The 281518-nt window shown below is 54.0% G+C and overlaps 1 protein-coding gene across 2 annotated transcripts; it reads right to left on the bottom strand.

Annotated features, from left to right (window-relative positions):
* Window positions 1–72717: 72717 nt before the first annotated feature.
* GRIK3 (glutamate ionotropic receptor kainate type subunit 3) lies at window positions 72718–188959 on the bottom strand. 2 transcript variants are annotated; one of them, XM_075437972.1, is made up of 16 exons: window positions 188834–188959; window positions 124976–125152; window positions 123421–123678; window positions 121878–122059; window positions 117997–118050; window positions 113583–113756; window positions 110918–111061; window positions 107657–107764; window positions 103786–103899; window positions 99274–99477; window positions 90359–90582; window positions 84601–84719; window positions 81684–81901; window positions 74455–74677; window positions 73968–74218; window positions 72718–72914 (listed from the first exon to the last, which is right to left on the bottom strand). In XM_075437972.1, exons 1-16 carry the CDS (start codon window positions 188946–188948, stop codon window positions 72720–72722), a joined length of 2760 nt encoding a protein of 919 aa, XP_075294087.1. In that variant the 5' UTR covers window positions 188949–188959; the 3' UTR covers window positions 72718–72719. The 2 variants fall into 2 exon arrangements, with proteins under 2 accessions (XP_075294087.1, XP_075294088.1); XM_075437973.1 differs by lacking the exons at window positions 72718–72914; window positions 73968–74218; window positions 74455–74677; window positions 81684–81901; window positions 84601–84719 and adding an exon at window positions 85774–85837.
* Window positions 188960–281518: the final 92559 nt, after the last annotated feature.

The raw sequence follows: 281518 nt of genomic DNA, 5'->3' as shown, positions 1-281518 counted from the left end.
TGTGTTACCCGACCCTCTGACAGCTTCAGGTTGAAGCAATTGGTATGCCTTTAACTTGAAAATAATTACAATTAGTATCCTAAGTTGTGTCTGGTCAGGGACATGTTTATACATCATCAATATCAAAACACAAACACAGAAATATTTACACCGAGGCCAGGCATGTGCTTACTGCCTCGGGTCGGATGCTCTCCAGCATCACGGGGCTTACAGTGCTCCCGGCTGAGCTGCGTGGCAGGGAGATTGGGTGGCCTGGGAGATGGCCAGGAGTGCGAGCGTGAGGCATGGGCAGGCAAAGAATGCCTCGCCATGTCTTGTAGCCAGGGACCTCAGGGCGGCAGGGCTGCCTTGCAGGGGGGAGCTTGGCAGCGTGCGGCGAGGAAGGGGGTAGGGAGCTGCTGACAGCGCAGTGATCCGCGAAGCAGAAGCTGCAGAGGCTGTCGGCCTCTCCTGGGGCCTCAAGCACGGGTTTCTGTAACCGGCTGCGCAGTGATGAGCTATCGAAGTGCGGGCGCCCAGCCCGGAGTACATCCGAGGGATGAGTGGTGTCCCTTCCCTCCCAGCGCTCAGTCATGACTCTGTCACTCGTGCAGCTTTTTGGGCCTCCCCAAGAGGTGGTCGAGGGCCCCTTGCTCAGGCAGGATAACTAGAAGGACAGACGGACGGTGCCTGGTGGCACGCAGGGTGTTGGACCGGATGGGCTGCTCTGCTGAGTTAGTATCGCAAAGCCTGCAAGCCTCTGACAACAAGTTAGCCTTATGCCCCAGGTTTTCTGAGCGTGGCAGATGTCCAGAGTTATTTGCGGCTTGAGGGGGCTGCCTCTGTGCAACTTGTTGTACATGTTTTTGTGTTGGGATATAAAAAATTGGGAATTTTATGATGTGTTCTTGGCCTGTTGCATGGCAGTGTTAACTTTTGGAGTGCTTGTGGAGGGTGAGGCAGTCTTCGTTCCAGACCTGTCATGTCCAAGACACGCTTGCGTATGTGTAGACGTGCATGTGTACACACAGAGTTCGTTAGAAATGGAAAACTGGTTTTTGCACATTGGAGAGAAACAACTCTGTAAAGTCTGGCATCCCGATCCAGTGTCAGAACTACAATAGACAGTGGTGTGATTAATATATATCTCTCCCAGAATCATTAAAAGAGTGTCATTCACAAGGTGGGCATGGCAAAGCTGGGCTTCATAATGTGTCATTAGAAGCCTTTTGACCTGGTGCTTTACAGGATATTGTTACTGGTCAGTATGATACAACAGATGCTATTTTACTGAAAAAGCAAAACTGCATTAAATTGACAGCACTTTAATTTTTCTTGATGTTACCAAGAATTCTTGCTTCCTATTTTATTAGCATTTTTATTACTGAGAAGCATGGTGACTGAGTTACCTGGTGCTTTTATGTCACTGCTGCTCATCTATTCAGACTATGATGATCCAAATAGCACCTGGACTATGAATATGTATCACGTTGTTCATATGACAAACTTTTGGCATAGGATGCTAAATAAATGGAGGCTTCCTGCAGTTAGTGACCTGGATAGTAGCTTGTGAAATGAAGTGTCTTGAAGTGGAACGCTCCATCAACACATGCACATTATCACCTAGAAGTGATTCTTCTATTGTCCAAATTCTTGCCTGGACCACAGTGTTTTCTGATTCAGAGCATACATATTAGGCTAGGTTAGAGCTACAGACTTGTTGTGATGTGGGTTGTGCAAATCAAAGATGCTTTATCTTTGAGGAACAGCAAGATATGGCATTCCTCAGCTAAGTGGTCCTGGTGGGCTTCAGAAAACTCATGGATTTTATTTTTGCTTTTTAGAGTTAGCTTACACTAAAAAAAGTTACTGAGCTGTCTGATGCCTTCTGACCTAATTCCTGACTAGGGACATAATGCTGATCCATATGAAAAGGCTGAGGAAATTGGAATTGCTCAGTCTAGAAAAGACTGAGCAGAATGTTTTTCTTCAAATCTGTAAAAAACCCCCAAACAATCCCAAAACCAAATCAGCAAAAAAATCCCCAACAAAAACTCACAAACTGCAGAGGAAGAAATTCTCTTGTCCATTCTGGGCAGGTCTAAAGAAATGGAGTTAAACAGCAAAAAAGGAGGAGGTTTAATTAAATATTACAAAAAACTTTCCACTGATGAAGCTAGTGAACCATAGGATTATCGTGCCTGGGAGGTACTGGATGTCTGCTGCTGGAAGCTTTTTAGGAAGTTTGGACGGGGATCTGGTTGAGTAAGATGGCCTGATCCAGCCTTGGGTGACATTGCTTGCTCCTGGGCGTCCCCCCGGCTCGGGCCATGGGTCTCTGCTCTGTTTGGCAAGGCTGTTTCAGTAAATGCCGTTCCTGGCTGGGGGGCAATGCCATCAGGTGCCCCACACTGCAGTGTTTTAAGTGTGCAATGACTGCTCAGACCCGCTGTGCTGTCTGGACACCTTCTAAAGGTGTCTTCTCATTTATCTTGAATGCTTTCCTACATGAATATGTATAGCTGTGTAGTTATTCATAGTCATAATGTCTGTCCTACTGTGAAATTCTGACAGTAGTCAGTAAAAATAGAAATACTTGTGATGCTTCAGGGCTATGTCAAGAAAAAAAATCTGAAAAGCAGCGAGGGTGATCCCTCGCTTGGATGAGCACCTTCTGGAAGGGGTGAATTCCACTTCTCCCAATAGTGTTTGAATCCAGATGGGATGCTCTTCGGGAAGATCCACTTCAGCTACACGCAAGCTATGTTGTAGTCAAATGCACTAGCTGTTGGTTTCAGTAAAGGGGCAAGTGGGTGAAATGCAGCAGCCCATGGTGCACAGGGGTTTAGACTACGCGATTGTACCATGTCCTATGGCCTTAAACTCTGTGAACCTGTGAATGATTCAATTTACTGCTGATGGGAACAATAGTCTTCTGAAGATGATGTTCATCCTCATGCCTGGAGGATGCCTAGACAGTTCCAACCCCTTGGTCTCTTTGCTGCAATTATTTATACTTATAAAAAAAAGTGAAGTGCCTGCAGCATTTTGCCTAAAATGGTAATAACCCTCCTCAACAATGCAAAATACGTTCTTTTGATAAGATCATTTTAAAAGGTAACTGCTTATGATAATACAATTTATTCTTTATGGCTTGGGGGCAAGCTAAGATCTAAATGAAGCATGTCTTCCATTAGAACCCTACAGAAACAAACTAATAGGCTGCAAAGAGAACCATTTGTAATGTTACTATAATTCACATGATTCATTAAACAGAAATGGAAAATGATAGCATTTCCCCCTGAAAAAAAATCCTTATGGAATTACATGCTGAGATCACTTAGTTGAACTATTTTATTGACTAAGCATCTTGTTGTGCTGATGTGTAGATTATATAGGCCTGCAGCCATTTATTTTTTGTTTTCTAAAATTAGAACTTCTTTTTATTATGGGAATTCTGTCATGTATTTTCCGCTCCGGCGGCAGCTGCTAGCCATGGCAGGGGCTCTTAGGGCATTTTCAAGCAGTGGGCATGGCTGGAGCACTTGGAAATGTGTTGCTAGTGTTCACTCTCCCAGGTCATTGAGGGGGAAGAGTGGAGAAGGATTGAAGGGCTGTGAGTCAGTAAAAGGCACAGAAGTGACAGTATTTAGCAGCTAAAAATAAATGCATACATTGTTTTGTGGTTAAGGAGGAAAAACAAAACCGATGTATTTTGTCCCTCTAGGGGCCAGAACTGAAAAAATTGCTGTAGGGGTAGAGACTGTCTGGTCTAAACAAGTCAAGGCGCCTTTCAGCAACACAAGGGTTAGAGGAGAGAAGGCAAATAAGAACAGGAGCAAGCACTGCTGTTTTCTGTTGCAAGCTTGTAGGTTCCTGCTTTGTGTTTGGACCTCACTGTGTGGTTAATGAGTTCTGGGTCAAATGTGCGAAGGGTTGATGAGTGACAGTGAATGGAGGCCAGTGGAGCTTCACTGACTTTGAACTCAGTAACTTCATTTGTGTCCCGTTTCTTGTCATCAAAACCACAATTAGGTTTAAAAACGAGCCTGAAGCAGTTGGCAGTCATTGTGGTCCAAAAAGATGCTGATGCGATATTGACTTTTTTATGCACAGATTAATGGCAAAAAGTAGCATGTGAGTAAATGCAACGTGTCACGAGGCAAGCAGTACCTGAACATAAATCACCTCTTTGCGGAAGTCAGAGCTTCAGGCTTTGGATCGTTGCTCTACCCACCAGCTTTAGAGATTAATTACAGGGGAGAACCCAGCGCCAGTGTGGTGACTGCCGTGGGAGGACAGGAGTGCACGTGCAGCATTCTTAGCGACCAGTGCTTAATCTGGAGAGGGGGAATTCTTTCTCTCAAGCAGCTGAAGTGCCAGCAGGATCAGAGTCCCATATGCTAGAGGTTGCTTGAAACCCCAGGGAGGGATGGCTGCTTGCAGAAGAGTGGCTGTCCCTGCTGCGCAGGAGGCACTGTGCGAACAGGGGGTCAGGAGGGGGGGCCTGGCCAGCCCCCGAGCCGGAGGGCAGCCAGGCTGTCCCCGTGCCCCGGGCTGACCGGCACTGTCAGCCGTGCTGCGCCCCGGCTAGGTGCCACGCAGGACGGAAAAGAACCTGACCCGTCAGAGCAATGTGCCGCTGTTGCTTTCCAGGTGATTCACGTCTTCGGGAGCTGGAGAAGTTTCTTCTGACGTGCACGCTCAGCTCTCCAAAGAATGTCACCCCTGATTAATGTCAGAAAGCAGAGTGTGCCATTTAAAGGATTTCAGAAAAATGGCACATGAAGCAGGTTTTAATGCTGATTTTTTGACAGCCCTCATGTTTGGCCCTGACATGTTGAAGGGTAGTCTCTGCCTTCCACTGGCCATTTATCAGGGGTATCACAGGACAGAAGACGACATTAAAAGCTATTTTAAATGAGTCGAGGATGACCTCAGACTGGATTAATGTATTTGGGAGGATTGACCAATCTGACAATCTCACATTCATCAGTGTGAAATCAATCTGAAAGGTACAGTGGGTTGCATCTACTTTGATGTTGATGGAGGATGCCAGAATTGACAAAATAACCTGACACTTGCTATTTATTGCGTAGGGAAACAGAGTACTTGTTTGTATATATAAACGTCTCTTCCCTCTTTTGCAACTTGTATGGCAAGAAAAAATAATGGCAGACTAGGATAACTGGGTGTTTTTTGACAGTCTCATACATCTCTTCAGTCATTGGGTAATTCCAATGAAGTGCATATTTCCATGCCATGCAGCAGAGGAAAGTCAAAGCTACAGTAATGGAATGTAACTCTCTTCCCAGTGTCATTTACATTTTGCTTTATTAGACAAAAGTCAAGTAATTAATCAGTTGATTGCTTAATTCAAATTCAGTCAGTTGCAATTTAGGCTTCATCACTATGCTTTCCACATGATAGAATCTGTTTGATAAATTTGATTCCTCTTTGGTTGCCTGGCTATGAATAAATAAAGCAAGTTTTGGGTAAAGACAAGCCAGAGGCTCCAGTTTTTTGCATGTGAGTAGGAATGGAACCACTGGGCTGTGAGCAGAATTCCACAGGGAGATTTTTACTTCAGCTGAGTTTGGGTGCATTTAACTTTGGAAAGTCAGATCCTGTGTTTCCAAATAGTGAAGCTGCCCTGCTCTAGGTGACCTGCACAAACTATAAAAGACATCAGAAGCCGACGTCAGCCCTGCGGTGGAGAGGCGGCGCGCTGGCCCGGCGCTGTGGAGAGCTGGGCGCAGAGCACTGTCCCACTGCTGTGCCAGCGCCCGGAGCCGCGGGACTTCACGTCGTGTCCAGCACGGAGAACGCTCCGCACAGGCCACGTGCGGTGGAGGGGAAGACTGAGAGCCAGCGGGCTGCGGGGCAGCAGCGGTGCGCGAGAGGGGCTGCGGGGTCGGTTGGTGGGCTTGTGGGGGCCCTCGCCCCGGGAGGGGTCTGCCGGCCGTGCCCAGCAGGCACCTCGGGGTGCGAGTGTGCCTCTGAGCAGCCTGGAGCGGGAGCTGTGCGGGAGAGAGTTAAACTCCGGCTGTTAAGTGACTTGAAGTACGAGTACAAAGAAAGAATAACCAAATATATGGTTTTAGAGATGCTTGCTTCCCCATGAAGAATATTCATTCAGTGGTCTCCTTACCTACAAAATAATAAATCTGTTCTCCATCCTGGATTTTCTGCTGTAAGCTATAAAAGATGCTGTCACTTCCTATTGTCTAAGCAATTTACAGCTGCCTTAGAGGGTGTCTCTCAGCAATCTTGACATCTCGATCATAAATTCGCAGCTATTGTTGAAGGAAATGCTTTTCCCTTTAGATAAGCACGCAAATGAAGAGCTCCCCCCGTTAGAGAGCCCTGGGAAGGTGGCTGTCTCCTGCGCCTGAATAGCAGGGCCCTGCAGTGCCGGTGAGGCGGGGTCGTGGTCCTCGTCACCTGACGTCGCCTGCTGCCGGCGGCAATTAGAAGAATGCTGCTTTTACCTGCGAGTGTTTTGTTATTAGCTTGTATTACTTTAAGAAGCTCTCTGCAGTGGAATTGTAATCTGGTAAACCTGGAGCCCATGAAATGAGATTTTCAGTTCTGTGAGTTAGCAATAGGTATGATACATTAAAGCAGATTTACTCCCCACATGAGGGAGATTTTGATGAGAAATCTGATAAATTAACCACAAAGATTTCTGGTACAGAGCACAGCTTGCCTGCTGACCCACTATCCTCATTTCACTTTTTCATCTGCTTGCTGTGTTTGAATGAGTGCTCCCCAAATAAAATTATCCACGACATTATGCATACTTTTCTACAGTAGAAAGGCCAGGGAATTACTTCTTGCAGAAGACATGGGAGGTTGTAAGAAGGTGAAACTGCAAGGATTTGTTCACAGCATTCATTCCAGCGATAGAAAATGGGTCTGGAGCATCTCGCTGTGACACCAGGAACATCTGCTGAGGCTGGGCTTCTTGGCGCTGGTTGTGCAATTCATTCTGGGTCCTCAGCGGCTCTGCCAACCCGCGCCTGCCTTCCCGGGAGCCCGGCCTGCGCAGCGGGGCGGCCAGGTGTGCCAGCTGTGCTGCAGAACCGCGGCCGTGCGGAGCAAGGCGCAGGTGTGACCCTCCTCTGGAGCTGCCGTGGGTGCAGCGGCGCAGTGCTGGCGGGCGTGCTGCCAGGCGTGGAGATGTGCCCCCCGCTCCGTGCTGCTCGGTGCCACGGCAGCGTGGCGGAGAGCCCCTTCCCAGGGCGCGCTGGGCTGCGGGGCTGACGCATGGCAGGGCGGGCACTAACTCGGAGGAGATGAGCGTGTACGCCTTGGGACAGTATAAAGGGCTACAAACGACATCAGTGAATTTCTGCTCTTTCTAAAAATCATTGTGCTGTTTGGATTCCACCACTTTGGTTTTCCTCCTTCCCTTGCGCTTACTAGAAATTTTCTTCTTTGTAACAGAAGCCTTTAGTTGTTTCCCGGGGCTCTCGTCCTCTTCCCCAGGCTGGCATCCCCGGCGCCTGGCAGCCCAGCTCCCCAGCAGCGCTGCTGCAGAGCTGGCCTCGGCGCTGGGGACAGAGGGCTGGTGGCTGGCAGCCCCGTGGCAGGGCCAGTCCGTTACTGCTGTACCTGCTGCCCGCACAGCACGCCCCGCATCCCTGGTGCGATGTTATCGAGGCAGCGCCGGTGTTTACCGGTCAGACTGCTCGTCCCTGCAATCACCCTAAATAATAGGACGGGAAGAAAGCAGCGGCTGTGTTCTGTTATCTGTGCTGACACACACGCCCGCGGGAAGGCCGCCATCCCCGCTGCGCTGGCCCCAGCGACGGCAGGGCGCACCTTTGTTGTGGAAGTGCTTGGCCGGCTCTCTGGGGCCATGCAGCTTGTACGGAGGGAACCCGTGGCGTATGTCTAGCTGTGCTGCAGCCCCGCGCAGCTCGAAGCCATGTTTCTTACACAAAAAACTATACTTAGAAATTTTATTTTTACAAGAAGTTCTCAGTCTTGTGGGTGTGATTCACAGGTCGCGTAACAGCAAACGCAGAAGGAAAGAAGATGGGGTAGTATCAGCCCCAGTGCCAAATGTCACTGGCGATAGCTGGCCGAGGTGGTAATTGAGGAGTTGTGGAGGCGGCCGGGCAGCGGGTCAGGGAGACTCCTTGCAAGCGCTTCTGTGTGAGACCGGAGGGGAGGAACGAGCTGCCTTGTGTGTGTGAGCTGGGTACTGCCGAGCGTGCAGTCAGTACATGTAATTACTCCATGCAGTTAGGGGTGTGTGTGGCACCGACACCAACAGCTAACTGGTGTGAGTCTTTGTATTTATATTCATTGGACGTAGCTGACTCCAGGTACATTTACTTATTCAGAGTTTTTAGTGAGATATAGTCAGAAAGGACTTATACAAAATCTGCATGTTGATTTGACATTTAAGTATATGATTAAGTAAAAGCTGCTGAGGTCATCACTTGACTAAATTGGCTTAATGAATGTTGATTGCACTGTACATGTTAATTTAGTGAGATCTTTATCTTCTGAATTGGTTATCACCTTCTGTTCAAGTATCGATTAGGATATGGGAGGATGCCAGATCTAGTTTGGTTCCTGAGTTGATAGGTCAGTGCATCCTGCACGCTGCGTCACCGGCTGAGCAGCATGCCTGGCAGCATCTGGCACGTGCCGTTTCCTGTGGCTCTTCCAGGACAGAGTCCTTTCCTCTCCACGGATGGCGAAAATCGTTCTGGGACAAGGAAGGGCTAGTGTGATGTTCAGATCCTCAGGTTCTCATAGGAACTGCCCACGTGTATGTTGTTATACTGTGCTAAATGAGTGTATTATTGATGTACGTTGATGTACAGTTACGCATTTGTACAGTTGTGAGAACAGCATATAAGGAGATGCCTCTCCATATTTTTCTGGCTTGTGGACTGGAAATCTGCCTGTAGAAGTGGGTGAAGAGAATAAAGGTGCCTCCACTAAAAGGCCGTGGAAAACTTAAGTCATGAAGAGAATGTCTGGTCTGAGTGTGTCTTCTGCTAGGCTTTATGTGCTGCTCTGTTCAGGTTTTGGGATGATAAGGCCAGAGCTTTGCTGCTGCTACAGGTTGACACGTGGTTCTCTGGTGTTCTGGGCGGGGGGTTAGGAGAGCTCTGTATCCCTCCATCCCTCTCCATTCCGGTGTTTGCTGCCCTGTCACTCCACCCTGGGATGGCCAAGGGGCCTGGCAAGCCCACAGCTTCATGGTTGCCACACTGCAGAGAAGCTGCTGCTGGCAGCACTCGCGTAGTGCATGGGGAGATGTGCTGTTGCCTTTGGAGAGAGCTGCTCCTGAGGGAGCCAGGTTCCATATGGAACGTGTTTCAGTGGCATATGCCATTAATCCTGCACGCTGAATTATTCAGCAGTTCAGAATAATGAATCATTGAACAAAGCCTGGCATTACGCAGCTCCGTAGTCCTCAGCTGCCTGGTGCAGCAAACCCAGCCAGTGTTCCCTGGGTGGGAGCACTGCAGCTTACTGTGTGACTTTGCCAGAGCCGTGATCCTGGGGAACTGTCTTTCAGGCTGTTTCTTGTGGTTGCATGAGCAGCACCTTCCACCTTGCTGCACGTAAAACTCGGGGCTCAGCCAGCTGAGTAGCTCAGTCTGCTCTTCTCTACAAAACACAGAGCTGCAGCATCTCCCAGGGGAGCAGCATAAGGGATCACCCCCCTGAAAAAGCCCTTTCTCTACTGCTGGACTTGTAGCGGTGAGAAATACAAGCTGTTTTGTTAACTGGTTTAAATCACTTTCAATAGAGAAGTGCTGATTTCCGTCTGTCATGGATCTGGTCCTTTATCTCCATTGCTGTTCTGCAAAGTGAAAACAGTTGTGCCCATCTTCAAAAGCCTAAGAGGGATTTTTACGGAAGAAAAGGTGGTTTATGATGCTAGGTTTTAAGAATGCATGACTTTATGCTAGCAGGATCATATCTTAATTACTATGATCATTTAAAATTTCTGTAGCTGTAGGGCTTGTGAGCTCGGTTTAGAATTGGCTCTGAAACCCAAGCTCTGGCATGACAGGCATGGCCCTGTACGCAATATTGCCAGCAGTCTTTCTTGGGGGCTTAGAGGTGTAATGACTGGGTGGACAGGGAGGGAAGCCCGCGCCGCAGGGTCCCCTGCTGTGCCTCCGGGAGTCACGCTGCTTCCCCAGGCTCCTTTTCCGACTGTAAAACACAAGTGCCCTCCTGGGAGGCAGGCAGGAGGGATGCCTGAGGAGCAGTCATCTGACAAATAAAAGCAGACCTGAACAGTGTGCTGGGCTTTGCATGCCACAGCAGTAGTTCAGTGCAAAAACCCAGATATATTAACATGCAAATAGAGGGTTTCTCTGGCAGCCCACTGACCAGACTGTGTGCAGCTGGGTAATATTATCCTAGATGTGTAAATACTATAATCTGGATGCCTTGGAGGAAAATTACCACCCACTTGTCCTCAAATCACAGCCTCAGTGGGTCTGCGACAGCCGTACCTTAGTAAGTTAAACCGTGACCTGACCCCGTGTTTGTCTGTCCCTCTTTCTTTCTCAATTCTGCTTCCATCACTCTTAGAAGTGATTAATATTCATGTTAAGAACTCCTTTTCTCGCTTCCAGCTGAGGTCCGACCTGTGGCTCCGGGTGAGGCCGATGCTCTGGCACCGAGGGGAGTGGAGCCTGGAGCTCTGCGTGCTGGGTGGCTGCGCAGGGTGGCTGCGCAGGGTGGCAGGCGGCTGGGTGGGCGAGCGAGCGGGGAGCCCCGGGGTGCCGGCCCTGCACGCACGCGGGGCTCGCACGGGAGCCTGCACGCAGGAGCTGTGCACGCGGGCACGGTTCTTGCTGGTTTTGCTTCATACATACATGGCCAAATGAGTTACAGTAGTCAGGGGCATGGATTAAATTTAGATTTTTATCCAAGTGAAAGCTTTAAGTCATCTCAGCAGAACATTGCTCAGCTCTATTTAGAGTTCAGGATGTTCGTTTTCATCTACTTTCCTATGAACAAGCAGAGATGTTTACTGCTCTTGATCATACAATGTGTTTGGTTTTCAATTAATATTAGATGGGCTAACTTTCCAGGAAAAAACAAAACAAAGTTGGACTTGGCTAAAAGTTGACCTCAAATGTATGGAATTTCTTAAAGGTCAACCTATTTTGCTTTGCTTGCAAAATTAATTTTTAACCAGTAATTTGATTTTGACATTTTTAATACAAGATTCTCCATTTCTGAAAATGGATGTATTTTAATATTTCTGTATTTTTCCTTTTAATTTCAGTGGCATTTAAAGATTAATGTTTAAAAAGTAAAATTCTGCTTAATGTCAGTCCAGTTGATTTACAGATTCTTTAGTTCAACTCTGCAAAGCATCCATTGTTACCTAAGCGTTACCAATTTCTGACCATCAAATTTGGTCCCCATTAGAAACGTTGGAGCTCTCTGGGGTGCTTGAATCAAAACATGAATAATGCTTGAAATATTTAAAGACCAACCCTCCTTAACGTTCCTGGGGTGAATGCTTTGACAAAATGTTAACCAGTAGGTCTCATCAGCCACCAGAATCCATGACCTGGAGTCAAGGAGCGTGTATGAAATTGGGAGGAAAAAATCCAGAGAATGTAGGGCTGCAATTCATAATAAATAACAAAATAAGTTTAGGTCCCAGTGCAACCCATTTAATGAGCAAGTGAGCTAAAATACTTTGCAGCTGAACTGCTGACTTTGTCTGATGCTGTTCCCACAGAGCTCATTAAACCTTTTTATGTAACGTTGCTGCAGCCACACTTTCCAAAAGCTTTCCTCGTTGTGCATTTCAGTTGATGTTTTCGTGTATTTTAATAATTCTTCTTTTGTCCTTTCAATTTAAAAAAGAAAAATCATGGTTCAACAACCAAAATAGCTTAATAAGGAGCGAGTGAAATATCTCGTTTCTTTTGAAGTCTAGCTCTGGTGTTTCATGTTTTAGCAGCACGAATACATCCTGGAAAGAAAAAATGCTGTGTGTTCCCAGCTTTGAGAACCTGAGCGATAAGGAGCACTGTCAAGCCAAAAACATTCAGCACAAAACCCTCCAGCAAGTCAATAAAAACAGCCACAGCCCGCTTGTTGAAAACGAACGGGTTTGGCTTTGGGCTGTTGCATGGGGAACCTCCGGCCGTAGCTCTTTCAGAAGGCTCTGCAAAGCAGCAGCTGCACCAGCTTGGTACTGGTGCGTGATGCCTGGGAAGGCTGAAGGCAGAGCGGTGCGACGGCGGGTGCTGGGTTGCTCTGCTCTGCTGCCGGGACCCCAGCACGGGCAGCTCTGCTGCCTTCCCGCGCCTCTGACAGCGCTTCCGTGCTGCTGACCGAGCTTGGGACTGTACACAGGTTCTTAATCACTTGCTGGCAAACACTGTTAAGCCTCATTAATGCAAATTAACAGATGATCTATTTTTCCAGAGTCTCAGTCTCATCACATGAACTTACGTTATACAGCAACTTCAGAAAAATCAATTTTTAGTCCTTACTGCAAATTGATTTATGGCTTTTTCTGCTGGGGGAGCTGATGGGACCGCTCAGCCCTGACCAGCCGGGTTGCTCACTCCTCCTCGCTGCCTTGTCCACTGCTGGGGCAGAAGGTGGAACTCTGACGTCAGGAACATGTCTCGAACAAAAGAAATCAGTCTTGAGATTTCTTTCTCAGAAGGTGCGTAAAGTCGTATGTACGGAAAGAAGTTAAGTATGTGTAGTGACCATTTTTGGTTGCTTTGCATTCCCTTCTCTGACGCGTTACAGTAAAGCGTGCGCGTTACAGTGAGACCCTCGGCTACGCCCAGCGTCGCCTGTCGGCCGCTGTCGAGGGGCTGCCCCGGCCGGTGCGACGGGGCTGGGGCTCGGTTTTGCACCCGTGGTGAGTGCTGGAGCTGAAGGTGATCCCAGGGCAGGGACGCAGATCTGGCAGTCGGACACGGAGCGTACTTGCCTCCGTGTCTGAGGTAGGTGAGGAGAGGGGTCATGGGCGTGTAAGAGACTGAATCTGCCCTGCTTCCCCTTGCTGGGGCCGACGCTGAGACACCCCGGAGCACTCGGCATCTGCTGGGTTCAGCCAACCTGCTGCTGGCAACGGGCAGATCTCAGCAGCTCCGCAGGGGTACGTGAGGGCAGATCGCAGCGCACTGGGAAAGCCGGAGTGGGCTCTGGTTGGGCTCTAGCTTAGGTTGAGCTGGGTGTTTGCAAGGGCTTCTGCTCTTAAAATCTAAAGGTTATTGAATATCATGGTAAGATTTTGCTCGATTTGCCTCCCTTGGGAGGGGTAGCAGCAGAAGAGTGCTGAAGCTGGTGATGATGCGAGGGCGGAGGCGATGAGCTCCCACACCTGGAAAGCCTCAGCAGTGAGGGCCTCTCACTTCCCTGGTCTCTGCTGCCTCGTGGTTATCTCGAGGACAAGAACGCTAAAGAGGGGGCTGGAAATCGTAATCACTTTACTTTAAAATGGCATGGTCTCCAGGGCTCTGACCAAGTAATTATATTTCAAACTTGAAATGAAATGTCTTGAAATGAGAATTTAAATGAATTAGCTGCATCTATCACTAGGCGCTGAAGGGGCTATTTTAATTTGAAAGCTAGGTATATTCCTGGCTTGGCACATACAGCTTAGTTACAGTCAGTTTTAACAATAAACAAAAACACAAGGGGAGAGCAGAGCCTGGCCTGGGCAGCTCTGGGATTTAAATTTTTTTTACAGGTATTGAAATTGCTTTCTAATTAATTTACTCTGACCTAATGGTATGCCTGTTGAAGGAAGTCGGTTAGCTCGATCGCTTAGCTGAGTCGTGTCATTTAACACTTAAATTTGAGGCCTGCACTGAGAGTTCAGCCCAAGCGGATGCTCCGGAGGAGGCTGTTCCTGGGCTGTGCGGCTTGGCTTTCCCCGTGTCGCGAGGCGGCCGGCCGTGCCCTGGGAGCCGGGCGCTGGGCAGAGTGGCTGGGGGGGTCTGGCCCGGGGAGTGCCCGGAGCGACTGGCAACGGCTGCTGTCGGGCTGGGTGGAGTGGCTGGCATTGCCTGAAAATAAGCCTACTGGAATATTGTAAATGCTTTTAAATGTGCTGGATTCCTAAACGAAAGGGATGAAGATTATACCTCTAGTGAAAAAGTTGTTCTTACAACTTCATGTTTCTACAACTAATATGAAATTGTTGGAGAAATACAACGGAACTTCCTGAAGAGGAGAAGAATTTTTTTAGCTGATCATGAAGCTGTGTTGATAAGCGTGCTAATTTTGCATCGAATATTTATTTAGCAGCCAAAAATGTTTTTGTCGTATTTTGAAAACCACATCATTACCTCTGTTATTTGTCCCGCTTAGAGCATGGACTGTCATGTGAAGACAGATGTGTATCTCAGGCCTGATTATAAGCTATAGCTGGCAAAACGGGGAGTGATTTAATGAAGTTTTGATACAGCTCATCAGATACTGAAATGGGAAGATGCAATATTAATTTAGAAACGCGTTATCATTTCAATTGTAGTCATTCTGAAGAGTATTAATAACAGGGGAGCTTGTGGCAGTTTGGAGAGATGATGTATTATTCTAAAGGCAAAAATATTCTTCAGAATTATGTTTCATTTGACACCTAAACATCTAGCATATTCCTATTACCACTGTGTAATCAATTTTTTGCTGTGTCTTCCATGCTTACAAAACATAATCGCTTTAGGCATTTCATGCGCTGTACTGGAGGCTTCTGAAGTGGGTAGGCAGGACAAGCTCAAAACACTAGGTTGACAACTTTTATCTTTTAATCCTCAATTCTTCTGTGGATTTAAATGTCTTGAAATTCCATTTGACAGCAGGACCTCCTTTTGCTGTGGCAAGCAAAAGAAAGATGCAAATGTCATCTAAAACTTGCTCCACCTGTGTCAGACTGTGACTTTTAATACGGATGACACTGACCACTGTTACTCTGAAAGCTGTAATCCTTTTTACACTACAGTTAGTGCCCCTGGGGAAAAAGGAGCGGCATGCTGTTCCGCATCAACAGCAGTGTAATTCTCAGCTAATATTAGAGTGGCATCTCTGCTGATGGTGGAAGATGCAGAAAGCATATATGCTGATTTTTATGACCCAGGTACAATTTAATAGAAAATTTGGCATTGGGCTTGTGCATTGATACTTGGTGATCGTGGGAAGCCACAGCCCTTGTTCCCATGACACGTGCTCAGGCTGTAGCTGCCCTGTAAGTGTGCAGCCTGAATTCCTCGTGTTGTGCAGGCGCCGAGTTTGGCCTCTGAAGAGCGGTCGGTAGGAGCTGGCAGGAAGGCAGGTGCTTGCTCTCAAAGTGTATTTGGGGCTGTCCCTGCAGCTCTGCTGCTCGAGGATTCCCCTGCTCCTCAGCCTTCTGAAATGAGACAAAAATGAATGTTCTGGAAAACAGGCTGACATGCCCTGAACTGTGCGTTGTATGGCTGAAGCATGAAAACAAATGTTTAAATGGATTCCTGGCCTAGCACGAGCAGAAGTCCTGTAATCCTGCATTTGAATTTTCAAATCCTCCCATGCTGTTGGTATGTGACCAGGTCCATTGGTGTCATCTGCTCCTTCTGCCTCTCCTGCCCACCCCAGAGGAGCAGCTGTGAAGGACCTGGGGGGTTCAGTGCCTGCCTTGGGGCTGTATGCGAGGCGGGTTTGCATCCTGTTAGTGCTTTGCTAAAACAGGCAGGCTCCCTCCGAAACCGCTGCTCAAACTTGAGCAAGCTCCAGCCTGAATAACCACTTAATTACCATAGTCTCCCGGCAGTGGTGTGCAAGCAAATTTCCCATCTAAAAGCGGAATCAAGGCAATAGTTTGTGTCTGTTCTTAGTCACATCCATTTAATCTGTAGATACTTGAAATCCTCAAACGGGCTGACTGCAGGGTAGCTCCTTCCTCATGTTTTGCAGTGGATTCCAGCCTGCTGCATTGCATGGCAATTCCGTGCCATGTGGTCAAGATGCAGAGCCGGGTCCTGGACCGTTGCTGAGCTGGTGCGGGGGTCAGGGCAGGGCTGCCGGGGCCTGCCGCAGCTCTGCCACGGGAGGAGCCGCATTGCTGGGCAAGCGGGGGCTCTCAAATGGCCACAGCAGGTAGCAAAACCAGATGTTTTCTTCTGTTTCCAGCCCAGTCTGGAAGATAGCTGTCTGGCAGCATCCCGGAAAGTTTTTGTAGGCCTTTACTCAGTCTCTGGACTTCAGCTATCCTGCATGACTTTCAACAAACCCGTTATGTTACCTAGTTGGGTTCTTGGCAGATCTGCTGGGCTCCAGCTGTTCAGATTGCCAGGCTTTCCATAATTTCCTGACACAGGCAGCAAAACAACCTTGGCTGGTTTCTCCCAGCCTGCGGGACCTGTCATTCCCCCAAGAAGGCTTACGGAGCCTGCTGGATTTTTTAGCAGAACACAGAGCTGGTGAGGACAGGTGATCGATGAGTAGTGTTTCTTCACGTGTACAGGTAGAAGTGAATCATCTCAGCTGTATCTGGTGCAGATCCCTCTTCATTTAGCAGGTTACTCAGTTTTAGAAACTGTGTTTTCTGGACTCTGTCTGCCCAGGGAATGTGCTGGAATAGATTTGAGCTTTTCTTAGGGAAGTGTGGGACTGCTCTTTCAAGCAGGATTAGTCCTTACTGACACTGGGGCTTTTGGTGTCCCTGTGGGAATACCACCTAGTGATTGGTACTTCTGAGACAGTCACTGTTGTGGCTCGGCTTCACTCCTTTCCCAATGAGCAGCGTAGTGGGCATGGGTGATGAGAGGCTTTTCGGCTCCATCAGAATAAGGGTGTTTAAAGTATCTGTCAGTCTGTCCTCAGTTCTAAGAGACTGTGAAGGACAAAGTCGCCTCTGGTGTCTGGGATGCTTTGGATTTGAGGTAAGAAGCAAGTCAAGATGCAGGCGTGGCTGAGAGAGCTCACCCTGCCTGTCCTAGGTGTAAATAAGAAAATTATTTTGTTGATTTGATGCAAATGTTCACAGAGGAAACAGTTAAGAGACATATGTCCTTGCCTCTGCCATCTTGGTGAACGAGAAATACCAGCCAGTTAAAAACGGCCAGATGCTCTGACAGCTGCCAGCAGACACCTCCTCCTTCCCTTTATGGTGTATTTTCATCATGAACAAGAATTTCACCCTTTGTGTGTATATATGTAAAAAATAACCAAGGACAAGCGAAGACAAATCTGCCATTAAAAATAAAATAAAATTCTAATTTGAGGAAATACTTCTGTAAAGTAGATATTTGGAAAAATCCTTTCCTCAAGAATTCCTTTGCTTAGTCCCAAACTGGGGCACAAAAGCGTGCTCAAACCTCAGCTTTTTCAGTGGTTTTCCCTTCTGGGGAATGTGTGCAGCTGTCCACTGAGTTATGCTTTGGCCCTAATTTGTATTTCAAATCTTTTGTATATTTGGCTGCCCCGAGTGGAAATACCGGAGCCTGCCTGTGCTGTAATGGCCAATTATGCAGTGCTGTGCCCTGGGAGGCACTGTGGGACGCGATGGCCTCGGGGACAGGCTGCATCAGCTTGTGGCATGTTCTCATGGAATAAAATCTGTAAAAAAAAAAAAAAAAATCCTTGTGCCAGACTGCTAGTTTCACCATCATTTAAATCAACAAAAGCCTTAGCTACCTCTCCAGTGCTCACTGCTCTTGCCATGTGATGGGGAAAGATAAATAATGAGGCAATATTTTACTCTTCAGGCTCTGCCACTGGCAAATGCTGCTAAATGTGTTCTGTGAATTTATGATGCTGGTGGCAGACTTCCATGGCAATCCTTGTAATTAATCACTCGGTTTAACACTGAGGAACATTTCATTGGTCTGATTAGCACCAGGTGAAGTGATTAGCACAATTAATCAGGTGCAGGGAAGGACTGGGGCTGAATTCAGACAGAAGAAACTTTTTGTTTGAAAACCGACTGGTCCCTGTTCCTAGGTGTGAGAACAGCCCGGCGTGCCACGACAGCGCTGCTTGGTGGAGCTGCAGTGCGCTGGCCTCCAGGCCAGCCATCTCGGGAGGGGGGTCCCAGGGCAGGGGACAAGGTTTGAGTAAAGTGGATCTGTGAAAAAGATCTCAAGTGTTAAAACAGGTCCGTCAGCACTGGGATCTGGGCTGGCCAAGTGACTCACGTGAGCTACTCACAAGTGTCTGTGCTTGCGAGTACCCAGAGCAAGACCACAGAAAGTTCCACAAGTCCGAAAATACTTCCTATAATGTATTCTTTAAAGATACTGTTCCTATTTTGCGCTTTATTGGCTTTTAACTGCCTGCTGTTTGACTAGGAAGGCTGTACCACCGCTAGTGAATACTTTGTGTGGCTCAATTCCCTGTAGAAGTTCTGAAGAACCCTCCAGCAGCTGGTCGTACCACTGGCTGCAGTGCCAGGCTCATGTGACGGTCCCTCTCGCGTAGCTCTGCAGTCAGTACTGGAGCTTTCTGTTCTGTCCTCACCCTCAGAATTCATCCTGTAGCTACGCATTGCATGCGTCCTTTTTAAATTGCAGCTTAAGGCCCATTTCTGTATCACGCATACACTCATGCTTAGGATTTTAGTAGTTCTAGTTCATTGTATTATAATTGGATAGCCTTGGGGAAATCACTGTCAGAACTGATAGGCTCCTAGCAATTTTTTGTATCTATTGGTGAATTACCATGTACATTTTTTCAGATGTTCATGTATTTATACATTCCCATGGCGCTGCATTTCCTTTAGAGAAATGTACTGATGAATTAGCATTGCAAGCAATGGAAAGGGACAGATTTCCTTTAAAGAAGGCGATGTGTGCAGCCTTCAGAACTGCTGAGAAGAACCGTAGAACAACTTGATAACAGTGAGAAATACCTTGAACTGTACCTCCTCTCTTACCCTGTGCTATTGCGGAGACTTGCTGCACGTTCCCAACCCGGGGTGGTCGCAGGGGTGCCTGTCGGTGGCCGTCCGGCCCTGCCTGCGGCCCGGGCTCCGCTGAAGCATTGCTGGCCTGGGGGTCACTTCGCAAGGGGATTTTCCTCGCTGGGTGATCAAGGTGGGAGGAAGTTTTTCCTGGTTATGCTCTGCTATGTGTGAGTTACACTCCCGTCTGTCACCTCTTCCCATCTCGTGTGTTCAGCGTTTCCCAACGGCAGTGGGCGAGCACGTAGCCACGCGAAGCGCGGTAGCGCAAGCATTAGTTTCTCAGGCTGGAGTTTCATTGTTACTGCTTTCACTTTGTACTAGCAGCTACTGGTTGTTACTGGTCCCCTTCGTGGTAAGAGGGAGGCTCTCCCAGGAGCAAGCAGGCAGCAGCTGCAGAGCTGTGGTGTCTTTGTCACCACATTAGAGATCTCGGCCGTGGATGGGGAGATTCATCCAGATTAAGGCAGGAAACATGTTTTCCTGGTGCATCAGATCTATCTTACGAATCCCAAGGCAGCCGGCTCTCTCCAGCAGAGTTCAGCAAATCCTTTGCTTAAATTAAACAGTCCGGTGACAGAAGGGGTGTAGGAAATGGCTCTTGCTCCCTTTAAGTTGACTGCTCAGGTTCCTTGTTTACTCAGTGTATTTGCCTTTTCCAAGGGTAAGGCCAACCGTTAATTTGGTAATTTGTGGGCCCAGCAGACTCAGAAGCTTTCAAAGGTTATTGCTCACACAGCCTTGTCTCCCAGCCCTCTGGGACACACGATGTGAGATGTGGAAATGGTGCATGATGAGGGAATGCCCTTTGGAAAAGGTCAAGCCTGCTGCCAGTTTATCACGCAGCCCTGCGAGCCGGGAAGGGGGCCGGTGGGAAATCAGAGGGAGGCAGGCGTGCTGCGCTGATGAGCGTGAGCTCGCTGGCCTGCGCTCACCGGTGACGCGGGGAGATGCTCGTGTGGGATCGGGGGAGCCCTGCCCGCACAGGCAGGCTGCCCGCGGCCCGCGCCCCGGCTGCAGCTGGTTTGGTTTAGCTCCGTGTTGGTCTCTTGGCGTGACGATGCAAAATCCCTGCCTACAGTGTTGTGGTGGCAGAAACTCCTCCAGCCCTCCTAACACAAAGCGGTTTTGTACTTATTTTAGTTCTGGCCTGTCACAGAATCACAGAATGGTCGGGGCTGGAAGGGACCTCTGTGGGTCATCTAGTCCAACCCTCCTGCCGAAGCAGGGTCACCTACAGCAGGCAAAATTAGGAAACAACAAGCTAAATGCTTTTTACATTGCCAGTGGCTATGCTCAGTTTCACGTTTCTTTTCCTGCGATACGCATAATTCTTCATTTGGAAGGGAAAATGGGACACACAAGTAGTCTGGACAACAGTAAGGAACGAGCACAGAAGCTGATTTTTAACTGTTAATAGTTTTTACCGTACCATGGTAAACACAAGCTCCTGTGTGTCTGCGCTGCCTTGCTGGGAGGTGCCGGTGGGTGCTGACTGGGGTTTGTTCGCCCTTTTGTTTGTGCAGGCTCCTTCAGATGGGGAGCGGGAAGCGCCTTGTGGGACTGCTTGGTTCTTTGATTCCATCTGCAGGTCTGCAAGGTGTTGCAGACAGCTCCACACGTGTTCTGTCTCATTCTTCGTTACAGCACAGAAATTGGTGGAACCTTCTTTGCGGCTATCAGCCGTGGTGCAGCGGAAGCCGCTGGGCAGTGGCAGTGCCCTGGGGAGAGTCAGCCCTGCGAGAGGGCCGCGTGAAGCCCCTGCGCTCTGCGTCCCGCCTTCCCCCGGCTGGGCTGCTCGGCGAGGACTGTCGCTTCACCCGGCAGAAGTCGCAGCCTGCTGCGTTAAGGCAGGCAAAGGTTTCCTTTGATCACGTTTATCACGTTTGACCTTTTTAACGTTTTCATTATTGCTATCCCCAAGTGCCTCAGTTTTGCCAGAATTGTGAAACTGTTTTAGTAAGTATTTTTGGATTACTTCTATTTGTTCCTGTTTCTGTGCAGTGAAGTTGGGCTTGGTCTTCTTTCTAACAGAGAGAACCGAGACTCTCTCACTCTCAGCTGACACGAAGAGGAGGGGAAACCTAAACAGGGAAGCTGAGAATTTGCAGCCTCATAAACAGAAGATGAGCTGAGCTCTGTCACTTGGTGCCCCTGGGTGAGCTGCTTCTGCAATAGGAAATCCTGCAGGTTCCTTCGCTCCAGCTTGCATTGGAAGGGAGCATTCGTGCAGTTTTTTCAGCTCCATTAAATAGCACAGCTGCCCAAGCAGCTAAATGGATGAGGCTAATGAACATGTGCGCGAGCTTGATGGTTCAGGAGCTAAATTGCCTGGGAGCAAGCAAAACAGAATTAGGCAAGTAAAGAACCTGATTGTTTTTCAAGTGATAAAAGATTGGCATGAATTACAGGAGGCATTAGAAATTTGGAAGATATGTAGATTTAAATGGATACATTTGTTTCAATTAAATAGAGGAGGGAATAAAATGTCTGTTCAAAAGCATCGTAGACTGAGGTTTCCATCTGATTTACTCTGATTCTTGGGCTGAGAATTAATGTCTCTGCATTTGGGGATTTTCCTTTTTGTGGTGGGGAGCCCACCCAAAACAGAGCGAGGACAGAAGAGCTCATCAGGAGCCAGCAGAACAGCTCTGACCGGTCTCTGCTCTGTAGATGTGGGCTTGAGGGTGCCGGCAGTGGGGCCAGCTCTCTTGGTGGTGGTGCGTTTTGAGGCACGCTGATGTGGGTCTCGCAAGAGCTGCCTTTTCCAGATGGGCCGATGTCAGCTGTCCAGCTTTGAAGAGGCCTTTGGTTCAGCTCAGGTACAGAGTTTGGGGGACCGGAGTACCCAGCACCTGTGTGTGAGGCGAATCCAGATGTTTCGGGGAATGGTGCTGTGCCTGCAAACCCAGCGTGCTGGTCACAGCCACCCTCGCCTCTCCTCAGGGCGTCCAGAAGGGAAGGGATGCCAAACCCAGGCGACATAGAAATCCTCACCCTTCCAATACAGTTCTCTTTCAGTGAACCTAAATCTCCCTGTTTCCTCTTTTTGAAGTTTTGTCTGTTTTTTAAACCACAATTTTAATTGGAAGTTTTATCAACTTAGTTTCCAAAGCTGGTATTGCTTTTTGTTGATTACAAGTGTTCTTCCTGCAGCCTTTGGAAAACGCAATATTTCTGTGAAGGCTTTGGAAAGTAACTCAAAGCAAATTTTGATTAAAGCTCCAAGAACAGAAACATGTGAAAAGTGTGCTGTTACAGGCAGTCTCCCCAAAGTAATCTATTTTATGAAAAACGCCAATGTGTTCATTTACACCCATTGCCCTCTGGGGCACAGACCTCTCCTGGGGGGAAGGACATTGCCACTGGTTTTGACAGACAGACAACAGACTCTAACCCCAAATTTCCCTTCCTTATGTCCCGTCCTAAAGCTCCTGACGTTCCCTGCCCGCCCCAATCCCGTGACGATTGCCTTGCAGAATGTAAATCCAGCGCTTTCGCAGCCCCAGAGCCCTTTAGAAAAATCTACTGTCAGGTTCATACAACTGCTGCCTGGTAGCTTCCTTCCCCTTCAGGTCTCAAGATTACTGTGGCATTGATTGAACAGGAGATTCACGGAGGGAAATTAAGCCTCCAGAAGATACAATAATTTAAATAATTGGCAATTTTTTTTGTGTATGTGAGAACATGAGAAATACAGAGTGTTCATTCACCGTAAATTCCTCCAGGACTGCGTTACAGAAGCAGATGAATTCTTATGAAACAAAGATTCTATTTTCATGCAAATATCCTTCAGTAATAAAATACCCAGGGAATAAAAATGACAGGAAAATGTATGATGTACAAGCAGAATTGTTTCCAAAGCAGTGTATTTTCCACGAGGCCTCAATAGCTCTCTATACTGCAGGCCATGTTAGCAGCAACGCGCAGCGCAAGATCAGGCTGTGCACGAGCAGCGCAGTGGAGAAAGCGACCGATTCTGCGGCTCACGCTGCTTTTTAACTGCAGTTTCTGTGCAGAAAGGGCCTGCTCCCATCACGTCCTGAGACAAGGAGAAGGTGGGAGGAGGGAATGGCTCTCGGGGAGCACCTGGAAGGAGGCCAAAGGCCCCAGTCCAGTTTTGAGCGTTGCCCGAATCCAGAGTGTTTCAGGTTCACTTATGGTTGCCCTTCGGGGCGGCGGTGTGAGCGCAGGCGTGGGCTCTACTTCAGGCAGCTCTGCCTTGTTGCTTAGAACCACGAAGAGGAAGGTAGCTCCTGCGTGTCAGACGTATTTAGCACTGACTTGGACTGTCCTTTTTCAGCAGAAATCGTCAGAACTACAACTCTGTCGCACCTTCGCAGCCTCGGATATGTCCCAGCATGATTTCAAGGCCAGCACATTACCCCCCTCCCTTATTTTTTCCATTTTATACATATTAATGAATATACACAGCTGTAAGTGACGGGAATGCACTCCATGCTCAGCAATCTTTCTTGACTCTTTGTACTGGGGGGAAAACACCCTCGGTGTTTCCAGATGAGCAGTTGAAGGCCGTTCACTTCTCCCTAGGCAGCTGACAAATGGCTGGAGCGTGAAGCATTCCCTGCTGCCTGAGCTAATGATTGCTTTCCAAATGGCATATGTACCGGGGGGCCGCGGGAGAAGGGGAATAATCGCAGTAAACTCCGTCTCACCAAGTGCTGTGGGTATTCATCATTTTTATTGTAGGGAAGATGAATAGATTCTGTGGTGGGTTTTGTTTCGGTGGAAGAAGTGTTTAGGAAGCTGGTGTAGTTCAAACTGGGTAATCTGGGGCTAATAAACCTTGCTGGAGCTGAAGAAGGCTTCAAAGGCCACTGCCCTGGCGAGCTGGTGAGGAGGGGTTTCTGGAGCCCGAAGCAGGGCTGCATCACCTGGGATGGGAGCGGAACAAGGATTGCTGCTGCTTGTTTTTTTCCTTTGTTCATAGCTGCGCAGTGAAGCCCTTTGATTAAAGTTCCTGTGGCACTGCTGCGGCAGACGTGCGATAATTGTGCCCTCCTCTTTACCTTCCTTGTCAGGACTGAGCTTACCTGAAACTGGGCCAGTTCACAGTCATCTCCAGCCTCTATGCTTTATGTTTTTGCTGCTGTCTCGTGCTCAGAGTTAAACTTTCAGTTGAACAGAGTTTAAATCCTTTTCTAATAGGATGCACCCCAAATGAGTAGTTATTTTCCACACAGTTTTATTTCTTGGGGGAAAAAAAAGTAGTTATTTTTTTTGTGTTGATTTTCATGCTTTGCTTGCTTGAGTAAGTAAGTAGAACCACTTCACATGGGGATACCCAGTGCTGGAACAGGACATGGGAAACTTCAGCCAGACAGGAAAATTCCTCAGAAAGCTGCGGGCATCCGAGAAGGGAATTTACAGGGGTATCTGTATGAAACTCCTGATTCAAGCTTGGGCTGTCACGAAGCTGTGTGTGTGCAGGTACCTACATAGGTACGGTTTGAGGCTTGTGGTGAGGGGAAAAACAATAAATCCCATGGAATGACCTCTTTTGAAATTGCTAAGTCATTCTGTTCCCCTGAGATGTATTTGAGTCTGAATGTTGCTTAAAGAGTACGCTATCTCAGAGAGAAACAACCCGTTAACGTGTTCTGACCACCGTGCAGTCTCATTCACTGGGCAAATGCAAAGCCTTGGAGATGCAAAAAAAATAAAAACCAACAACAACAACAAAAAAAACCAAACCCCAAACAGTTAGGCATATTTAGCACTGAGTTTGAAAAACAGCGAAGGGGGATGGATAAACTGTCCATGAGCTTTTAAACCTCGTCCTAGCTAATGTTAGTTAATTCTTTTATTTGTCAGCTGCTTGTGATCAGATCACTCTTTTCAAACTGAGTCTGTATCTCTCTTCCGAGCTGGATGTTGATCAGCCAGGGTGCTCAACGCTCTTCACCCCTTGCCAAAAGCCCTGTCGGGCCGTTAGCCGGAGCGGGTCCCGGTGGGGGCAGGCCCGCTGGGTAGTCGGAAGTGTGGAAGCGTGGGGTGGGAGTTTTCTGTACTGTTTGGATCACAAGAATCCTGTGGGTGACTGCTGGGGCTCGGGACACCGGGCCAGCCGACAGCCGCTGAGCCCTGGGGACATCGCTTGCCTTGGGTAATCGCCACGGATTCGCGTTTGGGGGGCTTCACCCGCCCCTGCAGGGCCCGAGTCCGAGCCCAGCGGCTCTCGGCTCCCCGTGCCGCTGTGCGTCGCGTCTCTGTCCGTTCCCTTCGGTCGTTACAGGTCTGTTGCTCGGGCTGCTGGCTGTAAGCCAGGCTGTTGCACCGTTAATCAGGGTTTTCTCTGCTGTGTCTTGGGCCTTACGAGCATGGTTTTAAACATTAGATGAAATGAAATTAATCAATGTATAAATTAATTACCGAAAATTATTTAGCCTCAGAGGCTGAAGCAGGGATGTGTGAGAAAGAAACCTAAATGTCAAAATTAAAATCTCAATTAAATTTTACAAATAATGGATAATTACAGGGCTTTTTTCTTTTTTATGTTCATATTAAATTGTAAGGAATTATTAGATATTTAACTGACATTTATCCAGATAGCCCACAGCAAGTTAGGTAGCAGTTACATGCTGCAATAAATGTCAGCATTTAAAAATTAATTGCTGTGCTATCTAACTTGCTGTGGGCTGCCTCGTTAAATATTAATGGGATGTCTAAAAATATGTTATGAGCTGAAAGGATTATTTGGGTATGGGATGGCAGCGTTACAAGGCCTGGAGGGGAAGCTGTGTTTGAGCATCACCAGTTCCTAGGGATCTCTTCCTGGCGAGGCAGCGGCCGGAGGGAGCCGGCTCCGGCAGGAACGGGGTCCTCGGAGAGACCCAGCGTGTGCGGAGCGCGGAGCCTTGCTGCTCGGGGAGCGGGGCCTGGCAGCGTCTGCTCGGCGTGCGAGGGATCCTTCGGCTCCTGTGAGAATGCGTTACAGGAAACCAGTCCTTGCAGAGAGAGGTCACCTTTTCAGCAAGGAAGCAGTTTTTTTTTTTTTTTCCCCCCACCTGGAGAAGAAGCAGGAGCTGTGGGGTCCCTCGAGACCCTGCTGCTGGATGGGGAGCAGAGCAGTTCCCACCCGACTGCAGCCCTGGCCCAGATTCTGCAGCTACTGTGGCTTCCGTGAATGCTGGCAATGAGATGCTGAGGAAGGAAATACCAGAAAATTAGAAGCTGAGACCTAGTTCTGCCTGTTGTACCCTCACTGAGGACTTGGGAAGAAAACTAAACGTCGCATGGCTCCCCGAACAGTGCTTCACACCTCTCGTGCACCCCGAGCCCGCCCCTGTGCTCTGGCTGGGGAGCAGGCGGGTGGGAGGGTGGTGGGGGCACGGCCCCCGCTGTTCCCTTCCATGCGGAGATCATACACGGTGGGGACGGGTAAAGCTGAGCTTGGGAGGAGGGAGGTCCTGTCCACCACGAGTATTTGTATTTATTATTTATTTTGAGCAAAATGTGCTAAGTGCTTTGCAGATGATACATGTCGAAGCATCCTCGGTGTTTAAAAAGCAGTGCAAGCACTGGGAGGGAAAAGCCTTTTGCAGCTCAGTGATACCAACCGAAGGGGTGTTTTTGTTCTAACTCAGTCTGCCCTTATGAATAATGCATGCTGGTCTCCCAGAAACACAGGGTAATCAAGAATATACTGTGTCCGTGACAAACACAGTGCACATTACTGTAATAGAGCTTAGAGATCGTTCCCATTGACTCTTACTATTTAAAGCTGAGGAATGTGCGTTGTGTTTTCCCAGTCAGTCACCACTTTAATGCTTCGCTATTCCCCATACACTAATAAAGTGTTTAGAGTGAGCGAGAGCTTCTGCACGTAGAGGAAAGGACGCCCAGTCTGACTGCGGATGGGTTGTTCCCGTGGTCAGAACGTTCGGAGCGAGTCTGGGTGCCTTGCGGGGTTTTCCTGGTGAGCCCCTGTGCAGCAGGGCCGCTCACAGAGCTCGGGAAGGCTGCAGCCAGGGGCATCCCCGTCCCCGAGCCCCCTCAGCCGGGCAGCCGGCCGGAGGAGCTCTCCCCAGAAGAGCACCCACGCGTGTGCCACGCGTTGGTGGCTGCAGGGTGGATGCCACAACCCAAACAAGGAGAGCTGATGGGCGGCATCAGGCTTCTCCACCTTCATTTTGCATCTCTTGTTTTTGTAGCCGCTGAGGCAAAATACACCATGGTGTGGATTTTCAGTAAGCTGAAGCGTGTGGATCAGGTCTGCATGGATTTTGGAGAGGTGCCATCTCTGAACTAGAAATGGTGGGATTGCTGCGGAAGTGCTTCCATGAAACCTCTGCCTGCCTTGTGCAGGAGAAGACAGTGCGTTTCCCTCTGCACTATTTCTGCCCTTTTCAGCATTGACCTGTTCCCACTATGCTCCGTAATACCCATGTGAAGCAGAATATCCTCTGTAAACACTGAGCCTGGTGTGCCGCTTGTCCAGAACAACAGATCCAACAGAAAATGACAGAGAATTGAATTTAAGATGCTTTGGAGGAATTCCCCCTTCCTTTCCCTCAAGCAGGCCAAGGAATGCGATTTCATTCATCATCTACTCAGTTCAAAGCACCATTTACTGCTGAAGGATTGAGCAAATATAATTTAAGGTTCCACTGTGCATGTGACAGATTTAATTAGTGTACATGGGAGCTCAAAGTTGTTCAGAAAGTATTTGCATAAAAATAGGCTGTGTCTGCAATTTAAACTGGAATAAAGTACGGGAGTTATGAAGAATTTAATGAGTTGTTGCGTAATGTTCTTCATAAACACCATCCTAGATGGGAAATTGTATTAGGAAATAAAAACTTGGTTAGTAAATGCAACCAAATCCAGCCTTCCATATCCTCTTTGCTTACCGTGGCTGTAATTAGTTGTTAATGCCATTCAGTTAATCTGAATGGGAATTGCGTGTCTGCAGTGGTTGTCAGAAGAGCTGGAGTGAAAATCCCTCGTGCTTATTATCTCTTCTCTGCGGTAGCTGGAGCTTCGCTCCCGTAGCCGGCTGGGACGGCGGCCGAGGCGCCAGCTCACATCCCTGCGGCGGGGTCACGGCTGGCTCCTTCGGCTCTGCCTTCACGCAGCTTTCCGGGAGAAACCTCGCAGATAACCTGTTCTCTTAGGGTGTCTGGAGAGTTTGTCCTAAAACACTGTGACTTTTTGTGCAGAAATGTCGGAAAATGATTCGTCTGTCAGCTGAGAGGCTGGTGCAAAGATAGGAGCTCTGTTTTAGCTGTTGTCTTGTAGAAGTCCGTTTACCACAATCAAGCGTTGTGTGTTGATTGTAAAACTGCTGGCAGCCTGCTTATTGCGTGACGGTGAAGCTGGTGAGCATTCAGGTTGGAGTGGAATGTGATGACACAGCAGAGACTCCTCTGAGGAGAAGAGAAAATGGCTTATGAGGCAGTGATCCAGCTGCCGACTACGTGGGGAGATCGGAGGATTCGCAAGCAAATCGCAGTACAGCTCTGCGTATGAAAGAACGAGCAATACTTGGTATCTCCTCAAGTACAGTAGCATCAGGTGTTGGTTAAAGCCAATCCGATTCGGCAGGCGGATGATTCTCCGTCTCTCGGGGTGTCTGCTCCCTGGTGTAGCAGCCTGGCAGCTCGGCCCCGGGGCACCGGCACTTGGCAGCGAGCGTTTCCAAGCGGCACCCGGCTCCGCGTGAGGCTTAGGAACATCCCTGCCTGTGGCAGGTCACTTTGCGTTCAGAGGGTGCCTAGGCCACCCAGTGCTGAGCATCCGCACTCGGAGAAAGTCTTCTACGGTCTAAAGCAGAAAAAGAAATGTGAGAGAAAGGAAGGATTCTTTTCCTTTCCTATTTAGTGCTGCACAGAGAGCACCCAGCCCGGCTCCCCTGATGGGTGCTGCATGCTGGGCTGCAAACCCCTCCGCAGGGAACACCGAGCTCCCTGAGGAGGGGCTGCCTGGAGTCACTACGAGTTTGTTCCTGGTGCAACTGAAATCCGAAGAACTGTGTTCCTTATTCTGTTCTCTCAGGAAACACGCCCGTGGTTTGTGAAGAGGAGACTGGGGCACGGTGTATTGCTTTGCCTCTTTCACCTCTGCCCAGCAGGCTGAGATCGTGCGGCCATCGCGTTTCGGAGCCGTTAGAGCTGGTGGCAGGCACGGGAGGAAGCACCGTTCAAACAAACAGCATATTTAATTAGCTTGCTTTTTTGTAGGCAGGCTTCACAGGTGGGGTGTGGGTTCTATTCCAATAAACTTGTTTCAGTGGAATTTCCGTCTCACCCATCTCATATAAAACCCAGTATCTTACACGTCACTGAGCTGCAGTTACAAGCTTGTGGGAGTGAACGCTGTCATTTCCTGCTTGGGAACTTCAGTTGGTACCTAGTACCTCTGGAGGTCACTGTAACAAAGACAAAAATACAGATACTGGAAATTGTTTTAAGGTTTTTATTTGGCTGTTTGCTCTCTAAGTTCTTTTCTGTGTTACAGTACATGCATGAGCGAAATCTGGTCAGTTCATGCAGAAGCTTTAATTGATTTCTGCATGAAAGGGTATTGATCCTGCAGGATCTTGATCCTTCAGTGCATCCATCTCATTAACTACAGCAATCATCACCTACTGTGCCTGCCCCGTTTGAAGATTTTCCCACTGGTCAGAAACGGAAGATCTAACGTGGCACTTCAGATCCTGCCCTTGATGGTTTAATACATGCTAATCCGCATGAAACCCCTAACAGCTCTGATCTTTCCCTGGAGAGTGAGGAGGGTATGATAAAATTATATTTAGTGCTCTTTACACTGATGCCAGAACTGCCACACTGGTTTCTTAAGAGACATAGTTCTAAATGGGAAAGGTCTTAAGGCAAATGAACTCAAGAAAGCACCTAGGTGCACCTGCAATATGTAGTGTTGGCCTCTGAAGTAGCAGCTGCTCCTGCTTAATACAGTGAAGAGGTGCTGACAAATTACAGTGTTATTTAACAGCTGCTAATTGTCTTTTTTGTCGTATGCAGTAAACCAAGAGGGGGCCCAATTCTGTTGGGATTTAGTCTCTCTTTAATGCTGCTTTACACTCTGGAGTGGTCTAAAAAATCTTTAATGAACAATGAGCAGGAGCCATCCAGCGCTCGCTGGCCAGATGCCAACACTGTTTTTCAAAACAGACTTAAACCTTCATTTTATTGACAATGTTCCTTGAGCCTTGACTTCGACTTTGGCATAGTTGTATTTTGAAAGCTCCCCTTTTATCCTCGGTGTGTTGCTGTGTAACAGGAGAAAATACTAATTCAGGACTGTAATGAAAACCTGTTCCGTGAGCAGCTGAATTAACAAGGCCTGTGTATTGATCCTTGTTTATAGATGTACATCTTGTATTTGGATTCTCTGCTGTCTAATGAGGTGTGAGCTCCGACCTGCAGCGTTCAAAGCATGCTCCTTACTCTGTCCTTTGCCCCTACAAGTTCTCTGGTGTTTGAGAAAAGCCTGACACACAAGCTAACAGCTGCCTTAACGTAGTGCCGCGATTATCTCTCTCCTCTACACAAACACCTCTTCTCATGAAATCAGTTGCAACAGAAGTTTGGTATCTGTCTCCGTGCCAGATGTGGCTGAAACAGGCTGGTGAATTCAAGGCTTGCCGAGGGGGGGATGACAACAGACTCCCATAAAGCAGAGCTGCATCACCCTATTGCCCTAGCAGAACTAAAATAGCCCAGAAGACCGGAGTGAACCCTGGGTCACAGGTGGGCAGCGGGGCCGTCCCGCAGGTCCCTGCCGACACTGCGGATGCGCGAGGCTGGGACGTGAGGGTGCTTGGTTTCCTGGGTGTGCGCTGATCTCTGCGGCGTCGTTTGGAGAAGATGGGACGGACAGGAGCTATGCACTGCCACACTGCCTGGGGTGCAAATGCGAAGGATGGATCTAGTCTCATAATTAAAAGCATAAAAAGCGTAACATGAATAATGATGTGTGGCTGCTGTGGCACCTGAACTTGTGCGTGGGTGTACGTCACCCCTGCGGCACAGGAGACCCTGGGTGAAAGGAACATCTGTGCAGGTGTCTTGGACCCATCTCCCTCCTCTCTCCTTTCCGTGGCATCTCTCCTCGCTGCTGGCTGGAGTTCAGGTGAGTCCAGGAGGTGCTCTCAGAGCAGCAGAATGCTGCCACCCGCTTTGCCTAATGAGACAGAGGAGGACAGTGACAAGACCAAGGATGTGACGGGGAGATTCTGGGAAAACCTGGAGTGCTGAACTTGGAAGAAAAGTGGAAATAGCCCTACAGATAGAATTTCTGCTAATCTTACTAGTGAAAGTGTCTTTTGTTCGAAAGAAGAATGGAGCGTTTTCCACTGGTCCTTAGGCCTTGCCAGCAGAGGTGGATGCTCAAGAGATCTCTGCAGCCATTTCGCACCATATGCTCTGTCTTTCTAATCCAGTGTAGACAATTGCAGCATCAGTCAGAAGGTATTATTCTAGGACTTTCCACGAGAAATAGGAATTTCTCATTCTGGTGATGTGCAGCATGACCTTCAACTCTTAACACCCTGAAATAAAGTTTGCCTGAACTTTCCAATTGATGTAACCAGACTGCAGTATAAAGCACGAGGGTTTCTCATGATCTGAAGCTTGTGCTCTCCGGTTGTTTATCACCTGAAAAGTACAGTGTCTCTTCCCTGATATGTCAGGGTATAGACACTATTTTTTTGTTTGATGGCTCAGCTTGACTTTTCAATGACTAAAATTTACATCATGGGTTTTCAATCATAGAAGTTAGTTCTTAGCCAAACTTCAGACGCCTTTGATCTCTGCCCATGGGTTAACTGCTTTGAGGAGGCTCAAAATTGTTGGTATTGTTAACAGCAACATATTTTTCTTTTGATTAGACATCGAGGCTAGCACAACTGTCTGCCTTTCAGAGTTATCTGAGCAGCTTTCTCAAGTGCTGGAAGTTTACCCTTGAATATGACAGGTATAAAACTTGTTTTCTGTGTCTGTGTATCTTTCAGCCGAGTGATTGATCTGCTGCATTAGTGCAAGCTTCAGCTTTGTCACCCTGGCACTTGCAGGCTGAGCTATATGCTCTGCAAGGGGAAATGACCGAGTGTGCGGTTACCAAGGACGCTCCTAGGATGGAGTAATCACCAATAGAAACCTTCGCATCATTTGCAAATATGTGAATTTGCTTTGTATGCTAATAAGCACAAAATGTCCATAACAGAAATTGATTTCAAGGACAACCACGGAGGAAATACTCCTGCAGCTTGCAACCTGAGTCGTGTCACTCAGCATCTTCTCTTCGGAGTGTGTTAACTTTTCAGAGGTGTTATCAATCAGCTGGTTAAAAACCTCTGCTAGTGTTATTTCAACAGATCTGTAACGACGTACAGCAAGTACATGACGGATGTGGTATGAGCTGTATTTTGTAATTTTTCCTTAAATTAATTTTTGAACATGATTGCAAAAATGATGAAGATACATTGCAGAAGTAGGACAGAGCATGGCATATTAATTCATTTTATTCAGGATAGTGATAATTCCTAATGAAAGCAGGCAGGAGAGCAAGGCCCCAGCAGTTAGTCCCGAGAAGGCGCTAAGGAGAGCTGCTCCGGGGCGGGAGGTGGGCAGGAGGCAGTGCTGGGAGATGCCCTGGCGCTGCTGCTGCCTCGGGCGTGTGCTGGCAGCGCTGCTGCAGCGGCCGCGTGTTCTCGGGGCGCGGGGAGGTGCTGCGTTCTGTGCAGGGGTGCAGCAGGGCTGACCCCGTCGCGCTCCCCTCCGGGCAGCGGAGCGGCGAGGGGCTGAGCGCCAGGGCCCTGGCGCTGCCTGGGGGTGTTCTGGCTCCCCGAGCTGGGAGCGCTGAGCCCACAGCTGCGTGAGGTGGCAGTTTGGCCTAAAGAGGGAATTAGCAAAATACCACTCTGCTTTGCAGATCCGGGGGTTGACGTGGCCGGCTGTGCCGCGTGGCACGTTCGGGGCTGCGTGCGTGGTGCTGTGCGCCGTGCTGCATGCCACCCAGAGCAAACTCATCTGCGGCTTTTTCTGCAAAGAATCCGTTCTGTGTCTCTCAAGCTTTATGCTACTGCTCATTCCCCCAATGCAGAAAGCAACTGCTGCTAGCTCCAGTATCTGGTTGGTAATCTAATCTGCTGCATTTCAAGGCTTTAGTCAGCCCTAAGTGTAGAGTAACCTCCTCCAGTAAGAATAGTCACAGTACAGAGTAAACAGCATACATTCAGCGTGAGGAGATGATCTCCCTTGTTTTGCCTTGTAGTCATTACGTGCAAAAAAGAAGGGAAAAAACCTCAATAAGAGTTAAACAATAGTCTTAACACCTGCAAAGTTAAGAAATGGTAAATAGCAATTATAACTTAAAAAGGCGGTTTTTTACTGTGGCATTTGAAAATGACTTATTTGGAAACGAACATTTAAAGAGAAAGAAAACTTACTGTGTGGTAATAGAAGCAGGATTTTATACAAAAGACCGCGCTGCAGTGCCGGTGACCTGGATGAGCTAGGCAGAAGCAGACGCAGCGCGTCCGGCCCTCACCGTCTTGCTAATGCGGTGCCTGGTCTGGGTGTGACTGCAGCATTAATTCGGGGTTTGGGACCTCTTTTCTCTAGGTGTGCTGGTGTCACGGCGGCGGATGAGTTGCCAGACGAAGGTGGGGAAAAAAGGTATCTTGGAAGTTTGAGTGGCAGCTGTCAAATGTGCAGCTGAGGCAGATCTCTGTTTAATTTGCCTCAAGAGGTGAGAAATTCCTTGGTGACATTTAGTTATGTCTCCGAAGGCGGTAGAGGTTAGGTTTTTTGGAGACCACTTCTCTGAAGTGCCACAGAATAAGTCTTCAATTCTCTTTTCTCCCAAGAGACTCTGGCCATGTTGTTGAAATACCAAGGAGAGAAAAGTAGAAAGACATAAAAAGGTCATTAGAAAAATTTAAGAAAGTGGCATTTAGCAGGTGTAACGGACGGGAGTCAGATGAAATGCTGACCTGTGCACTAATTGTTGCGCGTAAAGATCACCAGGAATGTTTTTTAGAGGACATCTCAGTGAAGTGTTGTAATTCTCATCTGTCAACAGACTTTACTAAGGGGCTATTCATTGAGTAAAACACGGGATGCAATGCGGCCCTCTTACATTGCAAGATCGCTAGAGTAAGTGAATTCTTTGAAATTATAATAGGAGTTGCAAACACTAGTAGGTATCTCCCAACTTGCTGATTGTCAGAAGTGCCCACAGGGAGAAACCTCTGGAGAAAGAAGAATTTTCTTTGTTATTGACTGTGTGTGGCATTTCTAGAAACCCAGAAGCGGAGGGGTTTCCCTGACAAACCTCTGCCACGCCGTGCTGTTACCAGGTGCCTGCTCGCAGAACCGGTGGAATTTGCTGACTTGCAGATGCGTGCGTGAGGAAGGGACATCTGACCGAGCAGCTCCCCGGGGCCAGCGGCCCCAGCCGATGGCAGGCCCGGGCTCCAGCTCCCCGAGGGGACCCGGGTCCTCCTGTTCTGCTCCTGACCTGCTGCAACAGCGGAGAGCTGGAGGCTGCCGGTAGCAGAGGTTTGGATGTTCCCCGGTTTTGTTTGTTTGCTTCCAGAATAACCTTGCTGTTGAGCTTTGGGGATGAGTGGCTGTTTAGAAAGAAAACAATTAGGTATTAAAGGAAATTAGGTTTTTTTTAAAATTGGTATTTAGTGTAAACATCCCTCCCCGCCTCCCCCCCCAGAGTCAAGGCTCGCTATCAAGGGTGAAATACTGCTGTAGGGGATTATTCCCTGGTGCTAACGTGCTGACTGGCTGAGAGGAAAGCTTGGGAAGAGGATTTTTCCCGAGTTCCTCCAACTCTCCTCATTACCCCTGTTTGATGCAGGCAGATCTGGTATGAAGACAGATGCACCTTCAGTGCCTAGGAAGTGCCAGTATCTACTGGAAGAACGAATTCAATTACTGCCGTGAAGCTTGTTTCCCCTTGTAATGTGCATCCTTAATTATTTGACAGGTTTTGATAGAAAATACAACATTTAAGTGTCTGTATAGTCATAGCATATGGTTCAATGAACTGATCTTTGTGTATTCATGCCTTATAAATGGCTTTGAATGCACATCTGACAAGGGACTGTATTAGGCATAATAGGACAGGTACAGCAAAAAGGAGAACGTTTCAATTGGCATCTAAAAGGCATCAGTTTCTGTATAGGATGACAGTGTGAAAGTGCCTCTTAGAATAACCCACGGAAAATGCAAGAGATGAGTTAAATGTGAACCCAGGAGGAAGGTCTTGAAGATTGTGCTTGCAGCAAAAATTTGATCAATTGAGAACAGAAAGCGAAACAATGGTAAAGCTACCAGCTAAGTAGGTCACCAGTTAACAAGAGTGACTCATGCAGAGAGGGAGAATTTAATTTTTAAACACCAGATCCTGAGTTTGCTCAAAAAATAAGTATACACAAATTCAGTAGCTGGTCAAATAAGATAAAAATATTTTATTTTTATTAGTTTGCTCTGCTGTTTGCAATTTTTATAATATTTACTTATGCAATGCTTTAATAACTTTTAACATTTAAGTCTTGATTATGTATGAATTCCTTATGTTGCTGCAGTTCCTACGCGCCCGGCGCAGGGCTCACGTGAACCGGTAGCTGCTCCAACAATGGCGGTTGTTCCAGGCGGCGCAGCGATACGCCATCTTCCAACTGAAATCGCTTGGCAGGCGAGCGAATGTTGGGCCCTGAGCAGAGATGCGTTGTTTCTCTGCTGGTGTGGGTCTGTATTGTTCTTTGGACGCTGGACTAAAATTTCTAGGGGAGCGGGCCGGTCCGTGCTGCGGCAGCCGCTGCCCTTCGCGGTGCCGCAGGAGCGTGAGGCAGCAGGTCCAGCTGGCCCTGCCGTAGGGCTTGGCCTTGTCCCACCGGCACGGCGAACGCCACCGCGCTCCCTTCTCCGCTGCGTATGGCTGCGTGAAGTTGGTACGTTCGAGTTCTTTGTGTCCTGTCTATTCATAGATGTATTCTAAAAATACGTGTGTGTGTGTGAAAAGCATGCTATATAAAACCGTGATGTGTTGCCAGAAGAAGTGGCTGCCCTACCAATGTAATTGGTATATCCTTTATGTGGCTTAAAGGAGGTGCAAAGTATATCTAAGGTGACATAATTCAGATCAATGTTTGCCCAACATTTGTTATATATGAACAGTCAATATTTTAACAGATGGCTTTTTCTCCAAGAACTGCTCTGTGTTCACTCGAACCCAAGTTAAATTCTTTCTGTGCTTATAATTAGTATTTTATCTTATTGATTAATGGAGAAAGATCTATAAGGCATATCTTAAAATCATTTAGCAAGAAAAAGCTGTGTAATAATTGTGTCTTTGCAATATTTTTAATAGTGACACAAAGAAGTTATTTTTCTTTCTCAGATGTCAACCCTGGATTTATGTTAATGGGAGGGAAGTCGCTGCAGACCTGTCTGGCCACACAGGCTGCGCGTCCCGTGCTCCCGCACCTGAGCAGCTGAGGGTTCCGTCACGGAAGGAAGCGCTTAAGGATGATAAACCACTAATATGTGATCCCCTGATATATGATCCCTAGCCCCACTGTTTCCCTTCATCTGCTACACAGTTTTGTATTAGTGGAAACACATCATCCAATTTTCATGCCTATAACCAGTTTTCACAGAGCAAATTTTTTATATAGTATGATTTTTAATTGTTATGACTGCTAGTGGGCAGAGGGTCCAAAACAGCCCCTCAGTCTGAAGACAGGGGCAACAAATGGGCTAGAAACAAACAGGCGGGGAAGGGAAGCTGCCGTGCACGCAAGCCCGGAGGAGAGCACCCCGGTGCCCCCTTGTCAGGGTGCACTGTTCTAAAACTGAGCGTGCTAAATGCAGGGTGCTGCTCTTTTGGTCTGCAGAATGAGGTGTTGTCTTGTTTTTTGGTCCCAGGCTGAGCTGAGTGAAGCCTACATCATCCCCTCTTAAACGGAATATAACACGTCCACGCGGAGCTGTGCACCGATGTAATCGCCATAGCTCTTCTGAGCTGTTGAATCCTGAATTGCAGCCAGTGACTAAGGGTGAAATTCTTGCTATGGTACTTAGTCTGCTGCATTAGCCAGACCAACTCATTTTCATGAGGTTTTTAAAAGCACCTGGAGAGATAAGCACAAATTCTAGACAGCGAAAGGAATTCAACTATCAGTAAAATGTTTGAAAAGGGAGATTTGAACCCTTACCAAGCTTTGTTAGTTGTTGGCGAAAGAGAGGTATCTGAAGAAACCCTTCAGCAGGGAAGGAATGGAACAGGAGTTGGAGAATATTTTAAACAAAAGCAGTGTAATCTTTGTGAAAAATTTCAAACGATTTTGCATGCAAGCAGCTTCTCGTTTGCACCTTTCCAATAAAAACCATCTGTCTTGTACTAGCCGGTCCATGGGCAGATGCTCCGTTTGTCTTTCTAGCACATAGCAATGCCAGACTTTTGCAAATCACAGGTTTCTTTTAGTAGTGATCGCTTCATTGCTTTTTCTCTGCCGCACCTACGCTACCCGACAGCGGCTGGTGCCTGATCCCAGCACGGCTCGTGTTCCGCTCCGTCTGTCGGTTCTGCGGGGAGAGCGGGGCACGGTCTGCCCTGGGCGCCCGGCCACGGCTGGGCAGCGCCCGGCTGCAGTCGGGGAACCCCCTGCCAGGGTCTGCGCTGGGGCAGATGCCGCTCCTCTGGACCGTTGCGAGGGATAAGACGGGGGCTGTGAAGAAGGTGAGGGGCGGCTGTGTTTGCATTCCCTTCTGGTAGATGTTTTCGCAACTTTATGCTCTAGGCATTGGTGTGAAATAATGAAATGCATATGTATTTTTAGAGATGATGTGGATTTTGGAGTAATTAAGAACATAAGTTCCCGGCTCCTTCTTTAGATGGGAGCTCTTATTAATATTTATAAAAAAACTATTACATATTAATACATTCATAATACATAAGACATGTGGCACTATCAGTTTTAATAGATTATTTTAGAACATCATTGTAACTCCGAGGATGTTCTCCTCTGTCCTTCTTAAGAGTTGAAAGAGTAATCATATAGATTTATTCTCCCAATGTTTATACAAGATTCTTTTTAAAAGCCTCCTTTTTAATTACCTTGCCAGTCTATCAATAAAAGGCTGTAGGCAATGTAATTTCAGCTGCAAGTAGTAGAAACTGCTGTCAGAACGCTCAAGGAGCAAAATGGCCGTAGGAGTGAAGCTGATTGAATCCAATATGCAGCGCTGGTGCTGAAGAATGTGGATGGTCGTGGGGCTTGGGCTGCTCTGGAGATGGGTGGTGAAGGTTTGGAAGCCTCTGCAGAAGCACGGCACCGTTCCGAGAACACCGCGTGTGCCTGTCCCGCACCGTGCCGGGAGGGCTCGGCCATGGCCTCGCCGCCTCCGTGCCCTCGCCCCTTGGCCGAGCCGCTGAGGGGCTGCTGGGGCTCAGCTGTGCAGCGGGCAGGGGCTCTGGCAGGCTGGGGGCTGTCTGGCACCCTTGGCACCTCTCGGCACTGGTTTGTAGCTGTCAGTTGTAACTGGAGGGGGGGAAGGGACAAGGACTGCTCCCTGGGCAGAGCTACCTGCCGTGGGGTGCCCTGCTCGCTCTCCAGCCAGCGCGGCCCCCCGGCCCGTCAGCAGCTGCCTGGGGTTCGTGGGCAGAGCAGAGGCCGTGGTACGGAGGGGTGTCCAGCCTGTGACTGTCCTGCACACCAGAAATGACTTCAGACTTCCGAGCTGGAAGAGCGCTGCTTTTTCATGGAGGAAAGAGAAGCTGCTATAGTCCTTCAGAAAGTGCCTGTTTTAAAAAGCAAAGCCGCTAAGGCCTGGGCCTCTCGTGTCACGGCTTCCATGCGCGTTTGTACCCGTCTTTGGCTAAACTTTGCCAGGCTCCCTCCTCTGCAGTAATTAGGATTCCATATTTTTTTGAAATCTTTTTAGCATTCCTCATTTCAAAGTTAATTTGCTTTCAGAACAACCCAATTAGAGGTGAATCACTCTATATATGTGCAATTCTGCGCTAATTGCTTTATTTGATCATTTGATATTTATAAGGTATATGCCTTATTTTCTTTTGAAGGGAGCTATCATTGCCTCCCACCTATTGCATTTCAAGGTCTTTTCCATTTTGTAGCTGGCTATTAGCAATAAGGAATAATGTTATTACATGGTTGTTCAGAGAATTATGTAATTTGCAAAAGAATCGCAGCAAGAAGCCATCACGTGCTGTTTGAAGGGCTTGAAGACCAGTGCAGGGAAGCCACGCTCGTCCTGCTCCACCTCCCGGGCATGGGAGCTCAGGTCGTGCTGTGGTACCTGCTGGGTCAAAGCCCTGGTCCAGGAGATAAGAAAAATACTTCAGTAATTTGAGGTTGGTTGTCTGTGGTGCTGAGGAGAGATCTGATACCTCTTCGTGGCCCCAGCTGATCATGATTAACTGCACACACGATCCCGTGCCCTGGACTGAATTATTTTTCTGGATTAAAATATGTATCTCCTAATTTTGCAGTAAAGATACATAAATAATTAAGGGCAAACCCATTTTTTTCCTGTGTTTTGTTACATGAATTTAGGATTAATTCTGAATTGGTTCATAGTGGTCGTAAAATAAAAATAACTTTAAAATATTTTGCTATTAGCATCTGTTGGCAAGAATAAGCATGAAACCAGGCCTGGTTTTCAGTCAGCCTCACAGTGGGAGGTCTCCAGCGCTAAACGTTCACAGCATGTTCTTTAGGCTGCGTTAACATACATCAATTCTCACAGCCATTAACATCGAGCATTTGCAGTCGGAATGTTTATTAGCTGGGTCAGCTGCACCAATCTTATTGTAAGTGGGATTTTGCGCAGACGTTTCCTCTGACTCCTGGTTTTCTCTTTGGAGCGGGACGCTGACCATGTCCCCAGACCTTTCCTCCAAATCTACCAAATCAGAAAGAGCGACGATACTTTAATTCTAGACCTAGGAAGAGAGGAAAATCTAAATCTAAAATTTGGAGCAGTGGGGGTAAAATGAAGCAGAGAGCGGGTGAAATCTCAGACGGAGTAGTGGAAGCAGCTGATGAACCAGTCCTGACAAGAGTCAGATGAGTACGTCAAGCTGCGTCGTGTGGCATTAAAAATACATATTTCCTTAAACACCACCATAAAAGATGGTACCATGCTTTGAAATCTGCAGGGAATTTTCATGGGAGAGAAAGTGAGTTGTATTGTTTAGAATTAAATTAGTAAATCGGTGTTAGGTAAGTTTCCTGGTGGTATTTACAACGTTGACACTTGAACTTTTGGTGTATTTATAATTTCAAGGGTACTGTAGCCAAATTAGTAATACAGTGATTGTCATCTTGTAACATTTCAAAGTTGCAGGCAGCAGTATCCATCTCTACCAGAATTGCATCTAACAAAAGCCAGCAGCAAGAAGAGAAATTGGCACAAATTCAATTCATTCAGGCTGGAAATAAGACTGAGAAATACCATCACCTTAATTCATTATTATTTTCGGTATGTGAATTGTAATCTTGTCGTTATCCTTTGTGCCATCCTGAAGATAACTCGGTTCGCTGGGGAGTTTCAAATATTTCTTGCCAGGTAGCAATGCTAGAAATGTACGTTATGTATCAGCACGCCGGGCGCTGTACGATAATTACAGGGGACGCACAATCTCATTTAACATCCCGGGGAGCAGCTGTATAACCAGGGAAGGTGCTGTGCTCGTCATGCCACATGGCAGCTACTAATGGTGGTGCTGTACAGGTGTGTATGAGATTAAACAGTTTGCTCGTTCCGTTGTGCCTCTCCCTGGTAGTCGTAACTGCGGGCGCAGAAAGCTCCTGGGATACTAGCAGGCCATAAGACAGTACTGAAACGCACTGCCTTACCACCAGCTGTGTCTGAAATGAGAAACGTTTGTGCGTAATTTCCAAACCCACTGGACCAAACAGCCGAGCGGTGAGACCCCTGAGCCTGCAGAACCGGGAAAGCTCCAGAAATGTGTTGGAAACGTTTGTTCTGTTGGCCTTGATCCAGCACAGCAGCGCGCTGGGCTGGAGGGGCTGGTTCGGAGTCGCTGCGGCAGGGGCGAGGGCCAGGCCCCTTCCCCTCTGCCCTCGGCGGCTGCAGGCGGCGGGCCCTGTAAGGACCGGCTGCTGTTAAGCAGAGCAGGTGGTTGTGTTAGAGATGGCTGAAAAAGGACGTGCTTTGTAAAACAACCTGCTCGGCACCGAAAACCCCTCGCAGAGAGGAGCGCGGGTGCGGGGACTGAGGTGCGGGCAAGGGAGACAGGCCTGGAGGAGCCGACGAACCCCAGTCCAAGGGCCCAGCCTGCAGGTACAAATAAAACCTTCCTTTTTTGGGGCCAAAGCTATGTCAAAGGCCGAGTGCTTCTGGCAGCCAGGGGCAGAGGTTTCGGCAGTGGGATGGGAGGGCAGCTGCTGCCCGATGCGGGCCCTGTGCTCAGCTCTGCTGGGCCGTTGTCCCAGCCTGGTCCCCCTCCTGCCCTCCCTCGTGGCCACCGAGAAGCAGGGTCGGGGGAGCAGGAGCGTGGTGGCAGAGCCATCTGCTCCGCCGGCATGGCGTGGGAGCAGGTGTCTGTCCGTCCGCCCCCGCCGTCATCCTGCCCGGCTGCTTCGTCCCAGCGTGGTGATGGGAGGCACTGGGCGGGGGCAAGGCTTGGCAGTGTGATGAAGAACACGTGCTGACGCGTCGGACAAACTGCTGTGGCAAAGCTGTGGTAACAGCCTGGACTGCAGAGGGAAAAGAAACCAACCAGCACCTGGAAGGTGCAGGCAAGGCCGGTGCCCTGCAGCCCTGGGCTGAGACCCTGCGGGTGCTGCTCCCGTGGCTGCCCCGAGTCCCCACCAACTGCCTGACCCCCGGCACACCAGCAGCTCCTGCATCCAGATGGCTGTAAAAAGAGATGAGGGGGAAGATCTGTAAGAGCATCGATCTTCATGAGTGAGGAGAGGAGGGAGTACGGGAGTCACAAGTGAGTTATCCTGTCACTCCTGAGAAGTGAAGATAAATTGTGCGACACTGGCTATTTATTTATACGCTTTGCTGGGTATGCATATGGGTGTGAGCAGGAGGAACAGCATCGTGTCACATATGTAACTGTGTGCTGCAAAGGGCTCTTGTAAGCATGCTTTTTGGGTGGTTATTACTGCAGATGGTCAAAACAGTCCATGACTTGCTGCCACAGAAATCTTCAGATGGCAGATTTCGCATTAGTGGGTGAGGGGGGGCAGTGGCTGGGAACGAGCCCGTAGCTGCAGTGATGGTTTTGGAGCCCGGTGCTGGTCAGCGTGGCAGCATGGCAGCTCCGTGCCCACCTGCACAGCTGTTAGGGGAAGTTACAAACTTATTTTCTGCAAGGTAACCTAAAAACAGGGGATGGACGAATCCTCCTGCCTTTGAAAAACAAGCAGTGGGTGGAAAAGGGGGTAGCATATTCTAGTAATACAGGTAGCATATTCTAGAAATGCTGCTTTTTCTTTGTTAACCAGCTTGCGTGCGCATTGCTTTCTCTTGGTTTGCAGCGAACTGGCCCCAGGCAGGGGAAGGGTAAAGTTTGTAAACACTGCGCTGACATACGGAGTTTTGACACCTTTGGCTCGCAGAACCTCGGCCTGGTGGCCTAACAGTGCTTGTGTGTGGAAAGGAGTGGGTGGGAGAAGCTCTTTTTGAACAGATACTGGACTTGCCTGTGTCAGGAGGGGATTTCTGAACGCAGAAGCAGCAGGGGTTTCAGCTGGGGACGGGCTCGGGAGGAGCAGTCGGGCTCTGTCAGAGGCGCTGAGCATCCCCAGCAGCGAGGTGGAGGGCTGACGGCCGAGCTCTTCGAGCGCTGCCTGGGGTTACGGCTTCAGTCTCGTGCTGCGCTGCGGCTCTCTGCCGAGACTGGCTGGGGTGCTTTATAAAAATATATGCTTAGAAAGCATTGGGAGTTGATTAGGGAAAAAATCCGCATAGTCGTGCTGGAGCTGTGCTCTTGTCAGAAATAAATTGATGGAGTTAAACTCCCGTTGTCTCACATCTGAGCAAAAAGAAGCTCCTTTTCTGCAGATTGCTATCTCAGAGAGAGTTGTAGATGCAAATAACAACACTTGTCTCATGTCCTGATTGTTTCAGCAGCTGACTAGCTGGAGTGTAAGCACCCATTAAAAATGAATGTCTGCATTAGCTGGTGACAAGTTTTGAAAACCGGGCCCATAGCATTATGAAATGTTTTATCTGCTGCAATGGTTGTGTTAGAGCTTTGTCAGTCCTGTGGCAGCGTCAGGAGAATGGATGAACCTGCTGTGCTAGCATCAGCTCTGCTAGGCTGGGCCTAGCTGTGCTCCTCGGCTGCGGGTGTCCCTGCAGCCCGCGAGCACAGCCCAACTCTGGGCGCTTCCCCTGCTGGAACGGTGCAGCCGGCTTCGGGGAGCAGCACCCACAGCGAACACGCTGCGGCCGGGTTATGTCAGCGGGGACGTGCCCCGCAGAGCTGGTGCTCGCGGGACGGGTTCCTTGCCTTGGCTGGAGCATCTGGCACTTCAGCTGCGTCCTCCCCTGATCAGCAATTTCCAGGCCAACCAGCCCCGTGCACGCTGCCCTGTCTGCTGTGCCCAGGTCTCGGTCTCTGTCGGAATGGGGACTCCTGGAGCTGCCCGGTGGGTGTCACGATGGGCTCCTGTCCTTCCGGACGGATGGAGCCGTCAGTTGGTCTGGGGCGCATGACCCTTCAGGGCTTGGGTCCGAGTCCTGCGGTCACGTCTCCCCTATGAGCAGCGAGGTGCTCCACGGCTTGGCTGCTGCCATGAAGCGCCTGAGGCATCGTACCTGTTGGCAGCACCCTGTTTCCCCTCGGAAGCCCCTGCTCCTTCACTGGCAGTTGCCGTGGATAAGCTGCGTCCCCGGGGGCCATGCACCGCGCGTGGCCCGCTCAGCAGGGTCTGAGCAGGGTCTGAGCAGCGGTACCGTGGCACCGCGGCTCCGGTGTTACCGCCAGCGTGTCCGGAGGGAAGCGGTGCTGCTGGCTGAGCTCCCCTCAGCAAGCGCTGGTGTGGGGCTGGGTTTTTGCTCCTCTTTGGTGAGGGAGTCCCGGACAAGCCCCCCCAGGCCGAGACCGGGTCTGTGCAGGGCGTTTCGGGACGGGCAGCCTGAACGTGTTGGCACGGACCGTGAGCAGGAGAGCTGAGGCTCTGCAGAGAAACTCAGAAAGTGGCGTAAAATGCCAGTGCTGCCACAGCCTGCCTGTGGGATGTTAGGTCGGTCTTTAGTCCGACAAAAAATATCACCCAGCTGTCAAACAAAATGAGACCAAACAATAATAATCCTTTTTTTGCTGAATTTTCTATTTGAAATAGTGTTTTTTTTAAGTCACATTTGTTTGGATGACAAACATAATGTAAGAGATGGTTTCCCATGAAAATTTGTATCTTCTCTAAAATGTAAGGAAAATATTTTTCCCCCACTCTTCTCAGTTAGGTGTGCACATATGTGCCATGTGGTGCTTGAAAGTTCTCAGCTTCCTTGGTCAAGGAAAATACAAAATTTAAAGCCAATATCATCAATGTCAATGAAGAAATTGAAATAAAACGGAAATAAAGCTATTCAAACTCCTAGATAATATTAACACAGAACAAACAGATATAAACAGGCTAAGGGACAAAGAAAAATCAGCCCGTCAGAGGAGACAGAACCTGAAGCAGCCTTCCCAAAGAAATACAGGGGAATTAAAAAAAAGCATCAGCAATTATCAAGTGTGCCTTCACTTTGTACATCACATGTCAGGATTATATGGCAGGTCTGAATGAGATCATAGGAGACTTTTTCTAGCTGATGCCTTCTGGGGTGGATCCCTTTGTTTTCCTGAAGCCCACGGGGCTGTGAAGATTGAAATCTGTAGTTCTGAGAAATCTGTGGTGTTGGAACAAAGCACCGATGTTTTGCGGTGTTTGCAGCACTTCTGATCAAGGGAGTGGTGACGATGCAGGATGCGTGGGCCTGGGCGAGCATCGTGCACTTTGCATGATTATTTGTTTTCAAATTAACCCTCAGCTCCGTGGAGTCCTGCTAATCCTTTTCCAGAGGTGTGAACTGCTAATCAGAGCCCTGCACTGGGCTTGCTGCTGTTTGAGCGGCTACCTAGATTAGTTTGCATGTTTAAAATGAAATTTGTATTGTTTGCATCAAGAGCGCTGTTGAAATTGGGGGTGGCTTTCTGCTACTTGGGACAGGCTTCCTAGGAGAGAGCCGGTATGGAATTTTACTTCCCAGTCGCTTCTTGGAGTAGGAAGCTGTGGCAGATGAGGTAACGCGTCCTTCCATCTCCTGCGGTCACAGACGGCTGCTGCTGAGTACGGTGTCCTGGCTCCTGCTGTGGCGGGCGGTGCAGATGGGGAGAGGCTGGCGTGGTGTGGGCCTGGAGCAGCGGACGAGTGACGCCGCGGAGGAGGCCGGCAGGCAGGGTGCTCTGATGGGCACCCGTTATCTTCCACCAATATGCTGATAAGCTGTTATCACTGAATTATCCTCAGTCTGGTACGAGCTTCACCTCAGTCGGGTATGAAATCCATTAGTCTGTCACGCTGCTTGGCTGATGGAAGGAAACTCTGTTTTCTCTGTTAGATTTTGGTTGGATCCCTTTATCTGTCCATTACTTCTCCCGTAACTCCTTCTAATGGATTCAGACTAATACAAAGTGACAAAGAATCAGACAAAATGGCACTGAAATTGGGGGAACTGTGAAAGCCTGTATTGCCCGTAGTTAGCCTTGCTGAGGACTGTGAAGTCTGAATTAGTGTAAAGATTTGAGCTGATTTCTTTTGCTTAAGAAAAATAAGAAGTAATTTTTTTTTTGCAAAAAATTCAGTATCCAAATGTCGTGACACGGAGAAATATTTACTGTGATCAGTGCAGTAACTTCCCTGAGCCCTTTGTCTTTATAAAAAGCACACAGCACGGCTGCCTTATAATTTACTATTGCTTTATTAATTTAATCTCACTGTTGTTTCAGCAATCATTCTTATCAAAAAAAGGGATTTGTGATCCAAACCAGCCAGCCAAAATCCAAAACCATTTTGCAAACAACCTAACAGCAACATCAATAAGCGAGAACGCAGTGCACGTACGCAGCGCGTCCGTGTGTCTGCTCTCTGACCCGCGGTGTGGGGCGAGGTACCCACGCGTGCGGGTCGGGGTCTGGCTGTGCCCCCCGCATGCCCACTCGGCCCACGGCACGTGGCACTGCGACAGCCGGAGCCGAGAGCCGTGCGGGCCGCGGGGCGAGCCGGACCTTGGGGTCGCTTTGGCAGCGGGACGGTTGCACTGCGCCTCGGCCTGCCGCAGCCCCGCTGCCGGCTGCGAGCAGAGGTCTGCAGTCCTGGCTTGCGGCAGGGGTTTCCTGCGGGCTGCCACGCCGGGCAGCGCTGACTGCAGCAGGCACTTGGCAGTAGCTGCAGGAGCTGGGGCACGGCTCTCTGAGCGGAGGGAGGGAGGCTCATCTTGGAGGGCTTGCTGCGTGGCCCAGCCGTTCCTGCCTGCCAGCTAATCGCGCGGAGGAAGAAATGCACTGCAGGCAGTAAACCCCTGTCAGCTTATATCTCAGCGGCGGCAGAGCCTTTGATTTACTGTGAGTAATACATAAAGGGCCTCATAAGAAATGGTTAGGGAATACTGCCTTCGGGGAAGGAGCCCTGCCGTCTGGTTAACAACAGTACTGCCTTTCCTGGCAATCCTTGCCTCTCCGAGCTGAGTATTTCCCTAACCTTTCTTGCTGGGGATTTTAAAGATTTAGCACGTTTTTTTTTAAAATATTCTATGGACACACGAGATGAGACCAGGCTGTATAATTTTCTTCCCACTCCCTGTGTGCAGTCACTGAATTTCACCTTAATTTCCTGCACCAGTGCCCATGGTCTGGGAGCTGGTTTCTGCCACCCATGGAGTCAATGGCGCTGTTCACAAGCTCGGGTGATTAAAATGGTCAGGCTCCAGCTAGGCACAGGAAAGGGCGTTTTCTCGTGTATATTCTTAGTATAATGCAGTGAAAAGATGTGGGATGGTGGATAGATGCAGAGGGCTGGAGAATGCCTGCAGATGCCATCGCCACTTTGGGTCTGCGGCCACGTGAAGCCATGGCAAAGCAGAGCCCCGAGCGCAGGCACCACAGCGGCCAGTTACTGCCTGTCCGCGCTGAGCTGGCCCCAGCGTGCTCCTGCACCCAAACCACCTTGGGGGCTGCTCTGCTCGGCGGGGTCAATGAAGCCTTTGGGTCCCAGTTTTTGGCTGTATTCATCATTTTGTTGCAGCAGATGAAAGCTCTGAAGCCTAAGGGTACTTGAATCCTGGCAAAGCCCAGGCCATGAGCCGAGGCTTCCGTGCCCCCGTCCCCCCCTGCTCCAGCGCTGCTTGCTCTGCTCCAGGTGCCCGACTGCTGTCCTTGGGTGCTGTTTGTCCTCCAGCAGTTCCTGCAGACTGCAGGTTTCTTGAAGACGGTCGTTCTGTTCTGCCTCCAGGTTTCACTGCCAGTCTGTGTCGCGTTTGCGGAGAAGACAGACAAAAGGACTTGGCCCAATCCCAGCCAAAATTGGATGGGAGCAGAGCGCTTCGTTTCCAAGCTGCAGTGCTGACCCTAGGAGTTCTGCTTGTGCTCTCACGGATACACACTTCTGATTTTAATCTCTAAAGTTTGTCAGCATGCTGGCTCTGAACTGATTGCTTTTTCTCTTGTGAATCTCTAATAAGCTCTTGCTTCCTTAGCAAAAACGTAGTCCTGATCAAAGTTCCTTTCTTACTTGATTAGAGGGGAAAAAAAGCCCACCCTGACAAATCGCAGAGGCCCCCCCTTCCTCCCTTTGTGCGTACCCGTGTTCTTTGTTTTGCAAACCCTCTTCTTGTGCTCCGGTTGCGTATTTGTGGGGACCTCCAGGGAGCTTTGCGTAGGAAGACAAAACAAGGCTCATACGACGTTTGCATGCGATTGAAATAGGTGTTGGCATATTGCGGCTAACGGCAGCGATCGCAGGCGAGGGCTGGAGGGAGGGGGAACCTTTCCCCTCCCCACTGAAGGAGATCTCTGCTTCCCGCTTCCTCCTCGGGCTGCTCCTGCGCTGAGCCGCGTCCCGTGGTGTGCCTGGGCCCCTGGGGACGGCCGCTGTCTCCTGAAGAGGGTTACAGTTTAATAGGAATAAATAAGGTAAATGAAGAGAGTTTCACGGGCAATTGAAAGGTTAGCATGGATCACGCCGTGTCACTTGCTGTTCTGCAAACGTCCTTTTCTGGGATCTTGTCAATCCCCAGACAGACAAGCCACAAGTGCACCTCCAGCCAGCACCCGCGAGGCCCAGGATTGTCACTGCTGTAGCCGCTTGTACCCTCTCGCCGGCTGCAGATATTAATTTTTTGTTTATAGAAAAATCCATAAGGTTTGAGTTATCAAAAGCTGTGTGCACTAGTGGGAAAGACACAAAATCAATGCTGAAATATTGCCTTATTTAATGGCTGCTGTAAATAGCTCTGTTATGATTCTTTAGTAGAGGTAAATTATGAAAGCACGCGACAGGTCGGTTGAACGTACTTGTTTGCAGCCTCCACCCCAGCCAGCCCACCTCGCCCTGCTAGGTGTCAGCGGGCAGGAGGCTGGGGTGTCGCAGTTCATGGGTCTGCCATCACTGACCTGAGAAGGCGGAGAAGAGTAGGGGCTGGTTCTGGTGGGCGCTCTCAGTGCGCTGGGTGTGCTGGTGCTCCCGTGCCGCCGGAGGAGCTCAGCCGGGCTCGCTCCTGCCGGGATGCCTGGGTGCCAGCCGCGTCTCGTCGCGGTGCTCTTCCCTCCGGGCCCTGCGGAGCAGAGGGCACTGCCGGCACAGCCCGCTCCCAGCAGCCGCTTTCCGGGGTTTTCGCCTCCCTGGGGGACAGCACAGCCCTGCGAAGGAATTGGGTCTCACATTTCTTCTCACTTTCTCCTTCTTCTAGGCATGTTTTCAGAAACATCATTGAGGCTTATAAATGAGGCTTTTAAAAGGTTTTACATACCTGACATTTTTAATGGTTTATTTCTGTGTCATTGAATGTAATTATCTCCAGTAGAAGTTCTTTCCAGAATATATTTAGGTACCTTGGAAAACACTGGCATTTCCCCCACGTTCCTGGAAAGCCAAGTCCTGGGCTGGGGTTACTGTGGTAACCCAGCTGTGTTTCCACCAGCAACAATAATCACTACGACGAGGAAAAACAAACAGCATTCTAGGATGCCTTCCTTGAAAGTCCCAAGGCTTTAGGAAACCCTGCTTTGCGTAGCTCCTCGAAGGTCAGCCGGGCTCGCCCTGCGAGCGCGTCAGTCAGTCCAGCCACGGTGCGACCTTCGGCGTCTGTAGGGCTGGCGGAACCTGGGAGAGTTTTCCCTGAAGTCCTGGCTAGCGCCTGCCTTGCCGCCCTCAGTATTGAACTCTGGGTCAGTACAGCTTGATGTTTGGCTTATGCCTAAGGTCAGAAAAGTTCTAGCGACTGTACGGGCGCACGGCCCGATTTCTGTGGGGAGGGGGCTTCTCGTCTGCGGAGCCGCAGAGCGGTGGGGCCTCCCTGCTTCGCGGGCGGTGGGAAGGAGCCACAGCGCTCGCTGCTCGCAGGCGAGGGCTGTGCCAGCGGCTCCGTCTCTGATTCACCCCAGCTGGCTGGGATGCACACCCGCATGGGTTTGCTGGGGCTGTGCTGGTCAGAGCGAGCTGAATATCCGGGGACGTGCCGGTCGCTGGCACAGGGGACGGGTGCGCTGAGCAGGGCTGCCCCGTGCGTTAGCAGCAGCTTCTCGAGTCAGCCCCATCCGCCGCCTGGCTGGGCGAGCCGCCGGGACTCAGCGGCTCTAACGGGCACGGAAGCACGGAGCGGAGGTCCTCTGCAGAGGGGTGGGCCTGCTGTCTGCGGGCTCGGTTCTGTTCTGCTCTGATGAGGATTCCTCGTACCTGCGACCTGCAGGGATGCACCGAGGCTGGTGCACGCTGCTGGCAGCTCCGTCCTCCCCTCGAGCTCGACGCCTTTCCTTCTTCCCTGCAGACTGTTCCTTTGGGCAACAGTTAGCCAGTGAAAGTGTTTTCTTTTTATTATGGTTTTAGTATTCATGACACATGCAAATTAGAAAAAAGGTAATTGTCCCAATTAACACTAAATAGGTTTTTCTCACACGTCTTGAGTAATTTGCTGCTTCTGCTTATCTCATAAAAAGTTTCCTAGTGGAACTGCCTCAGACTCAGTGTTCATACAGGGCCCTGCTGAGCTTCTGTAATTAAGCTGTGATTAGCCAGCTATAAATACATGGTTTTGAATACAACATTGCACTCTGAGGGCAACTGGAGATAATAAAGTGATCAGCTCAGTGAACACCTGAGGTACCTCAGCCGTGGTGGGATAAAGCTTTCGCCGTTAATGGCAGGGCAGTTGCAGCGGGTCTGTTCTGAGCCGTGGGCCGAAGCCATCGCTGCCGGGAGCGGTTGGCACGCCTGCGGTCCTGGTGCCCATGGCTCTCCAGGGAGCCCGCCTGCATGGTGCTGTCTGGAATCGCCTCTCTGCTCAGCGCTTCTGACGGGGCGGTTAACTCGACCTAGAAATGGCTTTCCATTGGGATGACTGGTTCCTTATCCACTGGGCATCCCCGGCTGTGAGCTGCGGGCTGGCCGGGGCAGCAGGGCTGGGATGGGCAGCGGCAGGCAGTGCGGAAACTCCCCATCCCTGGGAGCTCTGCGGGTCTGTACCTGTGCTGGGAGCACAGGGGCTTGGTCTGGATGCCTGCAACTGGTTTCCATCACCAGATGTCTGGGAAGATCACTTCCACCAAGCGCTTGGCACCCTGTCCCACCAGCATCCCTTTGTATTTGAGTGGTGGTAAATTTGAGTTGGGGGGCGGGGGTGGCTCAGTGGGCCCCTCTGCTCCCCCTGCCCCCCGTGATCGGGGCTGCGGAGGTGTGTGATGGGGGGTCCAACAAGCCAGATCCTCCTTTCCACCCAGAACAGGGCACGTCTCCTGGGCTTGAAACCAAGGGCCACAAAGCTGTGTACATGCTGCCAGAGACATGATGTATCTTGTGGCCTCTGGGCCCAGCTGCGGCTGTTTGCAGTGTCAGGGAACTGCTCTCGGATGAATTACAGCTGATATTTCATCACACACATTATTCGGCTAAAGAATAAACTGGAGGAAGCCAGGACAATTCAGTGAAGAAAGCAAGCTGACAGTTCTTGAATAGATGATTTGTTATTCACTCTGCTCTGGCTGCTCAGTGCGCTTGCCCCGACTCCTGAACAAAAGTTAGCTCGTTCCAAACCCTGCTGCGTTTCCATTGCGCTGCTGTGACCCGACGTGACAGACGAGATGTTCATGGGCACGCTGATCTTTCAGATTAGAAGTTCTGTCAAATCTGATTCTAGCAGCCTCTTCCCTCCCTATCGCAGCCCCTACCGGGGTTGTTACTGACTTGGCCCCTCTGGGCCAGGCGCTGGGGGAACAACGTGCACAAAATCCTGGTGTCCCTGGGCTCAGCCTTTGGGTGACTCTGCTCAGGCCAGCTGGGAGCAGGTGCCGGCTCAGTGTGTCTGAGGTTGAAATCCGTGGATGGAGGTAAGGACCGAATCCCTGGGTGTGGGCCCTGCAGGGGAGCAGCAGCTCAGACTTCAGCTGCCGCGCTGGGAAATGTTTACTTCGTACTGGGAGGAATGTCTGCCTGCCTTGCTGTGACACACGAGTGCCAAGCCACGTCCCTGCTGTTGAGCTGAAGGCAGTTTTTAACGGGTTGCGAAGTGTCATGGATTTTGCAGAGTTTGACATAATGCTATGGAAATATTCCAGCGGATGCGAAAGAGGAAGCAAACGGGGAAAACTGGAACTTTGGAAGGTTGTGCAAGAGCAAGGAGTTGCATGAAAAGAGGTGCGGCACCAGAGAGGGAATGGCAGAGCCCATGCCTAGGTGGAGGGGGAGAAATCGAGAGATGGAAAACAATGGAAAGACTTATGCGAGATCAGAACCGAACAAAATATCCAAGCAAAGAAGATGATCCCAAGGAAAATTCAGAGAAAGGAAAAGAAAGATTCAGAAGGGGGTCTGGACTCTGTGACGTGCAGACAAATGTGGCGCGTTCCACACCAGCCCCTAAAAATTAGTGGAAATACCTGTGAGCAATGAGATCCAAGCTGCCAGGAGGAAGGCTCACCCGGAGGGTTGTGGATGCCTCCCACGTCATTGCAACCACGCTCGCTTGCTGTTCTAGCCTCGGGCATCGTTACAGCAACCACAGAGAGCACTGGCAAGCCTTCGATTCAGTGTGAGTTGTTTCACACAAAGAACTCCATCCATGTACATGCTTATTCAGGCTGGGAGGAAACATACAGCGTGGATAGAAAACCTTCCTTTCATTGCTGATTTCTCCATCTGTTTTCTGTCTTTGCTTTGTTCGCTAGCAGTGCTGCGTGGGTGCTTGTCGGAAGAAGGGCGTTCCAGCGCCGTTGCACAGCTTTCCTTGGTGAACAGGATTTGATAGTCACTTCAAGTGGGGCTTTTGCAGTAGTTCTCCATTTCATTCCTTTATGCTCTGCCAATCCAGCTGAGTCCTGCTGCTCCTCTTTGTCCCTCGGCTATTCTAGTCCAACCCTGCCCCCCCGCATGAACACACAGAGAAGTATTTTTTCCAATTTAAAGCTGAGCAATTTTTATTTGTAGCTGTAAGTGGGTCCATTAGTGCTGGTCAGAGGAAAGCTGAAGAACATTTGGCAGATAATTGGGCCTGGGTCCATCAGAAGGTCTTGATGCGAAGCTTGCTGCACTATGTGCTGGTAAAACATCTGTGTAAATAGCTCTGCAGCTGAGGTTTCATTAGAGCTGCCCATCACGACAGTCCTCTTAAAGCTCTAAATACGCCAGGGACTCCGGTGTGTCTACCCAAAATAGCAAGCTCTCCACTTAGCAAGTCCTGTACTGAAACTGGGGTCATCTCATTGAAACGTTCCCGGCTGTAGGCATGACCCGAGATGCTTTGTTGTAATGTGCTGAGCTGTCAAAGCCTCACTGATAGCGTCTCATTAGTCTTGGGAGAGGCGAGGCTGGGGGTGGCATCCAGCTGTGTCCCTGAGCTGAGTGTGTAATTTTCCAGCCACATCTGGAAAGGGGGAGATGTGTAATTGGATGCAAATGGTCATCTGTCACAGTGAAAAATGTCCTTTCCAGTAGGATTTTCTTGGGAAAAAAGAGTATACCTTTGGATGAGAGGAGATAATTCTAGTGCTTGTGGAAGTGAGTGGCAAAGTCAGGTATTATCTCAGACTCTTTCCCCAGCTCTGTTCAAATTCTGCTCATGTTTAGCCTAGCATGCCCGTACGGTTTTTCTGGGGCACCGCGTTACTGTCTCATGCCCGATGCTGCTTTCCCCACGCGTTTGCCCCTTGTGCCTGTGCCCAGCTCCGCTGCTCACCCTGCTGCTCTGAGCTCGGACCTGCTGCTGGCTTGGGATGCTTCTGCATCTTGACACTTGTTCGTGGCCTACTGCTCACTTCAGCTTCTAGAAACCCATGTAGTCTCTTAAAAATGTTTGACACTGAGAGGAGATGCAAAGCAGAATGCAGCTGATTGAAACCCTTCTGCCTGATGCTACTTGCGTCTCCTGCGTAGGGCAGAGCAGGCTCCTCCCGGGTCCCCATCACCAGTCTGTCACAGCCTGGGCACACCAGACTGTCCTGTGATCTTTCAAAGGCATTGGCTCGTTGACAGTTGCCCATGGGGCTGGGCTGTTCTGCTCTGGTTATTGGCCGTACTCCTGCCCTCTCCGTGAAGCACAGCGGTGCGCCGTGCAGGCAGGATCCCGCTCCGTGGTCCATCGCCAGATTCTGCGCTTGACCACAGTGTAAGCCTGGGCTGTGGGGAAGAGGTGCAGGGTTTGATCCCTGCTGGTTAATCAGTAGGGGACGTTATTGAAGATGGTTGTTGTATCGCTAAGATCGAGTCAGAGGACTTGCTGTTTGCTGCTGAGATGTGGCTTGGTGCTGTACAGGATGAATGCCAACCGAGTACTGAGTTTTCAGACATGCAGATTTATTTTTTGGATCATCATCTGTTCCTTCTGTGTCCCACTTAAACTGCCTGTTGTTATGCAAATCCATAATGTATTTATGAGTGCTCTCCAGGGATTTCAAATGGCATCTAATCTGGTTAGTCGCTCCATTCCACAAGAGACCTGTGTAACGTGGTCACCTACAGACGAGATACTGGTATTTTGTGCATTTGACTAGAGACAGAAGCTGTTTGATCCCATTCACCAAGCATTACCACGCTCTTACTGACCTGAAACCTGTGTAACTGCCAGGAAGCAGAATAAACACACAAATTAACGTGAACAAGCGTGTACAACATACTTACAGCTCCTGACAGCGTCCGCATCACAGTCGCTGCAAACTGTGAACTCGCCTGTTCTCGTGAATTAAGCAAGGCTGGGCTGAGTCTGTACCTGGATGGGGAACTCCCGGAGCAACCACTGGTGACTCTGTAGACGGCAGCGCGCGTCCCTTCTGAGCAAATCCATCCTGATGGCTGGAAACCTCTGGAGCCCAGCTGCCAGCACAACCCGCTCACTTCTGACCCTGATCCTAGTTCCCAAACTGGAGACTGGAGTCTCTCACCTGGGGATCACATCCAGGCTGTGCTGAAGCACCGCACGCTTCCGCGCAGCGTCTTTAAGCTATCTCTCTCCATCTGCATAGCTGAATTTGTTCAGGTTTTCATTGCCGGGTGCCCGGATCGCTGAACCTGCTTACCCGCAGTTGCTGGTCGAGGTGGTCTAGCCGTGCTATAGCCGTTATTCGTGGCGCGTTGCATCTTTCCTCTGCTGCCCCGTTTCCCCTTGCACGGAGTTCAGTGGCTTGGCCTCAGGTGCCTGCGCTTGTCCCCGCTGCACCCGCAGCTCGGCGCTCAGGCTGAGGTCAGCCCCAGCTCCCGTTTGGCTCGAGACACCGGAGGGAGGTGGTGACTGGTCTGGGCCGCGAACACTTTTTCCCGGTACCGTGCCTTGCAGTTGGCGAGAGCTCTGTGCAGCTGCTGCGAAGCCACTCCACCGTTTGCCCGCGTCCTGGGCTTGGAGCTCCCGGCCGGGACGGTGCCCGTGACGCCCGCGGGAGCACTGGGGCTGCCGGTGCCGTCCAGCGAGCCCGCGCACCGCGACGGTTCCTTGCTGGCGTCCTCCTGGCCGTCTGCTGCCTTCTCCTTAGGGTGCGCGACGTCCAGTGGGAAACCCGTGCGGTTTTATGCTGTGTTTGGCTAATAGAATCATTTTCTTGCAAATCAGTGTTTCTGCTTTACTGGCTGAGCTTAAAAACTACACATATCCCCTTGGAATGTTCCACTGCAAAAGCTGCTTTCTAGCCAAAATGAAAAACGACAACATAGACTTTTTGATCAAATGGCGCATTTAGTTTGTGTTAGTTGATACAAATATTTCTGGTTTGGTTTTGGCTTTTTTTTTAGTGCTGCATTAGAATTAGATTGAGGGAAATGAACTCAAAACAATCTTATTGAAATAAAAAATGTTAATTTAAAAAGTCTCTATGTTTTGACTCTAGAAATAAATTTAAAAGCAAGTGTCTTCAACAAAGCAGCACAAGTGTTTGAATAATTTTGAGACATGAAACACTTTATTAAATTAATCTTTCATTTGAAGTCTATAAATACCGTAGAATTCGTAAGCCTGATTTCCCCCCATCATCGTGTGTGCTGGAAAGGCAGAGCTGAGCAGGGCTCCTGCCCCTGGTTCGTGGGGCCGCGGGCCGGGTCCCCGCTCTGCCGGGTGCCTTGGGGGGAGCGCGCAAGGGGCAGAAGGGCCCCCCGCTTCCCCGCAGCCTCTGCGTTCTGTCCGTGGCCTCGGCTCCGAGTCCCTCCTCGCCCCGAACCGGCTCACACGCCGCTGTAATGTTCCTTGTCAGATGACAGATTTCAGGGGAGCATTAGTAATTAGGAACTCCACTCTCATCAAGGAAAATAATTAGTGAGAATGCATGCAGTTTACAAAAGCAGTTCAATTAAAAAGAATAACAAGCTTTTTACAGCAACAAAGGAAGGACTAAGTAGACCTCAGTGAGTAAATAAAGCTGTAATCAGTGTGATTGATTTAAAATCTCAGGAAGGCATTGAATGGGATTGATATTCCAAGAGCCTAATGTGTCTCATGGGATCGCAAAAGAAATCGTTCCATGTTTTAGGGAGAATATGAAGCCTCATTAATTGTGAACAACAAGAAGTAGTACAAAACTGACAAATGTTATTTTGCTATAAATTTCTTTAGAAATGCAGATTTTGACTAGTGTTTTCTTCTCGAGGCTTATACAAAAATCTGTCTGTGTTGCTTGGCTAAAAGGAAGTTAAAGAAGGGTTTAGAAATGGATTGGCTGGTGGGAAGCGACTTTGATGGGGAGGGATTTTTGTCCCAGGTGAGGCTGCGCCATGGTATTCTAAGTCAGAATAGGGGCTAGATGGGATGGTCAGGCGTTAGCCGGGGCTGCCCAGCTGCGTGTGTCCTGGAGCAGGGGCTGCGGCCCCGCTTCGCCTCCAGCCCGTAGGCAGGGCAGGGGACGGGGGGACGCCCCGCCGTGACAGCAGTTGGGTCACCTGCCCATCCTCTGCCCAGCTCAGACTGAGACAGAAATGGTATTGCTGCCACCGGTATCGCTTCTCCTAGATCTGAAATCTGGCTTTCCTCCGTAGTTCATTCAGGGATGCATCGAACCCTAAGCAGCTGGACAAGGACGTGGACTGTAAATTGTCACCAGCTTTAATTTAGTTCATTTCCCACAAGTGACTGATGGCTTTATGGCGCTTTACTACACTTCATAATAATTTAAAGCAGATATTTAGTACATCTATAAAAATCTCTTTCACAGCGTACTGGGGAATGAAAGCAGTGTAAATATTCTCCTGGCTTTTGGTTGAGTTGCAAAACGTTGACAGGTCAATCCACAAACTGCGTGGCTCCTGGGGGCAGAGGACAGGGCGGTGGGTTGCTGCAGGCACGGTCGAGTGAAGGTGCTGCTTCGGGGCCGGGGCTGCAGCCCTGCGTGCACCCAGGGCTGGAGTGCATTGTCCCTAGTCCCGAGTGACGTCTGTGCAGGGGATGTCCTGGGCTGTGTCCCGCAGAGACGGGTTTTGATTTCTCTGTGGGCTGTGTATTAAAATGGCACCCTGAGATGCACCTCGCCGGTGTTTGCTGTGGGGTTTCGCTTTTGTGTTAAAATTGCCAAGCGTGCGTTCGGTGCTGACGAGCACAGGGCATCGCAGGGCAGGACGCGGCTGTTACACCGCGGTCCCTCCGGCCCGTTCCTGCTGCCAGGCAGGTGCAGTCCTCCTCTCACACGCCGTCTGCAGAACTGGGCGTTTCTGTAACCGTGGCTTTACAGGACAGCGGCCCAACTGCCTGTAAAGATAAGGCAGAAGAAATCACTGTGCTGGAAACAGCTGTTCTGTTGATGGGATGCTGTTCTTTCTCAGTTAATCCCAACCCCACCTCAGTCTTTATCACTTCATCCTTAAATTCTCTGCCTATTCCCCTCCCTCTGTTTCTTGCCAGAAAAATGCCCCATTTCCTTCTAAACCCAGGTGTATTTGCTGCTTTGGGATCATAAGAGGGGCCTTGCCCTGCAGATTTGCCTTGTTCTAGTGAAAAGAAAAAGAATGACCAAACCCGGAATGGCATCGGTACAGGAGCGTTTCCAGGTCTCCACCTTCGGAGGGGCTTCACCGTGCTCCTCAGAACTGAGCCCTGTGCTTCCAGGGAGCCTTTGCTGATGGGGATTTCTGAATTTTCTGTGATTGGATCCAGACAGGCTTAATGCTGAAATCTGTCTTTGAAGCTAGGAAACATCGTGATGATGTTTCAGTCTAGAGGTGTCATTAGCTGTCCTAAGACAATTCCTGGGTCTGATTTTGCTACAGAACACAAGGATTTAGTAATTTACTTTGATTAGTATTTTTCATTCTTTCCCTTTTTTCTAGCTTTTCCAGTATTGCTCAACTTTTTTACTCAGTATTTTTCAGTGGAAAAAAAAAAATCATTGGAGTGTCTCAAAATTGATGACTTACATGACAATTATCACTGAATAATCACCTGTGATTACTGGGTCTTTCACTTTAGGCAAGGCAACGCGTGGCAGAGAGGTTCTGAGCAGTGAAGTGTGCAAATACAACGGCCCACTCCGTTCCCTTCATCTCGCAGAGCAGCAAAACCTTGGTGTGCATCCAGCGAGTTAGCTGGGTGGAACCTCCTTCTTGGAAATACAAGTCGGTTTCTTCTAATTCAGTGAAGTTTCTCAGTCTCCTCTTGCTAAATGTGGTGAAATTGTGTCTCTGCTGAAGAAAGCAGAGATGTTTAGAGCAGACATCTGAACAGGTAGAAGCAAAACACACCCTAATTAGAAATACAGCTGGCTAAAGAGAGCTCTGATGCGGTCCCGACAGCCGCCGGAGACACCTCGAACGGAGGGCTGGTGGGTAGGGGGTTGCGTGAGCAGAGTGCAGACAGACACAGGACTGACGGTACGTGGCAGGGCTTGTGGCAGTGCTGCTGGGGGGGCTCCGGTCCTCCGCGCTCGGACGGAGGCCCCTCTCCATTTGGGAAACCCAATAAACATGTGCAGGAGAAACGTCATTCCAAAACTTGCTAGTGTTGCCTGGTCAGGACATGGCTCTTGAACAGCCCGTCCATGCAATCCCAGATCATCCTCCCTCGGACACGAGTCCGTGGTATCTACCAAAAATACGTGTTAGGCTTCACAGACATCCAGCAAGACTTGTTCTGAGGCCAGCTGCGCCGGCCCCGGGCCCTGCTGCGGGCAGCGTCTCCCAGCCGGGCTCCTCGGGTGCCGGTGCCAGGGCGAGCTCACCCACGCCGCGGTGCCCGCACTCATCCCGTGCTCCAGACACGCAGCAAACCCTCGCACCTCGCCACGGCTCGCAGAGAGCTGCTGCTGCTCTTCCACGCGTGGGGCGGCCAGGGGTGAGACAGGCTGGAACCAACTCCTGCCACATACTGAAGCAGCTGAGAGGGAATTTCAGTTTGTACTGCTTCAGGTTTCGGATTATTTTCCTCCCAAGCCCCCGCAGTATTATGAATGATTTTTCGAATTTAAGCTTGCTGTTTAGGTGAACCTTGTCTGTGAACTCTGCAGCAGCTTGTATCATAATGTGAAGGGTAGCATGAAAATAACCTTTCCATAAATAAATGCTGCGCGCCGGGGAGCACCTGCAGCAGTAATGAAAAATCAGAGGCGATAGGGCTATTTCAGGGAGCCCAAATTCCAGCCAACCTCTCTGCCGCAGAGGAAGACGCTGCATCAATACCTCCCATACTGTTCAGTTGCACTGGAGAAGGACCAGCGTTTGCATTAAGTTCTCCAAAGTTTTGATGACCTTATTTGCCCCGAGGGAGTTGTCAGGCAGGATAATGTATAGCCCGTTGTTGTATGTTCTGCATTCCATTTGCAGAGAGCAGTATTTTATTGCCAGACCAGCATTTAAAAATTGCTCTCTATTTTCTTAGCTTTGTGGGAATTTACGGCCCCCAGAGTGGGAAGAAAAGGGTTTTTTGATAAGATGTAGGCTTGATTTTTATTTATTAGTTTTGATGTTAATCTTTACACCACAGATTAATCTCGCTGGTTGCAAGAAGTAGCTACTGAGAGTGCCCGGCTTTGTGCTGCCGAGGTGACGCAGCTGAAGCTCGCGGCGTGTGGGCTGGTTCCCCAGGCACAGGAAGGCTTTTCTCGAGGTGCAGGCACACGTCTTCAGAAACGCCCGGTGATTTGAGTGCCCAGCCACCGGCGTCGCGAGGCAGGCGGTTCCAAAGGCGAGTGCTCAGCTTCTCCTAAAAATAGGACCTCTTTGAGGCGTTTCAAGTTTCTTCCTTTATTCCTCTCTTTATGCCATCCTTTAGCAGTCGCTGGGGCCAGCCGTGTGCTGTGCTCTGATACCTCCCTACAGGCTGCCTTTTGATTGAGGATACAGTGCCTTCAGATCCCCGCTGCACCTTTTTGCTCGTTCATGCCATCCAGTCCGTCCCTGCAGAGCTGTCTGATGGTGGAGGAGCAGCTGGATGATGTGCCCCAGAAGCTGGAATCTCCTCCTGCTCCTGTCCCTGCCCACCACCCGTGCACTGGCCATGCTTCTTGCCCCGACGTGCTCTGGCGATGAACCGCAAGGTGCCTCCTCTCACGCGCGATTTCGTGGGGCCAGCAGTCTCTGGGAGTTCGCATCCGTGCCTCGGCGAGGTCGGGGAGCCCGAATGTGCGAGCGGACGCGGTCCTGCCGGGCTGGTCCCGCACGCGCGGGGTGCCCGGGGCCTGCTCCGGGCCAGGGCTGTGGCTGTGAGCGCCCTGCTGGGCTCTGCCTGCGCCTCGAGCAGGTGCATCAGCGTCCCCACGGAGTTTTCCACTTGTTCTGTGTTGACCGAAGTATCCATCCAAATGCCGCCTGTTGGCCGATCTCCTGCAGGACTGAGGCTTTGAGGCAGATCCCAGGAGTCGTGCTGGGGGTGGCGGTTTGGGCTGTGTGCCACCCCAGCACAGCTGCAGTCGGAGATCCTCTGAATGCATGGCTTCCTTTCCTGAAGCATTGACAGAGAAACTCGCTAATTGCTGCTAATTAATCCTGTGTATGGTTTATCATGTTTATGAGCAGATGAAGTATAACTTTCTTCCTCTCCTCGACAACTTGAGAACATTTAAGCCTTTTGTGTGGCTTGTTATATTGTCACATTTCAAACCCCATGGTTACTGAAGTACTTGGTAATTAGCTTATATCCCTGTGGTGCTTGGTAACTTGTCCTGGTTTTGGCTGGGATAGAGTTAATTTTCTTCCCAGTAGCTGCTGTTTTGGATTTAGTAGAAGAACATTGATAACCCTGATGTTTTTAGTTGTTGCTAAGAAATCGAGGACTTTTTCCACTCCCCCGTGCTCAGCTGGAGAGCGGGTGTGCAGGGACTGGAGGGGCCACGGCCAGGCTGGTCGCCCAGCGGGCCACGGGGATACCCCATGCCACGGACTGCAGGCGCAGTTCATGAACGGGGACAGGAATCCTCTTTTCCATGAGTATGAATCCTCTTGCTTATCTGTGAGTCTGGCAAATTACATGAAATTCATTAATTTGGTGAAATCCGTGAAATCCATGAGCTCCAGGAAACTGGAGTTTTGTGCCTGCTTGTGCCCGTCTGTGCTGTGGCTGGGAAGGGGCTGCTGCTGCCGCTGGAAGGCTGGCGAGGAAAAGCCCCTTCTGAGTCCAGATACCAGCGTTGCTGGTACAGATAGATCTTTGGAGCTCCTGAAACAAAGCTGAGTTCCAAGGTTTTCTTGTTGTTAGTAAATAGAGGATACATACATTATTTTCTTGAGCATTTTATGATGTTAGCTTGCTGTCTGCTTGCAAGGAGAAAAACCTTCAAAGAGGTGTTTTAGGTCCAGCCCTTCTCCCCCGAAAGCTCTGTTCTTTTAAACCAGCCATGGAATGGCAGCACTGGCTCTGCAAATGTCATCATACTTGTTGCTCCTTGATAGCAACGCTAGACAAATGGATCTTCCCTTCCCTCCGGGGGTAATGACAGTTTAAAAATGCCCTGTCCTGCCTCCGCTTCCTTCATTTGGCAGATTTTTGGTAGTTTATATAATTTGGCAGTGATCTTCTGTCTAAACCATGTCCAACATTTCATGCAATAAATTTAATGGACTTTTCCATCTTTGAGCAGCTGAATTCTTTCTGAGCAGCTGCTCTGGGTTATTGATGGCCTAATTAGAGTGCTGCCTTAGGCTGCCACCAGCCTAGGAAAGACTTTTACATATTCCAGTGTGAAACACAGAAACAAAGCGTTTCCAAACGAGCTTGCTTAAAGGAAGGGAGCGCCTACGGTTTGGGTTGCAACAGGCCAGCCGCAGCGTCGGGGCAGCACGAAGCGGCCAGTGCCGGGAGGGCCCTGGCGCCCGCCGCCGGGCGAGGTCGTACGCTTCAAATACGGAGCGGCTGCAGCGGCTTCATGCCAAATTTTGGCCTTTTCTGGGGCTGGGTCTGCCCTGCGTGCCCCCCCAGCCCGGGGGCTGTGTGGAGAGGCCGAGCTGTCGGTCCGTGGGTCCCTGCAGCCCTGGCAGGGAAAGTGGCATTGCTTTCACTTTAGATTTGAGAAAATCTAAACAGTTTTAGATTGGTTTTAGATTTCATTGGAGGCTTTGTAATGAATTCCCCTGATCCCCCTCAAAAAAAAAAAAAAAAAAAGGAATAACATTGCCCTTTCCACCCAGCTTTGTTGCTTACTTCATCAATCATCCTTGCTTGGTAGCTCATTTCGAAGGAGCGTCATGACACCTTTCTTGGGTATGAAAGTTGAAATTTCAGTTCTTGTGCTTGCATACAGAAGTCACCTGGCATGCGTCCATCGGTGAGTTAGTCCAGCCTGTCTCGTCAGACCTCCATTCCGAGGGGAATAAAAATTCCAACTTTACTTTCAGGGACCCTTCTGCAGCATCCACTTCAATTGCGCTGTACTAGAACACGTTCAGGACTGTAAATCTGTAAATTTCTAGCTGTCGACATCCACTGGGAAAAAGCCTAAAGGGAGTAAGAATAAATTCAGAAGGTTTCCAAAGCTTGTATTTAACATTCATGGTCATGTAAATGGTTCTTCAGGTCCAAGTTGGAGCGGTCAGCCCTCACGGCACGGGCCTGCCTTTTGCAGACGGGGCTGGAGGAGATGAGAGGGAGAGGAGTCCCGCGCCATCAGCCTGGAGGGGCCGGCGTGGGGAGTGTGGTCTCTAAGGTAATCACGGGTTTGTGTTTGCTGGAGCAGGTGCTGGAGGGCTGCTCTTTCCAAACTGCTTTTAAACCCAATGTGCCCATGGTCTGCACTCTAAATCCTGTTAGAAATAAATAAATAAAACCACTAACGAGCGATTCAGCCCTCAGAATCTCAGACGGTTTTGTTTGTGTTATTTTCATTTGCCTGGGTAATCGAATTTGCTGGAATTAGGGGTTTCTCTGGATAATAACATTTTCTAACCCTCTGGAGCAGAGGAGGGCTGTGGTGAATACCGATGTGCCGAGCGCTGCATTGATTGGAATAAACTGGCCCGAGATAGCATCAATTACCCACTTCTGCTGGCTGCTTGCTTGCCGGCTGCCAGGCCTGGGCTGCACAGCGTCAGCCGCCGCTGCTGCCGGCTGGGGATGCCCGCAGGAGCTCGCCCGGCCGCCCGTGCCGGGCCGCTGGCAGGCAGAGCAGCCCCACGGCGGGGACAGGGACGGGCGCCCGGCGTCCCGGCTGGAGGGCACGGTGACCCTCGCCGTGGCAGGCTCTCGGACCGCGCGTCGGCTGTGGCCACGCTGCCCAGCTAGTTGCCTGTTCTCTAAGGATCTGTGGTCGTGACTAGTCCGACGCTGCCGGCTGCTCGGTGGCAGAAACAGGGGCACCTGGTTTTGTGGCTTGCAAAGCGCCTTAAAGGCTGTTCCCCCACCGGGTCCTTCGGGTGAGGCTGGGGAGAGAGGTGACGAGCCGTGGCCGTAGTTTGTAGGCAGGAGCGTAGATGATAGCTCAGCCGTGCCGTGTCTGAGCCACATCCTGCCGTTGGTGGCTAAGGGTCTGTAACAACGCAGATCACGTGTGTTCTGGTGTAGCTCTATGCGGAGGATAAAATGCAGCAGCTACATTTAATTTTTCCGGTTTCTGTAGGGTTGTTCAGCCCAGAAGCAATCTGGGTGATGGTCCGTCATGGTTGGGTGTCTGATGGGGCCCGCTGGAGCCGCCCAGCCCCGCCAGCTCCACACACACAGGGGCCCTGGCTCGCGGTCACGCCGAATGCCCAGCCAGGAGGGAGCAGGGCCTCTGCGGTGGCCGTGGCCCCGCGCCCCGGCGCTCCGGCCACGGGCCTCCCCGCAGGCTTGCTCTGCGTGCTCCTGGAGCAGGCAATGACAGCTGATCCTGTAGGCTCAGAGCTCCAAGGAGGGTCGGGGTTAGGGGCGAAGCGTGCCTTGTGCCGTGGCAATGCCAGGGCAGCAAGGCAGCACAGCGAGTTAGACTCGTGTGTGCGTGAACAAGCTGTAAAGCTTGAAACGCAAGCAGGGCCTTGGGGCGTGATTATGTTGCAGTGCATCAAGAGGACCAGAATTCTTCCTAAAAGACACGCTGTCCCAATTGTATTACCTATTGTAGCTGCATAATCATCTGCAGGATAGATTGGGATTAGCATTTAGTAACAACCTGCTGCTTAACACCCCGCTACTCGAGCCTCTCTAATGCTTCTGTGAACTGAAGGAGCCCTCCTGCACCCTGCTCTGCCCCTGTCTGAGGAGACAAGAGTGGCAAAGCCATTAGCTCGGAGCATGTTCGTTAATGTGGCATAAGCAGCTAAAGAAGATGTATTTATGCTCCTTCATTTGCAATTGATAATCCCGAGAGTGAGAGGCTGGTAATAAATTTTCTCACTGGGGCTTCCATCCCTCTGCAGCCCACGCTGCGGAGGGGAATAGACAGCTCATTTACATAAGATAATGAAACTGCAGCGAAATAGTAAAATTGCAAAGCAACTTTGTTTTAATAATGACAGATGCTTCTTAAACACTTTAATTTTGTCTCTCAGAGCAGTTTTAGCTAGGCTACAAAAGGGAGAGCAATATTGCTGAAATACTTGGAATAAACCCCATGCCCTTTGCGCAGCTTGGAAGTCCCCTCCAGACCCACCCTTGTCTCCCGTGCTGGGCTGCGTTGCTGGCTGCGGGAGCCCTGTGGTGGGCTCTGAGCGGGGCTGGCGGGGCGGCGGGGGCTGCGGCAGCGGGACCCTGGCCGCTGCCCCGGCCACCGCAGCCGGGGGACGGCGGTTCCCAGGCTGGGCACAGGAGGGACAGCTGCCCGGGCCGGCTGGGTGCTGCCCACCCAGAGCGCTGCGGGGCTGCCGCTGCTTGTGCTTCCCCAGGGGAGGGTTCGGAGGCCGCTGGCAGCAGCGGGGCTCTCCCCGGGGTTTGCTTCTGGCTGTGGTCCCGGGGGGGGAGTGCCCTGCTCCTGCTCCGCAGCTCGCTGTGGGGAGCGAACCGTGGGGGTACCCCCGTGGGCTGGTTCCCCTCGCACCCACAGCCCCCCGCTCCCTGGCACGGAGGAGCGCAGGGGCTGCCTCCGACTCTGGAAAAGGGGTGCAGAGCCCTGTGGTTCATGACACCCGCAGCAACAACAGCGTACGCAGCGCTCTGAACTTCCTGAGCAAAATTCACTGTCAAAGTGCAGCAGAGACTTCGCTATAAAGAAGCAGGGAATGGTGCGTCCAGCAAAGCCTAGGGAGAAAGATAGACACGTTAATGGAAAAAAAGCCATAATGTGAGTAAACAGCATGCATGTAGGAAATGGAAAGAAATTCTGCGCAGCAGGGGAGAGTGAAAATAAGCTAACCAGTGCTCAAGGGTAAAACGCTCTTAAGGGGTGGGATGGTCTGCGCCTGCAATCTTTCTGCAGCACACTTTGGTCTTTTCTGCGGTGATTCATCTAACCCTGTACTCCACCGTGTGCCCCCTTGCTGCCTGTAACAGCCCCCCTTTCCCTTCTGCTGGGGACCAGCTGGGTGCCGCCTGCTTCCCCGCAGTGCCCGCAGCAAGGCGCTCCCGCCTGGCCCTCCGTGCAGCCGACGCAGGGTGTCTCTGGGGCGCGAAGGACTGCCCGTGTCACTGTCACCTTGCTGATCTACAGCCACCGTTTCAAGGCGCGGTGTCTACAGAGCCCGTACGCTACCGCAGAGCTGCCAAGAGAGCGCTTGTTTACGAGGATCACGCTTCCAGTCGCTGCTCAGAGCGCGCTGAATGGCACCATGGATGCTACCTAAAATAAAAGGTGTCGGCACCCAGTCTGCCCCAGCAAATTGCTCAGCGCTTTCGGCTCTGGCGATGTCCCTGTGCACCAACGCCTCCAGCTGCTCCTGCTCGCTCGGCCTGGCAGCGGGCCTGATCCTGCTCCAGCCCTGACCCGTCCTCGGTGCTCCCTTGCCTTGCAGGGGCCGTCCTCGTGCGCTCCCATCCCGCTGTGAGCCACGGCGGTGCGCCAGGCCAGAGCGGTGCTAGGAAAGTGGTCCTTATGTTGGGGCAGGGGCTGCTTTTTTATTTTATTTATTTTTTTTAGTAATCCCAGTTTTTTCTAGTTAAAAGCAGAACATTAATGTATGGCCCTGTGGCCCCATGCCTGGCTTGATATTTCGGTTTCTGGCTGAAAATATCAGGTGCAGAATTTTCACAGAAATTCTGGAAGGAAAACATCACCAAATTCTTCCAAATGTCACAAGTGAGTTTGGCTCCCGGCTGGGTGTCAGCAGGGGCACGGGGTAGGCTTCGTGTTGTGCCGGCTGCTTTGCGCTGAGCTGGCGAGCTCCTTTCCTGCTGGGTTTCCCCTGCTGTTGGCATTGCCCTCTGGCTCTGCAGGGCACAGCCAGCCCCCTGCCCACCTTGTGTCTCCTGGAGAGGAGCGGGACGGTGCGGGGGGCAGCTCTGTGCCTCCCTGCTGCCCGCCCCGTGGGTGCCGGTCCCTTCGGTTTCTCCTCTGTGGAGTGAGATGGAGGTGGCACGAGCTGTGCTCACCCCTGGCACGCTCAGCAAGCTCGCTCAGGGTGACGATAACACCACTTCTGGAAGTCCCATCAGGATCCTGAGAGGCTCTCGATGCCTGAAGGGCAACGGCGTTTTCAAGTGGAAGGTTGCTTGATGAGGTGCAGTTACAGCTCCCAGTTCCGTGGCTGTTGTGGGCCGGTACGGTAGCGGTGCGTACCCAGTGCTGCTGACGTGTGGTGGCCGTCTCTTGCCCCGTTAAACCCACCACGAAGAGCGTTAGAGGAGAAGCTGGATTTCCGGCTGCCCTCATGCTCTGTGTGCTCCACCCCCAAATTTTCATTAAGGAAATCAGGTGTATTTTGCTTATGAAAGCATTTAGGTCCTAGCTTGCCTGAGTCCTTCCTGACGAGGTTTGGTTTGGTTTGAGGGAGGAGGAGAGAGCTGGTGTTCGTAGCTGCCGGGCAGAGCGCAGGAGGGCAGGGGAGGCGTCGCGGTGGCTCATGGCGGCTGTCCTTCCCTGCGAGCAGGCGCAGGGGTGCTCGGAGCGCTGCCATCCCGGGTCAGGAAAACACCTGCTTGCAGATGTACAGTTACTGCTTTAAAATTGGATTTTGTTGAAAGAAATACAGGGTAAAAATTGTTCAGTCTGCTGAGCTGAAAATCTAAAATGTCTAAAGGGGCCTGGACGGCGCGGGAGGCAGGAGGCTGGGCAGAGACGCCTCGCTCACCGGTTCCCCAGGTTCTCCCTCTTTTGCCCAGAGGGACTAACTGGTGCTCAAAGGGAACCGCTCTCCTGTGTCAGGAGTGAAATCTGTGGTCTGATTAATTACTCATTTGTGGCGGGATTGGCAGCTTTGAGGTGGGGTTTCACAGTCCGTGAAGGGTGATCTGCTGACTGACAAGGTTAATTGCCGCCGCGCGTTATTGGTGATAACGATTTATGTTGACAATTGCTGGTCTTCTCGCGCAGGTGGCGGCTTGTGGCGCGGGGTCAGCCAGCGCTGCCCGGTCCTGCCCCGCGCGCTCCTCGGCAGCCGGGAGCAGCCGTCCGGTGCTGCAGCCCTTGGCACCTGGCAGGGATTGCGTTCCCAGACGCAGGTCCCACGTGCTAAGCGATGTAGAAGAAGCTTTGCAAAGGCATCAGTTGCTTTTACCTATTTTTCCCCTGCTTCTTTTTGACATGTTCTCTGCATATTGATTGGGGTTCAGAACATAAAAGTGAGACTCGGATCTGCTCTGGAAGTCCCGCCTCGGCTGGAGCATCAAAGCTGCGCTTTTCCAGGGGGCTCGAGTGAACGGAGATGAGAGACATTTGTGAGGGTGACCCTTGGAAATAGTTGAAATGGGAAGGAGTTGTTGTTTAAATCTCAGCGTACAGGAAATGGCAGCTTCTGGGAATTATTTAATAAATGCACAAGCACGATGCCTAAAATGCTGCCCTTCCACCCCAAACCCGTTGCCGGGGCAGTGTCCCTCCGCAGCGAGGGAGAGGAGGGCTGCGGCGAGCGGGGCTTGCTGCGCGGCAGGAGCCCAGCGCTGGGCTGGCTGTGCCCGGGTCTGTGTTAGCGTCGCCTGGAATGGCTCAGCTCCGATCGCTCTCATCCTTCCCATCCTGGAGACTGCAGATGTTTTCTCCCTGCCTCAATATAATAAAGCAGAGTCATAAAGATTTCAGACTAATAAACACTGGCCTTTAGGGTGCTTTCAGCTTTTATCAAGCTAATAAGTTTTTTGACTTGCATCGAAGAGGAAAGCAGGTAAACAGCGGTTTTATGAGCCTGGAAGCCCGCTGGGGACCGGCGGCCGTGTCGGCGGGGCTGGGGCTCAGGCACCTTCCCGCAGTGGAAAGCAGACGCAGCCTCCGGGCGAGCCGCGTCGGGAGAGCGCTGCTGCAGCTGGCTCTCGAGGAGTGCCGGCACTGAATTGTTTGCCTGGTACCGGACTGTCCGCAGGTGTGCGAGGACAGGGAGGGTTTCGCCGTCTGCGCCGCGTCGTCTGGCTCGCCTCCCTCTGCCCGAAGGGGAAGCAGCCGGGGATGTTCCCTTGCAGCCCCTGGGCTGTGGTCAGAGCCATCCTCGGCACCCCGGGCGCGCACAGACCCCTCTGGCCGCAGCACGAGCAGCCCTTCGCCTGCCGCGTTTGGCTTCCGTTGTGAGCTGGGTTTGTGTCGCTGGCTGTCCGTGGGTGGTTGTCAGGAGAGGTGGGCGATGCCATTGAGCAGCTCGGGTTTGGTTGTACAATTTCAGCTCAGAGGAAGGGAGCTGTTGAGTATAAACAGGCATAAGCTTCATTATTTTCTAGAAATGATTTTTTATTTAAAATTTAAAACCATATTACTTCATACAGCAAACTGTGCACTTTGATATATCACAGTGTCTTAAAAAGGAAAATAATCAGAATTTTTTTTTTTTGGAAATTTTATTTACATCAGCCTAGAATGATCAGCAAGTAACACAGTTACTATGAAACCAAAATTGTTACAAAATGTTTACAAAAAACTATATTCATAGAAATTCTGCATGTCCACAAAGGAAAATCCCCTGAATGACACGGAGACCATTTTTTTCCTTTTTTTCACTCTTTTCTGTTTTTTTTTCTTTTTCTTTTTTTTTGTCTTTTTTTGAGAAACAGGTCAACGTAAGGTACAGACAGCAGAGGGCTTGCGATGCCGATGCCCAGGAGCATCCTGCCCGGGCGGCCCCAGGGACGCCGGCGCTGGGTGTTGGGGCTCGGGGTCTCTGTGTGGCTTGGCCGCGTGTGGCTCCGGTGGGTGAGCGCTGGGTGCCGGGATCTGCGGGGCCCCTTCGCAGCGCGCGTGCCGGCCGCCGGCCGAACCCTGCTCCGCACAAGCACCGGCCTGGGGGAGCGGTGGCTGCCCGGGGCTGGCGCGGGTTCCCCTTTGCGTGTTCCGTCTCTCTGTGGATCTGTCGTCTCGCCATCGCACCCAGCGCGCGCGGTCGGTTGGCTCCAAACAGAGCGACCCACTGTGCCCCTGCCCTGTCTGACGGGAGGGCTGGAAGGAAGAAGCAAGTGGTAAAGGGACAGCGACTGACGTGACAACAGTTTCCATCCAGTTGAACAGCCCAAAAACTCTTTTTTCTTAATTTCCTCTTCACTTTTTCAGTCCCTCTGCCCACCAAGCACAGAAAGGAACGGGTTTAAACAAAGTTGGGAGTCAGATGATTTCTGAGACGTGGGTCGCCGACAGTCACAAACAGGTCACAAAACAGCTCGCAGAAGGCTTTGAGGCTTGGTCATCAGGTCTGCCCCTTCTGCAGCCTCCCAGCACATGGCTGCTGCTCCTCTGCGACGCGACACCGCGCGCTGCGCGGGACGGGGCCGAGGGGCGCTCGGGGAGCGTGGGGTGGCCGGAGGGACGCGGCGCTCTGCCGAGCAGCGTGGCAGCAGGCTGAGGAGACGCTCGCTCACGGTGCGGCTGCGCCTGCTCCGCAGCGGGAGGGCTGGGGTCTGGAACTGGCTCCGCTCGCCTCCGTCCGCAGCGCGCGGGAGCTGGCGGGGAAGGGGCAAGCAGCAGCCCCCGCCGGCTGGGGCCCGGCAGCTCCCCAGCTCCTGCGTTGCTCTGGGCACTGCAGCACGTTTCCTGGTTGTTGTTAAAGGTCCGGTGTTCCAATGATCAAGACTTAGACATAAAACCATAATGTAGATGCGTGAAGTTGGCCGCTGTTCCGTGGCCGATGTACGGGCGGCGTAGAGGGGGCAGGGGGAAGGTGGGTCTGCAGGGTTTGGTCTGGCTGGCAGATAGCACCAGTAATTCCACGTTCTCGCCTGTCACTCTGGGACGTTTGTGAGTAAAATCAAATCAAACTGGTGTCAAAGATGAATAAATGGGGTTTGTGGTATTAGTAATATTTATTTATTTTAAAAAAATCTGCCAAGAAGCAAAATGAATCCTATTTTCTGCTGTATTTTACTCTCTGGACACTGAAAGCCACTTTCAGGCATTGCTTTTCTCTCTACCTTAATTGTAAAGATCTCTTTCTAAGAGCTTAGAAATCTGGAAAAAAACATAAAATCTACTGCTCTGACAAGCGTAAGGGTTTGCAAAGAAATACAGAAAGAACGTCAATACTTTTGGGAAGCCGGCCCTTACTTCCAGTCTGTCCGCTGCGGTAGGCATTTGGTCAGCAAACTATGAAGAATATGATGCCCACGGAGTCGGCAGCTTTCACCCCTGATTTTTCGTGGTTGCTATGGAAAGGTGAAAGTTAATGTAAATTCTTTGCATATTTCTACTTGAGTCAAAATATGACAAGTTACCTTTTTTTGTTTCTGGTCACTATGTTGGTTCTTTACATCACGGAAAAAAACAAAAGAGGGACAAATTGTGTTCTGGGATGGGGGGGAACAGTTACCTCCCCTTGAGCTAATTTGCTAATTCTGACCAGCTCCAGAGAGAACCTTCCCAGCTGAGCCTCGGAAAGAGACAGGTGGGAAACAAAATCTGAAATAGCTCCAGCCAGGTTTGTTCCCTTGGGGGAGGATGAGCTCTGCAGAAAGGCCTCGCAGCTCGGGGAGGGCAGACGGGGCCGTGCAGCTGCTGGTTGCTGCGGTGGCCGTGGCACCGCGCCGCGCTCCCGACACCGCGGGCGAGGTTTCGGGATGCAGAGCTCGGCACCGTGGGGCTGCTCCATCGCCAGGCTGCCCTGCCTGCCCCCCAGCCCGGGATTTCGGTGGTGGGTACAGGAGGGGCTTCCGGCCGCGGCGCGGTCTGCGCCAGGGCACTGCCACCCTTGCGTGTGCGAGGTTGCGCTTTTCTTCAACACCCGTGTTTAATGGGAGCTTTTAAGCCCCTTCGCGGTAATCTCCACGTGGTGTTCTGGGTTACAAGGGGCAGAGCCGTCTCTGTTTGGTTTGCACGTTAATCCGCAGAGCGTCCCGCTGGCCCCCCGCGCGGTCCCCATGGAGGGATGGAGCTGAGTGATGTTACTCGAGCGTTACTTTAGGTCAGCAGAGGGGTCTTTGGTAATTCCGACTAAATTCAGCTGCAGGACCAGCCTTCCGGGTTAAGCAACCTGAAAATAAGAACGCAGTGCATGGAAGATTTCTTAAAAACATTTGTGTGTTTGCTCAGACCCCGTGGAGATGCAGCCCGAGGGGCTGCGGTTCCCCGGGCAGAGCAAGAGGGGTGCCCGGCGCGGCTCACACAGTGCTGCTGGTCCCGGGCCAGCCCTGGCCCCGCGGGCTCAGACTTCGTCTTTCGGGTCTCTGGTGCCGTGGGGAGCGTTAGTCCTGACCCAGACACGCAGTCCCTCCTGGTCCGGGTGCGAGCGCAGCAGGGCTGCAGTTCAGCGCTGCTGAATTTCGTGGAAATTGATACTGCTCGGCTCTTGGAAACGGCTCTGCTCCTGCCGCTGCTGAAGCCTGCGGGCTCGGCCGCTCTCCGCGCTCCTTTGCAGGAGAGACCGAGCTTTGCAGAGGGAGTGCGGGAGATGAGGGCCGGGGCACCACGGTGTCACCCCGGCACAGCTGGAGCCTGACCCGGCGTGTGTGTGGTGTCACTCGGCGATGGCAGTAGGTCCCACGCACACTGTGCTGGCCCGTCCCTGGCCGGGAACCTGGCTCCGTTCGGGCTTACTCGCCGCTCGGTAGCCAGCCGTCGGATCTGCCGAGGAGCGTGCCTGTTGCCTTCCCCACCACAGCCCCACGCGCGCGGCCGGCTGCGAGGCCACGGCCAGCCTGGCCGCGAGCTGCAGCGTCGAGAGCCGTCGTGGTGCTCCACAGGTGCCTCTCCCGGGCAGCGTGTCCTGAGTGTGCGGTCTGTGTCGGCGTGGCGCGGGCGCTCGCACAGACGGCTGCTCGCGCTGCACCCGACAGAGAGTTTCTTTTTATTGCCATGCTAAGGAAGCCTTCCTCGGGGGCTCCTCCTCACCCGCCGAGGGCCAGTTTGGCTCAATTCTGTTTCGCCTCCGTGTATTTTCAGTATGTAAACATCAGACTCCTGGACGGTGGTGTGTCTGGACTCCATGAGGCCTGTAGGATCTAAGCGTTAAAAAAAAAAGGAATGAAAAATAACAAAAACAAAACAGAAAAGCCCTAAGACCCATGTTGCAGGCCGTGCTTTGAAGTTCTTGTTTCTGTGCCGGTGATCGATGCAGCTGTATTGTAAAGGCCTTGTTCTTGAAATGAACCAAACCAGGCTTTTTTTTTTTTTTTTCCATTTTTTTGTTGTTTTTTAATCCTTTCTTCCCTAGTTAAGAGTGCATCCAGCCTTGTCTGCTGCAATTCCTTCCCTCCCGCCCCCCCATTCCCGTTCCCTAGGGAAACACGGGTGTCAATCCAGTGTTGCAGGTCATGTTGTCCTTCCCTGGCAGCCGTCGGTCGTTGAACGTGTGCATGTTGATCACGGCGTCCGTCTTCACCATGACGGGCGGCTGGGGCTTGTGTTTGACCCGTCGCTGGCAGGTGAGCGACAGCCGGATCTCGTCGGCCATGGCGCTGCAGAAGGAGCGCTGGGGAGAGCAGGGACAAAAAGCACCGTTACTCCTGGCAAAGTGTCCTGCTCACCTCCCCGCCAGCCGGAGGAGGCTCAGACTGGGCTCTGCAGGGGCAGGCTCGAGGTTTAGGCTGCATTTAAGGCATCAGCTGTGCTTAGTGGGACTTCAGTGATGCACGGGCATCTGGTTGACCCCTCTTTCCTTTGGCAAGAATTGTATCTTTGAGACACTAAATTCTGCAAAAAGGCAGAGCTGCGGGCTCTGTTGGAGTGCCGGTGCTTTGTGTGATCCCTGCTGGGGGTCTGGTAGATTTGCGTGCTGGGAATCAGAGGGCTATTGAATCCTGCTGGGCTTGCTAGTGGGCAGCTTTCCTTCATCTAGCTAGTCCATCACTTGGGCAGCTCGCTTTGATTTCTGGTCATGCACGCAAATGCGCTTTCCACTCACTGTACTGTGACACGCAAGGAAGAGGGAAAAACATAAAAGGAGTCCTCTTGCTTCATGAGCACTAATCAGCCGCTGCGGGTGGGACGGGCTGTTTGTGTAAGTGCTGTGGAAAGTTGATAAAATAGTGTGAGGCTTCGTGGTGGACCCTGACCAGTTCCTTGAGGCTCTTTGAACAGGAGTGGGGAGAAGAGATGGAGACTTTGTGCGTGTGTGCATTACACCTGGAATATGCGACACGATCGCACGTGACAGTGGTGAGTGGAATTAACAGCTCAGAAAGTTCCCTCCCGGGGACCTCTGTCCGTATTTTCATGACTTATGTGTCGGCTTCCTCAAAATTACCCTACAAATGTTTACTAGTCTGGGTGCTGCCGCAGCAGCAGACCCTGATCAGAGCAGACATGATTTGCCCCCTGCCCTGAGGCTGCCAGAGCGGGACAGAAGCAATGAGCCTTAGGGAACGGCGTTTCAGGGGTGCTGCGCTGCGGGTGCTTGGACCTCCAGGCAGCAGGGCCAGGGCTGAGTCCCTCTGCCCATCTCCCTGCCTGTCCCTGGGGCCAGCGTGCCAAATCCTTAGTGGCCGGGCTAGTGGTGGTGCAGGGAGACTGAGGAGACCAGTACCTGCTCACGCTCCGCCGTTTTGCGCAGCTTGTAGATGAACTCCACCATGGCCACAAAGACGGACAGCACCAAGCCTGCTGCCAGAACGATGAAAATCCCCCCGATGTTCTGGATGCCCAGAGCGCTGGCCTCCTTGTTCTCATCCTCAGGGCAGCCATTCCCTCGCCACCACTTCTCCTTCATTACGTGGAGCTTGTCCTCCTCCTGGAGCTGGAGGATGGCGATGGTGATCTTGTCCCTGTACGGTGACCCTGCGGAGGGGAACACCGTTACACACAGAGGGAAGGTAGCGCAGAAATCAGACGAAGTAGGGAGCGTGTCTGCGCTAAGCAGGGCTGTTCAGACCGCTCTTCAACAGGCAGACAGCGTAAGCGTTGGCATTTGGAAATTCGCTGTTGGGAGCAGACTGTTTTAATCCTATCTGTTGTATTCACGGTAACCAGCCCCCTCCAGGGCTGCCTACAGAAACCCCAGCCCTGGCACTTACCCATGGGAGTCCCAATCCCGTAGCCTTTGGAGTCGATGAGCCCCCCGATCTGCGTCAGGTTGCAGTTCCGCTGGGTGATGTATTCGATGGTGGTTGACTCCATCAGCAGGGCGTAATCGGCGGTGAGCGTTCGCTGGATTCCTTCCTCGTTGTTTTTGACAAGTGCTGTGGGTTTGCTGCTCATGAAAGCCCACATTTTTTCAAACGTGGAAATTTTAGATTTCTGGAAAAATGATACCCCCCACCCGCAAAATAATGATTAGTCTTCTAGTTGCTGAAACCTCTTGTTTTACAGTAAATGCTAATACCAGTTTGAGAACAGATCACATAATGGAACTATTACCAGTTTGACTTTGTCTTAAATATCTCTGCTCTCACTGCCCAACTTTATTTGGCTTTGCGTAGCCATAAGAGACAAAGATTCCAGCTCGCTGCACGTTGTGCAGGACCTCAGCAGGAAGAGTCGCTGCTCCAGAGACCTCATCCCACCAGCGGCCCCGAACTGTTCGCTCGCTTCGGTGAGGTGCAGCGAGACCCTGCCTTGGTGCCCTGCAGCCCCTGCTCGCGTGTCAGGCCATCAGTATGTCTGTTTAAACATATTAGTTTCCTAACCAGAATTTTGTTTATCCTGTAGTGTTTCTGCACAAGGAGAGAAGACAGAGAACACTTCAGAGGGCAGGTTTTTTTCTTTTGCACACACTCTATTATACTTCTGTCTTTCCTCAAGCGTCACAAGGAAACGTGTCTCCTCTGAGATTTGTGCAACTGCCAAACAAATTTAACGTATCCACATAAACAGAGGCACAGAAATATTCAAGAAGATTGTCTTACGGCTAAAAATAAACATGGATATTCTTTTGCTATCAGCAGGCATTGTGTTAAAAAAGGAAGAACATGTTCTCTAGCTTGCTTTTCATGTGAATGTGTTTTTCGTCTCGAAAATGTGTTGGTTGAGAAGAAATACGGTTACTTTACGTCTTTCCATGGTGTTTGAAATATACCAGTTATCTGCGACCGCCTTCTGAGTTGTCTCTCTGTGGGTGGACACAGAAGATATAGCTGGCTTTAGTCTAGAAAGACTCCCCAGGAGAGGCTCATCAGCTTGCTCTGGGAGTGCCCCCTTCGCTGGGCGCTGTGTTCCCTGGGGGAGCGTAGCTCTCATCCGACCAGCTCTGTGCATCCAGTTAAGCTCTGGAAAAGCGCTTGGATATTGAGGCTTGTGTTCACGCTGCTGCTTGCTTCTTTATGTGCCTTTCTTCTTTTCTGCCTAATTTCTTGTTTTTCCTGGGCCTCTTGTTTTATAAGAGGCAGCTTAGTCAGCCAAAACCTCCTCCTCCGCAGCGCTGCTTAGCAAGAGCCTGAAGCTGGCTGATAAGTTGGAGGGGCTGAGGAGTCTTTGTGCTTTGCCTTGAGTAAGGGTAGCTGCGCGCCCGCAGCTGCACGAGGAGTTGCTGCGGCAGAAGCTGCACTTTCTGGTTTAGCTGTCGTTTGTCTCCGTTTCAGGTCTCTGTCTTTCCGTAAGAAAGCAGGAGATGGAGCCCCAGCCCATCCCAACTGCTGCTGTCACATCTCCCCCTCTTTTTCCAGTATCACCCAAAACATGCCAGCACAGGCTCGTCTCATAAAAACGCTATAAAGGAGGACAAATTAGCTAAGAAAAAGACGCCCTCATAATACTTTGTATTTCAAATGCTTTGCCTGTCCACATCCTTTTTTTCAGCATATTTAACGCAAGTTGGCTTGTGGCTGAAGGCCCCAAAGTTGGTGAGTAGAGCACAGCGACAAAGGGCGTTCCTCCTCTGTCTTCAGCCCTGTGGGCTCATTCTCCTGACTGAAGTACCCGCGGACTCGTTTCTTCTCCGTTAAAGCTCGTGCTTGTTATGATCCACTTGCTGAGCGTGCAGTGGTGGATGTGCCAGAGCAAACTTCATTCAAGAGGCAGGATAATCTCCCTCACTTGAAAATCTGGGCCAGTGCCTGTAAGGTAGATTTGTGGCATCTATCAAACCTCAAAGAGCAGCAAGAAATGTAGCCTCCAAAAGGATTATTAAATATCTATGCATTACAATGGGTAATTGAAATGAATAGCATACTCGGCTCGCTGATAACGACTTGTTTAACATTTATATAGTTCACATCAGAGGCCTCTGGGTTCACTGGCTCTCCCGTTCTCTCCTCTTCCTGCATTTAATACTCCTTGGGTGTTGACACAGAGCTCTTAAACAGCATCAGTGTTCTCCCAGTTTAAAGCATAGAGAAAAATAAACTGGCAAAAAATCAATAGGCTGCATTTAGTGAAGCTAATAGGACTTGCATGAGGCATTGTAGCTGTTCAGGCAACTTAAATTACATGAGACAGGGCTCCCTGGAAGCGAAAAAACACTTTTCTCTCCTCCTCTTAAATCACCGCTTCTGACCAGCTGAAAGGACTTGATTGTGCTTTGAAATGCCAGGAGGAGCCCAGCGTTCCCCGCCCCGCTGGGCTGCTTCGAGCCCCTCGGGGTGCCCGGGGCAGGGGTACCCATGGCGGGTGAGCCCCCTCCGGATGGGCACCCCTCGCGCAGGGCTGAGCCCCTCGGCAGAGGCGGCCGCTGGCTGCAGTGGCCTCGTCCTCCCCGAAGCCAAGGCTCCGTCGGGGAGGGCCGGTCAAGCCTCGGCGCAGGCGGGACAGCTCGACACACGTCTCTGGTCAAGGCAATCTCAGGCTCTCCCCGTAGCCTAAAACCTGCCACCTCCTCGCTGGGAATTTATTTCCTGTTAGTCTCTTTAACTTAGCTAACACGAGATAAGAACGCTCCTTTTACAAGGGAAAATTCACCAGCTGTAATTCTCAGCACAGCACTCGCAGTTTGATAGACCAGGCTATTTGTTAAAAGTCCAATTTAGAAGCAATTGTCAGTCATTGTGAGAGCAGTCATCAATCAAAAATTGCAGGAGCAACCACGGTGAGGAGCGTAGAGTGCTCCAGCTCACACCCAATTCCGGAGAGCTTCGCCCACGAGGCGTTTTTTCCTACTAGGGGAAAAGTTGTTCCTTCCTTCCTTTCCTCCTCTCAGAATGCTTCAGCCATACTGCAAAGGTGGTCGCTTATTTATGGGAGTTTGGGGGACATCACCTGAGAACATACCATTGAAATAAGCAAAAATACCTTAGTAGTAATTTAATAGTCAGTAAAGAATGCACATAAACTGTGTATATTTTGCTGGACCTTTTTTTGTGTATGTATATTTTCTTTTGCTGGACTTCTGCTTTTACAGCTCAAGTAATTTACCTTAAAACGCCCTTACTGGGGTTAGTTGGTGGTTTGAATTGGTATTTGCTGTGTTGTGGCTGGGTGGCATCACCATTTACTTTTATGGGCTGCATGAAAAAAACCCGCGTTGGTGTGAGGCAGAGAGACCCTGCCGTGCCGGCGCATCCTCTGCGGGGTCCCGGCCCCCAGCGACGGCTGTGCTTGCTGCCGGAGGCGGGTGCAGAGGAGCTGCGTGGTTGCTCTGAAGCGTTGAGGTAAATGGCCTGACACGGACTTCTTCCTGGCAGAGGAATTCCAGAGTGGGGCACTTCGGAATGTTGGGAATGATGGAGATGATTGCTGATAAACGAAGGCAGTCGTTTGACGCTGCTGATCAGTGCAGCCATGGCTCACACCGGGGGGATCGTGTCCCTCCTGCGTGCACCTCTCCCGCCGGCTCATGTGAGTGGAGCTTCCCCTCGCTTCGGTCGGGTCAGTGACCTCAGGGTCTGGGGGGTGTCCTCTGCGTCTGGACAGAACCCCGCGTTAGAGCTGAAGGAGATGCGTGTCTGAAGAGCTGCGTGGCAGCCCCTCTGAATGCAGCAATTGCAGCGACACTGAGAACGCCTCTAGATTCGTTCTTTCGAGTCACAGCTCAGAAGCTACCTTTAATAACCAATGCTTCAAGACCAGTCACCCAAATAAATTAATGGAATAGTTTAGAGGAGCCACCACAAGGCATCCTGCCAAGACATATATGCTTTTTATCAGCAAAATTGGCAGAAAAGTAACGTTCGGGCTTAGGATTTTCAATTCCAGCCTGTATGAAAAAATAAATTGATTTTTGCCAACTGAAGATCCTTACTCTTGAGGATTTAACATTTCTGTACAAGTAAATATATGTATGTACACACATACACACACTTTCACACTCGTACTCCAAACTGCACGTTAAACCCAGCATTTGTTCAGCGAGGGACAGCATCCTTTGCAAGATGTGAAGGATTTCTGGTGTGATTTATAATGAACGCTAGATGCTGTTCCTGAATTAATTGATCTGTGTTTATTCCTGTAACTCAAGCTGCTTTGCCAGGGAATAAATAGCTTCTCAAAAGTTCTTTTCATTAAGTTGAAATCTGCCGGTGTGGTTGGTAGAACTCCCTCTCCTGCTGCCTGGTTGCCGTAGCCGGTCCGCTGAGCTGCCCAGGGAGCAGCACCGCTCGCTCTGGGTCTGCCCCGGAGATGTGTTTTGGCGTGGTTCAACGGGGGACTCCTCCAGCGGCTTCGGCGAGCTCAGCGTGAACCCTCGGGCGGAAAAGCAGTCAGCGCGTTGGGATCCGTCTCAGGCAACTTGTGTGCAAGGCGTTTGCCTTCCTCTTCTTCCCGTTTCCCGTCACGCCCTGAGCTCAGCGCCGGGATCGTGCTCTCCTCTGGCAGCCCTCCGTCCCGCTTTGTCAGACCTCCGAGGTGCCGGGAGGGCTGCAGGCCCCGACGAGGCTCGGTGAAGGACAGCGATGGCCACGGCCGCCGGTCACAGGCGAAGGGGGCCGCAGGGCCGGCCGCGGCGTGGGGGGTCCCTGAGTGCGGTTTGCAGCTCCTGCACCAGGGAGGGCGGAGGGGTGAGCTCCCGGCGTGCGGGGAGCGACTCCGGGGAGCCGTCCCACGAGGAGCAAGGAAGCGGGCTGGGCTGAGCCCTGGTGGGTAACCCGCAAGCGAGGTCCAAGGGCAGATCCCGGCAGGACGCTGCCGCAGCCTTTTGTCCCAGCAGCGTGGGGCTGTCGGCGAGCTGCCGGGGCGCCTGGCCACCGGATCCCCGGGAGCCTCTCGGGGAGCTGCCGCATGGCAGCTCCCTCGCTCCCGGTAGCCCCCGGTTCCAGCAGAGCAGGGCAAGGTGATGTGAAGCCTCGTGCCCGTCACCGTCCCTTCGACGCCCGCCGTGCGGGGTGGAGCGGCTCCTCGGCAGGCGCCGGCGGGGCCCCGCGCTCTGCCCCCCGGCGCGGCGTGCGGCCTGGCAGACGGCCCCTGCAGAGGAGCCGTGCTGAAACCCCGCGGGACTTGCCCAGTCGTTTGGCAAAGACCTCGCTGCGGGGTGGGAGAAGTTCTGGCTCTCCCATATTTCTCTGCACACGAAGGACAAGGGAACATGGCATCCCACACGAGCACTCCCCCTGCTCCAGTAATGGAAATGCTTGTCGGAAGGGACATCCCTGAAAATTCATCTCCAAACAACAATAAAAAAGAAAAAGGAAAACGCACTGCGTCAATGGACCCTGCCAAAAGCCTGTTAGAAGCCTGAGGAATGGTTCTGATGGATAATGATATGAAACAATAAATATACTGTGTCCTTGACGGTGTTTTAAAAAAGACAGTTTCCTTTTATTCCCATATAAAACTCTTATGGGAAAGAGTGGTTAAAACACCGCAGTAAAAGTCTGTCTTTTCCTGATAGCTGTGCTAGGTTTATGTTGCTTTTGGAAGGTAGCGCCATGCATCCGACCACGCCAGAGACAGAACTGCCTGCCCCAGCTCCACCGCGGAAGGCAACCCAGCCAGCAGCTACCTGTGCAGCACTGTGCTTTCCCGGAATGGGTCAGAGATCAAACCACGCCAGATCCTCCATGTTTCCTTCCCAACCTGGTTCGCTGCCTGTCACAGTAAGCATGGAGACCGGGGAAGTACAGTGGCTCCGTAACCGAGTCCTAGCCAAGAAAAGCTGCAGAAGAATGCTGCTGTTGCTTGTTATTAAAATTCAGCACATAAGCTTCCTTTAATGAATCTTGGCAATTAAACTGCTGACGGCCTAGTCTAGCTGCCTTTACACTGTGCCTGCTCAAATTAGTGCAGTATTCCAGGCACGGCCTGTGTTTGTCGCGCCTCAGACCACCGATTTCCTTCTGGACTGGGGTGACCGGAGGGGGAAGGAGCGTTTCCCAGAGGCAGCCCCGCTCCTGCAGCCGGAGGCTCCGGCCTGCGGTGCCCCTGTGGTCTGGCCGGCCCCGGGCATTGGCGTGGGCCGCGTGCCGCGGCGCTGGGCCCTGCACCCCCTCCACAGACAGCGCCCAGCCTTTCCCTGAAAGACGCCTGTTCGAATTCCTTGTTGAATATGAATTCTTCTCCGAGGCAGGGGGATCATTGCTTAGATTAATCACCCCTCGTTTCTATTCCTTTCTTCTCTTTTTGGTTTAAAAAGTATGGTTTTACACACCAGCCGTGGGTTTAAAGGTCATTTTAAGTCTCTCAGTTTCTTTCCATTTTTGAGGCAATAGTGAAATACGAGTGTTCTTAGCACCCTCCTCTGCAGCGTTGGCTACCTTCTGAAATTAAGTATGCGTTAAAGAGAAGACATTAATGCAATTTGATTCTGATGCCTTGATGGTGTTACCTTGCACTGGATTTCAGAGGTTAGTAAAACTTGACTACATTAATGTGAATACCTGAAGGAAAAGAAAGATATTTCAGCTGTAAAAACACTGGTCAGGGAGGGCACTTTGCAACGTCTGTCCAGCGTTAGGTTTCCTTCGCTCTCTTCTCGGTCCTGGGGGCTGGCCGGGTCAGCCTGAGGGCTCTGCGCAGCTTCCTCGCAGAGGCGGGGAAGGAGCTACCGCGCCTGAGACGTGGAAGTGGGGAAGATACTGCAGGGAACACATTTTTCTGTAGGGCTTTAATATAATGTACACCTGTCTTGTGCCTAATGGGTGCTTCACGTGAGGGTGTCTGAGCCAATGCTGAGTACAGTCTCCGAAGCTGTAAAATGAATATAATTTTGTAATTGTGACTTCAGTTAGCAACGGGGAGAGGGGGATTTAGCCGTGGTGTGAATCTGGGTAAGCTAAACTGTGGAAGTCTCGACAAGGATGCGAGACTGGAACAACCTGCTTGTAAGCAGAAGCGGTGGTGGCTGAGGAGGCTTTTTGGCTTTGGTTCTGTGCTCTCACTGCTGTTGGCCAGCGAGCATGCGTCTCTGCCTGGATGGTAGGAGGCCTTTGCCTGGTCTCACCTTGAAGAAGGTCATAGTAGCTCCATCCTTCACTGCCCCATACTCTATTTTTGTCTGCTTTGCCAAGTCATCTGCCGAGTCGATGGGGGATTCCATCCTCTCCACCGTCAGGAAGGCGGCGAGGTTGGCCGTGTAGGACGAGATGATGATTAGGGTGAAGAACCACCATATGCCACCAATGATCCGTGTAGACAGCGCTTTGGGCATCAGCTCAGAGCCTGGCGTGGGAGAGAGGAAGGGGAAGGAGGGGAGAGGAAGCAAAGAGAGAAAGGACCCCTGTTATACACACATACGTACGTTAGATACAGACAGACAGACACACGTATGGTTAGGTTTCACCGTCAAAACTATAAGAACTATGCAATTAAAGCCAACTGTTTTTGAGGCAAATTATCCAGACATCTTGTGTGCAAGGAGATCAGTGGGCTTTTTGTAGCATTTGCAGAAAAACCCTCTCCCTTTATTGCTGACCTTGGGTACAGTGCATGATTTGCAGGAAATATTCAAACTGAAGTAATTAACTAGGCTGCTTTTATGAGATTTAAATAGCAAGCCATTTATGAACTTTTATGAGTGTTTTGTTCTGCCATTTAAAGAGTGCTTTGCTTTTATACGGATTACTTTTCAAAGGACTCACTCTAGGGAGTGTGTTCAAATACACAAGGTTTAAAAAAAAAAAATCAAACAGTGAGAGAAAGGAACTATCGGGGTCCAGTACTTTGAATACTGGTTGGAAGTAGGGAAGCAGGCGATATTACAGCATAGAAGTTGTAACAGGTCTGGAACGACTTTTGTTGAGCAGACATGAAGGACTAAATGGGTTGTGCTATTTTTGTAATCGCCCAAGAACCTTTTAAAGCCAGGAAAGAGCTTTGGGTTTGAAACAACTGCATTCAGAGGATATATCCAACGTGGAATCTGCAACAAAATTGGGCTTTGCAAAGCAATTTTAAGCAGTGTGGCATCAAAGCGTAGCATGGAGCGTAGCCGCTCTCCTGTCTGAGTGCAGCAAGGAGGCACCAGGAGGTGCCTTGGATATCGAGGGCCGCTGCCGTTCTTCCCAAGATCCTGCTTCCTTCCCATTCCACCTTTGATGCGTCGGTTGCTGTGACATCAGTCTAGCTTTGAAATATCTTGCTTCTTAGATGCAGAATAGAGTTAATACAGCTCTTTTATCAGCATCTGATAAGAGGATGATTCATCCTGCTAAACTGGAACTGGCAGTGTCCACCAGGGCAGCTGAGACCTGGGAGATGGCTCTTACCCCCTGCCGCCGCGGCAGCAGGAGCAGCACGGAGCAGGAGCACTGTGCAGGCCACCGAGCCGATGCTGCGGTTCTTTTGCTCTCTGGGTGTAACTACTGATGCACGGTAAATTAAAGTGTGACAAATGTTTGACATTTTCCGCTTATTTCTATTCCTGGATTTTCTGCAATTAGATCACAGCTGAATTTTGTTCCATATTCAGAGCTGCTGACAAGCTCCCCCTCTGCTGTCTTCCTAACAGCTTTACTCTATTCATTCCATCTATATACATTCCATTTGCTCTATTCCGTGCACATATATGAATATAATCCCATCCGTGTCCCATTTCTAAGGTCCCTGTCATTGTGGTCTCTTACTCCAGTAACACTGAAAACATCCAGCCTCGCACGCAGTGACTGCCTGGAGGAGCTCCTCGCCATCCTCTCTGCCACAGCAGCCTTTGCCCTGTGCTGGCGGGAGTTTCAGGCCGTTTCACACCGTGCAGAGTGACCAGATGAGGATGCAAACGGAGACAGACCAGAGGGCAAACGCCCCATCTTCTGTAAAAGTTGATTTAACACAGAGTGAGCCAGGACAGAGGTCCTGAAATGAAACAAATTGCTTGAATTAACAGAAATAGGAATTTACAGAATCTGTGAGATGCCGCTGACTTTGGTGAATTAAACAGCGGAGGGAACGGAGGTCGTGTTCCTCCTCGGGGCATGGGGGTGGGCGCACACAGCAGCAGCACCCATGGGACCACGGCACCGCTCCATCATCTGGCTGGGTGCTTCCAGATGGCTGGTGCTGGAGCTGCGCCTTCTGACACCTGCCAGAGCAGGCATGCTTCATTAACAGTAATTATTGTGATCGAGTGGCACATGTGTGCCGGCAGCCAGCTGCAGCTTGCGGGCAAGCAGCGGGTCTGGCCCTGGAGCTGCAGGGCAAGCTGTTGGGACGGGGGCTCTGACCCACAGAAGGTGAAAAGTACAAATAGAGGCAGGTGCCAACAGGAAAAAAAAAAAAGGAAAAAAAGAGGTTGAAAAGCTCTGACCTGCTGTGACAGAAGAAATCAAATTGCTTTCTTGGCATGAAAACCCTGGACCTTTTCCGGGGGTGCCCCAGACAGGGCTTGCCCTGGCCCATGTCCCCCTGCGTTTCCCCGTCCCGGCCGTGCAGGTGAACTGGCACGGCGCGGCGGGTGCCGGTGTGGAGCTGGAGCTCCCAGCGAGCGACAGCGACAAGCGCCGTCGCCCAGGGCTCCCGAACTGCGGCTCACAGCCCGTTCTCCCTGATGAGGTGGTTGTCTCCTAAGCCCTTTGCTGGCCTTGGCCGCAGCTGGCGGCTGCCTGCCGTGCCGGCAGCTCCCCGGGGAGCGGGTCCCTTTGGCTCCCTTCGGCGCCGTGTGCCCGTCTCCCTCGGGAAGCGCTTGCCAGCACCGGCTCCCAGCTCCTCGCTGAAAGGCGGTGGGGTGGGCGAGAGGGGACGCAGCTCTCCTCCGGCTCCTCCTGGGACCCGCTGTGCCGGGAGCTGGTGCTGACGAGCGCTTCTCTGCCTCTGCAGATGATTTATCTTGTTCCTGTCGCAAACAAAATGGATTTAAAATTTAAAAAGCCGTGACCGCAGGCCTGTGCTGGAGACCCGGGTGTGTGGGCAGGGAGGCATGGCCGTACCTTGCTGCATCAGTGCTCCCATCCCAAACCAGAAGCTGTTCAACAGGGTGAAGTTGTTCTCCACGATGTCTGATCCTGGGTTGCAGGGGTGGGCATCGTACCACTCGTATGGGCTGAACCTGCGGCAGCACATGGAAAGCGAGAGTGTGTTAGTTGGGGTGTGGCATGACAAGACCCTAAAGGAACAGGAAAAAAAGAGCCTTAATACATCTCGTGATGCTGTGCAGGGCCTGCTGACCCCTTTGGTTGTGTGGCTTATGAAAGAAAAAGGCAAATTCAGCCAAGATTTTCAGAAGTGACCAGCATGGCTGTAAGCGCCGTGTCCTGCATTGCAGACAGTAAGGAAACCTGGGAAGCCAGCTCCTTCTGAGGTATCCCGGGTTGCTTCCCCAAAGCCTTCGTCATCTCTGCAACGCTAGGTCACGTGACAGCGGCTGGAGCACACGGCTGTGGGATGGGATGCGGTGCAGACATGCTGCCTCTAGCCTGAGTTTGCAACAGGTCCAGAGCACGGGGAGAAATGGCATTTCTAGATCGACTGAGGAGAGATGCTCCGTGGTTCTGCAGCGGTAGCTGGGACAGACGGCAGCATTTCAGGGCCCTCTCCTGCACTAGCTCGTAGGAGTCAAGATGGGGTTCAGCAAAGTGAGAAGCAGAACTTCCCGTCCTGACGAGCACGAGTCCTGCGCGGTCAGGGCACCAGCACAGCAGTGGAAATGGCTGTGGGTTCGCCATGGACTGCCGCGACGCTCGGCCCTGTTGCCCATAGTGGGAGAACATTTATTCCCTGTGGGGACATATTTCCACGGACAGCCCTGTAGTTCTGGGGCAAAACCAAGGGAATTTTCTGTGATCATCTCTGTGCTAATCCTGCCTGGGATTGGTAGGCGAGCACTGCCGTGAACGTAGCTCTTTTAGCCAGGATCTGGGGAGGATGCTCAACAGGAGATGTGCTAATATTTTTAGAGCTGTTTATTTACATTTTCTAAGAGTCCCAGATTTTGCAGAGATTAAATTAAAAACATAATTGGTATAATTGCTTTTGAACCAGGCATTAATTATCATCTCCGCTTCCTTCTGAAATCCCTGTAGCTTCACAACAGCGCTTTCTCCAAGCCCAGCCCACAGTTTGCATCAGGAGATGTTTCCCGCTGTAATGCTCTGCCAGAGGTGCTGCTGCGCGGGAGATGTCCTGGTGCTTCGTTTGATGGGTGCCCTCAGTCAGACAGGCGGGCGTCTGTGGAGAGAAGAGCCACAGCTCTCTCCCGGGTGCCCCTCGGCACAAAACCCTCCCCCTCAGGCAAACACCTACCCCAGCCCGGGCTCTGCACCCCCTCGGAGCCCCATGGACAGGGACGTTCTGCGAACGTGGAGCTGTGGTCCCTGGGCACGAGACCGAGCTGGGCAGAGCAGTGGAGGGCGTTCGTGGGGCAGACGGACTGGGTGCAACACGCAGGACTTGGAGTTTTAGACAAGTTCATCCTGGCTAGCTCCGTCCTGCTTTTTGCCTCTGTTTTCCACATGCAAGATACGGTTGAACGGCCTCTCCTTTCCCCCACTCTTATCTGGCCGTTCTGCGGCAGGGCCCGTTGCCCGCCCGGGGTTTGCAGGCCCGGAGGCCTCGCTCAGGCCGCACCCCGACAATCCTGCTCCTTCGCCCACGTAGCGGCTGGGCCGTTCTCACTGCCCACCTCCGTGCGCTGCTTTAAGCAAGAGAAAATCAGAAAGGAAAGCAAGAATCGGGCTGAATTCAGACCTGGCTTTGTATGCTGCCTGTTCCTTTAAACTTGCTGTAAATTTATGCCAGAGGTGTATAAAGAATGGCGCCTAGGCCCTTTCTGTCGAATAAAGCCGGAGTTCAAGAATTAGATGAAAACTTTCTTGGGCTGCCAATGAAAGAATGTGAAACAGAAAGGGAATTGGTAAGATCAAATGAGCCCGACAAGATGACACGCTGAAGGACTTCAAGGTCTCTGAGTGAAAACCTACTGGTGCTGCTCACATTACAGAGAAATATTCAGAAAACTGCAAAGCAGCGGCAGAGTCGTCAGTGCTTGAAGAGCAAGTGGGACCATTAGCGGAAATGGAGCGGTAATGAAGGAAGGAGCCAGCGGAGCTCGTTGACCCCATGCAGCTGGGCTGCAGTAAATGGGGCTGCTCAGGATTGCCCGTGGGCTGGCTTCCCTGTTCCTCAGGCGCAGAATGGGGTCTGAGAAATATTTCATCAAAAACTATGATTATTTTCTTGTCTTTTCATGGCCATTTTGGCAGGGAAACAGGGGAGCGTTTCAAAGAAGGTTTAAAGATCTAACACAAAATACTTCTGAGTCTAAATTGCATCTCCAAAGACATTTCTGATGGATGACCCAGTCCTTATTGCAATTAAGATGAATATTAAACCCACCTGCCCTGTTGTGCACCCAAAGGTGATTAGCTGTAATTTGAAAGCCTTGTGAGTCGGAGGAGGGCTGGCAATTCAAAGCAGCCAGCTGCAACCTCGCACCAGAGTCACCAGACAAATCACCCCCCCAAGCCTGAAATTGCTGGTGTTTATGGCTGTTTGGGGGCCGGGGTGGTTGGGAGCAGAGCCGCCATCAGTAACTAAGGAGGACTGATTAAAAGGGGAGATGGATCAAATACATCCTTTGCTGGCCTCTAAATAGTCCCTAAGTCGGTTTTAAGTGGCATTGACCTATGATCATAGCGTCAGCAGAGGACTCTGGTGCCTAGTTCTGGAGACTCATGTCTCTGAATTAAGGCTTTGCGATTTTGACTGTGGTTTTCTCCTGAGAACTGAATTTCAGAGGCCTTGCTGGGGTCAAAAGCAGATATTGCTTCCATTACTTCTGAAAGCAGTAAATATTTTCCCCATGAAATCTCTTGCTCTTCATTTCTGTGTGTTAAAAGATCATTCCTGCAGAGATCTAATTACACTGAATACTTGGTGTTCTTTGAAAGACTAGGAAGACAGAAGAAATGTCAGGAGCAAAACAGGTGGAAAAGAAACTGTCATTGCAGTATTTTAGAGGTTCAATTTCAGCCAAAAAATAGCCTGATAGGGAAAACCCATTGGATTACATCAGAACTGCTGTGATGTAGAGAGATTATGAGGCTCATCTGAGAACAAAACCAGAGACTGAAGCACAGTTCTTCAGGTTTTTGGTCCCCAGCACAGCCGGTGGCTCCGGCCCTCGACGTCCGTCATGCTGGGGCCGGTGCCAGTGGGGTGTCACGACAGAGCGGTTCCCGGCTGCCGCTGCCCTGTGCTTGGGCACGGGGGGCTGGGTTGGCCCAGGGCCCCTCCCTGGGCAGCGCGGGCCCTCCGGCGTGGGGCTGGGTGGGGGTCTCGGGCCCGTACCCCGCTTGGGGTGCAGGAGGGGTGCCCGGGGTGGCCCCGTGGCGCTCCGAGCAGAGCATCCAGATTTTCCTGCCTGCAGAAAGCGGTGCCTGGGGTGTTCTCACATCGGGGCCTGTCCCAGCGTTTCCTGCACCCTTTCCTCAGTATTTACGGTAATGAATTTCGTGTGCAGATACAATTTGCACACTTAACATGCTTTGAAAGTGTGATCTGGACAATTTGGGCTGGATTTGGCCATTGTATGAGTTGGGAAAAATAAATTCATAAGTGTAAAATGGTATTTGAATTGTCATTCCAGGCTGCACAAGCAGTCCGATACTCCATGGCGTCAGAGCAAGGACCTTACGGCAGCAGAGCCCCTCTAGCGATGTTCTGCACGGCTAACAGAGCCGTGAGGTGAAGGAGTTCTGCCGACCATCGCAAGATTTTCCTTTTCGTCATTGCCTCGGGCTCATTTTCCCAGAGGAGTATGGTTCCCTGCGGGGAGCGTCTGGTTCCGCCCCGAGCCGCAGCCGAGGGCCTGCTCCTGCCCCGCTCCGGGCGGCTTCCCGGGGGCCCGTGCAGTAACAAGCGCTGCCATTCTGCGCGTCACGTTCCTCCTCCTTGCTGCGAGGAACGGCTCGGGGGTTTCTGTGGGGTGCTGCGCACCGGGGAGCCCAGGCCCCTGCTCCCAGCGGGCGCTGTGCAAACGGCCTGCAGAGCCGCCCGGGCTCGCTCGGCTTCTGTGGGACCCCGGGGAGGGACGGGAGCCTGGCGCAGCCCCGTCTGGTAGAGGTGCGTCGCGAAGGCCGGGCAGGAGAGCGACTGCAGTTAAAACGTTAAAATCTTGAGCACGGAAGGCCTTCTGCGTCCTCAAAGAGTGACGTGCAACCTCTGCGGCTCTGCACCTCTGCAGAGGAGGGATCGGGCGATGCGGCTGCTGCACCATCCCAGATGGTCTGGAGCACTAATGCTGTCTGCTAAGCCGAGTTTACTCCGACAACTGCTGTTATGTGTAATTAGGGTATTACACAGTAAACTCAGGAAATCATCTCTAAATGCCTCCGTGGACCTGAGGGATGCTGAAAATTGCAGATTTGTTGTAACATGAGGGTTAATGGATTCTGGTTGCTGCAGTTTCCCATTTAATCTTTACGTTGACTATCTGACGGATGTCACTGGATTAGGTAGAAGCTGGTTCCCGAAGGATGCTCAGAGGAAAATGCGGCACGGCAGCCCTTGGAGGGAGAGGGTCTGCACAGAGCCCCGGTCCCAGGCGTGGGGTCAGCAGGGAGGTTTCGGAAGGCACCACTGCATAACCTGAACCAGAAGCAATGCGGAAGGAGTGCCGAACCGCAGAGTGGGCTTAGGAAACCTCCCCGGGCATGGTGTTCCCACAGTTCAGGCACCCAGCCAGGGCTGCGCGTGGCCGGGGAGGGCGGCTGCCGGCAGGAGGGAGGCAATGCTTTGGTTTGTTTGAAAAGGTGGAATCACGTATGGAGAGCAGCCCTGGACTATGCGTCTCATCAAAGACTCTGTGAAATTAATAACATGCAAATATATGCAAATTCTGCTGCTTTTAAATATAGATGTTTTAAACATGCTAATTAGATGCATATTAATTTTGTAAACAGACACATTGTCTGATCTGTAGCAGTGGCTTCTCCATTCTTTGATACAGGGAAGGGTTTGCAGGAGCTTTGCTGGTGGGGAGTTCCGAGCCAGGAGCTGAAAATGGTGCGGGACACGGGAGCTTTGGGTCCAGGACACGGCGGGGAGGCGGAGCCGGAGGGTGAGGAGTGACCGAACGGGAGCGCGAATGGTGAGGAACAGAGCAGGAAAACTGCCCTTCATTGTACCAGGGAGGTGCTACTGAAACGGCAAGGGAAGAATTTCTAAAATCATAAAAGAGAGCACATTTTAAAAGTCTTTTGTACCAGAAGTCATCTAAATCTGTGGAACTGCCTGCCCTGATACGGCAAAGAGGCTTCCAGGTTTACGTTCACAATGCAAAGCAACACAAGCACATTTAGCATGGTAAAGCAGTACAAGGGTGTAACGCGGGCTGGAGCTAGCGAAGAAGGAAGCAAATTTCCCCTGCGGATAGCGCATCTTTAATTCTCACCGCGGGGTTTGGGTCACCCCTGCAACCACTCAGAGATGCAGGTCCAGGAGGGAGCAGGGCACGGGAGTCTGGCGGTCGTGAGCGACCCCACGCCGAGAGGCCAGCCTGCCTCTGGGTAACGGACTAGAACTGATTTCATTACTGGCACGGGTTGAATGCTGCGGCTCCCGCTGGGTGGTTGGGTCCCTGCCACACCGGGCAGCAAAACGGATCGGGGCACGGGGAGGGCGTCGTGTGGTGTGGCAGCAGACGCGGCGTGAGGGCAGTCGGGCGCGGTGGCACCGGTGTCCCCTTACCTGGCTATGACAAACAGCACGCAGCTGACCCCCAGGTAGGCGAGGAGGATGTACATCCAGATGTCAGGAGACAGGGGGTTGAGGAAGGAGAAGACGCTGGGGTTGGTCCCGTTGGGCTTCCGGTACAAGATGCTGACCCCCAGGGTCATAAAGGGCTTGGAGAAGTCTATCGCTTTCTCCCGAACGTGAGTGATGGTGAGAGGAGCAACGGCCAGGTCTGCTTTCTGCGCGACACGGAGGGAGAGAGGAAGAAGGTGTTAGAAACTGAGGCGTTGCCATCCCCTTAGAAACACCCACAGCGGTCACACCGCAGTATTGGGCCAAAAAAACCCCAAAGCACAGCCCTGGGGTTCCCCTCTCCCTGAGCACGTGGGGTTCATCAGCCCTGAGCCTCTGCCCGCGCCGGGCTGGACCCGCTGCCCTCCTTCCCGGTGCCGGCAGGGCCCGCTGCGCCTGGGGTAGCTGCTGCCCTTCAGACCTGCAGCCTTGCTGTACGGGCAAGCACAAAGCTGTCGTCGGAGCAGCACCGCGCCGCACACGAAGGGCGTTCGGGCAGCTGCCTGTGAGCTCCGCTCCAGAGCCCTCCAGGTAGGGGACCAGGGACGCGTCTGTGTGCGTTAGGCACCCGAGACAGGACAGGCGGAACCTGGAGCTGATAGAATATGGTCCAGCTATTCCGAATACTTCTCGTCACCTGAACAACACCCGAACATAGATGCAGGGTCTCCAAAACACGCTGGGTGAGATTCTGGAGGTGGTGGTGGGGATGTGTTCACCATCCTTAAGGGATTGTTCCTGGTGTAAATCAGTGGGCTGGAGAGCAAAACACGGTCTGGAGTTTGCTAATTGTACTCTGTGACTCCCAGTGTGCAGATTTTTGGCTGGTGGTAGCTGGGCTGCAGCACAGACAGCAGGGAGATGTTACAGTCCCCGCGCAGCGAGCTCCGTTTGGTAGGCTCTGCTGAGGTGGTCAGAACAATTAGATCCTGAAAGTGGTGTAAGGCATCTGCGATCCTCGCTGTGCTTGCTTCTTGCCGCAAAACCCTTTACAGCAGAGAGTTTGCTGTGTGCAGATCCCACCGTCTGCAGCGATGGTTTGTTTTTGTTGGCTTTCCTTTCGATGCTGCTGCGGGAGCAGAAAGTCGCAGAGGGTGGCTGCTCCGGGATGAAGCTGCGGGAAGTAATCTGGTAGCAGCATGAGGTACAAGGTTCCATTTCTTTCCCGTCAGTGGACTTTGTGATACAACTTGAAAGGTGCATTCTGCGGAAGCGGTGGCATGGGGTAGGAGTAGGAGCTCTTCGGGAATGCTCGCAGGCGTGTCTGGGCGGCGGGAGCGAGCAAAGCCATGGCCCGGGTCCCGCTGGGTCCTTCTGCCGTGCGCAGGGCTGCAAGCCCCACCGAGGAGATGCTGCTGCTGATTCATGGTGGACCTCGCAGCTCGTGCTGCTGGAGCTGCCTGAGCTGCGCAGGGAGTCTCAGCTGAGCATAGTCTTCGTCCTGGCTTCTTGTATGAATTGTGTTTCTTTCTATTATTCAAAAATTTCTGTGCTAGATTCAATGAGCGACCACGTACAACCTCCTTCTGTTGGTGAAGAGCTGCGTTCGCTCCTCTCACTGAACATTCGTTTGAGTTCTTAAGAAACCCATCCGTGAATACGTCCAAGGCTACTCAATGTCAGCTGCCTTGCTGGGGGTTTGCAAATCCCTCGTTGGGCTCAGTGACTGCAGAGGAGGTGCAGGCACATGAATTACGTTTCTGAAGTTGAGCAGTACCTGCCCCCGTGCCAGGTGCCCAGCATACCCAGGCAAGATTTAGCTAACATCTGGTTCTGAAAATTAAAATTCTAAATTAACCATGAGTGATAATTACCTAGAGATATAGTGGATTTGTCATTACTTGCAAACTTCAAATCAATATTAGCTGTCTTGCTAGAACGTGCCTTATTCCAACAGAAACTGTGGGTTCGCTGTAGAAATTGGTGAAGGTCTTTGGCCTGTGTTGTACAGGAGGGTTGGGCTAACGATCTCGTTTGACCTTGCAAATCTGTGCTGAAAGTCAGTGGAATATTTTTAAATACAGAAATCTGGGCCGCCTTCTGTAAGATGAGTTTGTACAGAAGCTTTTTTCTGTTACATGCGTATATGTGTGTGTGTGAAAGGGCCTCCTCGCCACAGAGACGTAGCTTCGGAGGCCCTGAACAGAAGAGTTTCAGGAATTCTCTAACAAGGGTAGAAATAAGTACTTTTTTCTAACCTGGTTCTTTAGCTGAGCCCTGGTTGGTTCCCTTCCCTTGTCACCTGCCAAATGGAAATATATTTTTAAGTCAGCTCGGTACAGCAAGTGTCTGTTTCAGTCACTGGCATTTGCTGAAACTTGGAGCAAATGGGAACAGTGTGTTCCCAGGGAGCCTTTTGTGCCAGCTGTGGCCGTGGGGACATCGGTGACCACGGCAGGACAGCGGGTTTGGCAGCGGACAGGCAGCGGGGGCCGCATCCTGGGCAGGGCTGGAGCTCAGCTGCTCTCCCCGCGTTACAGCACGCCTCAGGATTTTGGCTCCTCAGTCTCCAAAGTCACAGGGCAGAAATGGCAAAAGGAATGCAGCGTCTCAGCTCCTCCATCACTGCTGCGTGGGGGTCCTGCCTCAACGGGGAAAGCCGAAGGAGATAGTGAAGGATTTGGCTACGGGTTTTTCTGAAGGAGGAAACGAGTGAGCAGTTCTGTGGTCAGCAACTGCCTGTCCAAAAGATCCAAAGCCAAATTTGTCAAAATGAAAGAGCAAGCTAAATAACAGCAAGGAGTTTATGCTTTGCCTCTGAAAATGGAGAGAAATCTGCGTGGACACTCAGGGATCAAAATGCTTTTAGTGCAGAAATAAAATTTGACTGTGCCATTTCAGCAGCTCGTGGGGTTTGATCAGTGCCCCGCGTCCTTGGCAGAGAACGTCGCACCCGGGCGGGCTGGAGCACGTGTGAGGGAGCCCCGTCTGGCGCGGGGTCCTGAGCTATTGAAGGCAGTGCGGGCTGCACTTCGATAGCCTTTTTAGCAGTGCAGATTCTTCTGAAGGTGGCCTCTAATTAAGGGTTTGCTGACTGAGAGGATCTAAATCAAAACCCACCAAGGGTGAAGCTTTCATTTGTCGTGCTCTGACATTACAAACCGCGAAGTCAATTATCAGGCCCTGACTGCTTCCTTCCCTCAGCCCCGACTTTTATGCTGCTGCACAGTAAGATGGGTTTTATTAAAAATGAGGAATTATAGCAAGTGTCAGTGGCTTAAAGGCCCTTATCCAGCAAAACCACTTAAGCACACGCTTCTGTTTTACTGGAGCTTGCACGCCTTCCAAGTCTTATGTATGTTCTTAAGTGTTCTGCTGAATTGAGGCCAGAAAGATGAATTTTGCCCAGGCAGCCACACACCAGTGCAGACGCTTCTCTGAGACACCTTGAAGGGTTTGAGTCTCCTTATTCACCCAGAGCATTTTCACTTGGGTGGAACTGATGCGGGTTCACGGGCCGTTCAGTGGATGGAGGATTGTATTCTCCGCAGAGATATTTGGCTTTTATCAGAAAATGCCAAGTCTTATCTTCAGGTTCTCAGTTATCGCGGGAGCGTGGCCTGCAGGTCGGAGCAGCTCTGGCACAGCCGCGGTCGCCGTGGAAGTCCCGCAGCACCCGACCGCCGCCGGAGGAGAGCTCGGTGTGACGGCCCGTCACAGCGGAGCCCACAAACAGCATAAGCACCAAGGTAAATATTTGTTCAAGAAAATAAGCTGCCTCTGTGCTTATTTTGCCAATCTGAGTTAGGTATTTACATAAACTAATTATGTGTGTGTTGCCTGAGAGACAGGTAAATAGTGCATATTTTACTTCTTTAATTGTTATTCAGGTGTCTGTCTGGCAGCGTCGACACTTTCATCCCTCGGGCTCTTCCGTCACCGCCGCTGCCCGTGCTGGGCTGCCGCGCTTTCCTGCTCCCACCGCCCTGCTCCCGGTCCCACCGCTGACCCCGCGCTGCTGGCTCGGCCGCTGTGCCGGGCTCCAGCACCCCGTCCCGCCGGGGGCCTGCTGCCCGCGGGCCTCCCTCCGCACCCGTCTGCCTCTCCCCGCGGCGCAGCCAGCCCTGGGCCCCGACATCCCGGAGCAGCAGGGACGGCGAGGCCAGGCCCAGCCGCGGCAGCCGCTCGGCCTGGCAGCCCGGGCGTGGGGCTGGAGACGCGGGGCTGTGGGTTTGGCAGGCCCGGTGCCCGCAGCCCTGCCCTCCTGCTGGCCGGGGTAGGAGGGATGCTCCGGGAGAGCGAGGTCGTGCCCGGCAGCATCCCAGGCTCAGCTTGGCTTGCCACCGCCTGCGCCGGGCGCGGGGGTCAGCGTTAATTGCCTGACTCCAGCTCTTAATGGCCGCTCTTACAATTTCAGTCCTAATTTAGACATAATTTTTGTCAGTGAATTTATTTAATATCAGCGGTGAATTAAGAACAGGTGTTGGCAAGGAAAACCTTGCTGTAAACTGAAGGGAAGAGGTGAGGGCCATGAAGTCCTGCTGGGCCTCTTGTAACCTTTTCTTTGGGGAAGTTCCAGGGCGTGACCACTGACTGTACCCAGGGACGCCAGCGGCTGTAGGATCCGGGGAGAACGGCCGTGCTTTCAGAGACGAGCCCTGTCCGAGGGATTGCCGGCGGCTGAGCGAGCGGGGAGGGAAGGGCAGGTCCAGAGAGACCTGCAGAGGCGAGGGGAGAGCTCGGGGCTCCCAGCGCACGCTTCAGGGGGCTTCCGTCGCCGGGATCCCCGAACACGGCAGACACGAATCCGCCCAGTTAGCTGTGCTGAGGGCACAGCGCGCTGTGCTGGCCCGGTGCCATCTCCCCCAGCGCCGGGTTCTGTGGTGTGTAAGCCAGAGGTGGAGGACGCTTCATCCAGCGAAACTGGTTTTATCCTGCTCCTGGCCCAGTGGCTTCCAAATGAATCCCCAGCTCACGGCGCTGGAAATAAACATCCACCAGCGCAGGAGCATTAATGGGAGTGTGGCAATGTGGTGCAATATGTATTTCTGCCAGAATTTACTGTCAATAAATGCCTATTTATTGTGAGAGTGTTAAATCAACTGTCGTAAATCGTCCCTAAGGACAGATATTACATCTTCTCTATAGTTACCATTGGCAGGGATTTCCATTAGAAACCCTATTATTTTTCATACCTTTTTTATTCGCACATGAAGTTTCAGATTGAATGGAAATTTCATATGCACTGTCTCAGCGGAAGACAAGTTTTATTGGTGAACAAGTTTGTGTGAAATGTCCAGAACAACTCATTCTGCTGGTTTTATGTGGCTCTGCCCACAAACAGTAGGGAAGATTTGCAGGCATTCTTTTGCCAGACGGCTAGAATTTATAAATCAGAGTGGATGGGCCTCAATTCACAGTGTAGTTTTGCTTTTATCAATAACAGTTTCTATGAATAAACATCAATAACAGTTCGCTACTGACGAAGGGCGGAGATCTGGCAGTTGCCAGGTTCCCCGTTTGTTAGGGGTGGAGGGCAGAGGAGCTCCTCCGCGTCACCTGGGTGCCCCAGACGTCCCCACGTGCCCGTGCTGGGAGGGAGTTCAGCTTCCATTGCCCCTCTGATGGAGGCTCCTCGGCGGGAGCAGCCTGGAAGAGTGACAACAAGCGACCTGCTGCCATGAGGAAACAGTCTAGTTCTCCAGGGAGTGGACTGAACTCCCTCGAAACAGGGATTTTTTTGTGATGAAGGACGAGCAGCAGATGAAAGGCAGCGGGGCAGGGCTTTTTGCGTCTAACCGCACGAGGCTGGCGGCTCCAGATCTGCTGCTGGGGACCTGGAAGACAGGGTCATGCTGTGAGCTGCGCTGACTGCTGTTGCTTTTCCTGTTTATGCTTAAGGCCAGACTGGAAACAAAGCCATTTTACAAAGGATCGTAGCCTAAGGCGTTACTGCCTATGGCCAGACACGTCCGGATCAGAGAGGACAGGGGAAGGAGGATGATGCGTGACTCCAAAACAAGCCGTGGGAGTTCGCTGTGTAAACAGCCGTCCCCCGCCAGGCGTGCTGCGGTGGACGCTTTGCGTGGTAGGCACCGTCACCCCTCGCGCGCTGGGGCTGCGTACGTGCCCGGGCTGCCTGCCTGCCCCCTCGCCCCGCTCAGCGACGGGCTGCCCCTGCTCTGCCCAGCTCCTCTCCCCTGTTCCTGGCGCACAGCCCCTGCCGCTCCCCTGGCTCTCAGACCTTCGAGGGATGGCCGTCAGCAGTCTGGCCTCTGATCCCTCCCCAGGAGCACCCTCTCCGATGGCCGGGACGTCAGCCGAGCCCGCAGCGGAGCGGTGCCTCGCAGCAGTGCGGGGGCTCGGTCGCAGGCGCCGGGGTCGGCACGGACCTGCTGCCTGGCGTGCGTCCGGGCCCGGGCGTTTGGACCGCGCTAACCCCGGCCTGCTTTGTGCTGCCACCGCAACAAGCCCAGTTCTTTTATGAGAAGAAGACAGTGAATGGGGAGGAAAGCCCGCCCAGATCTCAGACTCACAGTGTGGGCAGCCCTGTTTTCAGCACCGCAGCTTTGTTTGAGTGCTGCCTCCAACACTTTTCCTGCTAGGTGTGAAATAAGTTTGAACTTTGCCATTGCAAAGCACCAATCCGTTGTTCCTTTGCCCACACGATTTGAAGGCGCTTTGCTGCTGAGGAAGGGCCCCATCTGGTTGCAGTTTCACTTTTTAACGCTTTACATAAACACTGCTATAAAAAGCAATGACATGCAGATAAAGAAAATAATGGCTTCGTATGGGTTTGGGCAGTGGTTGTAAATCACTCCGAGGCGTGCACCCAGCCACACGCGGCAGACAGCAGCGTTCAGACTTGACGCTGCGGTAAAACTTGCGAGAAGAGGGGATTTGGCCCTTTGCTGTTGCTGTATGTTAATTTGCTTTTTAAATAGTTAGCCAAGAAATACTTCAGTGCAGGTTGACCATGAATTTCGTGTTGCTTCGTGAGGTTGTTCCACACACCTCCTTCTCGGTCTGGCTCTTTGAGCTGACCACAGCTTTGGGAATGGCCAAAAGCCTCCCGAGAGCCCTGTGGCATCTTGCAGGACATCGGAGGTGACGTGGTTCGGACTAAACGAGGGTCTGGCCTCTATTCCCTGTATTTCTGTTCCCTTCTTTCCTGCTTTTGAGCAACGTACTCCCTCAGAGCCCTGCACTACCGGCACCCTGCGGTGAGAGCCCCAGGCTGTGCTCCCGGCAGCGGGTCCGCGGGAGGCCGTGTCCCGGAGCGCGCTGCCGAGCGTCGCAGCCTGTGCTCTGCGTCTGTCCGTATCTGTCACGCGCGCCACTCGGAGCGGCAGAGCACCTCTCTCTTCCGCTGGGACGCTGTCGCCTGTCTGACTTAGCAAGGCTGTTGTGTAACAGACTATAAAATCTGCATTTTGAGCTGCATGGAGTTTTCTGGAAGCGAAAATGCAAAGGCAGGTTTGCACGGCCTGTGGCATGTTCCCCCATGAGACGCAGCGTCCTGCTCCCCCGGGGCTGTCCTCGCCTGCCCTGCCCGCGCTGCCTGCTGCTCCGGGGCGAGCCGTCGAAGGACGGCAGCGCTCCTCGCAAGCTGATTAAGCATCACTTTGTCCCCATAAGGGTCACAAGCATTATCATCTGCATTTTACAGATGGAGGAAGCGCTGCACAGAAGCAACTTGTCCAATGTCATTTAGGGCAGACAAGCCAAATCCGGAAGCGCAGCCCAGACCCCCGAGCCCCAGCGCCGCAGTCCCGCGCCAGACAACGCGCTCTTATCTGTGCACAGCGAAGCTCATTTACTGAAGTGACTCACCCAGCAAACGCATTCTTCTCCCATGAACTGTAAGAGCATCACAGCTGCTGCGTACGTGGGGTTATTTTTGTCTCTTTTCTGCTTTGGCAATGTTTTCAGAATGTAGCCAGGAGCTTGAGAGGTGGTCCAAGGGCTGCGCCACTTGAGCGGGATATTCAGGAGAAGAGAGCTGTGCTGCAGCTCCCGCACTGCTCACACTGCTGCCTGTGCTGCGCAGATCAGAGATTAATTTTATCCTGATCTTTGCTTCCAGAGACCTTTTCTGGAAATCAGAGATTCATAAAAACACCAGCTTTTGTCACCTCCCTAACTGGGCTTCTGGGATCAGAGGATGTGCTGGAGGCAAAGTGTCTAATCAGGCGACTGAGCAACCTCTGGCCGCGAGTCGAGGTTTCCGAGTAGGTGACTTTCTGGCGGCTGCCAGCGTGAAGCTGCCCCAGCGGTTTCACTGGTGCTTAATGGGCTTTCAGAAGCGGCCGCGGAACGAAGAGCACAGCTGCTCTGGTGTTGCAGGGGGAGCTCCGTGTCTCAGGAGGTTTTAGAAAATAAGCTGAGTTTATAAAAAAAGATATATATATTAAACTGTCCCCTGCACACCTGCTCTTGCGGTCTGGATACATCACCTGGATTCAGCTGAGCGGTGCCTGGGACACGTCTGGGCTCCCCGAGCCGCCGCGGTGCTGTGCCCTGTCCCACGCTTGTCCGGGGCAGAGCGGCAGCGTCCCCGGGGAGGAGAGCAGGCAGCTCCGAGGAGCCCCCTCCCTCCTCTCCGCGTGCCCGGCCGGCGTCCCACGCGGGGCACAGGGAGGGAGGGTCTGCGGCTGAGGCCGCCGACCCCGTTTCTGTACTTGGCGTCGGTTCTCAGAAACGCCAAGTGAGCATTCAGAGGAGTCAGACAAAGAGCTGCTCTTCTGACAAATGGCGCAGCCCGGAGCCCGGGCAGCGTTAGGAGCTGGCTGCGGGTGTCGTGAGCGCGCGAGGAGCCGGCACCCGTCCCACCCCAGGCAGCCGGCTCGGGGACAGCCCGGGCACGGCCGCCCCTCGGCAGCCGCCGGCTGCCCGCGCCGTGGCTGCGCCTCACTCACGTGGTCGATGAGCTCCTTGATCATGCCGTTCCACTGCCCCTTCTCGTCCTGCGCCCCGTACTTCCCGTCCTCCACCAGCCGGATCTCGTAGGTGAAGCCCAGGATGATGGCCAGCTCCTTCAGGAGGTCGATGCAGTAGCCCTCAAAGCGGTCGTTCCCGAAGAGGGCCGTGTCGGACTTTCGGAACATGACAAAGGGCTCTTCCTGCACACGGGAAGGCAAAAAGTCCCCGGTAAGGGTCAGCTGCGGTCCCAGACCCTGCGGGTCAACCTGAGCCGCGAGGCGCCGGCTCTCCAGGCAGCGCTGGCACCGTGACATGTTGGGAATAAATTAACTTTGCACAGCACATCAGCTAATTAGCAACCTTATTTACCCCACAAAATTTAATTTTGTCTCTTCTGAGCAGCCAACTGTTTTCCATTTGGTAGGATTGCAGGGAGAAAAATAACCATTTCATGCTCTGAAAATGGAGAGTGTTGAGAAGCGATGGAGGGGGGCAGGGCAGATTCAACCCCAGCTCCTGCACAGCAGAAGCGCAGCCGACCCGCACCGCAGTGCCCGTCGTTCGCTGCGGCCGCGGCGAGGAAGGGGCTGGTGGGTTCAGTCCGGGGCGAGGGGCCGCGCGTGGCTGGTGGCCAGCCCCGAGGTTCCCCAGTGCAGCTCGCCCTGCTCTTGGCCGGCGCTGGCTGAGGGGATGCCCAGGGAGTTTGTGCCGCCGGCTCTGCTGTGGCTGCCGTGGGAAGGCTGGCGGGCGTCTTTGGTTGCCGCGGTGCCAAGCACCGGCACAACTGAATGTAACTGGCAAAGGGCTCCGCAGCAGGCTTTGCCCCGTGGACCCCTGCCTCTGGAGGGGGGCTGGCGGGTGAGGCTGGCAAACACACGGCAAACTGCACGGCCCCGTGGTGAATTCCAGGCTTGGGCAGTCACCGAGCACGGGGACACGGGGGAGCCCGAGGCAGAAAACGTGTGGAGGACAGCTGGCAATGGCAGAAGATGGTAGGCGGCAGGCCGAGGCTCGAGGGCGAGGGGAGGATGGGATGGCAGCAGCAGCTAACCCGCGGCGTGAGCTGCCGGGATCTGCGAGGCTGCCGTCCTTGCCCATGCGAGAGGAGCGCTCGTGTTTTGCTCCGGCGAGCAAGCCGCGCGGTTGGGGTCCCCACAGTATTGCACGGGGACGGGGGGGCTCGAGGTCGCGGGGGGCAGGTCTGGTGTCCCAGTTTGAGGACCACGAGATGCCTGGTTTGGCGGGGTGCAGGCGCCCGGCCGCGGGGGGGCTGGAGACCCTGAGCTGGGCTGTGCCAGACTGGGCGGTGGTGGCTGCTGTCTCCCACCACGATGTGACAGCCCCCCCTTGGCTGGGGGCCCCGCATCCCCCCCCAGGGTGCCTGCCCGGCCTGAGAGCGGGGCAGGGAGGGGATGGGAGCACCTGGAGCCCCATTTGGAGAATTAGAAAGCACAACTGGTGCCATCACGCCTATAGAGTTTAGCTTGGCACGTGCAGCTCGGTTAAATCCTGCTCTCCCTGGCCTCGTCCTCAGCTTTCTGCTCTGGAATTAGTGCTTTGTTTGTGAATCAGCTGTATCCATGGATCTCGGTATAAATACACCGGCTCCAGAGCAGCCATAAAGCACTATTAATTTTGGGAAGCGCTGTAGGGATTACATACATATTTAACAGCCGAAGCACTGAACATTAGGACGCCACTCGCTTCAGTAATGTATCTCCAGGTCTCAAACATTTCCTAGGGGGTAATTCTGAACTCTGTGAACCACTTATTCACGGACTATTTCACAATTTATTACTGAAAATGGCCAGACATCCAATTCACAAGCTCTCTCGGTTTGCTAATCGATTTCTCAGTGAAGGTGCCCTCAATTTCATAACTTCACAGTTCCCGTATTGCTTGGGGAGAGTGGCGCTGGCTGCTGGGGTAATATTTCTCTTCCAACAAGTCACTGCAATATGAGCAAAAGGGGAAAAAATAACCTTTCATGCTTTTCCTTTGAAAGGCTCCTCCTAAGGCTTTTCTACAATCATTTACACCAGTGCAAAAGTACAGAGGGGTGTTACAAATGCAAATAAAATTTAGGGTTGTATTTTATTTTTTAAAACCCAGTATATGAAAATGCAATTATTGCAGAACTCGGGTCTAAGCACACTTCCCCCTCCTGCAGGCCCGCGAATCGCAGGGCAGCGGTGGCTTCGAGGTAGACACCCTGCGGCACGTGCGCAGGCCCAAGGAACGGGCAGTCAGTAGGAGCTGAGATCACCCTTGTACGTTGTGTGATTTGTACGTGCTCGCGGAGTATGAGATGAAAATGCTGCCCAAAAAAAGCATGTCGAAGGCGGATGGCTGACAGGTCTCCTCCTGGCTCGCTCATTTTGCCTTATGCTATGGCCTTTGAGGTACGCTGATTGTCGCAGCCTAGACCCAGCTGTCTGCACAGTTCTGGCCGTGCATCTCACCCTGACGAGATGCATCTGGTCTGGTTTCCCTCTGACCTGTCCACCTGCTTTCACCGGTCCTCCAGTGCTGGACGTGCCTGCTGTCCCCCGGCTTCCCCCCGCGGTCGGGTGCTCCTCCAGCTCTCAGCACGGGCAGCTCTGCTGCCGTCCCTCCAGCCTGCTCCCCAGGGCCGCCAGCCGCCCCCCCCCGGGAGCGCTCCCCAGCGTGCTGCGCGCCGTTCTGATTAGTTCTAATTAAAGAGGGTGGGCGGGAAGAGGAGTCATGATGGAAGTGCTGGTGGGTTTTCTCCAGCCGCGGTACAGGCTGAGCAGTTCCTTTCGAGCTGGTCCTGAGCATCCACCCGGGAGTGGCTTCACGCGATGGGTTATTCCTGTTGCCCTCCCATGCGCAGGTGCCAGCAGCACTTCAGGTCACCTTGCGAAAGGGAGCTAAACCGGCACGGCCGGTGTCTCCGTTTGGCCTGGTGGAAAAGCACTACCTGAATTTCTGCTCAGCAGCAGCAGCCCCACGCTCGGATGCGCGCTGGGTTGTGGAAGCGCCTTTGCGCTGTCGCTGCCCCGCTCTGCTGCAGAACCGCCCGATGTGACGATGGGTTGCAGTAACCGTCGCCGGTGGGCACCACTGCTGCCGCCGGGTCTGCGATGCGCGCGGCACGGGAGCACCACCCCGTGCAGGCCCCTCCGCCTGCTCGGCCCGTCGCTGTCTCGAGGGACCGGCACGGTAGAGGACTTTTGGACTGGGAAGGGAAGGAACTGCTCCAGTCTCTCCTGCGCGTTGAGGAGTGCGAGCGGTGCGCTACCGAGTGTTTCACTGGAACGAGCACTGTGTGAGGAATGGGAAGTTCGTTGGGAGGGTGGCGGATTTGCACGAGAGCTGCAGCAGCGTCTGCATTTGGCTCATCGCGTTCTGCCTGCTCCCGTTCTGCGAACCTCTTGCTGAGTGATGCCAGGCCTTTGGTGCCAGCCCTGCTGCCCTGGCCCGAGTGTTTCCTTGCTCTGTTCTTCTCTGGGCACTTTCTTGGTCCCATTGCTTTCATAACACAAAACCCCTCTATCGGGTCGTGCCGTTTTGCGAAGGCAAGGACCTCATGACTGATCACACTGCTCCGGGCTGGGGAATGCATCCCCAGCCAGCTCTGTGCCTCTCTACCTTTGTGCTCCCTGCAAATATGGAACACAAAAGGGCCTGAAAATTTCCACAGGCAAAACCGTAATTCAGGCCCAGCTGTGGGCAGGCTGTCCAAGGGCTGATGTTTTTTGTTGCTTCTTGGTGACACGCCACGAGCCTGCGCCGTGTAATACAGCCGTATAGAAACCAATGACACTAGTCATAATTCATTAGATAGTAAATAAAAATTCATTCTGATCTGATGCCTGCCGTCAAATCCAATAGCGAATGTGAGAACAAAATGCATTGCGGCAGTTGGAAGCGGAGGAGACCTGCTAAGGGGCCGTGGTTTGCTGGGTAACAGCATTACTCTGAGCTAGTTTATCAAACACGCGCTGAAGAGGGGAGGAGAAACACGATTGTCACAGCTCAGCCAGGCCTCTGGTTGTTCGTGGTGCTTCCCGCTGCAACACGGCCACTCCGCTCTGAGGCCGGCAGCGCTGGCGTCCGGCAGTGCCTGCGCTGCCTGCCCCGGCGCGGGCGGTGGTGAACGGGCGGCTCGGCGCTGGGCTGGAGCTCGGCACGCACGAGCCTCCCGCGCCCTCGGCGTGCAGAGAGACGGCACACGGGACAGGGGACCAGGCAGCGGGAGCCAGGAGCTCGGCCGGGGCGAGCAGCAGCCTCCCGGGCACGGGGAGCAGCGTGGGTCCGGCTGTGCCGTGCCAGCCCCACCGCCTACTCGGGAGCGCGGGCATCGGGCATGCCACCGGTCACCGCGGTGCCGGCGCGTGGGCATCGCCGTGCCCTGCCGAGCCCAGCCCTCTGTGCCCTCGCTCGGCTGTCTGGAGGGACTAGCCCAGCGCTACTGGGAGGCTGTGGAGTGTCGGATACCCCGGAGGGTTGGGGGAGAGGGAAAAGACAGGCTTGCAATCTCCTACCAGGACAGTGGTGACGATTAGAGATCTGTTGCTCAGCGAGTCTGTGACGTTGGGCCCTCGTCCTTTGGAAATTTCTGTGATGTTCAAACCCTCAGAAGGGCTCCACGCTCCAACCTGAAACGAAGCAAGCAAACGGACGCGTGAACACCCAGCTGACGTTCCTCACTTGCTCTCAGCATCCTGCTGGCCTGGAAAGGGGAGCTTCCTTTTTTCAGCTACAATAAACAAAGCAAAGATGAAATTACCACCTTGTGTCACCTAAACAGAAGATTTACACCAACCCTTCAGCTGCAGGTCACTCCAGCTGCACGTGTGTAATAAGCAGCCCCTGCGCTGCCCTCTGATGCAGGTGCAGGAACGAAGACCACGATGACCAGAATTTAGGGGCTGAATGAACAACTTTAAAGGTCCTGCGTAGAGCAAACAGTCAAACTGCACTGAAGAGTCACCTCTAAGCAAGGATGAAGCAGGACAAAAGGAAAAGCCACAAATACGAGTCCAGTTTCTTTCTTTTTGATTTCCCCACGAGTTTGCTTTGGTGGGGAGAATTGAAAATGACTCCACCAGCTCTGGCACTGCCTGTTAGGGCCCGTTCCTGTCCTCTGCGCTGTGGCAGGCGAGACGGACGCGTCTGACGCGTCCCCTGAATGCCCTGGTCACACCTTCCGCCCTCCACGCAGCGGGAGCTCTGGGTCCTGGCGGCAGACCTGGAGGAGGGAAGGCCCGCGGCCTTGCTGGGGCACGGGCACAGGCACCTGCAGCTGCATTGCTCATCAGTTTGAGGGGCTCTGTTTTTCTCAAGCTGTCAATTTTAATAAATTACTGGACTTTGAAGAAGTCTGTTGACCCAGAAATAGCAAAACATGTCTCTATGTAAGAGAGGTCTTCTGGGCAACTCTAAGCCTGTTAACCTGATCTCCGCGGTGCGGGGGAGGCTTCATGGGAACCTTTGAAGGCAGGACTGGCTGAAGGACTGCGACGGTGAGATAAAATGTCAGGAAAGCTGGGGGAACGTGGGATTGCTGCCAACAGACGGAGCAGGGTGGCCACACGGCCAGCCTGACAGCGAGAAAAAACAAAGCCCCGCATGGAAATGGGAACAGAACGATCCATCTGTAGGGTCAAGCTGTGAGGTGGGGCTCAGGCAGAAACCAAAGGCAGACAGCTCAAACCCACTGGGGAGCCAGGAACTTCCAATATTTTATTTATTGCTATTTTTAAGATTCTTCAACCTCTTCAGCAGTCCAAGGAGAGAACTTGGTTTTACTGCATCCCCAAAAAGAGACTTTGTAATGAGCAATGCTGCCTGGCAAAAAAAGTCATAAATTCTAGAAGAGTTTCCATGAACTTTGTGAAAGGCTCTAAATATTTCAGGTAAAACCTAAGCAATCCCCATATCTCCCTTCGATCACACACCGGCTGCAATGTCAAAAGATTACTGCTGTGCATTGGGAAAGAGAGGCAAGTCTAAGAGGCCCCTGCTAGCAGCACTGCAGACTCGGTTAACTATGCCTGGCTAAGTTTTCTTTAAAAAAATTAAATATGTGGCACTTAAGACCGAATTAATCAGTTTAAAATATTAAAAAAAGGAAAGAAAAAGAAAGAAGTGCATTAAGAGCACTGTGCAAGTCAGATAGTCAAACTACATGTAATTAGGTTTAGTTAATACTCCTGTAATCCCTGGAACATCCAGGAGGTATAAGGATCAGGAGTTCAATCCGAAAGCTCAACAAACATAAGCTATTATCCATAACGCACAATCCGTGCGGGATTTGTTTGTAGTTTGGCGTTTTGTTATTTCAGATTAACTATTGACAGAACCCTAGCTTCAACAGAGATTTGACATCGATACTTTAAAACCCCTCTAGAGCTGACAAGAAGCTTTCAAAAAAAAGAATAGTGGGAACTGTGAAATCTCTGGATTGTTGGAGACCGAAGCTGGGAGGCCGCACGGAGGTGCGTCCCGGTTTGGCGGCTGCCTCCGGGCTGGATGGGGCACAGAGGAGCAGAAAACGCAGCCGGAGCCGGCTGTGCTCCGCTGCACCTGAGGAGCGGTGGTTTGGCAGACAGGTCTTGTGGTTGCACTTCAACATTTAGATTCACACGGCACCCAGCCACTCGCACGTTTTTCTGGTGTTCTGCCCACACAGCTCCCCGTCACTCCGTCGGTGCCACTCTACGCCAGGAAGACGTGTTGGCTTTTTTGGTTTAGTCTCCATAAACAAAATGCTTTGTAAAAAGAGAAGTCAAGCCACAAAGATCATCCCCTGCTCAGCTCTTGCGAGGAGGTGGCGTCTCTGTGCCTCCCTCCTGCACCAGCTCGGCTGATGGCAGCGGAGACTGAAGGTCGCTGGGCGGATTTTAAACGCATTCTTTATTCTGTCTTTGGCACCAAAAAGTACCCGCTAGGAGAGAGCTGTGGTGACCTTGAGGTTTTTACATGAAGCAAAGAACTCCTGCTGTGGTGTGAAAGTGTGGCAACAACTTATTTCAAAGTGGAGGAGAAACAAGCTGTAGAAAGGGGGGTGGGCAAGGCACAGGCTGTTTGGTCCCCGGGAGCTGCACCCGCAGGGTCCGTCCCCTGCGCGCGGGGTTGATCAGGCTGCTGCCTCCGGGGCTGCCCGCCTGCACGGTTCCATTAATTCCCCGGAAAAGTCATCTGCGCGCGCCGGGCCGCTCGCTGCATGGCTAATTGAAATCTCCCTCGCTCTGCTCCGGGCTGGCGTTTCCCGCGGTAGCAGAACCTGTCTCCGTGCCCAGAGGCTGCGGGCTCAGCGCTCGTCGCTGCCTGCCCGTGGGCACCGGTCGGAGAGCGGGCTCGTGCCTGCGACGGCGTTTGCCGCCCCATCGCCAGCCCGCTGCCGCAGCTCTGCCGCGCTGCCGTGGCAGAGTGGGACCCACCAAAGGGGTCGGGCTCCGGCAGCGTGCCGGGAACTGGAGCCTGGCTCGAGCACGGCCCTGGGCATCGCTCGCTGCTGGTGGCCGCTCTCCGCTGCGCGGTGCGTTCTGCACTTCAGGCCACTCGCTGCTCTCTTTTGTCTTAAATGAACTGATCTCACCTTGAAACCCACGTTCTACAAGCTTTAATGCTTTCCATATTGCCTTTCTGGGGTTTTTTTTTTTGGAAAAGTAATTGGAGAAAAGGAAATGCAATCCCCATGAACACCTGGGGATCAGATTTGCACATCAGCGTTGTGCTCCTGTGCCCAGAGGTTTGCGCTAAGGAGGAAGGTCGGAGGCTGCTGCCGTTGTGCCGTGTTGGCTCTGCGTGGCCGGGCAGACGCGGCCCCGACCGAGACCCCACCAGGCAGCCAGGCAAAACCGCACTTCGCTTTTGTCCTTATTGTCCCTTAGGTGACACAGAAGAAACAAACAAAGCCAGACACTGCATCCTCCTCCCAGATCTGGGCTGCAGTAAGCTGGTGCCACTTCCAAGCCAGAGGCGGTTTTCCCTGGGGGAAGTCGCACGGAGAGGAAGCTTGCGAGGGCTGTTGCCTCCTCAGGGAAAAACGAACACTTTGTCAGCAAGCCCAGCAAGGTGGGGGGGTGGGCCAGGCTTTATTCCTTCCCACTTTGGCCTGGGCAAGGAGAGGTTAATGGCTGCTCAGAAAGTTTCTTCTGCTTCCACTATCCCGGGAAAGTGCCACAAGCATTTCTGCAGCTAGCAACTGTAATCCCACCCACGCACCTCGCCTGGGGGCTAGTGAGTCACGGGTGAGGCATGGAAAAGGATCTGAGAGATCCCACAAAGTAAATATCCTTTCACAGAAAAAACAAAACATGGAAACAATACAACCAGCAACCATTTTCTCTGTTGCCTGAGTATCAGAGTTAGACTAAGCCATGTGCAGATAAGACAAACCCTGCCTACCTTTTCGAGGCCGTCTTCTTTGAGGCTGATGATATCCAAATCAAAATCTGTCCGTAAGCCACTAGTTTTGTTAAAGACAATTCGTCCCGTTAATCCTTCCCATTGGGCCTGTGGGAGGGAGGAAAAGTAGCAGGGCTGTTACTTGGTTTTGTAGGTAATCTTTTGCCCTCCGCTGTATGTTCTTTTAATTAGTCCTTATACTCGTTCTTTCTCCCCAAAGAGTGTGATTAATTAATAATCGCCTCCGTCACTGTTCAGACTACAGACAGAGCTGTAGATTTGCTGAACTCTCTTGCAGTCCTTGCTACAATTTTTGTTCGCACCTTGTGCGTTCCCCAGCTGTTGCGGGACATGATGACTCAGCAGAAAACTGCGTGCATTCATCATGGCGTCCTTGTGGGCTGCTTTACCCTTGTGGTGCTGATAAATGCCGGGCTGCAGGGAGCCGGGGTGTGGGGCAGCTCCAGTCAAGCTCATGAATAATCCTGTTTTGCACGAACCTGCTGCTGCTTCCAAGGTGTGCGGAAGCTGAAGTGTCCTGAACGCTTCCCTCCTTCCTTTCAGGTGGGAAGTGGAGCGGAGAGGAGAAGGGCTCGCCCGTGCTAGCGGGCTCTGTCACTTTGAAACGGGCACGGGAAGCTGGTGGGCGCGTGCTGCGTCGGTACCCCCGCTCCGGCTCTGGCAGCGTGAGCACGGGGCAGTGCCCGTTGGGGCCGGGGAAAGCCCCGTTCCTGGAGGTTTGCAGTGCTTGGCTGGATGAGGCCCTGCACAGCCTGGTCTGACTTGAGAGCTAATCCTGCTCTGAGAGGAGCTTGGGCTAAAGTTCTCCAGATTCCCGTCAACCAAAACTGTGCTAGGACTCTGTTTCTGTTCCAGTGTGCACTGTGCAGCGCCAGCAGAACTGCTCCCTCGGATGTGGGAGGTGGGAGAGCCCCAGCCACCAGCCGCTCGCTGTGTCAGCAGCGCAGGTGCTGCGGGACAGGCGGGGGGGTGAAGCCTGCCCTGCCCGGGGACAGCGCGAGGAGCTGCTGGCGGCGTGTGTCCCGGGAGGGTCCCGTCAGACCGCCGGGCTGCGGACATGCTGTACTGCTCCTCACTGGTGGATGTTGTTCCTTTAGGGGCGGGGGAGCTTGAAATATCCCAGCGCCATGAAGGTGGCATAATGTGCCCTCAGGGGGGAAGCGACTGGCGTGTTTCCCAGTAAGCTCCTCTGGCTCTTCCGCGTTAATTCCTGAGCAGTAACGACAGCCTCCTCCCGGCCTCGCCACCCAGGAGTTCGGGGAAGGCTGTGCCCGGTGCGCTCGTTTTGGCGTGCAGGTGGTTTGCCAGTGGGATGTGCAGCCTGCGGCCCCCCGGGAGCCAGGGAAAACACGGCGTGTTTAACGTACCCAGCTGGGCAAGCAGCCAGAGCTCGGGCAGCAGCACGGCTCCCGGGGCTGGGCACCCAGCATCGCCGCAGCCCCCGCCGGGCTCTGATCCCAGGCAAACCCCGAGCTGTGCCGGCCTCTGGGCAGGCGGGGGCTGCGGGGGAGCGTGTCCCCTCGCCTCCTGCCCCCACGCTTGGCCCTTGTTCCCCCCCCCCTTCCTGCAGGGCCCCGATGGCACACGGGGTGAGGGTGGCATCATCCCTGGTGCTGGCAGGGCCATGGTCCCAGCCCCTTTGCCCCTCGCAAGCGGGAACAAGCAGAGCTTCACCCCAGGTGCGACAGCTTTGCGGCGAGTGGCCCTGCGCAGCGGGTGCCACGGCCTGGGCACGCGCAGAGAGCCAGCGGTGCTGGGTCTGCGGGGAGCGGGTGCTGCGGCCAGGCGTCCCTCCGCGCCCTGCTTTGTCTGTGCGGGGTTAGGGGGAGCAATTACCGGGTGTTCTGACTGCAACAGGGAGAAGGCTGATCCCTGCAGCGAGCTGACGCCGTGCCAGAAGGGAAACAACAGGCAGGCGCTGGAGCGTGAGGCTCCCGGTAATTTGCCAAAGGAGCCAACCAAACAAATTATTTACACTCTCCTTTGGCAGCCAGCTGGAGCAGCTTTCTGCGAAGGGAACAAAACACGAAAAGGGGAGAGGGAGGAAGAGAGAGGAGAAGGCCGCCTTCAGTGCCTATTAAGAAAAAAGTTCTTTCTCTCTCTGCAATGGGAATCGTTCCTCCTCCCTCGCCGCCGCGTCTGCGCGCTGGGCAGCCCGGGGTGGGCACGCTCTGACAGCACTGCGTGCCAGGGTCTGCTGGTGATACTGTAGCACGAACCATGGTAACAATCAGCAATGCGCTTCTACTCTTTTCTGCTTAAAAACTTCAGGGGATTTTGTACCCAGCCTTTTAAATGTGGCCCAGTTGCGTGTCTCACACTGCAGCCGGTTTCATAGCTTCCCGTCACAGGCACAGAAGTTTGAAAAGGCCTCAGGGTAAAGGAGGGCTTTTTATCACAAAGACATATCTGGTAGGGTTTGCAGCACCTCCCTGCAGCTCTGCCTTCATTTTTTTCTTATGTGAGGGCTCCTTTCTGCAGTCAGAGCAAAGAGCGGGGTGTGAGTGCCGGGGGCGTGCGCGGGGGCTCTGGGGGGGGCTGGCCACCTCTGGCTGCAGCCCCCCTGTGCCATGCTCCCGTGGGGAGCTCACTGCTCGTAACCCCCCTGCTTTGAGCCTGCTTGCGTGCTGAAGCCAGGTGCAAACAAACAATTATGTGGGCTGAGCAGAGAAATCATCATGACGGAAAACAGAGAGGGAACGAAGCTGCCTCCTCGCTCGCCTGGCTCCCTCCTTGCTGCAGCCCCGGCTCTGCCAAAGCCGTTTGTCAGCGCACGGGCAGAGACGCCCAGCGCTGCCAGCTTTGCCGCTGGGATTTAGCAGCACTGAATGCCCTTTGTGGGCCCCGAGCAAATGTTCCTGTGAAAGGCAAGTGGCTATTGCTCTGCTAAGAGACGGCCGCAGAGAGCGCGGCCCAGCTGCTCGTGACGCACGAAGAGGCCAGGGCAAGTCTCGGTGACAGCAGGGCAGATGTCAGCTGGCTTTGGGTGTTTCGGCCTGGCTGCACGGATGTTATTCTGAAGGCAAAGACAGAATTTTTCCTTTCTGGGTGCACTCAGCAGCCTGGTGTGTATCTGTGCTTCCATCCAGTCGGATCTGCCCGGTGGGGGGGTTTTACAGCCCTGTACCTGCCAAGCCTCTGCCTCCTGCCTCCATACCTGCGTGCTGAGCAGCTGCGCTGCTCCCGCTGGGGAAGCTGGTGTTAGTGGGAAGGGATTATGGTTGCAAATCATGCTTTTACCTCTTTTATGAAGTTCATGAAGCGGCCCCCGAACCTCCAGGCTTTGTGCCGGTGGCACTGCAGGGAGTTGACGGTCATCTGAGGGGCGCGCTGGTAGCAGACGGAGACCACGTGCACCGCGTCGTACAAGAGGGCAGCGTCTGTCTGGAGGGAAGGGCGACAGCATTGGCGTTGGGAGCGGCCCCAGAGCAAGGGAGCGTTGGGCAGCGAAGCAGCGAGGGATCCGTAACGCGGCGAGGACACGCTGCAAGAGCCCTCCCTGAGTTACCCCCTGCCCAGCACCCGGCGGACCCGGGGGTCTCGCTGTCCCGGTCCACTGCCGACCATCCGGCTCGTGGGTGCCCAGCCCTGCAGACAGCACCCGAGGGCAGGGCTGGGCGCCCAGGAGACGCCCCGGGATCTCGAGAGATGCCGTAACCGCGTGCGCTTCAGCACCAGGCTGTGAACACCTCTCGGCTGGCCGCTCACGCAGAGCGCGTCCCCCAGACACGTAGCTCTGCCCATCACACAGCCTCACGAGCGTGTTTTTCCGGAAGATCACAGTTCTGTCTTAAAATCAGGGACTGTGAAAATGTCGTTTGTCTGTGTGCATCTATTCTGGTTATTTCTAGCACATTTACTACCGTATTGTCAAACAAGGAAGCTAGCTCTTTTTAAATGTAGAAGAGTGACAGAATTTTCTCATTTAGTCTGTTTTGTCTGAGTGTGAAAAAAAACCTGTATGAGAACATGTTATCCACACTATTTTACACATGGGGAAATAAGAAACAGAGGTGTTAAATGGCTTGTCTGCGGGCACGGAATTTTCTAAAATGACCCAAACTGCCGCTGAAATCAAGCCCTCACAGATTTGTAACATCCCCCTGCGTTTCAGTGATTTGAACTAGGGAGAACTGGTTTTTGTCTTCCATATAATATGATGGTTTTAGATTCAATTTGAGATGCCCCATCTTGTCTCCAAACACTGACCAAGAGAATTGGGTTTATTTTTCACTCCGATATGGTAAGACCTCCTAGTGAAAATAGATTACTTGCTGGCTTCACAAAACTACAAAGCAGATGTGAGCGTAGCAGCAGCATAATAAAATGCAAGAAAACAAAATAATACAGCAAACAACTGGCCAAATGTCTAAGAGATGTGGCTGTGGAGGAAACTCTCCAGCGTTGGCAGCCACCCCCGTGACCGTCCCGTCCCCTGCACCCGAGCATGGAGAGCGGGCACCCGCCCTGCATCGCGGCGCTTGTGTTCCCAGCAGCAGGGACAGGTCTGGTGAGGTTGGGGCTGGCGGAGAGGGGGTGCAAGAATGCGTCCAAGCGATTTCGTGGTGAGGTACATACTGCAGTGCCCAGCTGAGCGCAGGGCCCCGCTGGGGCAGCCGCCAGCAGACAGAGGGGAGGCAGGATCCCCTCTGAAGACGCCGAGGACGGGAGGGGAGCCCAGCAGTGCTGCAGGCAACGCGATGCTGCCGCTGTGGGCAGCGCGGCAGGAACGTGGGAGGCTGAAGGAGAATGGTGGGGCTCTCCTCTGGGAAAATAAAACAAGCAGAAGGGATGCAAGGAGCCGTTTCAAGGTGAAAGTCTGGGAGGCTTTGCCACTTGTGTGTCTGTGGTTTCTGGCAAATCTAAAGGGAGAGGGAAGGAGGGAGCCAGTCAGCAATTACGGGGGTCGGAGACAGCCTCGCAGGGAAGACAGATGGGCGAGCAGGTGCTGTACCTTCCGAGCAGTAACTCAGCAGAGCAGAGCTGCCATCAGACCCTAAAAGGAGTCATCAAAGCTGCAGCAAAGCCCATCTCTGGGCACAGCTTTGGCTCTTTCTCCCTGCATCAATCTCAGCGAGTTGCTGGCGCAGTCCAGCCCTGTGCAGTGCCCCAGCCCCTGGGAGCTGGTGTCCGGCTGCGATGGGCTCTGCGTGGGGAGCTGACAGCAGCCGGAGCGTTGGGGCCAGGCCCTGGCTACCTGCCTGGTCCGGCTGGACGGGAGCATTTCTGCTCTCAGCGCGGCTCCCAGGGCTGGGCAGAGGGACCTGCACGGCAACCGTCCTGCCCTGAGCTGCAGCTGGGCTTGTGGAGGGTGATGGAAGGGAGGGGATGCCCTTTGCTGGGTGCTGGGGGCTGCGGGGCGCACACAGCCCGTCCCCTTCCAGGTCTGCGAGCGCTCGCTGCAGCTGCGCGTCAGGGGAGCGGGCAGAAGTGCTGCTGCGCCCGCCGAGGGGTGCCGTGCCCGCGGGTGGCAGCTCCCTCGCCTCGTCTTCCCAGCACGAAATAGCCAGGGCGCTTCGCCACCGCGCTCGGCGCTCTGGGGAACTGAAAGCTTTGAGTTCTGTCAGTGCTGGGGGCAGCTTTTCGGTGGCAAGAAGGGAGGGGAGGGAAGGAGCACAGTCTCTTAAAATTGGGAAATCTGTGGGCAGCTGGGCCTGCAGAAGGGGAGCGTTAACACGGCAGCGGGCTGCAGCCGATTCCTGCCAGACTGGCTGCGTTTGAGGGACGGTTATTACAGAATGCAAGCAGCTACCTTGGGAAAGGCGCCTGGGGTGATACCCAGTACTCGTTACTAGCACAAGAAGTAAGAACTAAAACGCTTAGCCCTTAGTGACTGTTCCTGCCTTCCCTGCCGCTCTGGTCTGCTTCCCAGCCTTCACCCGTGCGTAGCTGAAACTTCTCATACCATCATCACGCCGTCGAGCAGTCCCAGCTCTGCCTTGGGCGCTGACTGCAGCCGCTCCATGGACCACTTCTCGATGATGGAGGACACGTGCGGGTTCTCCACGTTGAGGATCCGGAAGCCGGTCAGGTTCACTCCAGAGTAGCGGTATGGTTCTAGGTCTAATGCATAAAGATCCTTAAAAGAGAGAAACCAGTTTAAACATTTTGTTTAGCTTTGTTTTGTTTGTCTTTTCTGCGCGGGTTCCTGTCTGTGCTGGAGGTGAGAAGGCGGGAGGTGAGCCGATGCCCTGGTGAGTCTGGGGGACTGTACTGTCTGTTGCCATCAGTCACCACCCGCAGAGACTCGTCGGTGCGGGTGGAGCGCGGGGGCACAGGCGCAGCTTCACCCACACGCAGCAGAGGGAAGCTCCTGCCAAGGAACTCGCTCGCTGCATAGAGGAGGCAAGTGAATTGGGGGGAGAAAACCAGAAGCGCTGTCTGTAACCATGAAAAAAAGAGGCTTGCGGCCAAGGGGGAGGGGACGAGGCAGAGCCCCTGTATCCGAAGCTCCCCAGGGCCTTTCCGTGGAGGATTTGCTGCGAGTGCTGAAGCCCACGGGGTGCTGCAGATGACAGAGTAACTCTGCATGTAGAATGCCAGTTTGCAGACGGCTATCAAAGAGGAACTAAGACGCATTTCTTGACATTCCAACCAGCCTACACAGTCTGCAAATGAATGAGAGTGCCCTTTATATGATTTAAAAAAGCCGCAGCCAGGCAGTCCTCTGCTCTGCTGGCAGCCAGCCCACGAGCATCCCTTGGCAGGCAGCGAGAGGGGCGTTGGGAGGCCTCTGCGACTGCACTTCTTTAATGCATCTCTTGGCTCCGCCGCACGTCTAAATACTAACTCCAGGGATTACCTTCAGTGCTCAGTAGCTAGTTTGAGTAGCTTGGGGTGAGACAGCACAGCAAGAGCGTCCCGCAGCTGATCTGCTCAGCACACACCCAGCGCCGCTGACCCCAGGGCAGTGAGGGCTGCCTGGGCGATGGCACCGAGCGAGGGAGATCGGCAGTGAACGTGGTGGAGAATGGCAGTCTGGAGGGGGCTTCGTTAGTGGGAAGCATTTGTTGGATGGGGCATATTTTATCAGAGTTTGTCCTGAACAAGTTCTGCAAGTGTTCAATGGTGGTAAAAACGTGGGGAGGCAACACCACTGTCTGCTGTGATAGAGTGGGGCAGAAATACAGGAATGATGTTCATTGCTCTCACAAGGGGCTATAAAAAAGGGTTACAGTACAGCAGGGGCTGACGTGGTGTTGCTGTTCTGCGCACTGTGGCTGTACTGGCAGGACACAGCCACGCTGTGGGTTCACCCAGACGTGGCACCCGTCAGCAGCGAGCTCCGTTCTGCCCACGGGGAAGCTGGAGAAGTGCCGGGCCTAAAACGCACGGCCCTAAGCAAAGCGTAACAAAACCAGCACCTGCCAGCAACCGAGACTTCGTTCTCAGTGGGAGAGCAAGGAATTCTTACAGCTGTTTTCCTTTCGTAAGCTTTGGGGGTTTGATCTTTTCTTTAAGCGCTGGCCTCTGGCGTTGCACCCCCAAGGCTCACTGCTGATGGGTGCCGTGTTTGAATCTGCAGGCGCAGCCGGGGACGTTGATCACACCCACAGCAGAGTTCAGGGTCTTTCTTGTTCGGTGGGTTTTCCTGGAAAACTGCAAGTACAGACCTCGACGTTTTGTTAAAGGGCATTGTGAAAACCAGGCCGTAGCGCTGACTTTTAAATGATTTAGGGTAACTCAGGGCAAATACAGTTGTTCAGCCTCAGCCAGACGCCTGTAGCACCTGGGTGTGAGGGTGTGCGGTGGCCTTGTGCCTGACCCACTGGAATAGAGTTATTTTTTTTGGATTCATAACTTTTTGTCAGACACGTCAGTTTGTATTCTGGGAATTGCTGTGGGGAAATAATTTTTGGTTGCAAAAGCAGAGGATTTACCCCTCAGAATGTGACTGCATGTGACAAATCTGATCCCCCACGCTCCAGACCTCATGGTCTCCATCGCACTGCTGTCAGACCGCCGGCCCTGGCCACCTTTCAGGTCCTGCTGGTATTTTGGGTGCCCTCCCCGTCCTGCTGCTCTCCACGGACCCTGATTTCTCCAAGTTCCTACAGAAGCCAACCTCCCATCAGGTCCCTTCTTGGTTCCAGTTTAAGTCTCAACTCCAACCTAATTTATCATTTCCTGGAATTAGAGGATAATTAACAAAACAAGCCAAGTGTCAGAAGGTGGAGAGGTGTGAGGGGGAATTGCCGTATCAGTTTCTTCTGGATTTTCTGCTCCTGCGCAGCCACAAATTGAAACATCTGGTTCTGTTTTCCACCTCATCTACACTCCCTTTCACTCATTATTCTCTGTACTGCAGATTAATTCTCCCCTCCATCCTACTACCTTTAAGAAAGTTTTACTCTCGGTGTTTCTGTGCGGCTCTTCCCCTTTCTTACGCTCCCCTGTTAAAACGCCCAGCTCTGGTTCATCAGCGGTGGGCGGCGGCGCTGAGGTCTGCTCCTCACCAGATCTGGCATCCGCAGTGGGAAGCTGCGAGAGCCGGTGTCCAGGAAGGGATCCTCCGTCTGCTGCTGTGCAGAACAGCTCGTGGATAGCGCGCCTGGCCCGGGCTGCCGAGGATCCCTGCTCCGGGCACGGGTCTGCTCCGCGGCTGTTGCTGGGGCGAGCGGCCGTGGCCGCAACGGGAGGCAGGCGCGTCCAGCGCCGCTGCAGCCGCGAGCTGCGATGCGCAGTCAGGAGTGCGCTGGCGTGCCCGGAGCCTCAGGTACGCCGTGTTGAACAGGAGTACCTGGCTGTCAGCACAGTGGGAAGCTGGGCTGGGCTGGTTCCGCGCCTGACTGGGAGAAGTCAGGCTGGGTGTGTAATTTTTGCTTACGCTGACTCAGAGCCGGGGAAGAGATTCCTGTTTCTGCCTGTCTGTAACCTGCAGCAGCAGTGACAGCAGGCGGTGGGAAACCTCTCTGTGTGCAAGGACTCGTTTTCACAGGCTGCTGAGAAATTCCTAGAGGTGTTGAGTTTTGGGGGGTTGTCACTGCCGGGGCTTTTGCAAGGTGTTGACGCTGTGCGGGCATTAGGCACAGGCAGGAGAGCAGAGAGGCTGATGGGGCTCTTCGTGCTGAAGTCTGTGAACTGTAGTCTTGCTGCCTAGCAAAATGCTGAAGCATTTCATGCCAAGTGTTGATACACTGCGCTCAGTATTGACTGGGGACCTTTTAGAAACATTCAGTATAACATAATAGACTAATTCATTAGCACCCCATGGGTCTAGTACTGTAGAAGCTGAAGCACATGCATTGCAAGCTAGGAAAACACTGCCTTAAGGAATGACAGATTAAAATATCTTTCCCATGATATAACTGTTATTTCAGGAAAGTGGCATTAATTGTGATTGCTTATCTATTAATTTATTATAATTCTTCTTTTCCCACCTCCAGGCTGTACCTACACATGAAATGTACTCTAGGCTCAGCTGGGGCTGATTAATAGGAGGTTATCTGGGAAATGCTTAAAGCTGCCTGGAATAGATAATGGCAGCAGGGGTAATTAAAATGTCTTTTGCATTTGAAAAATAAATTTTGCAGTTTTTAAGGGTTAGTTTAGTCTGATTCTTTCCTAAAGGCAAAAAGATAAATTGGATTTTCAAAATCACACAAAATTCAACAGTATACTAGACAATAGCATCCTAAATAGAAACAAAAGTGGCATGCCAAAAAACCCAGACCAAAATGCCTCCTGGAGTCAGAGAAGAACTGGCCCGTGCTTAATGAGTGGAGTTAATTTCAAGCTGAGTTCTTCTCATGCAAAATAAACCTGCAGTACTGAACTATTGACCACAGCAGGGCGGCTCCTGGCTTTTAAGGGAGACCTAGATGAGCACTCAGAAACCCGTACCCAGTTCTGACTGAAACTCGGTGCCATCAGATCCTGTCTGTGGGACTACAACCTCGCAAATCCACACACATGCTCATCTTTCAGTCTGTGGGTAGCTGCACTGAAACCAAAATCACTGGGAGGGGTAATAAAATCAGAACTTGCATCTGTGCAAAGCCGGCGCGAGCCAGTCCAACGCAGCCAAAGAAAAGGCTGACGTCTCTCCGAATGAGCCCGCGGGCAGTGCTGCGCTTGCAGAGATGCTACAGCCAAATCATTGTGCTCTGATTCTAACCTGAGGCTCAGCCTTGCCCTGCTCTCACCTCCTGTTAGGGCACCAGGCCTCCCTTTCCCTGCTTCTCCCCCCCCAGGGCAGCTCTGCGGTGCGGGCCGGGACAGGACAGCCGGCCGGCTCTGCTGCGCCTGGACGCCTGCTCGCTTCCCGTGCCGGCTCAGCAGTGAGGGTAGAAGGTGTCTGCACGGACTGGATACTTTACCAGAGTGGTGAAGATGAAGTGGTAGTATTCTGTCATCATTCCCATTGCCATGGCCTTGAGGAGAGTAGGGAGAGGAGGTTAGTAAGAGTGGGTACAGTAATATAACAACAGTCATGCAACATAAACCTCTGAAGAGCTGATCTGGCAAGCGCGGCCGGAGGCAGACCTGGAAGCGCAGAGGCTGGGCTCTGGATCGGTCCTGTGCCGCAGTTAAGCACATGCTTAGCCAGCAAGGGCCACGTGCTTCGGCGCTGAGCTGAAATGTGGTCCTCGAACCTTTCTGAAACGGCAGCCAAGCCTCAGTGCCCAGCTCCCGCGCAGGCCGTGGCATTTCTGGGCGTTGCTGTGCCGCAGAAAGCCGGGACGCCGGCTACGGCACACCGCCATGCTCACACGCGGTGCAAAATCTGCCAGGGATGCAGGCTTGCTGCTGTCGGCACCGCTGGGAGGAAGGGGGTTGCCTTTCCTTCTCAGATACCAAACAGCTGGCAGCCTTACATGAGCCCGTGCCGCATGACCATAAAGCAGCCTGTTCTGGTGGCTGCGAGTCCAGGTGCTGGCTAAGAAGCCAAGCAAAAGGCTTTTTGTTTCTGACACGTGTGTTTCTGGTGGTCTGCATCCCCTCCCCGTCGGTGCTGGTTCGTATAACGGGTACCTGTAGCTCTTATCTGAGTCCCCCCGTCCTGCCTGCGACAGCCACACCTAACGGCGGTGACTGGTTTAGAAATGGGTCAGCAGAGGGGTGGGGAGCGGGGATGTCGCCCAGCCCTCAGCCCTTGGAGGTCGGGGTCCGGGCCTGCGGGCTCTTGGCCAGCCCAAGCTCTAGGTGTGCCAGCGCCGACACGAAGGGGGGCTCCTGCCGATTGCCGTGCTCTTCCGTGAGGTTTGTCGGAGCGTGGCTGTGGGCTGGAGGGACCTCGGCCGGACGGCCGTGCCCAGGCCTACACAACACGAGGCGAACGCCTTCCTGTCTCTGAGAATGGTCGCCTGGAAGTCGGTGGGTGGCTAAAGGAAAGAGGTACCCGTGGTTGTGACTGTGATGCTGACTCTGTGAGCATGTTTTCTGGAGAAAACACATGCAAGAGCACTTTAAAATCTCCTCCGATGGGAAAGCGACTTCAAGACCCCCAGGAAATGTTTGCTTCCCTTGTTTTTTGCTAAAATTACTAGGGCAGAATTTAGCTCCGAGGAAGGAAGTGACAGTTGAAGAAGTGAGATGTCAAAAAAACAAGGGACAAGGAAAGGATCTAGACAAGCCCAGATACGGTAACTCTAGGGCATGGCTTTACCCCCCGTTTCCTGGCCTGGAAGTAGCTGTTGGGAAGCCTGGCAGGTGCCTCTGTGCGGCAGCGTGCCGTGCCGTGCTGTGCCGTGCCGTGCCGTGCCGTGCCGTGCCGTGCTGCTCTCCCGGCCGGCTGCGGGGCTGCCTCGCAGCCCTCTCCTGACCCCCACGCCCGGCTGCGAAGAGCTGGAGCAGGGAGCGATGCCTCAGTGCGCGAAGCATCGGTGAGATGATGTGAAACCAGCCGAGAGCAAATCGTGAGCTTCCAGTTGCGGTTCCACAGCTGGATCAGCAGCAGATGGAGAGCTCAGAGCTGCGGCAGGAAGCAAGCCCCGGCGTCTGGTGCTGGCAGCCTGTGTGCAGGGTACATCTGGGGTTGGGGGGAGATGAATAAACGATAGACCTGGTGGATAAGGGACAGGCATTGCCAGGGTGAGAGGGGGAGCTCCGTCAGAGTTCAGACAGGCACATCTGTGTGCTGCAGAGCGCAGCAGCTGTTCGGAGGCAGCGGGCAAGGAGAGCGGCGGAGCTGGGGAGCCGGAGAGCAGATGCGAAGCGTTAACAAGTGGCCAAAAATGAGCGAAGCTGGAGAAGCTGGGGCAGGATGGGGAGGCCTCACCAGCAGGCCTAGCGCTGTGGTAGGTTTCTGCAATGATTTGTTTGTCCAAGAAGGCAAAATAATGAATGGTTTGATGTCTCGGTCGCTCCAAGGAACCCAGGCTGCAGCAGCACGTGGCAGTGTCATCCATCTGCACGTCTTCGTGCCAGCTCTTGGGCTGTTATTCATCGATTACTAATCCATGGGGTTTTTTACTACTCCAGTTTAAAAATGCCGCCCAGATTATCAGCGAAGCGCCTGCTACTCGGGTGCTGTGGGAGCACGTTACCTTGAATAACTTGGGAGCAAGATCTGGCTAGGCTTGATGCTGCCTGCTTACTCAGAGCTACCTTGTGAACATAGCCTGTAGTTGCTCAAACTGTGTTGTCACCTAAAGACGCGCAGTTAAAATTGGTACCAAGTGGTGGAAATGTTAGCACAGCCATGCGAGAGGCCGTTGGCTGTCCGTTGTCGGCTGTCTGTCGGGCTGCGCTGGGGCGGGCAGCGCAGCCGAGCGGCTCCCGGGACCTCGTGCACCTTGTGCACCTTCCCAAACTCTGAAAATATTTACTAGTTTTTTCCTGAGTAAAAATACATTCTGTAATACTGCTAAGCTGAAATCCATGGCTTTGGGTCCTGAAAAAACGAACGTGCACACAGAACCAGGCAGGAGGCCTCAGAAAGACTGCTTTCCCCCTAGTCCTGCCTCTCCTCCATCTTCCTCGCTCTGCGCTCACAGGGATGAGCAGAGCAGATGGCACAATAAACTATAATAAACTGCATAATAAGTGAGCAGCACCAAACACAGCCAGCATGTTAAAATAATAGGCAGGAGACAGTGAGCCCCTGACATTGCTTCTTTAATAATCCCTCCCAGGCTCTCTGGTTTCTCTGAGCACTTTCCTTCATTTTGTGTCATGCAGGCTGCAGGAGAAGGCTCTTTCCACGTGCTTGCTTTCTCAGCCCTTCAGGGGATTTATTTAATCTGTGTGGCAGTGTCTTGCTGGGCTGATAGGAGCCACGCTCGCGCCGGCTGGCGTTTAGCAGCCCGTGCGAGAGCTTTCCCTCTGCCTCCCGGTGACCCGGCAGCCCAGCGGCCCTTGGGCTGCGGAGGAGCTGGGGAGAGCCGCAGAGCGGCTGCCCTGCGAGGAGTGCCAGTGGCGGGGCGCGGGGAGAAGGGAGAGAGACCGAATGAAGGGAAAATCACTGACGTCTGGCTTGGAGTCCCAGAACTGCAGACGGGGCTCGTGAAGGGACGGAGGGTGCCGTCCCCCGCGGCGGACCCCGTCCTGGCTGCCTGCAGCGAGACGCAGGAGAGCAGCCGAGCGGGGCGAAGCGCTTCGCACCCGGCCCCTCTGCCTGGGCGCGTGTTCACAGCCCGGGGGAAAGAGGACACTGAAAACTGGCAAGCATGGAGAGCTCACACAGGGATAAACGAAGAGGGCCAGAAGGGGCCCAGAGCACAGCGCGACCCGACGCCCTGGCTGCAAGGGGGAAGGGGACGAACGGGAGGAGGAAGGGGACGAAGGAAGGGGATGAAGGGGAGAAGGAAGGGGACGAAGGGGAGAAGGAAGGGGACGAAGGAAGGGGACGAAGGGGAGAAGGAAGGGGACGAAGGAAGGGGATGAAGGGGAGAAGGAAGGGGACACTGCTCGGGGGGTGGGCTGGAGGGCCGGGGCTGTGTGGCCATGGAGGAGAGCAGGACGACAGCCTGGCCCCAGCGCTGCATTCGACGCGGCCGCCTGGCACGTTCTCCTCCCGTAACGTGTGTGCGTTCTTACCGACAGTCGCTCTTTGATACTTCCACTTTTTCAGTGGAAACTACATTTTCTGTAGAATTCCAGTAATACCCTTGAAAAGTGTAGTTTTTAGGGCCACTAAAGTGGCTTGTGGAGGGCGGGAAGGCCGCAGAGGTGCCCCCGTCGGGGTCTCTCCCTGTGGGATGGCCCCCCTCCCCCCGGGTCCCTCGGGCCGTCCGCCTCGCCCCGCCGCCCCGCTCACCTGCTTGAGGATCTGAGCCGCCATCACGTGGCTGCAGTCGAAGATGATGCGGAATTCCCGGCCCCGCTTCATCTCCTTCAGCAGCGGGCGGGCGTCGTCGGTGTCCAGCGGGAGCTGGCGGATTTTCAGGCGGATGTTGTACCTTGATGGGGCCATGATGAGCTCTTGCAGCCGTATGAGGCCTTCAGGCATCGCAGAAAGACAAACCCACAGCGTTACGGGAAGGTCTGCCCCTGCCCTGCAGGCTGGCTACCACAGCAAGTTATTTCTTTCTGTATTATTTTCTGGAATGGAATCAAGAGTTTCCTCCCCCCCTCAGATGGCCATTGTAAAGGCGTGCCAAGGCCACAGGGTCGTGTGTCAATCGTTAAACCCCCAGATATTTCCCGAGCAGTTGTTCTAAGGCAGAATGGCTTTTCCTGGGGTTTCCCTGCTGCCGCTGCATCCAGCTGCGGTAGAGCTGGGCTCCCTGCACTGGGCAGGAAGGGAGGAACAGCCCATTGGTCCTAACCTTGGACACCTCTGGGATCACGGCGTATTTTCTTAGCCTCATATGCCCTTGAGAAAGGACAGAATGTGATAATCAGCTCTACAACAATTAAAATCTTCAGTATTTGTCATGCACAATGGCAAAAGAAAAAAATGAATATGTGCTTAGATTTATGAATAGCGTAGTTCCTAACGGTCACCTAATCACCACTTGTACCTTTCTTACTACCCTTAGAATTAACTTCTTTTTTATGCAAAAGGTACAAAACCATGCTGGATGCAGCTGAGCAGGAATTATTGGTATCTAATGTTGCAAGAAGAAATTCAGCAGATGCCTACTGCAAGGAGGAAAAGAGAAGCACGTCCCTCTGCATAGGGGAAGAAATACTTTAGAATACGCCACGAAGGGAACATACTGTGACCCACATTTGCAAACCAGGAATGTCAAACTGTGTTCTCATCAGCCCTCCCCTAAAGAAACCATTTGGTTTAGTGGAATTAGGTTGGACAGGCTATCTAATGTGTCTTTTGTTTGGGGGTTTTTTTAATCTATAGTGCTGTGCAGTGCTTTGCTTTGTTTCACCGTCAACAGCTTGCTCTATGTGAAGAACTTTGTCAGCTATGTTTCATAGAATTAGCCAGAAAACAAAAAACTTTCCAGAACTGCTTTTGCTTTTAGCTGGGAAACTGGAACCTCAGTGGCAGCCACAGACCGAGGTCTTTGCTGGTGTAAATGGGCACCGTGGTGCCAAATGCAGCCGAGCTGAGCCAGATCACGCCGGCGGACAATGAGTCCTCCCCTTGAGCCCTGGGCAGCTGGGAGGTGCTGAGGGTCACCCGCTTCCCAAGCGCTTTGTGAAGGAGAGGCTGCCGGAAGGATCCCGGGGCCTTCCACAGCGCCCGCCTGGTGCTTGGGAACCGGCGTGTCCCCGGGCACCGATCGCTGCGTGGGCTCCCCTTTTGCTCCTAAAAGGGTTCATTACAAAAGTTCCTGAATGGGACCCACAACAAAAGATCTCCTGATTTCCTCCTTTAAAGCACGTCCTTCACCTACCTGTACTGTCATCGTAAACCACAGTGGCTGACCTCCACTTCAAATACTGCACGAGGTCCAGAATGGCATGGCTAAGGGAAGCGTAGTCGGGGTACAGGTTGACATAGAAAGTGTCCTTGTTATCCAAAGGGTGATGCTTCCACCGAAGCTGGATGTGGGGGACTTCCAGGGCATTGCAAATGGACTGGACAGCGTTGGTACAGGAGCCTTGGGAAGGTCCAAATATTGCTACGACCCCCAGAGCGAGCTGGTCACAGGCTGGAAAAGGAAGGGAGGGAGGGAGGGAGGGAGGGAGAGATGCTGTCAGCGCGTACGGGGCACCAGCGGCTTCTTCCTGACCTGCACTGTGAGCGGTGGAGGGACGGACAAGCTTCTGGGCACTAACAGCAGCATGGGTACTAGGTAATTACAGCAGAGAGGAGAGACAGAGAGAGGGGAGGAATTACGGCAGGCGGGGTCTGGGCCAGTGGTTAGAGGCACAGGACTCTTTCAGAGCAGGGAGAGGGCTACGGTGTGTTGGAAATGGCGGAGCCTCCAGAGCTGTGCAAGAAATACCCAGAGACGGTCAGGACCACCCTGAAAAATGCGTTTTTCTATCAATTTGAGTAGAAATTTTTTTCAGCAAAATAACGCTTTTGATAGCTTTGTTCAAGCTTTCATAGAGAAATTAAAACAGAACAACTACATTTGGGGCTGCGTTTTCAGAGGTGAAATACAGCAGAAGTTTTTCCGAGGAACAGATGATTTCTCAGCTGGCTCTGCGGGCCCCTCCAAACTGAGCTCCAACGCTTCGCGCTGGCAGCAGGAGCGTTGTGTCGGCTGCGTTTCCTTAGGAAGGCCACTGCTCGCAGCCCGAGGGGCACGACCGCCGGCCGCCACGGAGGCCGGGACTCATGTCCTGGTGCGGGCCCTGCGGTTCTGCTCCCATCCCGACGCTCGGTGCCGCCATCCTGGGTGCTCCCAGCAGCCCAGCCCAGAGCAGAGCTTGGGGGGACCTCCAGAACAAAACAACCCTACAAGGGACCGCCGGGTCGGTGGACTCGCCAGCCAGCAGCCACCCCACCACCGGCACTGCCCCTGGTATCGCTGCGAGCTCAGGCTGCAGGGTTCGCTTCTCCCCAAGCAGAAGCAAACTCCATCAGCCCTCAGGCCGTCAGCCCCGCAGCTTGGCTGTGTCCCTCCGCGGCGGTCATTCCAGTGGGCCGCTGTTACCCGATAATAAAAACTGACGGTCTGTTAGGAGGAGAACAGAATTGCTGCACTAGGGATGTTAACGCTGCCAGGGATACAGGAAAATAAACAAAGGCATGGCCTGCAGACCTTTCCTCAGGATTAGAAGCAAACACTGAAAGGAGTTTTGTGAGGTTTGCAGAGGAAAAAAAGAATAGTTGTTCCCCTTGTATTAAAATGCCTCCAGAAGGTCAGCTCCTGGAGGACTTCTAATCTCAGTCACTGACTAAAGCAGGACCAAGAGAGCTGCTGGGTGTCAAGCCAGACCATGCCTTTTTGTAACGAATAAATGGCCACAGCACTGCGAAGTGTGCTGTGCTCTTACCTTTCTTAGTTGCTTCAAAGCTGTCGTGGAAGTGTATCCTCTGAATGTCGTAGGTTAGTGTTGTGTTAGGCAACAAAGTTCTGTTTCTGTTAATAATATTGGCAGAAAATCTGAAGGCTTGCTCCTCAGCACTCATAACCTGGGTGTTGGGACCGTCTGCGTACTCAAAGATTCCTCCTGCAAGAGAAGACAAAACCAGCATGAAGCCACACAAAGCTGGATTCATAACCTTAGGTAGCAAGGACGAGAAGCCTCCTGGGCAGGGCTGTGGCATTCGCAGACTGAACACGGCTTGTCCAGGACGTCTCCTGGACTGAAATAAAGACGTGGAAACATCTGGGGTTTTGTTATGTGCTGGTCCATGGAAGTGTGCAGAATGCCAGCTTTGCTGGGCAATAGGGGACAAATTTAGAGTCTTGGAACATTTTTTGAGACAGCTGAGTGTCTGCCCGTAAAACTTTAGGAGCAGAGCTCGGGACGTGCGATCAGGCTTATTGCTCAGCTGCAGAGATGCTCCAGGTTTGTGCTCTGAGAGGTTCTGCGGCACGAAGCTGGCACTGCCCTTCCCTCCGCGCCACGCTGGAGCCCTCCCCACCTTGTCCACCCGTCTCCAAGTCCTCACGCAGCAGGCAGGCAGTGCAGCACTGCTGCTTGCTATTTTTAGTGCCATTTTTAATGCCCTTCTCATCTTTTATTGTTTCTTATGTTTAGTTATCCAAGTTCTTAATTCAGACCAGCGGAGACTTCTGAATTTGCCTACCCTGCAGCTTATCTGCTCAGTAATGCACATCTCGCATGCACGCTTTCCCGTGTTCTGAAGTTGTTAATGCCATCACACCTCCCCAAGGGCAGCAAGCTCCTGTCACAGGATCGCTGGGTTTCTTGGCTCTGGGTCTGTGAGCCTTGTCCTCGGTTCCCCACTGACAGCCACTCTAATTGAAGTGACTTAGTGCAGGCGTAAATTATGTAATTGCATGTCCTTGTCTCTGCGACGTCGGCACCGTCCTGTGCCCCTCACAGAGCCACGGAAAGACACATGAACCTTGCGCTATCTTATTAAAAAGTAAACCAAAATAATTAATGGATGAGCGAGATAAGCAAGTGCAATTGGTAACAGATGGTCTCGGAGTTCATTAGCAGAAGGAAAATCTTCCTCTTCAATTTAAGGTAGTCCTAAAACGTTTTGTTGTAGACAACAGATGTCTGCTCAGCCCTCCTAGTTCGCAAGCAACTGCACGAACGCTCCTCCAGGAGCCAGAACACACTGTCTATCGTTTTTGTGGCAATTTGGTGTAAGCCAAGAGTGCCACTTTGCCGAGAGCCAAGGTGACGTTGCTGTTGACAGCCATGCTCTGTGCGTCCCCCCACGAACCCGACCACAGCCATGGGCTGAGCGAGCCAAGCAGCAGCGCTTGGAGATTTTCACGGCAGGGGTGCAAGGGAGGTTGCAGAAGGGCTCTGACTTCTGCTCCCCATGGTCACGGCAAGTTGCTTCCCTCCTCTCCCCCTCCAGATTTGGTGCATCTGTGTCCCCAGCCGAGGTGGGCACGGTCACTAATTTGCATTCAGAACATCCAAAAGCATTTGTGCTGTTCACTGCGTGTGTCTGGTAGCAAAAATATTACTGATCTCAGTACTAACCTAGGTAACGAGGGGAAGAATAAGGGAACAGAGGCTGCATGCTCATTCTGGAGACCCGTTTCAGTCCCGTGTCATCTCCAGCAAGTCACTCATGGCCAGGTTTTCAATCTAGAATGCCTAGCAGCATAGGCAGGAGCCTAGCAAAAATTGTCCAAGTGCCGCATCTCACTGGATCACGCCAAAACATTTGGTTGTTGACTGGTACAAGCAGAATTATTGATCCAGCACGTGCTGGTAGCTCGGTCTGAGTTTCTTAAGGCGGAGGAAGTTCGTACGCAATATTACAGCAGAAACATTAAACAAAACTAAAGTGAGTGTGAGATTCGTCCCTGTCTTTCTGTTCAAAGCTTTACTGGCCAGAACATTTTAGCAAAGGCTTTTTTGTTTCCTGGCATCATCCTAAAGTGATAACTGGGCTCATGTTACATTGATTATCAACTAGCCGACATTAGGCTTTCTCCTAGCCCAGAGCTTTCAGGGTTGCTTTGGAGCATGTCTTATTATGACAGAATATAGAAGGACTGGGTATGTGGATTACTGGTGTTTGATCCCGAATAAATTCACGTTGCAGACATCCAGCTGGATGTAGCAGGCTTTTTGACAGAAAAGAATTTCCTGTGCAGCCACCCAGTACCTTGAATTTAGTGCCGGGCAATGGGAAAGCAGACAGGCAGAGGTGATGTGTTTCTGCTTATACTGCTGGGTGCTGAATGCATGGGGACGGTGTGAAATCCGCGGCAGTTGCTGAGGTGTTGCAGAGCCGCCCCGCGTGCAGCAGCCGACCCTGTGCTCGGGCGCGGGGCGCGTGCCCGGCCGCAGAGCTGTGCCGCGGTCGGCGTGCCGAGCACGGCCCGGGCCCAGGGCTGGCGCTGCCGGCCCTCCTGGCCTGGACGCCTCTCCTTCAGAGACGTTCCTGCCGATCATTATTTAAAGAGCCTAATAACCGCCTTGAAACAGCTGATTAATGCATAATCTTCATCGTGATTACATAGCATAAGTGGCATTAATTTGAAAAGCCAGCTAATTATGAAAATAATTGTTGCAGCTTTTTCATTTGAGCAAAATGGAGAATATCAGCTTGTGCTGTGGAGAGAAGGAGGGATGGGACGTCAGCTGGCTGGTCACCCGGCTGGGGGGACCCCATGCGTCCCCGCAACCCTCAACGGGAACGGTGAAGCGACACAAGCTGGGCAGTCTGCTGCACAGTGTTCAGACAAACAAGCTTGGTCAGCCCTGAGAGCGACTGCGCCCAGGCCCTGCCACAGCGACCTCGCTGTGACTCATGGCAGTGCAGAAAGTCAATGGGCTGTAAAAAGCCAACAACAAAACAGTTTCCACTTTTATATACCACCTATAAACAAGTTTCATCTGAGATAGTAAAGCTAAAGGCCCTTTAGTGTTGCTGTCTGTCTCTAAGCCATTTCTGCTTTCGCTCTGGTTTTGAAGTTGTTTCAGATGTCTTGGAGATTAATGGATGCTGCTCACTTGACCTGGTGCTAACGACCCTTTCCCAGTATTGCCTCTGTCTCTTCAGGTCCCAGCTTCCCCCTTCCTTCTTTCTTTCCCTCCTGTAGCTTTGCAGACAGATGAAAGATGGCCGTGCTGAGGTCTGTCACGCTTTGTAACATCCTCCTGATGTTCATGGGGGTATTCACTGCCTCATTTATCCGGGAAGGGGCCGTGCCGTTTCCTTGACCAGTCAATACAGCCCACAGACTCCCCACTGCAACGCCTTGTGCTGTTCAACACACACTGCGGTTTAACAGCTTCTGGTTGAGTTTGTCTGCATAAATGTTTTACCCTGAAAACCTTTTTATGCCACGTTTGTATGGCCTTTAGTGCCACGGGATCCGGGTTGGGGAGTCAGCCTTGTAGGAGATGCCTTGGCACGAGCTGTCGACACCTTCTCAGGCAGGACACTATCAACTGATATCACTTTTACATATTTTTTGATGGAGTCACCCATTATTACATCCAATTTCTTGGATTTTAAATATCAATCACCAGGCAGATTAAATAATTATTCAGTTATCTTTTACCTCTAAAGCAGGCTAATTGCTCTCCAGAGAATGTCAATCAGCGTATGGGAAAACATGCTAGTTAGAATCACCGTCACCTCTTACTATTTTATGTTATTTTGATGACCACTGATGTTGTTGCAGAGACGGGGAGTTTTAAAAATTCAAAATAAGAATTGAAAGCAAACGCCTGAAACTCTCCTTTAGATCTAGACCACAAGGGCAACGATAGGGCCGGGCCGCGGAAGGAGGCTGGCGCGGGCGTGTGGAGGGAGCTTTGGGTGCAAAACACAGAGGATCTCACTCTTAACTGCGAGGCAGAAAATGCGTCTCTCTGCTCAGGGTAAAATCTGGATGCCATGAAACACCCCAGATCCCATGGACGCCAGTCAGAACAGGCCCGGGTGTGTCTGCGTCAAGCACAGACGCGCCGCACTCCTCCCGTGCCCAGGTGATGACGCTGGCAGACCTTCGGAGCGGCCCCGGGGAGCCTGGTCGGTGGGATGGGAATCCTTCCCCAGAGCTGTAGCGTATCCTGAGCTGTGGCTGCGCAGGCTGAGTGCAATCCCAGTTATTTTTAGCTCTGTTGAAAGCTAAGTCAAGAAAGTCAAAGTATTTTAGGTTTTCACTTTCTCCCCTCTTCCCCTTTTTAACAAAACAAACAGCGTCATTCTCGGAAGGAAGAACCCAACAGCCCGCAGCGTGTGGTGTGATCTCTTATCTTTTACTCCTTATAAAATCACCGAGTTGCTTAGCTCTGAAGAACAACTATTTCTGATAACACTTTCCTCTCCCCCGCTGACAGTGTTGTTAACACATGGAGACAGCTTTCTGACAGTCTCTTTCCATGCGACATCCTGGAAGAAATACTTGTTCTGAAGTAGCTCTTGCTGCGGATGGAGCCAGCCTGAGCTCCTCCGGAGAGGCGAGAGCTGCTGCCGCCGTCTCACAGACCTCTTGTGCCCCAGGGTTTGTATTTTATCTATTTTTTCTTTGAGGTCACGAAACGTCAACAAGAAGTTGAAGAGCAGGGCTGGCTGCGGCCTGGCAACGTGTCCTCGTCTGACGGGCTCTGTTCCGGGGACAGCCGTAGCGAGCGGCCGATCGGGGCCGGCCCACGTCACCGGGTGCCTGTTCCTCCAGGACGCTGCTCGGCGGGTCCCCGGGGCGGGGGGACGGGAGAGCCCTTCCTCACACGACGTGCCTCCCCGGGAAGGCCTGGGGAACCCACGCTGCTGCGCGTCTGACCTGTCCGCTGCAGAGGACTTCACTGCCACGGGCCAGGGCCCTCCAGGGCCGGCGTCTATACCGGTAAAGAGACATGAGACAGCGCTGGTGGGAAGTAAAAGAAAGTCCTCAGGAGCATGAGGTTGTGCTCTGGCAGTGGAGCTAAAACTCGCAGAGGCTGCCTGGCAGCGTGGGACTCTTGCAGCCCCAGATGCAATAATAATGAGTGCAGTGGAAGCAGCAAAATTCAGAAGGCGACAAATATCACCAAAAAAAAAAAAAATAAAAAGGAAGAGCAGTGACAGATTCGTTCACAAGAAATCTCTCTTTGCACTTTGCACCAAGGAGCTGCTACTATGAAATGCTCCAGAGCTCAAACGGAGCTGAGGCTGGGGCTGGTCCCTGCTGGCCAGGCGCTGAGCGAGCCCCGGCCCTGACGGCGATGCCGGCTGGGGCGAACCAAGCGCCCCAAATCCTCCTGCAAGCGGACGGGTGCGGGAGGCAGCGCCGAGCAATGCTGGGGGCTCCCGCCGTCAGCGCCCCGTCCCCTCGGGTCCCTTCTTGCCGCCTGGGAAGGCCTCACCCGCGGAGACGGGCTGCGGAGCCCTGCCCGCACCTCCACGGGCGCCCGTCGCGCTGGGCTGTCCCTGTACGCCCTGCCGCCGGCCCGGCACGGGCTCGGGGCAGGAAGCAGAACTTGCAAACTGGCTGAAACAAACCTTCTGGGAAGGAGCTGAAGGTAATTTCCCAGGTCTGTCAGTGGGTTTCTGCTTTTGACAGAACAACGGAGCGGCAGGATCTGAGTCCCTGTCCCTTACACTGCTGCTGATCGTGCATCAGCCCTGTCGCGTCAGTGTGGCACGGCTTAATGTGATGCAGCACAGCCACATATCCAAAGCAATTTCAGGCTTCATAACCATGCATCACGCAAGAGAGACGCTGTGCAGGAACGGGCTGCGGCTGCTGCTCACGGGCCCAAGCTGTCCCCAGCCCACGGAGGCCGCTCGCTCTCCGGATGCTGATTGCTGAGCACCCAGGAGGAGGATCTGACTCCGAACACGGGAAGAGGATTAACCTCAGAGCTGGTGTGTCTGTGCTGCTTACGCTCACACGCTGCCTGTGTTTGTTATGCATCTCTTTTCTAAGAATTAAAAGGGCACCAGGGCTGTCCCCGAGCAAATGTTACTCCGCTGGCAGCTTCCCTGGCTCTCAGCTCCGGGGCGTTTCCAGCTGCAGGGCCACGGGGTTTGCTTTGCCTCCGGAGCCTGACGAAGCCCGTGAGGGTCCTGCCCAGCCGGAGGCTTCCCCCCGCTCCCTGGTACCCTGCAGCGAGAGGGAGCCGAGCGGGGCTCAGCGCAGCCCCTCGGCAGTGGCTCTGCCCGCTCCCGCAGCCTGCCTGGGCACGGTGCTGGGCGCCCGGCTGACCCTGCCGGGTTTGCTCCCTCCCGCAGCGCCCGGCGGGACGAGCTGGCAAACCCACGGGACGAGCTGGCAGACCCACGGGACGAGCTGGCAGACCCACGGGACGAGCTGGCAAACCCACGGGACGAGCTGGCAGACCCACGGGACGAGCTGGCAGACCCACGGGATGAGCTGGCGAACCCATGGGAAGAGCTGGCAGACCCACGGGACGAGCTGGCAGACCCACGGGAAGAGCTGGCGAACCCACGGGACGAGCTGGCAGACCCACGGGAAGAGCTGGCAGACCCACGGGACGAGCTGGCAGACCCACGGGAAGAGCTGGCGAACCCACGGGAAGAGCTGGCAGACCCACGGGGCGAGCTGGCAGACCCACGGGAAGAGCTGGCAAACCCAGGAGTGCTGCCAGCTCCTCGGTTCCACCGCGCGCTGCGGCACAGCGAAAGGCCAGGTCCTCGCTGCGTAATGCCAAGGAGATGAATTCAAGCGGAAAATCAGATATGCAAAACCTGTGTGTCCCCGAAGGAGGGATTTTCCCGCCTGCCAGGACAGAAAGCCTGTCACAGCAGGCTGATCCATTCCCAAGAGACGGCATCTCCCTCTTTTCTCGTTTTGATATTGAATATGCAAAATCCTATTTCATTTGCACTGTATTAGGTACTTCATGTCACAGGGGGTGACATTCTCCTCCTGTGTATAAGCTGTTTAGCAGATGAGCAGTCAAGTGGCAAAGAAATACATTATTAATGCTCTGGTTAAATTAACTGATTAAAAACACTGTAGCTAAAATGTATGTATCAGCACTTTACTCACAGTGAATGAGAAATTAATGGCATACGGCAGCTTGTTTTTGTAACGAAAAGTAGCTTGGGAGGGTCTGGAAGGGCTGCCACCTCCAGCGGGAGGGAGATGCGGCTGTTCAGCGCCTGCGTCGCATCCTCGCCCGCGTGTCCGGGCGCGGGCACAGCGCATCCCCGCGGGGCTGCGGCACGGCTGGGCACGCGTTGCGGCTTCGAGAAACAAACTTCTCGTTTGCAACTCCTACTCGCTTGGCCTAATTGGCAATGTTTCCTCTGCCGTTTCTTTGAACAAGCTGTTCTGGTGCTGCGCGTTCGACACCTGCGAAGGAGCGTTCACCGCAGCAGCAGTGCGTGACCCCAACCGAGGGAGCGGATCAAAGCGCTAATCGGAGATCAAGGGCCTTCAGCAGTGCGACAGCAGAAATAAATTAAGTTAGCAGCAGATTTCTTAGTGATATTTACATTTTTAATTTGCATAATACGTGATTAAAATGAAATGGGCATTTTTAGTTTTTAAGCAGGCTCAATTAATTAGAAAAAAAAAGCGCAGCATCATAATCTCCTAGGAATAGATTCCCACCAAGATACGGGCAGTGAGAGTGCCAGGAAACTTTTCATTTAGCGAGCATGGAGCTCACAGCAGAGCACGGATCTCCTCAAGAGACCTGTGAGGTGCAGCCCGCGAAGGCCCGAGGGGCAGAGCTGCCAGAAGCAACCCAGGGACCCTGCCCCAGGCCCAGGGACCCCGCCCCAGGCCCAGGGACCCCGTCCCAGCGGTGGCTGGGCAAGGCTCCGTCGCTCTGCGGCTGTCCTTCAGGCGCGCTCACTGCTCTGGACGAGGTGGATCTCCCAAGCTCGGGCACTCCCATTCCAGTCGCTCTCACTCTCGGATACCTCGCCAGATACTTGGGCTCACTTTGATTAATTAGCAGTTCAGAGTTTTTGTGGGTGGATTGCCACAAGTATGGAGTCAACGCGCGGTATTTCGTCGTGCCCCGCGTCCTGACCCGCTGCGGACAGGGAGGAGCAGCGGGGCTGGTCCGTGCCCCGGCACGGGTCGGGTCCGGTGCCCGGAGCTGCCCCACGGAGCAGGGCGCTGGAGGAGGCTGCCACCGGCTCCGAGGCACGAGCCGCTCCCTGCCCAGAGCCTCGCCCAGGCTGGGTCCTGGAAATCACCAATGACCAAATGAATCAGGCGTGCTCAGGTGTCATTTTTATGGTCGTGCTTTGGCACGTTTTAAATGGGAGAAAAAAATGTTTAAAAGCTTAAAATTATTAAGGATCTATAATATAGGGTTTAGGCAACCCAGCTGTAAGTATATTTTTCTATTGTGTTTTACTGGCCTGTGGTGTAACCTGGTGTTAGATGTGACGTCCACCCGGCACGCAGCTCAGGCCACAGCTGCAATAAATCCAGGCTCATGCCTGTGACGGGCTGGGCTTGTAACAAAACCCGCAGGGTGAGGAAATTCTTCAGATTTGTCTTTATCGTGCGCCGCGGAGCAGCTCGGCGCTGGCACCGCGTCTCCCTGCACACGCTCCCCGTCACCGCGCCCTCGCAGCGCTTCATTGCGGGTGCAGGGCAGAGCCCGTGCCCCGCAGCGAACGCTCTGCTCGCTCACCCCGTGCGGGCCCGGCCGATGGATTTGTGGAAAGTCGCTGTACGCTGAATACGGGGTGTTGAAAATGGAAACCGCTTTCTTGGGAATCAGAATTGCCTTCCCGGGTCAACTGGGATTAGCGAACGTCGGGGCGCTGCGCCAAGGGAGCCCGGCACCAGGCTCCGCGGACGCGCGCGGGACCAGGGCACCGAGGGGAGGGCTTGGCCGCCTCCGGCGCCGGGGCTGGTGGCCGGGCAGCCGGCCGTGCCCAGCCGGAGACGCCGCAGCTGAGACTCAATGTACGGATCCGTTCCGAAGAGTGGGAATGGCAGGCGGGAAGGGGGCTGGCGGAGGAGGAGCTGTACCACCGCCTGGCCTTACGCTCCCCCCGGCAGCGGCTCAGCCTCCAGCCCACCCGGCTTGGCTCGCCGTGGGTTTTTAAGTTCTCTGTCTGTTTTCCGTCCCTACCAGTTATTAGCTCCCATTTTACCTGGAAATAGAAATATACCTGGTATAAATATGAAATAGAAGATGTCCTGCAGTGAAATGAAGTCTCACATAGAAATTCAACCCAATTAAAATTACAATTATTGCATGTTAATTAAATTCTTCTTAAATATTCATTGCTAAGCGGCAGCTAATAAATGTTAATACCCACCTGGCATGTAGCATATAATATTAGACTTAAGGAATCTAAATTAAATCCTACACTTCATTTACAATGTCACCAAATACCGGCAGTCAACTGATTGTTTCTCATTCTTGTGTTGATGCTTCCAAAAATCAGGCTTGAAGTAAGATGATGCACTGAATAACAAATGCAATTCTGCAAATATTATGACATATTGTTTGTCATCTGCCCTAAATATTTAACAGTTCAGTTTTACAAGATTTTTATGCCACATGCTGAGAATTTGCTCCCGGTCGATGCTGAATTTGATTGACAAAATGGATTCCATTCAGGAGCTGACAATCCCAAACCCTCGTCAGGGTCTTTGCTGTTAGCATCTTGTGCTTCTTCCCCTCTTTTTGAAAGAAAGCAGAGAGGGGAAAAAAAGAAAGCAGAGAGGGAAATTCTTTCTGCTTAATCCCATCTGCTCTCTACAGAAGAGCCTTTATGTAGGGGAAGATCCAAGGTCTGTGACAGATTTCAGCAGGTCCCCAGAGGTGCGTGGTGCCGACGGGCGCGCGAGGCGCGGAGGGATTGAACAGCCCCGCGCTGCCGGTGCTCAGCGGCAGCCAAAACGTAATCGGGAGGTCTAGACACCCATTTTAGCCTTTTTATCTTCCCGTTTTAATGTCGTTCAGCAGAGAGAACTGGGCTTGGCCAGGATGCGGTGGTCGTGCGTGCTGGGGCAGGAGGTGGTGGGGAGAGGGGGGCTGCTCCCGGCCGGGGCGCGGGGACCCGCGCTCCCTCGCAGCTCCGGGCCCTGCTCCCCGGAGTGACGGCAGAGCCGCGCTGGCGAGATGGGCTTCTCCTCTCCATTGCCACCCGGCTGCTCCGTCCTGGCCGAGCGTGTCTGGCGGCGTGGGGCAGCCGGGGAGAGGGCGGCCGCTGCGGCTGCACGACCCGGTACGTCGTGAGGAAGAAAGCTCAGGAATTTTTAGAAATTCCTTCACAATCTGCCTTGAGGAACATCTTTCATGGGGGGAGAGATCTGCCTAGGGTAGGCATTTTGTCAGCGTGGGATGTTCAGAATTTTTTATGAATGGTTTTTATTCCATCCTTTTTTTTTCTTCGCCATTTCATAATTGTCAATTCTGAATGTCCAGGGTAATTACAGCTGAAGGATTGCTGACTTAAAAGCAGCACTTTATTTCAGGGAGTGAAAGCAAAAGAGGGAATGACAGAAAGGTCCGCTCTGATGCATGCTTTCATTATTTTCCTGTCATCTGTACTCTCAGTTTACAAACAGCTACACGCAGAGCAGGGCGTGCGGAGGGATGCGCTGGAACCACCCGGCAGCACGACTGCAAAGGGATTTTAAATTCCTCCAAATGATCAAAATCAGCTATTAAAAATCTTTTCCACCTCATGAAAGCAAACGGTGCACATGCAAAGGCAGCTTGTGCGGAGCAGCGATCGGCTGCTCCGGGGCTGGGGCGCTGGGTCCCCGTCACGGCGATGGGCACGCTGGGCACGCTGCCCGCGCTGCCCGGCTGCCCGGGGGCTGCCGCTGGCCCCTCCACGCGAGGCCAGGGCCGTGGTGCGAGCGGGGCTGGGGGCTGGCGGCAGAGCAGGGCCCCGATCCCGTCCCCGCTGTGCCCCGAGCGGGGCCCAGACCCACCGGGGCGGGCGGGCGCCATGCGGGATGGGCAGCACCCGCCGCAGGGCACCCTGCCAGCCCGCTCGGGTCCCCCCTGCCCGGCGCGGTGCCACGCAGCGAGCGGTGGGTGCAGCCCGTCCCGGCGCAGGGCTGGGAGCCGCTGCTCCGCCGAGCGACCCAGCTGCCGCGCTGGCAGGGCTGAGCGCCTTGCAGTGGGAGCCGAACCAAGTCTGTGCTAATGAAGCTGAATATTCATTATTATGACTAAACAAACTGAGTCACAAACTAAAGTGGGTAAATTATTGGTTTGGTAGCTCAGAAAAGGGGAAATTTGAAGACCATTCCAATCATAGAGGAGGTGGAATAGGAAAACTTTATTAATAGATTCAAATCCAATTAAAATGCAGGTTAGTCACTGTGTAGCGCTTCACGCCGGTGTCGTCAGTGACAGGGGGTGTAGCCGCACCCCCTCTCTGCTCAGCAGTGACCTGACCGCTTAATTCTTCACACCAAACCCCAAAGCTTTGATGCTTTGTGATAATTCCAAGATTTATCATCGTGATCACTGTTTATTTAATGGTAAGGACACTGTTTCCTCGACTACAGCATTATGAATTACCAAGGATTATGTGTTCAGTGCTCCTATTGATTCATGCAGAGCTAATTAATGAGATCCATCACCCAATCATAAACATGAGCAATAACACATGCCTCGTTAGCACAAACGAGCAAACTGCTACAGGGAGCGTGGAGGGTGGGGGCAGGTCTCTGGAAGGGTTAATGGGATAATATCTACTGATCCAAGTAAAATTTGTTTTATAAACTCCTAAGCAGGCAGTGAGGAGCAGCACCTGGCTGGGGGCTGCAGCTGGGTTACTGCTTCCCTTGGTGGCCCTGCCCTTGGGGTGGGTATTTCTGCTTCCCTGGGGCAGTGGGGCTGCTTTCAGAGCTGAGGAGCTGGAGGAGCAATCAGAGCATAAAGCAGACCTGTAGATCTAAGGTAGGTTTGTTACACTTTCTTTAGATAAACATTTTTGTTATCTGGAGCTTCTCCTGTAGGTGATGCAGGAATTGGTCTCTTCTTCCAGCTCCGGAGCATGGCATAGCTAATGAGGTTGTTGGAGGAGTCAGGTTTTGGCCAGGCACAGGGAAAGGCTGGGGAGGTAGCTCGGGGCTGGGAGCTCCCTTCGCTGGTGGGAGCAGAGCTGTGCTGTGGTCAGAGCGCAGCGGGGGCTGCTTGGACCCCGTACCCCTGGGTCCCCATCTACTCTGGGTCTGCTGGGACAGTGCCCAGGGGGAGAGCTTGCAGAGGAGACTGGCAGGTGAACTGGCTGGCTTCCCACGGGATGTGAAACAAGCCCTTACTTTCTTGCTTTCTTCTGGAATTGTTTTTTCCTGCTATTTTGTTCATTTGAGATGAATTGGTATCTCCTGTGCAATGATTGTGTGGTGTAAGTGACCTGGGAGCTATAAGCTGAGAGTAGCATGAATTCAATGGAGGAAACTATTTGATGTAAGTTAAGCAAACTTGGGAGGAAAGGACACTTATGAGTGGGAGATGCAAAAGGAGCTTAAAATGCAGCTGAGCTGAATTTGACTTGAATTAAAAAAACATTCAAGGAAGAGATTTCTGACAGGAAAGCTGAGGAGTGAAGGTTTCCTATTCCCCACCCTATTTATAAACCAGTGAACATGAGCTGGCGTTCCCGCTCTCCACAGCGAGTCTACAGTCAGCAGATTGTCGGTGGGGAAGCCACGGGCAGTGGGGCAAAACAATCCCCCCTCTCCCTCCTGCGCATGGGGCGAGCAGCCATGGAGCAGCCCCACAGCGGCTGCTACTGCCGTGCCTGGGCCAGAGACCTGGATCGGGGACGGTGCCCCTGACTGACCCTCTGATTTACAGGTGACTGGCGCAGAACTCAGTAATATCTTCAGTTCTAAAGAGCTGAGCAAGTCAGAGCAGCAAGCAGAACAGTCTGTGGGGAAGCAGCTCTGGAGTGGGTGCTGCAGACACACACCCTGCTGTCGTGCCCAGCACCTGGTCTATGCGTTGCTTTCTTCTTGATGTACGCAATATATTTAAAGGCTGCTTGGAAAAGATGTTTCTAGTATCTTCTGGCCCAGCAGTGAGTGGGACTGCTGGGTAGCAGCGTGTGAATCTGCTGAAGTGCCGCGTCACTGCTGCACGCCCCGTGCCAAAGCCTGAATTAAGCTCCTGCAAATGTGTCGGTCCCAAAAGTGTCCCAAGGGGGTGGGGGGACGTGCAGGGCGCCAATCCAGCTCTGAGTCCCGCACTGCTCGCCGACGTGCCCTGTGCCGCGTGGTGGACTGCACCTCGGCTGCTCTGCCAGGGTGAGCGCGCACAGTCCATGTGCTTCATGGGATTCCCTTAATTAAAATCAACTGGTAACATCTTGGGGCTATGATAATCAAAATACACGAGTTGGCATTGGAAATCAATAGCATTATTTCTGGTCATGCTGTGGACCTTGCTGCTGAAATGTAGAAACAATGCAGAAAAGATCTGAAATGAAAATGTGAAGTGAGATACGAGGCTCCTTCATCGCGTTCTTTCCCCTGTTCCTGTGCAAGTGAAGGGGTGGGTGCCGCCCCTGCCCCCTCCCTGGTGCCCCAGCAGAGCCGTCGTCTTTGGAGCGGGAGAGGGGCAGCTACCGGGATGCTCCCGGCCGTGGAGGTGACCTTGCCCTCTCTGGAGCAGGCAGTGCAGATCTCCAGGCTTTGCTCAGGTCTCTCTTGGGTAACTACTTGCAAGAAATGCAGCGTGAATTATTTTACTACTTAAATACTCTTTATGGAAATACTTGGAAGGCCTGACCTCAGTCACATCTCACCAGACAATGAGCTGGAATAACCCGACTGCTTAGCGTTTCACTCGACTTTGTAGTATAAAGAGAATCCTAGAGCTTTATAGTGCAAAGAGGAAAACCAGACACCAGCTAGAAGGCAAGGGGGAAAAGAAGACGTGATTTTTGAAACTTGCAGATGGTAGGATTAAGGCCTACAAGGACGATTCTTTGCTCAAGATGAGCAGCGAGTTGGGCACTGAGCCCTGCTGCGGGTCTGGGTACCCTGCCTGCGGTGGGAACGCTGTCCCTCCCGCCTTGCCGGCAGGCGGTGGGGCCACGCAGTGCCCGTCGGTCCCCTCCTGTGGGACCAGAGCCGTTTCAGTGCCCACGACGTGGTGCGAGGCGCGTGCTCGAATTGCAGGCAGCAAGCCAGCTCCATCCTACCCCCTGTGGCTGCCACTTTGCGCTTTAACCCCAGGCCCCCCAGCTCCCCGAGGAGGACAGGACCGAGCTCAGCTAGATGAGGACCACGGCGAGATGTGACAACTGTCTATAAGTGTTCAGAAGGCGTCAGCTCTTATTTGCACAGGTCCCGGGAGGGTGAGCAGAGATAGTGAAGATCAGATGGAAATTTTAGGCTGGACTTCAGCAAGAGCTTCCCTGCTGCAAGGCAGCAGACGGAACACGCAGCCCCGTAGGACGGGAATCTGCCTGCTGCTGCAGATAAACTCCCGCTGCTCTCCCCCCACTTCTGCTTTCCCCTGGCCTGTATCCCCAGGAATGCTCTGCCAGAGACCTTGCAGGAGAAATCAGGCTACTGGGAACTGCGACAGCCAGGAAAAACTGTTTGCAGTTGACAGACAACCCCAAACAGCAGTGGGTGTGCTGCGATGCTGGTGACACGCTCGGGAGCAGGGCTTTAATGCAGAGCTGCACAGGGTGGGCGACGGAACGAGAAACCCGCAGGGCAGCAGAGTCCTGCGTCTTCCCTGGAGCCCAGGCAGTGCCCTGGGCTTCTGGAGAAATCATCTGAAAGGAGCACCAGGTGCTTCCCAACTGTGCAATATCCCAGCTTTCCCAGTTGCCTCTGAGCTCACTGCGGGAGAGGATTAACCTGGGAGCTAGGCTGGCCACGCTGGCTTCGGCACCGGGCGGCCGGCTGCCTCCCAGTCCTGGCCTGCAGCTTCTCAGCCCCGGGACGGGGACCAGGAGGGCTGCTTGGGGAGGGTACCTATTTTAAAAAATAATCTGTCACTTCACAGTGAAAGAAACCTCACTTTTACCTTTTAAAGGAGAGGAAACTCTGCTGTTAAATGCTCTCCTGGCACGTCATAGTGCAAATGGAAGAAAGCGTCTGGAAGCTGTGCTGTAATGACTTGTGATGCTTTGCCACCCAAGAAAGCACTTGGGAAATCACTGGGAGGAAAAAATCTTCGTTTACTCTGCAGGAACCCTGGGTTTTATGCTGCTTTTGAGTTAGCGTGAGGAGCTTTAGGACACTGAAAGCTCCACTCAGCTGAAGGAAGGACAAACATACCCGGGGTGGAGACTCGTTCCAGTTATCCATGTCAGTAAGTTTATAGCTCCCTTCCCTGCGTTCCCGGTGCCCTGCCAGCAGTCACTAAAAACTGAAGGTAGCGTCCATGTCCCCGTCAGCCGGGTAGAGCCCTGCCTGCCGGAGGTGAGCTCTGGAGAGGGCTCAGCTCCGGGCTGGCTGGAGGCGAAGGGCCCGCGCTGGCGAGGGAGGTGGTGGGAGCGTTCCCCAGGACGACAGGCACGGCGCAGCCGCGTGCAGCTTTTCTGAGCTATAATTGCTTTTCTCAGATGAAATGGCAATGGCGCCGGGGAATAAAATCGGTGCCGTGTTAGCACATTGGCAGCTGGGGGCATCCCTTTGCGCTCACGCAGTGCGGCAGAGCAGGCTGCGAGGGGCTTCCCGGGCGGTGCGGGAGCCGCTTCCGGAGGGGAGGTGTCCCCGGGAGAGCCCTCGCCGAGGGACACTGCCTGGCCTCCCGCTCGCTCACAAACACTTTTGTTTTCAGATGAGAGCTTTTGCCAGTGGCCTGGCGATCCACGGGTGTTTCTGACCCTTGAGTAGGGGCGAATGTGGAAGGAGAAGCTGTGCTTGATGCCGAGTGCCCCCACCTCAGGGTGTTTCCTGAGAAAAATGACGGAAGGCACTGAGCACGTGCTACAGGGGGAAGCTGTCAACCAGACTGGCCAGAGAGTGCCCTGGCTCAGTGCTGCACGGCTCTGATCCGGAGCTGGTTTGTGGGTTTTCCCGTTCAAACGCTGCGTTCAGAGGTGTGCGCTTTCTGACCGGGTCCGGTGGTGGCAGAGGCTTTGTGCGCATGGACGGGTAACGGGACGGCAGCTGGACGAGCTGGAAGGGGACTGGGTTTGTAACTGAAAGTGTTAGGAAATGCTTCAGGACTTCTGGAACGTAAGCCAAACTGTAGTGCTGAAATCTGGGGAAAATGCACAGAGTGGCAGAAATCGGATTTTCCTGTCCCATCTCGTCCGCTTCTTCGCAGGAGTGAGCTGTCTGCTGAGGACACGGGGACGCGGAGCGAGGGCTGGCGCTTTGGTGCTGTGTCTGTCCCCTCGGGCCAGCCTTGCCCGGTCGGGGCGAGCAGGCTGCGGGCGCTGCTCCTCGCCCAGCCTGCAGCACAAAGCCACCTGCAGATCCTCCTCGGCGAAACCTGGGCCGTGTCCCTGATGGTCCCCTACCACGCTCACTTCAGAGATTTTAATTGCCGTAATCCTTTTCCATGTTGGAGTAATGAAGTGCTTGCTTCCCCAGTAAGCAGGAGTTAATTTGGGTGCATTCAAGCTCTGTGTTCATTTTTTTTTTTTTTTTTAGATTTGGGAGGCTCTTCTGAAGCATTCATGTTGAACTAACAAATTTTCATTAATGCTTTTAAATGGAGATGAAAATGATGTGTTATCTCAGAGATGTCAGGCTTGATGAAACCACAAATCCCACTGGTTCAACCTCTGCTCCTCCCGCTTTGTGTAGCTGAGCCGTAATGCAGTAATGATCTTGCAGAACCCCTGACTGGATTAGCATGCCGAACTGCCGCTGCCAGCTGGACTCTCTTAGCTCACAAGAGCTGCTCTGAACTTCATTCATTAACGTGCTGCTAAAACAAGTGAATGGGTCTGAAGTGTAAGTTTCGTCTTTGTTTTCCCTCACCTAAGCAAGCATACAACTATTTATTTCCTCCTGTAGAGTAATCCAAACACAAATCCTAGGAGCAGCCAGGTTAATCTCTTTGGCAATTGAAGCTGGTCAATAGAATTCAAAGGAAGGGTGAACATATTGGATTGGGCAGCAGAGAAAACCCAGTCCTTCTTTTCTTTATCCCTTCATGAAAGGACGGCTCACCCGCATGCTCCCTGTGAGGATCGCCTGGCTAGCGCAGTCGGCACCGTGGGGTGGGAGCTGCCAGGGCAGCCAGCTCTGGCTCCCGCTGCGCTGCTGGGGACGGCGCGTCCCGTCAGCTCTGCTGCGTGGGGTGGTCACGGCAATGGGGTGGGAGCCCAGGACGGCTGCCGTCGGCTGGTGGCCCTGCTCTGCGGCATGGGGTGGTTACAGTGATGGGGTGGGAGCCCAGGACAGCTCCTGTCAGCTGGTGGCCCTGCTCTGCGGCATGGGGTGCTTACGGTGATGGGGTGGGAGCCCAGGACGGCTCCCGTCGGCTGGTGGCCCTGCTCTGCTGTGTGGGATGGTTACAGGGATGGGGTGGGAGCCCAGGACAGCTCCTGTTGGCTGGTGGCCCCGCTCTGCGGCGTGGGATGGTTATGGCGATGGGGTGGGAGCCAAGGAAGTGCTATGGGGATGTGTGCAGCCATGTGCGTGCTTAGGTGTTGCTTTTTCCTTTTATACAGATTTTACTGTTAATAATGCTGGTTTTAGCTTCCCCTCCCAGAACACATACAAGCAGGTATTTCTGATCTGTCTCAAATATATCTTGTTAGCAAATGTGAATATACAGAGTATATTGTGTGGATACAAGAAACTTATTTTTTCTTTAAGAGTTCTTCAAATAATTCTTGCTTGTTAAGTGCCAAAACAAAGATACATAAAGGTCTACTTCTGCAGGAGGAACATAAGGTAAAGGTCACAGGGAGAACATATGAGGGTTGTCTGTGGAGCTAAAGGGATAAACACAAATGCCTTTCCTAGCTTCTCTCACTCTCCTGATGCTCACCCACCACCAGTGGAAATAACGCAGTCTTTTCTGCAGGAGAGGAGGGGGGGAAAGAGGCATCTCAGCTGTGCTGAAGAGCTGCATGTGCTGAATCTCTTTCTGCAAAATTTCAGATACTAATAAGTAAGCCTTTTCCTGGTTTAATAACAAGGAATCTTCCCAATGTCAAAGGCAGTATTAGAAACGATGGGGCTAATTAACTCCCGAGTTTTCCTGTGACCTTTGAAGTCTGCACTGAGACACACTTTGTATAAATAGACTGAAATAATATTGAAGGGTGATGGTTGTTTCTTCAGTTTAGTAGCAAAAAAGGTTTTCCTTAAACAAATATGGCAAGCGTGCAGAAAGGTCAGCAAACTGCGTCCCGTATTCGCTGCAGAGAAGCTGGTATTTAAAACCCACCTTGTTTCGAAGCCGAAGCCGGCTGCGGTGGGTGTAATCCCTTTGGCAATGCCCCTGCCTGCACCCATGTGGAGTTTGCCCACGTTTCTGTGTCTGCAAAGCACCCGCCTGTCGCTCGGGCGTCGGGTGTGGGGAAGGAGCACGGTGGCTGCGGGCTTCGCAGCTCCTGGCGGGACGAGCGCTGTGCTCCGGTGGGATGGGGCTGCCCCAGCCAGGAGACCCCTCCACCACGGCACCGCCTTGTCCTGCTTGTGTCCCCGCTGCCCGCGCCGATTGGTGAGGAGGCGTTTTGGGGCAGAGCACTAGGGGTTGGTTTAATTACCAGGTTCCAAGGTCTTTGTGCTTAAATGAACTTTGGTTCCGTTCTCCTCCCGTTACACAAGCTTAGTTGAACCCCACGTAATAGTGCAGACTTCTGGCAGGTTCTCTAGTAAGTGGCTGTGGCTTTATCTGCGGATTAACAACCACAAGCTGGATGAAGGTCGTGGTGGTATAAACACGTACGATGTCATGGTGTTTCTGTGCAGGGGGGCCAGAGCATAAACGTGGCCGTAAAATCATCGTAACATCACACAGCTCAATGACAATATATTGTCTAATTATGGAAGGCTCAAAGACATCCTCAAGAAGATATAAAGTGGAAATGTAGGTCTGTGGATGAATCCCGAGGAGACTGGGTAAAAGAAGCGGGTAGTAATGAGTAGTGCAGAAAGAAGGACTTGAGGAAATCCAACTATAAAAAGATGGGGAAAAGGGGTTGTCTGTATAGCTAGGAAACAGCTAAAACAACAGTCCAAAAGGGAAGCATAAAGATGGAAATTGGGTAATAAATCTCTGCCCCCATCAAAGAAGAGACAGTTCTATTGGAAAATAAAAATAACATTCCAGAACACAACAGAGTGGAATTTATAGTCCAATTAAAAATGCATGACTAAAATAAGAAAACCACAAATACTTTTCTCCCTCCTTTAGGTAGAATAGAGTGGGGGGGGGGGAGAGAAGGCTGTTAGAAACTGCAGGAAAATAATAGCTGGTGCGTACGATTGATTAAAGACTTCTCTCTGCCTCCGAGTCGGTCGGCAAAGTCCCAAGCTGCTGCTTCCCCTGGACTTCGCTTCCTTTGCTCTGCGCCGGCTGAGTGCCTGGCTCTGGCGCTCCGACCTGAGGCTGAGAGCACGAGAAGGAGCCCAGGGAAGGGACGGTCTCGCCTGGACCGTGCCTGTGCCTGGCCGTGACAGGGGCTGGCTGTGCGGGGTGTGACCGGACTAGGCGGGGATCCTGTAGACGTGATTTCAACCTGACAGTTCCAAACTCTTGGGGGATGCAGCTGGGGATGGGCTGGAGGACCTGTAGTGGTGTCAGCCGAGAAGCCGCAGCGGGAGTCGGGAGCAGCCCTACGGCTCCCAGCGCCCGGGGAAGCGCTGTGCGATTGCATTAACGTGGCTACAAACCCAACGAGACAGCCCGCAGCTCAGTGACAGCAGGTTGTGGAAGTACAGAGGCACAAGGACACCTGTCAGCATCCCATGAAACAGGAGGGCAGATCTGAGGATGATCTCTAACTCCCGAAGAACGTGGAGCAGGGGGACAAACGCCGACGTGCTGCGCGGGGAGGGCACGTCCCTCGCGGCTGACGCTGGTGTCGGCCCCGCGGTGGGGGTTGCCCCTGGTCCCGCTTCCACGGGCAGAGGGAACATCCACGCGTCCGGGGAGGGAGGGAGAGAGGAAAGCAAACGCCGTTCCTATCACAAAAGCTCCTGAAAACTCAGGGCAGCTTTTGCATGAGCAAGAAAAGCCGCGCTAGCCGCACAAACCATCTGGAGCTCCCTGTGGGGATTCAGTAAACTTCCTCAAATTGCTTTAGACGTTCTCACTCATTTTATGTGCAGAGTTCAGCGAGACACTGTTTCCTATTCGAGCGCCACTTGTCACTTATATTTGGGTCATTTTTCTTCTCTCTGCCAATACTCTGTTCTCTGGCTCCTGAGTCTCCCACGTCCTTCCCAGTACCGGCGCAGAGGGGCCGTGCACCTCGGCACAGGTCCCGCAGCCGGCCCCGTCGCGCTGTGGGGGTACCCCGGCACCCCGGCAGTGTCACAGCGATGGGGCGACCGCGGGTGCGTCCCGGTGCCAGGGCCGTGGCTCAGCTGCCTGCCCCATCCCTTCCTCTCTGCCACAACTGCCGTCTCCTTTCTCCATGCCCGTCCCCAGCTCCAGCCCCGCGGCAGCGCAGGCGGCGGTGCCAGCAGCACCAGCTGGCGACCACGTTTCTGTCTGCTGCTGCTTATCAGGAGTCAAGCCACAGACACTCACACTCCAGCAGTGAATTATGATATAAAAATAAGCATGGGCCTGATTATTGGCTTTGTCTGCTTTTTGCAGACAGATGCTCCATTGTTTGTTGAGCCTGTTCTCTAAATCCACGGACATGTACGTGGTGGTTTAGCTTTGCGGGCACTCTTGTATTTTAATTTTTAAAGTGCACCCTTTAAGATGCCCAACAGATGCATTTTGCGTGTTGTCTGGTAGCGTGACCTTCTCCCACAGCACAGTCTATTTAGCCGTGACCCAAGGCCAGAAGAGATTTGTTGCCCAGCCCTATCAGAGCAGTAGGTCCCCCCACAACCTTGGGCTAAAGAAAGCATGTGCGTGTGTCGCGCAGCTTTCCCTCGCTGCTGCTCAGTCAGTCAGCTCAAGGAAGGAGAAGCTTTGCTGGGCTGGAGCGGACCCTGGCTCAGAGTCTGATAGCTCTCTTCTAGAAAGAATATGCAAATATGCTGAAGTAACAGTCATTAATTGCTGATCATTCTGTCTCGCAAGGTATAGGTATGGAAAGCTGGACTCCTAGGAAGGTGCCCAGTGCGTGTTCTCTGTTGGATGACCATATAGGTACCTCTAGTGCCTATAGGGACTTAATTTGCTCAAATATCAGTCATCTCTGAATATACGAGCTCTCATGATGATAAAATTAGCTTGTGTCAAACATTCTGACCTGTAAAATGCTGTCCTTTGTCTGTTTGCAGACACAGTGCATACATGGCAAGCAGATTCATTAAAAAAATGATTTTACATAGGGAATATTTTGAAACATTATGCCTACCAGAGTTGTTGTGCGCATGTTGGATAGGAAAGAGCCCCTGCTGGTTCATCGCGCTGTTTGTGACGTTTTCCAGCCTCAGCCCTGTCCCATCTACCACTACTGCAAGAGTGTGTCCTGGATAAGGGGATTTGGGGAAGCTCTGCAGTGCTCAGCAATCTCAGCTCCCAGGGATACACAGGAACAATTTTCCTCACACTCCTCGTCATTTCAGGTTTCATTTCTGAAGAAACTTAAAGGAAGACTCAGCCCAAATTACTCTGTATTTGCCTCCCATCAGAGCAAAATTATAGGACAGCTTTTACTTGATTTCTGCCTGAAACCCCATTTCGTAGTCAAGTACTTTTTGTATGGATCCCGCTAAATAAGAGGGAAATGCAGGTGCTTAAAAGGGTGCAAGCCAGCCTGGAATCCCTGACTCTCGGCAAGCTTGGCTTGCTTCAGCCCTGCAGCCAGAGGAGATGCGGGAGGACGTCTCCTTTCGGAAGTCCTTCTGCTCTGGCCACAGCTTATCCCGAAGGGAGGTGGCTGCGCGGTGCCGCTCCCGAGCACCGGAGCCTCCGGGCAGCGGCCGTGCCGCCCGCGCTGGCTCTTCCTCGGCAGCGGCACGTAGCCGAGACCCTTCTGAGCACCCGCGTGTCCAGTGGGCTTTGATGGAAAGACACTGATAATTGCTGCCTGGAAATCTCGACGCTGTGCAGCACCAAGAAATGTTTTTGCTGTGGTGCACGGTGCCAGGAGACGCATGTGCAGAAGAGCCTGCCTGAATGGAAAATTCCTACGGAAGAAATACTGACCTGGGCCAGACGCTCTCTGCTGCTGATGCCAAAACTAGATTTGTTATGCTTCTAAAATAATAATAGAGCAAAATTTCTCAGCATCTTGGTGACAGACATTTCTTCCCTAAGTTCTTCAAAGGAGAAAGCTCCTTTTTTCAGACCTCACTGAGGTCACTTAGGCTACGGCACAACAACGCTCCATGGCTTTCAACAGCTTTTTCAATTAACACCAAAATCTAATGAGAGTACGTAATCACAGGTATTCAACTGCCACGGGACTGATGGGAGACGCAGACTTCAAATGTGGTGCCTTCAGAAACTCAGCTAAAAAAAGCTTTTTTTATGCATATTAGTCTGATCTGTGCTTTTTCCCGTGTGCGTTTCACCAAGAGGACGATATTTAGTTAATTCTGACGGAAGGAGAAACCTCTTTGCCCCACATGGACTGAGAGTGGTCCCAGCAGCGAACATCGAGCGGGAAGGGTTGTGAGCAGCCGCAGGCGCTGCTCAGCACTGCCCGGCCGGCAGCGTAACGCACACCCGAACAAAGACCCGGCGCAGGAGCCCTTCTGCCACCGGGAACCCGACGAGCAGACAGCAGAAGGGGATCGTGCCCCCGGGAGCTGAGACTTTGCTGTTATTATGAATTTTTAATGTTGTGCTTTGCTCATGCATCACACACGCGCAGCCTGAAGCCAGCCTTCAGTCAATAACCTGTTAATCTCCCTCCCGTGTTTCATCCTGCCGAGCTCCGGGGTGTTACCGGCCGGCTGCGTTGGTGCTGAGCAGGGGAGCAGATCCCTCGCGCCCGGGGTCAGCCGGGCCCTCGCCGCTCGGCTGCGTTGGGTGTACTCGCTGTTCTTTCTTTCTGTATGATTGCCTCTGTATTCATGGCTTTAAAGTGCGCTTGGGACGCTCAGCAGGGCGCCTGGGAGACAGGGCCGTGCCCGAGATGCGTGCGTCCGTTCTGCCGCCGGGATGCGGTGCGGAGGGCGCGGGAGGGGCGACCAAAGGCTGGCACGGAGGGAACTCGGAGGTGCTCCGGAGACCCGGCCCGTGTCTCACCGTGTTCCAGGTGTTCCGCGACCTGTGCGTGGGATCGGCTCTCCTGGCTTCGTCAGTCGCGGGCAGAGTGCCCGTGCTGGCCGTGGCCGTGGCCTCGCCCGCGCAGGAGTGCGGTCGGGTGCGGTGCTGCTGGCTGAGCATCCTGCATCCCAGCCGCGACCTCACCCCTCCCTCGGGAAGTCTCGTGGCAATCGTCCCCTCCTTTCTTGCCCTTGGTCTGAAAGAGCTTGACTTCTATAAATCAAGTGAAGATTGAAGTACTGTAAAAGACGTGCAGATCTGCAGTTGTCTCTGAGCACAGCCGGTGGTTTCTTGGTGTCCGGCAACAACGGGCTGAGAGGGGGAAATTTTTGGCTCCTCCAAGTAGCCACAGATCACTTGAGTCTGGGCCACTTTTTTGCTTTGGGTAGCCAGGAAAAAATTGAGTGCAAATTCAGAAGGGACTGGAGTGTGGAAGTCGTGTGTTAGATGTGTGCCCAGGTAAAGAGGAGGAACCTTTATTAAGTGTCCCTGCAGCACAGGCTACCCGAGAGTGGGTTCGCGTGGCTGATTCAACTGGAAATAATGTTTTCAAAAACAAGATGCATCTGTTCTCTCCTCCCCTAATGAAGTTATTTAGCACCCTACTATTATACTGTTTCAGAATAAATAGGATTCACTGGCTGATAAAAATGACACAAAAAATGGATCCAGACAGAGGCCGTATGTGTGGAGCGACGGCAGCGCCTGAGCAGCCGTGCCACGCTAGCACGCTTCCCGTCAGCTCCTCTTTGTAGCAGAAGCAGTACCTGCTTTAAAAACGTGCTGGCTGCTGTTTTATTCACAGTTGGCTAAAGACGGCCGTTGTTTAGAGTTCTTGGTTCAGGAAGGTGTGGGACGTGCTGCTTCCCAGTGATGGGAAGGGTTGGGCTGGGGGTGAAGAATGATTAAACCAAATAAACTGAAGAAGAAATGGCCCCTGACTCCCTCTTCTTCCAGAATCAAATTTCTGATTCTCGTGTCCAGAAGCATGGTGGTGTTGACATTTTCAGATATCCACTGTAAAAAATAGCGACCTTTATAGCTTGCTCTTAGAATTGTGTGAACTCTGCTTGTGTAACATGTAACCCTCCAAGGTGCTGTCTTCTCTAGGAAAGCTTCAGGCTTATAATGAACTTTTTTCCCCTAAAATTTGAAAAATTTGAAAAGCAAGAAATGCCAGACTCCACCTTAATACCCATGATGGGGCCATGCAGGCCCCTCCAGATGCACCTTGCCAGCTTCTGTGCCTTTTCACCATCGTCACACATGGCTTCTCACGTTAATTTATGCCGGTCGTCTTCTCTGGGGTCCACGCAGCCCTGTTCACGCTAACGCTAACATCCAACACTGAGGAGGAGAGACGGCTCCATCACCCGAATCCCAAACCTCATCAAAGAATGGAGTCAGATTTATTTGACAGCTGTTTTCCATGAAAATGTGTTGAGAGGCATTACATTAGTACTGCTGCTAAATGCTTCATTAATTGACGTTCCTGTCAGCTCTGCCAAGCGCCCATTAACGCGCTCGTCCCGCCCTCCTCTCCGTAGCACTGCTGTCTCCCCGCTGCTGGAGCTCCCCAGCGCTCACAGGGTTTGTTCCCGTCAGCCTGGGGTTGCCCAGCGCTGCTCTCGGCCAGCACCGGGAGCCTCGGGGAGGCTCGTCGGGGCTTGGAGTCCCTCCTTACCACCGCAGGCTGGGCTCCCCTCCCGTCCCGATGGGAAGAAATACCCTTCAGCATCCCTCAGGGTACTGGATATCACTTTTCTTTCCACGTAAAGATCAGAAATTATGTATGAATCCTTTCTGTGTATTACTTTTGCGCTGTTGGGAATAATTACACCATATTCATCTAATAATGTCCTATCGACTTATTAGCATTTTATAGGATTTCACCCGTTCTCCTCTGCCTTGCTAACAGTGGATATTTTACCAGGATGTCTTTAGATTTCCTTCTAAATTTTCTACTTTGCATAACTTTTAATTTATCTTTATTGTTACCAATTTAATATTTTTCCTTTGTGCTTTTTGTGTTTAGTTTCTGGCTTTTAATTTTATCGCTGGCTTCAGTTCAGCAGTAAACTGGGATGGGCTCCTCGCCAAAGCTATCTTCGTCTCGGATTTGCCAGAGAAAATGTATCCCTGTATTCTGGTAAATCCTCTGGAGCTGCCCGGTCGCCGTGCTCTCCTCCCGCCGGCGCGAGGGCCGGTGAGGGCTTCCCGGGAGCTGCCGGCCGCTGGTGCCAGCGCTGCGTACGCAGGTGCCCAGAACCGCCGGGTGACTCAGGTTACGGACGCGGTGTGTGGCGTGGCAGACGCCTCGGAGCATCGCTGCGACGCAGCTGGATTTCATATGGACGGGATCCCGCGTGCCGAACTGCGGCGCAGGGGGTTTTCACCTGCTTTCAGGCAAGGTCTTTCCGCAGTGTGCTTGTCCTTCATTCCAGAGCTGAGACACAGCTCAGAGGAGTGGAAAGATGCTCCCTGGCTGGCACAGAGGAGTGGGTCCCAGGTCCCCTCCAGACCCAGTCCTGGGTTAGTGGAGAGCTGCGAAGCACCTCTGAGATCCTGCAAAAGCATCTGTTGGGGTCCAATTTCCCCTCTTCCAAACCTCCTCCTGGCTGCCTACAGCATTTCCTGCTGTTTGGTAGGAGCTGCAGAAAGCTTTTCAACAGCCAGGGTAAATTCAAAGTATTGGGATTTAAAACCAGGGGTCATGGGGGTCCTCATGTTCCTGGCTGAGAGAAGGCTCCATTTTCTTTGCTCTCTGCAAGCCCGCTCCAGCAGTGCTGTTCTGAATAACGCACCGGTTCCTAGAATCTCAGGCACAGGCTGAGATTGCAGTATTTTTGAGATGTAATGAAAAAGGTAATTTTCCCAGCCTCCCTGCAATCTTCATCATTGGGGAGGTATTTTGTGCAATTTTCGGTACTGGCTGTAATCATGCTTCCAGAGATGATAGCGTGCGGCCGTATTGCCAGGGGCTCTGTGAACCCTGCGATGCTCTGGCCCCCAAGGAAAGGGAAGCAGCGAGTACAGCCGTATGGGTGCCATCTCTGCGGGAGCTGCTCACGTACAAAGCCCCGGCGCTGAAAGCACAACGTGTCTTCTAGGCAAGGGCCTGACACCCAGATTTGAATCTGCTCGTGAGATGAGAAGCTTAAAAAAACAGAGGTCAAAGGTGAATGAATCCCTCGAATGTGTTAGCACACAGAGCATATGTCCTGGGAAAGGGGCACCGACATGTCCCTGGCGGCATACTGCTGTCTGTCACTCCCCTGCCATGCTGTCTCTCCAGGGGAGAAACCCACAGCACTGAAATGATGATGATGATGATGACCGTCATCATAATTTTGGCAGGATTAGTTGCTACTCAGTGGAAGGGACACGAGGTTCGTATGATGTCCGGCGCATTAGCCTTTGAAAACCTGATGGGACTTGAAAGAGCCTCTAGAGATTGCCGGGGACTTTGTAGCCCTCGCTTCGTCTGCGATCGTTTGTTGAAGCCAAGGGCGGAGGGGAGGCGGAACAGGCTTTACGGAGGACATAAGGGCTGGAGGAAGAGGTGCAGCTCTAAGGCAGCAGAGCTACGTGGCTGCTGTTCTTCCCCCTGCTCCTGGGAGTCCCTGTGGCGGTGGGTGTTGAGCCTGGCCCGGTGCGGGTGGGCAGGCACGGGGCAGCGCTGCAGCGTGGATCTCCAGCTGCGTCACCAGCAGCCGCGCTCTCGCCGCGCTGCCGTCCCTGGCCCCGCAGAGAGGGTCTGTTACATCAGAGACCCGGGCTCCTGGAAGATGATGTTTCAGAGTTGTGAGACAAGAACTGAGAAGAGTTGTGAGGAGCGTGTTGCCAGTGTCTGAATATGTAGCTATATGGGGTATTAATAACAGGACAGTGCTCCCGACAACGGCTCTGAGGCCAGAGAGCTCCCAGCAGCGAGCTGGTTGGAATGAGCTCCAGCTACTGACACAGCAGCACTGTCACACCGCCCAGGGCAGCGCGGGCTTGAAGCAGGCTGCGTTTCGCTCCCCAGCTGACTGTACCAGAGGAGTGGGATGCTGAGGGGTAACGCTAAATAGCACAGAGCCTGTAACGCACTTGCAGCAGCAGCTGATGGAAGGAAAGTGCAAAGCTGTGTTCCTGGCCAAATGCAGCACGGGAGTCTGGGCCGCAGCCTCCGCGGCGCTCATGAAATAAAAACATGAGCACACGCCAGAAGCCATTATCCAGAAAGCAAATCATCTGCAGAAAGGACCATGAGGACAGCGCAGCTCAAAGATGGGGGGGTCTGCAGCAGCTTATCTGCAGTCACTCACTGCACCGGGACACCTCTGTCACAGCCTCACCGCCTTGTGTTTCTGCTGTTAGGGCTTGTGATACACATTCACAGGCAACAGGACGCAAGCACGCTGTAATGCTCAATCAGATGATGTTAGGGATTTCAAGAAAAACAGAAACGGAAATGTCAAACCTGTTAAGCTTTGGAGTGCTCTCACCAGAGTGTGGGCAGGAGGGGCTCCAGGAGGTTGTTTAAAAATAGGAGCCAGAGGGAAATTGCTCTCACAATGGTGACATTCTGGTGTTGATGCTCTGCTGGAGCACTGTTCACTCTGCTTTTTATAGATCACAAAAGAAAAAAAAAAGAACCATGTGATGCTTAATTTATGAATCCACTCAAAAAGCGGGGACTCACAACTCTGCTCAGTCATCTCAAGTTCACCCTTGACAGTGTCTGTGTCATAGCTCTGAGTGCCTGAACAAAGAGGCAGGAGAGCGTAGGAGAAACGCAGTCAGTTGTCCAAGGTTTGGGGCCTCTTATCGTCTATTTACCTGTGCAAGGGCAGCACAGGACACTTAAACCTCAGAAAGGCGGTACCTGACACCTCTGTAGCGTTGTTCGAGTACAGCTCTCTGCTTCGGCACGGAGCCGAACAGCAGGGCGGCTGCCTGCGCTGCCTCGCGCGCTGCCCGCTGCGCTGGGGCTGCTCTGCTGGAGCACGGCACGAGCTGGAAGGCTGCTGAAAGCTGAAGGGCCTGAAAGCATGGGAGGAGTAATGAATACTAGGAGGAGTCTCAGGAGCCTTACGTAGTAAGGTAACATAGTTGTTTCTCCTCTGTGAGGGCACTGTGCGCTGAAGAGATGAGGAGAGGGTTACTGATGGGATGTTAGCCTGCTTGCTGCCGTTAAAGGCCGTTTCACGCTGCGTGTAACTCAGGCTTTTGCTCCACTGAAAAAGGCATCTGTGACAGTGAAAGTCTTTTCTTGTGTTTCTTTACGTGTAAGCCTTTGGTTTATACTATGCTGACTAGGACACAGCATTACTAGAAAGCTGTCTGTTAGATCGAAGGCAGTGCCCTGGGAAGGGAAGCGTGTAATGCACAGAGATTGATGTTCCTCCCTCTGTGGTCCCTCCCGCAGCCCCCGGCCCTGCGCGGCTTCGCACCGGGGCAGGGAGCAAAGGATCAGGCCCAAGGCATCAGCTGCAGGAGTCCCGTCCCTCCTCCCTCCCTCCCCTTCCCCGCACAGGGACGTCGGCGCTTGCCACCACAAAGCGATTACTCCCGTGTGCCAGGGAGGGGTTTGGCAGGGCTGCGTCTGCCGGCTCTGCCAAGAGCTGCTGGCAAACACGGCACTGATAGACTGGGAGAGCAGGTACCGGAGCCGCAGTATGGCCCGGCTCAGACGGTGAGCAAACAAACGCTTGCGCCGACCCGCTTCTTGCTCAGCTTGTTGACTCTCCCTGCGTCTCCTGTCCCAGAAGTGCTGGTGCCTGGCGGTCGTTCGGCGGTGCGGGCACCCATGGCTGCGCCGGACGGCCGCGGGGTCTGCAGCTCCCGGCCAGCATCCCCGCGCCGGACAGCCCGCGGCCAAACCCAGCATCTCCACTGAGGTTTCACAGGAGCTCAGGGCAAGGTTTCTTTCTGCAGCCCTTTAAGGCTGCCAGGATTGCCTGACGGTTACAGCTGCTCTGTTAACGGAGGAGTGATTTGTTCTAAGCCTACAACTACAGAAACATTTTGCCTACCCCATTTTTCTTCTTGTCTGAGAGGAGGCCAGGCTAATACATCACGGGCTCTGCAAAGCAACGTCACTACCATCAGCCGATGTATGAAAATGCTGTGAATCCTTCTGTCCGTGTCTCCTACCCCAGGCTGGGGGCCTGTCACCGCCGCGCTGCCTGTCTCAGTAACCCACCGCCATGCAGGACGGAGCAGAGGGCTGACACCTTCTCGGGCCCTGGGTTGGTCAGGAGGGGGTCTGCCCCGTTCGCCCTGCGCTGAACTGACGGCTGAAATACTGCATTTCGGGAAGCGTTCATGAACTTCGTCATGTGCCATACTGTGCTGTCCCTCTGTGACCACGCTCCAGCCGCTCTGCTCCATCTGCATCGCGCGGCTCCCACCCTCCCTTTCCTTCCCCTTGCTTTCTCAGCTATCACCACATCAGAAGCCCTCCACAGCCACGCCTGCCTCTCGCCTCGTGTTTGTGCAGCCCCTTTTGCCATAGGGCCCTTCTGATGCCACAGCCTGCTCAGGTCCCTGTCCCCGCGCTGGCAGGGGCACTGCGCCGGGAGCCTCTCTGCTGTGGCGACGCGCCGAGCGCGGCTCTGCCACCGGTGGTCTCCGCTCCTTCATCGCGGCTGCTCTGGCAGCCATCCCTCCCTCTGCTCCGTGGAGCCGCACGCGTGGTGCAATCAAAGCAGCAGCCAGACAGGGAGACCGCGGATACACCGAGCAGTGCAAAGGGCACGACGGAAATAAAGAGTCTGATCCAGACATTCAGGTGTAAGGTGACAAAAACATAAACAGCACGCTAGTGCCTGTAAATGAATTGCAGTTCAGCAGCCAGGCGAGCAGAGCTGGCAGGGAATGACAGCTCCTCTCATCATCTTTTCAATTACGGGCTGAACTCTGGACCTCACAGGCGGCCGCCAAGTCACCAGCCCCTTGCGGAGAGCGGCTGAAGGACCAGCGGCTCTCCCTTCCCTCTGGAGAGCTGAGGGGTGAAGACCAGCTTAGATGGTTTCTGCGCCCTCGTTCAGTCCCCCCAGCAGTATCGATTGCTCTCCCGTTGCGTGAGGGCGGGAGGGAGATGGCTCCCGTGCCCCCGGCCCCGTCGGGTGCTCCCCGGGGTTGCGTGCAGAACCCCTCGGCCCCGCTCGCCAGTCCCGGGGCAGCAGAACCCCTCAGCCCCAGAGGGGAAGACGGAGGCACTTGCAGAGCTGCAGCGGCTGCAAAGCCCCAGGGACGGGGCAGCGAGCCGGTGGACTCCGTGGGCTGGAAAAAGCGGAGTAGGGAGACAAAGACCTCGGTCACATAAAAAGTCGTAACGTTCACCTTATAAAACCCACAAACTCAGTGATTTAAAGGGGGGAAAACTACTATTTGTTTCCAAATTTACAGGCAATAATACTTGATTTAGATCCCTGTCTGCCTCCTGTATAGACTGCAGCATAATTTAAAGGACAATAAAATCTGGGACCATAATACCATCACCACAATAAATCAGGCTAGCTACCACTACTCAGAACAGAAATTATTAATCTGTGTTCCAAATGATATGCCTGCATATTGCTTATTTTAGCTGTTTATGCAGCAAGCTGAGATAGCACTTTCCCCCGTTATTATTTTTTACTTTTGCTATGAAATACTGTCTGCTCCTACCAACGGGGCGTTTATTACCCTGTGTATATGGGGGCAGCCCAGTGTGTTGTGCACACAGAGCATCTAACACCAGGACGCAGCTTTACAGCGTTACCACCGCGCTGTTCGCTTCTAGGAGGTTCTCGATGCTGAGGGCACTAACTCAGCGGCAGCGGCAGCGGCCGGAGCGCGGCGGCGGGGAGCGTGGGCTCGCCGGCGTTGCTGCGCTGCGGGGCACGGGACGGGGCCGTCCGCAGGGGCTGGCTGCAGCTGGGGCCGGGACACGGGCCGGGGCCGCTCCCCGCGCCCGCCGCTGCCCGCGGGAATGCTCCGGACCCGTTCTCCTCCCCGAAACGCGGCACCGCGGGGAGGGCTCGGGGCGCCCGGGGAGCGCCCGTGCCCTCGGCAGTCACAGACCATGGCGCGTTTTGGCAAAGTACCTTTACAACACTAGGATAGAATTTAACCTGTAAGCATTCAAATTTGGGGAGATTTTTAATAGTACAGAGGAGCGAAGTCTGTTAAATTTGGAGGGACAGAAGCCCACGTTTTGATGAAAAAGTACACCAAAGAACGGATCAAACGGATTTTTCGGTGGGTGTTGCAGGCCCCGGGTCGGCGTGCCGGTGCGCTGCCGGGGTGGGAGAGCCGCCAGCAGGTTTCCAGCCCGGTCCGGCCGTGGTGGCCGCTGCACTCGGCGGTGACACAGGGCACCCGTGTCCCAACCGGAGCGCGGCACCGGCAGCATCTGTCCCCCGCACCGCTCTGCAGAGCTGCTGCCAGGCAGGCGCGTTATCATTTTCTGATTGCGATCTGACAGTTGACAATTTGAGCAAGAGAGTGATTCACCCAAAGCAACAAAAGCAAGAATGAGACTTTTCAATTGCCTTCCCTTGGGATGGAAACTAATTAAGGGCAGTAATCTGCGGTGCTGTCTGAAGGCAGGCACGGCTGGCGTGCCCCGCTGGCCAGCATCCACAGACCTCTCCCTTTCTTTTTTGTAAAATCGGAGTTGTCACCAGGAATTTCCCGGTGGCTGCAGACGCAGTTAAACAGAAAAAGCCATCCCGGGGAGCGCGCGGGAAGCAGGCGCCTCTTCGTGCCCCTCTCCCAGTAGCTCTGAAGCGATGGGCTGAAAATGAGGTTTTCAGCGACAAGGGTGGGGAACGCTCTCGCATCTTTACCCAGATGTGACCACGCGAGGTCTACCGTCCTCTAATAAAAATGACCAGAATTGTATTTTCTGTTAAGGAACTGTAAGATTGGCCCTTGAGCAGAGAACACCCCAACCTGGGGCCTTAATCTGAATGCGAAATATTACGAGCATCGTGTTTAAAATGAGCAGAGTTGCCAACTCTTCTGAAATCCCTGGGATTTCATGTGAGGAGAGAGTACGGCTGTCATGGGCAAACCCACTCGCAGCTGTACGCGGGATTCTGTCTGCATTGTCAGGGGATTAGCGTCATTTTCATTTGCAGAAGTGATCTGTTTTCATCTGGAGTAAACCATTAAGATGTTAACATGAATTTTAACATACTCCTCAGGACTACTTAAAAATTTGTGTTTTTAATGAAGTATAATTTATTTGTTAAACAAATAGCATATTTAAAAAAAAAGATCTGCAGCCTCCCACATTGTCTGCAAACCACATTCTGTCTGAAGCAGAGGGCTGCGAGTTACATTTGTACATAATGAAATATTCAGCACTGAAATTTTCCCCAGGAATGCTCCCATCTGCTGCTAGATTTCTCTTTCATGCTAATTATTAAATATATCTGAACAGAAATAAATAATAGATTGCCTTTAAAGAAGCAGAAGTAAAATTTAATGAGTGTTTGGTGTTGGGGTGTGTGGAAGCCGTAGTAGCCCTAACGCATCTCCTCCCCCGCCAGCACCGCAGCGAACGTCCGACGGGAGCAGGGCCGCTGGCCCCGGCCGGCTCCTCGCAGCTCCTGCTGCTCTGCCTCCGCTTCGGCACCCACTGGCTTTTGTCCCCTCGCGCTAGCAGGCACGCTCTTCTCCAGACCCAGTCCTCAGCTAAAATACAATTTTTTATAGCTATTCTCAAGCAAACTGCGGGAGCTAGAACAGCGCTGAGACAGCCCCGGTCCCCCCAGAGCCTCATCAAACCCAAAGTGGAAGAGCTCCGGTTACCATGAGCATTTCGCCTCCTCCTGAGCTCATTCCATGCCTTCACTGGAAGGGCATTCAGGAATAAAGGCAGCGCAGAGCTCCCAGAATGTCCCGCAAGAAGATGCCCTTTCCTGGTGGGGACTAGGCTCTCGGGATTCCACGGGGAGCACCAGGTATCCCTGTTCACGCTGGGCAGCCTGCTGCGCCAGCGTGGGGGGGCACCAGCAGTGCCGCAGAACGCGCTGCCGAGGTCGTGGCCGTTCCCGCTGCTGTCGTCCGGACAGCTCGGAGCTCCTCGGAGCTCTGCCGTGAGCACCAGGAGCCTGAGGCTTCGCTGGGCTGCTTTGGGAGAGCACGGTGGAGTCGGGTCGTGGGAGCCGCGGGGCGAGCGACGGGACACGGGGCAGTGCTCCTCTGGGGGCGTTTTGGGGAGCGTGTTCTCTCTTATCATAGAATCAGTAAGGGGAAAGACCTCTCTTCTTCCCTCACGTCAAAAAATGTAGTGAAATTATTAAGAAATATGAAGGAATGGCAGTGTTATACTACGGGTACAGAAAATGGTTTGTGGAAGAAAGAACGAGAAAAGTTGTATTTCCTCTCCAGTGTAATTATTGATGCACTTCTAAAAACGTTGCCCGTGTTCAAAAATAAACCTGCGCCGAGACGCTTGCCTGCAGGACCCGCCATCCCGTCTGCTGTCACAGAGCCACTCGGGTGCATCCCGCCCGCTCCCGGTCCCAGAGACCGCCGTCCCTCGAGCCAAGAGCCCCAGGAAGGGCTCGGCTGGCCAGAGGCCTGGCGTCACGCCCGCTCGTCCCGGGCGCAGAGCTGCGCCGGGGCGGGGACCCCAGTGCTGTGCTCCGCGCTGTTCTGTTGTGCCTCTCGTTACTGGAAGCAAGCGTGTCCCTAGTAGTGCAAACTGCTGCGGAGTGTCAATGAAACGCGTTGCAGCTGCAGAGTAGGAAGAGATCTGCTGCTATAAATTGCATTTCGATTTCCTTATTACCAATTAGACGAAGAGAGTCAAACAGGTCGTATTTGTGTACAGCTCATCCGGAAGGCGCTTTCATGGCTAAAATAACAGGAGCAGGAGCTGTTTAATTGTTTACTCTGCCTTTCTCGAGGGAAGGGCTCGGGGCTCAGACCCGGCGAGTGGGAAAGGTCTGGCTGGGGATGGCGATGCTGAAGGGCGTCTGTCTGTCTGTCCGCGGCTGCCTCATCAGCCGATTTCCTCTCCCACAGTCCTAAATATCCCTGTTCTTAAATAGGGAACCTCTTCCAGCAATTAAACATTCTTCCCTCTAAGATTATTTTCTTAATCCATAATTTATTTCCCACGTGTTTCATGTTATAGGTGGTTTTACAAATCTACAGAAAGGCGTCTTGGTGATGACAAATTGTGAAGTTAAGTACAAATCCTGTTTGCACCTACCCTCTTGATGCAATAGGAACTTTCTGAGAAGGGAAAGTGAGAGCCACAAATGTCGGGAAGATGAAAAGAGCTCTGTAAATGAGGCTCGATTCATCCTTCCGTCATTCCTGGAAGAAATGCATTGAACTATACTCCAGAGTTTGCTGTTCGCGAGGCCTTCAGATGAAATCTTGAAACACTTAAAATCTGTACGTTTGGTAGAAACCGCAGGTCACATGGTTGTGCTGAAAAAGAGTATTTCTAGTTTGTCAGCTGGGCAAAAAGCTGCTTTGATTTTTTTTATAAAAGCATATTCCTGATGTGGAGATGAATGGCAGCTGTGTGGTAAAACAATGCGGGATCCTTGAGCAGGCAGAGTCTGCGTGCGTCCGCTCCTTCCGTCTGGTGACAGCGGAGGGGGAAGCTTTGTCTTCTCATAGGCTGGAATATCTCATTCCTCCTCACATCTGTTTTCCCCAGTTTATTTCAAATTACAATGGAATTAACATATATAATAGCAAGCAAAAATCTGAGTTAAAATGCTTTCCAAAAACTCTCTGTCCAAAAGATGCAGCTCTGTCCCTTTCAATTAGCGTTTCGGTTTTCTCCAAGTTAATTGCAAAGTTGTCATTCTGACAGTCTGCTGTAAAACAAGGGAAAGAAAAGACTGAGGCAGAAGCCAAAGGGTGTAAATTATTCAGAGATGTCATGCATTTCTTGAGGGGACCCAGGTGACATCTCTTAATGCCCAAGAACTCAGAAGACCCAGAGAAAACTTTGGAGTAAATTCAAGCCTTGGCAAGACATCCCGATCCGAGATGACATGTTGTCCATTAGCAGGTCTTTGCGCCTGTGCCCCAGCAGAAGCGGCACAGACACGCGTGACAGCTCATGTATATTTAAAAGCTGCTTCTTGGCATCGCTCATCTTCCCCCTGAGCCCAAACCCTCCTGGGTGCCGTCCACCTTCCCCCTCTCTGCCCAGGCCTGCACCTTCCCCGGCTGCAGGGCTCTACAGCTCGCCGTCGGAGAGCCCAGTGTTGGTGGCTCTGGGGACACGAGCCGGGGAAAGCCACCGCCGGCGGGGAGCTGCCGGACGGGAGGAAGGGGACCTGGCTCACCGCGGTGACGTCCACCCGAGCCACCACGGCTCAGGGCCCTCCCTGCATTACAGGAGGGGCTGGAGCTCCCCGTGGGGTCACTCGTGATGCAAACAGAATCACAGAATAGTAGGGGTTGGAAGGGACCACTGTGGGTCACCCAGCCCAACCCCGTGCCCAAGCAGGGTCACCCAGAGCAGGATGCACAGGACCTTGTCCAGGTGGGGCTGGAATATCTCCAGAGAAGGAGACTCCACAGCCCCTCTGGGCAGCCTGGGCCAGGGCTCCGTCACCCTCAGAGGGAAGAAGTTCTTCCTCATGTTCAGACAGAACTTCCTGTGCCTCAGTTTGTGCCCGTTGCCCCTTGTCCTGTCGCTGGGCACCACTGAAAAGAGCTTGGCCCCATAAACGCGTGGTAGAAAGCCATGTCTGGGCCGTGGAGGGTTGAAGCTGGGCATCACTAGGGAAGAGAGGGACAGGAGGAGAGTGGCAGCCACTTGCCCTGGGAGAGGGGCCCGGCAGGGACGGGGGCTGGCAGCGGCACCGCGGGCTCCTGGCTGGGCACCGCGCCCTGCCCAGCCCGGTGCCACGCAGCGCTGCGGGCCGGAAGGGTGCGAGCGCGGTGAGGCCGGGCAGGCGAGAGGCGAGCGGGGACGCAGGGAGCCGGGCGGCAGCTCCAGACGAGTCTCGGCACGTTTCGGTAGCCAGGTATGGGCAGTCTCCGAACCCCATCTTCCGCGGGTCACCTGCTGAAGCCCCCGCAGGGCAGTGTTCCCTATTACCGCACAAACCAATGCATTATGGCTTTGTTATGCTAATGTCCCAGCACTGCACAATTTAAATAGCACTTCCAGAAAAATTAAGTATGTTCATTGACACAGTGAAATGTTTTCACCCTCCGTGTAACCTTCACAGTTTCTGTACAAAATCTATCAGTCAGTAAACTATTCATCTGCGAATGCTTACCAATTATTATGCTAATGTATTACAATACATTACAGTGAATTCTTTTTAAATGCCAGGAAATGCAGCTGTCTGGCAACCCACCTTGCCTGTATTACGGAGCTATCAATAAAAAGCACAGCATTTGCAACTGGATTTTGTCTGCTTTGTCAGAACTATGCAAAAATTGTCTTATCATTCAGTATTATGAAGAAATTCAGGAATTAAAGTGTAATGTATTCTCCATGCAGGGGACTCGGCAATGGAACCTAATCGCAAAGCAGGCAGCTGTTGCGTGTTTGCACTGAGCCAGCCTGCGCGTGAGCACCACGGCACGCAACGCAGGACGCAGCACACGCGTGCGCGTGCTGTGCTGTGTGACTGCTCCGTGAGCCGCAGCTCTGGGCTGGAGCTGAGTGATGCTAAAGCTCCGACTAGCACATGTAGACTGCAAATGGAGGTACCAGGTTATGTATGGAGTATGGCACATTAGTAGTTCATACTGAGATGATTCCTTCCACAGATCACAGCAGCTGCTTCCAGGTACCAAAAGGAACTCTCTCTTTTGTTGCCTGATAGAGGAGATATTCACTATTAATGCAAATTTGGCAGTACTCTAAATCACTGAGGAATGATATGATAAAAATCCTAATTTATTATCTGGAATTAATATCTCATGTTGAAAAGATGAAATGGCTTAGTCTGTGTATTTTAAATTTCACTGCATTTTCAAGGCACTGCCTGTGCCGAGCGGCGTGTGCAGAACAGCGACGGGCGCCGCGTCTGCCTGCCCAGCGGTGCTTTGCGTCCCTTTGCCTGAGAACATGCACGGATCCACGCGCCGGCGACTCGCGGTACTGTGGTGTACGCTGTTATGTAGGCTTACATAAACGTACATGCTTGGTATTTTTAAACATTTGCAATTGCATAATACTTTAATGAATTCACTTCTTCCTCTGTAGCACGACACAGAATGTTGGAGAGAGGCTGTGCATACATTAGCGGTGCAGAAGCCTCGGCGGCTCCAAGGCAGCCCTGACAGTCAGGCTGAGGAGCCCCTTGCTGCCCGTCCCTGGGGGCTCTGCCTGGGCTGCAGGACCGGGCTCGCTCCGATCAGATGATCGCACCTCGGGGCGGTGGAAATCTCCATTTAGCGCCCGGGGCCACGAGTTGCTGCCAGGGCCTGGTGTCCCGTGGAGCTGGGCTTGGACCTGCCTTGAGCAGGACCTGCCAGGCGTTCCACAGCTGGAGGGAGGTGGTGTACGGGGCAGCAGCGCAGGAGCACGGTGGCTGCCACGCAGGCAAACCCTCTCCCTGCGTCCCAGCTCCACCATTACAGCCAACCCTGGCTCCCCATTCCGAGGCGCCCAGCCCTGGGGCTGTCAGAGCATCTCCTCCTCCTCCTCGTCCTCCTTCTTCTCCTCCTTCTCCTCCTGCTCCCTGTACCAGCAGAGCAGTGAGCGCGGCTTTTTGGTCCAGGGGCCATCTTGGTGGAGCGTGGTCTCCAGCGCTGGCCAGTTCCCAGACGCACGGCTTACCGCAGCGGCGAGCAGCAGCGGGGTGTTTCTGCAGCAGCCCGTTGCTCTGGCAGCCCCGTGGCTCGTTAGCTACCCAGCCTTTTTAAATTAAGGTGAGTTGTCTCAGTGTGGCAGATGTTTGGCAATTTTTAATCGAAAATGCAAAGAAGAATACATGCAGCTAGAGGCATCCATCAAAACTTCTCTGGTTCCCATATTTGTCTTTTCTCAGAAGCTAATATCCATGAATTTGGTTATTAGAGTCATAATGTTATAATTATTTCATTTAATACTCTAATTATCCCTTGTGATTAATCCTGACCATAACAGAAATGTCTGTGAGTCTGGGAGGCATGTTCCAATAGATTTTGCATTATGAATGTTAATTTGAGTTAACAAGTGTGATAGCTAGAGGAAAAGAAACCAAAGAGCATGAGGAGTTTCAGCTTCCGAGCAAGCAGAGGGTCTTTTCCTGCCTGTTTTTGCTTGTAACTGGGCCAGCGAGCCCGTGGATTCTGTGACTTCGCCGTCGCGTTGGGAAATCTGGGTCCATGTGCGGGGGCTGCGCAGGAGGCTCGGTGGTGACGGGGGGGAGCTGGCACGGGCTCCGGGCAGACCCGTGTCCGAGCGTCGTGTCAGCAAGCACAGCAGTGCTGGTCAGGCGCGGTCGCGTTGTAACGTCCGGGAGCGCGCCGGAGCCCGCGGCCGGCACAGATGTTCCCTGCGTTTGCCCAGGTCAGAGGGGTGTAGCGGAGGGCTGCGCTTCGGCCAGGCAGTGCTCTGACGCGTGCTTGCAAGACGTCTCATCCCACCGTACTACCCCATTTCCAGTTGCTTTCAGCCACAAAGTCACACCCAAAGAAGGCAAAAGTATCTTAAATTCCTAAGTATCTTCAGTGTCTTTGTCAGCAGACCCAGTGCAGCCATGGTGCACCGCGGCGAATGAAGAGCAAAAGCTTCTTCATAATCCCTGGTCTTCAGGTCCAGGGCGTTTGGTGAACGAGCGTTGCAGCTGTCGGATATGTGTTGGCTGTTGTATGCACAAATATCTGTGTACACACCTTTACGCTGCAGCTGTACCGAGCTGAAAAAGTGCTGTCTGGGTCAACACGGAAACCAGCGCTAAGTCTGGTGTTTTGTTACTTCTTGCAAGTGCCGCGCTGGGAGCCGTGCGCACGCTCGCGCTCCTTCTCAAACAAGTGTGCGTTCACGCGCACGCCCAGACACGCACGCGCCCTCCCCGGCCTCCCATGCCGGCCTCCAGCGACTGCCCGGCTGCGCCTCTGGGTACGGAGGAAGGAGACGTATGGACAGAGGGAGCCTGTGCTGCGGGCAGAGGCCTGGGGGGCCCGGCTGCCGCACCTGCACAGACGGGCTTCGCTGTGGGACAGAGCTTTAAACAGCGTCGTGCCAAAAAGAGCCAATGGGATCTTCACCGGCGGAGACGCAAAAACGAGGGAGTAGAGAGATTTCTGACCGCGTCGTCTGCACGGACGAATCGGGCAGAGGCGGCTTGGCCCGTTTCGCCAGGCTCTGTACCCAATGCCTGCAGCGATCACCGGGCCCTCTTGCCCCACCTCCACTTGGCCAAAGCAAACACTGCACAGATTTTTTCGTTATATACACAGACTGAGAGGCTGCAGAAAATGGGCTTTCCAACTGAGGAGTTATTGCTGGCTCCTGGCTTCTGTGTCCATCTATCAAAATAACTGCTGACAAAGGGCGAAGTCTTTGGCCTTGCACGCACTGGAAGATGCCAAGCAAGAGAAATACATATGTGATGAGTACATTTCCCTGCGCAGAGATATTTCTGTGCCCCTTACGTTCCCATCACTAAAACAGGCAGGTTTTGAGAAACCAGGAGTCCTAAAGCTGATGCTCCTGCTGTGGTGGTCTGAGCTGGCTGGGAGCCCAGCGGTTTGCCGTCCCCAGGGGTGTTCTTCTGCTCCGCCCCAGTCTGCGGGTAGGCTGCCCAGGCTGGAGCGCACAGGATGGGTTCCTTCTCCGTCTGGACCTGAGCTGTACGTGGGATTCTCGCTCTCTTACATGGTCCTGCTCAGAAACCAGCACTGCTCGGAGGAGAAAAAATCAGAGTTGCTGGTGCTGGCAGCGTTTTGTCCGCAAATACTGCCCTTATTTTATCAGCTGCACACAGTTCTCTTGAATCCATTTCCTTCAGTTGCTGCCAAAAAGAGCCAAGAAGCTGGGTGCCTCCCCCGTCCCTGGGTGCCGTCGGGACCACCCGAGCTGCGGGGTCTCCGGCCGGGAAAGCCCCCGGCCCGGCTGCGGGGAGACCCCCGATCCCGCCTGGGCACAGGCAAGGCGGGCGCCCTCCTCCCGCCCCGCGCGGGCGGGGAAGAAGTGAAGTGCTGGGACGCCAGCGGCTCCCCGGCCTGCGCCGGGAGAGCTCTCGGGCTCGAGGCCACGCGTGGTGCCCGCTGCCGCGCAGGGGGAGCGGCTGGCCCAGATCTGCTGTGGTTTGTGACGCAAGTTACCAGTGGCAGACAAATTGCCCAAAGTTACTAAATCGTGTAAAACACCTGCGTACACAGACTCGCTTTGCTCTCAAACAAAGCAGCACCTGGCAGGGTCTAACTTCCAGGCGTTTGCAAATGTTGTTCCTTAAATGTTTCTTCAGGTGCTCTCGGCCGTTTGCAGGCTGGCCTCTCCGAAGCTGCGCACTCAGATCACACAGGGACGGAGCTAGCTGTCTAATTTTAGGTCCTGAAATGTGGAAGATTGAGCCAAATGTGGGAAAGCCTCCTTAGCAGCCTGGAGTGGAAGGCGAGACTGCGGCAGAATCTCCTGAGGGTTTCTTGTGTCACCAGGATGGCTGAGGGCAAACAGGGAACCGCCCCAGGCTGTATTATAGATAGGAGAACTGACGTTACCTGGGTTCTTCCCCGCTAGTCTGTAGCCCACACATTTGTTCCCAATTTAGTTCACCTTGTAGTAAGTCCACAGCTCCTGGATTTGCCACCTCTGCCCCTTGAGCTGCACTCGGCCGAGCTGCTGGCAGCCCTGCTGCAATGCGTCTGAGCACCGCGTGCTCCCGACCTTCCCTGCCCACCTCCAGCAGCATTTCAGCTCTCCCGGGGGGTCCAGAGCCGCCCACCTCTCATCTCTGGGAGCAAATGTTTCTCTGCAGGGCAGCGCCGGGAGCTGGCGCGGCCGTGCCCCCTCCCCGGCACGCTGCCGAGGCCGGCGGTCGATGGAGGAGGTGGTGCCTTGCTGGGCGGCCGGGCTGCGGTGCCGTCTCCTCGTTAGCAGGGACGGAGCCCGATGGGGAGCCAGAAGGAGATCCAGATGCTGAGCAGCTGCAGAGGGCACGCGGGGCCGCAGGGTAGGAGGGCAGGCTGGGTGGGGAGGGGGCTCTTCCGCAAGAGCCAGCGGGCAGTTCCGCTTCCCTCCCGACGTCCGTTGGGCGCACGCCGAAGGTGGCTGCCAAGGGCTGCAGCCACGCGACGGAGCTGCGGCCTTCGGCCGTCAGAAAGATGATCTCCGTTCCTCTGAGCTCCTCACGCCCGCGCAGATGCTGCCGCGGGGCTGTCTGGGGTATCCCCGGCTGGAGGACAGGCCGCGGGCGCGGGGGACGCGTGGGGGCCCTGCCGCGCTGCACGGCGAGGGCAGGGACGCGCTGCGCGGCACCACCGAGGCACGGGCGGGCAGACGCTTCGCAGATGGAGCTGCGACGAGTTTCCCGCGAGGAGCAAACCTCGTCCTCCAGACTGCCCGTTCAGAGCCGCTGCGGTGTTTCGTAGTGAGGAGCTGCAGCGAGGGACGGCGGCAGCGAGCTGCAGGGACACACGCGCCGTTCCCGGGGTCACCCTCACCCCCGTCTCCATCCCTCCTGGAGACAAGCTCCGGAGAGAAGGGTGCTGGCACCTCCTTCGGAGCTGAGCACAGGAACTGTGGCCTGGAGCTGGCAGGAGGGCACCGCTTGCACGGCGCCTGCTGCCCCGTCCCGGCACCCCGGCAGGACGCGGAGGAGCCCCGGGAGCACGGCAGAGCCCAGCACCCCGTGCAGGAGCCGGCCCCACGGGCTGCTCGTGCCCTAATTTGATTAATAAGCGCAGTCGACTTGGCTCCAGCGTCAGCCCCGTTTACAGAGCAGCAAATAGCAGTGAAGCCAAGTCCCCTTTTTCTGTGTCTCTGGCAGCCAATTACTCATTTCCAGTGCGACAGTCTGTTCTTAATTTGGCAGTTAGGGGGTTGTTGAAGGAAATAATGCAGCAATGTCCTCTTAGTGGGAGTCTCAGAAACAATATTCTAAGAGACAGGAGAAAATTAATGCGAAAATGTGGTGTTTACAAGCCCCTGTCGCTGCCCATGCTTGAAGGACTGACTATTAACACCTGGTCAATAACAGGATCTTTCTCTAAAGATTTTTTTTAAAGGCATCAAGGATGATATTGAAGAGCATGAAAATAATCTGATTAATATGATGTCTCCTTGGAACATTCCTGAAACGTGTGAAGTATTACTTTTACCGCAGTGTACTTTTCCGTCACAAAGTGAAAACCGAAGCGCAGAACAACACAAAATGGAGAGATCCTTACTACATGGAATAATGAGGCCATAAAACCAAACAATAAAGTTAAATAATTTACCATAAATATCTAAAGCTCTGAAATTATTCTCTGCATTAACTGCCTATGTTTAAAATGATCTTTGCATTCACCATGTCACAGATGGCAACATCAGACAAGAGAGTCCTTGACAAAATCCCGCTGTAATTATTCTTTCCACAGCTGCAGTTATTTTAATGCCTTTTCAGTTAAGCTGAAAGAGACGCACACATTTTATAAATAAGGGCTTTTAACCAGTTTGACAATGAAGCATTTGAAACGTACAGTGCAAAAAAAACCAACCCAAAAACTTTCACTGAATCTTGAAACCTGGCAGAGCAACTGTGCAGACTCGGAGCACGAGGGCAACTCTTCTTTCTCCAGCAATATTTAGCAATTAAAGCTAAAATTACGTTGATTGTCATGGCCCGGGATAGCTGTCACCAGCACCTTTCGGAGTTGCTCAGACACAGCGTGACAATGGGTTTATTTGGGCCGCAGCTCATAGCGTCCTGTCTCCGTCGCGAAGCGGCCCCTCGGGGACGGGCGGCGAGCGCGGACTCCGGGAGAAGAACGCGGCTCGCATGCGGTCAGGGCTCCCCGCTGCTCCAGAGCGAAGCCTTCAGCTGCAGCCCAGGTTCAGTTGGCTTCTCCTGTTTATTTCGGGTTTTTCCAAAGTGCTTTAAATCACTGCGGCAAGCCCTTCTCCCGGGGGAACACTGTGAAACGTTGGCCTCTCCCGCCCCGAGAAAAACTGGCAGACGAGCTGACCGGCCGTAGCTTGGCTGCGTGTGCGAAGCCCGCGGGCTGCACGCACCGCCCCGCTGAAGCTGCCCGAGAAACAAGGGTGCATGGTCTTGACAGAGGCTCTGTCCCTGGGCGCACAGCCCGGCCCTGCTCACACCCGGCGTCTCAGCCCAGCGACGGGAGCATCCCCGGGCACGGGGTTACGGACCCGGTGTCTCAGCCCAGCGATGGGAGCATCCCCCAGCCGTGGGGTTACGGACCCGGCGTCTCAGCCCAGCGACGGGAGCATCCCCGGGCGCGGGGTTACGGACCCGGCGTCTCAGCCCAGCGACGGGAGCATCCCCCGGCCGTGGGGCTGCGGTCCCTCGGCGGCCGCTCCCCGGCACTGGGCTGGTACCCGTGCTGGCTGCCGCGCTCCTGGCCACGGGGCCCAGCCCGCTCGGGAAGCGGCTCAGCCCCGACGTGTTTAGGCGCCTAAATAAAAGCAGGCTCGTTTTGGAGTGATCCCGCGTCCTGTAATTGTCATCTGCTCAGAGGAGTCGGGGAGTTCGGGATGTATCTAAGAACACAGCCAGGGACTCCAGCCAGCTACGAAAACTTGCGCTGAAGCACCAAGACGGCAGTTCCTGCAGGAGTCTGCGAAGGCGCAGCAAGCGTGCCACCTCGCAGAGCTCTCCGTGACCTTCGCTGGTGCTTCGAAAGCTCTTGAAAGCCCTCAGAACACCTCTGCCCTAAATCTATGTTTCAGGACTCTGAAGAAGTGGCGGTATTTTTTAAAGCTTCCAAAACTCAGCGGCTCTTGTGAAAAACAAAAGCAGCCGAATCCTCTCTAAGGTTCGCCCCGCTCCCAGCACGTCGCAGCTGCTTTTCCCTGCCCCCCTTGAAGCCGTCTGCTGGTTTAAAAGAAATGCGTGGAGACGCAGCTAAAATGATGGTAGCTGCACTGGGAGGATGTTTTCTCGTTTCAACCAAATAAGGAAAAACGAAAGCGCGGCAGATCGGTGGGAGGTTTCCCGAAGTGTGGTCCTTGCAAGCTTTGACGTACAAAGAAGACACCGTGGTCTCCGGTGCTTGCAGACTGGGGAAGCCTGATTAATGAAGGTTATTGTCGGGGAGGCCTGGCTTTTATGCTCAACACTGAAAGGCACCAACCCTTAAAGTATTCAGCATTATACAATAACAGATCGTGTGCAGTTAGCCTTAGAAAACAAATGTGCTCTCTCTTACATAAGATTATAGAGCATCCATCACTGGCTGGCATGAAGTACCACACAATGGCAGCATACGTAATTAGCAATACATGGAATCTAAACATTGTTTTAAAGGAGCTGGAACAACAACAAAAAAACCGGAGTGGCTGTTCATATTTCCCCTTCGCGCTGAAGCGTCCGTTCTCTCCCAGGCGAGGTCCCCGCGGAAGAGCCCCCGGCCCCGCGGAGCCGTGCCGCCCCGGCAGCGAGGCGCACGCTGCGCTGCATTTCCCTCCTGCCGGCGCCCAGCCTCCGTCACCGCTCCCAGGACGGGGACGGTTCCCTGCCAAAGCCTCCGCTCATCCTCTTAGCAGATTTAGACTGCAAATGAAATACAACTGTAGAGCTGAAAGGGGGAAAATGGGATTTTTTATGAGACACAGTGTGCACTGTGTTAATGGGCTGCTCATAAACCATGGCTGGCCGCAAAATCCTCTGCAAAATCCAAAGAGCTGCCACATCACAGATCTCTCTGTACTTATTTTATCTGCCCACAAAAGGAAACACGGGCATCAATTCTCCAGGAGAAACGACACCGCAGCTGTAAATCCGTTTGGTTGCTCTGTGGTTCGCTGGCCCTGAGCTGCTGCAGCCAGGTGACGCCGTGGGGACCTGGGCAGCGACGCGGAGAGCAGAGGTGTCTCGGGGCTGCCGGCGGAGCTGCTTCGGGAACCCCGTTGTCCCACCCCTCCTCTCTTCCTCCAGCGCAGCGTCACCGCGGCGGCGCGGGACGCGGCGAGGAGCCCCCGATGCAGCACCCGTGCAGTGTAAACCTGCCAGCCCCCAGTCTCTGGAAGCCGTTGGGTTCGGGGGAGACGCAGAGGGGAGTTCCACACCGAGGGGCCACTCTTCACACAGAAACGCAGGTGGAAGTGTCTTCTTTCCCCGTGTCATCGGCTGCTGTCGCAGAGCTGCCCTCACCTCCGGGCGCGGCCAGGGACGGGCGTCAGAGCGAGCAGGGGCCACATCGGCGGGCGACCCAGAGCCCGCTGAAGTCCTTCCGTGCTTGCCATGGAATTCAGCAGCGTTCACTCTCGCATCCCGCCTACCATATGCGGAACGGGAGCCGTGCTTCCCTTCAGGGTGTTGCCTACGGCTGCGCAGGGTCTCTCAGAGCTGGGACCTGACCTGAGGCTCCTGCATGCCAGTCTCTTACCCTGCCTCTTGCGCTGTGCTGTAGTATCAGCCAGACAATTAAGAGCTGTGTTTAAGCACTTGAATAACAAACAAACTCCATCCTTGAAACAGTCAAGCACGCCTCGTGGGGTCTGCATATTCCTCAGTTTTGAATCTCAGGTTGATAATGAAAAAACATAAAAATCGGTTATACAAATTAACATCGCGTCATGCTGCGGAGCTAGCGCAAAGCCAGTGTCACTGCCGATTCCAAACACGCTTGAATTAAAGGGGGCTTGGATGACTTTTTTTGTTTGAAGAGAGGCAGAGAGAAGTCACTTGGCTGGACGGGAAGCAGCCGTCAGATGGACGTCCCGAGGGCTCCTTCCCTGCAGCCCGCCCGGGACAGCCTGGCGCAGGCAGGGCAGCGACGCAGCGTCTCGCGGTTTTAGGACTCCCCGCTGCAGAGGAGACCAGGGCAGAGCCGTGCCCACAGCCGGCAGGGAGGAGCAGTGCGGCGTTCCCGAGGTTCCCGCCAGCATCACACGTCACCTTGGCCTTGGGTGCACCTCCCGCGATGGCTCCTTCGCAGCAGGACTTCGGGCCAAAAGGGGCCACGAAGCTGCCGGGGTCTCCGCAGGGAAGGGCCCGTCGCCGTGTCCCGCGGCAGCGGGGAAGCCAGGCTGCTGTTCCGGGCTGCTGCCTCTGCAGAGCACCCTCCGGAGCCCCGCAAGCACCCCGGGCCCTGGAGAGCCCCGGCAGCCCGGGCCCGACCCCCCTCCCGCAGCACCGTGGCTCAGCTGCGCCCACGATGGCGGCCGTCCCGTCGGGGGGAGGCACCCCCAAGGCCACCGCCGTGCCACGCAGCAGCACCCCACGGCTGCCTGCTCCAGCCCCACGGAGAGCCCGGCGCCCGCCCAGCCCTGCGCGACGGGGACGCGCTTGGCACCGACGAACGCGCAGAATCCTTGATCGTACGGATCTGGCTGGGGAGCCAAATGATCGGGAGCTTATTATAGCCTCCTTTTTAATTAAGTGTCTCAAATAGGGAGTTAATTGGGATGTAATAGCACACACTATTGTACATTAGTTAAATACCAAGGGATTATTAAGAGTATGTTTTTAAGGCTTTACAGTCCCGTATTGAGTAAACAGTTGTTAAATTTCAATAAATAACTTTTTTAATCTACATTAAATAAGCAGTTAGGCATATTTAGGATACTCTTTTTTTTGAGAATGACTCCAGTCAGAGTCCCGGGTTGTAATCTCAGTATTTCACTGGTTTAATAGGGTTGTTCCTGCTCTTCTCTATTTGCTCTGCCTCAAGGACCCTGCCTGGGTGCGGCAGTCTCAGCTATTTACAGCCGCTCGTCGCAGTCTTTAAAACCCTCCCCATTACAACAGCCCAGAGAAGCAGCGAGTGCGCTTAGCCCGATTTTACAAGTACAGAATTAAGGCACAGAAGAGGAAAGTCGTTTGTTCAAAGCCACGCAGGGAGTCTGTACCAGAGCAGAACAGGAGCTAACGAAAGATCAAAAAATACTTTTCTAAAAATAAGGCTTTGAAAATCTGTAAAGGAAATGCGGCTCTAACAAATTGCTCTGTTACGATCAAAAATGCAATTAGTCGTATGCTGGTTTTGTCACTGACATTGGTAATGACTGTGCAAATGTCCCACGATCCCCAAAACCTAACCAGCGTTTCCACCCATTCGCTGCTCGGGTCCGGGGACCGCCAGCTCGGGGTCGCGGGCTCCAGGGGGACAGCAGTCGGTGGCCGGCCACCCAGCCTTCAGCCCTGGCTCTCGCCGGTGTTGCACACAAGACCACCGTGGTCTTTCCAAGGTGACCCGTCAGAAACAACGGGTGCAGTCACCCCCGTAGCCATGGCGCTGGATGGTGTAGGGCTCACGCCGGCTTCGTACGACGGCTGATCTTGAGCTCCCTGCCGCTCTCTGCAGCCGCGCTGTTCTGACAGCGAACGAGCAGCGTATCCCGAGCCCAGCGACAGGACAAGGGGCAACGGGCACAAACTGGAGCAGAGGAAGCTCCAGCTGAACCCGAGGAAGAACTTCTTCCCTCTGAGGGTGACGGAGCCCTGGCCCAGGCTGCCCAGAGGGGCTGGGGAGTCTCCTTCTCTGGAGATATTCCAGACCCACCTGGACGCGGTGCTGTTGCCCCCTGCTCTGGGTGACCCTGCTTGGGCAGGGGGCTGGGCTGGGGGACCCACAGAGGGCCCTGCCAACCCCCACCATTCTGTGATTCTGTGACCACCACTGGTCTGTACACCGGCACCCGCGGCACAGGGCAAGCGTCCGGCCCTTGGAGGAGAGGGTGTCCAAGGGGAGAGGGGAGGCAGCGCCCAGCACACGGCGGCGGGGAGCAGGAGCAGCCGCGGCTGCAGCAGAGGCTCTGAGCACGGAGACCCTTCGCTGCGGGGGGCTGGGAGAGGCACTGCGCACCATGGGCAGGCGAGCAGCCACACTGACAGGGTCGCATCCAGGACGCTTGAGCACCAGCAGCCGGCCCTGAGCGGCAGGAGCAGGCGGTGCGGGTGGGACGCGCGGAGCCGACCCCCGAGGCCCCGCAGCCCTGCGCCTGCTGGCCCCGGTGCGGAGACGGCAAAGCCTCAGAGCTCACGCCCGTGCACCCGCGAGTGGGAAGCCCAGAGCTTCACACGGCTCCTCCTGCGAAGGGATCCAAATTCGAATGCTCCCTTCTGAACTAAGGCACTTCCATCACTCTGCGCTGTTGAACAGGTAACACTAATGAGCAAGCCAAGGAACCAGGAATCTTCAACCAACCGCACTGCAAAATTAATGAGAAGCTACTGAGGAACATCAATAATCCGTGCTCCCCATTAGAGGTAGTTAGCACCATTAAAGCAATCCAGAGAAAAACCTGCCCAGGCACCAGCAGCCATTCTCCCTTTGAAATCCATCACTGTCAGGTAGTTTTATCCGCTGAACTCAAAGGACGGTTAACCCTTTAACACCCAGGCTATTTAGAAATAATTAGTGTTATTATAAATCAAAAGTGATGGCTTAAACGGTCGCAAAAATGTATGTATAAAAATACCAAAATGAAGTAGCATGGCCGCAAAGGAAAAATCATTAGCTCCCTCGTGGGTTTACAAGTAATTTGCTAGCAATAAAAATGCAAAAACACATTTTGGTGTGTAATGATCATAAATAATCCTTCGACAAGAATTCTTTCCAGGACTTACAAGTCCACTCCCTTAATGGCAAGTTTTATTACCCTGGTTTCTCTGTGTTTTCTTTCAAAATGCTGCTGTCATAACAATTTACGAATTACAGTCCTGTTGGCATAAACTTCATCATTCATATGGAAATAGGTTTCCCCACAGCCCCTCACAAGGCACAGAGTCACGAAACCGCACAGAATGACCTTAATAACGCAGTCAGGAAACGCAGCTCAGGCTGCTGGGCCAGCACTGGGTATTGCTGGTGGCCAGGCGGGGGGAGCAGCTCCCGGGGTGCCCGTCGGCGTGGGGTCGGGGTGCTGCTGGGCGGTCAGCGCGGCGTGCCTGGGCGAGCAGGGCTGTCCCCCGGCTGGTGGCACCTGGCCGGGTCTTTGGGAAGCAAGGAACACGCTGAGCCGTTTGTACCGCTTGTTCAAGATTTAAGCTGTGTGCGTTTCCCTCCCCTCGTGAGGCCAGAGGGCGAGGAGGGGGGCTCAGCACCCAGAGCGAAGGTCGCGGGGGGGGAGCGGCAGCGCAAGGGACCGAGGCTGCGACTGAGGCAGGACCAGGCGGGAGGTGGCATCGCCAAGGTTCACCTGAACCAGGACCGCGGGGTTTGCCTGGGTCGTGGCTTCAGTCAAAGTGTGCGGGGGGGATCCTTGGGGTAAGAGAGAGAGGAGGAAAGAGTGAAAGTTAATGAGGTGAGAATCGCCTCCAAAAAGTACTCAACCTAAATGCGAATCCCTAAGGTAGAGATAAGGAGATGCAGATCAGGCTGGGTTTCAGATTTTAGTATGCCATTGCTGTCCCCTAATTGGAGGAAATGGATCCAGCAACTGAAATTGCCACACTTCACGTATGCAGTTACACTGCAGACAAGCAAATACTTCATGCTTTTCCTCAAATCACCACCACCACATTAATGTATAAGAAAATGAAGTAAATATGGATACAGCTATCTTTTTACGGATCAGTTTGTAAATGATGGGCACAGGTACAAAGTCAGGCTTGTCTACTGAAACACACCGCTGGGAGGGAAGGTGGCTGCTGGAAGAACAGAGGATTGTTTATATTCAGCACTTTTATTTATAACTTTAATCTTCAGTGAAGTTGATAATCTGTGCAAAGACAAGCTCTACATTTTAAAAAATGTTATCAGCTCATCTAAGTTCATGCATCACACTTTGTGGATAACCCTTTCCCCATGATGTACATGAACAGGAAAAGAAACTAAAGATCCTATTTCCATTCCAATATTACGAGCCAAGCCTGGATATCACCCTGAAGCTAAACAACCAAGGACTCATTCTGAATTTCTTCTAAGTAAAGATGACAAAAACTGATCTTGCAGAAATAAAAATTCGTAAGAAGAAAAGTGCATAAAATGAGGAAGAAAATGGTTTTCTTTCCCTATAAAGGAAGCACAGATCTTTAAGATTTTATAGACCAGAAATTTAAGCCAAGAATCTCCTTTTTAGAGGTCCCTGTTTCAGCTTAAAATGGTAATAGCATTGCTGCAAAAAACCCCGCATGGCGATGGCACCCCGAGCTGCAGCGGGCGCAGGTCTCTGCAGCGCGCTCCGGCGGGGCTGCAGGCTCCGCAGAGCTGGGGGCCGGAGGAGAGGGACCAGGGTTTGGGGGGGGTCTCCCCACGGCTCCTCGTCTCCCCCAGGCGCACGCCGGCCCCGGGGGCTGCAGACTGGGCTTCGCGCTGCGGCGTGCGGGCTCTAAAAGCGCCGTGCGGGAAGGTGCCGTGGTGGGACACGGGCAGGCAGCCATCAGCCTGCTCCGCTGGCGTCCCGGGGGACTCGCGGGGCTCTGCCGCATCTCCCGATTTCCAGTCTCCAGGGAAGTTTTCAACTTCTGATGAGATGGTTCAAATCGGGAAAATCCTGTGTCTGTGCCAGACAGTTAAAATTGAAAATAATTAAGGCAAAAATCTTTTCCTGCAACAGAAAGTACTGGACATGTGGAGATAGCGTAATAATCAGTGCTTCTGCCATCGACAGCCCACAAAACAAATTGGATTTTGAATGAAGCACATGGAACGGTGACCTATGTATAAAACTTATCTTGACCTCACAAAGTAATGACGTTTTGTCTCCAATTCTACTGCTAATTACAAATGCTGAATTCTGAATATTTACATTTGAGAAGGATTCACTGCTTGATTGTTTAAGAAATCTAACAGCAGCAAGATGCCGTGGAGTTTCTCTCTTCGTCTGGACCCTCACTTTGCTGAAATTCCCAGGCCTCTTCTCAGAGGCGGTTTTCTGCCCAGCCCAGGGTGAGCAGACTCCGGCAGCAAACACCCAGACCGGGGGAAGGCTGGATCCAGGCTCTTCTTCCTCACCTAAGCTACCTGTAAGCTTCAGGCTTGGTAATTTGATGCCTCTTGCTTCCTCCCGTGGTTAATTCTCTTGATCAACCCTCTCCTATCGGACAGAGGACAGCCAAACGATCTGCCATTTACTCAAGTCCTTGAACTGGACAAGACCAACATGCCACATAGGTGATGGGGAACGACATCGTCCTTCCCCGGGGTGAGCCCCCCTCCGCTGGGCACGGGACAGCAGGGCCCGGGCAGCGTGCCACGGTGAAGATCCCCAGTCAGGGGAAGAACGATTTAAGCAGCCTGTAACGCAGAGCAGAGCTGGAGACCAGGGCAAAAGTGACCTGGAGCATGATTTGCAGTGAATGTCTTTTTCTCTCATAAATAGGAGAGACACTGTGGGATGATTATCCACCCAGATTTATCTCTGCAGCTCTGTGTGTATCCTTCTGTGCTTAAAAATGTCTCGCTGCCCTTTGCATTATTGCATTGCCCTTTACATTCATACCGCATAAACCTCTCAAGTACTGTAAAACTTACAAGGTGTAATATAACGTCGTGATTTCCTTTTACACACCATAAACAAAAGTCACTGAAAAAGGAGCACAGAAAGGGAGACGTTATTTCGCCTGACAACGATACAGGATGAAAATATATATACAAATGCACATACATACACTCTTACACACTTAAAATCCCAAGCTGGATTGATTATCTGGCATTGATGGATCACTTTAATGTATTACATAGATAAGAAAATTGATTATTCAGTAAATCACCGTCTGCACTAAGAATCCAGTGTTAAAAAGGAAAGAGAAAATATTATACATCTGTCTTGGACGCGCAAGGAAAAAGCTTACACTGTTAAGGCGAAGCATTCTGTACCCTGTGCTGCACGTCCAGTGAAGGATCAGCATCCGGCCGTGCCACCTGGCCAGGTTCCCTTCCCCGAGCCCTCTGGGCCGGCAGCCTTCGTGGCGGCCGCGGGCTGGCAGGCCGTCCCTGCAGGCGCCGCGTGCTCCGGCGGGCAGCGGCCATGGCGCCCGCGCCCCGAGCTGCCGCGCTGCCCCGCGCGCCGGCCGGGCTGGCCGAGCCGCACCGGCTCACCGGACAGGGGCTGAGCTGGGCTCGGGGACGGAGCAGCCGCGGTGCCGGCGTGCCGAGCGGGGAACCTGCCCCGGCACCCGCGGGCACCCCAGCTGCGGGGAGTGGGGCCAGAGCAGAGCAGCGGGAGCAGGAGCGTCACAGGGCAGAACAAAGGAAAACCAAAATGAAAATAGAGCATCTGGGACGCAGAGCAACCGTCCACCTCTGTGTCCCTCTGGAGATCTGGCCAGCAGGCTTCCTGGGCCTGGTTTCGGCAGGTTTGTCTCGTGTTTCTTCCTCGGTAGCAAGCTTACTCTGCTTCCAGAGGAAAGGAGCGGGAACTAGGGGAAGTGAGAGGCTTTTAAAAAGCTCAGGCAAAGCATGTCATTGAGCTGCCTTGTAGCAGCACCAATAAATACCAGCAGAAGCTAAGCTAACAGACGTGCTCTAGAAAGGAAACACCTGATGGCTGGGTGCTGTCTGTGGGGAGACGCGTTTGCAGTGGTCTGTGATAAACTTCCTGTAGCTGGAACCTGGGGGAAAGAACACCAATATTCCTGAAGTTATGGCTGAGATACTACCGAGCTGAGTTATTTCTAAAAGTCTCCAGGTCACATCACGGAGCCGTAATGCTCCTGGGACTCTCCGCGCAGAAAACAGCCGCTGCCCCGAGTGCGGTGCTGGCGGTGGCTGAGCCTGCTGCGAGGCGACGCTGCCCCGGAGGGCGAACACGGGAATTCTCTGGAAACCACCTCCGTGCCCAAGAAACCCTGCTGCCAGCACTGAAAAGTAGGAGGCAGAGAGGGCAATGAGAGTGTAGCTGATGCTGTGCTCTTCAAGGACAGTTTGTCTTTCCTTCTCCCACGCGGAGGACCCAGCCCCTGTCGCTGCCCGTGCTGCGGCCGCTGTCACCCAAACACAGCGGTCCCGTTGCACTGTTGGAACTCTCGGTGCATGTAGAAAGAAGCAAATGGTTATAGCAACCGTTAGGAAATGGTCTTGATCTGCTCTGGTTTTTACTAGCAAATCTATACCAGCCACCCTTGTGCAGAGTATGAGAGATTAATGATTCCCCGCAGAGAGGCACGAATCAGAGCGACTCAGACCGCCGTCACAAGAACGCGCGCTCGTTCCTGGTGTGCGGTGCCCAGTCGCACGCGGCCAGACTGGATATCGATTTATGACAGAGCTGCGCAAGTTTGGATGCTAGGTAAAACTAGCATACCTGACTGACAAGTCTTCATGCAGTTTCTCCTCAGCAGGTTTCAGCCCGTGGGGCAGTCCCGTGCCGCCGATCGGTCACCCCATTTACAGAATACTGAGTCAGCATTTAATACTGCGCATATTCAGTAAGGAAGGACCCTTGAGTGGGCCGGGTCTCTCTTCTAGGGGGTGTGATTTTTAGTATCAGAATGTATTATAACGAAGGCGGGTTACTCTTAGACATCGTCTCTTTGCCACAAACTAAGCATTAGTCGGCCTGTTCCTCAGGATGTCCAAGGACAGTTCCCTGATTTAGAGGATCCTTTTGTTAATCATTTTGACTGCTTAGAAATACAGAGTTTCAAAGCACATTACTAACTAACAAGATCCATATGTTCTGATTGCACAAAGCTCCTCATGACAACAGCGCCTGTTCGGTTAGAGAAAACCTTTATTTATACGGCAACGAAAACAGCCATCTTTTTTTTCAAACTCCCAGCCACCACAGCGATAACAGACACACACGTTATTCTTCGCTGACGACGTAAAGGCCAACTTTTCAGCAGAGCAGCTCCCTTTGGGCAGCCCCGGGAGCAAGGCTGGAGGTGCAGCTGCATGCGTGCAGCTCCCAAAGCAAAGCCTGGGTCTGTCCGTCACGCGAAAACCCGCTCTCAGCTCCTCTGCTGAGCACGGCCCGCAGCCGTTTCCTTCACTCGTGCCAGCATCCACCCTGTTTCTAGCACACTGCTTCTGCGCCAGCCAGGGAAAGGTTCCCCCACCCGTGTACCCAGGCAGGCGCGGTGTCTCGCAGGGGTGGAATTTAAAATCACTGCTGTGACTTGCTTCCAAGTGCTTTCAATTCACAGCAAAACTACCCAGCAAGTCTAACACTTCAGTCCCAGTAGACAGCCGTAACTCAGCTAAATTTGTAGGTTATACCAGCTTTTATTTACTGTTCCATCCTGGGAGATAAGCAAGAGATGACAGCCATCTATTCATTACCCTGGGGGAGAGCCGCCCACAGCTAATGCTGGTTCTCTCACCACACACTTCCACATCCTTAATCGCATTTGGATGTTGCAGTACCGGCTCTGTTGTTTTAAGAGCGGCTTATGTTCCTATTCACCTGGGTACTGGCGAGTTCAAAGAGCCACTCTGTTCACCTCTAAGTCCCCACTTTGAACAAAGGACATGCTGTAGCAATCAAATGTCATTACCAGCTAATGAGTATCCAGTGGCCAATGTAAGAGCAGTCAATGGCCTCTTCCCAGTCCTTATTGGACATGCGAACCGCCGTTACAGCCCGAACTGCTGCAGTGGCACTAATGAATGCCCCTGAAGCTCCCGTCTGCAGACGTCGAGGATGGAAGGCTAATTTAAATCAATCAGTCTCCAAAGCCTGTGTAATGCACTTAGTGCCCTGGTACCTGGGACTCTGGATGCCCCTTAGTGGGGATCCCCGGGCGCCCTGTTTCCAGAGTGGTGAGCAAAGCGCCAGTCCCAAATTCAAGAATCCATCTGAACATTTACGTAATTTTAAGTTGTTGTTTTATTCCCTTGATATTAGCTGGTTTCTAGGTCTGCCTAAAAACTCCCCTGAACAGGGATGTTTTTCTGACTCAGTAACCACACAGACTTAACTCCCAATCCGAGGTGCAAATACTCCTTATTGTGGTGTTAGCCTTAGCGTCACTTGAGCCAGAAGGTCAGGCTGTACTTCAAAGAAAAAAATGCAAACGGGGGGCTTTTTCTCCAGGTGGGTGAAGCCATCCGGCTTCCCGGGATCCCTCTGCCTCCTCCTTTCCTGCATCCCCAGCAGACGGGGTCCGTGGCAGTGGAGTATTTCCCAGCAGTGCATAGTGATGGAAAACAGCCTCATAAAGTGAAATAGCTGGTGGGTCTTCTACATCAGGCGTGGTGGAGCAGAACTGTCCTAGGTGCGTTAGCACAGCCCAGCTTGCTATTTAGGAAATGAAAGTATCGAGGTGTTTGCTGTGCCCCAACGGTGTGCAGCCGCTAACCTGTACTGCGACAGCCGGAGAAGGGTGACCTGCGGCAACGCTGCACCCCGCAGCACTGCTCTCAGGCCTGGTGGGCTGTGGCAGGACCACCGGCTGCGGTCTGCAGCCCGCGCCCTTGGGTGATGGATTGGTCTGTGCCCAGCCAAGATCACGCTGGGGCCATGCCCACCCAGTCCAGGTCTTCTGCAGCCCAGTCCTTCCGGCTCTTTCCTAGGCCACGATGCTTTCCTGAAAGTCCCAAGCCCGAGGAGGCAATACTGAATGTCCTGGCTGCTCCCTTACTGCTTCGCAATTCTGACTTTTGTTCTAGGCGTTTGAGCCCGCACTGAGGGGTGCTGGTTGTTGGCTGGGGCGCAGCAACAAACCCCATCTGACCAGCTCTCTGGGCTACGATACTGCACAGTGCAGACGCAGCAAGGTGGCCTTCTGCTGCCGATGGCCAGCGTTTGCTTTCCTGTGCTGCCTTACACTGCTGCAGAGGCCGAGCGGTTCGGGGTGCGCAGGGGCACGCGCAGAGCGGCGCTGGGGATTGCCTCGGACGCACCGTACCCGCGGCTCTTCTGCGCGGCGGTTTCCTGGTTATCCTCCCTCCCAGAAATAACGGAGCAGTCGCACCCTTATTTGTGTATTTCCGCACCAGGTCTTGCTGCAGGTTTAACGCACAAGGACTGCCGCTGCGGAGCGCGCAGGGAACGCTCGGCATGGCGAGCGTCTCGCGGTGCAGACCTGAGAAATGAAGCTGTAATGTCGGACGGAGCCAGGCTCCCCGCGGGGCGGCACAGCGAGGGCGGGCGGCAGGAGCGAGAGCAAAAGGGGGTTCCCAGAGGCAGCCACCAAGCAAAGGCGGTGCTGCAGCGAGGACAAAGCAGTGAACTGAGCCTTCCACCTGCTCTCAGGGCTCTCGCTTGTGGTAAGGACCTGCTTCTATTTTGGGCTTTATAGTGGTAAATACCAGCACGTTATCCCTGGTTTTACTGTTAGTGAACAACAGTAGCAATGCACAAAGACCCGTCACGTCCGAATCCTCTCTGCGTCAGCCCAAACCGAGACAATCCCTGCCTGAAAGAACGAGCTGGACTCTCGGAGGGGCACAGAAGCCCCCGGCTCTCGCTGGTGCAGCATCAGGGCCCCCCATGCAGCCACCGCACACAGCAGCAGCTGCAGGCGCAGCAGCTTCGACTCGCGTGGCTTCCAGACAACCAGCGCTCCTCATTTCACATTTTTCCCTTTGCCGACATCGCCATAGCGGAGTTTTTATCGTCGCGTTCAGCTCCTCTCCAGCGTTTGCCTCTCTCCCCCCTCGCCCTTGGAGTTCTGGTGCTTTCAACTCGTTATCTGCCTTACCCAGAGACTTCCACCAGCCTGTCTTCTAAGTGTGCAAAGGAAGAAAAAAGTCTAGACGGCAGCACATTAAACCTCCAGCCAAAATCAGGGGAAGGAGACCGCACGGCATAACCGGTGGAGGAACGCAGTACATTGGATTACGAGGCTTAATGCCTGCTACAAACAGACTGCGCAGTGCCGGGTTTTATTTGGTATTGCGTCTCCATGAGAGACCCCGGCATCGTAGCTCTTCTGGCAGAGCTGCTCCACGCGAACGCCTGGAAATCCGTGATGATAGCTGCTAGAAGCCAGCCGCGACGCGGGGCGGGGAGGAACGCGCCGGCGAGGCGCAGTGCCCTCTGCTGAGCTGCCAGCCCCGCGCTGGCGCCGGCCGCCATGCCGGCGCGGGGGAAAGCTGGGCTTCGTCTAGGACGGCTAATTTAGTGAAGCTGCTGATCTGCACCGAAGGAGCACTTCATTTACCAGGACAAGAGGGACCCAGCTTCGCTGGAGACTGGATTACTTTCGGTGGTGTTCTGTGCACGACTGCATCGTGAAGGCTTTCCAGAAAGCTTTCATAATACCGACCTCCGGATAGTTTCACCAATAAAAGCGCCCAGAGACAGAGAAATTAAGTGGGAAGCGGCGGCAGCGGGTTTGCACCTGCCGGTGATAAAGCCACGAGCGGCGAGGCAGCACGAGCAGGCAGCTTTCACGTGTCCCCGCGCAGAGGCAGCTGCCCGGCGCAGGGCAGAGCCGCCGCCTCCAGCCCTGCACGCCAAGGCCACGCCGGCTGCTCCACCACGCCGGCTCCGCGTCCCCCCGCAGCCCCCGCCGAGGCCAACGTGCTGCGGCGGGCGGCCGGCGGAGCGTGCCCGCTCTGAGGAGGCAGCCCGGCACCAAGTAGGTCTGTTGATCTTGGCGGTACTCCTGCCCTGTGATGAATGAGGGTCTATTTTATTGTGGTTTGATCTTAATTTCCTGTATGAAGTTCTCATGAGGATGCCAAGATCAAATAATTAGACTATTCTGCGATTAAGAGGTAACATTGTTATTCAAATGTATTCAGAATTAATTTACCACCAAACAGTTTACACTGCCACCCTTATATCCTACTGAAATTACCAGAATACGTTATCTGACACACAGAGCATCTCATGACCTGAAATAACTTTATCAGCCGATAAATGCTTGAGCAGTGGGTGCGTGGCCACAGAAATACACATGGAAATGCAGGAGAAGGCACAAAGGCAACGGAGTGATTTAAAAACAGGAGAAATAACCCAAATCAAAAAATAGCGCTTTACTTGCACCAGTGAAAACGCAGCAAGCAGACTCCTGAAGCAGCCCACCAGCGTGCCGGGTCGGGGGCCGGATTCCCGTCTCACACCCCCTGCGTGAGCGTCACCGGGGCCCTGCAGACTCCCACCCGCGCGCCCGGCTCCGTCCGAGCCCGCTCCCGCGCCCACGCAGCTCCCCTTGGCTGGGAGCTCGGCTCTCGGGAGCACGCGGCAGGGGGGTGGGCAGCGGGAGGATCCCCCCCGTCGACGTCTCCGGCACCTGTGGGCTGGTCTGGGGTGCCTCGAGCTGCGGCTCTGGAGCTGTGTGCTTCGGGGAGGGGAGCCGTGTGGAACCCAGCCCAATGTCTGCCTGCTCCTACCCCGCCGCCTTCCATCGCCTCGCCGGCCGCCGAGAGATCGCTGGTGGCTGGCACTGGGCGGTCGGCCGGCCCGCGGAGCCTCGGGCGGTGGGCGAGCACGCGCGGCGATCGCAGAGCAGAAGGGTCACCGGCGAGTTTCGGCCAGCGCGCGCCCGCTGCCTGGGTGAGGGACCCCCACCCACGGGTCAGCGCATGCGGCGGGGCTGCGGTCCCGCTCGCGCCCCGGTGCTGGCCCCCTCCCGCGGGGCACGGCTCGAGCGGGACAGCAGGACGCTGGACCCGCCGTCCTGGGGTGACGTCTCCGGCTCCACACAGCCCGCAGCCGCGCCGCTCCCAGCCCTGCCGGCACTGCCTTTGTCAGCCCGGAAAAAAAGCCTGCTTTCGCCTTTGTTTTTAAAAATGAAATTTCATTTGCAGCGTGTGGGAAGGTGATTTCAAAATAAAATTCCAGGCAGGCATAATAAGCCTCAGAAAAGCCAGTCACAAGAGAAGGGTGATTATCCACAGAATTTGTTTTCTATGTATTTATATAAAATAATCAATGATTTTTTTTTTCCACACAGACTCCAATCCAGCTTGATTGTCTTTTCTGTGTTACTTGCGAATCATACAAGCAATCGGTGCCCTGACCCCTTCTCTGCGCAGGCACAGCTCAGAAGGAGCCTACAAGAAATCAAACCCGATGAATTGCTCCGTGCAGGACGGCTGGTTTAAAGCTGAGCTGGAGCCCGATCCTGTTCACAGGCTTCAGTGACACAAGAGTGGCACTCCCAGCCACACCTGAGGTGTAATTATCGCCACAAATATCAGCAGACCGTAACCTTAGTAAAACAAAAAAAACCCCAGAACAAAAGCAAGAACCCAGAGGTGAAGGTGATTTCTTCTCAAACGTAGAAAACAAAATGCGATCCCTCGCAGGCACGGCGCGCTTCTGCTGCAGAGGAGGGGCGAGGCGAGCGGGCGGCCGGGGTGGGGGGACCCGCGCGCAGGGTAGGCTGGGGACCCTGCCTGTCACCGCCCGCCCGCCCACAGAGAGGAGGCAGGGGGTGGCAGGGGGGTGGCAGGGGGGTGGCAGGGGGTGGCAGGGGGTGGCAGGGCGCTGGCAGGGGGGTGGCAGGGCTCTTGCTGCTCTCCTCGCCGGAGCAGGGGTGGCCAAGGGAAAGGAGGGCAGTGGGGCGGCGCAGTTTTGGTGTCACCCCCCAGCAGCACTGGAATACAAACCAACCCCACTAATCAACAAATGCAAGCGCTAAAATGGGACTGACGGCTCCTGAGGTCTGTTTTTTACAATTATTAATCTCAAACCGTTGGCATCCATCTGATCTGCACGTATATCTTGCTAACACATCATCCATCAAAATAATCACTCTGAGTAATTTCTGATGATGCTCCAGCAAAGCACGGCCACTGAAACCAGTCTGCTGTGACGCGCCAGTCCTTCAGGCTCCACGTGTGACACCGCTCCCAGTCATCCCGCGCCGCTTTGTTAGGGCCGGTGCCGTCAGGCTCTACAAAATGACATCAAGCTCTCATCTGTCACTTTGAAGGGGTGCTACTACTGCTTTTTAATCTAAGAGAAAGGTTAGATAAATAGGCTATCTACGGTAGCTTAATCATCTTGCACTCACTGCTTTTACTATATGAGGGGCATGATATTGCAAATACTCGGCTGCTCGGTGCAGCACTTAATAACAGGTGTAATCTCCCTGATCTCATCCGCAGTCAGGGCTGGCAGCCGCACAGACTGCTCTCAGTCACAGCGGTGTAAACACGGAGTAACTCCGCTCACACCGTTACAGCTATCTGTCTTTGTACCGGAGTAACTCGGAGCACAGTCGAGCACCTTGAGCCTGCAGCAGATCTGGGGGGTGTTTTCTGATAGAGCGTTCTCAGATATTTAACACATTGCGTAATAATTGAAGAGCGGTTGAATAAGCTTCAGATACAAACTCCTACTTAGTAAAAAAAAATCCAGCAATGAGGCACAGATTTTCTTTCTACGCGTATATGTATAGATTACGTTTAGATACGTAGATTAAATATTTATATTTTACTCGTGAGAGAAAGAGCGCTTTTGGCTTTTCCTTCCCTTTCTTAGATATCTCTCCTTGTATTTATTTTAGTAGTCAGCTTCATAGGAAAACAAGAGAGCTTTGAGAAGTTACCTGTTTTCTCTCTGGTTTGATTTTCAGTTCTAAAACAATACTTATTTAAGTGTTCTCCACTTCTTGGCATAACCTAGTAATTATAAGAATTACTTGAAAGCCAGGGCAGCTTTGCACAAATTAATGCAGGGGGAAATAGCTGCAATTTTCCAGTGGGCTGAAAAAGAGGTCAGAATTATGCCAGTTTTAGCTGAGAGCAAAGGTAAACAGAGCTCTCCCTGCAGCCCCGTTTAAAGCCGCCTTCTGATCTGTAAGCTTCCTATTTTACTGATGAAGAGAAAGGCGAAAGGAGGTGCTGAATCTCGGGGTGTTCCTCCGCAGTTACAGCCAAGCCGTTCTGCGGAAGGCATGGCGGCAGAGGCAGAGGCGATGCACAGCAACGCTCCTGCAGCAGGCAGCCCTGCCTGCCCTGCCTGCGCTGTCCTGCCTGTCCTGCCTGTCCCTGCCTGCCCTGCCTGTCCTGCCTGCGCTGTCCTGCCTGCCCTGCCTGTTCCTGCCTGCCATGCCTGTTCCTGCCCTGCCCTGCCTGTCCCTGCCTGTCCTGCCTGTTCCTGCCCTGTTCCTGCCTGCCCTGCCTGTCCTTGCCTGTCCCTGCCTGTTTCTGCCCTGCCTTGTCCCTGCCTGTCCTGCCTGGCCCTGCCCTGCCTTGTCCCTGCCTGCCCATCCACCCCGCCACGCCTGCACCAGCCCAGCGCGGGTGCCCCCCCTCGCCCCACTCCTGGGGCAGCCTCCGAGCTGGGCCGGGGGGCTGCAGGGGAAGGGGCGCAGAGCTGCCGCAAGCCGAAGGGATTTCAGCGCAGGGCTGGCAGCGGTCTCCGCGTCGAAAGCTGCTCTGTCCTTTTGTGCGATCGCTTTGGTCCCTGCCTAGAAAATCCGTCGTCAGGAGAGCTGAGGCGCCCGGGCTCCAGGCTGAACATCCCCGCAGGGACACCCCGGGGGCTGAGCGGCTCCCACAAGCCGTGCCAATATTCCCAGGGGTCCCGGCACCCCCCAGCCCCAGGGGCTTCAGCCCTGTCCCCTGCCAGCGTCTGCTTGCGCAGCAGCAGCCCCTCGCATGCTGCCGGGAGCCTTGGCCGGGCAGCACCCTGGCTCTGCCCGCCGGGACCCAGCCGAGAGCAGGACGAGCCCCGAGCCGGCACCCCCAGCTGCCCCGGCACCCCCCGGCACCCCCAGCTGCCCCGGCACCCCCCGGCCCACGGCCCGACCACGATCCGTGCCCTGTGACCCCTTGGGAAGAGAACTGCCATGGCGGCACTGCGGTGTGCTGGGGGGGACTGGTGACAGATGGGGGGACTGGTGACAGACGGGGGGCTCTGCCACCGCACAGCCGGACGCCTCCTCCCTGCTCACGCCTGGGACTGGCGGAGCCCGGCGTGCCCGGCAGCAGCAGCCGGAGCTTTGCTGGCAGCGGGTTTCTGCCGCACCAAGCGTGTCCAGCTGCTCCGGGCCGTGGCTGAGCACGCCACGCAGCGCGGCGCTGGGGGACGGTCAGCAGCGGCCGGAGCCCAGGCCCCGGGGCAGGTCCCTTTCACCTTTCCACCGACACCGCGGGTCGCAGGACCACGGCTGCCGCGGCGCCTTGCTCAGAGGAGCGCAGGGGAGAGCAGATGTTCGCCCCGCCGGAACCAAGCCCCGGGCCGCGAGACGCCCTGGGCCGGGCAGCCGCTGGCAGCCGCTCTGGGGGTGACGCGGGGTCCCTTCGGAGCGCGCTGGTCCCTCAGGACCAGCCTTTTTCTCTCATTGGCTTTCATGCTGCTGCTGTGCAGTTGCGCTGGGATAAATAAGACGCATTTTTTCCACTTTAATATATTCACAACTCTGTTCAGTTTTCACTAGTTTCTCTGGGGTGGAATTTGGTCCCTGAAAAGGCAGGTGAACCTGTCCTGATGCTTACCGGGCAGCCAGCGAGTCCCCGGGACTGCGTGCCGAAGGACGTGGCAGGCGCAGGAAATCAGCGCCGTTCTGTACATGACACGCTTAAAACAAGTATCTCATTTAATTAGAAAAAGAAAGATCGCAGACTCTTTCCCAAGCTGTTATCTGTGCAATTACTTTATGTAACATTATTAAAAATTAATTTTCCCCAGAACCTCAGCAGTTCAATGAAACACGCCCAGCCCTCGGCAGCGGCGTAGCCTCCCCACCGGCATCCTCTGGGCTGCGGGGCTGGGTGCCGCGGGCCCCCCCGGGCTGCCTGTCCCTTGCGCTGGGCACTGCTCGCCCGGGGTCAGAGCACCCCTGCACAGCACCCCGACTGCAGCGGGCACAGCACCCCTCCTCACACCGGGCACCACAGCCCCCCTCTCCAGGGCTCAGCACCCCCCCTCTCCGGGGGCAGAGCATCCCCTTCTCCAGGGGCACGGCATCGCTCCTCGCAGCAGGCTCAGCACCCCTCCTCTCTGGGGGCTCAGCATCCCCCTGCTCCGGGCTCTCAGCACCGCGTCTCCGAGGCTCAGCACCCCCCTCTCTGGGGCTCAGCACCTCCTCTCCGGGGTCTCAGCATCCTCTTGTCTGGGGGCACGGACACCCCTCCTCACACCAGGCACCACAGCCCCCCTCGTAGCAGGCTCAGCACCCCTCCTGTCCAGGGCTCAGCAACCCTCTCTCCGGGTCTCAGCATCTCCCCACTCCGGAACTCAGCACCCCCTCTCCGGGGTCTCAGCAACCCCCGCTCCGGGGCTCAGCACCCCCTCTCCGGGTCTCAGCACCCCTTCTCTCCAGGGTCTCAGCAGCCCCCGCTCCGGGGCTCAGCACCCCCTCTCCGGGTCTCAGCACCCCCTCTCCGGAGTCTCAGCACCCCCTCTCCGGGGTCTCAGCACCCCTCTGCTCCAGGGTCTCAGCAACACCCGCTCCGGGGCTCAGCACCCCCTCTCCGAGGTCTCAGCACCCTCTCTCCGGGTCTCAGCACCCCCCTCTCGGGGTCTCGCCACCCTCCCGTCCTCTCCCCGACCCTCCGTGCCGAGCGCGGCCGCCCGCACCGCGCGCGCTCCCCCCGTGCCGGGACACGGCCCCCCCCGCACCGCCCCGCGCCCGTCGCGGCTCCGGGCAGCGCAGCCCCGTCCGCGCCCGCGGGGAGCGGCGGCCTTACCGATGCGGATGACGTGCGGCATCCCGTGCGAGCCCGGGCCCCAGAACCCGCCGACCAGCAGCGCTGCCCAGCACTCCCAGAGCACGCCGCGCAGGGCCGCCCCGCGCGGGGGCATGGTGCGGGCGCGGGCCCTACGGCCCCGGCTGCTGCCCGCGCCTCGGGCGGAGCGGCCGCTCGGCGCCGGGGCCCGGCCGCTCCTGGCACATCTTAGTGCGGCCGCGCCGGCCCGCCCGTCCCGGCTCCGCTCCGGGCTGAGCCGCTCCGTGCGGTGCCGGTGCGGTGCCGGTGCCGGTGGCGGTGGCGGTGCCGGTCGGGCGGCACCTGCGGATCGGGGGCTGCCGGTGCGCCCGGGGAGCGGCTCTGTCCCCTCCTACCACTGATGCGCGCGGCTCGCGCCAAGCCCCGGAGTGGAGCGTGCACGCACTGCCCCCCCTCCCCTCCCCCCAGCCCCCACCCCCTCCCGCACCCGCACCGGCACCGGCACCACCGCGCTGGCACCCGCCCGCTCCCCCGGGGTCCCGCCGCCCCCGACGGCCGCTGGCCCCGGGGCGCCCGCTGCCCCCCGAGACCCCGCCGCCCCCCGCGCACCCCCGGCGGCCCTGGGTCCCGCGTCCCCCCCGCGTCCCCCCCGGCGGCCCTGGGTCCCGCGTCCCCCCCGGCGGCCCTGGGTCCCGCCGCCCCCCGCCCCCCCCGGCGGGTCCGGCCGTTCCCGGGGCGGGGGTCGGGGCGGGGGTCGCGAGTCCCCACCCGTGTCCCCACCGGGGGTGCAGCGGCCGCGGTGACAGCAGCGACGGGGCCGCACCGTGAGCCGGGTGCTGTGCCGACCGCTGCGTGCGGCTGGGGCCAACTTATTTTTTCTCATTTCAATAATTTGATCTGTTCCATCATTTCCAGCCGCTCCCATTTGCCAGCTGCCTGCTAACCGCCGCGCCTGGAGCGGCCGAGGGGCGAAGCTGTCATTTTCTCCCAGAGATACTATTGCTCCGGATCTGTTCGTCCTTTTAATTTTCCCCGTCCCCGCGTTCCCCGGCAGCGAGCGCGGTGAGGAACGCCGATGGCCGCCCCGCGCCCAGGCCCCCATCCCGCAGCAGCCCCGCGAGCTGAGCGGACGCGCCAGAGGAGGGGACACGCCACCGCGTCGCTCCGAAACGCAAAGACGGGCTCGCGGCGTTGCGTCCGACGGCAGGCAGACCGGGGGTCCCAGCGCTGCGCCACGTCGTGACTAAAAAGAGTAATTTTGAAACTACTCTGAGATGTTGCACCCGTTTGCCTTAGATTTTTTCCCCCCCAAAGACGCTTTGTCTCCCTGCAGCGCCTGTGCCCATCGCAGTGGTGTCTGGGCTCTGGCTGCCTCTGTACGGCGGGGCGGGGGGCACTGCGGGGGCATCCGATAGCTGCGAGCGTCACGGCATCGCAGGGGACGCTGGAGGAGTCTCTGGGGGATCTGCACCCCCGTGGCAGGACCAGCCCCCCCGGAGATGCCAGCCATCCCCCCCCCGAGCCTCCCCGGGCGCCCGGTGCCGTGGCAGAGCTCGTGCGGCAGCTGGGGCGATGGGGAGGTGCCCCCGCGCGCGACCTGGGCCCCAGGCGCTCTGTCTCCTCCTGACTCCAACCCGAGAGCCCGGCCCGAGGGGCCAAGGCTCTGCTGGGCGTCCCCAGCGCTCGGCGCAGCGCGGTCACAGGGGTCTGTGGTCATCAGCGCTGGCGTGCGCAGGCGGGGGCCCCGGCGCCCGAGCTCACTGCTCTCAAAGGCGCTGACGGAAAAGGGCCTCTCGTGTTAAGGATATTTTTATCCCTCATGACACCAAAAAGCACAAGATTTAGCAAAAGGGCATGGAAGAAGTTTTCTTTACTTATTGCTTAGAGGAAGGACAGCTGTTTCTGTGAACTTGTTATAAAATTAAATGTCACAACCCGGTGAGTCTCTGCACCTGGAGATAAAACAGCCCCAGGAGCTACTGGGAGGGAGGGAGCGGGCAAGGCTGCTTCTGTGGCTGTTCCTTACTCTCTGCAGCCTCCAGCGTGTAGAGCAGAGGGTTTGATTTTCAGTAGCTTGGGATGAGGTTCAGATTTTGTGGACTATTTAAATTAAAATGCAGATGTGTTCCGTTAGTTCGTTAGTGTCCAGGTGCTGCTTCTCGCCTCTTCGCTGGCACACGCGCTAATAAGCTCTGACCTTTGCTTCGGCCTCTGGATCCCACCGCAGCCCCAGCACAGATAGTTTATTTCTTGTTATCTTACGTGATTGGTGTCCGAGGGGCGGATGGAGGTCACGCGCAGCCCTCGAGGTGTCTGCGGGCCGGGGAGGGCAGGGCAGCGGCGGGGTGGCAAACCAAAGGGCGCGTGCCTGGGCGCCTGGCAGAGCTGCGCTCCGTAGCTGCGGGTCTCCTTCCTCGGGGCTTGCGTGGCCTTTCCCTCCCGAAGCAACGTGAGCGACGCGCGGCAGATCCCGGCGGTGCTTCCCGTCCTCCGTGTTCCCCAGTTCCCACGCTGTCCCCCAGCCCCGTCCCTCGCCTGGGGCTCGGCAGCGCTCGCTCTCCTGGAGCCCTGCTGCCCTCCAAGGGGGTCCCGGGGCTGCTCCACGTCCCGAGTAGAAGGAGGCATGAGTTTGAAACTACCCTTAGATGTTGCACCAAAGTTGCCTTAGATGTTTTTCCCCCCACAAAGACGATTTGACTCCCTGCAGCACCTGTGGCTGCACAGCACCGGGCCCACACCTGCGAGCAATGACCTCCATCGGTTGGGCCGAGCGCTCGTCAGCTGTGGCACAGCTAGCTCGTTAGCATGCAATTAGAGCAAGGACAAAATGGCTGGAAATAAAAGACCGTGTCTGCAGAACTAGCAGAGCACCTCGTGGGATGGGAGCTCTGTCTTGGTGCTGCTCTGCTCCATGGGTAAGTGTTGCCCAGCCCCGTGCCGGGCGGGATGCTGGGCTGTGCTGGGTGGGGGGTGGGCAGCCTTCCCTTGGGGGGCTTGGGAACCTCTGGGTCATGGTGGGGTAGGTTGGGACCTGACCCAGGCGGTGGTGGCTGTTGTCTTGCTGAAGGACGATGAAAGGGAGCAGAAGGGCTCTATGACTTGTTATGGTGGTGATAAAAATACAAGATATTTGCCTGGTTCACAACTGCTGTGGAAATAGCTTTAATGTAGTAATTCATCATTTTGTGGTGTATCAGTTAGTGCAAGTTCTCTGCTGTATTTATAACTTATGAACGCAGTGTGCTGTTCAGAAGTCATTTGGTTATTCCTAGATTGTGGATGTGTTGGGTTTTCGTGCTGCCTTTCCCCAGTGAGCACAGGTGGTGTTCAGAGCTCCACTTATTGCACAGGTAGGACTCTGATAATTGTCTACATTTTATGGTTTTTTCATATACATAAAATCTTCGTTCTCTCACTGTATATTTACGGATGTTCTGAAGATCGTGAATGTAACTCTCATTTTCAAGTATGGAAAGGAACGGCTTGCGGAAGTGGAGAAAGTGTTGAACTTATTAATATCTAGTGAAAAATGCAGATTGACAAAGAACCTTTTCAAATAAGATTCACGCTTCAGAGCGGTGGTGGGAGTGTGGACCCTGCAGAAAGAGCCGGGAGCGTTTCTTCAGCTGTGGCGTTTGTCCGTGCTAAGGAAGAGAAAGAGGCTTCTCTGTGCTTTTTTTAACGGTGTCTAAACTGGTTCACTTGAACTGGCCGCATCCGCATGCGTTTCGTTTAGATTTGTACGCGTCAGGTGTAACGTAACTCCAACGAGTGCGAGTGACGGGGCCCGGTGCTCCCGTTACCGGGGTCCCCGGGCCGAGCCCCCCGAGCCCGGGGAGCGGCGGGGCCGGCGGAGGCGGTTGCTGGGGCTGCAGCGCCCTCTGCCGGGCGGGCCCGCGGCCTCGGCCTGCGCCGCCGCCTCGGCGAGCGGGCCTGGCGCCTGCGGGCTCCCGCGGCGAGGAATCCGTCCCTGCCTCCCTCTCCGGGCGCCTTGTGCGCTCCTCTCTCTCCTGGCGCACTGGGTTTCCTTCGGGCTCCTCCCGCAGCTCCGCGCGTGCCACGGGAGAGTTTCTTTTTTTTAACGGCGAGTTTGGATCTGGCGAGGAGTCCTGCAGCAGCCGACCGGGCCTTGCGTCCGGCTGTGCCCAGCGCTTCGCGGCGTCGGCTGTGCAGCGGGGCCGAGGGCACGGTGCTGCCCACAAAAGCAAAGGGCCAGGAACCACGTTTGCCCCCACAAACTTACTGTAATTTTGTGTTCGATTTTGTTTGCTGGGGAGGGAAGAGGAAAAATTTCCTCTTCCTACTCGGCATTTCATGAGAAACGGGAGAAGTTTTGTGTTTCCCCATCCTTCACCCGCAGCCCGAGCCGGGGTTTCTTTTGCTCGAGGTGCGATGGAGGCCCCGGGCGGCTCCACCATCCTGGCGAGGGGCTGCGGGCGATGCCAGCAGCCGCCCGCATGTGGCACAGCGCGTTGCTGGGCAGAGGATTCAAACGTCTGGAGTTTTCCCACTTCTTAAGTTTTTATCGGGCTTATTCCCTCTAATTTCGTGCCAGGTTGCCGGGGAAGCGTGTTCTGCAGCGCGGTTTGCTCTGCAGGTCCTCGCGCGGCGAGGCGGGGGGGCAGCCGTCGGAGCCCAGAGGGAAATGCGCTTTTTCCGCAATCTGTGTTGCAGAGTAACGCTGCGAGAAGAATTGTTGCTGCACTACACTGCATATATTTGTGTTGGAACGTACTGTGGTGTAATAGCTGGTTTGAAATGTATCCAGTTCTGCTGAATATATTATGGTGGAAGTCAGGCAAACGCACTGGGAGAATGCGAGCTCCTGTCAAACCAGAGCGCAGGAGCTGTGAAAATGAGGAGGGAGTTGGTACCAACTGCCGCGCTCCTCCTCTTGCACAGGGATGTTTGCAGGGGCCGGTGCTGCCGGGAAAACCGACCGGAGCCATGTGTGGGGCCCGCGTGTCTGAACGGATCACACGGCTGCTTGGTTCCCATCTGTGAAGCAGTTGGCATCGCCCGCCTGCGTGCAAATCCCTCCTCGCAGCGAGCGCCCGGGCTGGGACCCGCCAGGAGTGGGTGGGGGGGGTTTGTCCCCAGTGTCCCCTGGCTGGCAGGGGACCCGAACTGGCTCTTCGTTCCCCCGGTGGTATTTGCATCGGCCATTCCTTCACCAGCCCCCTTCCAGCTGGGCCCTCAGCACCCCGGGGGGTGGGACAGGGGCCGCGCCGGTGCTGGGAGCGCCAGCCCGCAGTGAAACGATGTCGACTGGAGGAGTTTGCCAGACCTTCCTGCCTGGAGCTGGTTTAGCCAAGGGTCACGGGGACTCTGAGGAAATAACCCGGGGAGGAATCTGGGTTTGATTTTTATCAGTTATGCCACAGTTTGCCCCATCTGAGGGTCCCCTCGTTGCTCGCAGCGGTGTCACGCACCTGGCTGGAGCCCGGCTGGGTCTTTGCACCAGCAGCAGCACCGGCCGCTGTTGTATGGGGATGCCTGCGCCGGGGGGTGACCGCAGAAACACGGGACCCTCGGCTGGTGTTGTGTGGTGGGAGGCCACGGGAGGTGGTTTAGCTGCCTCGGCTCTGGTGCCAATGGTTGGGCGGCTCTCGCCTCGAGCCCTGCGCATCGGGACCCTCGCCGGGTGCCTCCCCAGCAGGGACTCCTTTGATCAGCTGCTCCTTTTGAAGCGGTCGTGGGTTTGAGCTGGGAGATGGGCCGGTTCTGCTCCGAGAGACCGGGCGTCTGCACCGGCAGAGTCACCCGAGGCAGCGGAAACCTGGCAGAACACGAAGAGCTGCCCGGCCTTTTCGGATGAGCTGCGGCGTCGGCGAGCGGGGACCGAGCGTCCCAGCGCTGGAGGGTGAGGGCATCGCTGGGCGCGCGGAGTGGGGCCGCGCGTGCCCCCGGCTGCTCGTCAGCCTCGCACAGCAGCGGGCGGGTTTGTACAATTGTAGTGTGTCTTAGAGAATGAAAAGGGCAACGGGGAACAAATGAATAAGTAAGACCAGTTTAGATTATTATCTTTATCACACTGCACGGTCATCCCCCGACAGGAGAAGCTGTTGTGGCCAGTCAGCTCCGTCAAGCACTCCCTTTCCTCTGCTGCAATATAGTCTTTTGAACTGGGCTGAGTGGAAATACATATTTGTGTCAGACAGCCTTTGCATGTATTTTTCATCCTTTCTGCAGAGGTAGGAAATAATTTTTTTTCCCTCTTTGAGGGAAAAAAAAGCCCTCTATCTTTAGGATTGGTGGGAGAAGCCATTTGCAACTGATGGGTGTAAATTATGCCTGCTTAGTCAGACAAGAAAATTAGAGACTGCAGAATTAGACTCTGCTTGCAATTATCTTTACATGGAACCAGTTTACAGAAAAATGTGGTATGCTCCTTGGCTTTCTGACAAATCCTCACGTGATTTATTTTTGACCTGTCAGCTGCAGAGTGTGGCCCATTGTGTGAAACCCAGGAAGGGTATCTCCTATTTTCTGCTGTACCAGGGTAGCAACTGGCTGAGCAGAAGGTTGGTCACCTGCCAGCCCGTGCACGCACAGGGCACTTTACTGCCCACATGTCTAATTACCCATGCAAAGATTTGGAATGAGTTGTTAACACTGGGTTTTTTCCCCCTACACATGCAAAGGGCAAGAAAAGAGCATGTTATTTCGAATGCCTGTTAAAATTGGACTTCAGTGGAATTATGCTGGGAATTAATTTGGCCAGCTGCAGCCAGCCTTTTCCCCGGTCCCCTTGCAAACTCCGGCCCGTTTCCAATTCACAGCAAATTTCTGGGCTGTTCCAGCACATTCAAAGAAAGTTTAAATGTTGGGTGGAGAAGCTGTGACTGGATCTGTCTGTGCCTGTTTCGAACAAACGAAGGCAGGGTTAGGCACCGCTCGTCAGCGGCAGACCTGATGCGCTGGGATGAGGAGGGTCCAGGCAGGGGATGTCCAGGAGAAAACTGCTTTCCCGTGGCAGTGGGCATCGGCCATGGGTGAGATGCTGTGGAAGACTGAGGTGTGCCCAATGTGGAGGCAAAAAGTGGGGGGGGGGGGAGGGGGAGGAGGGAAGATGTCCTGGCCCTGAGGTGCAGCGTGATCCCACCTTGGGGAAGGGGTGTGCGAGAGCGGAGAGCAGGGGTGGGAGATAGAGGAGGGGCCACGTCTTGCTCAGAGGAGCCTTCTGGGGCTGGGCTCATCCTTGTGTTTATCTGGCATTTGTGTGTCTGAACTCTGCGTCGTTGCTTCCCCCCCTTCCATACAATTTCACCTTAAAAACCCAGGCTTCGTAAAATTTGTAAAACGCGCTTTTCCCACTGTCCTGCCTGGATCGTGCATTAGTAATTCACGGGCCCGTGAGGGGTCCTGGCCGTGCCCTGCCTCTCGCTGTGGCAAGCCCAGCGCCCGCAGGGCACTGGGGCTGGGGGGCTTGGCAGAGGCTGGGGCGGGCAGCGGCCGAGAAACCGCCCCGAAATCTTGCTCCCCGGTTTGTCGAAGCTCCTGTGTGTGAGCAGGCTGCGTTCCGGTGAGCACCGCGCTGCCTGTGTCCAAACGTGGCTGCACGGACGCAGGCGGTCGGGGAGGGAGCAGCTCTCCATCGGCTTCTGCCCCCTCGCTGGGAGCCCGAGGAGCGAGGAGACGCTGCCTGCCCGTGCCTCTGCGCCGGCTTCCGGAGCTGTGAGCTGCTGTGAGGCTCCTGTTGAACCCGGCGCTAAACCAGACCACTGTGCTGGTTAAATACTTGTTATTTGTGGCTGTCAGTGCCTGGGCACGAGGTCAATTTTGGTGCTTTTCAGCTTAGCGAGCAATGAGCAGCTTCGTGTTTTATCCTGTCGGAGGGGGTTGTGCGGCACGTAGTGTTTATGGATTGAAAGGGGAGCGTGGGAGGCTTCCCACGTATGTCACGGTCTCTTCACGGGAAGAGAGAAATGCTGCTTTTTATTATCTTTTTTAAATCTGATGTTTATTTGGTATTTTAAAGGTGTTAAGAAAACAGTGAAAATGAATTTTAAAAGATATAAACCAAATTGGTTTTTGAAACATAATTTGAGATGCTCTGTTTTTTCCCAGTTCCTCCAAGTTGTCCCAGTGACCGTGGTGGTAGATGCTGCCAGGGATGGTGGGGCTGGTGTCTGGCTGCCGGGATATCAGCTCCCATTTGGCGGTGGCTGGTGCTGCTGAGCACCGTCAGCAGCGACCGACCTCGCCGTAGCGGAGCTGAGAGCTGAGGTGCCTCAGGCCAGGATGAGTTTGCCTTTTTTTGTAAACAGTTTTCAGAGACCCCCCTTGGCCGTGCAGCAGATGCAGGGCTCAAACTTGACCCAGGGTTTCCAGATAACTTGGTGTGGTTGTGCTGGAGGGACAAGAAGGATGCGGCTGGGAACAAGAGCAGTGAGGGACCCGAGCCCGGGAGGGCTGCGCTTCCCCTAGTCCCTCAGCTCCAACCGAACGCGAGACGCCCGACTCTGAATTCAGTCAGGATTTGTTTCCAAGCCTTTCTTGCACCTGGAAAGAATAAAACCCCTCATCTCCTTTGCTTGACTGTAACTCTGGGAGGCATCCTGCTCGGCGCAGCAGAGGGACCTGCCTGTGGGCACCCGCTTGCTGGCTGGGTGCTCACCCCCTGTTCAGGGCTCCCAGCTGCGGTGGGGGAGGATGTTCCCAACCCACCTGTGAATTTTTAGTTGGTTCCCTCTGGGGACACCTGGTCCCTTGCCTGTACACCCCGCAGCAGCTGAGGAGCTGCCTCACACGGGTTTTATTATTGTCGTCTTGTGGCTCTAAATTTGAATCTGAAACACCTTGTTTAAATTTCATCACTGCTATTGCTACGTATCGTTTCTCTTTGAGACAGAAGAATAATGTTTTTAAGCAGGTCTTAGTACAAGTAAAACAGAGCTGATGGGGCTTTATTTTAGACAGTGTATGCAGAATCTTCACTGGATTGTATCTGTGCTCTGTGTGGCCTTCCACTTTGCGGTGGGAATGTGACTTGCATATTGAAACCTGATGTGAAAAAACCCTAGGAAAAATACTGAGCCTCTCTTTATAGTTTATTGCCATAATTTTCTATGGGAGGCTTTTGCTTTTTTAAATGTAAAGGGAAAAAAAAAACCCAGAACTGTGTCTAATAAACATTAGACATCTGAAGTGTTTGTATACAGAGAAGTATGTTGTGTTGGCTTTCTTAAAATCTAAAAGCAAAAAAAAGCAAATAATTTTGCATAACTTTTTTTATAAGCATTTATGGAGGGAAGGGAGAGCAAGGTATTGCCAAAATGCTGTGTTCTGTACAATTTTTGTTTGGCCAAAATGCCACTTTTCTTTCATCCCTGAGGCACTTCCCCTGCGGCTGCGGTGACGCCTGCCCTGTCCCCGGCCGCGGGGGGCTGGCTGCCTGCTGGCCTGGGCCACCGCCCGTGACAAATGGAGGCCAAAATCGCCCAGAATTGATGGGCTGGCGCTTGTCTGCACCTCGTACCGAAGGCAGCAGGGCAGTTGGGTGCCGTTACGTTCCGATGGAAGCAATGTATGCCTTTCCCGGAAAGCAATCGCAGTTCTCGCTGACGCGTTCGCGTGTTTCGGTAAGACACGGCCTGAAAGCGGGCGAGAGCGAAGCGTCCTGGCTCTGCCCTCCCTGCGCCCGCTGCGGGAGCCTGCGGCCCCGGAGAGATGCGATTAGATACCCTCCTGTTAGCAGTTTAAAGGTCAAGTAAGGAGTAGTTTGACTAGAGATTAAATGTAAAGATACCCATTTATGAATTATGAAAAAAGAAGAAAGAAAACCCTCCAAGTAGATTAAAGTCTTGCAGAACTGACTAATAAATCAGCCACTGGTGCAGCGTGGCAGCCTTGTCTGCTGCTCTGAAGTGGCTAAGGACAAGTTTAATAACGCTTTACAATTCGGAGGCTAAATGAAGAGCAAGCAGAGAGCAGCACACCCACTAACTCCATAAAGGCGGTGAAAAGGGGCTTGGGAAGGAGCGTGAGCCTTGGCCGCAGCGAGAGCTGGTGGTGGGAGAGGTGACCCCTGGGATGCCCCCTGGCCCTGCCAGCTGGAGGGAGCGTGGCCAGGGGAGCGCCCCAGAAAATGGGTCCAGAGTTTGGGCTGAGACCTGCTGGGTGAAGGAGAGAAATGCTGTCGGCATCCAGGATTACAGGGATGAGCTTGGAGCTTTGCTTGTGCCTGGCTGCTCGTTATTTGTATTGCGGTAATGAGCAGCAGTGCCATGGCACTGTCGCAGACTGGTGCTCAAGCAGCCTGCGCGCGGCCGGAGGAGCTTGTAGTCATGTGCGAGGGAAGAAGGCAATGGATACGTATTTTTCCTTCATAATTTTAGTTTGTTAGCCTAGGCTGAGGACTTTTGAGGCATGCACTGTGTTTTAGTGCTGGGCTTTCAAAGCAGGGATGAAGGCATGTTTCTCTAGGCAAAATCAGAGTGCGGTGACCGGTCAGCTGTGGTCTGCAGTGGGAACAAGCTTGGGAAGCAAAGGCTCCCGGAGTTTCCTGGGCAAGGCTCATTCTTTACTGCTACCAGTAAAGTACGTATTTTGGGAATTGTGCTCTTCTTGAAAAAGCCAAAATGCACTTCATCCCATTCACTGTGGTTTACTAGACAGCCAAAGGTAACTGGTAAGCCATCAAAGCCTTCGGGCAGGGTTCCTTGGAGAAGAAGCCTCTGCGATGCTGTGACAGAAGGCTCTCGTCTGTGTTTAGCGAGGTGTCCGTAGGTGCTGCCTGCTTGCTCCTCAACTCGCGTCAAGGTGTAACACCCTGCTTGTATCGCTTTCCTAGCAAACCAGAAATACCACAGTGTGATCCTAGCAGAGGCTTCTGATCTGTCTGTCGGGCACAGGGTAGCAGCGAGAGCATCTTCACCGTTCTGAAAGAAAAGGTTTTGGCGGCCTTGGCCGTGTGTTCCCATGCTGTGGCAGCGCGGCCAGGAGGTGCTTGGTAGGACAGGCTGCAGCTTGGATCTGCCCTTCCTGGGCAAGGGACTCTGTGTGTGTCAGGGAGTCCTTGCAAATGCACAGCAGAAGTGGCTTCTGTGATCACCAGAACATCAGATCCCTGGGATTTTTACTGACTCGCTGCATTGCTCTGCGTTACACCAGTGGGAAAGTGGATCTTGGAGAACCAGGTCCAGCTACCACTAGGTAAGAGATACCATTCGCTTCAGCAGCAACCTATTGCTGTTATTGGGTGTATGCTTTTAACAACCGAGTCTTAGGGGTGAGCAGACAGTGGGATTAATTGCTGGCTCAGGGAGTAAACAGCTCTAGGTGAAGTCAAGGGTGATCAACCTCAGCTAGACAGTCATCTCCCAGGAGATGCTGTATGCCAAGAGTACCTCTTGCTATAAATTGCTTTGGATGTTTGAATATAGACCTCTTATAAACTCAAACACTGCACAGGACACTTGTGTCCTCGCACTGCCATCATGCCCTCAATCACTGTGAATTGTTCAAGGTCACAAGGAAGAGCCTGGAGTCATCCAGAATTAAATCTAGTTTGCTTGACTACCATAATTTTGTTTTGTCTCTGCTACCAGTTTTCAGGATGCTTTTTGTGCCCTGTCCTGTGGGGTGCTCCCAGGTCTGACACGGTACCGATGCACCAGAGGCATCTTGAGCAATACGCAGAGGCAGATCGGTCATTTCTGCAGTGTGCTGAAAGGCAAAGAGCGCGGTGCTGAGAGCCCGCTGGCAAGCAATGCACTCGGGCCCCTATTAAAAGCAGCAGAACAAGTTTAATCTCTGGATGGCGGGGAAGTTTGCATTGTCAGCATTGTTTGATCCAAGTTTTAAAGGCAGAATTGAAATCGTTCTTCACCAGGCTCAACACATTGATCTCTAGAAGAGAGCACTTGTAAATAACCTCCTGGAGAACACGTCACCCTCTTTCTCCTCCGAGCCATACTCCTCCGTGAGAAGGGCAATCCCCAAGGATGCTCCAAAGGCAAGAAGGAGAACAAGCAGAAATGGCTTCAGGGAGTTTCTCTCTTGTTCCTCCTTCTCCAGTCCACCATCGAATGCACACACCACGTGCTCCGGATCACAAGCTATTAGTAAGGAAAAATACTGGCGCTTCCACTTTCCCAAAAAGGGTTGACTTGCTTTCCTGAGCCGTTCCTCTGCCCTGGTGTCCAAGAAGGTGCCGGGCAGGGCGGGCTGCGGACCCATGGAGCGTGGGCAGGGTGACCTGCAGACCCTGGAGCATGGGCAGGGTGGGCTGCGGACCTGTGGAGCGTGGGCAGGCAGGTTGTTGGGTGCGTGCCGAGGCTGGCTCGTGACCGCAGAGCAGAGGGCTGGGTGGGTTCAGGTGCAGGGTTCGTCCCCAGACCGCTGGCAGGATGCCTCATCCCACAGCATCCCTGCTCTCCCTCTTTGTCGTCGTGATATTCCCTGTCCCACTTCAGTGAGGGATCTTTCATGCTTCCTGTAACTTGGAGTAATCTCCTCCCCGTTTATGCTGTGTTTCATTGATTTTCTTTCTAGCAATGCATGGCGTGCCTGCAGACAGCCGTGAGGGCCGGGTTCGTCCTCTCTTGTTCAGATCAAGGATTGTTCTTTTTTTCCAAAGCCAGAAGGACAAGGCACAGCCTCTGCTCTCTTTGTCCCTTAGTTGAAGTTCCAAAGCCCTCCAGCAGTGTAAGCAGTGTTTCTAGTGCTGTCCAAACTACCACCACCGCCTGCTTGCCGTGTTGGGTGTCAGCAGAAGGGAACCATCACCCGGCTTTGGGCACGGTGCCGCGGGGACAGACGCGGTGCTGGGGCATCGAGAAGTGGTGCGGTTTTACCTTCCCCTCGGTGCTGGTCAAACGCTGTACGCTCTCTGCTTACACCAGCAAGGTCGCTTCAGTGCAGCCTTTGGGAAGAAGAAATTATCCTCTCTGGATCGATAGGACGTTTTTAGGAATATCTGGCACTGAAAGGAGAAGCAGCTCTGAGCATAAGGTTTCCCTGGCAGCATTAGGGCATCTATTTATATGCCCATATTTAGGGCATCTAACTGCCAGAGAGCTAGGAAGTGATTTTTTTTTTTTTCCTTCACCAAATGAGACATAATGATTGCTCTGTGTTTGTAAGTTACACTGAAAATGGCAAATTTTTTAATTTGGAGATTTAAAAAAATGTTTTTTATGAGTTAGCCCATGGTAAGCTTAGAGACAATTTGCTGAAATGGCCTGGGGGGTGCGTCCTGTCTGCGCGGCGCGCCTGTGTCGTTTCCATTGACGTCTGCAGGAGCTGCTGCGACCGACGTGACCTCGTGTGGGACTTGGTCTCGCAAGATGCTGAGCGCTTTGGGTTTGATCTTCAAGCATCTTTTGACTTCAATAAGTTGATTCATTAGCTTCAAGTTGAGAACACGTTTAAATGATTTGCAGAATTGAACCCAGCCAATGTGATATTCGGATTAGATATATTTCCGTGAGGTGGCTTTTTCCTTACGTTTGTTGGATTTTTCAACAGGTTTGGAGGGATATTGTGGCAGTTGCTACGACCTGCTTCAGAGCAGAGACCGGGCGAGTCTATGCAGTGGCTCTGTGCTGATTAACAGCGTCTTTCTAAATACATACACTTCCATGTGAAGGTAATTTTCCTGTAAGGAAAAAAAAAAAAATCAGTGTTGTATAACTGGGACAACATCCCAGGAGAAGCATCTTCAGCAGTGACAGGCGTCTGATTCATGCTCTGCTCTGAATGAGGAGGAGGAGGCTGCTTCTCTCACCCTCCTCCTCTGATGCAGACAAATCTGGCTGACCGGGGCAGAACCAGGACTTTGCTCACTGAGGATTTTCCGTGGTGGCACATAGTGTTTGATTAAGTGTTCTTCCAAAAAGGGTATATTCTAGCTTTCGTGTTGATCTGGAAGGATTGTCCGAGATGGATTGGGGATGGAGGATGTTGGCATTGGGGAAAACAAATCTAATTTGCGATATAATAATTCACAGTTTTTACAAAGCTGTGTCTGTATTTGAGAGTGAAAATGACCACGATGCAGTCCGTGACAAAATCTCACTACGGAACACGGAGCCACTGGTGTGGGGTGAGCGTGGAGCTGCCTGCGAGGCGAGGGAACGGGCTTGCTCTGAGCGTCATGTCCCGGGGCTGCTGCCTTGAGGCGCAGGGAGCCCCGAATTTGCAGTGTGGAGGGCAGTTTGGGTGCACAGCCTGGGGGCTGCCGGGACCTGGCCCGAAGCGGGGTCTGGCAAAGCCCAGCTTGCTCGTCCAGCGCCGGGAGCCCTTGATGTCTCTGCTGGGACCCGCTGGCCTCCTGGAGCCACGCGCGGAGCAGCCCAGAGGTGCCCTGCGTCCCCGTGACTCGGGATCCCAGCAGCGAACGAGTGGAGCGGGTAGATCTAGGAAAACGCAAGCAGGGGGTGAAGGAGGAGAATGCATGATTTGGAAATAAAATGAAGTCATCTTTAATGAAGCACTTCAAAAATAGCTTTGTCACTTTTACTCACAAAGGAAGTTATTGTGGTGAAATTACATGATCATCTCGTGCTGGTTTTAAACACCACGCTGTGCCTCCTGGGGAAAAGTGACTGTAAAAAGCTCTTTGTTTTTTCCAGGAAAAAACAGTGCTGTGAGGATGTGTGTTTTCAGTCAATGGGGGCTCACAACTAATGGGTCAGAAAAGTTTAGGAGCCAGCAACAAACTGAAGGCATTAATAACTGTTGCTTTGAAGTCGATGGAATTGATCAGCAAATTCAGTTTATTTCTGAATGATCATTATAGAAAAGTGGAAAGCAAACCAATATTTAAAGATGTACCTGCAAGCAATAACACATGATTGCAGGCTGGGCAGCGGAAAAAGGGCTGGATGACATAACAGATCATTCATAATTGTCAACCAAATTGCATAGCTGGTATTGAGTGTTAAAAAATGAACCATAAGAAGCATTTCTTATTGATTTTTGTTGCGTTAGAAACAATATAGGGCTGCCTTAAAGAACTGTGAACAGGCTGCAATTGATTCTCTTTCCTTTTGAGCAAATTCCAGTAGAATTTGAGATTTGATTTTAATTTAGGATTTATTAATGCTGCTTCTTTCTCTTCTACTTCTCTGTTATTATATAAGAGGTTGGGAGGCATGGGAGCTGAACTCAAACTTGGGGAAAGCTTATGCCAAGGGGCACAAGCTCCACTGAAACTGGGTATGTCACAAAATCTCGGGGGGGGGAATAAAATAAATCCAATTTGATATGAATTGTACAGGCCACAGACTACTGACATTTGGCAGGTGTGCGGGGTGTGCTACCACCAGCTTCCCAGTTCCTTGCTGCTCCTCTGCCACGTATTCAGGTCATAGCCCGGTCCTGCTCCCTGTCTGTCCTCTGCGGTGCAGACGTGTCGTGGATCCTCTTCACTCCGGTGTGAGAGCCGGGGCTGCAGACGGAGCGCTCCCCAGCTCAGACACACGGTTCCCAAATGATCATCAGGCTTTCATGTGAAAACCCCCGTGTTTCAGCCAGAGCCGTGCTGCTGGGGCTGTTGACTTCAAGGGGCTTTGTTAGTCCCTGGCAGCCTGCAAGCCAGGACGCTTCCCCTGCTGCGAAGCTCTCCGCTCCTGGTCTCTGCCGGAGTTTCGACGTTCTCTTTGCTGGTGTTATGCGAAGAGGAGAGTTACACTTGGGGCAGCTCCTTCTCCAGCCATCAGATAAAATCCCCAGTAACCTGTCATTTGTCACTGTTGGGGACCAGCAGTGGCTGCAGGTGCCTGGGCTGAGGAGAGGATGGATGACGCGTGCCGCTGCCTCGCCAAGGGTCTGCGGAGAGCGGCCCGTCTGCATCCCACACCCTTCCCCGCTGCGGTGGGTGCTGGGGCTCTGGCTGGCTGGCTTCAGGATCACACCTGAGGCACCTGAGGCGATGAACTCAGGCTTGCTCCCAGCCCTGGGGAAAGCGGGGATGCCCGTCTCAACAAGGGGATGACAAGTTTAACGAAACGGGTAACCAGGCTTTGCTTTACCGGCCTCCTACAGCTCTGCAGGCCACTGCGTAACGCTGCGCCTGACGAGGCTGCCCTGCCCTACGGCAGCATCCCATGTGCCTGGCCCAGTGCGGCCGCGGCGCGGGATGGAGGTGCTCGGGGGTGCGATGTGCTGCCAGCAGGTCCCGCTTCCCAGCACCGGGTGTGGCAGGCGGTGCGCTGTGAGGTAGCGTTTCTGTGTCACGTCAGCACCGTCTCGAAATGTAGATGCTGTGGGGCTTCACGTGACCTCTGGTCCTTGCTCTGGCCCTCGGCGTGTGGGGCAGAGGGGGGTTTCTCCTGGGAAGACTCATACTTTGCACAAACTCAGGAGAAGGGTTTGAGCTGGGGGGGTTTCTGCGTGCACTTGGCTTTCCCTCCCCGGTGCCGCATAACGCTGTTACTGCTGCCACTTGTGTGGTTTGGCTCCCGTGCTTGCTTCTGAGCAGATCTGCTCGCTCTTCCATCCCTCCATTGCTAGGTAATAAATATGCAGCCCCTCATCCATGAAGGTTACACATCCATTCTTCCTCTGCAAAACCACAGGCGAAGCCTGTAAGACCTAATGTTATTTAAGGTCCTTCTTACACAAGAAAGAGATGTAATCGCCCTTCACAGGTGAGATCTTCTGAGGGGATTGGTTTCACATTATTCCACATTACACTGGCCCCCTTTAAACCGGTAGTGCCTGTGTTAGGAGGGAGAGGACGGGTGGGACGAGGGGGGGCTTGCTGCCTGCCCTGCGGTGGGGCTGCTCCGGGTGCCTGACGTGGGGCCGCTGCTCTCCGGACCGTTCCTCGCTGTCATCTGTACTGAAATTATTTCTTTGAGGGAGTAGAAGAAAACTCTACGGAAATGAATAGTAATTTTCTCCAACTGATCTAACCAGTCATTTGTGTAATCTCTTCCTGTGAGAAATGGCTCGAGCGGAGGTTGGCGAGGCAGCGTACAGACGCGTGGGCTTTGCGGAGACTTCGACGCCTGCTGCGGTGACTGGGGAGGCTCCGCTGACTTCGTGAGCGTTAGCGGCTGCTCCCTCTCTGCATCGGGGCGATGTTGGTGGAGCTGCCGAGGCTGTGAGCTGCGGTCCCGGGGTTCGCTCGGTGTGGGGCGTGGGTTAACTGGGACCTTCCCCATTTCTCCTTTTGAGCCTCCTGCAAGTGCTCGGTAAGGCTGGAGAGAAGCGCACGGCAATGGTGTTCATGGTAAACTACAGCAAGTAAGCCCCAGCTCCAAAAATGTGAAACAAGTGCTAGCTATATTAGACTAACTTTGAAAGTGTTTATATTTTTCCTTATAAAATACTTATCTGCTGCCAGTAGAAATATGGTGTGATTGGCATCCTAGGAGCTAATTGCGTCTGCTGCCATGCAGGTTACCAGAGCCGTTACACCAGGGCCAGGATGGCCATTGCCAGGTGCCGCGTCCGGGGCCGGTCCTCAGGCAGTCCGGCTGTGGGTGTCACATTCCCAGTAAGAAGGCAAATCTAGAATAATGTCTGCGTGTTTCTCCAAAGAGCAGATGTGCCTCAGCTCAGCCCTCCGGAGGAGCAGCCTGCTCCTCAAGCACTGATTTGTAGGGGTTTGTTATTCAGAGCCTCCTGTGAAGTTAACAGTGAAGATTCAAAGCTGCGAAATAATCGCAGGATCAAATTACTTATAAACATGTCAAGGCCTGAAGCTGCTGCAAGTTGGTCAGATTTACATATATCACATGGCTAAATAATTTGAGCTAAACAGATTAGCATGTTATGCTCCTGATGAAATGATCCTTGAATATACCATGGCCTCGTGCCAGAGCTGTTACAAGAGGGGGAAAAATCCTCTTTTGCTGCCAGTGACATTGAAGTGACAATGAAAGCAGAAAAACACCTGGAGGTGTTACTTTTATAGATATTAAAAAAAAAAATTAAATTCGAGATGCTGGAGTCTTTACCATGAGCCAAGGAAGGAAAAGCAGGGAGAGGTTCTTGTGGCTTTGATTTGACTCCTGCCCTGGGAGCGGCAGAGGAGATGGAGGGGCTCTGCCTGTGGTGGGCTCTGCAGGCGCAGACCCCGGGCCTCTTTGGGCAGGGACGGATCTACAACAGCCAGTGTGGGACCAAGTTCACCTGTCGTGATGTACGCAAACGAACCCGAATCAGCTCGTGGTCCTCAGGGCCAATATCAAATGTAAAGAGCTACTAGTTTACAGGCTGTAAGGTCAAGCATGTGCTTCGGTGCTCGATTAGTAGAAATGATGATGCATGTGATTTGGGCCCAAAGCCCACGCATTTGTCATTTAAAAATACCTAAATAAATTTTTTGTTGCTTTTTTTTTAGAAATGTCCCTTTGTTGGCATTGCCTGTCGCAGGTGCTGCAGTTGGATGCCTCTGTGTGTGTAGGCACTGGGTTTGGATAGATGTGGTTTGGGCGAGGTAGTGATTCAGATAAAGGGATGATGCCGACCTCCCAACACCAGCAAAGACGGTGGAGTTACTGCCTCCTCCCAGTAAATGGAGGCGACTGGGAAACTAAGGCCAGTGGAACAGAGGAGGAGAGGAATAAACTGCAGTAAAGCTGGGAGCAGAGTGCCTTTGCTGGTCGCTGTCCTCGATCTGGACACCGGTGGCAGCTCTGACGTGCTGTGCTGCTGGCAGCTTTATGGCAGGAGGCAGGGTTGGGAAAAGAAAAACTTGTGCTTTGGGATCTCTGTTGTGCTCTGGAGAGAGATGGGTGTGTGGGTGGAATTCACCCCAAGAGTAATGTTCACAGCACTGCATCTGTCCGTGACTGGGAGAAACTGTTTTTGTTCAGTTTCCTCTGAAGGAATTACTCCTTCGGGTGGCTGTCATCCCCCGGATGGGACGCGGCGGGTGGGTGCATTGCCTGCCTGGGCGGGTGCCTGGATGCTCCTGAGACGGGGAACAGGCAACCTTGGCCTCGTGTGGGGGGTGTTCTGGAGGAGACAGAGCGCACAGATTTAAATGGCGTGGTTGGGAGGGGGGCATGCGTTTTGCCCCTGGGAGAGCAGGAGGCAATGCTGGCGAGCTGGCTCCAGCAGATGAGCCCTCGGGCACGGCGCAGTGGCTGTGTACGTACAGCTGGCTGCTGGCTTGCTCTTGCTTACAGTTTTATTTTACACAGAGGTTTTTGCTGAAATGTTCTCCTTTCAGCACCAGGACTTTAATACCTTTTATAGGGAGCTCTTTTATGTGTCAGTAAAGAAAAAGCAGTGCTGGTGCTACATGAGGCTGTAAGCGTGATGGAGAGCGTGGCAGCGGCTGCTCCGGGGCTGCCAGAGGCTCTGGCAGAGCAGATGTGGCTCGGCGAGAGATGCCGGGACCCTCGGCTGGCACGGGGCCAGCTCCCCTCCGCTGCTCCCCACGTAGACAGGCACTGTCCTGCAGACCTGGCGGGAAGAGAAGCAGTATCGCGAGCTTTTCCAAGCACTTCAGTGATGGTTTGGGCTCTGGGAAGAGCGTGTGGATGGGGGGCTCGGGGTACGTGCTGCAGGACGCGGCCAGAGCCCCGCTCGCCGTCGGGGGGCTGATGGTGCCTGTGCTGGTGTTGCTGCGGGGATCTTGGCACTGGCATCGAGACTGATGTGGAGATATGCATATAGCATTAGCGTAGAAATCTATTAGCATAAATTACTGATGAATTCACCTAAAACGCCAAGCTCCAGCTCCATGATTAAAAATAGTGACAGAACTTCAAAGGGGCAATAGGCATGATTTATTTTTAAGATAATGTGGATAATTTCAAGTACCGAAGGATCTTGCTTATGCTGCTTTCCTTGGTATTCTGCATAATCTGCTGTGTCCAGCTAAGATTAGATAAAAACAAAAGCAGGATCACTTTTCCTTTCCAACATTAACTGTTTTGTTTCTTTGCCCAGAGATGGGGTCTCGGAGCATCATGGGCAGGATGCTCCTCTTGGCTCCAGCCTTCACTTCCAGATGAAACTTGTGGTGTGTGTCTCGCCGCGTTGTGCTGCTCGGGGTTCGGTCTGTGGGAACGCGGGGGCATGGCCCTCGGTGTGGCCCAGCCGATGGGCGGGGGGGGGGGGCCGGGGCCTGGGCAGAGCCCTGTGCGGGCAGAGCGTGTGCCCGGCCGTGGTCCCGCTGCCTGCGACAGCCCGTTCCCGGCTCGGAAGCAGAGCTGCTGACCAAGGGCTTTCCAGCTTCACAGACCTTGCTTGTTTTTATCTGAAACGTTTTATTTACTCCCCTTTAATGCCAATGAGCCTTCCACGCAAACGTTACCAAAGCTTATTTGCAGTATGCAGGCATCTTTAAAAGTTGATTTGTTTCATCAGGCTTCTGTTTGCAGGCAGTTGTAACTCAGGTTCTAAAAGGAATAACCACTTCTATACTACTATCGCTTTTCCTGTACTCCCATACTTGAGTTATCTTTATCACTGATGTGGCGGCAGTCTTTCTTCAGGAGCTCCTGGGCTGTTCCCGCCCCAGTGACCCCTCCGCGCCGTCGCACCAGCAGCAGCGATGCAGGGGTGCCGCAGAACGTCGCGGGCAGCGATCGCGCTGCCCGGGTCCTGCAGGATGGGCTGGAGTGACGCGTGGCTGGGCTCTGCTCGTGCTCAGGTGTTACGCAGTGGTTTTCGGATCCTGTTTGTAGGGTAGAAATCCTGTCCGTATGAAGGAGCCCTCTCTGCTGGCCGTGCTGCCGGGCGCGGCGTGACGGGCAGCAGGGCTTGGCGAGGAGGGGCTGCGTCTCGGAGCGCACGAGTGCAGTGCCAGGGTCTGGCAGAACGAGCACGAGGGGTGGCTGTCAGTTTGGTTTTCCCCTAAAAAGCAACGGCCCATCCCTTCAAATTCAAACATAAGCAAAACCATTTCAGGGATGTTCCAGCCTCGGCTAAAAGCGTTCCGTTGCCGCCTTGCCTGTGCGTGAAACCCGGCCTCTCCCGGAGCGAGCGAGCTGCTCCAGCCGGCCTCATCCTCCCCGCTCGTTCTCTTTGATGTCGTTAGTGGCAGCGGGAGGATCGATGCTCGCGGTGTCAAGGCAAGACAATGTCTGTGCATTATTGCTGTGGTATTGACAGCTTGGCTGCTTTTCTTGTATTGTCTGTACTTCATTTGTGAAAAGTACTGTAATTATCCCCTGGTAGTCATTTCAGGAATGGTGCACAACTTGAAAAGAAATCAAAATGGGTACACCTGATTGCGAAGAAAACACTTTAAATATTGAACAATTTTTCTAAAGGTCTGAATTTTCTATTTGCCTCAGCACTTAGCATTTGTACAGCCATTTCATATGAGCTTTAACAATGGACATTTTACGTTGAGGGCATGTATAGTAATAAAAATAGGGTTCATCACCCATGCCCTTTCTTGCTATTTTGCATCTCTCCTTCAATGTACTCCCAGGCAATTAGTGAGACCCTTAAGTCTGCCTCTTACCCCAAAACCCATGAAGGCTTTCCCAACCTAGTTGTCAGTTCATTACACCAAGTGCAGAATTTCGATCTCCTTTGGAAGAGCTTTGTGTTCCGCGTTTGAACAAGCTAGTCCCCTGTTTACAAGATTTACATCAAAATAAGATTTCAGGAAAAGAAAATGCAGCTTAGCAAAATAAAAAATTGTGCAAAGCCCCAAGAGAACCAATGCATATGCATTTCAGCAATAATAATAATTTAAGCAGTAGTGTGAGGCAGGCCGGCTCAGCAGTGCGGAGGTGCCGTGAGAGCGTGGTGTTCTCCATCTCCTCGGAGCCCGTTACTGCGCCGGGCTGGCGACGGCCCCGGATCCGCAGGATGAGAGTGCTGCGCTTCCCTGCATCCTTCTCGGAGTAACTCGGTATGAAATCTTTTGGGAAGCTTGTCAACCTGAAACCGGCTCTGTAGGCGTTGTACAGAGTAACTCAAAGCCCCAGGAGAAGCTTTTGTGCTGAACACCGAGACGCGGCTGGAGCGTGGCACAGCACCCCGAGCCGAGGGACGAGCCGTGGGCAGGTGATTCCCGGCGCTGTTCTGTGACGAGGACGGGACCCTGGCAATGCTTTCGGCCCTGGGGCGAGGAGGGAATGCCTGCTTCCCCCGGCTGCCCTCCCCTGTCTCACACACCCTGTCGCTGGGAGAAAAATTGGTTTGGGAGCGGACAGAGGCTGGAGAAAACTGCAGCAGTTAATTAATGGCCCTGTGGCTTGTGCAGCTGGCTCCAGCAGCCGACTCCAGGATCGGAGCTAACTGGGAAGTCAGTCCAGAGCGTATCCCGCAGAATGCGTTCGTGTTAATGCGCGATTTCTGTATTCAAGGGTAGTTTTTATTCAATTTCCAGTACTTTATTTTGACTAGTGAGTCAAATATTCTTGAAGTATCAAAACAATCTTTGTAGCTGTGCAGCAGGAGCATAAGGATGTCATTAAAAATGAACCCAGCTTGATCTGGATGCTGGCAAAACAACTTCAGAAGTCTCCCGGTTATTCTGGGGGGAAGGAGCCGTGTTCTCGCAGGATGAAAGGATCCCTCGGAGGGGTTTAAAGGCAGCGCTGGTCCCAGGCGAAGGGAAGGCTGCCTGGGATCCTCCCTCGAATGAATGGGTAAAAACCTGGCGGCAGATGTTGGAGAGCCCGTCCGTAGCTGCTGGGCGCAGAGCGGTGCGGTGCTGCGGGAGCAGGGAGCAGGCGGCCGTGTCCCACACGACGCTTTCCTGGCGGCAGGAGCGGGGGTTTGGTGGCCCTCCTGCCAAGAGCCAGCCCTGTGGCTGCTGCGGAGGGAAATGCCTGGTTCCAGTGTGGAGGCCATTGCTACTGGGTGCTGTAGAGCCAAACGGGTGGGGAAAGAGGCAAACAGAGTGGGGGGACAGACCCCTGGGTGGGGGATAGCACCGACAGCCCCATCGGCCGGGACGTTCCTGAACCTCTGCCACAGCTGGAAGGGTGGAGAGGGGGAAACAGCACGCTGCACCTCTCACCTCTGGCTCTTGCTCTGTATGTCCACTTCAGCTGCTGTTGCAAATAGGAGTGCTAGGACTCCGATTTAGCTCAAAATTATTATTTTTTTATTTTAAGGTTGTGGAACTGGCAGTAATGATTAGGGACAAGGAAATCCTGGTGCTGTCTACAGAGTCCGTGTCACCTCATTCCAAGCCAGGCAGTGAACACGGAGAATCCAGAAATTAACGTTTGTATTCAGTTATTGATACCTTGATTCTTTGCATTTCGTTGATGTTTTGGGGGTGATTTCTTCATTTGTTTGTGTTTTCTTCTGGGGGGGTCCCTTGGATTTAAACGAGCAGGCCTGGTATTTAGTGGTTGTTCTTGCCCCAGCAGTACCTTGGTGAAAGAGAAGAGGAACGGTTAAGGAATTTGGGCTTAAATTTCCTTGTTCTGAAATGCTTGTCTAGCAACATCCCTGTATCCTTATAGACCTAAGCAAGTACCTCTGGGGTCCCTCTCCCCCACCAACCATAGACAAATGTGCCTTCAATTTTAGGGTTAAGGCAGTAAAAGCAGGTCAGGATGAAGCGCTTTAGAGGTTAATACTACCTTCATTTATGAAGTAGTGGAGCAAAACCCCAGAGGTCTGAGAAGTCGACGACGAATCTTCATTTCCCCCAATATTTCTCTTGCCACTGTAAAACCTAGTTTGCATCAATCATACAGTTGTACAGTTTTCCCAGAAGGTCACTGTGCAACGATCATGCAACTGCACAAACTATTTCTGCATGTTCAAAAAAAAAAAGAAGAAAATGAGATATTTTTCTCTTTGCATGCAATTTTTAAGAAGCAGAGAGAAAAGAGCCGTAAAATTTCCTTTTATAGATGTAGAAGACAGCAGTGGAGTGTGCTAAAGTGAGCGAGGAAAACCCAAGGTGACATTTAATTTTAGCGATAATAAGCTATGGCAAAACTCCTCTTATTAAAGACCTAAGGCAAAAATGTTCAGCCGGTACATTGCGGAGCAGAGACACTGCGAGGAGCAAAGGGAGGCAGGGTGAGACACCTTGAGCGAGATTCAAAGAGCCAGGCGTTAATTTTAGGGATGAAGAATTTGAGCACCTCTGCTAAGCAATAAATGAATAATGCCTGTTAGTGAGACAGAACTGTTCTGCCTCTCGGCTTCACATAACAGAAATTCTCCCTGGATAAGGCAAGGCTGCTGCTCGGGCTCGGCTGGGGCTTGGGGGCTGCCATGGGGTAGGGCTGCAGCCTCCAGAGGAACGTTCTCCAGCTCACGTGCCCTGAGCATCCCTGCTCTGGCAGCGTGCATGAGCCGCCGGAGGTGACTTCCCCGTCAGGGAGCTGCAGGGGAGGAAGGGCACCGAGTCCTGCTCGGGTGCTGCTGCCCTGTCCCTGCTTCTGAATACGGAATCTGCCACCTCTCATCTGAAAATCTCACAGCCTCTGGGTTAGGGGAAGAGCTGGGTCAGAATTTGAGTTGACAGGTAGATAGCGTGCAGGGTGAAGTATTTTCTTTAGCAGATGACTGGCCAGCAGGCCCATGTCCCACCTCAGCCTTGTCTTGCAGAAATGCCCATTGAAACCCCCACTGCAGAGTAAGAAGAGACAAAATTCGTTTGCTGCTATCGGTTTAGGGGTGTAGTTCTCACTGTAGTTCTCACCTTGTGCTCTGCTCCAGTGCACAGTGGTGCAGTCGCTGGAGATGGGGGGGTGTTGGTGGAGGGGCCTTCACCTAACACCCTCCCCTACTCCAGATAGCACCCATTTGCCCTGACTGCAGGGCCCTGGTTCTGCCCCCCCTGCTGCAGCCCTCTCACTAGTTTCCTTCCTTTTGCTGTAAACTCTGGTGACTGAAGGCTTTCAAAGGGAGGAGGGCTCTTTCGATGGGTCTTTTTGCAGATGTTTATTCCTAGGGGCAGCGATGTCTGCAGATAATTGCCCAACACTTATTTTGGCAGCACTTTCTAGAAAGAATTAGTGAAATCTAATAAGGCACTTCCAGACTCGCAGCTACGGGAGCCTTGCGCTGGCACTCGTGGAACTGCGCCGTGCACACGCGTGTTGCAGGGGAGGTCCGCAGCCGTGGCTTGCTGGCAAGGTCTGGGTAGATTTGTTAATACTGATGCCTCCAGCTACGTGTGAAATAGATCTAAAAGGCCCAGGCTGCTGCGCGGAAAGAAATTTGCAGCTTGTGCTGTCTCTCTGCATGTGTTCTCCTGTGGAGTGATCCTGTGACGGTGCTGAAAGCTGTGCCAAGGCTTTCGGTCACAATTTCAAATCTGGGTAAGTTCTGCTTCATCTCTGGTGTGTTAGTGCCTTAGGATCTCTTGGTGCCCTTCCGTAGAGGAAGGAAGGTGTTGCTGGCGCCCATAAGAAGTTACCTGTACAGTAATCATCATGTTCCCTAATGGGCGAGATGGGTGCTGGGACACCGAACAGCTGCTCCCCGCCACTGCCTGCGGTGCTTTCCTCTCCGGAGAGCCGTGCCGCTGCTGCGTGGGGAGGTGCAGGGAGCCAGAAGGGCTGTGCAAGCCGTCAGTGCCATGGGAGCAATCCTCGCGTGGCTCCGTGGCTGCGGAGGAACCGGTGGCACGCGCTGGCACTCGTGGTGTGCGTGGAGCAGAAGTCTCCAGATGTGCCGGGTGTGACGCTCGTGTTGGCCTCAGCTAATGGGCCCCGGTGCCTGGGAGCGTGTTCCTGACCCACTGACGCAGCCCAGCGCGGCTGCTGGGGCCAGGAGCCGCGTCCCTTCCCGGGGCTGGCAGAGATGGATGGGCAGCAGGGCACAACCCGGTGCTTCCCGTGCTTCCCACCCTGGGGAAGCCCCCTCCCTTCCCTCTCCAGCTGGTGCAAGGGGGGAGATGGGCTGGAGGGACCCACAGCTCCTGCCTGACTGCCCTGGGAGCTGCTCTGCAGGGGGGAACCGGAGAGCCAGGTCCAAGTGCTCCCAAATCCATTGCTGAATCTCACGTCTTCTCCAGCTGGATCAAAGCAAGGGTGCCTAGCCCAGACCCGTCTCTGGCTTTCAAACATTAGCTGCTTTATAGTAAGCCTGTGAAAATAAGTAGCAGGCAGCAATGGGCATCCTGCTGACCAGCAGCTTCTTAGTTCTCGGCTGTCTGCAGAGCCAGACCTCTCTCTGCCTGGAGGTGGATATAAATAGACGGGCAGAGTCGAGGCGATGGGTGGGTTGTACAAGGAACCTCAGTGCTCACAAGAGCCAAAAATACCGACAGAAATGATGGGCAGTTGGAAGGACATTTGCAGAGTGCTGCTAATGGCCAGAAATTGCTGCCATGTTTAACAGAGTCCCTGTCACGGGATGAGTCACGCAGTCCTGCTGGCGCGGAGACGCGCGCCCCGAGTTCAGCTAATGGTGGCCCCTCCGCCGCGCCGCGCGTCTGCTGCTCTCCCCGGCGCTTTGCTGCCCGAGCAGGGATGGGGATCAGCAGACAAAAGGGTTCCAGCGTTTCATGGCATCCTCGGCCTCGCGGCTCCGATTCCAGGTCAATGTTATTTTCCTCTCCCATTTTGCAAAATGACAGGAGAGAACTGATCGCGCTCACCCCGGCGAGGAGGCGAATCCTGCCATTGTTGCAGCATAATAAGGGACAATAATTCCTGGAGAGAGAGCGAGAGACAGTTTTTGTGAAATGCTCCCATTTTGTATATAAACCTATCTCTGTTTTTCAATCCTAAATGGCCCCTGTATTGAAAGCCCAGTGCATGAGCTGTCTCCATTCAGTGTGAAAGCTGCAAAGAAATAGAAACTGCCCAGAGTTGCTCAGCCTCGGGGAGAGGGCACATTTTTCTCTACAGATGTTTTTAACTATGTCTTGCCGCAAAGCTGCGATGATTTTATGGTTATGAGATTGGAACTAAGGGCACTGAGCTTCTCATCAGGCTCCATCCCAGACCCTTGGCAGCGCGTCTTGCCGTGCGGCGCGTCGGGCCCCGGCTGTGAACGCGTGGGATGGGCGTCCGCTTGCCTCGGGGGGGGCTACGGGGACCGGGGGAGCGTGGACCTGGCTGTGGGTGGGCGAAGCGTGGCCGCTGCAGCTGGACAAGCATTTGCAGAGCGCGGGCTGTTCCTCCCCTCACTTCCACGGGATCACAGATCCGCGCGGCCGCGTCGTAGATACGGGAGCCTGAGAAGATTCAAGCACCGCTTAGGGAATGCGTTGTTAAATCGCTGCTGTCTGGAGGCGTGCGTGTAGCGTGGCGGCGGGGAGGGTCCCAGGGCTGGGGACCCGGCAGGTGCTGCCGCAGGGCTGAGCTGAGCACGGGCGCAGTCGGTGCACTGGCAGGGCAGGATCAAAACCTCGCTGCTCCGAGCAATACCCCGGGCTGGGTCCTGCCACGCTCCGGTGAGAGGCCTCGGTCCGTTAAAGAGCGTGCCGGAGGCCGGGGTGAGGGACGGCGCGGTGCTGCTGCGTGGGGACCAGGAGGGCTGTAGCCACAGCTGAGAGAGTGTCACCAGCGTCTGAATAACTCAGCTCTTCAGAAAAACAAACTCAAAGCCCCCCAGCACCGCCCCGGGTCCAGCCCCGCGTGTGGGCAGTCTGCAGATGCTGCTCTGTCAGCCCCCGTGCCATCACCGCGCCAGCACCAGGAGCTCGCGGCGCGCGGGGCTGGGAGCGGTAACGCCGCGCGGGCGGCTCGCCCAGGGTTTGCCTCGAGCCATTTCTGCTAACAGTAAGTGGCAAATGTTTCCGTGAATCTGTATCCTGAGGCTCTGAGCTGTTATAAATGAACCAAGCTGTGAAACCTGTGGGAGCAGGGTGGGTAAAGCCAACCCCTCCTGCGCGTGGAGAGGCTGCTGGGGGTCTGCAGGCAGGCGCGGGCTGCGGGGAGCTCCGTGACGCCGCGCTGCGTGGTTCAGCAGCTGCTCGGGGTTAACCAGCAATGACACGTCAGTACGCGGCGCGGCCGACGTGCGGAACAGCTCTGGGCCGTGCTGCAGCTCTCGGGCATCGTCCCTCCGTCCCGCTGGTTTCCCGCACTGTTGGCTCTTAATGAGAAGCTGTCGGGGTGCCTGGGCAGCCCAGCTCCGATTCCTGACTGCGGCGAGGCTCTCCCTTCCCTCTGCGGAGGCTTTGGTTTTCCCAGATGCTCTGTTTCGAGGCAGACGCTCTGCTGTCGGCAGCCCCGTTAAAAACCAGCGGCGAAGTCCACCAGTCCTTTCCAAAACGCCGAGTTCATGTGTGGGCTCGCATCTCCCCGCAGACAGCGGTACCTGAACGGCACGCGCAGACTCGTGGTGGGGTTTGATGGTCCCGGTGCGCTCCGAGCGGAGAGCTGGGAGCGGCTGGCGTGGCGCGGGAGCGAGTGGGCAGCAGCCGGGATGGGGCGAGCCGGGCTCTGCGGCAGCGCTGTGCTGGGTTCCCATCGCCCGCGGTCGCTGGAGGTGTGGGCTCGGCCACCGCCTGCTTGCCCAGGGTGAGGGGGACAAACTGCTTTACTCGTCCCCTCGGGTGAGACGAGTCTCCTGCAGCAGGGTGCCTGGCCTGCTGCAGGGAGCGCGTGCGGCACAAGGAGGGTAAGCAAGGCTCTGTCTGCTGGCACTGGGCTGTAAGGAATCCCCGGGCACGTCTGGTGGTTCTGGGAGCGTTCTCCAAAAATCTGAAAGTAAGGATGGAAATTTCCACTGACCTTGCAAGGAGAGAGTGCCCACTGAGGATGTAACTCTGTAGAACTCCAATATCCTATTTATGTTCCTCTAATTTGGGGTGCTGAAATGACAGTGGGCTCCCTTGGTTGTGCCCACACCTTTGCCTGAGCTCCTTTAGCGTGCAAAATCAGCGACGTGTCCCTGCCTGCTTCCAACCCTGGACTCCACTAGACATATATTAGTAGTTGCATGACTCAATTGTATTAACTGTTGCATTAAATTATATGGTATTACTCAAAAAGAATGTTAATTTAGTTTTCCTACAACTGTGTTCAACTTAATTTTTAATCAGATCTGACAGCAAAAATTTAAATCAAGTGCTGCATCTTGGCTCTAAGAGGACCGAGTGCATAATGAATGTGCTGGAGCGATCAGGACAGTTTGCAACTCTGATACACGTGAAGCGTGGGCAGGCTGCTGAGCTGCAGACCGTAATTATTCCTTCTCTCCCACCAAGCTGAACTCTGTGGAGGGAGAGCTGAGCCGATCCCTTGGGTCGGGGTCTGGAAGGCAGAGCTGGGGCTGTGCAGTGGTGATGCCCCGTCAGCCAGGCCGGGGCAGACACAGGATGGCTTAACGGGGGCTGGTAATGAAGCCCTGGCAAACTCGTGCTCTCAGTAACAAACATAAAGCAAAAGTAGTTTAGAAAGCAGGCTTCGATCTTTGCAACCTAGACAGCAGTGCAGGGAGGGTGGGGAGGGAACCAAAAGCAGTTTGCAGCGGCAGCGCGAGCGTGGAACTGCGCTGGAAGCGAGAGTCTTTTCCAGGCGACGGCGACGTTGTTGAACTTCACCAAACGAAGGAGCATCTTCCAAAGTAGGCCAGGTAGCAGCATGGTTTCTGTTCAGCGTTTGCTGATCTGCATTCAGGAGATTGGGTCCTGGAGATAAAGGACTACTAATTAGGAGAGCTTGGCTAATTAAAGAAAAAAAAACAAAAATGCACTAAACCCCTAGCAAGCCACTGGTCTGTTAATCACAGTAATGTACTGGGAGCCATGCAAGTTCTTTAGAATCCAAATAGAAACCCTACGCTTGTCATCCTCTCTGCTCTATGGAGAGCATGGCGGTTGGAGCGCGTTTTCTGCTGGAAATGCTGGTGGCCGCTCGTTCCACCGCGCGGGAAGGCGCGGACGTGGGCTGGTGCTCGTGTGCTTGTCCTCGGCGCTCCTCCCGTCCGCAGGCATGAGAGGGGTTGTCTTTTTTTTGAAAGCGCTGTGCACCACTGTGTGTCTTCTAATAGCAAAAGCAAGATCTGTATAAATTCATAATGACTGCAGTAATCTTTCTTTTCCGTGAGAAGCTGGTATTAATAAGGAGTGTCACAAACTATGAATTTTATTGTAGTGATATTCATTATATGTGATGTACCGAGAGAAAACGTGATGTAGCAAGTGCAATGAATTGTATTTGTTGCAAAGACTAGAGCTAAGTGGAAATAAATTAAGCGTGATGTGTTTTAGGAGGTTCTATATTCTGTAGCAGGTACAAAAACCTGCCCAAAAATGTTGATAAAGATATCTAAGGTGCAAACGGAGATACAAAAATGGAAAAAGAAAAATAAATTCATTTTGATGCACAGAGACACGTCTTTTGCTGTGTATTTAGAAGAGGGCTGCAGAAAGCAAATGCTCCTTCTGTTCTAGAAATTTGCAGAACCAGGATAATTGCTACCTGTGGTTGCTGTGGGAACCAGAACTTTTCAATTCCAGATTTTAAGAGCTTAAAGTCTCAGCCAAATGTGCCATATTAATGTGACTGCTGTCATATTACAGGAAATCAGCCAATTTGTGGTTAATATAAACACATTAGGAAGGGAGAATTTTGTAAAAGTAGAGTCGGTTGGTGTGTTTGTCCTTGGAGAAAGACTGGGATTTGGCAGCTGGGCTGGAGCCCCAGGTTGTGTTCGAAGGCAGAGCTGCTTGAACCCGAACCGGCTGCTTTCTGTCGCGGGAGCAGAGGGGTGGGCTCGGCGCGGTCCCCGTGCTCCTGCCCGGGCGCAGGAGGAGCTGGCGGTGAGGTGGGGGTCCCCAGCACGGCCCGTGTCAGACCGAACACTGCACCCAGGTCCGGGACAGCCTTCAGGAAAACACCGGCCCTGGCTCCGGAGAGGCCGTCGTGCCGGGGCTGGCTCCTCGCAGCGTGGCTGCGCTGGAGTTGGCTCATTCTGCACAAGGTGAGCAGAGCCATGGACCAACAGTTCCTGCTCATCTGTGCTCTGGCTCCCTTCGGTGCCTGCCGAGTGTCCCTGCCGGCAGCGGGCTGGGGGGGTGGGAGCTGCCGTCCCGGTCCCGGGGGCTCGTCTGCACCCAGCCGTCGGTGGGAGAGCCCAAAGCAAAAACCCTTTGGGTTGGAAGGCGTTTGTGCTGGGCTCCCCTGACGCTTCTGCATGGCGAGGGTGATGGAGGTAAAATGCACGTTGGAAGGGAGGAATAATTACTCCCTCTGCTCTGGGACGGTTCCTGACGGATCTGGGGACAGGACGCTTGGCAGGGGGATTCACTGGATGATGAACATTTCCTCTCTGAAGGCAGCAAGGGGCATCAGCAGAGGAGCACCCCGGGGGTGGGAGCACCGCTGCATCCCGTGCGGGGCACCCAACTGCTGGGGTTTGTCCCCCCCCAGGGTGACACCGGGGGTGTCTCCACACCAGAGACCCCCAGCCCTTCCATCACAGCGGTCTTTGTATCCAAGGGAGTAGCTCCCACGTCCCACCCGAGGGCCGGGTCGGTGCCTCCCTGGGCTGCAGCCGGCAGAGCTGGGGGAGCGGGCGGCTGCCGGACGCTGGCACTGCTGGGCCCCGGCGAGGGGACGTGCCCGCAGCAGCCTCCGGCAGCGACTGCAGCCAGCACGCTGGGCACCGCTCTTCCTCCCGCTTCTGGAACAAACGCACGTCTGTTTTAGTCTTTTCTTGGTTAACACCAGGAAAAGCAGCAGAGAGGCAGGTGAGGGGCTTGGCTCTTGCCAGCCTTATGAAAGGAGCCATCGCTCCTCGGCGGGGGAGCCCGGGGAGGCTTTTGCGAGGGAGAGGAGCCAGCGGCGATGCAGCGGAGGAGCAGGTGGATTTGGAAGAGCAGAGGCACCGTGCAGCCAAGCCCCGTGGCTCCACGCTGGCGTGTTCATGAAGACCCCCGGGGCAGCTCGGACCTGCGGGTCCAAGGCAGGAGTGACACTCCCAGGCTTCTAAAGTGCATGGGGGACCAAGGGCCAGAGAGTGGTTTTTTTATTATTTGACTGGAAGAAAGCAATCGGGGTAAAAGGGCTCCCTAGTCAATAATTCAGTCGTGGCGTCTGGTGTTTCTTCATGTCTGCGTCGGTTATCGGCGCTCGCTGGGGCTCGTCAGCCTCCTCGCACAGCCGGCTTCGCGCCCGCAGCGAGCGGAGGGACGCTCGCCGGGCTCCTGGTGCCGAGCCAGGCAGCGTGGCACGCAGCGACACGCGCTGCCAAGTCCGCGCAGTCATTCCTGACCCGCTCGGGACACGGCACGGAGCCATCGCAAATATATCTACAGCTCCAGCATCGCTGCCCTGGTAGCATTTCATCTTTAAGGGACAGCTGAAAGAGCCTGCGGAGGCTCAGGGAGAGGTGGAGGGAGGGTCCCAGCAGCCTGGTGCTGAGCTCCAGCCAGAAATGGCAGCAGCAGCAGCGCGCCGGCTCCAGCACTCGTCAGGAAATATTACCTGAAATGCAAAGCAAAGGCGACGAAGGCTCCAGCTTAGATACATCTGCAGTGATATTTTATTGATTGCGCAGGACCCTTAAGGCAATTCCGTTAGAGCCTGTAAAGAAGGATTTTGGGTGTGTTCCCGTGGATTCCTTTGTTTCCTGGCTGCCTCGCCGCCTGGAAAAGTCCTTTTGTAATTTCTATGGTGTAGTGCGACAAGCTGCTGGAGTAATCGCTGTAAGACTTGGGTTTGGGTTTCTAGCAGAGACAGCAACGCAGCTAAAACCGGTATTCCTCGCATCGTCGCTGCATTTATGACTTTTATAAGCAACACTTAGGATTTGCTGTGTGGGCACGTTTCGGCTGTGTTTTACCAACTCTAACTGGCACTTCAGAATATTAAAAGCAGACCCAAATACTCTGTGCAAAAACTTACTATGGCAAGCGTGCTCCAGCTTATGCCTCCCAGTTCTCGAAGGGTGTTGCGAAGTGCAGTGGGAATAGGGGTGGTTGTGCATAAATGGGGCAGACTAGAGGGAACGCGTAGCTGTGCCTGAAACGCTGACGCAGAAGATGAGGAAAAGAAGCTACGGTTAAAAGAGAAGTAGAGGGGGTCCCTCCAGAAACTGCCCTGCTGGGGCCGGGGTGTGGGTGGGCAGCCCCAGCACCGGGGCTCGGGCTCCGCGCAGGGGGGCTCTGGGTGAGTCGCCGGCTGCGTCAGCACAGAAGTGCTGGAGTTCAGGGGTAACTTTGGGGAGTACTGTGCATAATTTTGTGTTCTTTATGTAAGCAAGGGTTAGAAAGTGTAACACACTTAATTTTTTTTTTTTTCATTTGCAGAGCTTTGCTAGAGGTATTTTATAGAGAGAATAGAACTAAAACTGATGGACTATTTGATATTTTTTTCTGCACTTTTTAAGTCTTTCAAGCGTACCCACTTGCCAAAGGCTCTGCTCCAGCCAGACGTTTCAAAGCGAACTTGCTGTTGCTGGGTCGCGGGTGCGTGGTGTGCCCGCGCCGGGGGCACGAAGGCCGGGCTCCGTCCTGGTGGAAGCCCGTTGCTGTTTGAGCTATGGAGTAACGTTTGCTGCCTAATAAGGCTCTAATTAGCTCTCTGAGCTGTTGTTTTAGTAACTGGCTAAGAATCCAGTACACCAGCGTATGTCAATACTTGTTATTAGGTTGAATGGGAAAGATCTTGGGCTTTTAAGTTCATAAACAGAAGATGAAATTCCCAGCGTATCGGTAACACGTCAGTGTCTGCATGAATAGCAGGAGTCGTTCTAGTAAAAAAAGCAATATTTTTTTTCTCAGCATCATGATAGGTGAAGAGGGTGCTTTTACCTGCTTTGAATACATGTTCTCACTTCAGAAGGAAAGAAGTCTGAATTTTTATGATTGCTTGTGAAAGATCTTACAGTACAATTAAAATACTGGTTTTTACTTAATCTTGCTGGGAAACGATGGCCTGTTCACTGAGAAAAGGAAATAACAGTGAAGCCTGACATTGCTGTCAGTTGGGTGGTCTCATTTTCTGGGGAAGGAATCCGATGGTGCCGGGGCTGGCAGCCTGCGGACCCGCTGAGCGATGCTGGCCCAGGCGGGGGGGGTGAGCGGGGCTGGCGTGGCAATGCTGGCACCGTGCGTGCCGATGGGCGCCCGGCGCTGGGCACGGGCGCTGGCGAGGGCTGGTGGAACCCTCAGTGTTCTGCCGAAAATGTCAGAGAGGGGTTTCCCCAGGCTGTTCCTTCTGGACAGAAGCAGCTCCTCAGAGCAGAAGCGCTTCTGACGGGAGCCAGGGAGGGGTTCGTGCTCTGTCCCTGCGGGCCGAGCAGAGACGAACCTCCCGTGCACTGAAAACGGGAGATGGAAAGCAAAGGCTTACAGTGAGATCATTTAGGCTGGAAGTTACACGTGTGGAGTCAAAATGGCTTTTTCATTTCAAACATCTTTACTGCAGAATTTTAAGAAACTCAGACTTGATGTTTCTTTTAACACTTTCATTAAACACTTTTCTTAAACAGGTTTTGGGCCAAAGCAAATCTAGCCAGCTTGGGTTTGGAAATCTGGTTTGGATTTTAAACCTGTGATGGTACAACTCTCTTTCCAAATTCCAATTAAACAGAAGTTTTTCTTAGCTTTTTTTCTCCATAAGCCTATACTCTCTATGCATTTTTAATAAGCTTTATCCTGGGAAAACATGAGAGCGCTAACTGCAAGTGAAAAGAATAAAGGCAGTTGCTGCTTAGCACTGAAAATCTGTTAAGTACTGGAAAGCTCATAGTAAAGAGCAAAGCAATGCAGGAATCTTAGCTCTGTGCTGATTAGAAACTGTGGATGAAGACCAAACCTTTTCACAAACCTTGTCTGGCTGAAAAAAAAGCCGAGTAACAGCAATAGATAAACCTGTGACAGTGCTCATACGTGTTACCGGTAGTGGAGTAGACCTCTGTGTCCTCTTTGTCTTCCTAAATTGTGGAGCTTTGCGTGTGGGGCTGACGGATCCCTCCTGGAGGAGGAGGAGGGGAGAGTGCACTGGATTGGTGTGAAACGGTGTGAAATGCTGAAAGCACAGAGGAGATAAAAAACCACATAAACCCAGATTGTTAAGGAGAAAGTACTCATACAGATGATCTTCCCAGAATGTGTAATTTAAAAAAAATATATTTTTTTTTAAGGAGAGCAGATGGGCCCGGGGTAGCCAGCAGACAGGTTTCTGTCTCCAGTGCGTGTTACCAGCGCTGGTGTGAGCGTGGCAGCGAGTCACTGGGAGCCGGGCAGAGGTGGCTGCCTGGGGGCTGAGCCCCCCGCTCCCTGCACGTCCCCAGCCATCGCTGCCAGTCCCTGCATGTCCCTGGCTGTCACCGCTGGTCCCTGCACATCCACAGCCATTGCGGGCAGTCTGAGCATCCTTGGGGCATTGGCCGGGAGGCCAGGAGCTGTGGTGATGGCCAAGACCCCATGGGTGCCGCTCTCCAGGCCCTGGCACTCGCTGCCTTCACTCGCCGCCTGCTGCCACGTGCGGTGGCTCTGGGCAGGTGCCGTGGTCCAGCCCTGCCGCTGCCGGGGCCAGCTCTGGGACACACAGGGCTCCATCCCCGGGCGAGCTCTCCCCAGCCATAGCTCAGCCCCTGAGCCTTGCTGTGGCTTGAGCAGGATTGATCCCTGGGCTATGAAATGGACCCTGTCCAGGGACCTGATCCCACAGCTGCCACCATGGAGATGTCGGCACCGAGGATGGGTCGGGTGTCCCTGTGGGGATGGGGACGGAGAGCAGAGCCTCCCCCCGAGGGGCACGGGAACAGGGTAGGGTGGAAGCCAGCAGGTACTCGCTGAGGCTGCCCAGCCTCCCGCTGTTGTTTTCCTTCCCACCTGTTCCTGTTTTGGAAATACTAAGCAATAATATTTAGGTATTTAAATAAAACACACTTCTGGTTTGAGACTCAGCATTTGCTATATGTGGCTTGGGCAGGGGTTTGCTGTCGGTGTGCGTTGGCACACGTGTTCGTTTACCTGCGATTACACAATTCCAGAAGTTTCCCGTGAATCTTATCCGCTGTTTAGTGCCTGCTGTCCTGAGAGCACCACTGCCTCCACCCCGGGCCCCCTGTGCTGAGTGTGGGGTGCTGGGGCCCCCCAGCTCTGCCCAGCCCGCCCAGGGGATGTGCGGCAGCCAGGGCAGGGGGCTGCCGGGGGTCCCGGGGCCGGGTGCTGCCGTCACCCCGTGCAGAGGGTGCAGATGCCTCAGCGGGGAGCGGGTGGGTCCTGCTCAGCTCCTTGGCCATCCCAGCGAGCGGCCGGTGCCGCGGGCATCCCCAGCGCTGGGCACGGGAGCAGCCTTGGTGGGAAAAGCTCCTGACCAGCCCTCTCCCCGTCAGAACTAATCAGCGTCAGACAAGCTAATGGGGAACACAAAACCCATTTAAAAGCTACATTTACCACTTGGCTGATTCCATTATATCGTGTAATATCCAGGTGTCACGTTTCCTCTCCAAATGCCGGTTTTAATGCTTTCCTGGCTGCTCGCCTTAGCCGTGTCACAGGGGTTCCTCTCGCTGTCCGTCCTTGGCCCCGTGGGACCCAGGAGAGGGGACCCGTGGGGCGGCGATGGGACACGGGGCCCGAGGGAAAGCGGGTGCTTGGCCGGGGGCTTTGGAGATGGGGGGGAAATGCAGGAGCTGAGCTGGTCGTGGCGCTGGCAGACCCGAGTCCCCGCGGTCCTGGGGACACTGAGCTGAGCGGGGCTGTGCTGAAGTCCCTCAGGTTTCCGAGGTTTTCCCTGGGCTGGGTCCGCGTGTGCCGGCCGACGTCTGCTCCCCATGGCCAGGGCTGTCCAGAGGACGGCTCCTGGAGGGGAAGCAGCTGCTTGGTTATTTCTGGGATTTGAGGGCTGAGTGTGTTGGGTTTTTAACATCTCTGCGTAGTCTCCATTATCACTGAATTATGCATGATCGCTTTTGTTACGGGGATGGGTTTAAAACTATTTGCATCAGGTTTCTGTTTTTAAGGGAGACGCTTATCCCTCCCTTCTCTGCTCTGTAAGCAGACAAACTTGCTTTCTGCCACCTCTGTAAATCCAGCATGGACAGGGGACGTGGCAGCCAAGGCTACGCCAAGGGCTGCGTTTGCTGACTTTGCGCCTGGCCACGGCGCGCGGCTCCTCCCCGCTGACAGACGCGTGCGGTGTCCCCGGGCTGGGCTTCGCGCCCGCTGCAGCCGATGCCGCCTCCTCGGGATGGGCTGTTCCGTGCCCAGGGTCGCCGGGGGTCTGGAATCACCTGGAACAACGGGTTTCTAGTTTGCAGTAACTCTTGCTGTAGAGTAGATGTTTTTGCAAGGATTCAGGTGCTTGGTGAAAAGCAGATATCTGTGCCGCTCGCCCGGGTTCCCACGCTGGGCTCCATCGCGAGCGACTTCACGCAAGCACAAAAAGCCAACACGAGGTGTGTGTGCCATACAAGTTCTGCTGGGGGACTGGAATAGGCTTTGTGGTGCTAAAATGAGATTTTTTGAGTCGCAGCTAGTGCTTCCACTGAGCTGGATTTCACCCAAAGTGAAAAAAATGTTTTTTTCAGCAGAAGAAATGCTATGCACATAGCTCCTCGAGTTTCATCTCTTTCCCCTACGTGTAAAGCTGAAATCCTTTCTTAGCTTTTTCTTTACTTCTGTTTTGCTTCCCCTTTGGGCCCTTGAAATCTCACAGATCTGCAGTCGTATCAGTAAACGTATCTAGAATGAGAAGGAAACTTTATCTTTTGGCCTTGCTGATACTTTCTGTTCTTGGTACACAAGTGCCAGAAAACAAGGCTGTGAGTTTGCAGCTTGCTCTCCAGCTGTCTTAGAGGCATCTGAAATTTTGGGGAGTTCTGAAGCTTCTTGCTCGGTGTCCGAAGTCAGGCGTCAAAGCTCGCGTGTCGTTTTCCCTCTGTTCCTTTGTGTGTGTGCTATAGTGTACCTTACCTGTGGTGCCTTGAGCTGCAGCTACAGTTTTATGGAACGAGATTAAGGATGTAATTGCTTGCTTTGATTCTTAACAAGATCAGACAGAATGACAGAAACACCAGTAACAGGTTTTGTGAGATGCCCGCGTATTTGAGCAGACGGAGGCATCTCCCTCTCGCAGCTGGACGCAGCGCTGGCCGCCGGGCGATGCTCTGGGGGAGAGGAGAGGCGGCGGCCGGGGCTGGTGCTGACGCTCGGTTTGGGCAGAGCCTGGGCTGTTCCCCAGGCGCTTCTGGGTGGGTCAGAGGCTGCGCACGCACGAAACGCTGGCACGGCCTATGGCTCGGCAGGGCCCAGGGAGCCGACCCTGGGCAGCCCCACAGCCTCCCCCGGCCCCGGGCACCTCGGGGACCCCAGGCTGGGGCGGGCGAGGAGGCTGCCGATACCAAGCATCGTGCCCCTGGTGCCCGGCGTGCCGGTGCCCCGTCGCAGTGCCTGGCGTGCCGGTGCTCCATCACCATGTTCCCGGTGCCTGGTGTGCTGGTGCGCCGTCGTGGTGCCCTGGGTGCCCAGCTAGCTGGGCGCAGCCACACTGACGGGAGAAAGACGTCTGCTGGAGGGAGAGCTGCACACGCTCTTCTCCGCGCCGCTCCTTAGGTTGTGTTTTAACTCGGCGTGCCGATGTAAGGTAAAACAGGTCAAGTAAACAAACAGCCGTAAGTCTGCCCAGAATAAATGCCAGGATAAGAGAGTAACGATGTTTAAGCCCGACACAGCTCGCTGGCAGCAGAGCAGGCGCTGGCGCCTGAGCCCGCGCTGTGCGGTTGCTCGGGTGCTGATGCACCAGCGGGCGGCTGCTGCAGAACCGAGCCCCGTGTGGTGCGCGATTCCCTGACTCTAACGCCAAGCCCATGAAAGGTTAAATACATGGAGCTCTGCGTTAGTCTGCAAGGCAAGAGGAGTTTGCAGGGGGATTCAGCTCGTGGGCAGACAGAGGAGCTGGGACCCAGAAGCAGAGCTATGAAAGCGTATTTTGTGCCGTAAGTATGACCAGAATATGCGGACACAGATCCTGTTGGAGAGGGACATCAGGCAGGAGGTGCTAAAGGTGCTATTGAGGACAAAGAATGAAGATAAACAGTTATGTCTTTTTAAAAAAAGTCTGTTAGATACTCTTAACATTGCTTAGTGGTATGTTCTCCATTCCTGTCAGAGGAATAGAAGTGGTGACCCCGCTGCAGAGGGGAGGTTGTCACTGCAGGGTTCCTGGCACAGGGTTTGGTGGCTGGGGGGCTCGCCGGGTGGCAGCACCCTCAGCCTGGGCTTCGCAGAGCTTTGTGGAGCGGGTGCAGGCAGTCGGACTCCTCCAGGCTTCTCCTGGACCCACATCCCAGGGGAAATCCCCTAGGTTTCAGCAGCAGAGTTTGCTAACTGGGGACTGGTGATTTGTCCTTCGCGGGTGCTGCTGTGGCGGGGAGCGGTGCGGGAGGACGAGCCCATGCGCGGCAGAGGGACGGCGTGCCTCTGCCTTGGCTGTGCCGGGGAGCGAGAGCCGCGGCGGAGCGGTGCGGGGTGCCGGGTCCTGCGTGCGCTCGCTGTGGGCTGGCAGGCTCCCAGCGCGTGATTTCTGACATCCCCGGCCCAGGCAGGGTGACCCACGGCGGTCTCACCTTTGCCAGCCCTTTGCCATCTGTTCTGGTTCGGAAAAGGAAAGAGCGATGAGATTTTGAAATGTTCGGGGTGATCAAGGCTCTCTTGGCCAGCTCAGTGCTGTGTTCTCCACAGTGCGGGACAAAGTGACGTTTTTATTAAAAAAGCTGAAGTTCTCGGGCTCGGCTAGAAGAGCTGCTGCGGGGCTGTGCCGCGGGGTCACTGAAACAGCGGCTGTCGTGAACCTAGCATAAAGGTGCTGAAAAATAGTGTTAAAAAGTTGGAGGAGTACAACAAAGCTATCCTATTTGGTACACCTTCAACACAAATATTCAACTAGCGAGAAGAGGAGCAGCGTGACAAATGGACGTTGAAGAAAGCCGCTCTGGGTGCAGGTGCAGAAATGAACAGAAGGGAAGACACAGGATTTTGTTTTCCTCTTCTCTGAAATATCCTCTGTTCCTCTGAGATGTGGGAATGAGAAGTCCCTGAGAAAGAAAAACATTCCTGTTGGTGACCTTATGGATTTAAGATCTATTTCTAAACCAAATTTTCATAAAAAACCTGCCACACACAATCTCCAGATTAAACCTCATTTTATTTTCAGACAGACATGACCTTTCCTAGCTTTGGATATTAAATATCACAAAACCTGCTGCAATTTAAGCTGAGGATTTTACATTCAAATAAATGTAACATAAAAGCAAAACTAACTTCTCTGCAGGACCCAGGGGAGCGTGGGGTGGGAGGAAGCGCTCCCTCTCCCCAAGAACGCGGGCAGGGTCCCCGTCCCCGGGGCGGGCTCTGCCCCTCTCACCCGGCCGGTGTGGATTCGACCTTCTGGCTGCTCGGCCGGAGGCGGCTGCTGCCTGCTGTAGGTGACCCTGCTTCGGCAGGGGCTTGGACTGGGTGACCCACAGAGGTCCCTTCCAGCCCCGAACGTTCTGTGATTCTGCCGGGGCACAGGCAGTCTCCTTGGTTCTTAGCTGGAAAGAAGCGGCTTTGCCCGGCAGTTTGGTCCCCTGTCCCTCACTGAGCTGCGTACGTCGTTGGAGAGGGCACGCGGAGGAATGTTCCCCATGGACCATCAGCGCTGCCGGGACAGCCGGTGCCATCCGAGTGGCCGCAGGACAGGACCCGGATGGACAAGCAGCCGCTAGTGATGATTTCTGCAAAGAGAGAAGAGAAAATAACAACACCTGGTGTGAGAATGCTGTTTTTGATACGCTCACGTTCACCAAAAGATGCAGCGTTTAGGGAGAAAAATGCACCGAGATCAGCAGATTTTGTCTCTGGCGTGCTCTCCGCTGGAAAACGCGTACTTGGTTGTAAAACAAAGTTTGCTTAACTTGCAAGAACTTTAAACTTCCGCAGGGTTTTTCCATCCTTCCCTTTTCAGCTGGAAGCGCCTTTTGGTTAACAAATGCTTTATGACAACAAATCGATGTTCTTCTGCGTAACAGAATTAGCTCAACGTGCCCAGCTGCAGATCTGCTCTGTGATCATTGTCAATAACCAATCTTTTCGTGGGTGAAATGAGGGATCGCTGCTCATTAGCACGGCCTTACTGAGTGTCATTTGTCAGCCGAAGGAAGTTAAAACCTCCAAAAGGGGTAAGGGCAGTTTAGATGAAGGTGAATGTTAAACCAAGAGAAGCAGCGCTGGTCAAGGCTGGGACAAAGTAAATAATCTTGGTTTGAACTGGGAGGGCAATTCTGGATGTTTTCCCAAGGCTTTGCTCTGGTTATTTTTGTCTTACACTTGAAATTTCCTGAGAATTAATTGGCTCACCTGATTTCCAGCGTTCCTGCTTCAGTAGCTGGGTCCTAAATATCTCCCCGAAGAGCGGGTGTTGCTTGCGCTGTGAGTGTGCGGTGACGGCGTGCTGAGGAAGACGAGGTCGAGGGAAATCGCTGCTGCGGACAGAGCCAGGGCAGCGAGGGCTGCTCATGGCCCAAGGCGGAGCGAAGTGAAGGTGGGGGGAGCGGTGGTGAAGGTGGGGGTCGAGGGCCGCTCCAGCCGCAGGGAGCAGCAGCAGGGAGGGAGATGAAACGTTGAAAAGGGTATGTGGGGCGTCAAACGGAGTATTTCCACCCAAAGGGATCCACTGAGCCCGGCGGTCATCCCGGCGCTGGTGGGATGTGGTGGCAGATGAGGGCCGTGGCGTGGGGGTCCCCGTGCGCCCGTGCTACCAACCAGCAGTCTTCCTCCCTGCTCCAGAGCCTGAAATTCTGATTTACTAGGGTGATTTCAGCAAGAATGAAGGCAGCTGCCCCGCCACTGCTCCCTGAGGCCGTGCAGCCGGCTCCCCTGCCCAGTTCTTCATTGCCACTGGCCCCAGTGCAAGGTCTGACCAGACTGAAACACCCCAGAAGCCAAGGTGAACCCCGAATTTCCCAGCGCATCTATTCAGGCCACTTAAGCAAGTTACCATGGAGATGTGCTGAGCGCGGGCACGATGCTCGAGCAATGGAGTCTCACAGCCAGAGGCATCTGTTAATCTTATTTTTATCAATTTTTAAAGAAGGTCTGATGGTGGTATCTCTCCCACCTTCCCCTCATCTCTCGCAAAAGCTTGGCATTTGCACTTTATTGAGAGCATGGGCTTCAGTGACTTTGAAAACGAGCCTTAACGAACATGAAGCGCTGGCTTGGGGAACGTGTGCTATGAGGGATGGAATTTAGTAGCAGGGAGCTGCCACCTTTGACACATTGCTCTGGCTTTAATGAGGGGCAGACTGACAGCCCAAGGCAGAGGTAAAAGGAAGATGTGCCTCTGCCTTCGCTCGGGGGTCAGAGCGAAGCCCGGGGCCTGGAGCCGGGTCAGGAGGAGGAAAGGAGCGTTTTATTTATGAAACTCTGACTCAGTGGCCGTCTGCAAATGGATCTTTTAATTGGATTTTCTTTCTCCTTGCTCTGGGTGTGTTGACTCCAGCTGCCTGCCTGTGCCCTGGCAGCGCGTTCCCGGCGTTGATGGGCTGGGGGGGTCCCGGCGTGGTGAGGACCGGCTGGGGGCTGGGTGGCACTGGGGGTCCCGCAGGCGTTTATCCGCGCGCGAGGGGCCAGAAGTGCTGCGTTTGTTCAGCGGGTGACGTGCGGCTCGCCGAGAGCTCCTGCACGTGCGTCAGCGTCCTGGAGTCCTTACCCGGTAGCCGCTGTAGGAGCAGGTAAACGCAGAGTAGTGGTAGTGTTCTGAGGAAGAAGTAATTATTTAATACGAAGTGAGTATCTGTGTTTTCCTCATTTTTTACCTGATTTTATTTAGCTAAGTGCCGTAGAAGTCTCAACAATGGGAAAATTTCCGCTTCAGCTCCAAGCAGACAAAAGCGAGCCTGTCTCTCTCGGAAGTAAATCACGGCTAACGCCGCTGAGGCTGTTATCAGTCACTATAAAAATGACACAAAGAACGACACAGGGTGTGAGCCAAAAACAGCATTGGGGGGAAAAATAAAGCAGAGTTATGGCCCGTATTGCTCCCAAAGTACACTTTCCACAGAGGTTCCCAAGAAGAATAGCCCTGGGTGCCTTGCTGCGGATCAGACAGCGATGGTGTGGTGATGTTACTGCTCACAAATTGATTTTCAGCATCGTGGTGGTGCTTGAAGGTACTGATTAGGCTCTGGCCTCATTAGGCTGTGCAAACACGGAATGAAAAGCTGGCCTCTCTGGAACATCTCGTACGCCGAGCTTCGGAGCGGGTGGCAGAAAGCTTTAGGAGCGGGGATGAAGATGGCAATAAAGCAGACGTGTGGTTTAGGGAATCGGTTTCTGTCCAAACAGGACCGTGCTGGGCTGGGCACAGTCGTTATTTCATGGACATAACCGTGGTCATGGCAAGGTGTTATTCTTCACCCAAAAACCCGGGGATCGGCAGCCCCCAGGACTGTGCTGTGAGGGGGTGCCAGGGCCGGTACCCAGGCAGGGAGGGGTCGGAACCAGCCGGACGCTGTGGCTCTCCTCGGGGGCCGGCAGCAGCCGTGGGCAGTGCTGGGCTGGGACCAGCGAGCCTCCCCCCAAACCGTGAAGTGAGGCTTTGGCAATTAGCACACGCTGAGCCCTAATGACTGTTCCACAGGAGTAAGACAGCCTGGGCCGAGAGCGTGGGTCTGCGAAGGGGGGCTCTGGGCTGTGCCCACCCCGGGCACCCGACAGCCACCTCCGGGGACTTCTGGGTCTTCACTCGCGGCTGTAGGCAAAAGTGTTTCTGGAACCCAGCGAGTTCACTTCTGGAACACATAATGCAGAATTACGAGAGCTGTTTGGGTATTTTCTAATCGTGGAGCTAAACTGAGCTGTGTGATGATACGGGGACATTTTTTACGTGAGCAATCTGTAAAGATGCTCTACGTAAACATCACCTGATTTTGCTCTGATTTAATCCCCTTTATTTATTGCACTGTTGTACCTCTTTATTATTCTCCCTTTCTCTTCCTGGCATTTCGCCTCTCTGCACTGGCCACTGCTGGTCCTGCGGCAGGACCTCCAGATGAGGACAGGGAAGCACTTTCGTGTCATTCTCTGCTTCCATATGGAAGTACGAGAGGGAATGCAGAGAGGACAGATGCCAAAAATCTGTGCACGTGTGTTCTAAAATAGTGCTACAACTCCTTGCAGCGCTGGCAGGGGAGGGGTCTGGAAGCAGACCCTGGCCACTGCGTCTTGCTGCCCTGGTTCTGAGCAGAAACCCTCCCGCAGAGGCAATGGCGGGGTCGGGTCGGCGTGAGCCCGGGCTCCGTGCTCCCCGCGGGATCGTGCAGCCCGTCCCGGGGCTGTGCTGCAGCGACCTGCCGATGTCCCGGGCTGGGAGCGAGCTGGCTTCTCCCCGCGCTGGTTGGCGGAGGGGCGGACGGCGTGGCTGGTGGGCGCGCGGCTGCCCCAGGCTCTCCGGGCTGGCCCATGGCAGCCCCGGGCCCGGAGAGATGGGGGGCTCAGCCCGCTGCCGTCCCGGGGACCCGGGCATTCTGCTGGACCGCGGGAAGGGGCTCCGCTCTGAGCAGCGGTTGCTGTTGGCCATTTATCAGACATAATTATGCCAATTAGCCCACACGGGCAGCGCCGGCTCCAGGAAGGCTTTGCGACCCGACAGCGTGTCTCTGCTGGGCAGAGAAGCACAAACCTTTTCCTCAGATTATTGCAGACTAATCAGCCTGGGTGAGAAGTTTACAGTTTAGCGCACAGCTCGGTAGTTTGGTTATAAATGCTTCGTTTTGTTGCTGGGTTAGTTGCCCTGCTTTGCAGGACCGATATCAATCTTCATTCAAATCAAAGTCCTTTTCACACATGCTCCAGTGAAGTGGAATTTTCTGCAAAATAAGGTGTTATTAACCTCGCTCCGCTCTTCCCGGCGAGGAACGAGCCCTGCCACTGAAACCATTCCTCACCAATGAACCCTGCTTAAATAGCGATTAGCAGACCTTCCAGCAGCAAGAGAAATGCAGAACCTGTGACCTTTCGAGCTCTTAGCTGCGGTGACTTTTAATGCCTAAGAGTATTTTCTATTTCTCTTCCCAGAATTTCAGCAAACAGTGATTTTTATAGCTCTTCTCGTCAGCACGTTGCTTTTTGACTTCTCCGTTTCAGTTTACTTCTCTCTCTCTTGCATGACGCTATTCTGGGAGCAGCCTGGGGACCCCTGGACAGCCCAAACTCCCACCCCGCGGAGCCGGCGCCGGGCGCTCCCCCCCGCAGCCCAGTAACAACCCTGGAGCCTCTGGACCAGCCAGTGCCGGTGCCACGTCTTGAAACAGGGCAATAATATTTTTGCATCAAGCCTGAATTAAAACGAGGATGGTGGGGAGAGGAAGGGGGGGAGGACGGGCACCCAGAAGCCTGGGGACAACGTGTACCTGGGAGGGGTTTGTGGTGGGTGCCGCGGGGCCAGGACCCATCTGTGCCAGGGTGCAGCCGGTACCTCCGGAGCCATCGCCAGCCCCGGGTGAGACGCGCCGTCGCGTCCGGGTGCGGGGAAGGGCGAGCGGAGCGTAGAGGGGCAGCGCCGCAGCGTGACGTCTCTGCTGCCCGGGTTACCCCGAAGTCGCGGGCGTCGCGGGGGGTTTCAGCCGACTGCCGTTGGGTGGGCTGAGCGGCACGAGGCGCCTGCCGCGGCTCCGCAGCGCTGGCCGGAAAACAGAAACATCGGTGCGTGGAGAAACGTTCGTAATTTAAAAATTGTTCCTGTTTCAGGAGGTTTAAAAAGAAACAGCACTTTAATTTTAAGATTTGTCAGGATTTTGTTGAGGATGATTTCCCTCTCTTGCCACAGTCTAACGTAAAATGAATAAATGCTTTCTTCTGCCTCTTTCTCCTACTCAGTAACTTCTAAATTGGTAGAGAAAAAGGGAAATGTGATGGGAATCCTCCTTTTTCTCCCTCTAACCTTATTTATTGTGGTGTGTCCTTTCAGTAAGAAACAGAGAGGAAAATTAGGGAGACCAGTACCAAATTACAGATATTTTTTTCCAAAGATCCAAAAGCAATAGAAAACCTTGATTTCTGTCAAAGCTTTCAGGTTTTAATCCATAGCAGTATTTTTTTTTTTTTTTTTTGTGGAAGATGTTGCTTTCAGCTGGGATCAGGTTTTCTCAGGGAAAAAAAAGTGAATTAGCTCTCTGTTTTAGCCAGCAAGGAAGAGGGCAGGAGGCATTCTGCATGGGTGATGCAGTGGGAGCGCAGAGCAGCAGGTTCTGCTCTGAGCTGGTCTGCGCAGCATCGCCTGCGTCCTCCGCCCGCTCCTGCTCCGGCCCTGGGAGCTGCGTGCCGGCAGCAGCCCTCATCGGCCCCCGAGCCTGATGCCATGCCCAGACGGGCAGGAATCACGCTCTGCAGTACGTCTTGCAGAGGCAAACTGGGCAGTTGTGCGTGCGATCGCTAAAGCGAAGGATGGAAAGAGAGCGGGGGCTGCTGCCCTCCGGAGCTGGGCGCAGCGTCGCTACCTGCTGCTGCACGTTTCCTCCGAGAGCATCCTCCAGCGTCGGTCTGCCTCGCTGCTTCGAGAGCACAGCTCTGCCTTGCGCGGGGTGCAGCACCCGTGGCAGCCCTGGGATCCGGGGGGGATGTCCTGGCAGCTGGGAGGGGTGCCCTGGGATCCAGGGGGGATGCCCTGGGATCCAGGAGGGATGCCCTGGGATCCAGGGGGGATGCTCTAGGATAGAGGCAGGATGTTCTGGGAGCCAGGGGGGATGTTCTGGAGCTGCGGGATCCAAGTCCCCCCTAGCCGAGCTTCATCTCCCTCTGCTTTCATCCCCTCATCTGCCAAAGGGAGCTGTAATTACTGAGAGCGTTGTGGTTTCTGCAGGGCACAGGGGGGTGGGTGCCCGACTGATGGATGCCCGGATGGCGTGGGGAGCAGGACAGACAGATGGACAGACATGCGCAGGACCAGGCAGCGTTCAGAAGCCTTTCAGGAGCTGCAGAGGTCTGTGATGGGAACAGCCAAACACCCATGTCCGTGCACGCGAGTACTCGTACAAGCGTGTGGAAGAACCCACCCCAAAGCCCACCCGACCCTCCCAGCACAGGCACTGGCTGTTTCATAGGTTTTTTGGTAATTTTGAGCTGCCCTGAGCTTGTGCTTTTTATGTGGGTGTGTTACTAGCAGATCTGGCTGAGGAAAGCCGTGTCAGTTCAGGTGTCCGAGCAGTTCACGTGAAGAAGAGCTTACATCAGAGCAAAGAACTAACAGCTGTAATTATTAGCTTTAAAATTTCTAAAACTTTGAAATGGAAAGAAAGTTTCAGCATAAACCAGAAATCTGTGTTGTAGGTATTGTCACAGTCCTCACCCTCGTGCGTTGTCATAAACAAGGACGTGATAATTAGATACTTTTTAACGGACAAAATAATTTTATTTGCTTCCCTGCCAGTTTTCGTGGGACCATCAGTCATCCCCTGCATAGATAAGATTTCTTATGTTCACTGACAGGATAAATTATATGGTTCTCATCCAGCAAATCAGCATTACTGTGCAACGTTATCTCTCGCAAAGCAACGTCTGAGAAAAGCATAAATTCTGTCCAGGTTTATTAGATCTGTCTTTTATTTGCATATTTATTTTATGCCAAGCTGAGGTGCATTTTTTCCCTAATTATTAATCATATTAATAAGGATGGAGGGGATGTGGCTTTCTGTGAAACACCACCACTGCAGCGATGCCTGGGTGCGTGTGGAGTTTTCATGAGAGGGTGCTGCGACGTCTGACCGTGGCGATGCTGTGGCTGTCGGTGGGGGGATAATGCGGTGACAAAGCCGGTGTGCATGCTCGTCAGGGGAGATGATGAGGATGGGGCTAACGAGGAGCCGCTCTGCCTTGCTGTGCAGGGTGGGCGTGGAGCCTCAGTTGGTGGCCGGTGCCGTGGCCAAGCCCAGGCAGGGGGTGGCCAAGGGTGGTGGGGCAGGAGTGGGGACCCGTCCTCCTCACCTGAGCATCGGCGACGTCCTCGGCATCACCGTGCCTTCGGTGCAGCCTGGGTGCGTTCTGAGACCTTCTAAAACCAGAGCTCACTGTTTTAGAAAATCTCGATTATTGGGATGACTTATTAATTATTGGCTTGCGTGTTTCCCCCGGTGATCTCCAAAACCAAGCTTTGCAGTGGGGAAGGAGGGGGGTTTCTCCCCGCCACCCCCTACGGGCCATTCGTTATCAAGGGGGAAGCTGGTGAGTCCTAGCACTGGTTATCTGAGACCACCAAAGTGAGCGTTTGTGTAACGGGGACACGGTGTTGTGGAGAGCTGTGAATGTCACGGTGAGTCAGGAGCCTGCCGTGAGCTGAAAGGCTTGAAAAGAAGTGGAGGAGTGAACCGGAGCAGCACCGGCGTTCAGCGGTGCCGAGGCCCTGCTCTACTGAGACCCCGCGGGAGCTGGTGTGAAGCCGGGTGATGGAGTCGGAACTCGCCGTCCCACCGGGCTGAGGACGTCTGCCAGGCAAAGCCTTGCTCGGGCTCCCACCGCAGCTGTGCCCTGGGCGTGCTGGAATACCGCGGAGCGCGGAGGGGTGCTGCCCGCGGCACCCCGGTGCTGCTGGTCGTGACGGGGGTCGTGGTGGCTGACCCTTGCCTCCCAGCAGACACCTGCTCCGACAAGAGGCAGCAGCCCTTGGCCGGGTGTGACGTGGCACTCGCGTGAAGTGGCAGCCGCTGCTGGGTTTATTGACGGAGTGAGCAGCTGGGGGTGTGGGGGTCTGCGGCATTTTCCACATCGCTCGCGTGTGGTACGGTTGGTGTAATTAGCGTCCTTTTATTCTCCCAGAGTCTGAGAAATGAGGCTGGATATGTGTGCTGGGGTGAGCAAGGCTGAATTATTGTTGAGGTTATTGATTGAAGAGTGGGAGAAATGGTATTAGAGCCTGGATCTTTTTTGATTCTGTTAGAGAGAGAGGAAGCAATATTTTCCTAAACTATGAGTCAATAAATAATCATTTGTGACTTTTTTTACCTTTTCTGTTGATGGTATTATGTAGCTCTGAGGCATTTCTGGAAGGAGTGCAGCTTTCATGGCCTGTGGAGGGGTAAAAGCTTTCAAATCATCGGCTTGGTTAACGTGAAAAGGAGGAACCTGGGTGAAAAAGGAAATCTCTCTGAAACTATCTCTAAGAAAACCCAAAGAAAAGAAAGTCTCTTGAACTGGACGCGGGACAGAAGCGAGGTGAACCACTTGTCAAACCCAGGCACAGGTTAGACCCCACGGCCGGGGGACTCTCCAGTTCTGCTGTCCTTACCCAGTTTCTGCCGGGGCTGCGCGTCGGGGTGCGTTCGTCATCCCCGGAAACGCTGTGACCCCCCCACGGTGCCACGCGCCTGGCACCCGGTTACTGCTGCGGGACCCCCGGGTTACCGACCCCTCGGAACGGCCAGCTGAGAGAGAAGGGCTCGGTGCGCCCGTCCCCGCTGCTCCCCGACCCAGCTGCCCCGGGCTCCTGCAGCCCCATTCCCTTTTAATAAGCAAAAATACTATTAATTCTAATCACATGGTGCTCCCACCTCTTTGTAAGTTCAGGGTGAAACCAGTACTTCAGAGAAGTGGTGCAGGGCAACAATTTGTGAGGTGTGGTTTATCTAGCAAATCAGGTTTTCCTCTGCAGAGGTTTCTGTGAGGGAGCAGATTAGCGACTCCTTTGCTCAGTGGTGTTAAACCGATGAGCCGGTAGTGGGAACAGGCTCCGGGTTTACTGAATGCTGACAGATTTTCAGCGTATTTGGTGCTCGCTGTTCTAGGCTTGGGTGCTGGGACTGGCAGCCCGGGTGCCGCGAGGCTGTTCCTTTGCCATGGTGGGTCTCCTGGCGTCTTGAAGGAGGCCGTGCATCTTCCGGCATAAGGGAGTTTAATTTTGTAATTAAACTAAACTTTCACTTTGTGCCAAAAATTTGCTTTTCAAGAACATAACTCAGAAAAGAACTGAACTCTCTTATTTCATTGATTCCTACGAAGTGAACAGTGGAGCCATTTCCTGTGATTAAATTAACCACTGCGGAGCAATCTGCAATTAATAGTCTGCCACCAAAGCAGCCGCTAATGATTTTAAGCATTTTACTCTAGGGGTCAGCAATTTCTTACCCCTTCGGGGTGGAATGAAGGGGCTGTCAGGCTCCTTGCAGCGAAGTCTCCCTCATTAAATGAGAGGGGGGTATTTCAAGGATGCCGGGGTTACAGCAGGTCAGAACATTTTAGCAGCAAAAAGTGGGGGGAGGCCCAGGAGCTCCATGACGCTCCCGGCTCCGAGCGTGCCCTGCCTGGCGGCGCAGCCTCACCGGCGCTCAGCACCCGGCACGGGTGCCATGTGCTGGTCAGGACTGGACCGAGTTTGCGTTATCTCTGCCAGCTGCCCGTTGCTGCTCGGTTTGCTTTGCTGGAGCGGTGTCGGGCCAGCGACCCGGGGCACGGAGGAGCGCGTGGCCGTGCTGCGATGGAGGAGAGATGGGGCATGCGGGACGGATCCTCCCAAACAGTTCACTGCAGCCTCTGCTGCGGTTACAGCGGGTGCTGTTAACGTGAGCCACGGAAAGAGCTGTCATCTCATTTTCAAGCAATAACGTTCTTCTGCTTCTTCTGGTATAGCTGGAAATAAAATGCTCAGAAACGGGCACGAGATTTGAGCTGATGTTCCCTGAGAAGAGGAATTCTGCGGCTAAATTCCCAGTGCAGAGGTTGAGCTGAAGGGTAAATGAGCGGTGCTAACCAAGAGGAGCGCCCGGGTTTTCGTCACGTTCCAGCTTCCGCTGCGGCGCTCTGCCCGTGTCGGGTGTCACCTGCGGAAAGCACCAGCCTTGGTGCCACCGCGCCGGGAGCCCGAGGGGCTGGCGACGGCGTTAGGGAACGCGTCGAACTGCAGGCTGGTCTGGCTGCGGAGGCACTGTATGTCGTCTGCTCATTTACCAAAATAGCGAGCGTTTTAGAAAGAAATGGCGAGCGTGGCACATGGAGAAGGGGAAGCAGACGTGGGGCTCTGCTCCTGGTTCTCCCCGCAGCTGCGATGCCTCGGCACGGCTGCGCAGCGCTGAGCTCATGAGTAGGTGCTGAGAGGTGGTCGCTTCACACGCAGCCTTTTGAGGTGCAAAAATAATGTCATTGCGTCTCTCATTATCCGCTTCATCAATCTCCAACTGTTGCCTAATGACACTCACCCACTCCTCCTCCTCCTCCCCAGCACAGTTCAGTAACAAACAGCTGCTGTCAGCCCCGGGTACCGGTGCCTCCGGCAGGCGCAGGCGATCAGGAACGGCCTTTGGGCAGGCAGGATGCGATGCCCGGTCCCGCAGGTCGGTCCTGGCTTGGCTGTTGGGGACCTTGGTGCGCTGAGGCGGGGGTCTGCTCACAGAGCGGGGTGCGGGCGGGGGGGCTGCGCTGGTGGCAGCGGGTGAGGACGTGGAGCCGGTGCAGCCCCGGTTGCCAAGGGAGCGAATCGCATCTTCTGCGCCCGCATGAGGCTGCCCCGGGAGTCGGGGCTGGAGGACCAAAGCAGGGCCTGGCCTTCACCTGAGCCCCTCTGCTCCGGGCAGAGCTTTAGCAGCCCAAAGCCAAAGCGCGGTGGGTTCCTGGGCTCAGGAAAGACCCAGACCCACGCGGTGACCCAGGCAGGAGGAGGAGGAGGAGGGCAGGATTTGTGCTCTGACAGCACCTTGTCTGCATGAAGGCTCTGCGTGCCAGTGGATCTGCTCAGCCCTCGCAGGCTGATCCACAGCAGCTTCTGCCCATCTTGGCTGCGGGTTTGCTTCCTGGCAGCTTCTCGGCCTTGGCCACGGGGGCTGTGAGCTCCTGGGAGGGGTGGCAGTCCCTGGCGGGGGGTCCTGCGGAAGAGCAGTCCCGCAGTACAACGCGGTTACTCAGCTGAAGGAAAGAAGGCATTCTCTAACTGAGGAGAGAGTCATGCAGGTCGATGCATTAAGTATAGAAATAAATTCTCACAGATTTTGTTGTTTGCCATACCTTGTTTATATTATTATTACCTGTGTGGTATGTTTTATTAGTACCAAGTGCCTAATCTCTTGATGCTTCGTCATTTTGCTAGATTTATATGCCTGACAATAAAAATAATTATTTTAATGTAAGTTGCTAATCATGAAATCTCTGGATACTAATAGTGAAGAATTAGCTCAGCATTAATGCGGATGCAGTATGCCATTAGTGTGGGCAGAGAAGTATATTGTAAGTCACTAAATAAAGAACGGGGGATTAGCGTCGGGGCTGTACGCAGAGGAAGCAGCTGTACGTTAGCGCATCTGAAAAATGGAAACACTTCAGAAGCAACTGGGAGACGTTCAGCGCGAAGGAGAGCGGCTGTTTCCCAGGGGCCCAAAAGCCAACGTTTGTGACTTCCTCTTTGTCCTGGCTGAACCCGGGCGCTGGCGCGGAAGGGAACTGTCTGGAGGAGAAACTGCTGCTGCGAATTGCCTGAACCGGGGTATTTGCGCCCTGGGAACTGCCCGCGGAGCGGGAGCAGCTCTCTGCTTTTTGCAGGCTAAAGACCCTGTATTTTCATTGTAATGAAGCGCTCCCCTCTTGGTTCGGTCCCTAATGTCGTCCCCCATCATCACGTACTCCTCATTGTGCTGGAGCGTAATCAAAATTTCAAAGGGCTTGGATGAAGCTGATCGAAGCTGGATGGGGAATGTTTCTCTCCCTGACAATAGGTGTTGTTAAGGCTTTTGTGTGCAGCTCCTCGGCTTCTGAGAAATGAGCATGTAATCTCCACCCCTACACGCAAAGGGAATGGAGAATCCATACAGGCCGTTTTAAACCCTATGGATTTCAAAAGCTTTATTCGCCGAGGGGTGCTGAGTAAAGCGCTGGTCCCCTGTGGGAGCCAGGCGTGCCGCTCCCCCCGTGCCGAGGGGCACGGCGAGGGGTCCTGCGCGGCGGGGAGGAGGATGCTCGCCGACGGGCCGCTCGGCGCTCGCGATGGCGGGAGGGAGCGGGGATGTCGGCTTGAGGATCCGCTCATCCTCTGGAGCAACCAGGGGACCCCAGGGCCCCTCTGGGAGAATCTGATGGGGTCTCCTGCCCTGGAGCATTTTGCAGGCCCCCAGGCTGTGAGGAGTGATCCAAAATCCTGCGCAACGATCCTTTGATTTCAGTGGCCTTTCTGGAGGCAGAAGTCCTGAAAGGCGAGGGCTCCGAGCTGGTCGCTGCTGCTGCTCGCGGGCTGGGCGTGGGGCGGGAGCTTCGGTCTTACCTCGAGCGTCTGTCGAATGCCCCAACATGCACGTTCTTGGGAAGACTGAATTTTTAAAAGAAACTGAGAAGTGGCAGCGTTTCACTGACCTGTTTGGGTCACAGGTAAATTGTTCTGTACAAGAATATAGGTCTCTAAATGAAATACTTACAGCGAACTAAGAAAAACTGAGGAAGAAAGAAAATTTTCATCAATTTGGTCATCATGTTAGATTTATTTAATAAAAATTAGAAAATTAAGTGCAAGGATCAATTCTTAAGACTTTTTGTAATCCTTTAGATAAGTAGCATAATGTTTTCTTTCCTTTCTGTTGATATTTAGATCAACCTCATGCAATAGAGGTAAAATCATTTTGCTTAATTTTAGAAGCCCCTTAATTTCTTCATTACTTTACTAGCATTTCTCACCAGCCCCACGGCCTTCAAGCCCAAGACAGTTGACTAAAGACAAATTAGAGCCCGTGCTTCCTTTGTCTGGTTTAATGAGTGGCTGCCATTGCCCTTGAGATGCTTCCAGGACTGTGAGCTCTTAAATGCCTGTTTTCAATAAGCAAGATATAATTTTAGTTTTTAATGTTTAAAGATTAATTACACAGTAGCCCCTCTGCAGATCCGCAGCTTCCTTCCTCTCATTTGCAATTTGATGCTTTAAAATAGCGAAGGCAGGGGCGAGGCTGGTCTCTCCGCCCGCGAAGCATCCTCGGGATCTCTCCCGGTCCAGCCTGCGTGGCCTGGGAGAGGCACGGGCGCAGCGTTGTGGCCAGGTTTGTCTCTGTGCAGCGGGCTCCCGGGCCGGCGGCTCGCAGGGCGTCGTTCTATCTTGTGATTTTCAAATCGTCTCAATGCACAGCATTCCCCCCCCCTTCGCCGATCCGAACTGCGTGACAGACCCCGGCAGTCCGAGCTCCAGGCTCCTGCAGGCTTCACAAGGCAGATAATGCACGTTAAAGCATGTCAACAAGATGTGTGCTAATAGAAGGAATTATAGTGCTGGAGATGGTGCGTTTTTAACAGCTATTTTAAAAATAATGGTGCTTTGCGTTTGGCAGCCTTCAGATCCCTCCTGGACGCGCACATTTGCTGCTGGTTGGTTGAGTTCAGCCATTTCACTGTTAAAGCAAACCCAGGGCATTCACATCATATTCCTGCATGTTTGTGGTAAGAAAAATAATTTTAAGTGTTCCTTCACGACCGACCAGCTGCGAAGAAATATTTTAAATCAAAATAATGAGGTTTCTACAAGTGGGTTGCCTTTCCTGTGCCTGCAGTGGGAAGCAATGGAGACGTGTCCGCCAGCTGTGCGGCTCTTCCCCGGCAGCACCCGGGGTTCCTCTCTTGCCGTGCTCACCGCCAGGCTTTTGGCTGAACGGAAAGCGCGTTACCGGCTGCTCCCCACCGGCGCGGGCGGCTCGGGGGGCCATGGCTGGCGCGGGGACGTGAGCGGGGTTTTCTGGAGCAAACGGAGCCCTCCCGCCCGTGGTAATGAGTTGTTAGTAGGAACAGATCCTGGAAACCCTCAGTGGTGTGACTTCCTCCTCCAGCTGCAAGAGCAGTGAAGTGTCTGTTAGAAGTAGCAGGTCCTTCGGAAGGTCCGTTTGGCTGGTCGTGATGACAGTCGTTGGGAGAGGGGAGAGGAGACGCGCGGCTGGTGCTGGCGAGTCACGCCAGATGATCGCTCTCGGGCCTGAAGCCAACTGAAAAGGGCTCTGAATTTTGCACTGAGCTTCAAGGGACCAGACCCGTAAGCCCCGGCAGCCCCCGGAGCGGCAGCTGCCCACGCCAGGGCCCTGCTGACGCTCCGTGCTGGTGCTGGGACGGAGCCCGGAGGAGCCCTGGTCGTCGCCAGCTCCAGGCTGCTGAGGACGAGGGTCGGTGCCCAGCCCGCACACCGCTGCACTTTGCTGGGTCACAAGGGTCGTTCTGACCTCTGGGAAGGGTCCGTCGGATGGTGGGGGGACCGGGGGTGGGCAGAGCTGGCGTGGGGTGGCTGCGGGCGCAGTCCCGGCGAGGGAGCGGCGGGCGCTGGGCAGCTGCAGCCCAAGGCTGAGCTCAGGCTCAGTGAGAATGGTGTTCTCTTAACTTTGTTCAGGGGAACGATGTGACTTTTCCTTCTGGGGAGAACAGGCGGCTGGAAGGAAGGATTGTGTGTTTCTGCAGAAAGACTAGTCAGCCTTCAGAGGTTTCACATGTTGCCTTCTGCCTTTTCTTTCCCTACAGAAATAGCTCTTACTCCAGCACGTGGGAATAGCATCACAAAAACCAAGCTGCCTGCGACGGGCGTAAGCTGGCTGCCTTGCTAGCAGATGCATTTATCGTGGCGGTTGAAGCTCCCGGCAGAGCTGTCCCAGCAGCAGCTCTGCGTGCTGCGGCGTGTCCCGGGTGTGACCGTGACCGGGGAGCGGTAGGTGTTGTGACAGCCTCGTCCAAGGGAAAATACTACATACAGTGTAAGAGGCTAAAAATAGGTAACATTTCTCCATCTGTTCCGCTTGCGGTAAGAGCACAGAAGGCAAACGAGGTGTGAAGCGCTCTGTCTGCGGCCGTGGGTGCCGGGGCAGGAGGAGGGAAGGGGAAGGAGCCGGGGCTGCTCCCAGGGCGGCCGGGGCTGCTCCTCCTGCCCGGGCTGAGGTGCTCAGCAGGACGCGCGGCCGGCCCGAGCCGGCCCATCGGAACCGTTTCAGGGCTGTCACTTCACCGCGTTGGCCCCAAGGCCGCAGGGAACGGGCCAGTGGCCGATGCCTGGGCCAGCTGCCCCGGAGACCCCCTCGGTGGCTGTGCCCTCTGCTCTTGTAAAGTCACCTCTGGAAGGGGCGGACGGCGTTGGGTGTGCAAATACCTGGAGCCGTGGCAGAGGCAGGGTAATAGATGCGATTATTTTAATGAACGATAGGCAGGAGCCTTGATGTCCGTGGGTGAAACTATATAATATGCCAATTCCTTGCAAACCCACCAAATAAATCTACATTCCTTATACAACTTAATTTCAACTTCATAGCTCAAATGTATGTGTTTATTCCTGGGAGTAAGCACTATTTGTAGTTTCCAGTACAATGCAGCTCATAATTTTTTCACACCTCTCGGAGCAGGTGACAGCTTGCTTGCGAAGTCTAATTCATTCTCGCACTGTGCACAAAGCTGTGTTTTTACTGCATGCACAAACAACACATCAAACCCAGGCTGCAGGCAGCAGGATCCGGCCCCGTCCCCAGCCCGCCCTGCTCCGCGTCCAGTAGAACAGGGAGGGACGCCGCGCGGCAGCGAGCCCTGCAGCCAGCCCAGCGCTCGCCCGAGACAAAGCGGGAAGACCTCGCTCTACAATGTCCTCTTGGACAGAGCCCCTTTTTACTTAATTGCGGGAAGGATTGTGATGCTAATTGCTATTTTGCACCGAGTTAATTCTGCAGCATTGGACATCTAAATCAAGCTTCCCGTGCTGCGGGGCGCAGTGGGACAATCCTTGGGCTCGCTCGCAGCGACCCCGACCGCCCCCCGGTCCCCCGGCCGCTGTCGCCGAGCATCGCGGAGTGTCTGCCCGCTGCCCCGCTCCATCGGGGTGACGGAGCTGGCCGCTCGCAGGGAGCCAAGGCCTGGTGTTCAAGATCCCCGCCAGCTGCCTTCGAAACCCCTGAGCTGTGCTGTTCTCGGGCGTGCCGTAACTGCGTTAGTGACGTTTTAGGTGTATTTTAATGGTATTGATTGTTAATAACAAAGCTGTGGCTGCTTAATGCCGAAAGATGATTCATTGTCAGTGGGAGCAGAAAGTCCGGGGGCAAAGTGTTATTTCTGACATACAGTAATTTCTTCTAGCAGGGTTTTTTTTTTTTTTCACCAGCTCTGTGTTTTGGAGGCCGATGAGCGGGTGGATGGCTGGGAGCATCGGGCCGTGTGTGCCCACGGCCGCAGACCCTCACTGCCGCCCCTCCGATGAGCCTGGGCTTTGCCTGGGCTTGAAGGGGAGCGCACGGTGCAGAAGGGGACCGGCTTGGACCCGCTCGCCTGGGAGCGGTGGGACGGGGGATGGAGAGCCGGGCGGGTTGCTCAGACCTGGGAAGAGCCTTTGCAGTTTTAGTGGAAAAGCTGAGGAAGCGGAGGGGGGGCGGCACCCAGGGGCTCTGAAGCGGGCGAGGTGGTGACATGGGGTGCTGGGGACGTTGTCGGGCTGCTGAGCAGCTTCCAGCGCTGGCATGAACCTGGCACTGCTCCGGTGATGCAGAAGTACGTACCTTCCATGCCTGCAGTGAGGCGCGATGACCGAGGCCTCGTGGGGACTCGTCACAGAAACGATATTAATGAGAAACCGGCAGCTGCCTCGTTCCGCGTTTCCCGATGTATGTTCCCTTTACTGGTTACTCCTCACAGTTAACAAAATAGATATTTCTGATCAGGTTTTAGCTTGCAGATTACTTATGTGCAATACAAAGTGTATTAAAATGTAGTATACTTTTTAAAATTAGTTTTTTTTTGTGTGATAAGCCATTCAGCTGTAAATGCATTTCAGTCACACTGAGAAGATGAAAGAGCCTGAGCCACTGTATTACTTTTAAGTAATCAGGCTTGAGGCTAAAGGTAGCCTTCTTTTTAGCTGACAAATAGAAGGAATAAATAACCTGGACACTAAAAGTTGCATTAGGCAAATAAACATTTCCAGAAGAATTATGTGTGACATTCAAGGGAAGGCAAATAAACCTTGACTTATGGAAAGCTATCAAATCTCCCGGAGAATTAAATAATGGAAAATCATTACGTAGCATTTGTAGCGGCTATTAAAGACTGTCCGTTCTTTTAGACGCTACTGTAAATAAGGTGTGTTTGTAACCGGTGTCCCCGCGGGGCTCCTCGCCGTCTGCTGCCGCCAGCGCGGGGTCCCTGGGGACCCTCAAAACCGGGGCGTGGGGGTAAAACCCACAAGTTGATGCGCCGGCTGTCGGAGGGGAGGAGGCCGAGTTGTTAAGCTCCGTCGGACAGGAGCAGCCCCTCTGCTTTTCGCTGAACTCTCGCAGGACGAGGTGCAGCGGCAGCTCCGTGCCACCGAGGCGAGGCCTGGGGCCACGCGCCGGGGTGCCGACCCGCAGCTCCCCTGGGAGCGGGACTGGTGTTTCATTTATAGCGCTGGGATACCTGGAGGTACCGGGTGCGACGGAGGTGTCACTCCAGCACCTGGCACACAGACACGTCTGATGGTAACGGTGACTGCTAATCGCACAGCCCTGCTCCGGAGCAGAAATAGCCGCGCTCGGAGCCCGTCGCGCTCTGCTGCGGCAGCAGGCTGTGTGGGCCAAGTGGGTACGCAGAGAAAACAACTTCAGCTCAAAACTAAACCACAGTTTTTGAGACCAGCAAACGTAGCTCTGCAGAAAATGCAGCAGTCAACACGACACAAATAGCACCCAGGGCTGCAGTCACGCAGCCGCTGTGACTCTGAAGACAAAACGCTGCTTTCCAGCCACGCTCAAACTCTTCCGCAAGTGACGTGCGCGCTGGTGGAGCTGGGCAGAGGCAGCCGCCACGGCGGTGGGTCCGCCACGCTGCGGGCGCGGGGCGAGGGCACCCTCCCTAACTGCTCGCTCTTCTCCCGGCAGCCGCTGCGGAGAGGGCGATCGGTGCTTCGAGCTGGTCCCTTTCGGTGCTGCTCTGCAGCTTCGGAGTCCTTCCCAGGTAAGCAGTGAAACCCCCGATTCTTTGCAGTTTTAATGTGCCTCCTTCATCCTGTTAGAAGAGCAGAGGGGAATCGCACTGCTGGGGCTGGGGGGGTCACACACCAGCTCCAGCGCTCCTCCAGCCCCCACTCCTGGTGGGAGATCCCCCGGGAGCCGGCTGATCCAGCTGGAACGCCTTGCCAGGATCTCCTGAGCAGCAAATGCTGGTTGGGAGTCTGGGTTTGTTGGTTCTGCCTTTTCCATGGCTTCATTTTTAGTAAAATGACTCATTTCTTAATTCCGATTACCAGAAGTTAATCAAATAACTTGAAGATGATGGCAGCATCCAGCTAAGCGAGCACCCCCGGGGCGCGGCCGCGGCAGAACGCCGCATTCGTGTTCGTTTCGCACGGCAAACATTACAGTTTTCAATTTAGCAGATGATACTTCTGGGTAGTTACGTGTCACGTGTGCTATACCGTGCTCTCTGGGTGGTTACTGTCGTCAGGAGCAATAGCGTTTTGCCAGTTGTAAGAAAAGGCTATTTTTCTCTGAGAGCTCTTCTATTTACTGATCCAGCGAAGCAGCATTGGGATCAAAATCATGTTCTGAAAAGTAATTGATATAATCAGCTACACAGAGCTCTGTGTTCACGATAAAAGTTTTCCCTGGCAAGCCGCGGGAAGCGCAGCAAGATGGCATTCGATTAATGGGAGTTTGGCCCCCGAGCAGAGGAGCATCAGGAGGAATTCCCTCTCCACTGCCTTCCTCTGCGGGCGATGTTTCCTCTGGCATCTCCAGGTAACGTCGGTGCCCTCCCGCCTGCGCTCCTGCCGCCCGTCGGAGCGGTGAAAGGAGCCCTCCTCTCCCGTGAAGACAGCAGCCCTTTGGGTTTCCAACATCCTCCCGCCTGGGCTCCAGCCCTTGGCACAGGGGGACCGGGGTGGCAGCCTGAGGTGTCTGCAGGCCAGGCAGCCCCCTCCCCAGCCGCCCCTGCGCCCCGGCAGTGTGGGCATGGGGCTGCCCTGCCCCGGCACAGCGGGGGCTGTTGGGTTGGCCCCGCGCTGGCCGTGAACGCCCGGGAGAGCTGGGATCCATGGGCAGAGCCGTCTTTTCCAGCCTTTATGATTCTCTGCCGGCGTCCCTGCGGTAGGATGCCCTGGAAAACCCGGCCGCCTGACGCGCTTCACTCATCGCACCGTGGGCGAGCGCTGGGCTCAAGGCAGCGCTGAGTTCGCTGATGTGAAACCCGAGCAGAAAATGAGAGCGACCACTGACCACGCAGCAGAAACCCCTGCTTGGCAGCATCCCTGCGGCGCCCGGGGAAGTGGGTTCCCAGGGGAGCTGCCGAGTGTGCCGGCACCTTCTGTGACGTGGCCGTGGGGAAAGGGCCAGACGCTCACTGAAAACGTCACGGAGGGAGACACAAAGGAGCAAAGATCGCAGGAAGGTGCTGCAGAGAATTGAACAGGCTGGAGCTGCTGCCGCCTTCCCCTTGCCACAGCCCGAGCTCAGCATCTGGCCGCACCGTGTCTGCAAGCAGAGAGCCATTGCTCTCCAAAACGTGCTTTGAAAGGGCGAGGGGCGGCCGTGAGGGTGTGTGAAGTGCTCTCTCCTCTTTGAAGCGCTGCGGGAGGACACCGGGGATGGAGCAGAGCCGCAGAGTGGAAGGAGGCTGCGGCTGCTCCGAGTTGTCCCCGAGCACTGCCGGCTCCAGCACGGGTGAGGGCTCTGGAAAGCCTTTTCTTGACTCCCTGCACGCTCGGCTTCTGCTCTGCTCTGCCAGGGCTCGAGGAACGTGGTCTAGTTGCTGGCTGATAGCTATTTATTTTCCCTGTGTGTGGGGTGAAAAGGTTCTGTGCCACAAAACTCTGCACTAGAGATTGCTTTAAATTAATCAATTAGGAAAAATGAGCTGTGTGATGTAAAATGTCCTTGCTCCATACAAGTCTTTTGAACTATTAGTTCTCTTGAGGAGATTAATTATGAGCCTACAGAGCTAATGCCCTTTTAATGGAATCAGTTATTCAGTTTTAAAGAGTCCCGGGTACCGAGCGTGCTGGCATTAGATATTCATTGTGTAAGTTCCAGATCAAACAAGAGAGGATAAAGCTGATCTAGGAGGGGCTCTCTGCTCTCCGAGAGCTGTGCTACACGTGCTGATCTGATGGAGTCACAGGCTGGGAGCTACTCTAATTGTCTCCTCTGCTTGTGATTCCAGAAACCGGCTTTTAACCTGCAGTAGAAAGGGTTGCTTACAAAGTGCATACATTTGCATCTCAACTAACTCCTTGGCTTAATGAAACTTGGAGACGAGCACTTGGCTTCTGGTTGTTGCTGGGCTGCAGACAAATCCTGCCCCGATCCTGCACAGCGTTCTCTTTCTCTGCCTTCTCATTCTGACTCGGATCATCCATTTTTAGTGACCATGTTTTCAGGTGCCCATTGGAAGGTGGCGAAGGCCTGAGATCGCGCAGCTCCCACCAGGCTCATTAGCAAGTGGGACAATTAACGATGTGATGTGCGGGTGCTCCAAAACTGAAGCACCAAGAGCTAATCCACTAATTCAGCAGTAAATTGCAAACAGAAAGTTGAAGGAACCAGTCTCTGAAATAATCCTGACAGGGAAGAAGAGGATCTTTCCAGAATATTAGAAGTCCCTTTAGGGCACTTTCAGAAAGGCATCCTTTGGGCAAAAAGACATTATTAGTTGGGGTGGTGGTGTGAGAGGGAAAGAAGGTCCGTGAGCTTGGGAATCTGATTAACGTACCACCTTTCTTGAATGGATTCAACCCAGAAAACTAGTCTGCAGTCTGGCGCGAAACACAGACTTCCTAGCAAGTCAGTACGTACTTCTTCGCAGGCCAGTCTGCTCAAACTTATCAATTAGGGATCTAACTGGTAGCACAGCTTTCTCTGTACAGCAGCCAGATCTCTCTCCAATATTATTCTTTTTCCATGGTAGAAACAAAACATTTGCTAAACTGAAGAACATTCATTAGCACATGATGGAAATGACCCAGTATTTTGGTTTCCCACTTGCCTAATTAGTTTTTGCAGATTAGCAAGCAGAACAGCTGAACAATCAATTGGACATATTAATCAGGCCTATTTTGGAAGCTTTAAATAGAGAATATGTTTCGTCTCTTCTTTCATTTGGGATATAATGGCTCGTAAATGGACACACACAACATATAATTACATCCTTTAACAAGATGAGGGGAGAAAATGGTGAAGTCTAAATAAGGAAAGCTAGAGCATTTGTTGGCAACTCGTTGAGCTCCAGCCTCTCAAGCTCGTGAGCAAGGGATGCAGAGCCCCAGCCTCATCGCTGGACTCGGCATGAGCATCACCCCAATGCTATTCTCTTTCCTGCCTGGACCCACCAGGGAGGGCTGTACAGAGGGACCATCCAAGAGCTTCATCTTGGGAATGTGGCAAGTGGTAGGGAAAGACCCAGCAAGGGAACAAGAGGGACCGGATGGGACAGGGGGGTTGGATAACCATACCACGAACAGAAACATCCAGGTCTGTGCGTCTAGCATGGAATATCTCAAGGTCTGCACAGGAATGAATGGGGGGGGAGCGGATCCCAGCTAGATCTTCTCCTACCTGCTTTCATGGGTGCTGGGGGATAGGTAGGCATGGCTTATATTTCTCTCACTTTTTTCTTAGAAAAACCAGTAGTATCCTAGCCAGGTTCGCTGACAGCTCCAGGTGGCGAGGAATTTTGGGATACTTTGTTCCGTGTGTGGCCGTGGCACCAGCAGAGTCTTCTTTAAATGGCAGAATGGATGAGCAGGATGGCCTGATGGTCGTTGTGCAACTGAAAGGGAAACCGGAGAGTGAGGTCCCTGGCTTAGGCGGGCAGGAGGAGAAGCAGACCATGACGGTGTGCCCGCGGCCAGCAGGAAAGTTCTGCCAATCAAAGTGGCAAGGTCAGATAAGAGAGAGATCTTTTGTAGCTGAAAACCTCTGATATCTGATCCTGAACAGTGCAGCTTGCTAATACCTGAGCAGCGATGCTGTATGTAGGTGTGAGGCAGACGCAGAGGTACATTGGATACATTATTCCTATTTGCAAAGGTTCAATAAAAAAAAATGTGTGGGTTGTTGCAAATTATTTCTACCATCCTTCTTGCAATGAAGTTAACAGCTGACTGCGTTCAAATGCATCAGTTGTATAAATTCATAGGGCACTTTCATGTTTCAATCTAGTTATGTATTTCTAGTTGACCAAACATGTTCAAATTACCATTAACTGCAATCCTATCACTTGGTTCGCTGAGCAGAAAGGCAATATCTGTGTTTTAACCATTGCAGAACTGAAGCTGGAGGCAGAGGGAGAGGAGTTGGTGCTGGGGAAGGCGGCGGCAGGGAGGGGGGGCACAGGTCTGAGCTCCCTCCCGGCACGGTGAACGTGCCATCGCGTTTTGACACCTGGGCTCACCGGGGCTGTGCCGCCTTGTCTTGTGCCAGTGGTGACCTGAGTCCCTGCCGTGCTCACAGGTTGCAGTGAGTTTCATCCCTGCGTCCCTGGTCAGGCAGGGGAGATCCCTGGGCATCCCGTACCGCACGGGCTGTAGCCCTGCCCCATCACCCATGGGACGCCGGTGCCGGCCATCGCACTCCTCAGCAGCCACCGCAGCACCGCGCGCGGTCACGGCAGCCTCTGGGATCCGCCTGCTTTGCTGCTCACCTCTCTTCCAGCCTTCAGTGCTGGAAACCGCGACCTCCTTGGATGAGCTGAAGCCGTGGGCTCTCGGGCCAGGGGGGTGGAGGGCTCTGGCAGCTCTGCCCGTGGCAGGGCCCGGCTGTGCCGGTTCCTCTGTCCCCTTTCTCAGCCAGAAAAGTCCTCACGAGCCGTACGTGAGGATGCACCATGTTTTCCCCCAGCTGCTGTGACGCTCTTAACAGATCTTGCTTTGCCAAATGCTGCTTGGGTGTAAATGTACAAATGGGCTAGAAAACAGCTTTTTCTGAAAAGATTAACGTAATCAGGAGTAAACCCCAAAAGCCAGCTGGGAAGAGAACAAGGGTCTGTAAGCCAAGGCCTGTCAATCAGAAGGCAGTACAGAAAGCCTTGCAGGCAGACTCCCCCCGTGCCGCAGTCCCGGCGGTGGCGAGGGGCAGCAGGGTGGTCCCGGGCAGGGCAGACCTGCGGCAGGCTCGATGCCGCGAGGGGTCCCACCACGCTGCCAGGCTCTCGGTGAGTTATTTAATATACCCCTTGGGTGTTTAAAGCTGCTGCATCTCACACCAGCAGAGCTCATACGAGGCTCTCCTGTGGATAAATGCCTCTGCAAAGCCGGGTCTGACCGTCAGAGCTGCCTGTGCTTTCCAGAAAGTTGTTTCTTTTCATTGCGCTCGCAGGAGCCTGTTTCCCCCTCTCTTCGTGTGCAGCGTCAGGCCGGTGAATCTCTCACTGACGCCAGAAGGTTTTGTCTCCCTGCGTGTCCCTCACGTCGGCGGTGCAAGCCAGGCTCCTCGCTGAGAACACCCCTTGCTGGGGTCACCCTGCGGCAGTACCGCGCGGGCAGGGCCGGAGTGCGGGGACGGATCCGGTGCTCGGGGCAGCGCTGACGCCGCGCGTTGCGCAGGGGTGGCCGGCGGTGCTGGGCAGGCGGAGCGGCCCTGGCTGCAGCCAGCCCAGCCAGTGACACAGAAAAGACATTCCTGGCTTTTTCTAGGCCCTGCAAGGCAAAAGAAAAGGAGAAAGAAATGGATGGAAATGAATGTTAAATGCCTCAGCATGTAGCACATTTGAGATACGCCTGAATACTGTTTCGAGGAAAATGAGACACGGTCCGAAGTCAACATGAATGACACAGAAATTGCCTGGAAAGTTCACCTTAGTTTAAGGAATGTGATGCGGGAGACGCTTTTTTTACCTGCAGGTGTGCGTTGCTTTCCTAGGTCTGCAGCAACGCTCGCCTCCGCTGCTGGCAGTCCATAGGGCATTTTTCATTCCAAAGAGCAATTTTTTGGCAAATTATTAATCAAAACTCTCTTTTTATTTATAATGCAACTTGATGGTAACCAGAAGTGTTCTGCTCCAGCTCGGCTGAGACTCCCCCGGTGTGAAATAAAAACCCATTCCTGCAGCTTGAGCGTGCCAAGCGCGTCCGAGCCGGCGACAGTGTCTCGGGGCAGAGGAGCCCAGCCCGGGGCGCAGGTCTGGCACCCGCAGAAGTGGTGGGAGGGAGATGGCTGGGTTGCTGGGGGAGATGCAGGGAGCTGTGTGGATGCGGATGCTGATGATGGGGAACGCAACAGCCGGGGTGAGCCAAGGTAGATCAGACTGACTCGCGTGTTGCTGATTCCCCCATAAAGGCTTGGGGCATGGAAGACATAAGCAGCCAGGAAACAGGCAGCAGTAACCAGCCACGGTAACAGCCCTGACTATCGTACGTGTCAGCTAGGGCTCTTGAAAAGCTGGAGTAATAAAAAATAAATAACAGAAGCAGTTCAGACTGCTGCAGACTCCCCAAATCGCACTCCTGACTTCCAACACCCCATCTGCCGGCTGGTGCTGAAGAACTCGCGTAGTGCAGCCGATGAGAAACGGTGTGTCCGGGCGCAGCGTCGGCTGGCTGAGCCCGGCAGCCCGGCCGCGGCGAGGGGCGGCTCGGCCCCCCCATCTGCAGCCGTCCTGGCCGGGGCAGGGGGGCACGGCACAGCGCTGGGGATGGGGTGGGACAGAGCTGTTGGGCTGCGGAGTCAGGCCAGCCCCGCGGCTTGTTCCGGGCACTCTGGAAGAGCGGGAGCGAGCTGACGAGCCCTGGAACAAAAGCCCGCCGCTTGGTGCGAGATTTAACTTCAGGTCAGCTGGAAGGCTTTCCAGAGCCTGGCTGAGGCTCCGCAGCAGAAAAGGCATTCATCAGAAAGTATTTCACCTTGATAATGCTCTCTTGTATCTTTTCTGGCAACTGGCAAAGATGCACCATTATAGTTATTTTGGGAAGGCGGTTTGATACGGGCTTTTCTCTTGTTTGATGGCAAGTGGTGTATCTCTCCCGAGAGACGGCTGCTTTTCATTGTAGGGACCACAATCGGGTTCTTCATGTATTAGTAATTACCTAGGAAGAAGTTACAAGTATAATGAAAGTGCCAATGCTTCCTAAAGGTACCAGTAGTTACTTTCAGAGAAATTAATTATCTGTGGAAAATCAGATCAAATAAATAATGTTCTCCTGGAATATATGATATAATTCATAACTTCAGAGAGTTTGAGACTAGGGAAGACCACTGGATCAGCTTCCCTCACCTCGTTACGACGTGGGCCATCAAACTTCACCCAGCTGTGTGCCTGCAGAGCTGTGTCCCTTGCGCGGGTGACTAAAGCCCAGCCGGTGTTTGAGTTGGGCTCCTCTTCCAGCCGTGGAGAGCACAGCCCAGCCCGGGGCAGACCATTCGCGTGGCGTGAGGATGTCCGTCTGTCTTCTGGCTGATGTGAACATTTCCCCTAATCCTGTTCCCGTCTGTCACCTTGTTTTGCAGGCGCTGCCCAGGTGTGGAGCGGAGCCACCGGCCGCATCTGCAGGTGAGTGTCAAGGCCCGGAGAGCCAAAGCGAAAAGCCACTCCGTGGACGGTGTTTGCTGTGGCTCTTGCTCCTGGTTCTCGCCTTTCAAGAAAGGGGAAAAAAGGACCTAGCTGCTTTCGCTTTAATTGGTGTCTAGTCTCTGTTGCAACTTGACATCTTCATTTAATTTTGTTTGCAATATACACGTAGAGGAGAATGATAATGTAATATAGTAACGATCATTCCTAAGACAGTCACTTATTCAAAATATTACTCCTGTTTAATCAGTGCAGTCGAGTGATTTATTGACTTGCATAACCAATCTTGCCTGGCGTTTCACTGTAATTAAAACAACTACATTCCCAGAGTCCATCTGCATATAATAAATTGTAAAAAACTTTGTCAAGACAACATTAATACTGATGTTTCGCAGGTGTGACAGTCGAGTCCCTCCGAGCTGGGACTCACCCTCTTCCCTCTGCGAGCGCGGCCGGCCGGGCAGGAGCTGGAGCTCGGGCACCGGGGAGTCCCGGGAGGCTGCGGGAGCAAAGCCGGGCTCTGTGGTCGTGTCCAGCCGAACCACAGAAGGTGCGTTAGGGCTTTGCCCGCGAGTGCTCGGGGGGGATAAGGCTACGGTTTTATCAAATGGAGTTGCCCGATGCTTGCTTGATTTATGGAGGGAGGGCAGGGTGAGGAGGAACTCGGTGACGCTCAGTCTGGACCGGAACAGACCCCGAAACCGGGGCAGCGGCTGAGAAACCGGAGTCAGCCGCTCGCTTCGTTCCAGGCCTTGGCAGGACTCGGGGAGTTCTCAGCCTCCGAGGCAGCAGGCGACGGTGACGCAAGTGTTCGAAATGCCATCAGTAGATCTGCTGCTCCTGGCTGAGCCGTGAGGAACGTGAAGGCGAAGGCCGTGCTCTGTCCCCTGTGCCCCTTGCCCATCGGTGCCTGCCCGAGCCCTCCCGACAGCTCCCTGCGACCCGCTGTGTCGGATCACCCTGCGCCCACTGATCATTTCACTTCTGTTATCGGAGGGTTTGTGAAAATCAGTTTCTTTTTCTTGAGTCAAATTCCAACAACCAAAACTCAGAAGTATTCTAGAAAAAAATGTAGCGAAAGATGTCAGCTTGTCGTTGGGAAAAGAACAGCTGTCAAAACCCAAAGATTTTCTGCCAAAACCCAATGAAAAACGTTGGCTGAAAACTGTGGAGAGAGAAGAACTGGTCCAAAAGAGTCAGTTTGGGTGTTGTCAGCCTTTTTTTTGATGAAAATTCTAAATATTTTGAAGAAAGGGGACAGCTTCTAGGAATTTCTGTTTTCAGCAGGTCTGTTTTCTGTGAGTTCTGACCCAGAATTCCCCGCCGGGAGCCGTGCTGGTGCCACCGACCTGCCGCAGGACCGGCACCCGGACCTGTCAGAGCCGCGCAGGAGAAGATCCTGGCTGCTTTCAGTGGAACTTGTCTGCTCCTCGCTGCCGGGATGCTGCCCCAGAGGACAGGTTAGCTGAGTGGTTAGAGAAGAGGGTCTTCAGTCCTGTTTCTATGTCTGGTTTTTTTATTGGTATGACTTTTTCCTCTAATTTCCCCGTTGCTGAATCTCAGGCACTGTGGAAAAATAAAGACCTGCGTCTGGTTTTGGCCTGAGTCACTCCTAGCTCAGCGCTGCCAATGCAGAGCGCTGTGCAGAGCCCGCACGCATTGCTTAGCATGAACCTGGACACAAACGAAGACTCCACGGTGTCCGCGTGGAAGGGAGCAGTCCGGGCAGCTCACGGGGTCGGCGCTGCCATCTCCGGCTGCCGAGCCCTGCCGGGTGCTGCGGCTGCGCTGCAAGGATGCTCGGAGCTGCTGCCAGCATCGGCCATGGCCGGCACCTCGCTCCCTGCCAGGGAGGAGAGGTACCAGGGGGGTAAACAGGTTCCTGCTGGGAAAATGGAAAACAAAAAGCAGCTGCCTGCAGTGAAAGCAGCAGCCCGAGGCAGCCAGCTCTGGCGAGGCTGGGGACAAGGCAGGGAAAGGGCACGAGGTGCTGCAGGGCAGAGAGAATCAGCTGGATGACACTCGACTCTCACCCGAGGCTCTTATCCACGTGTTGAAGTGTTGTGATGCTATTAAAATACCAGGAAAGGACTTAACACTCTCCCCTGCCTTTGCTGCTTCACGCTGGGCTCGTTGAGCTGCAGTGGTGCGAGACCAGCACGTTGCGTGGTGGCATCTCCACAGCCAGCAGAAACCAACCCTGTTCCATTGCGCAGCCCCAACGGAGGGGTGTGCACGGCTGCAACGGCGATGCTGCCCTTGGGAGGCAGCGGCCACTGGCCAGCACGCATCCCCCCGGCCTGCTTTTGGCTTCTCCCTGGCCACCAGTAAATGAAAAAGCTGCCCCAGGGCACAGATTTTTATTGCCCAAAAGCTCCCGTGGTTTCAGGCCGCTCCATCCGGGATGCTCCCGTGGCTACTGTCAGCTCTCGGCTCTGCTCCCTCCAGCATTGCTGTCCCTCTCCTTGCACGTGAGCGCTGCGCTGCTGTTGATCACAGATTTTCCCTTGGCACTTCTCCAACCCTCAGTTTTCCTTAGCGACTTCCTCCGCCTCGGCGGTACAGAGGCTTGGGTGGTTGCTTGTGCCTTTAGGTTCAGTGTCAGTTGTTCTTCAAGATAAGGAAAGGGGAATGGAGAATTCACAGTCTTTGCCCACCCACTCCAAATAATTTCAGAGGAAATTATTTTATTGTGGGAACGGGATCAGAACTGAAGCATTTGGCTGCTGACACACGGGCTAACTCGGCGTGGCTGATGGCAGAGCTGCGGTACCGGTGGGAGGGGGTGACCCCGGCGCGGCGATGGGCATCCCGCCCGGACGGACGCGCAGCAGGGCCAGGTCTGGCTGCAGACAGGAGGTGCAGGTCGGCTGCCCGCGCAGGCAGAGCCACATCCCCCTGTGCTGGGCTTGGCAGCCCTTGGAGCCACGGCGAGACTATTTCATGCTTGGGGAGCCTGACAAACAGCAGTGATTTATAGCTCCTGGGTGTGATTTTCATCGCTGCCGAGGGCTGTCTGCACCACTCTGGCAGTGGGATAACCCAGCGTAAGCCACGCTCGGGAACGTCTGGGGTTTCCAATTTTAAATTAAAGCCAGAGCTGATGAACTGTGCTGTGAGGGGAAGGAACAGGAGCTCGAAGGGGAGTCAAAAAAGATGTCAAATCCTGCTGGTTCCCCTGCAGTGTGTGCCTGTGACAGGAGCAGCACACGTGTGTCCGTGCCAGAGCGAGAAGCAGCACAAGTGCTGCGTGTGCACGTGAGAGAAAGCACGCAGGCGTGAAAGCAGAAAGAGATCCTGAGTGGCTGCCCTGATTGCTTTGCTGTACCTCCAGGAGCCAGCCGAGCGTGCCACTGCCGTGACTGCTGTCCCGGGGAGCAGGCGCTGGGGGCACCGGGAGCCATCGCAGCCCCCGCGTGCACGGGCTCAGAGGACAGTGTCACTAAAAGCCTGTCACAGCCTGCCGCTCCTCACGCCTGACGCTGTCACGGCGAGGGCACCGTGTCGAGGTGGGACATCACGTTGCAGCCGCAGGTCACGGCCACAGGAGCACTTATGCGGGCAGCAGCCGCGTGGCCGGCCCGGGGAACGTGCGACCGGGTCGGGGGGCAGAGCTGGTGCCACCGCAGCTGTGCCGGATCCTGTGCCACGCGGTGCCCCGGCTCAGGCACCGACCCGCACGGTCCTGCCCCACACGTGCCCTGCAGAGGTGTCCTGGTCGTCCCCAGCCCATCTCTGTGCAAAGCACCGAGCAGGCAGCTGCTGGAAGGCGGCAGCGAGAGATGGCTCCCAGCAGCGCTTGGTAACAGATAACTGCTGGACAATCTGTTGCCTCTGCGCCCCCTCCCCAGTTTTCATGGTGCGTGTGCTGAACACACGCGATCATCTCAGCAGACCCTATCACAGTGCCTTGGTCCAGCGCAGGTCACGCGAGGATTGCTGCGTCCCAGCCGGGGACCACCGGCCAGCGCCAGGGCCAGCTCCGCACCCACTCCTGGGAGTGTCTCGGGGCTCGGCAGCGTTACGTGTTCGGTGATCAGCCGCAGAGCTGGGTCGGGAAGCAAAGTTCGGCTCCTTCCAGGCATGTGCCTGCCTTGCACGCGCGGCTTCGGCACGCTGCCTGCGCACAAGGACAGAGCGGAGGATTCTCCGAGCCAGCTGCTCTGTGGCTAAGGCACCTCGTGCTTCTTGGAGGCACTGATAAGGTGGTGTGATTTAGCACCCAGGTGGGTGAATAATATTTATTTCTCTCTGGCATGCAGCATGACTGCGTTGGTGCTGTGAGCATGGCGCGCAGCAGCTCAGCCTGCACAAGTGCACCGATTGGGTTTGTACGGTGGCCCCTGGGCTTGGGGGGGTGGTTTCTGTCCAAGACCTGTCCTGCAGTTGGAAAACAGAGTTTGCAAGGACTCAGCATCAGCAGGGAAAGTCATTCCTGCCTAGGAATTACTCCCTGCTGAGGAAACAGCATCGGCTCTTTGTTAGAGAGCAGCAGGCGTGTAACAGCCGGCCGAGGAGAGCTGCTCCCCGTGCGAGCGGGTGGGGGGCTCGGGGGGCTCCCCGGGAGCAGGGCCCCTTCCCAGCTCGCTGCCTTCAGGCAGCGCCTGCGGCCGAGCACCCGCCTGCCTCGCGCTCGCAAGATGCGATTGCCACCTACAGTCCCCGCTCCCGCATCCCCGCTCGGCAGCGCCCAGCGCCCTGCAGCTCACGCTCGGCCGCGGCAGGCGGGCCAAGCCGCAGTACTGCGGCGATTTGGGCCACATTGGGTCTCCCCTCAGAGGAACCCCCTGCTGCTACCCAGGGATGGGGTGGGATGAGCTGGTAAAGCCAGCAAGAGCAAGCAGAGCCCGGTGGGTTTGTTCTGCCCAGCCTGGGAAGAGAGCCGGGGCCGGTGGGAGAGAGGAGCTGGGGAGTGCAGGTGCCCTTGCCATCTCCCCGTCAGCCTGCGGGACCCCGGGACCCCTCAGCATCCCACCGACCCGTTCAAACGGCAGCGCCGGTGGCAGGGGCTGCGCCTGCCCGGGGGATGAGCCCCGTCCAGCAGCCCGGAGACCCGCTGGGACCACTGCAGGGGGTGCCTCCGCTTCCTCGTTATTTGTTGTTTGCATTGACTTTGGTTACAACACGTCGCTTCGCTGGCGCTGATGGTTAAAGCAGAAAGGACTCATCTGACGTGTCAGCCGAGCACATTTCCTCCAGGTGCCACAGACAGAGGCACCGAGGCCCTGGGCATCTCACCGGCCGAGCGGCCGCCCTGCCCTCGCCGCAGCCCTGCCCTCGCCGCAGCGGTCCCGGCTGGCCCGAACCCCCCCGCTGGGACCCTGCGCCAGAGCCCGCGGCTGCGGCGAGACGACCCCCCACCAGCCCGGGGCTGCCGGTGCCTGGAGAGGCACAAACCGGGAGAGCTGGAGACAGCTTGTGTAGTCTGTCCTGACCCCGATCAATGCACAAATATTCCAGAGAATGTGAAGCACAGATCAGAAGAAAATTTCTGATTCAGGTCGTAAAAAAACAAACAAAGACTGTGCTGAAGTGGAAATTACCTGCACGTAGGGGAAGAGAGGTTACGTGGAGCTCTGCGGCTCCCAAGTGCTCACGCTGCCTGCAGCCCCGCAGTCAGGCCCTCAGCCCGGCGCGGTTCGGCTTAATGAGCATTTAATCGTTCATTCTGGGCTGTAAAGGAAGCGAAGACTCATGCGCTGGGTTTTGTTTTTGTAAGCAGCGCTGTGCTGTGGTGCGAGGGGGTCATCTGCTCCATCCCAGCAGGTGTGAGAGGCGTCTGCTGGGGTCCGCGGGCAGCGCCGAGCCCCGGGGTGACCCCAGCCCTTTGCAGAGCGGGCGTTTTCCCCGGCGCCTGCCTCCTGCCTGCGATGCCTGCAGTGCCTGGTGCTCCTCCTCCAGCCTGTTTACACTGCCTAGACAGCACAGCCCTATCCCCATCTGCGATTACAAATTAGCAGCCTAATCCTAAGAATCTTTTTTGCCTGAAGATGCTTGTCTAAATCTGATTTTTAATCTGCCTTTACCAGCTGCTTCTGCTGCTGCCCTTTGCAATTTATTTTGCATGTGACTTACACTGGATGAAAAGATATCTGTCCAATTTTCTCCAAGGCCAAACGTCCTTTTAGCTGGAGACGGTGTCTTACGTGTTCGACAATATGAGGGGAGCTCTGCCAGCGTAGCGGTCTCTTCTTTTCCCTGGGATTTATTGACTACAGTGAGGTCCTGCTCTGATCTTCTCCTTTCACACCCTGTTTCTTTCCCTAAGAAGCACTAAGCTCCTCGAGCCTCCGGTATCATCTCCGTTGTGGGCAGAGCTCTTCGCTGGCTTAGACCCCGTTCAGTCCTGCTGAGGTGCAGGGCAGGGCTGTGCATCCAAATCAGCACAGACTCTTTGCCTTGAACAGCCGGGTTTGTGCATGCTCTGGGGAAGAGAACCAGCCGCACTGAAGGCTAAAATCCTTCCAAGAGGGATTTGAAATATTTCAGATAAATCTTTCTAATGGTGAACCTAGCTATTCACTCCCGCTCTTTGTACGTGGGATTTGACCCTTTATTATGGTAATGCCGGCGCTCAGTGGATGCTGTGCACGATCCTCCACGTTTGGCCTCCACGTTTCCTCCGTTGTCTCCAGCAGCCAGCCCAGCCCAGCCGCAGCCCTGCTCGACCTTATACTGGGGAGGGCTGGTGGGGGGCTTTGCCTCCGGGAGCCCCTGGGGACGGCGAGTGGCAGCCCGGGCAGGTGGTCCCAGCAGCACCCGCTCCCTGGGGTGCTGGCTTGCCTTTGAACCGCCATGGAGCTCTGCTAGCTGAAGGGAGAGGAGGGAGAAGTCGGCTCCTTTGTCTGGGGCGCTGCAGATGTTTGCTGGTTTCTGCGTTCTGCCGTTCCCTCTCGCAGCTGCCGGTGGGTTTCCAGCCTCCCCAGGCGCCCCAGGGCCGCTGACACCGAGCGGTTTCTCGCGCGCTGCTGCGCTCCTCGGCAGCTCGGTTTGCAGACACGGGGCTGTGCCCGGAGCGTGGTGCAGACACAAGCCTCAGCCTCTACAGCAAGAGCAAATCGCTCTGGGTACGCGCTTCTGCGCCGCAGTTCGAGTCAGTGCTGTGCAGAGTGATATCCCTGGGATCCGAGCTAGGAGATGAGCGAAAAATTACATCAGGGTCTTACTAAAGAAAGAAAAGCGAGAATATAAGAAGCCTCAGAAAACGTTGTGGAGAAATTTCTGTTTTGGCATTCCTACCTGCTGCCTGTCTGGGGCTTGTCAGCAGCTGACAAGCAGTAAATGAAATGGGCAGACGTTGTCTCGTTCTTCCGCTGTCACTCCGCTCCGCCAGCCCGAGCGGAAGCTGCAAAGCACAAATCTCGGAGCTGCTCCCTTCCCTGCCCCTGCTGGGGTGGGCAGCCCAGGGGAGGGCCCGGCCAGCACTCACCCCGTCAGCAGCCCCGTGCCTCGCTCGCTCTGGAGGCAGCTGTCCGCAGCGTGCGCGCTCGCCCTGGGCATGGCCGCTTTATCCTCCAGCTTCGCAAAGCCCACCGGGCTTCACATTGCTCACAGGTTCCTCGGGGGGACTTTGGGGAACCAAAACTGTGAGGTTTCTGAGGACGTTTCTGCCTCTCTCTGTAGGAAGCGGGTTCCCACTCTTGCTGGAGCCCTGCAGACCACGTGCGGGTGCAGCCGTGGGGCGCGGGTGCAGGAGCTGGTGGGAGCAGATCTGAACCCGAGCGAGCTCCCGTGAAACGCAGCCGTGCGAGGCTCAGCAGCGAGCAAGGCGTTTGCAGGTAAGGCCCTCGGAGCCGGCGTGAGACCTGGCAGTCCCAGCCCCAGGCACCCACCGGGCTGTTAGCAGCTCGCTCAGGAGCAGGGTTGCTTTCCCTGATTGCCAATTTAGATTTTCCTGCCATCCCACACAGTGGAATCAGGGGAAATAAAATTACAGACTTATTCACTCTTTTTGTACAGCTGATGTGCTGATTACCTGTCAATCACAGAATTGCATTAACATCTGACAGTGTGTGCATAACAATTACCCCCATCAAATTAAGGAAACCTTTCACACTTGGAGACAGAGAGAGGGAGGAAATTCAATCAGCGTAATTAGTTCAATCAGAAAAGAACTCCTTTTCATCAAGGAGGGGAAAAACGTACAGCACAAGCCGGGTGGGAGACAGGTATCTCTCAGGGCTGACAGGCTGGCTCACGCTCGCGCCGCAGCGGTGCCGGGCACGGTGTGGCCGATGGCTGGGTTCCCGGCCGTGGGCGCCGAGGCCTCGCCAGGCTCCGTGCTTCCTCCCCACCCGAGTTCCTCCTCTCCTGACTCCCGAAATCCCCTTCTGTGGTTCCTGGGCGAGCTCCTTCCCGGAGGCTCTGCCGCCCTGGCTTTCCCTGCCCCGCTCTGGGGCGGCGAGGCGGGAGGCGGGGGGATCCCACCGCCGCTCCAGCAGTTCCCCCCTCCGCACCCCGAAACGGGTGCAGGGATGCAGGGTTACGGAGGCTGCCTCGGCTTTTCAGGGCTGAGCAGTGTGGAGGTGGCACGCTCTCGTGGGAGGATTTGTTTCATATTCCCCGTGGAGGGGAGGGAGATTATTAATGCTAATTACTCACAGCAAAAACAAGAGAGAGGAAGAAAAGCTCAATTAGCAACAATGCAAGCGAAGCTGGACTAGCGCTGCTGAGCGACGGTGAGCGTGCTCCCACGCCTTCCTGTGCTGTGCACGCCGAGGTGGGGATGGACGTGGTGCTGGGGCTGGGCAGGGCATTGCCGCCTTCCTCCCTGATATTCAAAGCAAACCCACTCGTGGCGTTTTTGCTCCATCATCAGCTGTCTGCTGTGAAGGTTTTACCCCTCATAGGCCCTGCTCATGGGCAGCTGAGCTCCTTGTGCTGTGGTGGATTTACCCCTCATGGGCCCTTCTGGTGGGCAGGTCCCTTTGGACAGCAGCTGCGAGCGGTTCCGGTGTGTGCTGCTGGGGCCAATCGCCCTGGGAGCACCTGGGTCGCCCCGGGTTTGTGGGGGACGCGTGTTGTCTGGGCTCACCGGGCTCTCCTGCCGATTCAGGAAGACTCCAGTGGTGGAGGTAAGATTTAAAGATTTAAAGTGGTGGAGGTAAGATTTAAAGCATTTGGGGGTGTTATTGGGGGAGTTATTGCAGAGTGAGATGGAAGGGTCTCATGTGGTGGCACAGGGAGGGCGAGGCTCAAAGCTGGGAGAGAACAGGATCCTACCAAGTCCTTGCTGTGAACGCTTGTAGCAAAGGAGATTTCAACTTTAAGGACAATTAGCATGAGAACAGGTTGCTGGAGAGGACGTGGGATTCCTGGTTTCTAAGAACCGGGTAAAGAAGCGTCTCTAGGAACTGTGTAGCGAGCTGCTCTCGCCGGAGGCAGGCAAGTGGCCCCTCGCAGTGTGCTTTTCTGTGGTTCTGTGATGCGCTCATGATTTGTTTTCCCATCCCAGCCCCACTCTAGGATCTGGCCCAGCTTTGCAGAGCTGTGCAGAGAAGTGGAAGGATCTGATCCTTGTCCACCAGCCGTTGTGAGCAGCAGGCAGACACGAGAGAGCAGGGACCCCCGGCAGGAGGAGTGGGGACGGGCACAGGTAGCAGTGGTCCACGCTGTGCCTGTTCTCTCTGAGTGCAGGTGGGTGGTACAAAGTCAAGTTAATTTTCTTTTCTTAAAATATGGTCTATAAAGGAATAAGCAAGTAAATAAAGCAGTCCTCTCTCAGCAGTCTTCCTGCCATCTGCTTACCATTACCAGCTGGCATCCACCCAGCAGTTTCCATCCCTTTCGTTCCAGAGGGTCCAAGGCACGCTGCAGACTTTGGGCAGTGGTTGGCTCTCACTTCACCTGTGTATGTCCGGAATAACTCAGAGCTGACTCGGTCCTGTAAAAACCTGACGTTAAGGGTTATTTAACTGGCCCCTGAAATGCAGACGTCCCTGCCAAGCCGCGCAGCAGCTGCCCGGTGTTCAGGGTCGGCGGTGGGTGCCAGGCTGCGCGGGGTCCTGCCCACCGCCCCGGCCCTGCGCGGGGCTGTGCTGCAGATTCCCCTTCCCAGGGAAGCAGCTTCTCCCTCGCCCGGCGCAGGGGAGGCTTCCTCCCAGCAAGCTGCACGGCCCTGAGGTCACGCAAGACGTTTCTCTCGGCTCTACGGCCGGAGTCGGGCAAGGAGGAGCAGAGTGAGGAATTATCGTGAACAGATGTCAGGCAGAATAACGAAGAACGAGTGGAAGGCCCACCAGGATAGATTGATGAGGGAGAAAAAGCACTGGGCTTGCTCAAGCAACAGCTGCCGCCCTGGAGGGAGAGGTGCGGACAGGAGGAAGAAGCCTGCGCAGGATCAGTGCTGTCAGCAGAGAAACTTCTGCTGTGGGAGCTCTGCTCCCACGCCGGGTCCGCTCGCGGGCACCCCACCGCGCTCCGGGGCTGCGGGAGTTAAACGGCTTGGCTCCCACGCTTCCCCTTACTTGTCCTGCAGACTGGGGAGATGGAGGCAGGTTTCCCTCTCCTTCCACCCCATCCGTGGCTGCAGACAGAGAGGGAGGAGGGCAAAGTCTCTGGACAGGACAGCCCGTAAAAGGAGCAACAATTCCTTGCGTGAGATGAACGCAGTAAGGCGGTTCTCCTGCTTTGGTTTGCTCTCCTAACCTCGGCCGGAGTGAAAACTTTTTTGCGTGAGCAGCAGGAGCGGAGCTTTGCCTGCGAGGCTCCGAGGTTTCCGCAGGGACGGAGCCCTGGCACAGCGACCAGGGCATCGCGTCCTGGCTCACAGCATGGGCCCATGGACGTGGGGTTGCAAGATGCAAAAGCCTCTTTAAATACCTCAAAGGGGAGTTTCTTTATTTACTCATAAGAGTAAAGATCAAAACATATTTTTTGTCATTAGCACATTTTAAAATATCTTCTAATGAGTGAGTCAGAGAGGAGATGCTGGAGGAGGGAGCTGCGTGTGTCATTAAGCACATGAAAGGCTGAAAAATCTCTTTGTCTGACTTACAAATTAAAGTATAAAGATTGGCGATTACTACGGGCCGCAGGTGACGGTGGAGCGGATGCCAGCCTGGAGCAGTGGTAGGATGCGCGTTTGACCGCTTCCCTCTGGCCTGAAACAAGCGAGCTGCGAGGTGAGCGTGCAGGCGGGGAGCGGTGTCGGAGCCCTTTCCGGGGCTTTGCTGGCCGCCGCAGGCAGAGCCGTTGGGTCAGCGCGGCTGGGGGAGCAGCAGACCTCTGCGTGTGACGCAGCGTCGAGATCTGCGCCCGGCAGCGGGTCGGTGCTTCCCCGGGGCGCGTTCTGGAGGCGCAGGGACGGCACCGAGCCACCGCCCTCGCGCTGGTGCTGGGACGCGGGTCCCTGCGGCAGCGAGCAGACGGACGATCTCCTTCCCTCTCCCCTCCCGGCGGGGAAAGGGCCCCGGGGCCAGGCAGCGCGGACGCCCCGTGCTGCGGTGGAGGGGAGCCCCTCCCGGGATAACCCACTCGTGCTTCTCATGGGAAGCGTCTGCAGCAGTCGCTGGGACAGAAGTGTCGTGGCCAGCTGGCAGAACTGGACCCCAGACCCGTCCGATTCCTGACGATCGGTTTTTGCACTCGCAGGTTGCTGCAGGAGGGAGCAGAGAAGTGTGCGTGAGAGCAGAGATGCACACTTAATGTTGCACGTGCAGCTCAAGGGCTGCTTTTGAAAACTTGGCACCCACAGGAAAACAAATACTCTTAAGAAGAGCCATGCCAAGAAGGCAAAGAGAAAATGATCCCAGCCCGAGTAATCCTCCAAGAGCTGTCACGGGAGGTAAATGTCACCCAACCTTGAACACCATCTTCAGACTTGAACTCATTATTTTCCTGGCTTGTAAATGAATACGTTGCTGATATTTTCATCAGCAATATTAAAGCCTGTGTAGCTCGGCAGCGTAACGAGTCACTGTCCTGACACTGGCTCAGGCTCCTTTGCCAGGGAAAGGGCAGGGAAGACAAACCCTCCCATCGCTGGTGGAAGCAAGCAGGGCAGGGGCGCGCGCAAGCAGAGCTGTCGGGGAGAGACGGGACTGGGTCTGACTGACTGTCAGAGAGCCGGTTAAAAGGCTAATCTGCCTACCAAGGGCCGGTGTCTCCTGACTAGGAAGAGCACTCCTTCCCTTGTTCTGCTCCGACTTCTGCTCTGCACGCTGAGGCTTTCTCTAATTCCCCCTCCTGTCTTGCCCTTAAGCCGAGTGCAGCCCTGGCAAAAAGCGGGACGGCAGCGGCAGGGCTGGGTCCAGCCCACAGGGACGTGAGCACCGCGGGCTGCTCCAGCCCAGCCGGCCACTGCTCTGAGCCGTGTGGCAGCGTCGGGGCGTCCCCAAATGATGCCACTTGGCTGTGGGACCGTACCCACGTCCCTTAACGTGTTGACCTGGTATTTGCTGGGCACAAAGTCGCAGTGAGATCCTGGCAGCAAATTCTCCGGTGTCCTGGCAAGGCGCAGCAGTACCATGGCCGGGATGTCCACCCTCCATCCCGACGCTGCCCTGGCTTTGTCCTGTGTGCGATGAGGCGCCACGGCCACGGAGCCGTCCCCCGGGCAGCTTTGGGGTGGCGAGCAGTGCGGTGCCCGCCTGGCAGCACGGTGCTGCTCGACACGTCACCACGGCCGAGCGCGGCATCCCGGGGTGAGAGCGGGGTTGGTGTGTAAATGTGTGAGCTTTGGGCAGGTCGCCCACCTCCTCCAAAGCCTTGGTGCCGCTGGCAGGGAGGGCACCGCTTCCCCAGAGCATCCCTTCCCCCGGGGACGTCGCTGGCAGGAGACGCGTGCCGGTGCAGGTAGGAAGCCAATTCTAGAGCAAGCATCCCGTGCCGCTCGTGTACAGGACATCGGTGGCTGAGTGCTCGGCACGGATAACGAGCCTGGGTTTAGCCCATCAGACAACAAATCCCGGTATTCCTGCTGTTGCCACTCATCAACCAAATGGGCCTGAAACGGTCCCTAGAAATTATTCCATTTTATATAAGAAAATCACCTCCAGGAGCTGGCCTGGGGTCCCTCGTCCGCAGCGGGGTGCAGAGGAGCCTCAGCCTGGGGCAGGGTCCCTGTGGCCGTGTGTGGGACCTGAGCCGGGGCCCTGGCCCCCGTCCGTCTGTCCTGCGTGCCATCCCTGCTTTAAACCTGTAGTATTTTTTCTAGGAAATACCTCTTGTAAGTGGTAATGTTGATATTTAAGAGTGTTTCTTTTTGAAGGTAACTTTAAGCAAAATCAGGCTTTAGCTGTGATTCATTCCCTCTTGACAATCAAGCAGACACACATAGGCGCCGATATTTCTGCATATATCTATATGCATGCACACATAGACACATACATATCTGTTCAAAATTGGAAAGCAATCAATTCTGAGATTTATTTAACGCTGCACTGCACAAGTTTGATAGCCGGCTTGGTAATTGCCGCACTAATAACACCCCTCGTGGAAGAGATTTGCAGGCAAAAATAAAAAAAAGGCTTTAAAAATTAAAATGGCAATAAATAAAAACTCCTGCTGTACATTGCCTAATGTTTTTAAAGCCGGTATCTAAATAGCAAATTAGCTGACACTGAGAGGAACCGTGTTTCCAGTTCTATTCCCTATTCTGGCAGTTTTCAAAACTCAACAATTTTGTCATTAAGGAACTTTCCCGGTTGCGCAGCAAGCGCCGGGCGCCCAGGCGCGTGTGCCCACGGACCCTCAGGCAGCCCCTCGGGGGCCCCTTTTCGGTGCAGAACGGGGCTTCGTTTTCGCTGCTGCGGGTGGTGGGCAGGAAGGGGCCGGGGCAGGGACCTTCCCGGGGCGGTGGCACGCTGGGGACCGCGGGATGCTGTGCAGGACCCCTCGCTTTGAAGCCGATAACTGTGGATCCCGCGGGCGAGCGCGGCTGTTCAGCTGTATTACGAATACCAGTGCTTGCGTGGCAGCGGTGGGAGGCGAGGGGCAGAGCCGCCGCGGGGCCGAGCCCTGCCTGGGTGGCACGAGGGGACGCGAGCGGCTCCTCTCCAAGGCGGCCAGCGCAGGTCCGAGCCGGCGAAGGGGCCGAGGTCCCAGAGTGGTTTACAGTGTGCACTGGGCTGCGTGTTTTTGGGGCTGAGTCCAGCCTGCACGCCGCTCTGCCTGTCACCACCGCTGCTGGGCTAATTAACGCGTCCTCGCCAAGCGGAGCAGGACACGGAGTCGCTCCCGTCTGCTGCTGGCGAGGTCGCGGGCTGCAGACCTGGGACTGCGATTCACAGCGCCGAGAGCGCGGGCAAAACCTATCAGAACGTAGGTAATTTGATTAGAAATTAATTGGCCTACATCAGAGCCTTAAAAATCTAACAGATTTGCTGCTGATAAAATTAAAATTAGAAACGGAATTGATTAGCCTGTGCCAGCAAAGGAACCAAAATGTCAGAGGCACCAGCTGCACATTTGCATTTGGTACTTCACAAAGTTCTTACCAAAGTGAGTGAGAGATGTTTGACATTTCCATGATTTCTGCAATTCTAATGTATCTTTTATCGATATTAATTAAAAAATGCAAGGGAATATTGAAGTCAGAAACGACAGAAGGGAGTTTGGCCATTCCAGCTCTACTGGAGTGTGGCGTGCGGTTCCCGCTCTGCCGTCGCTGGGAGCCATCGGCGCTGGGCCGTTCCCGCTTCGCCTTCCTCCGGGATGCGGCTGCTGCGCGTTGGCCGGGGCAGATGCCGTGCAGGCGTCCTCCAGCTCCTCTCCCGCGTGCCCCCAGGGCTGGGCTGCGGGGTGGGGAGCCCGGCCCGTGCCGGGCTGCCTGCGTTACGCCGTGGCGCGGGCGGGAGGTACAGCCTCGCGGTGGAAATGGCGGCGTGGCGGCGCGTGCCGTGCCGGGGCTGAGTGGGGCGGCCGCTGCGGGGTCCTCCCTGCCCGGGTCACCGTTCGCGTGCCCGGCAAGGGATGCACGTCCGGCTGCTCGGCGGGAAGCGAGCTGGCGAAGGCTGGGCTTCGTGGGCGTGGGGAAGGAGCAGCGTTGCGTAATCCATCCCTAAATCCAGATGGCACGGAAAGGATGGCTGAACACCACTCGCGTTTCCTTCCTTCCCACTTGCTTCCCCGGCCCAAGGCGGCGGGCAGCTCGGACAGTTTGTGTCGTCGTTCCTTCGACGCTTTCCGCGGGGAGCAGGATCTCCCAGATAAACCTCGTCCTGTAGTGGCACTGGGGACAGGGTCCTGGTGCGCGCGTCTGTTCCTGCACCCCACGTGTGCGCGGACGGCGCGTGTGTCCCTGCGTGCACATGGACACACGTGTGTACGTACGAGCACGGCCTTGTGCGTGGGCGAGTGTGCCAGCACGCGCGTGTACGCATGGCGAGGGGAGGAGGGGCTCGCGTCCCTGGGGCCCGTGCTTGCCCTGGGCAGAGTTACCGGCTCATCTGCCCTGGCTGGGCACGCGTCGTTTTTGTGCTTACCGTGTTGAACACAAGACGACTTGTGGAGGGTAAACCTGGGTGAAGTTTTAATTGGGAACAGTTATTTTGAAACATTTTCTTCTGTAATTTATTTTACCGTGGGGACTTATTACTGTGGGAAAATCCTATCAGGTTTATGCAAAGGTTTCTGCCATAGTCTATTGGGATATTTAAATTCAGTCTTACAATGAGATATTCAGGAATATTGTGAACAAATAATTGTAAATATTCCACATAGAGCAATGGGAAATTATTAAAACTTTCACCGAAGCGGAAAGGTTTTTGGGTTTTTTTTTAAAGAAGTGCCCCAAAAGTTATCTTCCCACCCTCAGATCCAGGGGCATTGCCAGTGCCTGCCGGGACATGGAGCCCGCGCCAGGGCTGCGGCGAGCGCTGCTGGTGCCCGTCGCCACGCGTGCAGCTCCCAGCGCCACGGCCGCGTCCTGCGTCGGCAGCACCGTGATTCGGCGGCTCCGTGGCCTCGCTGGGGCAGCTCCTGGCGCGGCGACTGCTGCGGGCGGGCGACAGCATCCCCGCGGAGCCCGGCGCTGGGGCCGCTGGCTGCTCCCCTCTGCTCCCCAGCTCTGCAGCCACCAGCCGTGGGTTGCTGCGTGTCGATCCCTGCAGGCTAAAATGATAAATATGTCAGATGGAAAGCTTACTTCTTTTAGAGTGAAGGTGAAGCCTATAATTTCTGCAGCCTGTGTCTGAAAATACGGACAACTTGAAATTCCCTTTTAAAAAATCCCTCCTCCTTTATAAATATTAATTGCAAGTATGTGGTAATGAGAGAGATGAGGAGTCTCTGGCTTTTATCTGTGATTGTTTGACTAATATTAGCAGCGATTTAAACACAATGGTTATTATTTGATATGACACTAAATTAGAAGGTTCTCACTTTGTATTAAAGATTGGCTTATTGAGGGTAGGGGAAATTTGGTTCTGCAGGTCAGAATTATTCTCAACAGATCTGTTGATTAAATTACAGACTGCCGCGCGGGTTACTGCGACGCGCCTGGGCGAGGTCCCGGGGCCGTCCCTGGGGACGGCGTGGGACGAGCCCCTGTGCCCCGCAGCAAGGCTGCAGCCCGGGCACCCGACGCCCGAGGAGCTGAATCACCTCCGAGTCTGAACGTGTGAAAATAGTGGGGTATTCCCTCACGCCAGGGTTGTTCGGCTGGGGACCGGGGGTCTGCGCGGGGAAGCCTCTGGCAGCATCGTGGGAGGGGGTGGCTGAGCTGCAGCCCTGCGCAGCCGGGGGAGGGAGAGGGGTCCTGGTGCCGTGCTCCCCCCCAAAGAATCCCTGGCCTGGCGCAGGGCTCCGGCGGCAGCGATGGCCAAACCACCGGGCCGGGTGCCTGCGCATGCGCCCGGTCGGCAGCTGGCGTGGGAGCCAACGCGTGGCAGCGGGGGGGCCGGGCGCAGACACCAACGGTCATTGGTGCGACCCAGGCAGAGCGGGATGTCATCCCACAGCACGTTAACTGGGTATCCCGTTCACACAGTTGTATTACAGGCTTTGGGATGTGTAAGGCGTTGTTTCTTTTTAATGCCAATACATAAATCAGCTGCTGGTTGCGAGGCTTGTTGAGGTGCCAGGCGAGCTGACGGCTCCCGGCAGGGTTACACCAGCCCCGGTCCCAAAACCTGCCCGGGACGGAGCGAAGCTGTGTGGATCACCTGTGGGGCTTTGGCCCTTGGGAACAGACTTACTAGGAATAAGCTAACAATAACTGGAGAAGCCTCAGCCCAGCATCCTCCCCTGCTTGCATCCACCGTGCAATTAAAGCCCGAGCCAGAACGACCCTGCGCAGCACCAACCATTTGAAGTCTGTGCTATAATGCTGCTAAAATTGCCAAACCTCACTATACTTAGGAAATAGCCATTATCAGAAGCTACTTTTATTACCATGGAAACGGAAGGATAACAGAGAAAAGTCCGGTCGCATCTCTCCGCTGAAGGAGGCAGATATGTATTATGTATGTATTATGTTTATGTATGAGGCAGCGGTGATCACCACTGGCCCTGGGTAGGACTGCAAGAGGCCTGGAGGTTGGGGGTTCATGTGTACATGTGTGTGTGTACGTGAATCCACACAGACAAATGTATATGGGAACCTCAGAAAATACACAAGTGTGTATAAAACTGCCAGAACTCTCTGTTTGTGGCCAAACACCAAATTCCATTTTTGCGGACTGGTAGATGGTGTAAGAGTGAATCGTGCAAGAAACCAGAGCAGCAAAGCCAGCAGAGCACAAAGGAAAGCCAGGCTTTCCTAAGAGGAGAAGGGCATCTTTTCCAGAAGGAATGTGGGAAATCGGTGGGTCCGGCTGTCCCAGGGCCAGGGCGCGTGTCCGGCCCGGCTGCGGGCGCCTCGGGAGGAGCGGCAGCTCGGCGTCGGACGGGCTCGGGGCACGGGGGGAGTGGGATGGAGGAGGTTTGATGCTGCACAGCGCTGGGGGCTGTGCTCGGTGGGGCTGTGCTCGGCGGGGCTGTGGCCAGGGGTCACGCGTCCGCTTCAGGCATCTGAATGTCAAATGTGACTCATTATCTCCCGCGTGCTCCCCGTAAATCCTGCGCTCTGATGAATGTTTTATTGCAGCCGGTTGTTCCTTCTTGCTCAACATTAAATCTTCATCTCATCAGCACTTGACTGAATTTGTAGAAACTCAATAGAAGAGAGGAACTCGGGCATGAATTAGCAGTTTAAGATCAGAAGAGTTCATATAAATCCCTGATCTGCCTATCCATCAAAATCCAGTAATGCAGCCACCAACCCGACCTGTGGCTCGCTGGCTGTCCTGGCCACCCGTCCCGGGGCCGTTCCTCCCGCAGGCACGGCCGCTCGCGCCGGAGCCCGGCCTTCCCACCGCCCGCGGAGCGCGCTCAGGGCACGGGCAGCAAGAAAATGGCGTTTTCATTCTGGCTTCAGAGCTGGGGGTTCAGGGAATTAAATTGTGTCGGCTGTTCTTTCCTTTTTTTCTTCTTTTTCTTCCAACAGCACAATTTATGCCTGTGGCGGTGAGAGAGCAGTTGCCTCGTGCTCAGGCAGAGACCGAGCGCACGTGTTTCCTGTCGTGGTCCAGATGTGGGTCCTGTGCAGAGCAGGGCTCGGTGACCCTGTGCCAGGGCAGGGCTGCAGGGTCTGCAGGCACGAGGGGCGTTCAGCCCTGCCGCTCTGCAGTCCTCAGCGCCGCGACGGCTGGCAGTTTGGTGCTGCAGTCACACAGAAGTGCCTGTCCCTCCTCCCCGAAACCGGTGGGAAGAGCTTTCTCAGAAATAGCTGCTTCCCAGGGAAGCAGGAGGCCCAGGCACGGAAAAATCCTGCAGCTCCCCCAGCACGAACGCCGAAACGCGCCGTCTCCGTCTTGGCTTCGGGCTCGGGGAGCCGTCGCCAAGGCGAAGGGGCGATGGCTCCGTCTGCTGCGCGCTGCTGCCCGTGCCCTGCATGGAGGAGATGGTCCGTGCAGGAACCCCCAGCCCTGCGGGGTCGACCCCCGGCCGCAGCGTGCGGAGGGTCCTGCCCGGGGCGCGGGCGCTGCGGGGCCCGGCTCAGCGGGCTGAAGGGCTGCTCCTGCGGCTTTCTGTCAGCTTGAAAGGACTCCGATTTATGAATTTCCTATGATGTCAATCAATATTTACGTGTGATGTAAAAAATATACAAGGGCAGCCGTGCCGTGCGTAGGCTTGCGTTAGCACATCTGAGCAGTACCGGCCGTAAAATACCCGTTAAGCTTTCACAATGGTGAAATAGGAGCAATAAATAATGACACAGCTTTTAAAAAGTAAGAAATAAAGCAGAAATACAGAAATATGCCGGTGATGGCTTAGCACCCCTCAGAACATGTAAGATTTTGTCGTGCAGAGTGATTTCCACGCAGTTGGGCACGCACCGGTGATGTTCAGGGTTGCACAGCCGAGAAGTCCTTGCGGGCGCTCGTTGCTGGTGCGGGAGGTCGCGTGTGCGTGCATGCGAGTTTGCAACGCGTTCACAATTTAAAGCGACGCGGTGGCTGCTACTGAGGCACCCGTGACCGGGTCTGCGGACGCTCGGCAGATCGCTGCGGACGCTTTCCCTTCTGGCAGCGGCGAGGCTGGAGGGTCCATGGGGGGCACAGCGCTGGCCCCGGCGGTCCCCGTCGTCTCGGGGAGCGTTTGGAGCCGGGGTCCTGTCCCCTGTCACCACCGCGCTCCGGTCGGTGCCCGGCGTTGTCGCCGGGAGCAGGGTGTGTGCGGGAAGAGCTGCGGAGCTCGGGAAAGAACAAAGCGGGAGAACAAAGCTGGGTGAAGGAACCGCCGCCACGTCACTACAGCGGTGAGCGAGAGAAGTGATTAAAAAATAATTTAGGGTTAATGTGAAATGAAACCTTTCGATGCTCTTTGCCTTCCAGGTTTCCGTTCTTCAGTAAATATAGGAAATAAAATCCCTAATCATTTAATTTCAAAATGAAAAATTGCAATGGTCCCTTAAGAAAATTTTGGTATCTTTAACATTTAACAAAATTATGTTCTTTCTTGGTCTGAAATTATTTTCTAAATTAATCACAAAATAATGAACAATCTCGATCAACCTGAGGCTGCCTTTTTTTGAGTACTTCATTCATCAGGTAAATACCAGCTCCGTCCAGGCATTTTAGCTGTTCTGTGAGCTGCTGGCAAACCTCCGGTCATGGCAGGCAGCAGCAAACCGAGCGCCCTCCCGTCCCACCCCAGAGGCAGTGCCAGGGTCCCAGGTTCTTGCATTAAATTAGCGCCGCGGCCCGGCAATCAGAGGAGCTCTGCAGGGTCTGCGATGGGCAGATGTGGAGCCTGTGTTTCAGGCCTGTTGCCTGCTGGAAACAAACTCTCCGTGTCCAAAGCGGCTGTGTGGGCCGGAGCTGCTGGAGCACATCCGACAGCATCCGAGAGGAAAGGCTGGATCATCAGAGGAGCGGCAAAGCGACAGTAGCCCTGCGGCACTCTGACCGAGCGTAGCTGGGGCTGGCTGCGCGCTCACCCTCCGTGCAAGGCCACCGCCGCGTGCCCAGTTTAATGAAATAAAAGGCTGCTGGAGGAGATGCTGACGTTCAGGCTCGGCTTCATGAAAAGAGCTCCCACATCGTCATTTTCCAGATTCGAACAAAACTCCCCATTCTTCTGAAAATGAAAGCTGAAGAGAGATCTGTCTGGTCTGCAGAGGCACTGAAGACTGGCAGCTCCTAACGAGCTGTGAAGAGCAGGCTGCTGGTGTCCTCTGAATAATTTGTTAGTACTGGAAGATGGGAGGAGTGGTCAGGTTAGAGGAGCACAAAGCACGTCCGTATGCCAGACACGCTGGCTGTGGAGCAGCTGCGTTATGAAGCTTGGTAATCTTACGGGTCTTTTCCAACCTAAATGATTCTATGATTCTGTGCTATCCAGTCTTAAATGTGCCATTTTTTTTCCCACGGAGAAAGCAGGACCAGGACCTATGAGAGAAGCCAGGGTCTCCGGAGATGATCAGGCTAACTCATCCCCTGTGGTGCCTGTTGAAATGGATTACATTTTGCTGATGAGGTTAAATGAAAGCAAGAGGATTTCAAATGTAGCTAAAGCAACAAATCCCCTGTAGGATGCTGAAACCACATTAGAAAAAACCTTTATTCCAGGTTTATCCCCACAGCCCGCCTCCGACATGTGCCACTGCGGGACATCTGCACCGCTGTCGCCCCGTTAGCCCCAGCCCTCCTGCCCCGCCTGCACCCTGGGCTGCTCCTCGTCCTCGGGTCTGGGCTGCAAAGCTGCAAGGCGAGGGCGTGAAGCAGAGCTTGACGGGGATGCGAGGCCCGGGGACGCGGGAGCAGCTGCTCCGCGGAGGCTCTGGGGGCAGGGAGCTGTGCCATCCGGCGGAGCACCCTGCAGAGCCCGCCCTCTCGGCAGAAGGAAGAGGTGATGAAATTTTAATCAGAACTTCCACAAAGTGTACAGAGCTGTAAATAAGGGCCTCGGCATGTGGCTCCACCTACACCTTCATCCTCTTCTCACGTGCAATCGCCTGCAGACCCATCTCGAAGTGTTTCATGGTCTGACTTTCCCCAGGATTTCAAGCCACCCAATTTACGCTCCTTTGAAGCAGGAGACCTGCTCAATCTCTAATTTATATTTTTTAATCAGGGCACCAAAGTGTGAGAGAGCTCAAGGGAAAGATGTCCCTTTTAAAAACAAAGTTATTGCTTTAATAAACATGGGAGGAAGGCAGTGATGGACTAGGGAGCTTCCCTTGGTTAAAAATTTAGTAATCAAGCCCTGCTCTTAATGAAACTGAAGATTAGTCCTACGGAACAGAAACTTGTTTCTTGGCGAGGCAGTAATGACTGGTGGTGTGAGCGTGGGGAAGGGAAACGGCACGGCGAAGTCCCGCTGGCGTGGAGGTTTCTCGCCTGCGGGCAGCGGCTCGGGTCCCTCGAGAGCAGAATTCCCGGTGGCCGCGGGGAGCAGCCCTGGGCCGGTGCTCCTGCCCCAGCTGCCTCTGAGCTGGTGGCTGGGCTGCGGCGAGGGCACAGTGCTTAGCTGGTCAGAGCGCTTTGTCATCATTAACTAATTAATTAGCTGCAAGGTGTAACTGCAAGCTCCGCAATTAAGGCAGGCGCTGTAAGCTGTCCTGCAGCACGGGTTCTCCCAGGCACCGCTTTCCTCCTGCCGTGGGGTGCGTGCTGAGGCTGCTCTCCGGGCTCATGGACAGGGGGGTTTTGGTGGATTTTGCGATCGGCCGGAATGGTGCCCCTGGCCGAAAGGCAGCGAAACCGTTGGCACAGGGACACGGAGCCGGCTGCGTTGAGCCATGGCTCCGGGAGTGGCTGATGGAGCGGGTCTGTCACCCGGAGCACACCGCGGCCGAGGGCGTCTGTCCGCTGCCGTGACCCTGGGAATGCTCCCGGCGTCCTGGATGAATTCCGCGTTGCCTCATGTCAGTCTGGCCACCCCCACCCCGAAACCAGGGTGCTCTCTCACAGCAGCAGTTAGTGGTCTTTGCTCCCTCCCGCCTCCTCTCTTGCACACAGAAGTCCACTCGTTTGCGGTTAAGGTGTGAGCGAACCGTAGCGAGCAGTACGAGTACCAGCTAGCAGGCTGTGCCTGAAAGGAAGAGGACCAGTCCTCTGGGTTTAACTCGGGCGTGCAGTAAAGCTTTCCCCCCTGAGTGATTAACGTATTGTCCTTGATTGCTTTCATTATTCATGAAAGGTAAAAAGTCTCATCATCGTCTGCCTCCCGCTCCCGTCCCGGCGTGCTGGCGCTTGCTGGGTCAGCAACCACCTCGGGTCCTGGACAAGTGAGGCGGCTCTGGGGTTCACTCCAGACCCCGCTCTGCCAGCTCGCCCTCGCTCCCTGCACCGGTGCTCCTCGAGAGGGTTCCCCCCTCCGCAAGCACCGCTGACCCCGGGCTCCCGAAACCCCCGGCCAGGGGCGAGGAGGGCAGGAGGCCACGAGCTGCCAAAGGCAGCGGCACAAGGGTAGAAAAGAGGAGCTGTGACCCAGGATCTGGCCATATTCCAGACTTACCGGGGCGCTGGTGGGAGAAACAGGTCCCAGGTGGGGTCACACAGAACCAGGACTGACCTTGTCCTCCGGCCCCGTGAGCGCTCGGTCTGCAGGGCTGCGTCCGGGTCGGTGGCTGGGCTGATCAGCCCAGCCCGCGGGCATGTGCCACCCCACCAGCGCTGCTGCCGGTGCCGGGCGTACAGAGCGCCAGAAGCAGCCGCAGAAAAGCCACGTCTTGAACTGTTTCCCATATTTAGGATGAGCCTGAACGTGACTTCCCTGCAGTTCCCCATCGAGAGGGAGAACAGCTTCCTGCACAGCTGCGTCTTGAGGTGGGGCTGGCGTGAAGTTCTGCATTGTGCTCTCTCGCTGGGTTTCGAGTCTTGCAGCAATGGGGTAATTTCATTTTGGCTTGAGGCGGATGGCTGGAGCACCGTGCCGGGGGTGGGAGGGCAGGCTGGAGATACTTGGGTTATCAAAGGTTGCCAAGGGCGCGTTTCAAACCCACCCAACACCCACTTTGGCAGAAGGATCGATAGAGACAGCCCCGCCAGTCCTGCAGTCAGAGCTGCGTGAAAGAGAAGGTTTGACAAAGCTCGCCCCTTTCCTTAATAACAATGCAAAGTTATAGCGCAAAGCTGGTTCCTGAAAGTAATAGAGGCATTTGCTTAATCCTCTTCTATTCACTATAATTTAATTTGGAAAGAAAGCTTCCTTTACTCCATGTTTCCCTTTGGTTCTTGTTTGGAGCAGGGTCTCTGCAGCGAGGCGCCGGCTGCTGTAGCATGGCCGCACACCGAAGGACGAGGACGTTGCTCTGGCCGGGATGCTCCGGCCCTTTCCCTGCTGCCGGCGGCTCTCCCCGGTCCTGGGCGCTGTGCCCGCGCTGCCCGGGGCGGGTGAAGCGCAGCGGTGCCCACGGGCTGGCCAGGGAGCTGCCCAGTGCCCCGGCAGAGCTGGCCGAGCCGGTGGGTGCCGCGGTGAGCGCGGGGCGCGCGGGGCACGGGGACACGGTGCCATTTGCAGGGGCTGGCTGGGATCCTGCCCGGGGCACAGCCCTCGTCTCCTCCGGTGCAGCTGCATCCTGACCGAGGAAGAGCCCTCCTCCTCTTCCTCCTCAGCAGCAGTAATGGTTCTGGCAGTCGGTTTGTGGCAGCAGTGGGGTTAGCGAGCCGCCGGCAGCCTGGTGCGTGGCAGCCGGTGCCACCGAGGTGGTGGCAGCCCCGCCAGCGTGCATCACCTGGGGACGAGGCGTTTCGGGGTGCTCGTGGGAGAGGGCAGCGATCCCTCGGTGCACCGGACACCGAGCCCTGCCTCTCTCGGAGCCGTTTCTGAGCTGCCGACGGTTTCACAAGGGCGTTAGGGCACGGGGGGCCGCATCGCTCCCGGCCGTGCCGCAGCACTCGCCCGCGGGCTGCCGGCCGCAGCGTCTGTCAGCAGCGGGAGCCGACGCAGCGGCCGTGCCGGTGGGCGGCGGTGGGCAGCGGGTGGCCGGCTGCGGGCCAGCCGGGCCTGGAGACACGCAGACTCCCAGAGAGCGCTTTAATTGCTGCCGTTTGCCTTTCGGGCGTGATTTATTGCTCCCTGTCTTGTCCCAGTTGGAACAGGAACCGGGGCCTTGGGAAGGGTTTTCAGTGGAGGCTGAGCGTAACCTTGGGGGATTTTAAAGTTGCGTTTTTATTTTCCTTTCTCTTGTTATTGGAATAAGTTCCAGAGTAAAATATCAAACATGGTGGGAAGCCTTTTACAGCTTGGCTTTCTCGAATGATGCCCTGCAACTTGGAGAAACAATAGGGACTTGCAAAATGCAGCAATTTCCATCATGAATTTGAAGGGCGAGGTGCACCGAGATCCTGCCTTCTGGGGTTTAAATTGATTTACAGCGTATTCATAGCAGCTGTCCTGCTCCTTCACTGCCCTGCTTTCTCTTCCGTGCTCACAGAAGTATGTGCTGGAGATCCCTGCTGTTATTTCTTGATTTTTAATTGTAGTGTAATTTGCTCCCAGAACACACAGACCTGCCTTTTCACACCCTGGCCAGGCAGCACAGCTTCTCCCGCCCCTCTGAGCCACTTGTGTGTCCCGTGAAAGTCCCCGGGGCCAGGGCACGTGGCCTCGCTGTACCCTTCTGTGTGCCCCTTTCCCTGCAGACGCGGGTTCCTGCTCCCACAGCTTTCGCCGGATCAGTTCAGCCACCCTGAATTTTCCAAAGCAGCTCCCCAGCCCTCACACCCGTCCCCAGCCCTTGCCTTCCGGCTGCACACGAGCGCTGACGTGAAGCGCCGTGTCCCCAGCCCCGAGCCCGGCAGCGGTGTCCCCAGCTGGCAGAGCCATGGCGGCTGCCACGCAGCTCTGCTTGCCCTCGCCGGCGGGCACAGGGGCACGGGCGAGCTCGGCTCTTTACTCTCAGCTCCGATGGCCGATTTCTGGATATGCCTGTGTCCTGTCTAACTTTGATCTAGGTAATGACTCTGAACTCTCGTTAAATCTCATTTCGTGTTGTGCCTTTCATGGTTCCTTGTCATCTTGTTTGTGCTGCTGCACACTTTGAAGTGACTAAACCGTACGGGCTGCACGCTGTACCTGGCTGCGTGGTGGGCTGCGGCGCGGCGGATTAGCGTCGTTATGCTTTAAGAGCACATTTACAGGAGCACAGCAAGGCTGCCCCGGAACAAAGGAGCCCCGAGACACCCTGGGAAGCAGCGGTGGGAGCGGGGGTGCCCGCGGGAGCCGCGGTGCGGCCGCCCCGGTGACAGCGCGTGCTCGGGGGACGCTCTCAGCCTGCGATGCTCAGTGCAGCCCCGGTGACTCAGCTACAGGAAAGCTTGTTCTTGGCATCTGGGCTCTCAAAAACCAGCAATAATACATTTTTGGAAACAGAGCCAGTGACAACAGCATCTTTTATTTCTCCTGTTTCTCTTCGTGTTCGGGCTATAGTTAATTAAGCTGTTGGGTCTCTAGGAACAGCCTGGTTCCAGGCAATAGGAGTGTGACTGCCCCTTTATTCTGCTTTTCAGCTTCTCCTCTGTTCATATTTAAAGCCGTAATTCTCTGTCATATCTTGCTTGGCAGTATGTCAGGAGCCTGTGCCAGGCGAAGTGGGAAGTGAGACTGAAGGATTTCCTTTACACGTTCACTTCTATTTAAAATATTCTCAGTATTCACCAGATTGTTTTGCATTCGCCCTTGAAAATGCTCCTTGTGCAAGAAGCCCTCACCCATCTGTGCCCACCTGGCCTGAACCTCCCCAAAACCGGACACGAGCTCTGAGTGTTCTCTGAGCGGCTCCAGCTCTGTGCTCGAGCGGCCGGTGAAAAACCGAGGGCAGCATCCCATGGAGTGCACACAGCAGTGAGACAAAGGAAGGAGGAAGGGGCTTCTTGCAAGGCAAGTTAGTATAAAAGGCATTTACTCATTCTTTATAGTTCATTACAGGTGAAACGAAGCTTTTCTGCTCAGAGTTCAGATGCTTGGGATTCTTTCTGAAAGTGCTGTGAGCTCTTCCATCTAATTTTGGAAAGGAGATACACTCATAGTGCTTCTGCTGCGCCTTGTCGTGTCCCAGAAGGCTGACAGTCTGCTTTCAGAAATCGCAGGCAAAATGCTGGTAA

The sequence above is a fragment of the Opisthocomus hoazin genome, chromosome 17 (genome assembly GCF_030867145.1).
Source record: "Opisthocomus hoazin isolate bOpiHoa1 chromosome 17, bOpiHoa1.hap1, whole genome shotgun sequence".
NCBI classification, from domain to species: Eukaryota; Metazoa; Chordata; class Aves; order Opisthocomiformes; family Opisthocomidae; genus Opisthocomus; species Opisthocomus hoazin.
The sequence above is the reverse complement of the archived record's forward strand: the minus strand, read 5'-3'. Positions and strand labels throughout refer to the sequence as shown.

Excerpts from the sequence above, each read along its gene's own strand:
- GRIK3 (XM_075437972.1), bottom strand. The coding sequence starts at position 188,948 with ATGCCCCCGCGCGGGGCGGCCCTGCGCGGCGTGCTCTGGGAGTGCTGG. Across the intron at positions 125,153-188,833 it reads GCCGCACGTCATCCGCATCG|GAGGAATCTTTGAGTACGCA; the intron begins GTAAGGCCGCCG and ends CTTCTCTTGCAG. Across the intron at positions 111,062-113,582 it reads TGCTCGACGGCGTGATGATG|ACAGACGCTGCCCTCTTGTA; the intron begins GTATGAGAAGTT and ends CCTTCCCTCCAG.